This window comes from Capra hircus, chromosome 13 (genome assembly GCF_001704415.2).
Source record: "Capra hircus breed San Clemente chromosome 13, ASM170441v1, whole genome shotgun sequence".
Taxonomy (NCBI): Eukaryota; Metazoa; Chordata; class Mammalia; order Artiodactyla; family Bovidae; genus Capra; species Capra hircus.
Window position 1 is genome coordinate 16886616 of NC_030820.1, and position 256633 is coordinate 17143248.

Consider the following 256633-nt stretch of genomic DNA (forward strand, 5'->3'; position numbering starts at 1 on the left):
TGATTATTTAACTTATATGATGAGTACATCATGAGAAATGCTGGGTTGGATGAAGCACAAGCGGGAATCAAGATTGCTGGGAGAAATATCAATAACCTCAGATATGCAGATGACACCACCCTTATGGCAGAAAGCAAAGAAGAACTAAAGAGTGTCTTGAGGAAACTGAGAAGAGGAGAGTGAAAAAGTTGGCTTAAAACTCAACATTCAGAAAACTAAGATCATGGCATCTGGTCCCATCACTTCATGGCAAATAGATGGAGAGACAGTGAAAACAGTGGTTGACTTTATTTTTTGGGGCTCCATAATCACTGCAGATGGTGACTGCAGCCATGAAATCAAAAGACACTTGTTCCTTGGAAGAAAAGTTATTACCAACCTAGAGAGCCTATTAAAAAGCAGAGACATTACTTTGCCAACAAGGTCTGTCTAGTCAAACTATGGTATTTCCAGTGGTCATGTATGGATGTGAGAGTTGGACTATAAGGAAAGCTGAGTGCCGAAGAATTGATGCTTTTGAACTGTGGTGTTGGAGAAGACTCTTGAGAGTCCCTTGGACTGCAAGGAGATCAAACCAGTATGTTCTAAAGGAAATCAGCCCCAAATATTCATTGGAAGGACTGATAGTAAAGCTGAAACTCCAATACTTTGGCCACCTGATGTGAAGAAGTGACTCATTGGAAAAGACCCTGATGCTGAGAAAGATTGAAGGTGGGAGGAGAAGGGGATGACAGAGGATAAGATGGTTGGATGGCATCACCGACTCAGTGGACATGAGTTTGAGTAAACTCCAGGAGTTGGTGATGGACAGGGAGGCCTGGCGTGCTGCAGTCCATGGGGTTGCAAAGAGCTGGACACAGCTGAGCAACTGAACTGAAGAGGGAGATCTCTCAGCACTTCAGGTCATGGGTTCTAGATGTTAAGGTTCAGAGAAACCTGCCAGTAAAGTACCAGGGAATAAACACCACACAGGGAGGCCACGAGCAGGATACTCTACATGCACAGTGAAAATTTCTGGACAAAATCAGCTTAAATATTTTGTTTTTAATGGTTTGAAAGAGGGCTGGGGAAGAAGAGCTGGGTAAAGAAAACAAAGTAACTAGATTAAAATTTCTTTCATGTAATGAGATAGGCAAAATATAGCTAAAAATAATAATATGTCTAAGCCTAAGTCTTGAGGAATATAGATCTCTTTATTAAACAAGAAGTAACTTTTAATTAGACTAATCTAACTCCTTTGGTTTCAAATAGTCCTGATACTGGTCTTAAGATGCTAATTGTCTACACCCTTCATGTATCTTATGATTATAATTTTAATTTTTTAAAGCATCAAGCAGGATATATATACAATATGACATACATATATTATATATATATAATAAATGTCATGTCAAGCTTTCCTATCATTTATCAACTTATTAAACTTTTCTTTAAAAAATGGGACTATTGGCACCAGAACACTGAAAAAGCACTGAGATGATGTTGCTGAATCAGGAACTTCTGGCTTCTCATCCATTATAGCTCCTCTGAAGGTAGTTAGCAAGATTATTCTTTTAATCTCTGGCCATGCTTTGCCACTCTGTCTTTAGTGTAGATTTATGGATGTTCATAACGTCCTTGCTTAACAACTGTCATAGGAAGCGAATTCTGTTCATTCATCTCAAATATCCTGTTCACTTCCCATCAGTCAGGGCCCATGCCAAGCCCCAGCCCCTCCCAGAGCTGCTGTCCTTCTCTCCCAACCACAGTAGTGCATATCCACGCAACATCCTCCTAAATTCCGGCAACACTCTCTTTGGTATCACTGAAAATTTGAAACTTACCACCTGACACTGTCATTTATATATATATATAGACATATGTATGTGGAGAAGGCCATGGCACTCCACTCCAGTACTCTTGCCTGGAAAATCCCTTGAACGGAGGAGCCTGGTGGGCTGCAGTCCATGGGGTCGCAAAGAGTTGGACACGACTGAACGACTTCACTTTCACTCTTCACTTTCATGCATTGGAGAAGGCAATGGCAACCCACTCCAGTGTTCTTGCCTGGAGAATCCCAGGGAAGGGGGAGCCTGGTAGGCTGCCGTCTATGGGGTCGCACAGAGTCGGACACAACTGAAGTGATTTAGCAGCAGCGGCAGCATATATATATATACACACACACATAATGCAGTCTGTAAGATGTATGTAAAATATAACATATATAAATTCTATAGAGTCCCTTGAAATAAGGAATTCCATTGGTTTCAGATCACCTGGTGTATTTTCTCTTGTCCTCTACTATGCTAGTCATCTGAAATTCAATTACTATTATTATAACTGCAAGAACTAGAGGACTAGGCTCTCGCCTCCTGGGGCTCCCATGTCAGTACTTTTATCCACCTTCCTTGGTCTCTTGCTCCTTTGAGCTCTCCTCTCTCTTTCATCTCCAACTTTTTATTCTTTTTATAGGTGTTTTGTAAAATATTTTCTCTTTACCTTTTTTTCTGAATATGTTTCATAACTTCCATTCTTTACTGTTTAATCTTTTTCAGAAAACCAAGTACACACTCACATCCTGTGTGTTTAGGTGCTGTTTGACTGGGCTGTCTCTGTGTTTGACTCACATTTTCATATTCCACAATATCACCACATGGCAGGAGAGGCAACCATTTTCCTTTCTGCTTCTCATTTTGACCCACGTCACACTAAAATGAAGTAAAAGCAAGGGTCCCAGACAGACCACTGAATGCTTTCAGATGCTGGCCTTTTAGAATTACATCTCACATTTTCCAAAGAGGAGCCCGTGCATCAGAGCTCTGGGCAGTCATTTGGCACCTTCTGCAGGACACAAAGAGCTACAGGCTGGGAAAATCAGATCTGATCTAATGAATCATATTGAATCTGATTTAATTCAAGGTGGCCACCTCATACCTAGAACCACTCTGAATAAACTGTTTCCTGCTGTCAAAATAACTGTATTAACCAAAGCAATCTACAGATTCGATGCAATTTGTATCAAATTACAAATGGTGTTTCTCATAGAACTGGAACAAAAAATTTTACAGTGTGTATGGAAATACAAAACACCCTGAAGAGCCGAAACAATCTTGAGAAGGAAGAGCAGGAGCTGACAGTATCAGGCTCCCTGACTTCAGAGTACACTAAGCTATAGTAATCAAAACATTGGCACAAAAAGAGAAATATATTGCATAGATCAATAGGACAGGATAGGAAGTCCAGAGAGAAACCCATGCACCTGCGGTCAATTAATCTAGGACAAAGGAAGCAGGACTATACAATGGAGAAAAGACAGCCTCCTTAATAAGCAGTGCTGAGAAAACTGGACAGCTACATGTATAAGAATGGAATCAGAACACTCCCGAACACCATCCACAAAAATAAACTCAAAATGGATTAGAGACCAAAATGTAAGGATAGACATTATAAAGGAGAACATACGCAGAACACTCTCTCCCACAAATTATAGCAATATCTTTTTTGACCCATCTTTTAAATGTAATGAAAATAAAAACAAAAATAAGCACATGGGACCTCATTAAACTCACAAGCTTTTGTACAGCACAGGATATCATAAACAAGAGAAAAGAAAATCCACAGAATGGGGAACAATATTTGCAAATGATGCAACTGACAGGAGACTAATCTCTAAAATATTCAAGCTTTCCAGGAGTCATGTACACATGTGCAAATTGGGCCATAAAGAAGACTGAGTGCTGAAGAACTGATGCTTTCAAACTGTGGTGTTGGAGAAGACTCTTGAGAGTCCCTTGGACTGCAAGAAGAACAAAGCAGTCAATCTTAAAAGAAATCAACCCTGAATATTCATTGGAAAGACTAATGCTGAAACTCCAATACTCTGGCCACTTGATGCGAAGAATCAACTTATTGTAAAAGACCCTGATGCTGTGAAAGACTGAGGGCCAGAGAGAAGGGGGTGACACAAGATGAGATGATTAGATGGCACGTTTGATTCAATGGACGTAAGTTTAAGCAAACTCTGGGAGATGGTGAAGGACAGGGAAGCAAGGTGTGTTGCAGACCATGGGGTACAAAGAATTGGACAACGAAACAATAACATGCAGAGGTTCACAAAGAAATGTGACTGTAAGGGGTGACTACAACTGGGAGTTGATATCAGTCAGTTCAGTTCAGTAGCTCAGTCGTGTCGGACTCTTTGAGACCCCATGGACTGCAGCACGCCAGGCTTCCCTGTCCATCACCAACACCCAGAACTTATTCAAACTCATGTGCATCGAGTCAGTGATGCCATTTAACCATCTCATCTCTGGCATCCCCTTTTCCTTCCATCTTCAATTTTTCCCAGCATCAGTCTTTTCCAGTTAGTCAGTTCTTCAAATCAGATGGCCAAAGTATTGGAGTTTCAGCTTCAGCATCAGTCCTTCCAATGAATATTCAGGACTGATTTCCTTTAGGATTGGTTTGTTAGATCTCTTTGCAGTCCAAGGAACTCTCAAGAGTCTTCTCCAACACCACAGTTCAAAACATCAATACTTCGGTGCTCAGCTTTCTTTTCAGTCCAACTCTCACATACATAGATGCTCACTGGAGAAACCAGAGCTTTGACCAGACGGACCTTTGTTGGCAAAGTAATATCTGCTTTCTAATATGCTGTCGAGGTTGGTCATATATTTTCTTCCAAGGAGTAAGCATCTTTTAATTTCGTGGCTGCAGTTACCATCTGCAGAGATTTTGGAGCCCAAAAAGATAAAGTCTCTTACTGTTTCCATTGTTTCTCCATCTATTTGCAGTAAGTGATGGGACCAGATGCTCTCTTAGTTTATTGAATATTGAGCTTTAAGCCAACTTTTTCACTCTCCTCTTTCACTTTCATCAAGATGCTCTTTAGTTTTTCTTCACTTTCTGCCATAAGGGAGGTATCGTATGCATATCTGAGATTATTGATATTTTCCCAGCAATCTTGATTCCAGCTTGTGCTTCATCCAGCCCAGCATTTAGCATGATGTACTCTGCATATAAGTTAAATAAGCAGGGTGACAATAAACAGCCTTGATGTACTCCTTTCCCGATTTGGAACCAGTCTGTTGTTCCATGTCCAGTTATTGTTTCTTGACCTGCATACAGATTTCTTAGATGCAGGTCAGGTGATCTGGTATTCCCATCACTTGAAGAATTTTCCAGAGTTTGCTGTGATCCACACAGTCAAATGCTTTGGTGTAGTCAATAAAGCAGAAGTAGATGTTTTTCTGGAACTCTCTTGAGTTTTCGATGATCCACTGAATCTTGGCAATTTGTTCCTCTGCTTTTTTAAATCCAGCTTGAACATCTGGAAGTTCAAGGTTCACATACTGTTGAAGCCTGGCTTGGAGAATTTTGAGCATTACTTTGCTAGCGCATGAGATGAGTGCAATTGTGCAGTAGTTCAAACATGCTTTGGCATTGCCTTTCTTTGGGACTGGAATGAAAATGGACCTTTTCCAGTCCTGTGGCCACTGCTGAGTTTTCCAGATTTGCTGACATATTGAGTGCAACACTGTAATAGCATCATCTTTTAGGATTTGAAATAGCTCAACTGGAATTTCATCACCTCCACTAGCTTTGTTCATAGTGATGCTTCCAAAGGCCATGCCTTCACATTCCAGGATGTCTGGCTCTAGATGAGTGATCACACCTTTGTGGTTATCTGGGTCATGAAGATCTTTTTTGTACAGTTCTTCTGTGTATTTTTGCCACATCTTCTTAATATCTTCTGCTTCTGTTAGGTCCATACAATTTCTGTCCTTTATTGTTCCCATCTTTGCATGAAATGTTCCCTTGGTATCTCTAATTTTCTTGAAGAGATCTCTAGTCTTTCCTATTCTATTGTTTTCCTCTATTTCTTTGCATTGATCACTGAGGAAGACTTTCCTACCTCTCCTTGCCATTCTTTGGAACTTGGAATTGAGGAAGGTATATCTTCCCTTTTTTCCTTTGCCTTTAGCTTCTCTTCTTTTCTCAGCTATTTGTAAGCCCTCCTCAGACAACCATTTTGCCTTTTTGCATTTCTTTCTCTTGGGGATGGTCTTGATCACTGCCTCCTTCTTTAGGCACTCTATCGGATCTAATCACTTAAATCTATTTGTCACTTCTACTGTATAATCATAAAGGATTTGATTTTGATCATACCTGAATGGCTGCAAAGAATGCAATCAATCTGATTTCAGTATTGACCATCTGGTGATGTCCATGTGTAGAGTCCTTTCTCGTGTAGGTGGAAGAGGGTGTTTGCTATGACCAGTGCGCTCCCTTGGCAAAACTCTGTTAGCCTTTGCCCTGCTTCATTTTGGACTCCCAGGCCAAATTTGCTTGTTACTCCAGGTATCTCGTGACTTCCTGCTTTTTCATTCCAGTACCCTACAATGAAAAGGACATCTTTTTTCGGTGTTAGTTCCAGAAGGTCTTGAAGGTTGTCAAAAAACATTCAACGTCAGCTTCTTCAGCATTATGGAATTACTGGGAGTTGATATACTACTTAACAAATGATAGGGAGTAGGAGAAAAAGGCATCTTCTGAATAACAGGTGACTTGAGCGAGGCACTTATGGGAGAACAAAAAACATTTAGGAAGGATAAATGTTACCTTAAGAGGATATATGGGAATTAGGGGAGTTTTGTGACAATGTCTGTTTGCTGGTGCTTTTTCCAAAAAAAAGTCTTCCAAGACTTTTTCCAAAAAGCAAAGCAAAAAATAGATAGATTGGTAGACAGGTAAAGATAAGGTGAAAAGTCTTAGGCAAATCTTATTTATCCAGAGGAACTTTCTCTAATTTTAACACTGTCTCCAAAAGTAAATCAAAAGTCAATTAAAACTGACTCAAATGTATTCCTTTCTATAGTTGAATAATATACAGCTTCTTTATCCATTCATCTATTGATGGACATCTAGGTTACTTCCATGTCCTAGCTATTGTAAGTAGTGCTGCAATGAACACTGGGGTACATGTGTCTTTTTGGAATTTGCTGTATGATGGAGGGAACCCAAAGGTGGTGCTTCATGACAACCTAGAGGGGTGAAATGGGGAGGGAGGTGGGAGGGAGGTTCAAGAAGGAGGGGCCATACACATACCTATGGCCAATTCAAGTCATCGTCTGGCAGAAACCATCACAATATTGTAAAGTAATTATCCTCTAATTAAAAATAAAAATTATAAAAAGTTAGTTCGTTTTAAAGGCAAAAAACTCAGGCAAATCTTATTTCTCCATGAGGAAAGGCCTATGAATCTGTGTTTAAAGTTACATATAGTAAGTTTTATGCCAGTATTAACAATTGTAATACATCAAAACATTGACGGAAGCCATAACAGCAGTATCTAAATCTTTAGCTCTATACATAGTGATAAAAACTGGAAAATACAAAAAAGCTATCAGTCAACACCACTAAATATTAATGACAAGTCTGGCTCTTTGGGTGCTGTTTAAACAGCTGGTATTAGGGCTCAGTGTGAGTTTGTAAAGGGCGTCCCTGGTGGCACAAATCGTAAAGAATCCACCTGCAATGCACGTGACCCGAGTTTGATCCCAGGGTCTGGAAGATCCCCTGGAGAAGGGAATGGCTCCCCACTCCAATATTCTTGCCTGGAGAATTACATGGACAGAGGAATCTGGTGGGCTATATAGTCCATGGGGTTGCACAGAGTCCGACACAATTGAGTGACTAACACTGCCACTTAGAATATGGAAAACTCAACAGTGCTGATGTTTAAATCTGCTAAAAAGTAAGTTAGATGCAGAGAAACATCATTTAAAATGCTATATAAATTTTCATCATACACACATAATACAAAAATATTTTCCTTTAATAAAGATTTTCTCATCACGTTTAATGGGAAACAACAAAATGTCACAGAAATGGTCCAGCAGAGAAGCTTTTCCTATTTATCTTTGTAAATCATGTATTTTTCCTTCCAAATCTGTATTATCTTGTTCTTCTGTTTACAAAAGTAGGTCATCACACACTTTTGACCCATCTGTAGATCTTCGAGAAGACACTCTAAAGGCATCAGATGCAAACTGAGCATCAGCTGAAAGAAAAGGAAAGAATTACATCCTTTACCTGAAATACTTGGGTTCACTAAGATTAGCAAAAAAACAAACAAACGAAAAACCTGAGACCTTTCCTAGGATTCTGAAAAATGAAACATATCTATAGATGACACAATACAAAATACTGATCAAGATTACAATTTTACAGTCTGCTTCTGGTCGCAGGTGGGGCTGAGTGTCAGAGCTCCTGGTTTTCTCATTCTTCATTCATGTACTCAAGCAATTGAGTGAATTGATGAATACTCCTGTATTCATGCAAAGGTTCTGTGACAAGCGCTGGAATTACAAGATGAAGGTGACCCAGCCCACCCTGAAAAATGATATGCCCTAAACTGGAAAAACAGACCAACAGGCAGTGTCCGTACAGAGTCACAAATACGAAGATACAAAAGACGGCACAAGGAACACTCGGGAGGGGAAGCCAGCTTTGTGTCAGTACTGCCAGCTTTTTGGTGGAGGTGATATGTATGTAGCTACCTGAAGGACAGGAAAAAGTACAAGACACAGAGGGGAGAAGCATGTACAAAGATGGGAGGTGAGCAAGCGAATCTGTGGGATCCTACACAGTCTGGCTGGTTAGATGCAGAGCTAAGCAGCAGAGTAAGGTGGTAAAGAGATAAGGCCAACTACTTTGGCAGGACCCAAATTGATGTGGGTGTTTGGAGCATTTCCTGAGGGTAAAACATAAACTGGTGACGTATCTAGTGACAGAGAAATTTTAAAGTCACCCACCAAGTGACAGCTACACAAACGTGACTGCTTGAGTCTGGGTTTCCTAGCCTTAACCACTACCAGACGCTTGAGAAGCTGATGAACGCCACGTTCTCTGAGAATAGTGTCGGGGGTAGGAAGACAGCTCCACAGGGATGGAGGGAGTAGAAGAAGGATACAGCTAGAAATAAAAAGAAGTACACAGACCTTCAGAGACTGTTTTTCAAGCTATGCTACATGATGAGTAAATGCAGAAGGATATTTTTCACTATGACTGCTCATGCTTTCACATTTTTCATTAGCTATGTATATAAAAAAATATTTAACATAGCATCTGTTATCCAAACAATGGAAAGAGATGCCATTTATTGTTTACAGTGTATTTCAGAAATCAATGTCTAAATTTAATTCACACATTTTGGCAACGTACCTTCTCTTAGTTCTCTAGCTATACTCCTGCCCAACTCCCGCCGCATCTGAAATAAGTCAAATATTTATCTTTAAGACAAACAAGTTATATGTTTATAACTTATTAAATGTGACTTTTAAATAATACTTTTATAGGCTAGACCTAACCTGAAGATTACCCCAGTAGAAAAAAAAAATCACTTAAATAAAAAAATAAAATCCTACTTATTCTGCTTATAGATAACAGAGAAGATATATATGGAATGCTATTTAGATTAATCTGATAAAAAGTACAACAATATCAGTCTATCAAGTACACATGATTTCAGAGAATTAGGGAATGACCCATAATCCTCGGAATGACCCACAAGATTACTATCTTCTCCCCTAAAAGCTCCTGGCCTAAATATGTACTTCCGAGACTTTATTTTGATTTCTAGGTGAGGATCCTGTTCAAATGGAGGAAGTAGTTTGAGTCGAATGGTAATAAGGAGAACACATCTGTGATTTTCTTTAAACTTTTCCATTTAACGAAAACACAGAAAGGTGAGAAAATTATATACAAGAAAACAATGTGCCAGCAAGATTTAATTCTGAAGATGTTTAGCGAGAAGGATTTTCTCATAAGTGTTAGTTTCCGAACTACGTCCCATAGAAGGGGAAGATCCCGCAGGGGTCACTGCAGGGGTGAGGAAAAGAGAAGTCACAGCTGCAGGGGCTCTGGCCACCCTAGCTAAACGGTTCTATACTGGTCTCCATTTTTAACATGGTTCCACACAGAAGTTTATTTAGAAGAAAGGTTGTTTTCTTTGAAGAAAAAACTTTTATAAGGTATGAGACTCATTGATTTAATCAAAGCTCCTAATTCTACAAAAGAAGTAACAAAGCCAATGGCATTCTTACTGAGTCCTGTGCCAGCTACTTCCTCAGGTTAAGAAAAAACACATAGATTTTTAACTATAACATAGACAAAATGAATATATAAATCCTTCTATATAATTAAACAATGCTTGTGACATGACATTACTTTCTAACTAAATTATGTGCTTGAAATGCATAAATAAGAATAAATCAATATCAAACTCCTATTTGCAGCAGTTGATATAGTTAATTTAGAAAGGATAAATATTTTTTAAAAACAGGACAGGGAACTTGAAGGAAAAAAATCTTTATTTGAATCAAGCAGGCCAAAACTGAAGAGATTCATCCTTAAAAGGATGTTCATTTACTCCAGATAAAACCTGGTTAACTAAAATCAGTCAACAATGAATTATCCATATTTTGGGTTATTTAGAACAAAATTTAAAACACACAACAGATCTCTCTCTATCGTCTGCTGCTGCTGCTACTGCTAAGTCGCTCAGCCGTGTCCGATTCTGTGCAACCCAATAGATGGCAGCCCACCAGGCTCCCCCGTCCCTGGCATTCTCCAGGCAAGAACACTGGAGTGGGTTGTCATTTCCTTCTCCAATGCATGAAAGTGAAGTTGCTCAGTCGTGCCCGACTCTTAGCGACCCCATGGACTGCAGCCCACCAGGCTCCTCCATCTATGGGATTTTCCAGGCAAGAGTACTGGAGTGGGGTGCCATCTCCTTCTCACTTAGGCTTAGGGGTAGATAAACCGCGGTGGGTGCAGCAAAGCTTGGAAATGATTATGAACCACTGCCAAAGTGAAATCAATTAGAAAGTAAGTCAAACATCTTCAAGTATACTTTCAGTTACTAGGCAATAAGATTTCATTTCTAAAGTAGAATTTCAATGCAGCTTTTCAAGAAATTTAAAAAGTATCTCTTAAAAACGAGAGATCTAGGACAAAAAAATCATGAAATGTCTCCTTGACTAGAACAGTTAATGACAGTTTTTACTTATTGTGCATATGTCAAATAAATAACTCAGAAGTTCACCAAATTAAAAACAAGGATCATTCATAAGAGAAATCTGAAACCCAATGAACAAAAGATAACAGAACTAACCTCGGTCAAGTAAGTCTCCATGTTGTTATTCGAAGGGCGTGAAATTGAGGTAGAAAACCCTACTCTCGGAGTAAGATTTCTGTCGAGCACTAAAGGATTATTGAAATTTCCAACACAAGGGGGCTCTGGGACTGGCCTCGTGCTAACAGTGCTGAATAAAGATCTGTTCTGCTGCTTCTCCACCTCAAGTTTGGTGCTGATCACTGCCAGCCTCTTATGAGTCCTGGGGAAGATGGAAAACACCAGTTTCATTCATGTTTCCCTAAATTATCTGCATTTGTTAAGTTGCCATATAGTAAATGGAATGTTCCACGAAACTGTCTGAACACTGAAAGCACAGAGCAGACCTCCTGTAAACAATGACAGCTGTCACCTTGCTCTAAAGAAGCACACACGTGTCTGGGGCTCCTCCAGTAACAAGCCACAGTTGGGAGAGGAGAGAAAGGGCATCAGAGAGAAAGGGAGGTGGCCTCACAGTGACACCTGCTGCCTCTGGGACACACCTGCCTCCGGGAAACAGTTCAGGGATGAAGAAACACCCCATCCCACAAAGCCACTTGCAAGCATTTGCTTTCACCACCCTTGTATACACGTTTCACTCATGACTTCAGAGAAATTAAGCTTTTGGCTCTGAGGAATCATCTAGAGCCACAATCTCAAGGGAGGACAAGAAAGTCAAAGGGTGAGGCTGAAAAGAGCTAAAACAGCCCCAGAAAGAATTACAAGCATCCCCTGCTTTTCCAAAGTTCACTTTATGTTACTTCACTTCTACGAAGGGCCTATGTCAGTACCTGTTTTTGATGATTCAAAAAAAAAAAAATCTGAAGACAATTTCTGGTCTCATTTAAAAAGCCAAAACTCTAAACAGTGTTCAGTGTATGTTTTACAGCGAGAGGCATCGCGCTCCCCAAGCAGGGAGACTGGCCCCACTGAGCTCCTTCCCCAGGAGCCACCCCTACATCTCAGCATCAAGTCGCCACAGCCCTGAACCCTGACTGGGAGCACCTTCCCTTGTGCATATTCATTTGATGTATCGACCAGCAGAATGTGTCCTCGGGTCCCTGCTGCTTTGGCTTATGGAGAAGGCTTCCTAGGAGTGCTCTGCTTTCAGATGGCGGGGAAACCCGGACTAGGCACTGCAGGGGGGATCTGCCCTTTCCATCCTCCACACCCCTCAGTCAGGTCTTTATATTACTTTCAGCCACTCTGTGATTTCTCCTGCCTTTAACCCATGTGTAATTTCCCCTATTTCATAAGTATGCCGTTACATAGTGTGGAAAAACTTGATATAGTACTAATAGTTTGTCTTAAGGTGACCTCAGCAGTGACCATCTAGTTAGCTTTCACTTCCTACTAATCTCATGTACCCCACTCTATAGAAATTATTCTTTAGAGTCAAATTAATGAACTAAATTTAGTTTCTGTGATTCTGTGTTTTGACTTACTTGTCTAATTTATCTTCCAATGACTTTCTAACTTCACATTCTACTAGGTAGAGTTGCTTATATTTTTCCAACTCTGCTTTATTAGAATCTTCTTGCAAAGTTTTCATTTTGGAGAGTTCAGATTCCAAGTGTTTAATTCTGAGTTCCATCTGTTGAGATCCAGTTTGCGTCTAAGGCAAATTGAAAAAGATAACATTTTTAAAATAATCATTAACCTGGAAAATTTTACTTGTTCCCTTTAGTTTTGAGTCAGTGATTCAGAGAGCGATTTCAAAGGTGAAAAAAAAATGCAGAAGTTTGTGAAGTGAATTAAATCTGAATTATAAAATTAAAGTGGAATCACTGTTAGAGTAGTACTTATATAATCTGATAATTCAAAGAATAAGAGGATCAACTTAAAATTTTAAAAATTGAACAAGACAGCTTAAAGAATAATTCAAGAGGATGGTACTAGTTCTAAACCACAATATTTTCTTTTCTTCCTAATGGTCTTGTTTTTTTACCAATTGGTCTTATAAGTAAAAGGATTCTCTAGTGAGAATCATTCTGAAAGGTCAATTTAGTGATAACTGTGATGGAGACTGAAATATTTAAAGGGAAAACAAGTGTCCCCGCTTCCTTCCAGAAATCTACAAAACTAACTGCTCTAAGGGAGGTAGAGGAAACACCTAAGCTATATACATCCAAAATGTAATGTGCAGTGAAAGTGAATTCAAGCACATGACAGATGGACAAATTAACCTGCAGAAATAGGTTGCCTTCCTTTAATTTCTCTACAAGACCCTGTCTCGCCCTTTCTTCAGTCTCCCGTTTATACTGCTCTACTTGACTGTGTTCTGCCATATCCATTTCTATATGACCTCCGAGGGTCACTACTTCCTGCTCCAACTTCTTTTTCTTCTCTAGTTTCTTACATTTCTTTTGCATCCAGTTTCATAGACAGGAGTTTTTCAACTTGATTTTTTTGCATCCAGGTGCAGACATTTTGAAGATACAGGTTCCAGCTCTGCGGGGAAAATCATCAGTCTTCAAGAATAAAATGATATTGTCTGCTAATGAAGAAGTGGACGGAGCACAGCCTAACTACTCAAACCCAGGATGAAATAAATACGATGGTATCTGTATTGTAGAATGTAGGACCAGGGATTACTCAGAGAATCAGCAAAGATGTTCACACCACCCAGAGTCGCAACATATATTGTTCACTGTCATCTCTGTCACACAGCAATTGCACTTGATTTTACACTCTTTTATTGTTCTACAATATTTTTCTATCTTTCCTCATAAAATGATTACAAGTCACCTCTTAGTAGAATGTCTCTTACTCCTCCCCCCATCTTAATGTCCCAGGATTTTAAAGAAGTTTGAGGGATACTATATTGAGTATCTAGGGCTAAGTTAATAAATCCCTCCCAGAAGAAGACTCTAATTAATAAATCTTGTAAATATGGATTCTAATCCCATAAGCCTTTTTCTGAAGTACAAAGACTTTTTGCTAATTTGAACTGCATTCCAAACAGAATTATTTGCAAAGTTAAAGAAATCCCATTTCTTAACAGTTTACAGAGATGACCCACACATTTTTCTGAACAGCAACAACAAAAAATGCCTCATTCTTGTAATCCTTTGTTACTGTCCATTTATGCAAGACAAGTGCTGTGCACATCAATAAATATTCTGTTACACCAATGTATACTTAGCCAAGATTCCCCCTCATGGAAGAAATGTCAACAGTGTAAAATTAGGGGCTAAACTGTTCCTCAGAGACTAGGTAACAAGCGCTGATGTGAAAAGGCTCAAAGAGCTGGACAGTCACGAAAGCTCCATGAAGGAGGAGAGACTGGGCGCCAGGTCTGAAATAATGAAGGACTACCCAAGAGGAAAAGACACTGTAAAGACAGAAAGGACAGTCTGAGCAAGGGCCAAGAAAAGGAGAAATCTGATAAGATCCAACCACAGGGAAATAAAAACATGTGCACACAGAATCATGGAAATCAGTGTTTACAACAGCATTATTATTAGTCCCAAAGCGGAAACAACCCAGAGCTCCATCTAGTGAGGATGGATACATGGCTTAGCTTACTGTTGACAACCCACAGAAACGGAAGAACTGATACTTGTTATCACATGGATGAACCGTGAAAACATGACGTCAAATGAGAAAAGCTAATCCCAAAGAAGCATACTGCATGACTCCATTTATATAAAATACCGAGGACAGGCATGTCTAGAGAGACAGATATTAGACTGGGGGTTGCCTGGGGCGGAGGGAGATGGGAGGCCACGGGTGGTGGCTAAGGGATGCAGGGTTTCTTTTAGGGGGTGATGGAAATGCTCTAAAATTGACTGTAGTCACTGGTTATACCTCTCTAGACTGAGAGATACTGAACTACACATGTTGAGTGGGTGAATTCTATGATACGTCAATTATATCTCAATAGCTTTTTAAAAAAATCCAATGGCAGGATCCAGATAATCTTCTTAATTCTCTAGTTTGGATGTACGTATTCTACACCATCTGAGTACCTCCATGCTTTTACAATATACTTAAAATGAAAAGAAGGCAATGCCTAAACTTCAACTGGTTTGTATAATACCCTTTCTGCACAAGTTATTCTGAAATCCATGAAATAAATACACACAGAACTCTACAGGCATTAACAAAAGGAAAGATGAGAAATGATAATATTCTGAACATTCCATTAAACTAATATTATCTTCTGGTTTTAATCTGGCTTGCCTCATCATGGTAATACAGTTATCACTTAAAAAAGGATTGTTTCAAAGAAAAAAAAGGCTCTCAACTTGTGTGTATAATGAGGCACAATTCTCAACTTTCCTAAGAGTAAATAATATAAGAAAAAATAATAGAACGCAAATGGCAGGATGAAAGTCAGAGTTTAAGGAAACGAGTGCACTATAAAGATAAGAAAATTGTAGTAAGTTACTTGTAACAAAAATACAGAAGAAAGCTGACTGTGAAAATGAGTGTCCTAAAACACTTTATCCTACATATTAACTGTTAACACGTTCAGTTTCATACATACCTGACTTGTGAGTCGACGTAGTTGTAGCAGTTTACAACTGTTCTTCAAATCCTGTGCCTCAGCTTCTAACTTGGCACAACAACATGACGTGACCCTCAGTGAAGCCTCCGACATAGCCTGCTTTCTTACAGTGTCAGCCAGTTCTTGCTGAAGTTGTCTCACAGCTGCCTAATAAGATGCTCTATCACTGAGTTTATCAAATCACTTTACTATTACGTTATGTTAATAAGAGATAACTCCAACATATGGACTTTGAAAACTATCGCCACATACAGCAACTCACCTTCTTTTTCCTCCTCACTGAATCTGGTTACAGACACGGAAGGGGCCACCCTCCAGCCTTCCTGATATTAAGTTACTCAAAGGATGCGGCCGCACTGTCCACGCCCTGCCCCTCCTAATAAATCTGCAGAGCTTCACCACCTCACGTCCAGAAAGAAATGAGTGTGTAGGTGGGAAGGGTGATGGAAAATTCCACACTGTGGAAACATTTTCCTTTCCTTTTTCATTAGAAGCTTTGATTAACTCAGAGATCTTCACATATTCCAACCAGTGCTCAGATCTTTCCAACAGATTCCTACCTCAGCAGAAAAATGAGGCCATTCCCTTGTTGCTTATCTATTTTATATCTAGTAGTATGTCTATGTTTATCGCAAACTCCTAATTTATCCCTCCTCCCCACCTTTGCCCTTGGCTAACCATAAGGACCTACTAGAGAGCCCACGGAACTCTACTCAGTACTCTGTAGTCACCTACCTGGGAAAAGGAACTGAAAAAGAATGGATATGTGTGTAACTGAAGCAATTTCCTGTACATCTGAAACTAACACAAAATTGTAAATCAACCATATTCCAATATAAAAGAAAAATGCAACTTAAAACGTGAGGTTGCTCCCATGGCCTTCGAGGAGCCTCAATAACCTGGCCTCCACCTGCCTCCAGACCTCAGCTCCTACAACCCTCTCCCTGACTCACTCCATTTCTGCTGCTCACAAATCCTGCTATCCTTCATTTTTAGAGGACAAGCTTGTATTCAAATGATAGTAACTGATACTTAAAATGAGAATTATGAGCAAATTGCTTGTAAAAATGTTAAAGTGGGTGAGTGAAGTCCCTCAGTCGTGTCCAGCTCTTTGCAACCTCGTGGACTGTAGCCCACCAGGCTCCTCCGTCCATGGGATTCTCCAGGCAAGAATACTGGAGTGGGCTGCCATTTCCTTCTCCAAAAGTAAATTATAAATAGCAGTGGGAAGATTAAATCAAGAATAGTTTTGCTAAAGCTCACCACCTGAGTCCCAAATTATGATTTAATGATAAGTAGATGCATTTGAAGAGTTGAGAGGCTTTAAGAATAAATGATTCAAGGCTAAAATGTTTCCCATATTAACTCAAATTGACATGAATAAAAATAAAATTGTACCAACAAATATAACAAAAAGCTATGACAACCTACTGAAGCCAAAGTACGATATATAAAATACAGGCTCTGGGAAACCTGGAATTGACTATCAAGATAATCCAGGTAACTGAAGCTTCATTTCGAAATATTCATTTCATGTTTGAGCATTTCATTTATCTGTTTCACCATGATACTGAAATGTGGTAACATAAAGATTAAAATTATTACCTTAATAAAGAGTAAATTACTAGTACCTGTCTATGTTAACAATTTAGAACTAAATCTCTTAACATTTCATAAACAACATGATGTCCTTGCTCAGAGTAAAGGATTTCTTTGGTCTAATTTTTATTTGCTGGATACAAGGTATACTTTTAGGCTGGTTTAGAGACCATAGATTCACAGCCTGTGTATTTTTTATATTCAACTAGATTCAACATTTAGCCAGAATCAAGAATCACTTTGAACTTTCTTTCAGGAAGTCTGAGATACTTCTCCTTCTGGATACTCACTTCTCCTTCTGCTTTCTCATTTTCGTACTGATACATTCTCTCTCTTAAATGATTACATTCCTTGACCAATTCCTTGTTTCGTTCCTCCAGCATCAGACCTTGCTTCTCACGTTCGGCCTGAAGTTTTCTCACGATCTGCTGAAACTGGTCTTGGATGCTAATGACCGTCTTCTCTTTACTGTCGACTCTGTTCCGTGCATCGTCCAGTTGCTGTCGGAGCAACATGTTTTCACTCTGGAGTTGAGATAATCTCTCCTCTAAGGACTCCTGCTTTCCAAGGTATGTACTCACTTTGCCTTGTTCGTTCTGATACTTGTGTGCAATTTCCTGCGTTTGACACTCCACTTGGCTTAGGTCTCTCTGGACATGTTCTAACATCAAAGTCTTTTCTCTCAGAGCATCGCTCGCGTGCTGCAGCTTGATTTTCAGCTTACTGGATTTACTTTCCACTGCAGATAGCTGCTGGGAAAGCGTCTCGCTGTTATCTCTTAGATTAGCCACGTCGGACTTCATTTTGTCCTGCAAGCGTAACCACTCGTCTCTCGCTCTCTGGAAGGCAAGTTCCGGGTCTCTTCTTGATGTCTGACCTTGATCATGACCGTGTGAGGCAGCAGCCAGTCTAGAACGACACGATTCCACTTCCGTTTCCAGTCTTTGTTTGCTTTCTTTTTCATTCTCCAGCTCAGAGTTTAGCGTTGTATTCTCAGCTGTCAGAGCACTAAGCTGGCCTGTATAGTGGGATATAGTCTTTGTTAACGTTTCCTCACTCAGTTTTACTGCCTTTTGAAGATCATCATTCTTTACTGTGAGAATTTCAATGACCTCAAAATAGTTCTCTTCCTTTTCCTGATGCTGATTTTTCAGGGCGTCTCTTTCCAGTCTCAGTGTGGCAAGTTCATCCTGCAGCATGTGGTTTTTGTGCAACAGGTCTTTTGCTTCTTCACAACTAACAGAAACCTAAGTGAAACAAAGGAGACTTTTAGCTAGTACTCAATAAAGTGACATTTCATGATTTCCTCTGAAATGAAATACTAACTTGGATGTTTATACAATGAAAAGACTGCACCAAGTGTGTCTCCAACAGGAAAAAATAAGGTTCAATACAATCCTCAGACTTTATACAAGCATAAATTCCCAAAGATTCAAAAATTTAATGGAGGACAATGAATCCATGAAAGTAAAAAAGAAATCCCAAGAGACTTTTCAAGAAGCTCAGAACTGGAAAGGCTTCTCTCTGAACTTCAACAAACCCAGAAGGCTTAAAATAAACGATTCATAGATCTGATTACACTTAAAAATTGCATCTGATGTGGAATATTTGTATAATGGAAAACTAGTAAGCCATAAAAAAGAATGAAATAATGTTATTTGCAGCAACAGGGATGGACCTAGACGTTATCACCCTAAGTGATATAAGTCAGACAAAGACAAGTATTATATCATACTGCTTATATGTAGAATCTAAAATGAACTTATTCACACAACAGAAAGAGACTCATAGACACAGAAAACAAACTTGTGGTGACCACGGGGGAAAGCGGGATAGGGGAAGGGATAAATTAGGATGTTGGGATTAACATATACACGCTAGTAGATGTAAAGTAGCCAACAGAGATCTACTGTACAACATAAGGAACTACACTTGATATTCTGCAAGAAGAATCTGAAACGGAATGTGTGTACGTGTGAGCGTGTGTGTGAGTGCGTGTGTGTATTAGTCACTCAGTCATGTCCGACCCTTTGCGACCCCATAGGCGATAGCCTGCCAGGCTCCTCTGTCCATGGAATTTCCCAGACGAGAATACTGCGGTGGGTAGCCGTTTCCTTCTCCAGGCTGCTGCTGATGCTGCTGCTAAGTCACTTCAGTCGTGCCTGACTCTGTGCGACCCCATAGACTATAGCCTGCCAGGCTCCCCCGTCCCTGGGATTCTCCAGGCAAGAACACTGGAGTGGGTTGCCAGTTCCTTCTCCAAGGCATGAAAGTGAAAAGTGAAAGGGAAGTCGCTCAGTCGTGTCTGACTCTTAGCGACCCCACGGTCTGCAGCCTACCAGGCTCCTCCGCTCATGGGATTTTCCAGGCAAAAGTACTGGAGTGGGGTGCCATTGCCTTCTCCACCTTCTCCAGGGGATCTTCCCAACCCAAAGATTGAACCCAGGTCTCCTGCATTGCAGGCAGATTCTTTACAGTCTGAGCCAGCAGGGAAGCCCTATTTATATAATATACACGCACACATATACATATATATATATATATATATATATATATATCTGAATCACTGTGCTGTATACCTGAAACTAACAGAATATTGTTAATCAACTATAATTCAATAAACAATACCACTTGCTAGGTTTATAAACACTGCATCTGATACCGCCTATACATCTACTTCACAGTAAGAGCCTTAACTCTGTATAGACTAATTTTATACAAAAAGTTTTTCCTTGAGAATATGCTACCTTCTAACATTTTAATAGGCAATTACAAGAATTACACCTATTAACAACTGTATTAAGCACTTCTACAAACATTAATTAACTCATTAGCTATAGTGATTCTGGAAAGGAAAAAGTTATAAAAATATGAGTAAGCTGCAGCCTTTTCGCCAGGTCTTTGGACTCTACTAGTCTTCTTACATCAAACCACACGTCTCTAATACAAACATATCAGTACAAAATAAGATTCCTATTTCATTCATGGTACATACACTAACGGTTAAATAAGGTACAATTTAGAAAGCTCTTAGAAAACTATGAGATTATTTGCTGCTGCAATAACTTTCATTATCTCTCTATAATGTTTAAAATAGTAAGATGGGGAAAATACAATGAAAAACACTTAAAACTATCACTAAATATATATTATGGCATATCTATCACTGTTTTCAAAAGTTCCTTGTACTGAAACAGGACACTCACAGAGCAAAGTGCTCAATTTCTCACAAGCAGAAGAATGACATCTAAAATGTGGCCTCTGAACTGCCTGTAGTTTCCTCCTTACCATCAAGGGAAGTGATAAACTAATCTAGTGATCAATCGAGGAAGTGAAATCATTACCAAAAGCCAGAATATCTATTGTCAGTAGCAAGAGTTTTATCCCCCCACTCTTGGTGTTGGGGGGGAGGCAAAGTTGTTCTAAAGAAACAACTTTTCAAAGTGTTCAAAAGTGTTTTTACAACCAATGTTGCAGTTTTTACAAAATGAAAAACAGTAAGTGATGTGAAAAGGTCGTTGATAGGGTATTGGTTAAAGAAATGACAGTGGAGCCAAGAACAGGCTCTGATTCAGACACTGAAGGTGACGACGTGCATGGAGTGACCGACACGTTCACTCCAAAGCAGAGGGACTTGGTCGGGTAGCGCAGTCGATGGTGGACCACACACAGTCTTCCTTGCCTAAACTGCAATCAGGGTCCTGGCTCCTCCGAGACAGTCACAAAAGATCTGAGATCGGTTCCTATGGAAAATACTAAAGGCCTCTCCTGGGATGAGGCCATCATATGTCACTACCTGACTGCTCTAGACAAATGGATTTGAATTACAAATACTACTTTCCCAAGCTCTTCCCGAGGGCTTTTCATTGTGGGAGATCTGCTAGGACCTCGGGGATGGGACCCGGTCCATGGTTGAGAGGGACATCCGGTGTGGGAGCAAATTCCTCTGCTCTGAGATGCCACTTGAAACTCTCCAGAATGAAGAACAACCAACTTCATGAGTGTCTGGTTTATACCAACTGCTGGAAAAAAATTCCTGCACCTCTCGAGGATGCCAGTTAACTGTCCTTGACGACTCTGCTGTGAGGGAGAATGCAGCTGGGAAAGCTGGAGCCAGCTCTGAGCTGTTCATGGGGCAGGTGGCCTGGAGGGCTGACGGGCACAGAGGGAGGGGGCCCACGACCCTCAGCCACATGTCAGATTGAAGGCCAGAGGCAACCTGATGTAAAATTAGGCACGATGGTCCCTCCCAGAGCCCCTTCTCTTCTAGACCTATTCACTCACCAGTGGTCTGTCAAGGCTGAAGGATCGGTTGCCTGAGGTGGGCTGAGAGCTTAACCTCCAGTTTCTACACCATTCTCAACCCTGTGGTTTTCTCAGGATCTATTGTGTGAGCTAGATCACACAATAGACGTGACCTCTTCCTCCCTCTCCTCGAAAAAGTGCACCCAGCATGTCAGGATCATACAATTTTTATTTCCGGCCTTGTTACTTTGGGAATTTTGAATTTCTTTTCTTTTGTTTTTAACAATTAACCTAAAATTTCCTATAACACTAAACAAAATGACACTAAATAAAATGTTTTTTTTTTTAAAAAGGAGATATTATAAATAATATTGATGAAATCGTGTTAGAAATTTGAAATTTTCACCAGAGATCACTCTACCTGATTCAGATCATTTCTCTCAGTCTTCAGTTTCATCTCTACTGCTCGGAAAGTGAATTCCAGTTGCTGTTTCACTTCAGCTTCTTTACTATATTCATCTTCTTTTCTTCTTAAATGCTCCCTCATTTTCTCGTGTAACATCTCGGCATTTCCTCTATTCTCTTCTTCTTGCTTTAAGGTGAATCTGCAAAATTTAAAGCTCTTCTTAGAAAATCATGAGATTATTCACTGCTGCAATAACTTTTGTTCCCTCTTCACAATGTTTAAAATAGTAAACGTGAGGGGAATACAATGAAAAGTACTTAATAATGGTCACTGTTTTCCAACAGAGGCTTAAGAATAAAACTGCATAAAATTGTTTTCATTTTCTCTTGAGAAAAATGGCTACTTTATACATCTGCGGGTGGGAATGTAAAGTAATATAAACTTTCCTAAAAATACTTTAGAAATTTAGATCACAGACCTTTTTTAAGTTCTCATACTTTAACCAAATAATACGACATTATTAAAGAAAATGTATTCAAACTAATTAGAAAGGTAGAAATGAATTTATAGAAAAGGTGTTCCTTGCAGTATTAAACAGAATACAGAAAAGTGAAAAACAACTGAAAGTCAATTTGGTAAATATTTAATGGGATTTCCATTATGGGGGACTCCTGTATGGTCATGAAAATGATGATTGGAAAAATATGCCTTAAGTTATTAGAAGCATTCACTGTTAAGAACCTGCTATATTATTTCCAAGAATTTCACACTCCACAATACTAGTAACACTTTCTCCCCTGTAAAATCCTAGAGGATAAGTTAGTCGTTATAACATGTCTACATCCCTGCAGTATTAAAGGAAACAATAGTTCACATATTTCTTTAAAAGCGAGATGTACAGTACCTCAAGCTGCCGAGCTCTCGTTCCCACTCCACTTTCTGATGCTCTAACTGTGATGTCACTTCTTTGGTTTCTGACAGCTCTTTCTGTAGCCCACGAACCTTACTTTTCATTCTGAAAAATTCTCTTCTAAGTAGTTCACAGTGGCTTCTTTGAAAATCTACTAATCTTTCATGCGAAAGAATTGTATCTTGAATTTTCAACAAGCTAACAGAATCTGCATGATGAAGAAAACAAAGATAGAAACAAAAAAAAATTATGTGAGTAATTTTTGAGTATAAAGGACTGTGCCTTTCACTTTCACTCATCCACACACTGAACAAGTATTCAGTGTCTATAATGTGGAAGACTTTATTCTAAGCTCTGCAGATAAAACAGACTCCCCTGGCTCTTGTTTAGCTTGAAGTCTAGTAGAAGAGAAAGACAAATAAAATAATTGTGAACTCAGATAGATACTCTAAGAAAAGAGAGTTCTATGATCACATAATAGAACTTGACACAGACTGGGTCCAGGAAAGATTTCCCTGCAGAAAAGATGTCACACTGAGAAATGAAGGATGAGCAGGAAGGAGGAAGCAGAGCAGGAGGACCAACCGGTGAACAATCTCCAGCTGCCTTGTGTTTCTAAACAAGACAGAGTGAACAGCGACCGATTTACCTTCCTGAGTGGAGCAAGCAAAAACAACGCTGACAAAATACATTAAACAATGATTCTCATGACAAAGGACTTCAGGGAGTGAAGGACATTGATCCTGGAAACACACCAGGTTAGCCTAAGGAATGCCCCAGCTCACTGCCTGGAGAGAATTTCCAGGCCCCGACGCGGGGAGAAGGAACAGAAGCTGAGTCAGTCAGACTCCCTGACAGGAGGTGATGAAGCTGACAGTCTGGTGAAACCAAAGTGGGCAGAGATCACAGATCAGAACCGCGGAGAGGAGAGAGTGGGACAGAGAGAAAAAGGACCCTGCAGATCTGAGGAGGAGCCCCTCGGGTATTCAGCAGAGGAACGAAGAGCGCCCATCTGGGAGAAACCACCTGAGACCAGGGAGAAACCGTCTGAAAAGACTGTTGGAACCTGCGACTGGTGCTCACTCAGTCCCGGAAATTCTATCTATTCTCATGGGCCAGGCTGGAAAAACTTCTCCTTACAGTAGAATGAACGGGGTAGTCAGTAAGGTCTTGCCTCCAAGGCAGGAAATAATCAGCCCTAGCCCCAGGGCCCCTCTGGATGCACCTAACAAACCATGAGAAGCAAGAGCACAGAAGGATCTCTGGAAAACTCTCAACATTTGGAAACTAAATCACACGGATCTAAATAACCCTTGGATCAAAGAGGTAATGAAAAGAAGAATTACAAAGTATTTTGAACTGAATGAAAATGAAAACGTAAAGACCAGCAGACATTTTAGGAAACTGGCACGCAGATTCTAAAATTCATGTGGAAAGAAGGGTAAAAAAATAAAACCAGATGAAGCTAGACAATTGTGACCTTTAACCATGCAGCAAGAAGCAGCAACACTTGGGTTACATGATGAGATCTGAATTTTTAAAAATAGTTAATAATTAAAGTTGGTGTGCACAAAAATAAACTCAAAATGGATTAAAGATCTAAATGTAAGATCAGAAACGATAAAACTCCTAGAGGAGAACATAGGCAAAACACTCTCAGACATAAATCACAGCAGGATCCTCTATGATCCACCTCCCAGAATTCTGGAAATAAAAGCAAAAATAAACAAATGGGATCTAATTAAAATTAAAAGCTTCTGCACAACAAAGGAAAATATAAGCAAGGTTAAAAGACAGCCTTCTGAATGGGAGAAAATAATAGCAAATGAAGCAACTGACAAACAACTCATCTCAAAAATATACAAGCAACTTATGCAGCTCAATTCCAGAAAAATAAACGACCCAATCAAAAAATGGGCCAAAGAACTAAATAGACATTTCTCCAAAGAAGACATACGGATGGCTTACAAACACATGAAAAGATGCTCAACATCACTCATTATTAGAGAAATGCAAATCAAAACCACAATGAGGTACCACTTCACACCAGTCAGAATGGCTGCGATCCAAAAATCTGCAAGCAATAAATGCTGGAGAGGGTGTGGAGAAAAGGGAACCCTCCTACACTGTTGGTGGGAATGCAAACTAGTACAGCCACTATGGAGAACAGTCTGGAGATTCCTTAAAAAATTGCAAATAGAACTACCTTATGACCCAGCAATCCCACTGCTGGGCATACACACCGAGGAAACTAGAATTGAAAGAGACACGTGTACCCCAATGTTCATCGCAGCACTGTTTATAATAGCCAGGACATGGAAACAACCTAGATGTCGATCAGCAGATGAATGGATAAGAAAGCTGTGGTACATATACACAATGGAGTATTACTCAGCCGTTAAAAAGAATTCATTTGAATCAGTTCTGATGAGATGGATGAAACTGGAGCCGATTATACAGAGTGAAGTAAGCCAGAAAGAAAAACACCAATACAGTATACTAACACATATATATGGAATTTAGGAAGATGGCAATGACGACCCTGTATGCAAGACAGGAAAAAAGACACAGATGTGTATAACGGACTTTTGGACTCAGAGGGAGAGGGAGAGGGTGGGATGATTTGGGAGAATGGCATTCTAACATGTATACTATCACGTAAGAATTGAATCGCCAGTCTATGTCTGATGCAGGATACAGCATGCTTGGGGCTGGTACAGGGGGATGACCCAGAGAGATGTTATGGGGAGGGAGGTGGGAGGGGGGTTCATGTTTGGGAACGCATGTAAGAATTAAAGATTTTAAAATTTAAAAAATAAAAAACTAGAATAAATAAATAAATAAAGTTGGTGTGCAGACTGAGGTTCCTCAAGGTGGAGCAGCAGGGAAAGAAGTTCTGAGATTATTTCAGTTATTCTAGGAAGAAAATGATGCTAACATGACCTTGAGTGAAGGCACAGGGAAAAGAGTCAACAGAAGGTTCAGTGAGTGAGAAGGATCATAGGCCTGTGGCTAGTGTATACATTCACTTTCATGTTCTTTTAATACAGAACCTTCTGAGATGCACAGTGCTGTAACATATCCCTGGCTCTAGGCAGTACTAGACAAGGTGTGCATATATCACTACTCTATACACAAACAGGCTTTCTGTTAATATTTACACTGCGGTCCTACCTTTATGCCCCAAGCCAAGTGGTTCTACTTGCAACATGGAATTTGTAGAGTAAAGCACGTCGTCATCCTCAGAAACAGTCTCAGAAGACTGAGTTAAGTCATCCAGGTGGTTCACATAATTAATTTGTTCTTTGACCTATACATAAATAATACTGTCTCACAATGTCCTTAAAATATGTATAAAATATCTTAAGTGTACAGAGGTGATAAATCTCTTTATCAAAACAAAAACAGACACTTCTTAAAAGAACAGATTTTTATCAAAAGGATAACTTTATCAGTAGTGTTTCTAAATGATGTGTTTAAAGTAAAGTTCTCTACAACAAAGGAAGATTTTCTATTTTGCAACTATTCCTTTTAAAAAGTATTTTTTACCAGGAAAATATTTTTTTAAATTCTTTTTTTTTTTTTTTACTATACCTTCTTCTTTTCATATGGTGTTTTTCTTGCAGGCCTAAAAAAACAAATGATTATTTTCAGGCTAATAGTAAATACTCAAAAATACAAACAATACCTAAACTTTTCTTTTTTAGAGAAATTCTGCATTGGTAAGTAATTTTCTATACAAGGATACAACAGTCAGTAAGAGAAGCATTAAAGGACAAAGAAAATATATCAGTAATATTAATAAAGCATTAAATTTAGATCCAAGGCAAAGGAAAAACATAACGTTACTTGCGTTATGTGATAGAAAGCAGCATACCAGAGTTTTTTGCACCTGTCATTTTCAGTAAGAATTAATTTTTATGGCAATAAAACCTATCTGGGAGATATTCCTGAAGTCCTCCTAAGAAGGAAACCCATTTTGAATAACCATGATATTAGCTTTTTGAGGACTTCCTAAGCAATTGCTATGCATTATTATAAGCACTTGACATGTCTTAAAGGCATTTTAATCCTCACAGTCATTCTGGGAGATAGGGATAAGAAGAAATGGAGCACAGAAAGGCTGAGGAACTCGCCCAAGCCCACATAGCACATCACCAACAGACCCAGAATTTAAACCCAGGAGATCTGGCTTCAAAACTGCTCTTCCAAAATATGCTGAGAAAGTAATATTGAAAAGTGTTTTTAAGTAATATGATGGTGAATGAATCTATAGCATTATTCCATGTCTAGCTATAACAATAAATAATAATTTCTGAATCTTAAAACATATTTCTCAAAAAATAAAAAGACCAGATGTAGGCAAATCTGGAAATCTACTTTCAATAAAGATTTGTTTTTCGTAAAGAAATTCATCAATAGGCATTCATTCACCCATTCTGCTGTTTCTTCATGCACCTGACATCCACTTATTGAGCACACAATGTGTGTTAATGACACTCTTAATACAGGAAGCATGGTTTTTGTCATTTAGATCTTTATCATCCAAAAGGAGTAATCTGTGAAAGATTGTTAATATTTTTTTTTCTATTTTATATAAACAAAATCTTCCCCTTTTCCCTGGAATCTATAAACAACTATGAAGTTAATACAATGTGATGTTTCAGAGTACTTTACAAAATTATAGCTACTCACAAAGTTACTATCAACCAGAATCATCAAGGAATTATCAAATCCTATTCAGTATAGCCTAAGTGTTTGTAAATTCACAATTATGTAATTTTTGAAAATCTACGTGTGATCGAATTAACTTTAGTCATCTGCATATGCAATTATATAGGAATATTACACCTCAGAACCAATGAACAAGCCCTTACCATAAAACTATATATGAGCAGAAGTATTATGTACAATTAGTTCACTGTAATAATGTCATACAATCAATAAGCTTTCTAATATTGAAAATGCAAACAAGATTAAATAAACATATCCTCTGCTGGCTCATTTCCGACAGCATACACACTCTAAAAGCTCCCCTCTTAACATAAAACAAGAAACTCCTTTGAACTCCACACTCCTCTTCAATTACCATCCAGTTCTCCATTGCCTGTCCCAATAATATTCCCTACGGAGCTGTTTACCTGCATTCACTACAGTCCAGCTTGCAAGGGGACTCTTCACTGGAAGACTTCCAGCCAAAGTCACTGGTCCTCACTGTAACCTTTCAGCAACTTTCAACTATGGTTCGTCCACTAGAGTTGAGGAATGTCTTGTTTTGGCCTGTACAGTGTATTATGCTGCTCTATTTCCAGAAGTACTCAGAGCTAATATTACTTACCCTACAAACAAAGAATTTGTAGAATGTACCTGTCATCATCTTGATTCACTCTGTTGTCATCATTCACGTGCAGCAGACCACCAGTCAGCGAATCGGTGTTTTCAAATATCGGTGCAATCACACAGTCTTCTGGTGTCCGTTTGGCATTGTTCTTTTTCTTTACTTTCTTCCTGTGCACACCAGGGTCGCTACTTTTTAAAAATTCACAAAAAAGCCAATGTTTTCTAATAGTTCAATTGATAAAGAACAAAAAAACAATTCTTGTAAAATTCCAACTCTTATCCATCTTAAGTCATTGATTAACTCTCAAAACAGTTATGAAGTACCAACCATATGCAAGAAAACAAATTCTTCCTTCAAACACAGATATACAATTATGATACAATATGATATATAAGAGTTGACATATGAAAGTCATAAGTGGAATAAGGAAGGATTCACAGAAGAAGTGAAGAAAGGAGGTCATGAGAAAGAGAAAAGGGAGAAAATCATTCCACTTGGAGATTCGAATGTGAGCACACACATCAGGCACAGGGCATCTGGGTTGTTTCCAAGGAACCTAGAAGGAAAAGTACAAAATACATGGAAGAAAGTAGAGAGATGCATCTGGAAAGACATTGGGAAGAACCTCAAGGGCTACACTGAACACCTGGCGTCCACTGCCTTGACTCTTCAACATGGGAGTCATAATTAGAGCTATACTATATTTTTTGTTTTGCTTCTAAATATAATAATGGAGAATTTAGGGACTTCCCTGCTGGTCCAGTGCTTTGGAGTCCACCTGCCAATACAGGGGGCACCGGTTCAATTCCTTGTCAAGGAAGACCCCACATGCCATGGGGCAACTAAACCCGTGCTGCACAGCTACTGCAGCCCGCACCCCAGAGCCCACGCTCAGCATCCAGAGAAGCCACCACACTGAGAAGCCCGGGCACTGCGGCGGCAGAGACCCAGCGCAGCCAGAAATAAAGGAAAAAGAGAATTCACAGAAAAAAGCCACACTTAACTTAGGTGGTATTTTAAATGACGTGAGGCACATATACCATGAAGGAAGAAACCAAGGAAATATTTGGCCAGAGTTGGGGGGGAGTTTAATTTTAAACCACCCACATGATGGGGTGACAAGAGCATCTTGGATGAAAAGCAGGTGCCTCATCAGTTCTCCTGCCACCAACAGCAATTTGGCCTCCATCCATGGACATACTCAAAGCGCTAGGAGAAAAAAAACTGCCAACCAAGAGTACTCTATCCAGAAAAGTTGTCTTTCAGAAATGAAGGAGAAATAAAAACTTTCCCAGACAAAGCAAACCTGAGGGAGTTCATCACCACTAGTCCCGCCTCATAAGAAATGCTGAAACAAGTCCTCAAACTGAAACGAAAGGATGTTCATTAGTGACATAAAATAAATTTAAATACACAACACACTGGTTAAGGCAAGTACGCATTCAAATCCAGAATACTCTAATACTGTAACATGGTGGTATGTTAACAAAGTAACTCTAGTATTAAGGCTAAAGGACAAGAGTATTAAAAATAACTATATCCCTAGTAAAATGTAAAATGTGTAAATCACAAACATCAGTTCAAGTTAGAAATTGCTTTATAGGAAAATAACAAATGGCCTGATGTTAAATATTGATACAGGATTACCTATCAAAATCTTCATTCTCCGTAGCAGGAAACTCCTGGCTGCTGTTTCTTCCACTCTTTCTCTGCTGAATCAATCCACTCTCATCAGCAGCATCACATTTGTTGTCTGATACTTCCACTTCACTACTTTCGTGCTTCTTTTCTTCTTGAACCTTTAGTGAAAGTTTGACACTAAGAATAATTGCTACTTCTTTATTATAAACATCTTTGTTTTCAATTTTATTATTTGCCTCAGCATTTGCCCTGAACTTCAGTGATAAAAACATTTTTGTGTTTATTTTACCACTTACAAGTCACTGAAATTTTTGTAAAATCTGCTCCTTTCTGTTTGAGGAAAAGAAACAAAATTCCCAAAATTTCAAAAATGGCTTTCTTCATAAGATGCAATTATTCACATTCAGTCTTCCCCATCTGACTGGCGGAGACAGAGAAATAAAAGGACAAAGACACAAAATCTGGCCACTTGGGTCTTTACCACCTGGATTTTCCTTAAACAGCCAGATGGAGAGGATGTGACACCTTCGTGCCTCAGAGACAGAAAGGAAACACTCTTCTTTCTGCACTAAAGCTATTCTTTTCCCTCTGCCTTTCACAATTCTTTTTTTCACTTGGATCCAGGAGATAGCAAAAAAGTGATGGTGTTCACTAAAATATATGAACCAAAGTTTACCAAAACACAAGGAGCAGAATGAAACTGAGGAGTTGTTAGTTAGTGTGGAATTCTGGAATATAAGTAATGCTTCCCAATTCCATAAGCAATAACCATCAAACCTTACAGAGGGTATAGAAATAATTGCCTACTGTCGCTCCACTACTTACCAAAAACAGCAATAAAATTCAAAAAAGTTCAAGGTTTTGTTCAAAGCCCCTAAAGTGGCACTCCCTACATTTTATGGCACCAAAAGAAATGATACAATTCTGTAACCTTGAATGTGATAAATTACCAAATTCATCAGATTAATCAGATAAGTTAAAGTGTGACTTTGGCACAGTATTTTTAAATGCCTTAGTTGGGGATAGGGCTCATCTTTTTTTTAAACAGGAGAATACACAAAGTTTTTTTGTTTTTTGTTTTTTTCCTTGTCTATTGTTCAAATTCAGTCAAAGCACCTCTTACACAAAAGAGCAAACAAACAATTTTAAAAACCTATTACTGAAGAAAGAAAAATCTCACAGCGTCTCAAAGCTCAGTTTTCTCCTTTGGAAATAAAGACTTAATTTTTTTTTCTTTTTAGCTGAGGTTTTATACTACCTATGGGCTTCCCTGGTGGCTCAAATATTAAAGAATCCACCTTCAATGAGGGAGATGTGGGTAGGGAAGATCCCCTGGAGAAGGGAATGGCTACCCACTCTGGTATTCCAAGGACAGAGGAGACTGGCAGGCTACAGTCCAAGGGCTTGCCAAGAGTCAGACACAACTGAGCAACTTTCACACAAACACACACACACACACACACAACCTATGTGACGAAATCACACATGTCAAAACTTACTACATTTTAGCAAAAACCATAATGGAAAGGTCTGTCTCAAAAGAAACATCTGAGAGTGGTGATTAAAGCATATGTGGGAGTACATGCATTTGTTATTAAAAAGATCCTGAAGCAGCCATGCTGGAAATCTAAGTGCCCAGTGACTGTGGAAAGCAGAGAAGATCACACATATTCAACCACAATGAAGAGATTAGAGGGAACACGTGTTTATGTCCCTTCTCTCAGTCACTGCTTTCTTCCCATCCTATGGAAATACAACATAGTTAATACAACAGAGTTAAAGAAAAACAAACAAACTGCAAAACCCTATCTGATTATACTTCTTAAGCAATTTCCTTGGTGCTTATTCTGGTTCAGAAGATCACATGGTACATAGCTAAATGAGTTTCCCAGTCCACATCAAAGACTGACAGAGACAGAATTAGATATTAGATTGATTGAAGGACAAAAGCCATGAAAAGTTTCCCGAATTCCTATTATTGTGATGGCAGAAATAATCTATTTCTACACAATTACCTATTTAGATGACCCCACTTTATTCATAAGTGGAAAATCAAATGGACCAGATCATTAAGAGAAAAACTAAAGCAAGAGCAAATGAACCTCTACCTCTTTTGAAAGTTGAATTTTACTTTTCCAAAGCCAGAATTTTACTCTACTTGGAACATGTCTATTTCATTCTTAAATTTCTGCATATCCTTCTGTAATTCTTTCTTTACATACACTTTGGATGCCCTGTGACTTTTTGGTGAAGAATTCCCATTTTCTAATTCAAGTTCCATGCTTTCATCCTTACTAGCACTACAATTATCCACATGCAGTGGCTTCTGGAACCAGTCCTGTGTTGGTTTGCCTTTCTGATCAGTATTCGTAACAACAGCAGGAGTACCGTGACTTTTTATTTGAATAATGTGTTTCATCTTCCCGGAGCGGACAAGCCACAGACTAGACTGATGTGTCTGTCGGATGTCTAATTTCCGATTAGTAGGATTTTGCCTCATGTTTTGTGACATCTGCATATCAAACTCTTGGTCTTCTTTCACTTCAAATGTAACTACTGGGTCTGCTACTTTTTTATTTTCTGTATCATTATAAAAACTCTCCTCAATTTTGATAAACACACGTTCAATGTCTAGTTGATCATTTTCAATGTCTACTTTATTTTCAGTGAAGCAAAGCTTTGAAGATGACCGACAAGCATATCCCAGGGACCCGGAGTTTACAGACAAAGGGAAAAATTTTCAAGACTGGTTCTTTTTGTTCAAGAAATGCTTGGAATACTAGATACATAGATATGCCAAATGCACCTTTTCCCTCACAATCAAGTATATTATTCGTCATATTAGGAGATATTTCCTTTTTGTTTACTCCTTCTTTAGGGTTATCACGTAGTGAATCTCCTCAGGACAAATGGTAATTTTGTATTTCTCACAAATTTCACCACACTTCTGCTTTAACTCATTTGTGATGGGTTTTAACTTACCTTTCCATTCTAATTTGCCTTGTTTGATACACATTTTCTCATATAGTATTAAACCAGAAATTGAAATTTACAGTTTTACATACCCGTGAATGGTTATTTTCATCTCCATCAAGTTTTTCTTGTGCTTCCTCTGATATCATTTCCAAGTCTAGTTCTGCTGACAAATCTGTATGGTTAGTTAAAATTACTTAGAATGTTTAGATAAAAGACATAACCTTCATTTAAAACATAGATCTAAAACATTGTATCAAATGATAGATTAAGTCAATCTTAATCTTCAGCTGAATATCTACTTCTTTAAGAAATACTTCCAATGATCTAAAACTTTCAACCAAATCCTTTGGGAAATACCACATGTCACCAGATTACAGGCAAACAAACAGCTCAAAGATTCAGTCACAGATTCATCCAAACATCAGTGAACAAAACAATCCGAAACCAAACAAAATTTCAAAATACAGGACAGACATATAAAGTCACAATACATTCTCTTCTCTCCTTCATAACAGTACCTTTTTAACAACATGCCAAGCTTCAACTGCAACGTTACTCATGGGTTAGAAAATTCCTCTTACTTTTTATGCTTTTATCAGTTCCTTAATCTGAAATGCTTCCCTGTACTCTTTTGACAAGTTACTTTTCATCTTTTAAGACTCAACCTGCTTTGTGAAATTGTCTTTGATTACAGCTATCTTCCCCAGATAAAAAAGTGTCTCTTTCCTTGTAGCTACCTTAGTACTTTAAAGATTTTTCTAGTGTATCTTTCCAGATTTTCCTAGTGATAGACACACTTCTGAACTGTAAATTATTTCCTCACACGTCAATCCTCTTGGCTCCTAAACTGCACAGGACAAGCTCTTAAAAATCACCTTGGTATAGACAGCCAACGGGAATTTGCTGTACTGCTCAGGAAACTCAAACAGGGGCTCTGTATCAACCTAGAGCAGTGGGATGGCAAGGGAGATGGGAGGGAGGTTCAAAAGGGAGGGGATATATGTATACCTATGGCTGATTCATGCTGATGTTTGACAGAAAATAACAAAACTCTGTAAAGCAATTATCCTTCAATAAAGAAATAAATTTTTAAAAATCACCTTGGTATAAATAGTCTTTATTTCTTTTATTCAATGACTATTTCTTGGGTTTCTGCTCAGTACTAGATACTGTAGTTTAAAGAAAAATGTAGATAAAAGGTGTCAGGGATGGCTTTTCTGGAGATAATGCCTGAGCGGAGACTTCAAGGGAACAGAGGGCAGGAAAGGGAGAGCACTTAAGGCTGCAGCAAGACGGGGAGAGAAGCACACGCACGACAGGGTAGATATCTGTCAAAGTACAGGGACAGGGACTACCGGAGATCACGGCATCTGGCCCCACCACTTCGTGGGAGAGAGATGGGCAAACAGTGGAAATGGTGACAGACTGCATTTTCTTGGGCTCGTAAATCACTGCAGATGGTGACTGCAGCCATGAAATTAAAAGACGCTTGCTCCTTGGGAGAGAAGGTATGACAAACTGTGACGGCATATTCAAAAGCAGAGACGTTACTTTGCCGACAAAGGTCTGTCGAGTCAAAGCTGTGGTTTTTCCAGTGGTCATGTGTGGATGTGAGAGTTGGACCATAAAGAAGACTGAGCGCCAAAGAACTGATGCTTTTCAGCTGTGGTGTGGGAGAAGACTCTTGAGAGTCCCTTGGACTGCAAGGAGACCCAACCAGTCAATCCTAAAGGAAATCAGTTCTGAATATTCATTGGAAGGACTGACGCTGACGCTAAAGCTCTACTACTTTGGCCACCTGATGTGAAGAACTGACTCACTGGATCCAAAGACCCTGATGGTGGGAAAGACTGAAGTCAGGAGGAGAAGGGGACAACAGAGGATAAGATGGTTAGATGGCATCACCAACTCCATAAACATGAGTTTGAGCAAGCTCTGGGAGATGGTGAAGGACAGGGAAGCCTGGTGTGCTGCAGTCCATGGGGTCACAGAGAGTCAGACACGACTGAGCGATTGTACAACAACAACAGAACAGGTGAGGGAGGCCTCAACAGCAGTTCAGAATTCCAGGGCAAAGGACAGAAAGAGAGAGATGGAGAGTCACGCAGAAGTCAGATTATGAAAGCATCAATGGCGCTTTAAGAGGTCTAGACATTAACGTGATTTAGAGTGCTTCATGGTCACGTGTGCTTTGAGATTGGTGACTAAACGCTCAGGGAGGGATGAAACTGAAGAGCACAGAAATAAAACGAGGAAGATGAACCTGAAGGCATTAACAGTGGGGAAAAAAAGGTGATGCAGACCTGAACTGAGGGAGTGTTTCCAGAAATATTTAGGATATAAAACTTTCAGGGTCTAATATAGAATAAATCTTTAAGAAACCAATATGTACAAATCCTGGGACTCTGATGGGGGAACAGTGGAAACTGTCATACTTTATTTTGGGGGGCTCCAAAATCACTGCAGATGGTGACTGCAGCCATGAAATTAAAAGATGCTTACTCCTTGGAAGAAAAGTTATGACCAACCTAGACAGCATATTCAAAAGCAGAGACATTACTTTGCCAACAAAGGTCCGACTAGTCAAGGCTATGGTTTTTTCAGTGGTCATGTATGGATGTGAGAGTTGGACTGTGAAGAAAGCTGAGCACCGAAGAATTGATGCTTTTGAACTGTGGTGTTGGAGAAGACTCTTCAGAGTCCCCTGGACTGCAAGGAGATCCAACCAGTCCATCCTGAAGGAGATCAGCCCTGGGATTTCTTTGGAAGGAATGATGCTAAAGCTGAACCAGTACTTTGGTCACCTCATGCGAAGAGTTGACTCATTGGAAAAGACTTTGATGCTGGGAGGGATTGGGGGCAGGAGGAGAAGGGGACGTCGGAGGATGAGATGGCTGGATGGCATCACTGACTCGATGGACGTGAATCTGAGTGAACTCCGGGAGTTGGTGATGGACAGGGAGGCCTGGCGTTCTGAGATTCATGGGGTCGCAAAGGGTCGGACACGACTGAGTGACTGAACTGAACTGAACTGGGACTCTGCTTGTTATTTTATAAAAGGTATCGACTGAGAAGAGAAACAACACGAACTGACTGAAGTTGCTTCTATTTATTTTGTAGTTTTCCAATTTCACACCGTCCAGTGTTGGAGGGACTCGTGTAGCCGTTTTATCTGAATCTGTGTTTCCTGGACTTACCAAGCTCACGGAGAAACAAGAACAAATGACTCAGTTGCATAGGTTAAAAAAAAAAAACACAAACACTTTGAGTTTAGAACTTGAAGTCACTATTCTAGGAGATAACTGAGTATCTTTTGTAAATGCAAAGGTGAGGATAGAAACAAAAAAACTACAGGAGTGTAAAAAGAAACAGTGTATGATTTCTTACTATAGCCCTGACCACACGACTGATTAAAGGCACTAAGTTAATTAGTATTTATGAACAACATGTTATTAGATGTGGTTACTTAATAGACTGGGCATCCTAGTAGAAGCAGAATTGATCTTCTGTACACTGCTTTTAAATGATACAGCACTCCTTCAAACCAACATCCCTTGTGAACTCTTAATTCATTACAAATAATAAAACAAGTTGATATTATATGGACAGAGCTGAGAAGGAGGTACTATGTGGCAAATTTCCCATGAATCCCATTACCACTGGGAAAGCCAATTCTAAAATATATGAAGTCATAGAAAACACAAGAAATATTTTAATATTTGGTTTCAGAGCTGCTTTTGCAGTTATACTGAATATAATGATAACTAATACGAATTTAGAGCTATATAAAAATATCACTACAAAGTCACATTTTGAGAAGGCAATCTCTGTCTACCTAGGTCTCCCAACTAGTCCCAGAGTTCTAAACATAATCCTGCCACTCACTCTCAGGTGTATGCTAAATACTAGCCAAAATGAACTTACTTTCTCCTAACTCTCTTTATTATTTATTGTATTACTATGGTCAGAAGGAGAATGCAAACGTCTTGCCAAGAGGTATTTATTGGTATTGGCTGTAGGCTCCATGAAAGGAGTCAGCACAAGGTAGATTTTGCCACAAAATCTCTAATTTGGAAGCGTCAGGATGACGGGAAGGCCGTGCCCAGGTGGCGCACGGCTGAGTGCCCTGGGCTCCTGCATTACCTTGTTTGCTTTCTCTGTTTTCCGGCAGCTGAGACTGGCACAGGTCACGGAGTGTGGAATTCCCTACCAGAAACACCGCCGCAATATTCCTCTTTACTTTATCTGTGATGGCCATCTGCCCAAATTCTGTGCATGTTGACTGATTTTTGGTCATTGACTGTGACATCAATGGACACTGATCATCAGCTTTCAAATGCCCAGCTCTCTGACAAGCCTCAACCCTGAGGCTCAAAGCAGTAGAAGCCAAATCTGAAAAATGTGAGAATAAAGTCTCCATTTATTAGAATGTAAGAATACAACCCTGACTAACTTGTGCAAAGTCTTTCTTCAGAGAATCAGTTCCAAGTCCTCCGCTCCCCTCAGAACCACTAGTCCTTCCCAGCTTATTGTATCTTACATGTCACTGTCATGAAGAGACGTTAACTAGCATATCTCATTTCTTCTGTTTTTTTAATTTTCTAATATTACTTACTTTGATTCACTCAATTTCTATTACATAGTCTGTATTCCATAAGAACTTTACTAATAATTATTTGTTTTCAACATACAAATATTTTATTAACAAAATATATGTCTAACTTATTTTACATTTAATTATGCCTTTAATACTATATGCTCTAGAGACCATGGTTTTTAAAAACACTTTTAATGAATGGTACTACTTTTATAAATGGTACAAACCCAGACAACATCAAAAAGCAAAGACATCACTTTGTCGACAAAGGTCCATACAGCCAAAGCCATGGTTTTTTCAGTATCATGTACGGATGTGAGAGTTGGACCATAAAGAAGGCTGAGCACCGAAGAGTTGATTCTTTCAAACTGTGGTGCTAGAGAAGACTCTTGAGAGTTCCCTGGACAGCAAAGAGATCAAACCATTCAATCCTGAGAGAAATCAACACCGAATGCTCATTGGATGAACTGATGCTGAAACTGAAGCTCCAAAACCTTGGGCACCTGATGTGAAGAGCCGATTCACTGGAAAAGACCCTGATGCTGGGAAAGATTGACAGCAGGAGGAGAAGGGGAAAGCAGAGGATGAGATAGTTATATAGCATCACTGATTCAATAGATGCGAACTTGGGCAAACTCCGGGAGATGGTGAGGCACTGGGAGGCCTAGCGTGCTGCAGTCAATGGGGTCACAAAGAGTTGGACACGATTAGCGACTGAACACCACCACCAACTGCTTTAATTACAATGAGACGGTCTTCTTCAAATTGTCAGTATCTTCAGAACTGATTTTTTTTAAGCCTTGAATAAACATCATAAACTTATATAGGAAATCATAGCTTTGTAGGTCACTAATTGTTTCCCCGTGAAAATAGGATAAGTTTGGGACCACACTGGATCCAAAGAGCACAGAGCACCATGAGGCAAAAATGAATGCAACACGGAAATATTTGCTTTTAACAAAAAGGAACTGTCAGGTCTTAATTTCTTAAGAGAAGTCAAAGAAACAAGCAAGAAATGTAAAAGTGAAGCTTTAAATCCTGTGTCAGCACAAGGGCCCCTTTATCATTTCACATCCAACCACGTCAATGGTTTCAAATGATGGTTCCCAAGTGTGCCCTGAGAACCCCTGAAGTCCAGAGACCCATTGGGTCGGGGGTCTAAAAGGTCAAAACTATTTTCACAGTAACAGTAAACGTCACTTCCATTCTCATTCTGTTCTGAGTGCACAGTGGAGTTCTTCAGAGACAGCATATGTGATAGCAAAACTCTAATGACTAATGGAACCAGCCGTTAGGATCGCGTGTGTCGTGCTTTATGTGTTCAGTTTCATCTTCCAGGAGTGTCTGGTGGAGGCGTGGGTCGGCAGTGGCCTGTGGCAGTGATCATGGGGACACTGAGAGCAACAGTGCAAGCACGGGAACTTTATCTTCACTACCTCCACCATGGGTTGGCCTCGAGGCCAAAAAACAGGGAGGGGACACAGCCCTGCCCACCAACAGAAAATTGGATGAAATATTGACTGAGTGTGGCCCCGCACATCAGAACAAGATCCTCAGTCAGTCTTTCCCATCTGGAAGCATCCATAAGCCTCTTATCCTTCTCTATCAGAGGGCAGATAGAATGAAAACCACAATCACAGAAAACTAACCAAACTGGTCACAAGGACCATAGCCTTGTCTAACTCAATGAGACTCTGAGCCAACCAGTGTATGGCCACTCAAGATGGACGGGTCATGGTGGAGCGTTCTGACAGAATGTGGTCCACTGGAGAAGGGAATGGCAAGCCACTTCAGTATTCTTGCCTTGAGAGCCCCATGAACAGTATGAAAAGGCAAAAAGACAGGACACTGAAAGAGGAACTCCCCAGGTCGGTGGGTGCCCAATATGCTACTGGAGATCAGTGGAGAAATAACTCCAGAAAGAATGAAGAGACAGAGCCAAAGCGAAAACAATACCCAGTTGTGGATGTGACTGGTGATGGAAGTAACATCTGATGCTGTAAAGAGCGATATTGCATAGGAACCTGGAAAGTTAGGTCCATGAATCAAGGCAAATGGGAAGTAGTCAAACAGGAGATGGCAAGAGTGGACATCAGCATTTTAGGAATCAGTGAATAAAATGGACTAGAATGGGTGAATTTAACTCAGATGACCATTATATCTACTACAATGGGCAAGAATCCCTTAAAAGAAATGGAGTAGTCATCACACTCAACAAGAGAGTCTGAAATGCACTACTTGGATGCAATCTCAAAAACAACAGAATGATCTCTGTTCGTTTCCAAGGCAAACCATTCAATATCACAGTAATCCAAGTCTATGCCCTTGGATTAATTAATTAACTACTAATGCTAGAAGAAGCTGAAGTTGAACAGTTCTATGAAGATCTACAAAACCTTCTAGAACTAACACCTAAAAATGATGTCCTTTTCACTGTAGGGGACTGGAACTCAAAAGTAGGAAGTCAAGAGATACCTGGAGTAACAGGCAAATTTGGCCTTGCAGTACAAAATGAAGCAGGGCAAAGACTAACAGAGCTTTGCCAAGAGAAACCACTAGCCATAGCAAAGATCCTCTTCTAACAGCACAAAAGACTCTACACATGGACATCACCAGATGGTCAATACCTAAATCAGATTGATTATATTCTTTGCAGCCAAAGATAGAGAAGCTCTACACAGTCAGCAAAAAGAAGACGGGAGCTGATTGTGGCTCAGATCATGAAATCCTTATTGCCAAATTCAGACTAAAATTGAAGAAACTAGAGAAAACCACTAGACCATTCAGGTATGACCTAAATCAAATCCCTTAGGATTATACAATAGAAGTGACAAATAGACTCCAAGGGATTAGATCTGATAGACAGAGTGCCTGAAGAACTATAGATGGAGGTTCATGACATTGTACAGGAGGCAGTAACTAAGGCCATCCCCAAGGAGAAATGCAAAAAGGCAAAATGGTTGCCTGAGGAGTCCTTACAAATAGCTGAGAAAAGAAGAGAAGCTAAAGGCAAAGGAGAAAAGGAAAGATATACCCATTTGAATGCAGAGTTCCAAAGAATATCAGGAGAGAAAAGAAAGCCTTCCTCAGTGATCAATGCAAAGAAATAGAGGAAAACAATAGAATGGGAAAGACTAGACATCTCTTCAAGAAAATCAGAGATACTAAGGGACTATTTCATGTAAAGGTGAGCACAATAAAGGATAGAAATGGTATGGACCTAACAGAAGCAGAAGATATTAAGAAGAGGTGGCAAGAATACACAGAAGAACTGTACAAAAAAGATCTTCATGACCCAGAGAAGCACCATGGTGTGATCACTCTCCTAGGGCAAGACATAATGGAATGCAAAGTCAAGTGGGCCTTAGGAAGCATCACTACAAAAAAAGCTAGTGGAGGTGATGGAATTCCTGTTGAGCTATTTCAAATCCTAAAAGATGATGCTGTGAAAATTTAGAAAACTCAGCAGTGGCCATAGGACTGGAAAAGGTCAGTTTTCATTCCAATCCCAAAGAAAGGCAATGCCAAAGAATGCTCAAACTATCGCACAGTTGCACTCATCTCACACGCTAGAAAGTAATGCTCAAAATTCTCCAGGCCAGGCTTCAGCAATACATGAACCATGAACTTCCAGATGTTCACGCTGGATTTAGAAAAGGCAGAGGAACCAGAGATCAAATTGCCAACATCCATTGGATCATCAAAAAAGCAAGAGTGTTCCAGAAAAACATCTTCTGCTTTATTGACTATGCCAAAGCTTTTGACTGTGTGGATCACAACAAACTGGAAAATTCTTAAAGAGATGGAAACACCAGACTGCCTGACCTGCCTCCTGAGACCTCTGTATACAGGTCAAGAAGCAACAATTAGAACTGGACTTGGAACAACAGACTGATTCCAAATAGGGAAAGGAGTACGTCAAGGCTATATATTGTCACCCTGCTTATTTAACTTGTATGCAAAGTACATCATGCGAAATGCTGGGCTGGATGAAGCACAAGCTGGAATTAAGATTGCCGGGAGAAATATCAATAACCTCAGATATGCAGATGACACCATCCTTATGGTAAAAAGCGAAGAACTAAAGGGCCTCTTGATGAAAGTGAAAGTGGAGAGTGAAAAAGTTGGCTTCAAACTCAACATTCAGAAAACTAAGATCATGGCATCTGGTCCCATCACTTCATGGCAAAAAGGTGAGGAAACAATGGAGACAGTGACAAGCTATATTTTCTTGGGCTCCAAAATCACTGCAGATGGTAACTGCAGCCATGAAATTAAAAGATGCTTGTTCCTTGGAAGAAAAGTTATGACCAACCTAGACAGCATATTAAAAAGCAGAGACATTTTTTTGCCAGTATCAGTCCATCTAGCTAAAGCTCTGGTTTTTCCAGTAGTCATGTATGGATGTGAGAGCTGGACTATAAAGAAAACTGAGCACCAAAGAATTGATGCTTTTGAACTGTGGTGTTGGAGAAGACTCTTGAGAGTCCCTTGGACTGCAAGGAGATCAAACCAGTCAATTCTAAAGGAAATCAGTCCTGAATATTCATTGGAAAGACTGATGCTGAAGCTGAAACTCCAATACTTTGGCCATCTGATGTGAAGAACCAATTCATTTGAAAAGACCCTGATGCTGGGAAAGATTGAAGGCTGGAGGAGAAGGGGAAGACACAGGATGAGATGGTTGGATGGCATCACCAACTCGACGGACACGAGTTTGTGTAAGCTCCAGGTGCTGGTGATGGACAGGGAAGCCTGGTGTGCTGCAGTCCACAGGGTTGCAAAGAGCCGGACATGACCGAGCGACTGAACTGAACTCCAACAGAGTGAACATCAACAGACAAAAACAGAAGCTCCTTGGAATTCTCAATAATTTTTAAGTATTAAAAGTATAAAAGCATCCTAAAGCCAAAAACTTTCAGAATCACTGTTTTAAAATATTATGTCATCAAATAGTCATTAAAGTATGATTACTTCCCCTACTTTCAATAATCAAAGACACCATAAACTCACATACACAAACACACACACACACTGTCTGCTAACCAAAACATCTGATAACAACACTAAAATGAAAGTGAAGCTTTACTCTAGGTAAAGGTCATAGATCAAGTAAGCATTTTTGGGCAATGGAAAAATCTTAGAGTCTAATAATTAATCTCTGAGAATTCCTGAGAAGCACAGAGGTTCCAAACTGAGAACTTCAGGATACCAAAACATATACAGAAACATACTGAGTTCAAGCTTACATTTAAAAAATTTCTTGTTTTTATGCTTGTACCTATCTTTTTTTTCAAAACACGGATACCAACAATAACATTTGGATTATGTATGTCAAATCCTTCAATTAAATTTGCAAAAAGAAGTTAGGACTATGAAGACTTAGCATTTCAAATATTTCAGTGTCCGTCTTTCCAGAGTTAAGTGTGTATTGCAAAATTTACCTGAACTGGATGTCTGTAAATCCTTCATTCCGACTGTTTTACTAGGAACAGAATCTTTCACTAAGACTGCAGGCTGAATGGGTTTAGAAACAAGTTGATTTATAAATCATGTACATATGATACAATCCACAGTTCATAATTCAAGATAAAAACATAAATGTTTTTACCTTCACATTAGGATATTTCCCAGGAGAATCTAAAAGGCAAAAGGGACACAGAGTTAATTTCAGGTAAACATGAAAGCCAGCTGTACATCCAGGCAGAGTTAGGACTCAGCAGAATCCTCGCACTCAGCCTTGGCAGTGAATACATTCGGTTTTAGTGTCTTGATTTTAGGGGTATGTTAGGATACCAGCAAAACAGACATAGGAATCCACAATGGATAGTGAAGAAAAAATAGAAATACAGGTTTAACAAAACATGCAGTTAAGATTTCAAAAGTAACATTACGTTTTCAATGAATTTATAAAATATTAAAGTGCACACAGACCAATGTGAACCTGCCGACTGATGAGGAGAAAAGTGATCTTAATCAGAGGAGCAAACCATGACCCCAAGAAGATAAACATGAAAGCTGATGGTAAAATGCACCAGTATATCTTGAATGCAATATAGCAGCTATCATTTACACCATTATACTACAAGTATTTATCATGTTCTTCGATCTGCCCAGTCATTTAAGAAGTACACAGTGGGATGACAGTTCACCAGAAGGTATAGTTCATTTCTCATCGGAGAAAGAGTAATGAACTGATTACCCTGGTTATACACTTCTAGAAAAATGGCTCATAAAAATACTCATTATTTTTCCATATCCATGTGGGCTACTGGTATGTCTACATGTCTTGGCTCCTCTAGTTGGGCCATCTTAAAGTTTCTCAATCCACTCACAGAAGAAGGTATATAAAACACATCTAGGAAATAATGTATAATAAATTCTCAACACTGAAATACAATTATCAAAAAGGAAATAATAAATTTAATTGCCACAGAATGATTAGATATTGAAAATCTTGCATGTTTTAAAATCAGTATAGTACTTATTGAAAATATTTCTAGCATTTAGGGAATGAACCCTATTAACCTGTTTTGTTTCAAAACTTAGTTTGGTTTGATACATCAAGCTAATGTTTCAAAGGATTTCTATAAAACAACTTTCAAAAAATCAGCTATCTTAAAAAGAAAAAAGTCAGTGTCTCCATATTCAAATTAATCTAATTTGAATTACAAATACCAATACAACACATATCTTTGATGCCTGAGAGTTACTTGGAGAGGTTGGAGTTTCCCCCACTTCTAGCACCCCCTCCTACCTCCAGTATTCTCTGGAGCAACAATGATCTTATCTCTTTTCAGTGCAAATACACTGAAGCCATTTAGAAGGAGTTCTCTCAAGTTTCCTCATCAACTCCAAACTCATCTCCCTACGGCCCACTTTCTTCCCTTCATCCTTTCACTAGATTCTCTCCTATCCAAAGGGTAGTAATCTCTGGATCTGTGGTCTTAATTCTTACCCCTTTACATTCTTTCTATGGATCATCCCCACCACTTCTTTTTCCCTCTTTGCTTAGCAATGGTATCTTACACCTATAATCGCGACTATGACTTTTTGCTTCCCTCTGGCTATAGACACACTCAGAAAGAAAAACATAATAATGCTTTTCCTTGATCCTGTTATGTCCTGTACTATCCAATGTTCTTCCAGACTTCTCTAAATGCAAGGCCACACCCTTGCTACTCGGAGAGCTTGTCAGAAACACAGATTCTCAGACCTCCTGCTCAGCATGTGCACTTCATACAAGGTCCAAAGGCGACTAATTAAACTTTGAGAAACTCTGGTCTACATGGAGTCTGCTTCTACATTAAAAGTGAAAGTGAAAGTCACTCAGTCATGTCCAATTCTCTAGGCTAGAATACTGGAATGGGTAGCCTTTCCCTTTTCCAGGGGATCTTCCCAACCCAGGGATTGAACTCAGGTCTCCTCCATTGCAGGCGGATTCTTTACCAGCTGAGCCACAAGGGAAGCCAGAGAATACTGGAGTGGGTAGCCTATCCCTTTTCCAGAGGATCTTCCTGACCTAGGAATCAAACCAGGGTCTCCTGCATTACAGGTGGATTTTTTACCAACTGAGCTAACAGAGACGTCAACTTAATTTATTCTCCTGAAATCTGAGCCTCAACTTCCTCACTCTAACACTTCCCCCCAAAGTGAAACTGCATTACAAGTGGGAAGCTTCCCAGTGGACTATCAGGCTGTAGGTTACTTGATCTCTGTATCACGGCCCCTGCTCACTCCTTCTTTCTAGTTCTCTTTTGTTGGCCTATGTGATACCATCCTATAAAGCAGCAACATTTCGTATGACTCCAATTTGCAAACATTTACAGCTGAGCACCTACGCTGGTGCTCCTCCACAGAGGATAAACACACAGCTCTGCAAGCCCAGGGACCGCAATCCTGAATGCCTCCCTAACAATGCGGAAAACAGGAAGAGGGGGAAAACTTTGCTGTTCTAGGACAAGTTTTGGTGCTGGAAGCTCACTTCAAATGCATCGTCCATGTCAAACACTCTCCCTTTATCTGGAGACCGTCACTACTTATTGCCCCCTCCCCCACAGGCCTGTGCTTCCTTTCCTTCATTTCCTCCCTGTTCCCTCTGCCTCACTCATCCTTCGTTCCCTCTTGCCTCTTATTTCTTGACCTTCCTTAGGCTGCACAGTATCTAGAAACAGAACTAATAATTTTTGGGAGGTCATGTGTCACATGGAATCTTAGTTCCCTTACCAGGGATCGAACCTGCACCCCCTGCATTGGAGAGTCTTAACCAGAGTCTTAAACATTGGATTGTGAAGGAAGTCTAGGAACTAATAACTGAGTCCTTAAACTGGATTCTCAATGTAATCTGTGGCTGAAACCTGACAAAATACATAATTTGCCTCCTCCTCTTTTTCCTCACTATGTCTCTGACAGGTGATTTTCTTTGGTGATTAGAACATATCAGCAATCCCATTTTAATTCAACGTTTTGTCAAATGACTTTTCTATAAAATACAATTCTTACCTTCTACTTGTCCAAGTACTGTCTTTTTTCCTCTTGGACCAGCAGCTCCAGATAAACAATCCACATACTTCTCTGGAAGGCTCTCAGAGATACTCTGCTAAAATTAATGTTAATAATGAGTTGCATGAAGACTTACTAATCCCTTTTGAAGAAAATACCCTACTTTAAAAAACTGCCTACTTTGAACCCAGTTAAGACAGGTTTTGCCAAGATCCCATAGCTGCTAAGTGACAGAACTGGTTTCAGAATTCTGAGGAGAATGTATGGCTTGAAAAGAAATATTTAATAGAATACAAGATGGGGCTAAAAAGAAGGTCAACAACTTTTAATCTAAAATTCTCGGCTCACAGTTGGAGGACACTGAAAAATATAGTGTAATCTTTTTTTTTTAATCACATATTTCTTATTTATTTCCATGCTATGCAGGACCTCATTCCTCAACATAACTCAAGTGAACTTCTACATCCTAAATATTAAAAAGGGAATATAAAAATAATTCATATTTTCAGAATTCAGATTTAACAGATATATTATGTATAGTATATTACCTGTAACATATTTGTCTCTCCACTAATTCACATTCAAAAACTATTAAAACGGCTCTTACATTCACGACCTATGCTACACGCTCCAGGAGGTGCACAACTGTTTTCTGAACTTCACTCATTTATACTGATACAGGGTCTGTAAGATGAATATTTAAATGAGGATAATACAAAATCTCTGAATTCTGAAGTTTCAGAATATGACACAAGGACTTTGAGTAGGTTTTTTTAAAACTAAAATAGAAAAATAAATCTGACGTTGTAAGTTTTATCCTACAGTTATTAAAAGTCTCTGCTCCTACAGCTGGTTATTATTTTAGGCAAAACATGTATTCTTCAATGAGATGAAGAGTTGGGAATATCCTCTTAATGGAATGCTTTAGAAAACACAGGAGAATCCCTTTATAATATGGATTTTGAGAAACAGAATTTTAATTTCTAAATCTCATCATATCAACAATTATTTTAGTCTTAATGCAGAGCCAAAACAGAAAAGAGAAAAAAAAAAATTTAAGAAAACTACCCTCTTAACAACTCTAAAAAACCAAGTGTCCGGGGGTGGGGGTCGGAAACTAGGTGATATAGGCTATATAGTTTTGGAACTGAAAGGCTCCAGGAAGATTCCACGGTCATTACAATGTCCAGTAAAGATATCATTATGAGTATTACATAAGTCATGTCCTTATGGTTTAAAATTCACAGTAAGACTCTTTATCCTTGACCAAATTTCTTATTTCCTCCACTGTGGGAAAGCTTTTCCCGATACAATTTTTCTGTCACTATGTATTTTTCAGCCCATTTTTTCCTTCACTCCACCTTCCGTATTTACCAAAGTAAAAAAAAAAAAAAAAAATCAACTAGTCATATGTTTATAAAATAGTTTGCTCTGACCAATTTTCCACTGCAAACATAAAACAGTGAGAGGGACACCACTGCTGAATTTTAAAGAGTAAATGCTACATGAAACTAAATTCAGAGCACAAAAACTAATTTCACAACAGAACACTTTACCTTGGTTTCAAAATCTAAGCCTTCATCATTTGATATAAGCCATAAATCATCACCAGGTTTGCTGGAAAACCTTTACAGCAAAAACAGACAACAACAATGAGTGAAAACATTTTTTAAAAAAACATATTTTGATGTGGACCATTTTTAAAGTCTTCATTGAATTTGTTGCCATGTTGGTTCTGTTTTGTATTTTGGCTTTTTGGTCCCAAGGCATGTGGGATCTTAGCTCCCCCAACCAGGGATTGAACCCACACCCCCTGCATTGGAAGGAGAAGTCTTACTAACCGTCTTAACCACTGCACCAAAGGGAAGTCTCCAAAACAGTCTTTAGTTATACCTGTTTCTGCTTCTATCTTTCCCAATCTATGAAATATCTAGTTAAGGCTCATTCTTAGTTTCCTTAACAAAGAGTGACAGCCAATATACTGGCAGAGCCTGAAAATAATTTGATTTCACCAAGTCCTAATCGGTGACCCTAAAATCCAACTGATGGACTGACATAACGTTAGTTTCCCCAAACTGGAATAAACCTGATGACTTAAAGTGGAAGGATATGCTACTCCGTCTCCATTGTCTGTCCCTGGTTCAGAGACTAACCTGTGTCCATCAAAAATGGCAGTCTTGGTTCTTCAGTAGGGGAAACACTTATTGAGAAGGCCCCACTTCTCCCCTTTACTCTAAAGGGAGTACAGGAGTTCCCCACAATGTCTAAAACTTAAAATGGACACAAGTCAAAGAACTACATTATATCTTTAGTTTATATGCTACGTGGGTACTTCTCAATCTTTGCTGAGGGACACAAGAGTGGGCATGGGAAACAGGCAGGCCAGCTGTCAAACCACAGGTCAACTCATTTTAACCATGGAATCACGGGTCAATTCATCAACCTCTGAACCACAGGTGGCTAATTAAGTAAAAGTAGGACACAGCTACTTTACAAAGCTGCTGTGATGACTCAGTGAGGTCACAAATGTTAAGCACGTAATGCAGTGTCTAACCCAGAGGAGAACGTTCAACAAACATTAGTTTCTCTTCCCCGTGTTCCCTTACTTAAACATACAATTTAAAAACATCCATAAAATCCTACCTGCTTAAAGAGTCTTCTTCAGAATTCTCATCCACTATTAAAGAAAAAAGTAAGACATTTAAATTAACAAAAGAAAAGTATAGAATATTAAAACCTCAAGAATGATGCTCTGCTTAAAAGTATTCCTTTGGAGACCTGGAGACCACACTAGAGGGAACAGTGATTGTACTATACTCGCAGGCCATTAATGCCTAAGAATCACTCCTCTCCTTTATATCATCAAATGCAAAACAAAAAAAAGAAGAAAGAAGGGCTGTTTACAGTGACCATACTCCTAACCAAACTCTAGAAGACTGACACAAAGTTATACTATACCATTAATAGAATCAGTACTATAAACTGACAATAGCACGCTTAAACAGCACAGTATTTCTGGACTCCCATTGCCTGGAGCAGTGAACAGAGCCTACAGGTGTCTTTCTGGGACACAACACAACTTCTCTGGCTCTTCAGTTCAGGATGAAAACGCCCTCTCACAGGGAAGCTTGGTCTACAGGCACTGAACTTCAGAGCGTGGTAAAACACAGGAAACAAAGTCTTCCTGGCCCTCTTTCCAGATGCAAGAGAAGTATGAAAGATGTAGCGATTCCAGATTTAGAAAGAATAATCTCTTGAAAGGAAGGTGGGGGAGGGCAAATGGGTAAAGGGGGTCAACTGGGTGGTGAGGATGGGGACTAGACTTGTAGTGGTGAGCAGGCAGTAGGGCACACATAAGCTGAACTTTTAAAAAAAGTTTTAAATATATATATGTATGTAGATATATATATATATATATATATATACACGCACATACACTAATATATTTAAAAAGAATCTCTTGAGACTATATCCTTCCACTGCTCAAGAGTATCTGAACCACACAGAGCAGGATGGTCCAAACAGTCCTGTGTACTAGGGAGGGGTATCATTATATCAATCCTCCCCATTATATGGCAAATGTTGACAGAAATCATGCTTCTTCAGGTTGGAAGGCATACATCATCAGATCCGAAGCTGATGAACAAGGGGAGGGATGGAAGGAAGGAGGCGGTGATGGACTCTGGTGCTCTTGAACAACATTTCACCCGTGTCGTCTTGATCTGATGCTGGAGGGATGACTCACGTGCAATGACTTCACGGGGAGAGGAGTCCTGGTAGCTCGTGCCTGGAGGGCAGGGGCAGTGATTTTTACATGTTTGCACTCTGTGACATCAAAACAATGCTTAGTACATAAAAGACATTTGACAGTTATCTGTTTAGTGAACAAATGAACAAATAAATAAGCATGTTTTCTTTGAAAATTTTGTTTAGAAAAATACAGAAAGTAGCCAGGGACAACTCTATTCTATTCTGAGCACGTTGAAAACCAAGACTCTATGTCATTTCTGTATCTCCTCTGACATATTAAACCAGCCTACAGTTCTTTGATGGAACTGTATGTTTCGTCACCAAGCCGCACCCAACTCTTGTGACCCCCATGGACTACAGCTCACCAAGCTCTTCTGTCCATGGGATTTCCCAGGCAAGGATACTGCAGTGGGTTGCCATTTCCTTTTCCAGGGGATATTCCCGACCCACGGATCGAGCCCATAACTCCTGCAATGGCAGGCAGATTCGTTACTGACCACTGAGCCTCCCTTCGATTAGACAGAGGTTTACGAAGGTGAAGGTGTCCTCAGACAGCTTGTTCAATGTGCTAAGCGCCACCAGGAGGGGACCTAACACTGTTTTTGTCAATGTGAAGCATTCTTAGTGCTTTTATTAGAAACTGTAGGGTCCCAAGTTCATCTATTTGAATATCTATTATGATAATCTTTTAACTGATGGCAAGAGAACACCTTGTTCTTTCAAAACTATACTGTCATGACAATTATCCAACACAGAAGTAAACATTTGGTCCTAATGAAGTCAACCTATCTCACTCTTTCTGGATCTGTAAGGAATGAAGTTGGTAACAGAAACCTTGTTGGTACAACAATAGGCAAAATAACTGGTTTTCAACCAGGCATTGCTTTTCTGCCTTCTGTACTATTGGTAAGTATCTTTCAAAAATAATCTCTCACTGCCATGCTGCACACTGGCTCAGCTTTGCCGTTCTTATTGTTTATCATTTCTTAGCCTACCAGGAAGGGATTATTGAGGTTCCCAGTTTTAATGATGGTAACTTTTTTAGTGAGACTAATCACTACACAGTAACTAATAACTATTCATTCACTAAATGTAAACCATTTGTAAAAGTTAAAGTTCACTTTTATAAGAAGTCTAATTTGCTATAATATGATTATAGATGAAATATACATCATACTAACTTAAAATTTTTTTTTCTTATTTATACAAAGATCTAATGTAGGGCCATATTAAATACGTGAATTTCTTTTCAGACAATACTGTCTCTGATTTTAAATTACCAACAATTAACTTCTTAAACAATTCTGAATACTAGACTATTAAGAAATTAATTTAAAAAATAAAATACACATGCTGCTGCTGCTGCTCAGCTGCTGCTCAGTTGCTTCAGTTGTGTCCAACTCTGTGCGACCCCATACACGGCTGCCCACCAGGCTCCCCCATCCCTGGGATCCTGCAGGCAAGAACCCTGGAGTGGGTTGCCATTTCCTTCTCCAATGCATGAAAGTGAAAAGGGAAAGTGAAGTTGCTCAGTCGTGTCTGATTCCTCGCGACCCCATGGACTGCAGCCTACCAGGCTCCTCCATCCATGGGATTTTCCAGGCAAAAGTACTGGAGTGGGGTGCCATTGCCTTCTCCGGAATACACATGCAATTTACACTAACTTTTTCATAGTTCTTGCATTATTGAAACTTCCTCACTCCTACTTTTTCTATGGTAGAATCACCAAGAGTAACTCTTTAGCAGATGACATACCTGGCTTGCTATTTTCAAGAGGAGTTTTAGGTCTCTCTTCTTTATATTCAGAAATCATTTGGCGAATGCTATGCATTAAAAATGTAATAAATAATATTTTAACACTAATATGAAAAACAACTATCAAATTCTTAATCATATCAGACAAGGTCAGAGATAGTATCAAAACTTCAATTGTCCCATACATTTTAAGTTTCTAAGTTTTACAAACTTTTATTTAGCATGTATTTGAAGGAGAAAGAAAAGGAAGATCAAGTAGTCATGAACTGACGGCAGTATAGCTCCGTTAATTAACTAGATTTAGCCTGGCATATGAAAACTCTCTTGAACTTGGAAATCCTAGCTCTGTAACCAGCTGCTCTTTGCTCCTAGTTAAGTTGCTTCTCTTCACTTCAAAGTCTTCCTCTATACAACTGGGATCTTACTGCCTTATTTCACAAGGGGATTAAGAAGATTTAATGAGCTAATATGCCCCCCAAATGCTTGGAGAAACAGTCAAAAATTGGAATAATTTGTTCTTGAACTTTATTGCTGGAACTACTTTGGAATTCCAAGTAAAACCCAATGTGTGTTTATTTCATACGTTTAACATTCAAGGGTTGCACGAAACTGTTATTAATTCTGGTGATTAGCTATTCTTTGTGGTCTGTAATTGAGGGAATCTCAGCTCTTATATAATGTGTACCTTAATTTATTTATAAAATATGAACTCACTACATTAGATAACATAATTAGCCTCCATCATTGCAGCTAATCCCACCAAGAGCTAACCATAATCCAGACCTGGCCTGGACCCACTACCCTTCCTTCTCTACCTACTCAAACTCTGCACCAGCAGATCTTTCTGACCATGATGCTTAATCTCCATGATTGTCTCCAATTCACTTGGAAGATATATTCCTACTCCTACAGTAGACACTGGCAAGTCCTAGACAGGGCTTACCTCTCTGAATTCAACTATCTTACTTGAGATTTAGGGATTTCTGGTGAATGGGTTCCTTATGAGGCAGACTCTGAAAACATTTAAGGTGGGGGCAGATATAAATCCTTTGGAAGGTTTTCATTGTTACAGGAAACAGATCCCACGAAGGGCCAACCGTAATTTAGGAATCTCAAGCAAGCCAGCACCCACTACCCTAGGGAGGATGACGGGAAGCCTATGACCTAAGAAAAGGTGCCCCCACAGGACAGAAAGCCACCTTGAGGTTCAGGTCTAGAAACCAAGGAGAAAAGGAAGTCTGCTCAATCCCTGCAGGAGGACTTGAACCTCTCTGACAGCCTAAAATGGTCCCCACTGAAATCTGCTAGCAGAAAAGATAAATAAGAGCCTCAACCGCACCTCAACGTGAAGATCTAGGCTTACATGTGGGCTCCACATAAGGCTTCTGAGTGTGGGGGGGAAGCTAGGAGGCCCAGCTGCCAGAACTGGGTGCTGGCGCTTTGCAACAGTGACTTGAGCTACAAGCATACACATGAGAACAAAGAAGCTGTGACTCTGAAGTTGATGTGTGCATCACCATGAAGACTGGGGAAGCTGGACCCGCAGGGGCAGCCTGGGAGTAAAGGTCAATTGTAAGCCAACTGAAGGACGAGTTTCTTCCTTTTTTTTCTTTTAAAATGATTATATTAAAGGTCTTTATAGAGCCATATCCAGACTCCAGATCCAGCTGCCAAGGAGACCCTGTCAAGACTAGTTGTAGTAGCAGTGCTACGGCAGCAGAATCAATATAAGCAACAGAATGATGAGAATGAATTATTTTTTTCCCTCCAAATGACGTGTGGAAGAGGACTATCTCATTGATCTTAGGGAATCCGCGGGGTTCCTGGAAAATACAAGCAGGAGCAGCATATAGAGAGGCAAGTCCTCAAGGGAAAACAGAGGATTTGCTGCTGAACTGAATATTTCAGGACCCAAATAACTAGTTAGAAATATCACAACTGTGACACTATTTGTACCCCATACAGAGAGGTTACACAGGGAATGAAATGGCTAATGTTAGGCTCTCTAAGGATCAAGGTCTACATGTCCTGAGATAAAGAATCCCGAACCCACGGCCACATGTAACTAATCGGCCTTTGCTTGGCTTTCAGCTGATGAGGGGGAACATCTCACCCCCATTCCCACACTGCCTGCACCAAACTGGAGCTCTCACTGGTCAGGTATTGTAACAGTTAAAATTATTTTTGGCTGCAGTTTAGTGATAACTGGCGTTTTAATGGGAACACTTACATAGTAAAGCCACTAATAATAGCATAGTCTTCTGCAGTCCATCCAAAAACATCTTGAGAAAAGATGTCAACACCTTGCTGAAGAAGAAGACCAACTACATTTGCTAATCCATAACTGACAGCAAGCATGAGGGCTGTTCTGAAACAACAGAGAGATGACTTCAGCCCCAGGAAGTTGAGTTTAACTTACTTAAACAACTAATTTGATACGCTTTACCAAGTTAACATCTTGCCTTTCCATGGAGAACTGACAATTTACAGGCTCGTGTTCATCTTTGTAAATTACCTCCAAGGTTAAAATGAAGGGATGGAAGAAAGGCCTCCTGTCCCACTGGGATGGCACACAGCAGCAGTTACTATTTCAAAAGTCCCTGATGGGGACTTCCCTTGTGGGCCAGTGGCTAAGACTCCATGTTCCTAATGCAGGGGGCCCAGGTTCCACCTCTGGTCAGGGAACTTGATCCCACATGCTGCAACTAAGAGTCCCCACAATTAGGACCCCACACAGCCAAATAAATAAATAAATAAATGTTTTTTTTTTTTTAATAATAAAGTCCTTGATGGACAAAAAACAATGTTGAGGTCACTTATCTGAGCCAGGTGACTATTTAAGGGATGAATTCCCCATTTCCTCCTTAGTCTGACATATTAGGCTTCAAAGTCAGCTGGAGGTTGGGTTAAGGAAAGGCTACTTGCAGGTTTAAAACAAAAATATTAACAATAATGGGAATAAAAACAGTTATGGTGGCAGTTAATGATGTTGACAAGCATGTGCTAGGCACTAAATGAAAAAACTATATATAAAATCTTTCTTACACATAGCCAACTTTGAAAGATGCATTACTATTCGCTTTTTATACTAGGAAACTTATTTGCTGATGATAAGTAATGTGCCCAATGATAAGTAATGTTAGGGTCATACCCCTAACAGGCAGGAAAGCTAGGAATTGAACCCAGTCTGAATCTAAAGCCCATCATTTTCATCTGTACCATCTACCTCTGACTTCTCTTTGTTAAAGGAACTGTTTATCCAGTTAAAGCTGTCTTTCTTCCTTTTAGTTGCATTAAAAATGAAAACATCAAAATGTACTAGAAATGAAAAAGGATAAAAACTGATGAGCCCACAGGATCTGGTGACAGTGATTAATAATGACTTTTTCGTTGCTGTTGTTGTTTAGTTGTGAAGTTGTATCTGACTCTTTTGCAAACTAATAACATCAGCATTCTTCAAAGAAAGTAATTTAATGCAAAGAGTTATCCAAAAGACAAAATCAAGTCCTATATGTGTAGTATGCATCTTTTAAAAATATATATATATACAAAGTAGAGGTTAAAGAATTATTTAAAAGAATTAAGAAATTCAATACTGTCATAAGGTAAACTAAAAAGCAGAATCAATATTTTATAAAGCTAATAAAACTAATATGAAATCCCTCAGCTACTATAAGATGGACCAAAAAACAAAAAAGACAGGTTGCATATGACATTAGTCAATATTATAAAGGAATATGAATCCTGCTATATATTCCTGCTATATACTGTTCTTCATAATTCCCAGTCAGAAAAATTGATTTTCTACCTAAGTGATGATGTGTTGATCACAAACAAATCCTCTTATTCATTTAATCTTGGTATTACCACCCTAGAACAGCACTAAGGTTTTTAAAAAGAAAAAGAACAACTGTACCTTTTCAAGTTACCAACCGCATGTGTATTTGCTCCTTTTTTTACTAAAAACTCCACCATTTGTTCTCTCTTTTCAATTATAGCAAGTAACAGCGGTGTGAGGTTATTCTGTAAAACAGGGAAAACCATTTCTAATGTATACAGTTAACCTATTTTTAAACTGAAATTAAAATCGTGCAATAGATTCTCTGAACTGAAACATATAACCCAGAAGGTAAATAAAAGGGAGCCCCCTCCTCATCCCCCTGTCCACCTTCTTTCTCTTTAATATGCTCCTCCTCTGGGCCTTCGCTAGTGGTCCAGTGGCTAAGACTTGAGCTCCCAATGCAGGGAGTCTGGGTTTCATTTAGCTACTAAATCACCTGCATATTTTAGGAACAATGCTGAGGCAGAAATATATATTATCTGTAGCACGCATAGGGGCTTCCCTGGTGGCTCAGAGGTGAAAGCGTCTGCTTCCAATGAGGGAGACCTGGGTTCGATCCCTGGGTTGGGAAGATTCCCTGGAGAAGGAAATGGCAACCCACTCCAGTATTCTTGCCTGGAGAATCAAATCCCTTATGATTATACAGTGGAGAAATAGAGAAATAGATTTAAGGGCCTAGATCTGATAGATAGAGTGCCTGATGAACTATGGAATGAGGTTCGTCACATTGTACAGGAGACAGGGATCAAGACCATCCCCATGGAAAAGAAATGCAAACAAGCAAAATGGCTGTCTGAGGAGGCCTTACAAATAGCTGTGAAAAGAAGAGAGGCGAAAAGCAAAGGAGAAAAGGAAAGATATAAGCATCTGAATGCAGAGTTCCAGAGAATAGCAAGGAGAGATAAGAAAGCCTTCTTCAGTGATCAATGCAAAGAAATAGAGGAAAAGAACAGAATGGGAAAGACTAGAAATCTCTTCAAGAAAATTAGAGATACCAAGGGAACATTTCATGCAAAGATGGGCTTGATAAAGGACAGAAATGGTATGGACCTAACAGAAGCAGAAGAGATTAAGAAGAGGTGGCAAGAATACACAGAAGAACTGTACAAAAAAGATCTTCACGACCCAGATAATCATGATGATGTGATCACTCATCTAGAGCCAGACATCCTGGAATGTCAAGTCAAGTGGGCCTTGGAAAGCATCGCTACGAACAAAGCTAGTGGAGGTGATGGAATTTCAGTTGAGCTATTTCAAATCCTGAAAGATGATGCTGTGAAAGTGCTGCACTCAATATGCCAGCAAATTTGGAAAACTCGGCAGTGGCCACAGGACTGGAAAAGGTCAGTTTTCATTCCAATTCCAAAGAAAGGCAATGCCAAAGAATGCTCAGTTGCACTCATCTCACACGCTGGTAAAGTAATGCTCAAAATTCTCCAAGCCAGGTTTCCGCAATACATGAACCGTGAATTTCCTGATGTTCAAGCTGGTTTTAGAATAGGCAGAGGAACCAGAGATCAAATTGCCAACATCCGCTGGATCATCGAAAAAGCAAGAGAGTTCCAGAAAAACATCTATTTCTGCTTTCTTGACTATGCCAAAGCCTTTGACTGTGGATCATAATAAACTGTGGAAAATTCTGAAAGAGATGCGAATACCAGATCACCTGACCTGTCTCTTGAGAAACCGATATGCAGGTCAAGAAGCAACAGTTAGAACTGGACATGGAACGACAGACTGGTTCCAAATAGGAAAAGGAGTACGTCAAGGCTGTATATTGTCACCCTGCTCATTTAACTTATATGCAGAGTACATCATGAGAAACGCTGGACTGGAAGAAGCACAAGCTGGAATCAAGATTGCCGGGAGAAATATCAATAACCTCAGATATGCAGATGACACCACCCTTATGGCAGAAAGTGAAGAGGAACTAAAAAGCCTCTTGATGAAAGTGAAAGCGGAGAGTGAAAAAGTTGGCCTAAAGCTCAACATTCAGAAAACGAAGATCATGGCATCTAGTCCCATCACTTCATGGGAAATAAATGGGGAAACAGTGGAAAGGGTGTCAGACTTTATTTTTGGGGGCTCGAAAATCACTGCAGATGCTGATTGAAGCCATGAAATTAAAAGACGCTTACTCCTTGGAAGAAAAGTTATGACCAACCTAGATAGCATATTCAAAAGCAGCGACATTACTTTGCCGACTAAGGTCCATCTAGTCAAGGCTATGGTTTTTCCAGTAGTCATGTATGGATGTGAGAGTTGGACTATGAAGAAGGCTGAGCGCCGAAGAATTGATGCGTTTGAACTGTGGTGTTGGAGAAGACTCTTGAGAGTCCCTTGGACGGCAAGGAGAGCCAACCAGTCCATCCTGAAGGAGATCAGCCCTGGGATTTCTTTGGAAGGAATGATGCTAAAGCTGAAACTCCAGTACTTTAGCCACCTCATGCGAAGAGTTGACTCATTGGAAAAGACTCTGATGTTGGGAGGGATTGGGGGCAGGAGGAGAAGGGGAAGTCAGAGGATGAGATGGCTGGATGGCATCACTGACTCGATGGACGTGAGTCTGAGTGAACTCCGGGAGATGGTGATGGACAGGGAGGCCTGGCGTGCTGCGAATCATGGGCTCGCTAAGAGGCAGATACGACTGAGTGACTGAACTGAATTGAACTGTAGCATGCATAACCTATCCAAGGACGACCATGAGTAAACTCGTAAGGTTTACAGACAGTCCAGTGGGAATATTATTGTCTATATGAACATGCGGACAGAAAACTTTTTTTTTTCTTTCAAAAAACCAAATGTGGGAACCATGTTTTACTGCTTTCTCAGAAATGTCTCCTGGAATTTAATCTTACTCATTCTCTCCTCCTTGCTTGCTCTTCCCAGACTCACCCCCTCTTAAGACAGGTCAGCATTAGCCAGATGCTATCTGCATGCAAAATGACCCCACCCCCACCTTATCTTCAAAGACTTTTCTTGATGACTCTCATGTGATTACCTCCAGACCTCCAGGAGGAAGCTTCCACAGTCCCCAAATTCTGGTCTTTGTCTTGCTTTACTGCTCTTAGTTAAAGATTACAAGATAAGTTACCAATAAAAATACGCTCAGCATTTTCTTGGGCAGTTGCTCTTCTGTAAGCTCTCCCTGCTCTCTCTCTCATAATCTTGTGTGTTTCTGAGAATTATTCGGTGAGAAACCACCACAATCAACTTAAAAATTCTAATTTGAAAAATTCAATCCCATTCTTAAGAGATCCTTTCAAAATATGAAATCAATGACTACTTAAGATTGTCTTTAAAACCTTGAAATATTTATCAAAATAAACTATAAAACAAAACTTGGAAACTCAAATGCTTATGGAGGAAAAGCTGGTGAACTGTGTAAGTGAAAAAGCCAGGTGAGGCCAGTAAACCCAAGAACACATGCCCCATATCAAAGGGGTGGCCCTGCACGCTGACCAAAGAGTAGGATGGGCAAGGGGATCAGATTTGGCTTTTGGAGAAGCCTGAACTGCAGACTTCTGCATGAGTCTCCTATATTTTAAATGCTGACTCAGTGTGTCAACTAAACGAAACATACCCAAGGGCCACGTCTGGTCTATGGCCGACTTGTGGTTTCACGTTGACTGTTTCCAAACAGGTGGATATAAAGCAAATACTTGTATGTGAAACCTTTCCTTTCTTTAGTAGCATATGTTTCACAAAAAACATGGGTCCTAATATGTAATAAATATGGCTATTAAGACTCATAACTCAATTAAAAATAAATTCTTTTAAAAAGACTCATAACTCACACATGAAGAATGTTTCCACTGCCTGCTGAAACTACAATCTGTCTCCAGAATTCTTCTAGATTGTTAATCAAATGGATAATGAGGTCCTAAGACTGCTGAAACTAAATTATTAAAACAATTCCCATCTGTACTGTTATTAACTTCATGGATTTTAAAGCTCTCATCTGCTTATGCCAGGGGTCAGCAAATCTAACAGACACACTGCAAGAGTCTGTCCTGCAGATGACACCAAAAAAGGCTCATGAGTTATTATTACCGCAGTCAGGAAAACCCTGTTGCTAACAAACATCCGTTGACCTAATGACCTAATGATCATAAGAGAAGGTGCAAAATCCTTAAAGGCTCAGATTCTACAGATGAAGTGACTTCGCCATGAGCAAATCTCTAAGGACTTCTGGAGTGCCACTGAATGATTAGTGGTTGGAAGGAAAAGGAGTTATTGTTCAAGCCAACAGATATTTCCAATAATATTTTTTTAACTTCTCAATCACAGGGGCAGAGAAAAAGTCAAGGCTAATATTGTTGGAAAGGAGGGAGCTGATGGAAGTACCTAGCATTTATCAAACTCCAACTCTTTAGAGATTACTTTTCTTTCAGATAGGTGCATTTAGAAATTACACTTATTCACTCCATAGTTTTTCATCAAGGACTGTATCAGAATCTCAAGGAAATAATTCTAAATACACACGTCCAAGCCTTCCTTGATCTATTCAGCCAAAATCTTCAGAGAACAGCCTAGGCTTATAAATTTTTTTAAATACGTTTTCCCAAGTGATTGCAGTTCACTGGCACAATCTAGCAAGAATAAGTGCAGTAACCACACCAGTCTCATCTCTCTTACCCACAAGGCCAGTTCCTTCTATTACTTGAGGATTTGAAAAAAAAGAAAAGTGTAAGAGGTAAGAGTCATCAAAACTGGAAATTCTTTCATTTTCCTCAGTAAACAGGGTTAGAACAGGGACTGGTAAACTCAAAAGGCAACCTGATCTCGTTATTTATAGACCCCTTACTTTCCATCAAGACATTCTAGATTGGAGAGCAGACTCTAGACTCTTATCTAAATGGCTGTTTCTGCCAGAATAGGATAAGATGTTAATTATTTGTTCTTCTCTCTCATTTCCCACTTAACTGCCACCTGTTCACTGCCAGTCTGATTTCCTCAGAGTCTTCCTAAAACTGGTATCTAGGCAAATTTACAATTCACTCCCTCTCTTTCTTAAAATAACAGCTATTATCCCTGAAAACTGAAAAGCACCTTACAGAAATATATAAACTGAAGGGAATAAAAAGCAAAAACTAAAACCTCGGAATTCCATGGTGGTGCAGTGGATGGGTCTCAGTGCTCCCAGGAAAGAGGGCCTGGGTTCGAGCCCTGGTCAGGAAACTAGATCCTGCATGCTGAAACTAAGCCCAGCACAGCCAAATAAATAAATATTAAAAGAAATAAATCCTCTTCTTGGTATTTCCCAACTGCCAAAGTTCCAACTTCACCTGCATTTTTCACTTGCTTGCTCTTTTCCTTTCCTTTAACCCTCTTAAGACTTAGGCTATGAGAGAGAAATCATGTTTATATAAGTCATTTTTCATAAAATGGGAATTTGTTAACAGCAGCAAGATTTCTATTATGTTGTAAAACGCTTTTGTTATGTTTTAAGACAAAGTCTACTTCAGAGGGAAATTTTGTTCCACTGTGTTACTTTAGACTAATTAGGGAAAAAAACCCAACTTAAGTGGGGGAATATATTTGGGAAAAGTTCTGCCTTTAACAAGTGCAGTGTTACCACAAATATCTGCCATAAACACATGAATGAACGCTTTGCTCTCTAATACCTCTTCAGAAATATGTGTAAAGTGAAATCTTAGACAATTTGGTTCTTTCAAAATACTTTCTCTCAGGGAAGGCTGCAGCTTCCAAACACAGGAAACTGAGCCCACCTGTGAGAGTGGAGGGAGTTCCTGGTGGGGCTGCAGCTGCAGGACGTCACGTGTGTCCTGGAGAAAGAGGAGGAGGGGCGGCTTCGCCATCACCAGCTCCACACACACAGATGCAGCCCCACCAAGCAGCTCCCCAGGGCTGAGCGCGGGAGACCCCGAGGTGTACATCGCAAACCAAGTGGTCACCAGCACAAGTGAACGCCCTTGCTGGGAGTCAAACATGACCTGACCCTCTTGGCCAGATCTCAGAACCGGGGTCCTGGAGGGCTCAGGGCTCCAGGCCTGCTGCCTCCCAGGCCCACTTGCACTCACCCTGCTCCCCATCATGGGCACTGGGTCTCCTTCCTCCTCCCACCCATCCAAAGGGGCACCCACACATTCCCTGAGCCCCTGGAAGCAGCCACTCCTCACATCGCTTCACTCCCCCAAGGCCTTCACCATTTGTGGGCTCTGCGCCTACCACCCACTCCCGGGCACGTTCTGATGGGAAATCTTCCTTCTGGCTGGGAGACAGAGCTTTGCCCTCTCTGTGGGCTCCAACATCTTTCCCCACCCCCTGCAGCGGCTTTGGAATTGTTCCCATGATAACAGCGCTTGATGGACACTATTCAGTTTACCTATTTACATACTTAGAAATAAAACACTTCTAGTTTAAAAAAATGCTTTGCAAATATTTTGTAAATAAAGTTGGTTGAGATATACCTTGTTCCTGGCTTCTATATTGGCATCGTAGGAAAGCAGCTTTGCTGCGAGTGATATATTCTGGCAAAAGACAGCATAGTGAAGAGCGGTGTTCCCACTGACATCCATGACATTTGGGTCGGCACCATGCTCCAGCAGAAGAGTCGCACACTCCTCTTCTTGGCATTCTATGGCCTGTCAGTGTTGTGCCAAGAAACAGAGTGTAAATTCTAGGAATTCAAAGTAAACGGTCCATAAGCTTCACCGGTTTGCTATATCTAAATGAGATGAATTCACTTTAGTCTCAGTAGTTAAATCACATCCACCTCGTGTGGACACGGTTCACTGCCCCATACCTTCATCAGCGCGGTCCTGTTTTCATTATCACAGAGGTTAAGCAGGCATTTTCTCTCCAGGAGGAGAGTGACCACCGCTGAATGGCCATTGGCACAGGCCAAGTGGAGCGCAGTCCTATGAAAGCAAGAGGAGTTTTAGGAAACTGTAGTGTTACTGTTTCCAAACAAACAATTGTTCCTGTGATTGAGACATTCAGTAGCATGCTATTCCTATCGCTCTAAAACAAATATTTCGTTTCCTTCTGGAGAAAGCATTAGCTAATGTTAGCATTAGCTCTTCTTAACACAGTAATGAAAGAACAATTTACTTGAATTGAATGACCATGACCTTGAGATTCAGCTCAACTTGGGTTTGAATTTGACTTTCACTCTGTCACTTGGCTGTCGCTCAGCCTCTCTGTGTCTCAATTTCCTCGTCGACAAAATGGAGAGAGAGAAGTAGTTCTCTCACAGGACAGCACTGCGATGCTTCAGTGAGATCCGTGCAAAGGGTTTAGAACCGTTCCTGGCACAGGTAACAGCTCAGTAACTGTTAGGTGATATAATCATAATTATTACTATTAGTACTATTTTACAAGGACAACATCTCAGTGAAGTCAAAGGATATCACACCTCCTCTGCAGACACATTTTGAGGATTAGAGACAACACTGTACTTCAACGATTCTAATACGTTCATTTTCTGACATTTTAACGTCTCTGACCTTGGAATGAAACGTATAATTCACAATGTCTGTGCAACTATAATTGGTAGCATTTTTGTTTGCACATTTCTCAGTTTTCCTGTTGATCTAATTACCATAAGGTCTTTCTCTCTAAGGTTGCTTCTTTTTAATTAAAGTACAGATGATGCATATTACATATTATTATATATTACAGGTACCCAACATAGTGATTCACAATTTTCATAGGTCATACTCCATTTAAAGTTATTATACGATATTTGCTATATTCCCCATGTTGTACAATACATCCCAGTAGCTGGCAGGATTTTAGTTCCCCCACCAGGTATCGAACCCTGGGCCCACAGCAGTGAGTCTTAACCACTGGACGACCAAGGAACTCCCTAGATTCCCTTGACTTCTGAAAAGGCTGAAAGTTGTCAGAAAATATCAATCCTCAAAAAAAATTCTAAAAAAAATTGAAAGTGAGAAACCATTTTTATCTGTGCCACATTCCTATTAGTGCCAAAAAGACAAGCCCTGTCTGCTATCCAACTTGCCTATAGACAGCTTGATCTACAGAGTTTTAAATTTTTTGTGTTGTTAAAATGTTAAATCAATATCCAGATTTCTTTTCTTTCTTTTTTTTTTTTTTTGTGCCGAAATCCAGGAAACTCCAGAATTCTTACTTTTGAAATCATTCTTAGAAAGGTCTTTGGGGTGGGAGGGATGCTCACAAGGAGGGGGATATATGTAACTGATTTATAATGTTATACAGCAGTAAACAACACAACATTGTAAAGCAATTATTCTCCAATTAAAAAAAATTAAGGTTAAGAAACAGTAGAAATAGAAAAAACAGAAGGTCTCTGTCAGCAGATAAAAAATGTATAAATAGGAATCTGAGTTTTATTCTGGTACTTTTCTCACTGTGCATGTTTGAAATGTTTGATCCATACTCTATCTGAAACTTTCTGGTGAGATAAAAATCGAGTTACTTTTCTCTTTTACCAAGTTATTTCTCCACCATCTACACACAGTTTATCATTTCTCACAGGAAAGGTCATCATTTTCAAGTTCTACATTTTCAAGTTTTACATGCATTTGGGTGTTTGGGCATTCTGTTCCATTCATTTATCCATCTTTTCAGTTGTTAATAAATGAACACTTTGTGGGCACTTATAGCACATTTTGATATCTAGAAAGGCAAATCTTCCTCTACTATACAAAACTTTTAATTTCACCACAACAATTAAAGGCAGCATATGTAACCCAAAATCTTTAAAACCATGAAATACTGATTTGGTTTAAATATAGAAAGACCATACATCCTAAGAACATGCCTTCCTATTCAAGGACACAGCTGCCTACTTCAAAGCTGTCTTCTAAGGTCCCTCAGCAAAGAACACATATACCTAAGTGTACGCTGACATAAAATGGATATTGAATTGTATCTGAAGGATTTTCAATGCAGAAGTTGATCTGGCATGGGAATTATTTTGCTCACTATGCAGTTTTCTGTAATATATAACCTTACGGTATAAAAAATGTATACATTAAAAATAAGATATTGACAACATCAGAAATCTGTCCACTGCCATGATCCACAACAGGTGATCCATGAAGAAGTGCTTTCATAAATCACATGAGAAAAAATGGGAGAGCCAGGCGGCTCAGGAGATTTCTTGAAGGCTATATAACTTGAGAGGTTTTACTCATGAGTACATCATGCTAACCCATGCAAATAAAAAGTAGGAGGAAGAAAGGAAAAACAGACGCTATTCATGTTTCATTTCATTTCTGTGATTACCGACATTCAGTCAAATGACTTCAAAACTATCAGGAAAGCTCTATAAGGGGAATTATAAGTGGGTCCAAAACCAGCTAGGGCTTTTTGCCGCTTATAAAGTCTGCGGGGGGCTGGATCCCAGGAAGGTATCCAGGAGCCTTGGAGGGGAAACTCACAGGAGGGACCTCTGCCAGACCCTTCCACCCTGCTTACCTGTTCATCTTGTCCCTGTCGTTCAGGCCATTTTTTCCAAACAACAGAACATGCTCCACTTTGGCTACGTTCCCCACAATGGCAGCTTTGTGGATCTTTCTGAGGTCTTTGTCTCGGATGCGGTACCCGGGCTGGAAGTTGATTCCATGACCACTGTCTCTCACCGGGTTGATGGAGGAGCCAAAGGGCGACACACCCTTCTTACTCCTGAAGCCAAAAATCTTCTTCATCGCAGAGCCTACGGACTCTAAACACACCTCACCTCTCCCTCGGCTCTTCACAGTCCCCTAGACCCAACACAAGCGCTACAGATAAGTCAGAGTGGTCCCGCCACAACCTCCCAGTTGGGAAGCTCAACGGTTTGGAATCTTTCATCCCAGAATGATCGTTGCTAAGCGACACCTCTAAACACATTGCCCGTGTGCACAGAGGCTTGGCGTGCCAGACTGCCCAGTGCTCATATGCAAGATCTATAAGTTCATTTCCTGAAAGAAACAAACAATATCAATAAACCCTTACCTAAACTAAGGAGGAAAGAGAGGAAACTGAAATAAATACAGAAATGAAAGTGACATTATAACTGTGTAACTGTCAAAATAACTATAGTATCCAAAGCAATCTACAGATTCAGTGCAATTTCTATCGAATTACCAATGGCATTTTTCACACAACTAGAACAAAAAATTTTACAGTGTGTATGGAAACAAAAGACCCCAAATAGACAAGGCAATCTTGAGAAAGAAAAGCAAGAGCCAACAGAATCAGGTACCCTGACTGCAGACTACTCTGCAAGCTTCAGTAATCAAACCACAGTACTAGCACAAAAACAGAAATATACTGAATGATCTATGGAACAAGACAGAAAGTCCAGAGAAAAATAGACGTACCTGTGGTCAATTAATCTAGGATAAAGGAGGCAAGATTATACAAAGGAGAAAAGACAGCCCCTTCAATAAGTGGTGCTGAGAAAACTCAACTACATATATAAGAAGGAAATTAGAACACTCCCTAACATCATTCACAAAAATAAACTCAAAATGGACTAAACACCTAAACATAAGACACGTCCTGTAAAACGCAGAGGAGAATATAGGCAGGACACACTCTGACATAACTTACAGCAGGATCTTTTTTCATCCACCTCTTAATGAAAATAAAAACAGAAATAAGCAAATGGGATATAATTAAACGTAAAAGCTTTTGCACAGTGCAGGAAATCGTAAACAAGACAAGACGACAACCCACAGAATATTTGCAAATGATGCAATTGACAAGGGATTAATCTCCAACATATTCAAACAGCTCAAAGAGCTCAATATCAGAAAACAAACTACCTGATCAAAACATGAGCATAAGATCGAAATACACATTTCTGTAAGCAACACCTACAGACGACCAAAAAGCACATGAGGGACGCTCAGAAAGGATGCTCCGCATCACTAATTATTATAGAAATGCAGAAACACTGTAATAAGGTATCATTTCACACCAATCAGAATAGCCATCATCAAAAAATATACAAACAATAAGTGCTGGAGAAAGTGTGGAGAAAAGGGAACCCTTCTACACTGTTTATGGAATGCAACTAGGTACACCCAGTGTAGAAAACTCTATAAAGGTTTCTTTAAAAACTAAATATAGAGTTGCCATATGATTCAGCAATCTCAGTCTTGGGCATATATCTGGAGAAAACCATAATTCAAAAAGGTACATGCACCCCAATGTTTACTGCAGAACTATTTACAATAGCCAAGACATTGAAGCAACCTAAGTGTCCATCACCAGAAGAATGGATAAAGAAGATGTGGTACACACACACACACACACACACACACACACACACACACACACCGAAAACGGAATATTACCCGGCCATAAAAAGAAATAATAATGCCATGTGCAGCAACACAGATGGATCTCGAAATTACAGTCCTAAGTGAAGTAACTCAGACAGAGAAAAACAAGTATCACATCACTTACACGTGGAATTTAATAAAAATAAGCTTATCTACACAACAGAAACCAACTCAAAAGATCTCAAAGTTAAATTATGGTTATGAAAGGGGAAACGTGGGGAAGGATAAATTAGGGGATTGGGATTAACATATATACACTATTTTCCAGTAGTCATGTATGGATATGAGAGGTGTACAATAAAGAAGGCTGACTGCCAAAGAATTAATGCTTTTGAACTGTGGTGTTGGGAGTAGACTCTCGAGAGTCCTTGGACTGCAAGGAGATTAAGCCAGTCAATCCTAAAGGAAATCAATCCTGAATATTCATTGGAAGGACTGATGTTGAGGCTGAAGCTCCAATACTTCAGCCACTTGATGTGAAGAGCTGACTCATCAGAAAAGACCCTTATGCTGAGAAAGATGGAAGGCAGGAGGAGAAAGGGGACAACAGAGGATGAGAGGGTTGGAGAGCATCACCAACTCAATGGACATGAATTTGAGCTCACCCCACAAGATACTGGAGCACAGAGGAGGCTGGCGGGCTGCAGCCCATTGGTCGCAGAGTCGGACACGACTGAGTGACTAACGCTTTCACTTTGAATATGGAAAACTTAACAGTGCTGGTTTTTAAATCACTTAAGTTAGCTGCAGAGAAAATACTTAGTATCAAAAGTACTTAGATACTATTGTTTAAAAGTAGTATTAATACTACTTAAAAGTAGTATTTTTAAAATACCATATAAATTTTCATCATACACAAAAATATTTCCCTTTAATAAAGATTTTCTCATGTTTAACAAGAAACAACTAAAATGTCATGAAAACAGTCCAGAAGGGAAATTTTTACTATTTATCTTTCAGATCATATATTTTTTCTTCAAAATCTGTACATATTCTTGTGATGTTTTCAAAAGCAGGTCCTGAGACAGATTTGATCCATCTGTAGCTCCTAGAGGAGACAATCCATAGGACTCAGATTCAAATTCAGCAGCAGCTAGAAAGAAAAGGGATTACATTTTTTATCTAAAATACTTGAGTTAACTCAGTATTAGTAAAAAAAAAAAAAAAAAACTGAGATATTTCTAAGTGCTCTGAAAAATGAAACATATCTATAGATGACAGAAAACAAAATACAAGATTACAATTATATAATCAGCCCACAGTCCCACATGTGGCTGAGTATCAGAGCTTCTGGCTTTCTCATTCTTCATTCATTTACTCAGTAACTATCTGCTAAGGTGCTGTGACAAACACTGGAATTACAAGATGAAGGTGACCCAGTCACCCTGAGAAATGACAATGCCATGAACTGTCAAAATAGATGAACAGACAACTTCCATACGGAGTCATAAATACTAAGACAGGTATACAAGACGGCACGAGGAGCACTCAGGAGGGACAGCCGGCTTTGTGTCAATACTGCCAGCTTTTTGGTGGAGGTGCTATGGAAGTAGCTACCTGAAGGACAGGAAAAAGTACGAGAGACAGAGGGGAGAAGCATGTACAAAGACCAGAGGTGAGGAAACGAATCTGTGGGATCCTACACAGTCTGGCTGGTTAGCTGCACAGCTAAGGGACAGAGTAAGGTGGTAAAGAGATAAGGCCAACTACTTTGGAAGGACCCAAATTGATGCAGGTGTTTGGAGCTTTTCCTGAGGGCAAGAGATAAACTAGTGACAAAGTCAATCACACAGAAATTATAAAGTCACCCACCAAGTGACAGCTACGCAAACATGACTGCTTGAGTCTGGCTGTTCTAGCCTTAACCACTACCAGACACTTGAGACGCTGATGAACTCCATGCTTTCTTAGAAAGGTGTCAGGGTGCAGATGGACAGTTACACAGCGATGGCAGTAGTAGAGAAAGGATACCGCCAGAAACAAATAGAAATACATAGACCTTTTGAGATTTTTTTTTAAACTATGGAACATGATGAATAAATGAAGAAGAATATTTTTCACTATGACTGTTCATGCTTTCACATTTTTCATTAGCTATGCATAAGAAAAAAACATTTAACATAGCATCTGTTATCCAAACAATGGAAAGAACTGCCATTTATTGTTTACAGTGTATTTCAGAAATCAATGTCTAAATTTAATTCATACATTTTGGCAACATACCTTCTCTTAGTTCTCTAGTTATACTCCTGTCCAACTCCTGCCGCATCTGAAATAAGTCAAATATTATTTATCTTTAAGTTAAGCAAGAGATATTATCATAGGAATGTTATACAGCTTACTAAATGTGACATTTAAATAATACTTTTAGAGACTAGATCTAACTTGAAGACTACTTAAGTAGAAAAATAATCACATAAATACAAGAAAATAAATTCCTACTTATTCCGCTTATAAATAACAGAGAACATATATATGGAATGTTATTTAATCTGATAAAAAGTACAATAAATATCAGTCTATCAAGTACACATAATTTCAAAGAATTAGAGAATGATCCATGATCCTAGGAATGACCCACAAGATTACCATCTTCTCCCCCTAACAGCTCCTGCCCTAAATACATACTCCTGAGACCTTTATTTTGATTTCTAGGTGAGGCTCCTGTTCAAATCGAGGAAGTAGTTTGAGTTGAATGTTATTAAGGAGAACACATTTGCAATTTTCTTTAAACTTTTCCATATAACAAAAACACAGAAAAGTGAGAAAATTATACATAAGAAAACAATGTACCAGCAAGTTTTTATTCTAAAAGTGTGTAGTGAGGATTAACATATAACTGGGTTGTGGAACTGAGAAGTCACAAGTGCAGGACCTCTGGCCACTCCTTTGGCTAAAAGGCTTTATACTTTTGTATAATATGGTTCCACACAACAGTCTATTTTTTTTTTAAAGAAAGGTTGTTTTCTTCGGAAAAAACAAAACAAAACTTTTTTAAGGTATGAGAGCCATGATTTAGGCAAAGTTTGTAATTCTACAAAAGAAGTAACAAAGCCAATGACTTTCTTACTGAGTCCAGAGTCCTATGCCAGCTACTTCCTCAGATTAAGAAAAAACACATAAATTTTTAACTATAATGCAGAGAAAATGAATATGTAAAACCTTCTTACGTAGTTTAATAATGCTTGTGGCATGACATGACATGGTAGCTTTCTAACTAAATCATGTTTTAAAGGCAAGAACAAGAATAAATTATTGTCAAACTCCTATATGTAGCAGTCAGTTGATACAGTTAATTTATAAAGCATAAATTTTTTAAAAACACACAACAGGGAACTTGAAGGAGAAAAGTTTCAAGGTAAGGACTTATACTCCTACCCTCCTTATGAGAGGTGAGGAGATTTACCTAACGGGTGAGTTTGGGAGTAGGAACTTCTCCCAAAGTGCTTGCTTGGTTCCAAATCTCTACTTTGAAAAGATGTATGTGCCCACAGCACCATGAACTTGGGTGTGCAGTAAGCAGCCTGCGCCTGGGACGGGGGTCAAGCATTTGCTTCCTCCTCTTAGGCCTGCGTGGGGAAGTGTCTGACTTGTGATGAAGTGTTTGGAGGCCCGCTGTGACCGCACAGCTAAAGCACGTCCTGCAGTTTCACAGCTCTCAAGTACCAAGACCCACTGTAGATGCAGTGCTGTCAAAGAAACCTTAATTGCTCTCCGACGATGGCAAGAAGCCAAATGAGAAAACAGGCTGAGACTGCATTTAACAAGGGCTACTTTTCTGTGCATCACAAACATCAGGAAAACACCATCAAAACCATAAACCTGTGTGCACTGACTGAAATGGATATTTTAATCACAACAGTGAAATAACAGTGAAAACTGGGTGCAATTTAAAGACTCCCCATCATTGCCATCTTAGATACCATTCATCCAGGTGATGTCAAGACAGAGACAAAGTGAGCTTCATGTATAATTTTTAAATGTTTGAATTAAATACAAATCTAGAAATATTCTACAAATGCTCAGCAAGATTGTCTTTTTAAATTATAAATAAAAATGCTATAGGTAAAATAACAAAGAAAATGACAAAAATGTCATTTTTGTAAGAAATGACAAAATTTATGTAAGAAAATGACAAAAAATGTTAAGGTAAAACTAGAAATTAATGTTTTGGTTTAGTACTATAAGCTTATTTAATTCATAAAAAGGATTTATCCAGGATTCCTTTAAACAAAAACCATCCATATGTGGTCAGTGTTTAGATGCCAGTGATTCACTTATGCTTCAGCTCAGTGCAGTTCAGTCGCTCAGTCGTGTCCGACCCTTTGCGACCCCATGAATCGCAGCACGCCAGGCCTCCCTGTCCATCACCATCTCCCGGAGTTCACTCAGACTCACGTCCATCGAGTCGGTGATGCCATCCAGCCATCTCATCCTCTGTCGTCCCCTTCTCCTGCTCCCAATCCCTCCCAGCATCAAAGTCTTTTCCAATGAGTCAACTCTTTGCATGAGGTGGACAAAGTACTGGAGTTTCAGCTTTAGCATCATTCCTTCCAAAGAAATCCCAGTACTGATCTCCTTCAGAATGGACTGGTTGGATCTCCTTGCAGTCCAAGGGACTCTCAAGAGTCTTTTCCAACACCACAGTTCAAAAGCAGCAATTCTTCAGCGCTCAGCTTTCTTCACAGTCCAGCTCTCGCATCCATACATGACCACTGGAAAAACCATAGCCTTGACTAGACGGACCTTTGTTAGCAAAGTACTGTCTCTGCTTTTCAATATGCTATCTGCTGCTGCTGCTGCTGCTGCTGCTAAGTAGGTTGGTCATAACTTTTCTTACAAGGAGTAATTGGAAGAATTACTCCATTACTTTACTAGCATTACTTTACTAGCGTGTGAGATGAGTGCAATTGTGCGGTAGTTTGAGCATTCTTTGGCATTGCCTTTCTTTGGGATTGGAATGAAAACTGACCTTTTCCAGTCCTCTGGCCACTGCTGAGTTTTCCAAATTTGCTGGCATACTGAGTATAGCACTTTCACAGCATCATCTTTCAGGATTTGAAACAGCTTAACTGGAATTTCATCACCTCCACTAGCTTTGTTTGTAGCGATGCTTTCTAAGGCCCACTTGACTTCACATTCCAGGACGTCTGGCTCTAGGTGAGTGATCATACCATTGTGATTATCTTGGTCGTGAAGATCTTTTTTGTACAGCTCTTCTGTGTATTCTTGCCTTCTCTTCTTAGTATCTTCTGCTTCTGTTAGGTCCATATCATTTCAGTCCTTTATCGAGCCCATCTTTGCATGAAATGTTCCCTTGGTATCTCTAATTTTCTTGAAGAGATATCTAGTCTTTCCCATTCTGTTGTTTTAGAGGTAGAAAAACTTCATTGGGTACAGCAGAGATTGGAAATGATTATGAACCATTGCCAACTGAAATCAACTAGAAAGGAAGTGAAACATCTGAAAGAATACTTTTGGATACTAGGCAGTAAGATTTCATTTCTAAAGTAGAATTTCAATGCAGCTTTTCAAGAAATCTAATAATTTAGTAAGTATCTCTTAAAATCAAGAACTCTGGGACAAAAAAATTATAAAATTTCTGTCTTCTTTATTCAGTTCAGTTCAGTTCAGTCACTCAGTCGTGTCCGACTCTTTGCGACCCCATGAATCGCAGCACGCCTGGCCTCCCTGTCCATCACCATCTCCCGGAGTTCACCCAGACTCTCGTCTATGGAGTCCGTGATGCCATCCAGCCATCTCATCCTGGGTCGTCCCCTTCTCCTCCTGCCCCTAATCTCTCCCAGCATCAGAGTCTTTTCCAATGAGTCAGCTCTTCGCATGAGATGCCCAAAGTACTGGAGTTTCAGCTTTAGCATCATTCCTTCCAATGAAATCCAGGACTGATCTCCTTCAGAATGGACTGGTTGGGTCTCCTTGCAGTCCAAGGGACTCTCAAGAGTCTTCTCCAACACCACAGTTCAAACGCATCAATTCTTCGGCGCTTAACCTTCTTCACAGTCCAACTCTCACATCCATACATGACCACAGGAAAAACCATAGCCTTGACTAGGCGGACCTTAGTCAGCAAAGTAATGTCTGCTTTTGAATATACTATCTAGGTCTCTTTTATTAGCACAGCTAATTATGACTTTTACTTAGTGTGCATTAAGTCAAATAAACAATTCAGAAGTTTACCAAATTAAAAACAAGGATCATTCATATCAGAAATCTGAAACCCAGTGAACAAAAGATAATAGAACTAACCTTGGTCAAGTAAGTCTCCATGCTGTTATTCGAAGGGCGTGGAATTGAGGTAGAAAAACCTACGTTTGCTCTTGGAGTAAGATTTCCATTGAGCACTAAAGGGTTATTGAAATTTCCAACACAAGGGGGCTCCAGGACTGGCCTCGTGGTAAGAGTGCTGAGTAAAGATTTGTTCTGCTCTTTCTCCACCTCAAGTTTGGTGCTGATCACTGCCAGCCTCTCATGAGTCCTGGGGAAGATGGAAAACACCAACTTAATGATTTTCATTTTTAAAGTCGCCATATAGTACATGGAATTCCCAATAACCTGTCTGAACACTGAAAGCACAGAGCAGACCTCCTGTAAACAATGACAGCTGTCACCTTGCTCTAAAGAAGCACACACGTGTCTGGGGCTCCTCCAGTAACAAGCCACAGTTGGGAGAGGAGAGAAAGGGCGTCAGAGAGAAAGGGAGGTAGCCTCACAATGACACCTGCTGCTTCTGGGACACACCTGCCTCCAGGAAACAGTTCAGGGATGAAGAAACACCCCATCCCACAAAGCCACTTGCAAGCATTTGCTTTCACCACCCTTGTATACACATTTCACTCATGACCTCGGAGAAATTAAGCTTTTGGCTCTGAGGAATCATCTAGAGTCACAATCTCAAGGGAGGACAAGAAAGTCAATGGGTGATTGAAAAGAGCTAAAACAGTCCCAGGAACAATTACAAGCATCCCCTGCTTTTCCAAAGTTCACTTTATGTTACTTCACTTCTAGGAAAGGCTTACGTCAGCATCTGTTTTAGATAATTAAAAAAAAAAATTTTTTTTTTGAAGAGACTTTGATTTCATATAAAAAGGTTCAGTGTATATTTTGCAGTGACAGGCATTGCGCTCCCCAAGCAGGGAGACTGGCCCCACTGGGCTCCTTCCCTGGAAGCCACACCCCACATCTCAGTGTCAAGCCACAGCCCTGAACCCTGTCTGGGAGCACCTGTGCTCCACTTGTGCATATTCACTTTAGGCTTCGACTAGCAGAACGTGCCCTCGGGTGCCTGCTTCTTTGCTGTATGCTGCTTTGGCTTATGGAAGGCGTCCCGGGAGTGCTCTGCTTTCAGACAGTCGGGAAACCTGGACTTGGCCCTGGAGGTGCCATCTGCCCTTTCCAGCCTCCACACCCCCCTCAGTCAGGTCACCATACTATTTCTAGCTACTCTGTGAACTATCCTGCATTTCACCCCTGTGTTAATTGCCCCCAGTTTCACAAGCATGCCTTTAGGCAGTGTGCTGCTGCCGCTAAGTCACTTCAGTCCTTTCAGACTCAGTGGTAAAACTTAAAAGGACACAGTATTAATAGTTTGTCTTAGGGTGCCCTCTAGCAGTGACCATCTAGTTAGCTTTCACTTCCTGCTAATCTCATGAACTGCGCTCTATAAAAATTAGGCTTTAGAGACAAATTAACGAACTAAATTTACTTTCTGTGATTCTATGTTTTGACTTACTTGTCTAGTTTACCTTCCAGTGACTTTCTAACTTCTAATTCTACTAGGTAGAGTTGCTTGTATTTTTCCAACTCTGCTTTATGAGACTCTTCTTGCAAAGTTTTCACCTTGGAGAGTTCAGATTCCAAGTCTTTAATTCTGAGTTCCATCTGACTTCTTATGGAAGCATTATTCTTCTCTTGTAACTGCTCTAAGTTCTCCTGAGATGCTGCTTGTATCTAAGGCAAATTTAAAAAGATAACATTTTAAAAATAATCATTAACCTGGAAAATGATATTTGCCCCCCTTTAGTTTTGAGTCAGTGATTCAGAAAGCAATTTTAAAGGTAAAAAAAAGAAGAGCAGAAGTTTAAAACAATTATCGTCAATGTGAAGTGAATTAAATGTGAATTATAAAATTAAAGTGGAATTATTGTTACAGTGGTACTTATATAATCTGATAATTCAAAGAATAAGAGGATCAACTTAAAATTTTAAAAATTGAACAAGACAACTTAAAGAATAATTCAAGAGGATGGTACCAGATCTAAACCACAATATTTTCTTTTCCTCCTGTAGTCTTGTTTTATACCAATTGGTCTTATAAATGAAACGATTCTCTAGTGAGAATCATTCTGATAGGTCAATGTGGTGATAACTGTGATGGAAACGGAAATATTTAAAGAGAGAAACAAGTGCCCCCTTCCGTCCAGAAAACTACCAAACCAATTGCTCTAAGGGAAGTAGAGGAAACACATAAGCCGTATACATCCAAAATGTAATTTACAATGAGGTGAGTTCAAGCACATGACAGATGAACAAATTAACCTGCAGAAAGAGGTTGACTTCCTTTAATTTCTCTACGAGATCCTGTCTCGCCCTTTCTTCAATCTCCCGTTTATACTGCTCTACTTGACTGCGTTCTATCATATTCATTTCTATATGACTTCTGAGGTTCACTACTTCCTGTTCCAACTTCTTTTTATTCTTCTCTAGTTTTTCACATTTCTTTTGCATTCCTTTCATAGATAATAACTCCTCTCGAAGAACTTGATTTTTTGCATCCAGGTGCAGACGTTTTGAAGATGCAGTTTCCAGCTCTGCTGTAAGATCATCAATCTGCAAGAATAAAACAATACTGCTTGGTAATGAGGCAAGTGGACTAAGCACAGCCTAACTCAAACCCAGGATCAAATAGATACTGTACTGTAGAATGCAGGACCAGGGATTACTCAGAGAATCAAGAAAGAAGTTCAAACCACCAAGAGTCACAAAATATATTCTTCACTGTCATCATCTTTGTCACACAACATTTGCACTTGATTTTACACCCTTTTTTATTTTTTCTCCATAAAATGACTACAAGTCACCTCTTAGTAGAATGTCTCTTACTCCTTTCCCCCATCTTAATGCCCCATGTTTTAAAGAAGTTTGAGGGATGCTATATTGAGTTATCTAGGGCTGAGTTAATAAATGCTTCCCAAAAGAAGATTGTGAAAATAAGACTCTAATTAATAAATCTTGCAAATATGGATTCTAATCCCATAAGTCTTTTTCTGAACTATGAATAGTTTTTGCTAATTTGAACTGCATTCCAAAGAAAAGTAATTCAAAAGGTTAAAGAAATCCCATCTCCTAATAGCTTAGTGAGATGATCCATATATTTTTCTGAACAAACAGCAACAAAAAATGCCTCATTTTTGTAACCATTTGTTACTTTTCACAGAACAGAACATACCAAACAAAACAACAAACAAAATTTGCGGGGAATTTCAGTGACACCGAGTTGCAAAGAACTTTCCTTTAGACAGAATAATTACTCGGTGAGTCGAGGTGAGTGGAGGTAGTGGTATTAAAACTGTCTACAAATTCTTTGACACTTTTCTCTGAAATTCCCTCCCCTTAAATATGTGCTGGCCTCAGTAACTGATTTCTACTGGACAGAGTCTGGGGAAACTGACTTGCTCTGTGGGAAAGCTCACCCTTAGCATCAGTCACTACGCTGCAAAGAAGCCCAGACCACATACTGAGCACCTTGTCAGTGTCCCCACTGACCACCCTCAACTAATGTCCCATACAAAAGCCAGCTCCAACTGCCAGACATGTGCATGAACTAATCTTCAGATGACTCTGGTCCCCACCTTCACGACATGCCAGCTGATGCCAACTGGAAAAGAAACGTGCTGGCCTCACTCACTGAGCCTTGCCCCAACACACATACGTTAACAAAGTAAATGCTGTTTTGAGCCACTAGGCTTTGACGTGGTTTATTGTACAATTTGCTGGCAATAAATACCTGGTACAGATACTGATATTAAAAATGCCATTAAAAAAGAACTAAAAGATGTGAGAATGCCTTTCAACCTGGAGGTAGGTGAGATCCGAATGGATGCAGAGAAAGAAATGAAAACCCAAAGGGCTTCAAGACATCGTAAACTGAATCCTGATGGCCCTTAAAGAGGCTGCTGGTGACAGCTTCTAGGCAAGGGGAAAAAATGACACTGAAACACAGGGGAAGGGAGACTCTTGCTACGAACCAGCTGAAAGTAACGTCAATGAGAGGGATAAGCTATCAAAAAAAAGGGGCGGGGACTATTAAATATAAAGGAACCAGGCTCAATTATATTTGGGTTCAATATCTGTTATCTCCTTTACAGCATCTCCACATGTGCAGTGGTCACATGATGCTAAAGAGAGAAACAGCTTCTGGGCTAAGATCAAATCTAGGGTGCTGCCAGGAAAACATGGTCTAAAGGTGAAGCCTGTAGACTGTAAAACCCTTCATTAAGACCCTGGAAAAACTTAAGGTGGTGCCTCAAATTCCTTTAAAGATCTTAAGGGCATAAGAATTTTAAAGGCATCATCCTACAAAGCTTCACAAGAAGCCCAAGGTGCACAGCTTCTCTCAAAAAAGATTTGTGAGGGTAGCCTCTCCAATGATGTGAAGCCCAATCCAATTCACAGGACACCAAAAGCTTTAAAGAGAACCTTGGCAGCAAAAAAACAGTGCTTGGCCTAACAGAGACCAAGACATACAAATGAGAATAGGCCTTTGGGATTTTCTTAGAAGTTCAATAAAGAGGAAGCTGGCTTAAGAAACATGATTCAGCTACAGACAGAGGTCATTTCTTATGAAAAGGACAGCACACAGAGCTCAGAGGGTAGAGCAAAGGAGAAGCACTCCTATGGGCAGGACCAAGTCCGCATCAAAGAGCTGGCAGCACCAAACTGGACCTAAGAGCTGCTATGGACCATGGTGCCTCCCGTTTCCTGTTTCTGAATGGGAGAGTCTAGCCATTCAGCAGAATGGTGGGGGTATGGGTGGCAGATAACTTGCCCCTTTAGTTTTCAAGTCTTAGTACTGAGAGGGTTGTGCTCACAGGGTCACACTCTAGAAATCACACCCAGAAACCTCACCCCCATGTGCCATCTATACCTGATGAAGATGGTAAGACCTCGACTTGAGCCTGGGCCTGACACTGTTAACAACTGAGACTTGTGAGGGAATGGGTAAGGAAAAGGGTATTTTTCATTGGAAGGAATATAAAAAAATTGTGGCCAGTGAGTAACTGTGCTAGTTTTTAAATGTACCCATTAGTTTTAAAAACTTTATTCTGTAAAAAAGGTAGAATATAGGCCAAGTATAAGTGACTTGCTCCTGTTGAACAGAAGATGATGAAAGTGATGCTGTGTGAACTGCAAAGCGAGGTTAGACGAGGCAACAGAGATTCTGCCTGGCTCTCAACCTGGGAACCAGGCTCCATGTTGCGAGTAAGCCCAGGCTGCAAAGAGAGCCTAGGTGTTCAGGGTAGGTGTTTCACTCGTCTGCCTTCACCAAAGTCCAGCCAACCACAGATACCAACTATCAAGCATGGGAATGAACACACCTTCACCCGATTCCAGCCCCTAGCCCTCGAGCTGCCCCACCTGAAGCCGAGGGGACAATAAGCCAGCCGTCCTGGCCACCTTTTCCTAAGTGTAGATTTTGAACGAAACCAATGTTGTTTATTGAAGCCACTAAACTTAAAGCTGATTAGGAAAAAACAGGAAAACTGATTTTTGAAAAAGAGAAAATAAAGAAACATAACTTAAATGCAGGTAGAAACTGATCTCATAAACTGGAATATAATAAAGGGTGAGATTTTTAATGACAATGTTGATGAGAAGAAGCATATAACTAGAAGGAAGACTTAAGAACTATTCAGGAAGAAGTTTTTTCAGGGTTCCCTTCAATTACAATTTCTTACAAATAGGCAGGTATGACTCCTTAGAATTTCTGCTCAAGTTTGAAAACAATGAAGACTAGTAAGCAATGAGACATGTGATTTGAACTATAAGAAATAACTAGAAATAGTTTAATTACCAAAGTCAGACTTTTGACCTCATCTCAATTTACTGAAATTCTAAAAGAGATGGGTAGCTTTGAGTAGTTACCAATCTAGAACTCAATCTTCATTGTCCTCTCCTCAGAGAGATAAATAAAACACAACGAGATGCCACTTTATACTTGCTAGGATGGCTATACTCACAGAGACAGGTAATGACTAGTGTTGAAAGGAATGTATAGAAATGGGAATGTTTTACATACTTTGGATAAAAATATAAAATGATGCAGCCATGCTGGAAAACAGTATGGCAGGTCCTCAAAAGGTTAAACAGAGTTACTGTGTAATACAGCGTTTCTATTCATAACTGTATTCCCAAAAGAAATGAAAAAATATGGTCACACCAAAACTTAGACATAAATGTTCACAGCAACATTACTGACATTAGCCAAAAAGTAGAAACAACCCCAAAGGTCCATCAGATGATGAATGGATAAATAAAATGTGGTACATCCATACAACAGAATATTATTGGGCAATAAAAGCAAGGAAATACTGATACATGTTAGATGTACCTTGAAAATATTACACTATAATCCACTTTGAGTTTATTTTTGTGTATGGTGTTAGAAAGTGTTCTAGTTTCATTCTTTTACAAGCGGTTGACCAGTTTTCCCAGCACCACTTGTTAAAGAGATTGTCTTTAATCCATTGTATTATTCTTGCCTCCTCTGTCAAAGATAAGGTGCCCATCGGTGTGTGGACTTATCTCTGGGCTTTCTATTTGGTTCCATTGATCTATATTTCTGTCTTTGTGCCAGTACCATACTGTCTTGATGACTGTGGCTTTGTAGTAGAGCCTGAAGTCAGGCAGGTTGATTCCTCCAGTTCTAAATGTAAGACCAGAAACTATAAAACTCCTAGAGGAGAACATAGGCAAAACACTCTCCGACATACATCACAGCAGGATCCTCTATGATCCACCCCCCAGAATATTGGAAATAAATGCAAAAATAAACAAATGGGACCTAATTAAACTTAAAAGCTTCTGTACAACAAAGGAAACTATAAGCAAGGTGAAAAGACAGCCTTCAGAATGGGAGAAAATAATAGCAAATGAAGCAACTGACAAACAACTAATCTCAAAAATACACAAGCAACTCCTGCAGCTCAACTGCAGAAAAATAAACAACCCAATCAAAAAATGGGCCAAAGAACTAAATACACATTTCTCCAAAGAAGACATGTAGATGGCTAACAAACACATGAAAAGATGCTCAACATCACTCATTATCAGAGAAATGCAAATCAAAACCACAATGAGATATCATTTCACGCCAGTCAGAATGGCTGCGATCCAAAAGTCTACAAGCAATAAATGCTGGAGAGGGTGTGGAGAAAAGGAACCCTCTTACACTGTTGGTGGGAATGCAAACTAGTACAGCCACTGTGGAGGACAATGCGGAGATTCCTTAAAAACCTGGAAATAGAACTGCCTTATGACCCAGCAATCCCACTGCTGGGCATACACACCAAGGAAACCAGAACTGAAAGAGAAACATGTACCCCAGTGTTCATCGCAGCACTGCTTATAATAGCCAGGACATGGAAGTGACCTAGATGTCCATCAGCAGATGAATGGATAAGAGAGCTGTGGTACATATACACAATGGAGTATTACTCAGCCATTAAAAAGAATACATTTGAATCAGTTCTAATGAGGTGGATGAAACTGGAGTCGATTATACAGAGTGAAGTAAGCCAGAAAGAAAAACACCAATACAGTAATACTAATGCATATATATGGAATTTAGAAAGATGGTAACAATAACCCTGTATGCGAGACAGCAAAAGAGACACAGATGTATAGAACAGTCTTTTGGATTCTGTGGGAGAAGGAGAGGATGGGATGATCTGGGAGAATGGCATTGAAACATGTATAATATCATATAAGAAACAAATCGCCAGTCCAGGTTCGATGCAGGATACAGGATGCTCGGATGCTCGGGGCTGGTGCACTGGGATGACCCAGAGGGATGGTACAGGGAGGCAGGAGGGAGGGGGGTTCAGGATGGGGAACACATGTATACCTGTGGCGGATTCATGTTGATGTATGGCAAAACCGATACAATATTGTAAAGTAATTAACCTCCAATTAAAATAAATAAATTTGTATTAAAAAATATATATTACACTAAATGAAAGAAGGCAGTCACAAAGAATCCCATATTGTGTGATTCCACCGACGCGAAATGTCCAGAAAAGGGACATCTCCACAGTCGGGGAGTGGAGTCATGGTTCTCACAGGCTGGGAAGACCAGGAAGGGAAAACTGGCACGGGGTGATTTCTTCGGAGGGTGATGAAAATGTTCTAACGTGGTGATGCCTGTGTAACCCTTTAAACACAACAAAGTTACTGAACTGTACAGTTTAAATGAATGAACTCCATGATATGTCCATTAGATTTCAACTAATCTGTCACCAAAAACAACGGATGCTCTGAGGTCATTAATGCTGTGCTGCTCAGCTTCAGATCACCAGCCAGGATTCAAGACAGAGAGAGTCAAGAGTGTGTCCTTTTTATCTAAAAATGATCTAGGGAAAAGCTGTCTTTTTTACTGGTGTCCAATCTAAAAAATTAATAGACCAATCTGTGTTTCACTGCTCAAAGCATGGAATGATTTATATTTCCCCAATTAAGTGATTTTGGGGTTCTAAAACTGATTAAAAATTACCTTATGTTTTAGCATATTAATTTGAATATCCATTTCAGTTTGACTGGTTTTTAAATCTCCATGGAAACTAAGCTCTCCATTTTCATATTCATTTAACTTCCTTCTTGACATTTTTAAGAGTTTCTTAAATCTGTAGAAATGTATAGAATGAGTAAGTTCTTTAAGAGCAGATATTTAATAATTAAACAGATATATGTTCTATCAGATAAAACAAGCAAATCTATAAATTATAATCCTTTCTCATTGTTCAAATTTAATATTCCTTGAAAGCATAACTAAATTCTAATCTTAGATAAATATTATGGAAAAAAATTTTATCACATTTAAATATACTGTGTGTGATATATGTAATATATGAGTTCTTACAAATAAGTTAACATCAATTTTTAGCATGCTAGTGTGAAATATTAATTTATTATTAAATATTAGTTATAAACCAGAGATCAGTATTCAAGCTAAAGATGAAGAGATATGATATATGAATGTTTTTTGAAAAGACACAAGACACACTGACCACAGCCTCTACAAAAAGAAATGAAAGTAGATACAAAAAACCAACAAGATTCTCACTCAAAATTGAAAAAAGGAAAAAGAAAAATCTTTGGAACCTGAGTTAAGCAGGAAATAACCCAGGCTGAGAGTTTTTTTGTTTTGTTTTGTTTTGTTTTTTGATTAATAATTTGTTCTATATTTACAAACCCAGGCTGAGAGTTTTAGAAGAAAGGAAATCAGAAGAGAGAGAGTGTACCAGTCTCTTCAAGATTGTTTTAAGAGATGTAGAAATCTTGCCCAGCACATTGTTAACAAAATGCAAAGCAAGGTAGAGAAAATTAAAAGAGAAAAATATTAATGAGAATCAGAGAAGAAACCTTTTTATAATCATCCCTTGGCATCCACAGGACTGGTTCAAAAATCCCCCAATACTCCGTGGATACAAAATCAATGGAGGCCCAAGTCTCCCTAAGCACATCTTCCCTACACTTTCAGTCATCCCTAGATCACTTACATTATCTAATACAATGTAAACGCTTTGTAAATAGTTATAAATACAGTGTAAACACTATGGAAATAGTTGCCAGCTTGAGACCAATCCAAGTTTTGCTTTTTCCAACTTCTCAAATTTTTTTCCCTGAATATTTTTGATCTTGGGTTGGCTGAATCTGTAGATGATGAGGGTTAACCGTCTTCAGCAAAAAAACAGAAGCAGTTTTTTAATCTTACTGATCAAAACATGGTCATTAATTTTATTATTCTTTAAGTTACACATAGATTTTGTATGTACATTTTATAACTGAAATTTTGGGGCAAAAAGAAAATACAAGCCAAATCAAGATACTTTTTAATGTTGTTCAACAATAATACAGGTAGGTTTTTAGATAATAAATTACTTGAATGATGAAGGGAAGGAACACAATTAAAAGGCAGGATTACCAAAAAGAACTAAGATACTTTGCAGAAGTAAAAATTCAGCATAGATGATGAGAAACAGAGTGACATTACTATATGCAGAGGCACGGTTATTACTGTTTTAGAAATCATTATAGATAAGTATAACACTGCTGCATTCAAAAATATCTCAGATTGTGCTGACTTAAAATACACATAAAAAATGAATTTGTGTCTAAGATTTTAAATAAAATTAAATTATACTTTTATTAATAGTTGAGATGATCAGAAATATTAAAATCTTACCCAGTAATCTCTTTTTCTAACTCACTGTTTTTCTTCTTTTCTTGGTCCAAGCTATTCTCCAGAGATTGTTTTAATTCAATGTATTTCTTTAATTGTTCCTTTTCATCCTCAGACTTAGAAAAAAAATTTTTAAGAAAATTATTTTTAAACACCTAGAAAGACTTATTCTTTCTTAAAAATATTATTTCTCATGAGTTCACAAGTTAATATGAATTTATAGTAAACACAGTTTTTAAACCTGATTGATATCAATAACAGATTTCAAAATTGATAACTTTTCTTAAAACACCTTAAAATGATTTTTCATTTCATCATTTTTCTGGAATTTAAATTGCCAACATTTATTTGTTAAAAATAGAGACTTTAACACATAAAATACTAAATGTTAATGAAAGTATTTTTAGACTGCTTTTATTTACATTTTACTTTCTAGAGATGCTCTAAAATAATTTTCATCAATGGTTCAAGATATTCCAGGTTTTGTTAAGTCATCCCATGCAACCTCCATCTCTTTAAAAAAAAAAAAATCCAACAAATGAAAATCACGTTCATTCAGAAAAATGGTTCTATACAGACATAGTATTCATTCTTAATGAAGAGAACAAACTATAATATTTAAAATGATTCATTCTCAAAAATCTCACAGAAAGATCTGGATTACAAAAGAAACTAAAAATTCTCAATCAAATCATTACTCAAATTTCTAGACTCAAATAGATGTTTGCATACCAATGTTGAAATCAGCATTATTAACTTTAGTCAGAAGGTGGAATTCCATTGACAGATGAATGAACAAACAAAATGTGGTCTATATAAAATATTGCTTTTGGACTGTCACAATTATTTAAATTAAAATCTTACTATAAAAATCATTAATTTTATGAATTCAGTCAACTTCTTCTATAGAGGAATCACAGTACTAGTAGCAAGCAGTATCAGCAAAAATACAATAAGCTAATGAATGAGAGTTTTCACACTGTCCAAAATATTCTTATATATTACTAGTTAAAAATTAAAATCCTTTCTCAGTATGACAGAAATTAAGAGGTTGACTTACCAATCTTGTACTTAACAGGTTTTTCTGAAGCTGTTCAATTTTGCCCGCTTGCTTTTTGACTGTAGTTTGTAACTCGGCATTTTCAATTTCAAGCCTAAAATTCAGATTTTAAAGTAATTATTCTCATACATAGGTTTTCTTTTTAAAGATTTTTTTGGACATAGACCATTTTTAAAGTCTTTATTGAATTGACTGCAATATTGCTTCTGTTTTATGTTGTGGTTTTTTGGCTATGAGGCATGTGGGGTCCTAGCTCCCCAACCAGGGATCAAACCCATACCCTCTGCCTTGGAAGGCATAGTTTTAACCCTTGGACTGTCACGGCATTCCTTCACACATAGATTTTTAAAATATCAGTTTTTGAACAAACATCTGCACAGTCAATTACATAGGTTCTTAGAATTTTGAAAAGTAGATGATTTGGCCACTGTACTGTTCTTCTATGTGTGACTCTGGTGACTCAGATGGTAAAGAATCTACCGGTAATGCAGGAGACCCAGGTTCGATCCCTGAGTCAGGAAGATCCCCTGGAGAAGGGAATGGCAACCCACTGCAGGATTCTTGCCTGGAGAATTCCATGGACAAAGGAGCCTTGAGGGCTACAGTCCATGGGGTTGCGAAGAGTCAGACATGACTGAGCGGTTAACACTTTCACTTTTCACTTGTGGATACTGTGCAAAATACGGAAATAATGGGGGAAAATTATGCATCTCAAGACAGCTCAAAGCTGAAATATTACACAGCTTCATGATAATGTGTTTTTATCACTATGGGTCTATTCTCATATTATACTGTTTATCTGCTTTATACTTATTTTCTACACTGCTTTAAATCGTACTTTTGGACGTGATCCTGTGTTTTCTCAGCACATCTCACAGCCTCTGTAAGTTGATCCTGTGCTTCTTGCAACTAAAAAAAAAAAGAAAAAACAACTGTTTTAACTACTAATAACCTAGTAAATCCACCATCATTTGCTTTTGTCTCTTTTGTCCGCATATTGTTAACAGATGCTTTCCTGCTATACAGCAGAGATGAGTTGTTACAACAGACACCTTGCAGTCCACAAAGTGAAAATATTTCCTATCTGCCCTCTGCAGGTTACTGACCTCTCCTCTAGCATTCAAACACGACATCACCCATGCTTTAAATCAGAGTTTCTCAAATAAACACACAAATTTATAAACTACTCAAATGGGGAAAGACAGAAATCTCCCTTATGGTAAACAAAATTTTTTTTAAATCCAGGCTTCACATCGGCCATCACTTTAAATATCCACATATGTAAATGACCACAGATCTTCCAGTGGTTACAAGAGCTAACACTGCTGTTGGTGACAACTGGATGCTTCAGGAACTAGTGTGAGAGGCAGTAGCTACACAGGAGCCAGAATGCATGGGCCTGTGTCACAGTTTCATCAGTTCTGAGCTGCGTTGTTCTGGAGCAAATCACTTACCCTTTCTGTAACTCAGTTTCTCCACCCATAAAATGGAGATAATGGTAGCATCAACCTCAGTGGGATGTTTGGAAGATTATAGTGCGGAGTTTACATAATGTACTTTAGAGAAGGAAATGGCTCCGCTACTGCCAGAAGGAAACCCGCTCTAGCATTCTTGCCTGGAGAATCCCATGGACAGAGGAGCCTCGTGTGCTACTGTTCATGAGGTGACAAAGAATTGGACATGACTGAGTGGCTAACCACATACATAAACTATTTAGAAGAGCAAGTGGCACAGAATAAGAATTGTTGCAATTGGCATTATTACGGTCACTGTATTTTATCTGCAAAACAATTTGATATATCAGGTAGATGTCGTGCCAACAGAAGTCGTCTCCAACATAGGTCACACTGAAATCACTCTCCATACCATTGCAAGTGGCAGTAAGGGGGAGCATGAGGCCCAGAACATATGTATCCAGTACTTCAAAAATGTTCACTGACTCCACTAACCAACTAGCAGTGTTCTCCACTTATAATAATTTGTAACTTACTTCTTCTCTGTACTACTCAGTGGACAATGACCACGGGTTAATATGCAAATAGCACCTCCTGGATGGAGTGGTACAGAACTTACATGACCATCAGAGGAAGGGTGAAGTCACTGTCATGGAAATATTACCCTACTGCTAAGTCAAAAGTTCTGAATCAATTCATTCCCAGCAACTGTTAATGTTTAACAAGTACTCGGATGAGAAAATTAAGGCTACAAGCTATGGATATCAGAGAAGCCAACTCCAGAACCTCACAGTTGGTGAAAGGCTAGAAATCCGTAAATCCCACTTCTGGCTTCATAATGAAGGAAGGAAAATTTGCAATTTTCTTCCTGAGTCAGGGGAAAAAATGAGCATTTAACTGAACAATTCTATTCTATTAGACTAACAGAATTTAGTTTCTTAATAAAAGTTTTACTATACCAGTATCTCCAAGAAGAAATTATTGGTATGGTAAAAAGTACTCAGTTGTGTCCTAACAATTATTAAGCTAAAATATTTTCCATTTATGCAGACAAGTATTGTGCATATCAATAAATAATCCCTGTTAAACCAATGTATACTTAGACAAGATTCTCCCTCATGAAAAAAAGGACAACAATGTAAAATTAAGGGCTAAAATATTCTTCACAGACTAGATGAGAAAGGCTGAAGAGAAGAGGCTCAATGAGAACTGGAGAGGCAGGAAAGCTCCATGGATGAGAAGAGACTGGGCACCAGGTCTGAATAAATGGAGGACTACCCAAGAGAAAACAAAACTTGAACACCAAAAGGACAATCTGAACAAAGGCCAAGAAAAGGTGAAATCAGCCAGTTAACTCTGAGGATAAAATCCAACCACAGGAAAACAAAAGCGTGTCCACACAGAAACTTGTAAATCAGTGTTAACACCAGCATTAGTAATAGCCTCAAAGTGGAAACAACCCAAAGCTTCATCAACTGGTAAATGGATGAATGGCTTAGCCACATACTGTTTATTATTTGACAATTAACAGAAATAGAAGAACTGATACGTGCTATAACATGGATGAAACTCAAAAACATGACATCAAATGAGAAAAGCTAATCACAAAGGAGCACACACTGTTTGATTCCATTTATATGAAATACCGAGATAGATACTACACTGGTGTTTGCCTGGGGCTGAGGGAGATGGGGGGCCATGAGGGGCGGCTAAGGGATGCAGGGTTTCCTTTATGAGGTGATGGAAAGGCTCTAAAATTAGTCACAGGTGACACCTTTCTACACTAAGATAAAGTGAACTACACATTTTCAGTGGGTGAATTATATGTTACATGAATTATATTTCAATAGCCTTTTAAAAAAATTCAATGGCAGGATCTAAATAATCTTCTTAATTCTCTATTTTGGACATACATACTATACACCATCTGAGTACCTCCAGGCCTTTATATCTAAAATGAAAAGAAGGCAATGTCTAACTTCAACTAGTCTGTATAATACCCTTTCCACACAAGTTATTCTGACATCCATGAAATAAACATGTATATAACTCTACAGTCATTGACATAAGTGAAGATGAGAAATGACAATTTCCTGAAACATTCCATTAAACATCCTCTGATTTTATCTGGCTTGCCTTATCATGGCAATACAGGTATCACACAAAAAAGGTATTGTTTCAAAGAAATAGTCTCTGAACTTCTGTGAAGAATGCTGCACAATTCCTAACTTTCCTAAGGGTAAATAATATAAGAAAAAAATATATAATGCAAACGGCAGAATGAAAGTCAAGTTTTAGAAATGAGTGCATTATAAAGATAATAAAATTGTAGCAAATTACTTGCAATGAAAATACAAAAGAAAGCTGTCCATGAAAACGAGTGTCCTAAAACACTTTATCCTACATATAAACAGTCAACACATTCAATTTCATACACACCTGACTTGTGAGTTGACATAGCTTCTTCTTTAAATCCTGTGCCTCAACTTCTAAGTTGGCACGATAACGTGACAAGACCTCCAGTGACGCCTCCGACATAGACTGCTTTTTCAGGGTATCAGCCAGTTCTTGCTGAAGTTGTCTCACAGCTGCCTAATAAGATGCTCTGTCACTGAGTTTATCGAATCACTTTACTATTATATTTTGTTAATAGATAACTCCAACATATGCACTTTGAAAATTATCACCACAGACAGCAACTCACCTTCTTTTTCCTCCTCACTGAATCTGGTTACAGACACAGAAGGGGCCACCCTCCAGCCTTCCTGATATTAAGTTACTCAGACAAAGGATGCGGCCCCACCTCACGTACAGAAAGAAATGAGTGTGTAGGTGGGAAGGGTGATGGAAAATTCCACACTGTGGAAATATTTTCCTTTCCTTTTTCATTAGAAGCTTTGATTAACTCAGAGATCTTCACATACTCCAACCAGTGCTCAGATCTTTCCAACAGATTCCTACCTCAGCAGAAAAATGAGGCCATTCCCTTGTTGCTTATCTTTTTATATCTAGTAGTATGTCTATGTTAATCCCAAACTCCTAATTTATCCCTCCTCCCCACCTTTGCCCTTGGCTAACAGTAAGGACCTACTGGAGAGCCCAGGGAACTCTACTCAGTACTCTGTAGTCACCTACCTGGGAAAGGAACTGAAAAATAATGGATATGTGTGTAACTGAAGCAATTTCCTGTACATCTGAAACTGACACAAAATTGTAAATCAACCATATTCCAATATAAAAGAAAAATGCAACTTAAAACACGAGGTTGCTCCCATAGCCTTCAAGAAGCCTCGATATCCTAGCCTCCACCTGCCTCCAGACCAAAGCCCCTACGACCCTCTCCCTGACTCACTCTATTCCTGCTGCTCACGAGTCCTGCCATCTTTCATTTTTAGTGGACAAACTTGTATTCAAATGATACTAATTGATCCTTAAAATGAGAATTAGGAGCAAACTGTTTGTAAAAATGCTCTAAGTAAATAACATAAATAGCAGTGGGAAGATTAAATCAGGAATAGTTTGGCTAAAGCTCACCACTCGAGTCCCAAATTATGATTCAATGACAAATAGATGCCTTTAAAGAGTTGAGAGGCCATGAGAATAAATGATTCAAGGCTGAAATTTTCCCAAACTAATTCAAATTGATATAAATAAAATTAAAGTTATACCAACAAATATGACAAAAAGGTATGACAAGCTACTGAAGCCAAAGTACAATATATAAAATATAGCATCTGGGAAACCTGGAATTCACTGTCAAGGTAATCCATGTAACTGAAACTTAATTTTGAAATATTCATTTTACGTTTGAGCATCTCATTTACCTGCTTCATCATGATACTGAAATGTGGTGACATAAAGATTAAAATTATTATCCTAATAGTAAAAGAGTAAATTACTAACACTATCTATATTAATAATTTAGAACTTAATCTGTTAACATTTCATAAGTAATACGATGTCTCTACTCAAAGTAAAGCATCTCTTGAGTCTAATTTTTATTTGCTGGATACAAGGTGTGCTTTTAGGCTGGTTTAGAGACCATAGATTCACAGCCTATGTATTTTTTATATTCAACTAGATTCAACATTCAGCCAGATTCAAGAATCACTTTGAACTTTCTTTCAGGAAGTCTGAGAATTTCTTCTGGATACTCACTTCTCTTTCTCCTTTCTCATTTTCGTACTGATGCATTCTCTCTTTTAAATGATTACATTCCTTGATTAACTCCTTGTTTCTTTCCTCCAGCATCAGACCTTGCTTCTCACTTTCGGAATGGAGTTTTCTCACGATCTGCTGAAACTGGTCTTGGATGCTAATGACCGTCTTCTCTTTACTGTCGGCTTTGTTCTGTGCATCGTCCAGTTGCTGTCGGAGCAACATGTTTTCACTCTGGAGTTGAGATAATCTCTCCTCTAAGGATTCCTGCTTTCCAATATATTTATTCACTTTGCCTTGTTCGTTCTGATACATGTGTTCAATTTCCTGCTTTTGACACTCTGCTTGGCTTAGGTCTCTCTGGACACGTTCTAACATCAAAGTCTTTTCTCTGAGAGAATCTCTTGTGTGATGCAGCTTAATTTCTAGGTTATTGAACTTACTTTCTGCTCTAGAAAGCTGCTGGGAAAGCGTCTCGCTGTTATCTCTTAGATTAGCCATATCAGACTTCATTTGGTCCTGCAAGTGAAACCACTTGTCTCTCGCTCTCTGGAAGGCAAGTTCCAGGTCTCTTTTTGATGTCTGACATTGATCATGATCGTGTGAGGCAGCAGCCAGTCTAGAACGGTAGGATTCCACTTCCGTTTCCAGTCTTTGTTTGCTTTCTTTTTCATTCTCCAGCTTAGAGTTTAGCATTGTATTCTCAGCTGTCAGAGCACTAAGCTGGCCTGTATACTGGGATATAGTCTTTGTTAATGTTTCCTCGCTCAGTTTTATTGCCTTTTGAAGATCATCATTCTTTCCTTTTACAATTTCAAGGTCCTCAAAATATTTCTTTTCCTTTTCCTGGTTCTGAATTTTCACTGCATCTATCTCCAGTCTTAGCATGGCAATTTCATCCTGCAGCATGTGGTTTTTGCGCAACAGGTCTTTTGCTTCTTCACAACTAACAGAAACCTAAGTGAAACAAAGGAGATTTTTAGCTAGTACTCAATAAAGTGACATTCCATGATTTCCTCTGAAATGAAAGACTAACCTCTATGTTTATATAATGAAAAGACTGCACCAAGTGTGTCTCCAACAGGAAAAAATAAGTTTCGATACAATCCTCAGACTTTATACAAGCAGAAATACCCCAAAGTTCAAAAATTTAATTGAAGACAACGAATTGGTGAAGGTAAAAAAGAAACCCCAAGAGACTTTTCAAGAAGCTCAGAACTGGAAAGGCTTTTCTTTGAATTACAACGAACTTGGGAAGAATTAAACAAAAGATGTATAGTTCTGACTACACTTAAAAGTTGCATATGATGTGGTATATTTATACAATGGAATACTACTACGCCATAAAAAAGGATGAAATGCTATTTGTAGCAACAGGGATGTTGGACCTAGACATTATCACACTAAGTGAAGTAAGTCAGACAAAGACAAGTATTATATCATACTGCTTACATGTGGAATATAAAAATGAACTAATTTACAAAACAGAAAGAGCTTCACAGACATAGAAAACAAACTTATGGTCACTGCAAGTGAAAGGGAGGCATGGGAAGGGAGAAATTAGGATGTTGGGATTAATATATACACACTAGCATATATGAAATACATGAATTAATACTTTTGAACTGTAGTATTGGAGAAAATAAATATATATACACACACACACATATACATATATAGCTGAATCACTGTGCTGAACACCTGAAAAACACAATACTGTAAATCAACTATAATTCAATAAACAACACTACTTGCTAGCTTTAAAAACACTGCATCTGATAACTAACCTATACAGCTACCTCACAGTAAGAGCCGTAGCTCTCTATATATTTAAACAGACTAAATTTCATTAAAAAACTTTGAGACTATGTTATCTTTCTTACGTTTTAACAGTCAATTAGAAGAATTATACCTATCGATAACTGTACTAAGCACTTCTACAAACATCAATTAACTCATTTGCTATAATTCTGGAAAGGAAGAAGTTAAAAATATAAAGAAGCTGCAGGCTTTTCATCAGGTCTTCTGACTCCAGTAGTCCTCTTACATCAAACCACAGTTACTTCTCTAGTACAAACATACAAAGTGAGCCTCTTATTTCACTCATGATACACACACTAATGCTAAACAAGGTAAAATGCAGAGAGCTCTTCTTAGAAAATCATGAGATTATTTGCTACAGCAATAACTTTCATTATCTCTTCCTAATGTTTAAAATAGTAAGATGCGGGAAATACAATGAAAGACACAATATCATCACTAATATATAATATGGCATATCTACCACTGTTTTCAAAAGTTCCTTGTACTGAAACAGGACACTCACAGAGCAGAGTGCTCATTTTCTCATAAGCAGAAGAATGACATCCAAAATGTGGTCTCTGAACTGCCTATAGTTTCCTCCTTACCATCAGGGAAGTGATAACTAACCTAGTGATCAATCGAGGAAGTGACATCATTACCAAAACCCAGAATATCTACTGTTAGTAGCAAAAGTTTGTTTTCTTTAGAGAGGGAGGGGGGACTTTCATAAGTTTGTTCTAAAGAAACAACTTTTTAAAGTGTTCAAAAGTGTTTTAACAACTGATGGCACAGTTTTTACAAACTGAAAACCTGTAAATGATGTGAAAAGGCCATTGATAGGGTATTGGTTAAAGAAATGACAGTGGAGCCAAGAACGGGCTCTGATTTAGACACTGAAGGTGACGACGTGCATGGAGTGACCGACATGCTCACTCCAGAGCAGAGGGACCTGGTCGGGTAGCGCAGTCAATGGGGGACCACACACAGTCTTCCTTGCCTAAACCACAATCAGGGTGCTGGCTCATCCAAGACAGTCGCAAAAACTTTGAGATCAATTCCTATGCAAAATATTCAAGGCCTCTCCTTGGATGAGGCCATCGTATGTCACTACCTATCTGCAGCAGACAAGTGGATTTGAATTACAAATATTACTTTATCCAACAGATGGAAAATGTTTCCTTCCTCGAAACATAGATATATAGGCTTTCAAAATCCTCTACACTTTCTGTGATATATAGTGTTGGTTTTTAAAATACATACTTACACGGAGACATACACACGTATTTGAAAATGACTACAGAAAATACCTCAGAGTTCACTTCCTTATTAGCCATTTCTATCTCCTTTTGTTTGGCAAGGTGATTGGCCAGAATTCCATCCTGTAAGATTCTGGCACTCCGTTCTCGAGAAAGCTGCTTCTGAGTGTCATTTCGCTCTTCTGTAACCTGGAGAGACATTATATGAAGTTTTGGGCCCATAACATTTTAAAAAAAAGAAAGAGTTAAAAGCTTAGGAGAAGAATTTAAAATGAAAAAAAAACTGTTTAAAGGAAGTAGCCTTTTTAAGCACAAGGATCTTTATTCCCACATGAATAACTCAGATCTTAACTTAAGTGCTTGCTAAATTTATCACAGAGCAAAAACATTAGGCAGACATAGTATTGTGAAGGAAAATTTCTTTACAAAGCACTTAAGTAGCTTCTTCACAGTGTCAACACAAGTTAGCCTGTATTTTGACATAAAAAAGCCAAAATTAATACATGGATTGGAATTAAGAATACTACTTTGCCTAATGTGTCAAAAACGCCAATCATTATGTTACTGATTAAGCTTGATTTATGTCCATTACCTCCACTCAGAAAACATACACAGAGCATCTATTAGAAGCCAAGAATGGCAAGAGATTAATAACTTAAGCTCTAAATGTCACAGTTCATATTTAAGATAACAGTTTTGTTTTAAACCTAAAAATACATATTAAATTAAAGGGATACTATGAATAATATTGACAACATAGTGTCAGAAATTTGAAAATTTTACCAAAGATTGCTCTACCTGATCCAGATCATTTCTCACAGTCTTCAGTTCCATTTCCAGTGCTCTGACAGTGAGTTCAAGTTGCTGTTTCATTTCAACTTCTTTACTGTATTGGTCTTCTTTTCTTCTTAACTGCTCCCTCATTTTTTCATACAACATATCAGCATTTCTTCTCTGCTCTTCTTCTTGCTTTAAGGTGAATCTGCAAAATTTATACAGCTCTTAGAAAATCATGAGATTATTCACTGCTACAATAACTTTCATTCCCTCTACATAATGTTTAAAATAGTAAAATGGGGGAAAATACAATGAAAAACACTTAATAATTCTCACAGTTTTCATGCAGAGGGTTAAGAATAAAACTGCATACATTTTTTTATGTCTTGAGAAAAATGACTACTGTATACATATATCTGTGCATGGGAATGTAAAGTAATATAAACTTCTTTGAGAATAGTTTAGAAATATAGATCAAAGACCTTTTTTTAAATTCTCATACTTTGACCAAATAATACAATATTATTAAAGAAAATGTATTCAAAATAATTAGAAAGGTAGAAATGAATTTATAGAAAAAACGTTTCTTATAGTATTAAATATAATACAGAAAAGTGAAAAAAAAAAAAAACGAAAGTCAATTTGCTAAATAATTAATAAGGTTTCCATTATGGTGGACTTCTGAATGGCCATGAAAATGATGATTTGGAAAAACATACATTAAGTTATTAGAAGCATTCACTGTTAAGAACCTGCTATATTATTTCCATGAATTTCACACTCCACAATACTAGTAACACTTTCTCCTCTTTAAAATCCTAGAGGATAAGTTAGTCCTTCTAACACGTCTACGTCTGTGCAGTAGTAAAGGAAACAATAGTTCAAATATTTCTTTAAAAGCGAGATGTACAGTACCTCAAGCTGCCGAGCTCTCGTTCCCACTCCACTTTCTGATGCTCTAACTGTGAGGTCACTTGTTTTGTTTCTGACAGCTCTTTCTGTAGCCCACGAACCTTACTTTCCATTTTTTTAATCTTTCCTCTAAGCAGTTCACAGTGGCTTTTTTTAAGTTCTACTAATCTTTCATACGAAAGAATTGTATCCCGGATTTTCAACAAGCTAACAGAATCTGCATGATGAAGAAAACAAAGATAAAAACCAAAAAAAATTTATGTGAGTACTTTTTGAGTATAAAGGACTGTGCCTTTCACGTTCATGCATCCACACATTGAACAAATATTAAGTGTCTATAATGTGGAAGACTTTATTCTAAGCTCTGCAGATAAAACAGACTCCCCTGGCTCTTGTTTAGCTTGAAGTCTAGTAGAAGAGAAAGACAGATAAAATAATTATGAACTCAAAAGGATACTCTAAGAAAAGAGAATTCTATGATCACAGAACTTGACATGGATTGGGCCCAGGAAATATTTCCCTGGGAAAGAGATGTCACCCTGAGAAATGAAGGATGAGCAGGAAGGAGGAAGCAGAGCAGGAGGAACAGCCCTGTGGACAGTCTCCAGCTGCCGTGTGTTTCTAAACAAGACACAGTGAACAGCGGACCGATTTACCTTCCTGAGTCGACAAAATACATTACACAATGATTTTCATGACAAAGGACTTCAGGGAGTGAAGGACATTGATCCTGGAAACACACCAGGTTAGCCTAAGGAATGCCCCAGCTCACTGCCTGGAGAGAATTTCCAGGCCCCGAAGCGGGGAGAAGGAACAGAAGCTGAGTCAGCCAGACTCCCTGACAGGAGGTGATGAAGCTGACAGTCTGGTGAAACCAAAGTGGGCAGAGATCACAGATCAGAACCGCGGAGAGGAGAGAGTGGGACAGAGAGAAAAAGGACCCTGCAGATCTGAGGAGGAGCCCCTCGGGTATTCAGCAGAGGAACGAAGAGCGCCCATCTGGGAGAAACCACCTGAGACCAGGGAGAAACCATCTGAAAAGACTATTGGAACCTGTAACTGGTGCTCACTCAGTCCCAGGAATTCTATCTACTCTCAGGAGCCAGGCTGGAAAAACTTCTCCTTACAATAGAATGAATGGGGTAGTCAGTAAGGTCTTGCCTCCAAGGCAGGAAATAATCAGCCCTAGCCCCAGGGCCCCTCTGGATGCACCTAACAAACCACGAGAAGCAAGAGCACAGAAGGATCTCTGGAAAACTCTCAACATTTGGAAACTAAATCACACGGATCTAAATAACCCTTGGATCAAAGAGGTAATGAAAAGAAGAATTACAAAGTATTTTGAACTGAATGAAAATGAAAACGTAAGACCACCAGACGTTTTAGGGAATTGACACGCTGATGCTAAAATTGATGTGGAAAGAAGGGTAAAAAATAAAACCAGATGAAGCTAGACAATTGTGACCTTTAACCATAAAGCAAAGAGAAGCAACAGTTGGGCTTTAAGCAAAGGGGTAACATGATGAGATCTGAATTTTTTTTTTTGAATTTTTAAAAATAGATAATAATTATAGTTGCTATGTGGACTGAGGTTCCGGGAGGTAGAATGGCAGGGAAAGAAGTCCTGAGATTATTTCAGTTATTCCAGGAGGAAAGTGATGCTAACCTGACCTTGGGTGAAGGCACAGGAAAGAAGAGTCAACAGAAGGTACAGTGAGTGAGAAGCATCATAGGCCTGTGGTGCAGAGTACACACTCACATTCATGCTCTTCTAACACAGAACCTACTTCTGAGCTGCACAGCACTGTAACATACCCCTGGCTCCAGAGCAGAACTAGACAAGGAGTGCATATATCACTGCTGCACCACACACAGGCACTGGATTTATATTTACACTGCAGTCCTACCTTTACACGCTGTGCCAAGCTGTTCGATTAGCAACATGGAATTCTTATAGTAAAGCAACTCGCCATCCTCGGAAGCTGTTTCAGATGACTGAGTTAAGTCATCAAGGTCATCCACAGAATTAATTTGTTCTTTGACCTACACATAAAATAATACTATTTCGTAATGCCCTTAAAATATTTATAGAACATACTAATTATACAACGGTGATAAATGTCTCTTCATTAAAGCAAAAACAGACACTTTTTAAAAGGACAGATGTTTTATCAAAAGGAAAACTTTAGTTATCCTATTTAGTTATAAATGTAGTGTTTCTAAATTAAGTTGTCAAAGTCTATGTCTCTACAACAAAGGAAGATGTTATATTTTGCTACTATTCCTTTTACAAAGTATTTTTTACTAGGAAAATATTTTTTATAGTTAACTTTTTGACTATACCTTGTTATTTTCATTAGATGTTTTCTTTGCAGGCCTAAAAAAAACAAATGATTCTTTTCAGGCTAATATTAAATACTTAAAAATACAAATACCTAAACTTTGTTTTTTATATAAAATCTTTGCATTTGCATTGGTAAGCAATTTTTTATAAAAGGATTAAAACAATAAAGAAGACTAACATTAAAGGACAAAAAAAATACATTTATAAAACTAATAAAGTATTTAATTTAGATCAAACAAAAGGAAAAACATAACATTACTTGCATTATGTGAAGGGAACCAGGATACCAGGATTTCTTGCAGTTGTTATTTTCAATAAGAACTATGTTTTACAGCAATAAAACCTATCTGGGAAGTATTCCTTAAGTCCTTATAAGAAAGAAACTCATTTTTAATAACCATGACTTTAGCCTTCTGAGGACTTCCTATGCAACTGCTATGCATTATTGCAAGCACTTTCTATGTCTTAACGGCATTTTAATCCTCACAAACATTCTGGGAGATAGGTAATACATTAGGTCCTCTACACAGGAAGAAACGGAGCACAGAAAGGCTGAATAAGTTGCCCAAGCCCACACAGCAGGTCACCAACAGACCCAGAGTTCAAACTCAGGAAATCTGGCTTCAACACTGCGGTTCAAAAATATGCCGAGAAAGTAATATTTAAATAAGTCTCCTTAAGTAATATGATAGCAAATGAATCTATATTATTATTCCATGTCCAGTTATAGCTATAAATAATAATTTCTGAATCTTAACACGTTTCTCAAAAAATAAAAAGACTTTAGAGGTAGGCAATATTGGAAATCTACTTTCACTAAACACTTGCTTTTATAAAGAAATTTATCAGTAGGCATTCATTCAACCATTCTGCTGTTTATTCATGAATCTGATATACACTTATTGAGCACACAATATGTGTTAATAACACTCTTACTATGAGAAGCATAGTTTTTCTAATTTAGAACTTATAAACCAAAATTAATAATTTGGGAAAGATTGTTAGTAGTTTTTTTTCTGTTGAATATAAACAAATTTTTTTCCTTTTCCTTAGAATCTATAAACAACTATGACGTTGATATGATGTAATGTTTCAGAGTACCTTACAAAATCATAGCTACTCACGATGTTACTATCAACTAGAATCATCAAGGAATGATCAAATCCTATTCAGTATAGCCTAAGTGTTTGCAAGTTCATGATTATCTAATTTTTTTAAATCTATGTAGGATAGAATTAACTGAACTAATAATCCACACATGCAATTACATAGGAATATTACACTTCAGAACCAACAAACAAGCCCTTACCATAAAACTATATATATATAACAGAAGTATTATGTACAATTAGTATACTGTAATAGCTTAAAGATAATGTCATACAATCAATAAGCTTTCTAATATTGGAAATGCAAACAAGATTAAACTCAATAAACATGTCCCCTAGTGGCTCATTTCTAACAGCATACATACTCTAAAAGCTCCCATCTTAACATAAAATAAGAAACTCCTTTGAACTCCACATTCCTCTTCAGTTACCATCTAGTTGTCTATGGTCTGTCCCAGCAAATATTCCCTACAGGGCTGTTTACATGTATTCACTACAGCCCAGCTTTCAAGGAGACTATTTACTGAAACGATTTCTGGCCAAAGGCACTGGTCCTCACTTTAATCTTTCAGCAGTGTTTGGCCACTATAGTTGAGGAATCTCTTGTCTTGGCCTGTATACTATATTATGCTGCTCCATTTCCAGAAGAAGTATTCAGCGCTTATTTCTTCCTCTAGAAATAAAGAATTTGTAGACATTACCTGTCATCATCCTGATCCACTTCACTTAAAATGCTGTCATCATTAACATGCAGCAGACCACCAGTCAGTGAATCGGTCTTTTCAAATATTGGTGCAATCACACATTCTTCTGGTGTCCATTTGCTAGTGTCCTTTTTCTTTACTTCCTTCCTATGCATGCCAGGATCGCTACTGTAAAAAAAATCCACAAAAAAGCCAATGTTTTCTAATAATTCAACTGATAAAGAATAGAAAAACAATTCTTGTAAAATTCCTATTCTTACCCATCTTAAATCATCGAATAATTCACAAAATAGTTATTAAGTACCAACCATATGCAAGAAAACACAAATTCTTGCCTCAAAGACAGATATACAATTATGATATGATGTGATAAGGAAGAGTTGATATATGAAAGTTATCAGTGAAATAAGGAAGGCTTTACAGAAGAAGTGAAGAGAGAAGGTTACAAAGAAGAAAAACGGGGGGAAATCATTCTACTTGGAGATTAGAATACGGAGCACGCAGGCAGGTGGCATCTAGGCTGTTTCCTAGGAACCAGGAAGGAAAAGTACGAAACACAGGAAAGAAAGCAAGGAGGTGCATCTTTGAAAGACATTGGGAAGAATCTCAAGAGCTACACTGGAAACCTGGAGTCCACTGCCTAAACACAATGATTCTTACCCATGGGAGTCCTAATTAGATTTACACTATATTTTCTGCTTTGCTGTTAAATACAATAATGCTTAATTTAGGGATTTCCCTGATGGTCCAGTACTTAGGAGTCTGCTTGCCAATGAGCGGGCACAGGTTCGATCCCTGGTCCAGGAAGATCCCACGTGCCACGGGGCAACTAAACCCGTGCTGCACAACTACTGCAGCCAGCACCCCAGAGCCCACGCTCAGCATCAAGAGCAGCCACCACACTGAGAAGCCCGGGCACTGCGGCGGCAGAGACCCAGTGCAGCCAGAAAGAAAAAAAAAAAACCTCAAAAAAAAAGTAATGCTTAATGTGGGTGACTTTTTAAATGACATGAGGCACATACACCATGAAAGAAAAAATCAAGGAAATATTTGATGGGGCGGGGGGGGAGGGGGGCGTTGGCAAGGCAGTTTACTTTTAAACCACCCACATGATGGGGTGATTTCAGCATCATGGCTGAAAGACCAGTACCTCATCAGTTCCCCTGCCACCAACAACAATTTGGCTTCCATCCACGGACATACTCAAAGTGATATGAGAAAAAAAAAAGAACCTGCCAACCAAGAATACTCTATCCAGAAAAGTTATGTTTCAGAAATGAAGGAGAAATAAAAACTTTCCCAGAAAAACCAGAGCTGAGGGAGTTCCTCACCACTAGACCTGTCTCATAAGAAATGCTGAAAGAGTCCTCAAACTGAAATGAAAAGATGTTAAGTAGTGACATAAAATATATTTAAATATACCACACACTGGTAAAGGCAAGTAGGCAGTCAAATTCAGAATACTCTTAACACTGTAATATGGTGGTATGTTAAGAAATTAACTTTAGTATTATGTCTAAAGGACAAAAAAATAAAAATAACTATATCCTTAGCAAAATGTAAAATGTGATAATCACAACCATTAGCTCAGTGCAGTTCCGTTCAGTTTAGACACTCAGTCGTATCCAACTCTTTGAGACTCCATGAACCGCAGCATGCCAGGCCTCCCTGTGCATCACCAACTCCCAGAGTTTACCCAAACTCATGTCCATTGAGTCAGTGATGCCATCCAACCACTTCCTCCTCTGTTGTCCCCTTCTCTTCCTGCCCTCAATCTTTCCCAGCATCACGGTCTTTTCCAATGAGTCAGCTCTTCGCATCAGGTAGCCAAAGTATTTGAGTTTCAGCTTCAACATCAGTCCTTCCAATGAACACCCAGGACTGATCTCCTTTAGGATGGACTTGTTGAATCTCCTTGCAGTCCAAGGGACTCTCAAGAGTCTTCTCCAGCACCACAGTTCAAAAGCATCAATTATTCAGCACTCAGCTTTCTTTATAGTCCAACTCTCACATCCAAACTTATTTCACAGAAAAATAACAAATGGCCTGCTGTTAAATAGGCTTACCTATCAGAACCTTCACTCCCCATAGCAGCAAACTCCTGAATGCTGTTTCCTCCACTCTTTCTCTGCTGACTCAATTCACTCTCATCAGCAGCATCACAGACATCGTCTGATACTTGCACTTCACTACTTTTGTGCTTCTTCTTCTCTTCTTCAACCTTTAATGAAAGTTTGACACTAAGAAATTCTGTTACTTAATTATAAACATCTTTTTGGGGGGTTGTTTTCATTAATTTTATTGCTTGGCCTGATTTTAAGTGATAAAAAAATCTTTTTGTGCTTACTTTATCACTAACAAGTCACTGAAATATTTGTAAATCCTACTTCTTCTTGTTTGACGAAAAGAAACAAAATTCCCAAAATTTCAAAAAAGGCTTTCTTAGGATGATGCAATTATTCATCCCCAGTCTTCCCCATCTAACTGGCAGAGACAGAGAAATAAAAAGACAAAACACACAAAATCTGTCCTCTTCAGTGTTTACCACCTGGATTTTCCATTAAACAGCCAGATTTAGAGGATGTGACACCTTAGTGCCTCAAAAACACTAAAGCTATTCTTTCCCCACTGCCTTTTACATTTCTCTATTCATTTGGGTCCAGGATATAACAAAAAAGTGATGGTGTTCACTAAAATATATGAACCAAAGTTTACCAAAACACAAGGAGCAGAGTGAAACTGATGAGTTGTTAGTGTGGAATTCTGGAATATAAATGCTTCCCAATCCCACATTCAATAACCATCAAACTTTATAGCTAGAGGGTATAGAAATAATTATCTATTTTAGCCCCATTATTTACAAGAAATAGGAGTAAAACCAAGAAAGCTTAAATGATTTATTTTGTCTTTTTTTCAAATTATTTTTTCATTGAATGAAATTGCTTTGCAGAATTTTGTTGTTTTCTGTCAAACCTCAACATAAATCAGCCAAAGTTATACATATACCCCCTGCCTGTTGAACCTGCCTCCCATCTCCCCCTCCATCCCACCCCTTTAGGTTGACACAGAGCCCCTGTTTGAGTTTCCTGAGCCATACCGCAAATTCCCATTGGCTATCTTTTTACATGTGGTAATGTAAGTTTCCATGTTACTCGTTCCATACATCTCACCCTCTCTTCCCCTTGCCCCAAGTCCATAAGTCTATTCTCTAAGTCTGATTCTCCACTGCTGCCTTGTAAATAAATTCTCCAGTACAATTTTCCTAGATTCCATATATATGTGTTAGAATATGATATTTATCTTTCTCTTTCTGACTTACTTCACTCTGTAAAATAGGTTCTAGGTTCATTCACCTCATTAGAACCGACTCAAGTACATACCCTTTTATGGCTGAGTAATATTCCATTGTGTATATGAACCACAACTTCTTTATCCATTCATCTATCGATGGACATCTAGGTTGCTTCCATGTTCTAACTATAGTAACAGTGCTGCAATGAATGATGGGATACATGTGTCTTTCTCAATTTTGTTTTCCTCAGGGTATATGCCTAGGAGTGGGATTGCTGGGTCATATGGTAGTTTTATTCCTAGTTTTTTAAGGAATCTTCCATAGCGACTGGATCAATTTACATTCCCACCAACAGTGCAAGAGCATTCCCTTTTCTCCACACCCTCTCCAGCATTTATTGCTTGTAGACTTTGATGATGGCCATTCTGACTTGTGTGAGGTTACATCTCATTGTAGTTTTGATTTGTATTTCTCTAATAATGAGCGATGTTGAACATCTTTTCATGTGTTTGTTAGCCATCTGTATGTCGTCTTTGGAGAAATGTCTATTTAGGTCTTTTTCCTACTTTTTGATTGGATTTTTTTTTCTGGTATTGAGTTGTATGAGCTGCTTGTATATTTTGGAAATTAATCCTTTGTCAGTTGTTTCATTTGCTATTACTTTCTCCAATTCTGAGTGCTGTCTTTTTACCTCGCTTATAGTTTCCTTTGCTGTGCAAAAGCTTTTAAATTTAACCAGGTCCCACTTGTTTACTTTTGTTTTTATTTCCATTACTCTAGGAGGTGGATCACAGATGATCTTGCTTTGATCTATGTCATCGAGTGTTCTGCCTATATTTTCCTCTTAGAGTTTTATAGTTTCTAGTCTTACATTTAGGTGTTTAATCCATTTTAATCCAATCGAGCTGGAGAAATCAACCTTCTTGACTCCAGATTATACTACAAAGTTACAGTCATAAAGAAAGTATGCTACTGGCACAAAAACAGAAATATAGACCAATGGAACAAGACTGAAAACCCAGAAATAAATCCACACACCTCAGTTCAGTTCAGTCGCTCAGTTGTGTCTGACTCTTTGCAACCCCATGAATCACAGCACACCAGGCCTCCCTGTCCATCACCAACTCCCAGAGTTCACTCAGACTCACGTCCATCGAGTCAGTGATGCCATCCAGCCATCTCATCCTCTGACTTCCCCTTCTCCTCCTGCCCCCAATCCCTCCCAACATCAGAGTCTTTTCCAATGAGTCAACTCTTCGCATGAGGTGGCCAAAATACTGGAGTTTCAGAGTTAGCATCATTCCTTCCAAAGAAATCCCAGGACTGATCTCCTTCAGAATGGACTGGTTGGATCTCCTTGCAGTTCAAGGGACTCTCAAGAGTCTTCTCCAACACCACAGTTCAAAAGCATCAATTCTTCGGCACTCTGCCTTCTTCACAGTCCAACTCTCACATCCATACATGACCACAGGAAAAACCATAGCCTTGACTAGATGGACCTTAGTCGGCAAAGTAATGTCTCTGCTTTTAAATACACTATCTAGGTTGGTCATAACTTTTCTTCCAAGGAGTAAGCGTCTTTTAATTTCATGGCTGCAGTCACCATCTGCAGTAATTTTGGAGCCCAAAAAAATAAAGTCTGACACTGTTTCCACTGTTTCCCCATTTATTTCCCATGAAGTGATGGGACTAGATGCCATGATCTTCGTTTTCTGAATGTTGAGCTTAAGCCAACTTTTTCACTCTCCTCTTTCACTTTCATCAAGAGGCTTTTTAGCTCTTCTTCACTTTCTGCCATAAGGGTGGTGTCATCTGCATATCTGAGGTTATTGATATTTCTCCTGGCAATCTTGATTCCAGCTTGTGCTTCTTCCAGCCCAGCATTTCTCATGATGTGCTCTGCATAGAAGTTAAATAAGCAGGGTGACAATATACAGCCTTGACGTACTCCTTTTCCTATTTGGAACCAGTCTGTCGTTCCACGTCCAGTTCTAACTGTTGCTTCCTGAGCTGCATATAGGTTTCTCAAGAGGCAGGTCAGGTGGTCTGGTATTCCCATCTCTTTCACAATCTTCCACAGTTGATTGTGATCCACACAGTCAAAGGCTTTGGCATAGTCAAGAAAGCAGAAATAGATGCTTTCCTGGAACTCTCTTGCTTTTTCGATGATCCAGCGGATGTTGGCAATTTGATCTCTGGTTCCTCTGCCTTTTCTGAAACCAGCTTGAACATCAGGAAGCTCATGGTTCACGTATTGCTGAAGCCTGGCTTGGAGAATTTTGAGCATTACTTTACTAGCATGTGATGAGTGCAATTGTGCTGTAGTTTGAGCATTCTTTGGCATTGCCTTTCTTTGGGATTGGAATGAAAACTGACCTTTTCCAGTCCTCTGGCCACTGCTGAGTTTTCCAAATTTGCTAGCATATTGAGTGCAGCACTTTCACAGCATCATCTTTCAGGATTTGAAAAAGCTCAACTGGAATTCCATCACCTCCACTAGCTTTGTTCATAGTGATGCTTTCTAAGGCCCACTTGACTTCACATTCCAGGATGTCTGGCTCTAGATTAGTGATCACACCATCATGATGATCTCGGTCGTGAAGATCTTTTTTGTACAGTTCTTCTGTGTATTCTTGCCACCTCTTCTTAATATCTTCTGCTTCTGTTAGGTCCATACCATTTCTGTCCTTTATCGAGCCCATCTTTGCATGAAATGTTCCCTGGGTATCTCTAATTTTCTTGAAGATATACCTAGTCTTTCCCATTCTGTTCTTTTCCTCTATTTCTTTGCATTGATCACTGAGTAAGGCTTTCTTATCTCTCCTTGCTATTCTCTGGAACTCTGCATTCAGATGCTTATATCTTTCCTTTTCTCCTTTGCTTTTCGCCTCTCTTCTTTTCACAGCTATTTGTAAGGCCTCCCCAGACAGCCATTTTGCTTGTTTGCATTTCTTTTCCATGGGGATGGTCTTGATCCCTGTCTCCTGTACAATGTGACGAACCTCATTCCACAGTTCATCAGGCACTCTATCTATCAGATCTAGGCCCTTAAATCTATTTCTCCCTTCCACTGTATAATCATAAGGGATTTGATTTAAGTCATAGCTCAATGGTCTAGCGGTTTTCCCTACTTTCTTCAATTTGAGTCTGAATTTGGCAATAAGGAGTTCATGATCTGAGTCACAGTCAGCTCCTGGTCTTGTTTTTGTTGACTGTAGAGAGCTTTTCCATCTTTGGCTGCAAAGAATATAATCAATCTGATTTTGGTGTTGACCATCTGGTGATGTCCATGTGTAGAGTCTTCTCTTGTGTTGTTGGAAGAGGGTGTTTGCTATGACCAGTGCATTTTCTTGGCAAAACTCTATTAGTCTTTGCCCTGCTTCATTCTGCATTCCAAGGCCAAATTTGCCTGTTACTCCAGATGTTTCTTGACTTCCTACTTTTGCATTCCAGTCCCCTATAATGAAAAGGACATCTTTTTTAGGTGTTAGTTCTAAAAGGTCTTATAGGTCTTCATAAAACCGTTCAACTTCAGCTCCATGAATCAAGGCAAATTGGAAGTGGTCAAACAAGAGATGCCAAGAGTGAACGTCGACATTCTAGGAATCAGCAAACTAAAATGCACTGGAATGGGTGAATTTAACTCAGATGACCATTATATCTACTACTGAGGGCAGGAATCCCTCAGAAGAAATGGAGTAACCATCATGGTCAACAAAAAGTCCAAAATGCAGTACTTGGATGCAATCTCAAAAATGACAGAATGATCTCTGTTCGTCTCCAAGGCAAACCATTCAATATCACAGTTATCCAAGTCTATGCCCCAACCAGTAACCCACACACCTATGGGTACCTTATTTTTGACAAAGGAGGCAAGAATATACAACGGGACAAAGACAGCCTCTTCAATAAATGGTGCTGGGAAAACTGGACAGCTACATGTAAAAGAATGAAATTAGAACCCTTCTTAACATCATACACAAAGATAAACTAAATGATTTCTTCAAAGCCCCTAAAGTGGCATTCCCTAGCATTTTATGGCACCAAAAGAGATGATAAAATTCTGTAACCTTGAATCTGATAAATTACCAAATGAATTTATCAAATGAATAGATAAGTTAAACGGAGAAGGCGATGGCACCCCACTCCAGTACTCTTGCCTGGAAAATCCCATGGACGGAGGAGCCTGGTGGGCTGCAGTCCATGGGGTCACGAAGAGTAGGATACGACTGAGCGACTTCACTTTCACCCTTCACTTTCATGCATTGGAGAAGGAAATGGCAACCCACTACAGTGTTCTTGCCTGGAGAATCCCAGGGATGGGGGAGCCTGGTGGGCTGCCGTCTATGGGGTCACACAGAGTCAGACATGACTGAAGCGACTTAGCAGCAGTAGCAGCAGCAGATAAGTTAGAAGCGTGACTTTGACCAGGTAATTTAATGCCTTAGCTGGGGATAGGGCTAATCTGCTTTTTCTTTTAAAGGAGAATACCTACAGATTTTTGTCTGTTGTTAAAACTCAGTCAAGGCACCTCTTACAGAAAAGAGCGAACAAGCAAACAAAGAAATTTAAAAACCTATTACTGGAAGGAAGAAAAATCTCACAGCCTCTCAAAACTGTTTTCTCCTTTGGAGATAAACACTTAATTTTGGGGGGGTAGGAGTTTATATTACCTATGTGACAAAATCACAGGTGTCAAAACTTATTACATTTTAGTAAACAACACAATGGAAAAGTCTGTCTCAAAAGAAACATCTTCAAGTGGTGATTAAAGAATATGTGGGAGTATCAGCGAAAGCGAAAGTGAAAGCCACTCAGCTGTGTCCGACTCTTTGCAGCCCTATGGACTATACAGACCGTGGAGTTCCCCAGGCCAGAGTATTGGAGTGGATAGGCTTTTCTTTCTCTAGGGGATCTTCCCAACCCAGGGATCGAGCCTAGGTCTCCTGCATTGCAGGCAAATTCTTCACCAGCTGAGCCACAAGGGAAGCCTTATACATGCATTGGGAAGGGAGTACATGTATTCGTTATTAAATTTTTTATTTTTAAAATTTGTTTTGTATGTTTATTCTATTTTTTATTTTATTGTTATTGTTATTAATTTGTTATTAAATACATAAAGGGAAGGGAGTACATGTATTTGTCATTAAAAATATCCTGAAGTGTCCATGTTGGAAATCTAAAATTTATTAAAATTTAATTCTTAAACTTCTTAATCTATGCTTAGCTACTCACAAATCACTGGATCACAAGTAAGAAGTGAAAAATTACTTGCTTTAGCCTAAAATAGGGGAAAAACATGAACTCACAAATCCAATTTTATCACTGTTTGAATTAAGTAATTCATATATGTTAAATCTACCAAAAATTAATTAGATGATTTTTAATGTTATAAAGGCTTCCTCACTTAAAAATATTTCACCTCACTATATCTTAAATATGGAGTCCCTATAGCACATTTGTAAGATCTTTTTTTTTAAGGACTAATACGTGCAAAACAGACAAACTTTATATTACTAGGAGCCAAAATCAAATTAACAACAATCAGAAAGAGGAACAAATCCCTAAATTTTAGTGCAAATTATATATTATGATAGTGTTATTCATCAACACGTATTACCTGGTTATATTCACTTATGTGTGTGCTCAGTCATGTCTGATTCTTTCCATCCCTAAGGATTGTAGCCCACCAGGCTCCTCTGTCCATGGGGATTCTCCAGGCAAGAATCCTGGAGTAGGTTGTCACGCCCTCCTCCAGGGGATCTTCCCAACCCAGGGATTAAACCTAGGTCTCGCACATTGCAGGTGGATTCTTTACCATCTGAGCCACCAGGGAAGCCCAACAATACTGAAGTGGGTAGCTGAATCCTTCTCCAGGGGAATTTCCTGATCCAGGAAATGAACTGGGGTCTCCTGCATTGCAGGTGGATTCTTTACCAGCTGAGCTACCAAGGAAGCCCCTACATTCAGTTATATTATATTCTAATATCTACCAATGAAAGTGCATAAAGCATTTTTAGTAATATTTACTGATGTATCACCCCAAAATGAGATAAATTAGAAAGTTATTATTTGTGCCCTAACAAGAAAGGTCCCATCTGGAAGCTTCGATTCTCTTTATAGGTAACTGGGTTGATTCTATGACCCCACTCTCTCCCTGAATGTACATTCCTAATCAATTATGCCAAGATCACAGACAGAATGAATCTTTCATCTTGGCATCACCGACTGGCAATTTCAATGGAAAACCTTGAACCACTGGAAATGATTTCTCTCTACATGTATCTAGGTCCGGGATCATCATTGTCATATTGTTCATAATTTTAACTGTTTACTCTTATAATTCAGTATTTGATGTCACCTTCATAATCATGTAGTGAAGTTATAAAAATGGAAGTAAACGATAGTCAGGAAATTTTTTTCCCTCAATTCCCAAAACAAACTATAAATAGATTCTAACAATATTTGAAGTTTTATAATTAAGGTGCTATAAAAACTATTAAATTATTATCTATTGATTTAATTTTGAAAGGTAATTTCATTTGTCATGACCTTTGTTACACACTGCATTATGCTGTTGAAGCATAGGAAACAGTATTAAACCAGAAATTTAAATTTACCTTTTTACATACCTGGGAATGGTTATTTTCATCTCCAACAGGTTTTTCTTCTTCTTCCTCTGATGTCATCTCTAAGTCTAGTTCTGCTGACAAATCTGTATGGTTAGTTAAAATTACTTAGAATATTTAGATAAAAGACATAATCTTTATTTAAAACACAGATTTAAAACATCGTATCCAATGACATCTTAAATTAATCTTAATCTTCAGCTGAATATTTACTTCTTTAAGAAATACTTCCAATGATCCAAAATTTCAGCAAACAATTTGGAAAATACCAGATGTCACCAGGATACAGGCACACAAACAGCTCAAAGATTCATTCACAAAATCATCCAAACATCAATGAACAAAACAATCAGAAACCAAACAAAATTTCAAAATACAGGACAGACATATAAAGTCACAATACATTCTCTCCTCTACTTCATAACAGTACCTTTTTAACAACATGCCAAGCTTCAACTGCAACATTACTCATGGTTTACAAAATTCCTCTTACTTTTTATGCTTTTATCAATTCCTTAATCTGAAATGCTACCCTGTACTCTTCCTGACAAATAACTTTTCATCTTTTAAGACTCAACCTGCTTTGTGAAGTTGTCCTTGATTATAGCTATCTTTCCTCAGATAAACAGGTATCCCTTTCCTTGTAGCTACCTTAGTACTTTATACATTTTTCTAGTGTATCTTCATCACCTGAATTGCAAATTATTTTTTCACATGCCTATCTTCTTGGCTCCTAAACTGACAGGACAAGCTCTTAAAAATAACTTTTATATAAATAGTCCTTATTTATTCAATAATTCAATTAATAATTTATTCAATTATTTATTCAATAATTATTTATCAGCTTTCTGCTCTGTACTAGACACTGGAGTTTAAAGAAAAATGTGGATAAAAGATGTCAGGGAATGCTTTTCTAGAGATAATGCCTGAGCGGAGACTTACACAGTCCAAGGGAAGGAGAGGGAAGGCATGCAAGGCTGTAACAAGACGGGGAGAGAGGCACACACACAACAGGGTAAATATCTGAGAAAGTACAGAGACAGGTCAGCAGGGCATCACCAGCAATTCAGAATTCCATAGCAAACGACAGAAAGGGCGGGAGATGAAGAGTCAGGCAGAAGTCAGATTATGAAAGCCTCACGTGTCACTTTATGACGTCTGGACATTAAGGTGATTTGAAGAGTGGTTCACAGTCACACCTGCTTTTGAGAGAGGTGACTCTAAATGCTACAAGAGGAATGAATTTGAAGGGCATACAAATAAATGGAGGGAGATGAATCTGAAGGCATTATTAACGGAAAAAAACAAAGGTGATGCAGGCCTGAACTGGGGGAGCATTTCCAGAAATATTCAGGATATAAAATTTTCTGAGTCCAGGATAGAATAAATCATTATGAAATGAATAAATGTACAAATCTGGGGACCCTGAAGGAGTAGACTCTGCTGGTTACTTTCTAAAAGGTATCAACTAAGATGAGAAACGATCTGCATGAATGGTCTGAAGTTGCTTCTATTTATTTTGTAGTTTTCCTATTTCACATCTTCCTCTGTTGAAGGGACTGGATAGGTTTTATCTGAATTTGCGTTTTGTGGACATACCAAGCTAATGGACAAACAAGGGCAAACAAGTCACTTCTATAGATTAAAAAAAATAAAACACTTTGAGTTTATGGCTTATAGTCACTATTCTAGGAAATAACTGAGAATCTTTTGTAAATGCAAAGTTAAACCTATTGGTGAGGATAGAAAAGAAAAAACTAGGAGTGAAAAAAAGAAACAGTATATGATTTCTTACTATAGCTCTGACCACATGACTGATTAAAGGTGCTAAATTAATTGGTATTTATGGACAACACATACTGGACATGGTTACTCAATAGACTGGGCATCCTAGTAGAATGAGAATTGACTTTCTATATACTGCTTTTAAATGATACAGCACTCCTTCAATATTGCTATGAAGTTACATTTTGAGAAGGCAATGTCTAGATGTCTACTGAGGTCTCCCAACTAGTCCCAGAATTCTAAATATAATCCTGCTACCCACTTTCAGGCGTGTGCTAAATACTAGGCTAAACAAGCTTACTTTCTCCTAACTCTCTTTGTATTTATTGCATTACTATGGTCAGAGGGAGAATGCAAACACCTTGCTAAGAGGTATTGCTTGGCTGTAGGCTGCATTAAAGGAGTCAACACAAGGTAGGTTTTGCCACAAAATCTAATTTGGAACCGCCAGAATCACGGTTAGGCCGTGCCCAGGTGGTCCACAGCGGAGTGCCCTGGGCTCCTGCATTACCTTGTTTGCTTTTTCTGTTTTCTGGCAGCTGAGACTGGCACAGGTCACGGAGCGTGTAATTCTCTACCAGAAACACCGCTCCAATAGTCATCTTTTATCTATTACAGTCATCTGTCCAAATTCTGTGGATGCTGACTGATTTTTGGTCACTGACTGTGACACCGGTAGACACTGATCAACTTTTAAATGCCCCACTCTTTGATAAGTCTCATTGTTGAGGCTCAAACTAGGAGAATCGGAATCTGAAGGATCTGAAAACAAAGTTTTCATTTATTAGAATGTCAGTAAGTATACTACTCTAACTAACTTGCACAAAGTCTTTCTTCAGAGAATCAGTTCCATGTCCTCCTCTCCCCTCACTCATTAGTCCTTCAGAGCTTATTATATCTTACACTTCACTGCCATTGATGAAGAGACATTAACTAGTTCTCATTTTTTTCTACTTGCTAATTTTCTGGCATTACTTACTTTGATTCACTCAATCTCTATTATATATTCTGTATTCCATAAGAACTTTATTAATAATTATTTTTCTTCAACAAATATTTTATTAACAAAATTATGGCATTTATTTTACATTTAATTATGCATGACAATATTGTGTGTTCTAGAGACCATGGTTTTAAAAACACTTCTACTGAATAGGTACTTTAAAGTGTTTTAAAAACACTTCTATTGAATAAGGTACTACCTTAATTAATGGTACAAACCAAGACAATGTATTAAAAAGCAAAGCCATCACTTTGCCAACAAAGGTCTGTACAGTCAAAGCTATGGTTTTTGCAATAGTTACAGAGGGATGTGAGAGTTGGACAGTAAAGAAGGCTGAGTGCCAAAGAACTGATGCTTTCAAATTGTTGTGCTAGAGAAGACTCTTGAGAGTCCCTGGAGAGCAAAGAGATCAAACCAGTCAATTCTAAGGGAAATGAACCCTGAATACACACTGGAAGGACTGATGCTGAAACTGAAGCTCCAATACTTTAGCCACCTGATGTGAAGAACCAACTCACTGGAAAAGACCCTGATGCTGGAAAAGATTGAGGGGAGGAGAAGGGGACAGCAGAGGGTGAGATGGTTGAATAGCATCACTGATTCAGTGGACAAGACTAGGCAAACTTGGGGAGACGGTGAGGGACAGGGCGGCCTGGCGTGCTACAGTCCATAGGGTCACAAAGAGCAGGACACGATTTAGCAACTGAACATCACCAACAACAACTACTTTAATTACAAAGAGACAGCCTTCTTCCAATGTATCAATATCTTCAGAACCCATTTTTTAAGCCTTGGATAAACATCATAAACTTATATAAGAAATGACAGGCTTATGTGTGACTAATTGTTTCCACGTGAAAATAGGACAAGTCGAGGACCACACTGGATCCAAAAAGCACAGAGCACCACGAGACAAGAATGAATGCAACACAAAAATGTTTGCTTCAAAAAAAAAGAGCTGTCAGGTCTAACTTTCTTAAGAGAAGTCAAAGAAACAAGCAAGAAATGTATAAGCGAAACTTTAAACCCCGTTTCAACTCAAGGCCCCCTTTATCGTTTCACATCTAACCACTTCAACAGTTTAAAACTGTGGTTCTCAAGTGTGCCCTGAAACTCCGTGAAGTTCAGAGACCATCGGGTCAGGGGGTCCAAGAGGTCAGAACTATTTTCACAACAACACTAAATGTTACTTCCATTCTCACTCTCTTCCGAGTGCACAGTGGAGTTCTTGGGAGACACGATACGTGATATTATAACTCTAATGACAAGTGGAATTAGCCATTATGATTCTGTGTTCTTGTATTTTAAGTTTTTCAGCTTTGTTTTCCAATACAGTGAACATCAATAAATACAACCTACTTAAACAAAAGTTCCATGGCATTCTCAACAATTTTTAGAAGTATAAAAGGATCCTAAAGCCAAAACGTTCAGAATCACTGTTAAGTATGAGTACTTCCCCTACTTCTAATAATCAAAGATACCACAAAAACAACACACACACAAAGTCTGCTAAACAAAATATCTGGTTGGCCTACATTCATCTGTGTAACAACACTAAAATGAACTAATTATAAGCTGAAATACAACTGATATATTAGCAAGAGAAGCTTTACTCTAGGTAAAGGTCAGAGCTCAAATAAGCATTTTTGGACACTGGAAAAATCTTAGGATCTAATAATTAATTTCTGAGAATCCCTAAAAGTATACAGATTCCAAACTGAGAACTTCAGGGTATCGAAACATATACAGAAACATACTGAGTTCAAGTTTACATTTTAAAAATTTCTTGTTCTTATGCTTGTACATTTTTTTTCAAAACACGGATACCAATAACAACATTTGCCTTATGTATGTCAAATGCTTCAATTAAATTTGCAAAAAAAAAGTTAGCAGTATGAAGACTGAGCATTTCAAATACTTCAGTGTCCCTCTTTTCAGAGTTAAGTGTGTATTGCAAAATTTACCTGAACTGGATGTCTGTAAATCCTTCATTCCGACTGTTTTACTAGGAACAGAATCTTTCACTAAGACTGCGGGCTGAATGGGTTTGGAAACAAGTTGATTAATAAATAATGTACATTTGATACGATCCACAGTTCATAATTCAAGATAAAAATATAAACGATTTTACCTTCACTTTAGGATATTTCTCAGGAGAATCTAAAAGGCAAAAGGGACACAGAGTTAATAACATGTAAATATGAAAGCCAGCTCTACATTCATGCAGAGTTAGTACTGAGCAGAAATCCTTGTGCTCAGCCTTGGCAGTGAATACGTTCGGTTTTAGTATCTTGTTTTCAGAGGGATGTTAGGACACCAGCAAGACAGACTATGAACCCAGTATAGATAGTGAAGAAAAAATAGAAATAAAGGTTTAACAAAACATGCAGTTAAGATTTCAAAAGTAACATTACGTTTTCAATGAATTTATAAAATATTAAAGTGCACACAGACCAATGAGAACATGCTGACTGATGAGGAGAAAAGTGATCTTAATCAGAGGAGCAAACCATGACCCCAAGAAGATAAATGTGAAAGTAGATGGTAAAATGCAACAGCATTATCTTGAATGCAATACAGCAATATCATTTATACCATTATACTACAAGTATTTATCATGTTCTTCAACCTGTCCAGTCATTTAAGAAGTGCACAGCTGGGATGACAATTCAACTGAATGCATAATTCATTTCTCATCAGAGAAAGAGTAATGAACTGATTAGCTGGGATACACACTTGTAGAATAATAGTTCATAACAATATTCACTTTTTTTCATACCCATGTGGGCTACTGGTATGCCTACATGTCTTGGTTCCTCTAGTTTAGCCATCTTAAAGTTTCTCGATCCAATCATGCAAGAAGGTATATAAGACACATCTAGAAAATAATGTATAATAAGTTCTCAATATTGAAAGTCAATTATCAAAAGGAAATAATAAATTTAACTGTCACACCATTATTAGATATTTGAAATCTTGCATGTTTCAAAATCAGTGTAGTACTTATAAAAAATTAACAATTCTAGCATTTAGGGCATGAACCCTATTAATCTGTTTTGTTTCAAAACTTAGTTTGGTTTGGTACACCATGCTACTGCTTCAAAGGATTTCTGTGTAACAACTGTCAAAAAAAGTCAATGCCCCCATATTCACATTAATCTAATTTGAATAACAAATACCGATATAACACATATCTTTGAGGCCTGATAGGTATGTGGAGTGGCTGGAGTTTCCCCCACTTCTAGCACCCCCTCCCACCTCCAGTATTCTCTGGAGCAACAGTGATCTCATCTCTTCTCATTGCAAATACACTGAAGCCATCTAGAAGGACTTCCTTCAAGTTTCCTCAACTCCAAACTCACCTCTCTAAGGCCTTACTTTCTTCCCTCCGTCCTTTTATTAGATTCTTTCCTCTATAAAGGGTAATCTGGAATTCTTCCCCCTTTACATTCTTTCTATGGACCATCCCCACCACTTCTTTTTCCCTCTTTGCTTAGCAATGGTATCTTACACCTGTAATTGCTACTTCAACTCTTTGCTTCCCTCTGGCTATAGACACGGTTAGAAAGAGAAACAAAATAATGCTTTTCCTTGATCCTGTTATGTCCTGCACTCTCCAAAGCTCTACTTCCAGATTTCTCTAAATCCAAGGCTACACCCTTGCTACTCGGAGAGCTTGTTAGAAACACAGATTCTCAGACTTCCTGTTCAGTGTGTGCACTTCACACAAGGTCCCCAGGCTACTAGTTAAAATCTGAGAAACTCTGGTCTATACTGAGTCTGCTTCTACATTACTTCAACTTAATTTATTCCCCTGAAATCTTAGCCTCAACTTCCTCACTCTAACACTCCCCCCAATGTGAAACTGCATTACAAGTTGGAAACTTTCCAGTGGACTCTCTATCAAGCTGTAGGTTACTTGATCTCCCTACCATGCCCCCTGCTTGCTCCTTCTTTCTAGTTCTCTTTTGTTGGCCTATGTGACACCATCCTATAAAGCAGCAACATTTTGTATGACACCAATCTGTACACATTACAGCTGAGCACCTATGCCCATGCTCCCCCACAGAGGATGACACACCGCTCTGCACGCCCAGGGACCTCAATCCTGAATGCCTTCCTAACAATGAGGAAGACAGGAAGAGGGGAAAGCTTTGCTGTTCTTCTCTGACACGTTTTGGTGCTGGAAGCTCACTTCAAATGCTTTGTCCATATCAAATACTCTCCCTTTTTCTAAAGCATGATCTTACTTATTGCCACCTTCCCCATAGACCTGTGCTTCCTTTTCCTTCATTTCCTCCCTATACCCTCTGCCTCTCTAATCCTTCATTCCCTCTTTCCTCTTGTTTCTCAACCTTCCTTAGGTCATAGAGTATCTTGAAACAGAATTAATTTTTTTTTTGCCCATGTGTCAAATGGAATCTTAGTTCCCTGAGTAGGGATCGAACCAGCACCCCCTGCATTGGAGGCTCGTAACCCTGCATAGAGTCCTAACCACTGGACCACCAAGGAAGTCCAGGAGCTAAATAATTTAGCTCCTTAAACTGGATTCTCAATTTAATCTGTGGCTGACACCTGATAAGATACACTATTTCCCTCCTTTTCTCATCTTTTATCTCACTACACATCTGACAGGTGATTTTCTTTGCCTATTAGAATATATCAGCATTTCCATTTTAAATCAACATTCTGTCAAATGACTTTTCTATAAAATATAGTTCTTACCTTCAACTTGTCCATTTAACGTATTTTTTCCTCTTTGACCAGCAGCTCCAGATAAAAGATCCTCAGAGATACTCTGTTAAAATTAATATTGAGTTACATGAAGATTTCCTAATTCCTTTTGAAGAAAATATCCTACTTTTAAAAACTGCCTACATTTAACCCGGTTAAGACAGGTTTGCCAAGATCCACAGCTGCTAAGTGACAGATTTCAGGATGCTGACTTCAAACACGGCACTGTATCACCAGGCAGTGGCTACCTGCATCTAAGAGATCAGGCCCTTCTTATCTCCTTCCATAGCTGCCACCTTCAAACAGAGCACTGTTACTTTATGTTACTTCAAGTACGGCTGCCATAAAGGTTCTCTGTGTGTGCTAGTTAAACTATCCAAAATGGTTTGTACTTAACTAAAACATCACAAAGCAAAGCTAACTGCTGTTATTATACCACATATTTCTTACTATTCCCTATGCTTTTGCTTCTCTTGAAATGTTCCTTGCAGATTAACTTGACAATCCAAATGTAATAATACCTTCAGGTTTCAAGCACTATCTTTTTGATGTTGACGTGGTAAAAAAAAACCAGAGTTCAACCCGTTTCTCTCTGGCCCTCTGTGCAGTTTTACACATGCACTTGTGCCAAAGAAACATACATTTGCTTGGGAGGTTGGGGATGACACAAACACACTACACACTACAGTGTATAAAACAGATAACTAAGGACCTACTGCCCAGCACAGGGAACTCCACTCAATATTCTGTAATGGCCCACACAGGAAAAGAACCTAGAACAGAGCTGATATATACAGAGAGATATACAACTGATTCACTTCACTGTACACCTGAACCTAACACAGTATTGCAAATCAACTATACTCCAACAAAAATTGAAGGAAGAGAAGAAGAAAGAAAGAAAGAAAGGAACATCTGACCATAGACTCACCTGTAACAATGCTTCAGTTTTTAGATAAATGTAACTTCAGAACACAAACAGATTCCTTATGACTTCTGAGCCTTGATTTCCGTATTACACTGATTTCATTAGGTAAACCTTGACAATTAGCTAAAGTGTACTATGTGGTAGTATTTAGCACAGAATTATCTTATTGATTAAAATCAATAATTAAAAATAAAGATTAAAACCAAATTAAAAATAAAATATTGTGATGGGCAAATGCAAAGGTGAGAAAGTCACAGCATCTTCCGCTTTTATGTTTTTACATCACTCGATTGTTTACATTTCAAAATAATAACAGAAGACAGTACCTCAGAATCCCAAGGTGATTCTATATCTTCCTCTTCTCCCAAACCTAAGGCTGACATCATATCTGTAAAATGGAATCACAGATACATTAATGAGAACATTTACTAGTATGAATTTTAATACATATATGTCTATCTCTATCCACAAATAATTTAATAAAATGAACTAGTGGAAAAGAATTTCAGAGGGTTGAAGCATTTTCAAGAAGAAAAAGCTGGTAGTACTTGGGACACTTCTGAAGAAAGAGAGCAAAAGAAACACACTTAAAAAGAAATGGATGCCATATTTGCATCTATGCACTTTAAAGGTTTTTATTTGAGCTTTTAAGCATACAAAAAAATCCACAGACATTCACTAACTTACCACTTCTATTATTTTTGTGTGTTCCATCAACAGAACTCAAAAGGTCATGATTTATTTGCTCTTGTGGAGCCCTTTCAACAATATCTGTATCACTTTCTTTGTCCACAATCTCTGGCTTTGTGGCTCCTTCCTATAAAAACAAGACAAAATAAAACAAAAACCCAACTTCAGAAAACAGATTCATTGATTTGGTCATTCAGTCAATCAGTAAGATGACATTCACTGTTGTCTAAGAAGTCATAGACACTGTCCTCGGAGAAGTTAGAAATGTAAAGAAAAGAGCGATTCTGTTCTGTGTTCTAGGCAAGGCAGAGACACGTGAAAACAAACAAGAGGGCAGAAATGTGTCCTTCAACAGCTCTCCAACTGAAGCGGACCAAGCACAGGAAGGGCACAAAGGAGAGAGGAGGCAGGTGAGCCCGTGAAGCTCAAGGAACGCTGTGACAAAGGGAGCGTGACTCAGAAGACACAGTACAGAGCCAGGGTGTGAGGGGGATTCTGGGAAGGGCAGCCCAAGGAAAGGACGAGGTGTGAAACAGCGTGAATAAGTCATGTGGAAAACTAGAGCACAGTTACTGGGAACCCTACAGAGAGACAAAACGGAAGGACTGGGTCAAATGGCAAAAAGCAAGTGTCATCTTTTTTTTCTTCACGTGACAGGAATCTACCACACAAGTAAAAGGTTACATCATCACAAATATATTTTATTTGGTGTCATGCTTTTTCTCAAATGAAAGGGGAAAGACTACACTGCACCAGGGAGTAGCAAACATGACATTATTTTACAGGACAGCATTATAAAAAAAAAAAAAAAAACTACAAGCAATGCTCCAGAGTGGACAGGAAGCAAACTAAACACTGCATATCACCCAGAGTTTCCATGAAACTGTAATTAAAAAGTTGAATTTGGCTTTAAAAACAGCCAAATAAAAACAGTAAAAATCATTCCAAAACAAACTGCAAAGCCAAGAGGAATGAAAAGATTGACAAATATATTTTAGAAAGATTACTCTGGCAGCAACATAAAGATAAACATCAGGGAAGCAAAACTTGAAAAGAATATTTCAAGATTATAAGTGAGAAAGTAGATTATGATAATAAGGCATGAAAAATGATAAGCAGGTAGAAAATACTGAACTTGCTGAGTGACTGGATGCAGTAATTTCAAGGAAGTTTGGAGTCCGGGATCGTTCCTGCTGTGGCATTTCAGTGATGCTGTCTACTAGGATGGGAAAAACAGATGACAGTGTAGCTTACAAAGAGTCAGGGACGAGGGAAGTGTCAGGAACAAGGCCTTCAGTTTGGGGAGTAATGAATTCATCTGAGGCACGCAAGGGATTCAGAAGAAAGGATTTGGATAAATACCTTTGGATTAGAAATAGATAGCCTTATTCAGGAAAAGCATTGCTGTTAAGATAACTATTTGTAAAATATGCTAACCTGGTATAATTAATGCAAACCTATGCAGAATTCTGAACTTTTGAAAATAAAATACCAGGGGAAGAAAACTATGACATTAAAATTTTCAGTTATATATTTTAACATCTGTTTCAAGGACATAAAAATATACTTTTATAAATATGTGCAAATATTCATTTCTGGGATATTATAATAATAAGCATTTTTGAGTGTAATGAAAAGGTTTAATAGTAAAACACCAATTCAAGATGCTACAAGAAGACTCCTTTTTAAAATTGATCTTAAAAGACAAGTTTTAAATTGTAGATGAGAAATGCTTATGTGAGTATGGAATTATGAGTCATTTTAAAGTACTACTATGAGGTAAGAAAGAAATACAAAACCCTATTTGAAAATTCACAAGGTTTTCTTCTTATTTCTCTGTAAACAGCACACTAACTCTAATTTCCTATCTGTGCCTTCTGGAATAGTAGGTAAAGATTGAAGGAATGATCTAGATATTAAAAATAGTAGTAAAATTATGATTATTCAAGCTGGAGATATAAAGGTTTTGCAAATACATCTATGATTATCAAGCAGGACTCAAACTTCGTATCAGGAAAGAACAAACAAACCAAAAAAATCAAGTAACCACAATTTCTGAGTTTTGGATACAAAAGAATTTATATGTTAGTTTCATATATATAACAAAGAATTGACAGGCTAGTTTAATAGCTATAAATACTGAAGTTAATATAAAATTTCTTAAGAGTAACATGGAATATACATATGGCTAGAGATATTTCAAAAAGTAAAAAATTATCTTCCAGAGATAATTTTTAAACTCTGTTGGTAATTTTTCTTTCCTTATGACTTTATAATAACAAGTAGTCTGTATTAGAAAAAAAAATCATAAATTGTGATTTCATTCATTTACTGTAAGTGCCATTACATGTAGATATTAAAGACAAATCAGAATCTCTTCAGCAAAAAAAGTTCTACATTTTTTCTTTAAAACTATTGCAGCTGAAAATTATCTCATTTAATGAAGAGAGTAAGAATCTCATTTATATAATTATAAATTATAACTTTAGTAAAAAGACTAGATAAAATCCTTATTTATTTCCTCTTTATTTTCAAAAAGATCTAAAACACCCACCAAGATTATACCAAACAGTACAATAAATTAGTTAAGTACATTAAGTATTTACCAAACAGTAAGTGAGAAACAACAAGAAAGAGAAAGGCCAAAAATTCTTAAATCATAATAAATCTGCTAAGGCCTAAAACAGAACTCACCTTGAATTGTCTATGAACTAAAGTTTTGCTATATTAAATAGAAGACATCACTTCATTACTTTGAAAGTGAGAATTTGTTTAAAAAGACAAATCACTTCCAATTGAAATGAACTTCCAGAGGGAACTATATTCAATATAGATATATACATATGTGTGTGAGTTAGTCCCTCAATTGTGTCCGACTCTTTGTGACCCCGTGGACTGTAATCCACCAGGCTTCTCTGTCCATGGAATTCTGCAGGCAAGAATACTGGAGTAGGTTGCCATTTCCTTCTCCAGGGGATCTTTCCGACCCAGGGATTGAACCCAGGTCTCCCGCACTGCAGGCAGACTCTTTACCAACTGAGCCACCAGGGAAGCCATATGTACATATGTAAGTATAAATAAGACACTTTGCTGTACACCTGAAACTAACACAATATTGTAAATTGATTATCTTGCAATTAAAAAAAAACAAGAACCACTACCAACCTCAAAAACAACCACCAAAAAAGGTAAGGAACAAATTTTCTTTCAGTTCTTCATAAAAATCAGCTATATGTCATTCAAAAGAGTATGAGCATTGCTTTTTCATGACCTCACTGTCTCCTCTTAAGTTGAATTTGAAATAATTCGTCTCATATTTATAACATAGAGTTCCTCGTCTGACATACCCCCACTATTTCTGTTGTGTTTGTGTAATAATCTGTCTCATCCTGACCCTCATTCCATTTCATATTCATCTTGTCCTTCTTAAATGAATTCTTCCCCTTCATCCCCCTCCCCATGTCCATACGCATCTAGCTGTTCTTCCTAATTGCTTGGTAATGGTTTTCTTCCATAAGGGCATACTTAGTATGCCAGCATTTATAAATCTGAATCATGCGCATATATTGCTCCTATTATCACACCATTTTGTATCGTGACTTTCAAGGCTGCCATTTCTGTGGTAGGATCCCTTGTGTCATATAAGGGGACATGACATGCGAATGGCATGTGAAAAAGTACAGGGAAAAAACAGTTAGAAACAAAACAACTTGCCTTTGTGAGACCAAGGCCCGCGAGAGACTTGAGAGGTTGTGGAAGAGGCTCAGGCGATGGGAAGGCGGGATGAGAGAAGCCCCGGACTCCAGGCGATGGTTCAGGAACGGTTTCAACCACATCTTCAACTTCACCATCAGAATTATTGTCCTCAGACAAGGTGGTACTCTCTGCTCTCACAATGCCACATTTTGCTTCTACTACAGTGAAAACAAGGGAGAGTACATGAGAACATCTGTAATTTCAAATCAGTGAATAATTGAATTGAATTTCAAATCAGTGAATAATTGTCACCAGGAGGACAGTCTTAGATAACTTACTGTTTCTTTTGGATTGCTGAGAAGCACTCATTAGCTTTGTTAAGTTTGGTTTCAGGACATTCTAGAGAAGAAAATAAGAACTTTAAGAATAATAAGAGTCAAATTTAATAAAATAATTATAACATCCCCCATTCCTCTATGATCTAACACAAAGAGCACAGGCTCTGGAGTCATTCAGATGTGGATTCAAATCCCAGTTCTGCCACTGACTAACCTTCTCACGGGGTAAGGATTATGACAGATGACATAGGAAGCCCCGGATGTTCCTCTCCTTACCCCTAATATACTGCTATACAAATACTGTGACACCCACTAGATTACTTTCTCTACCAAAATGTTCTAGAATAAAAATTTATCCTCAATACTTTAGAGTACTATGTCTGAAAAACTAAGCTATTTAAATTAGTTGCTATATTTTGAAATTTACTTGCATGATTTCTATATGCATGAATTATCGCTTGGGAAGGGAAATATGAAAGTTTAGTTTTTAGCAGAACCTTATTTAGATGGGTTAGAACTGCAAACAGGAAAAGTTATTTCTATTCTGTTTGTCAAAGAGCTAAAGACACATGATTTTTTTAAATTCAGTTCATTCTAAGAAAGAGTGAAAAAAATATTAAACCTGTAGGGCAATGATCATGAATGAAAGCCACAAACACTCTAAACAGAAAGCCATAAGCAAACATGTTAACAATAGAGGCAGAGAGAGATGGAGTCAAAGAACAGACACTGAAGAAATGTATTCTGCAAGGAAAAATTAGGTTAACAGGAAATATTAAAAATGACAAAAGGTAGGGGAGGAAAAAGAAAGGAAAAAGTGAAACATGCCTAGTGAAGTACAAACTTAAGGAAAAAAAAAGAAAAGCATAAATATAATGAGGTATGCGGAAAAACATATATATTTAGAATTTATATACAATAAATCAGTAATATATCAGTATTGTTAAGGATATACTATGAACAAAGTCTGTGCTTTATATATTTTTATTAATACATAAATTATATATCTACAATGTTCAAGTTTTATGAAAATATCAACATAAATTGTATATAAAACATATATTTAAAACAGAGGCTTTTGTTCATTGTGTACCCCTAATAATAGTAATTTATATTACTTTAAAACTGTTTATAAATAATACTGTAATAAACAGTCCAATTTTGCCACTATAAAAAAAGTCATTCAATTAGCCGCATATGATCATCTATCACTACCTGAATGCTGTCAGAGAGAGGAACTGATAAAGAAATATTCCTAACATTTCACTGAGAACAAGGACTGGTAGTCAGAATTCTAAGGAGAATATACTGTTTGAAAAGAAAAAATTAATGGAATACAAGATGGAGCTAAAAAGAAGGTCAAGAAATAGCAATCTAAAATTCTCAGCTCCCAGTTGGACAACACTGAAAAATATACAATAACATTTTTATCACGTTTTTCTTATTTATTTTCTTGTTGTGCAGGACCTCCTTCCTCAACATAACTGAACTTCTACATCCTAAATATTAAAAAGAGAATCTAAATTTAAGTCATATTTTTAGAATTCAAACAGATTTAACAGCTATATTATGTATATTAGCTGTAATATTACGTAGGATTCCATTTGTCTCTTCATTTATTCACATTCAAAAACTATTAAAATGGTTCTTACATTTGAGATGTATGTTACACGCTCCAGGAGATGCACAATTGTTTCCTGAACTCCACTCGTTTATACTGACACAGGGGCTATAAGGTGAATATTTAAATAACAATAATACGAAATGTCTGAAATCTGAAATTTTAGAATATGTATGACACAAGGACTTTCAGTGCCCTTTTTTTTTTTTACTACAATACAAAAAATATCTGAAGTTGTAAGTTTTATCTTATGGTTATTAAAAGCCTGTGCTTCTACAGCTGGTTATTATTTTAGGCAAAACATGGGTTCTTCAATGAGATGAACAATTGGGAATATCTTCTGAATGGAATGCTTTAGAAAACACAGTGGAATCCCTTTATAATACAGATTTTGGGAAACAGATTTTTTAATTTCTAAATTTCCATAATTACAACTATTTTACTTTAGTTTTAATGCAGAGCCAAAGACAGAAACAGAGAAACAAACAAACAAAAAAAGCACCCTCCTAACAGTTCTAAGAAACCAAAATAGTGTCTAAGAGTAGAAAAAAAACTAGATGATATAAACTATATAGTTTGGGAACTGAAAAGTTCCAGGAAGATTCCATGATTATTACAGTAAGTACTGTATCCACTACGAGTATTATAAAAGTCAAGTCAGTATGGTTTAAAATTCACAGTAAGACTCTATATCCTTGACCAAATTTTGTATTTCCTCCATTGTAAGAAAGCTTTTCCCAATATGATTTTCCTGTCTCTATGTATTTTCCAATCCATTTTTTTCCTTCACTCCACCTTCAGTATTTGAGACCTCCCTGGTGGCTCAGACAATAAAGCATCTGCCCACAAAGCAGGAGACCCGGGTTCAACACCTGGGTCGGGAAGATCTCCTGGAGAAGGAAATGGCAACCCACTCCAGAGCTCTTGCCTGGAAAACCCCATGGACGGAGGAGCCTAGTAGGCTACAGTCCATGGGGTCGCAAAGAGTCGGACACGACTGAGAGACTTCACTTTCACTTTTCAGTATTTACTAAAGTAAAAAGAAAAAAACGTCAACTAGTCGTATTTTTATAAAATGGTTTGCTCTCACCAACTTTCCATTACAAACATAAAACAGTGAGAGGGACACCACTGCTGAATATTAAGAGTAAATGCTATATGAAACTAAATTCAGAGCAGGAAAACTAATTACAGAAGAGAGCACTTTACCTTGGTTTCCAAATCCAAGTCTTCATCATCTGATGTAGGCCATGAATCAACACCAGGTTTGTTGGAAAACCTTTAGAGCAAAAACAAATACAACAGAAATGAGTGAGTTCACTTCTTTAAACAAAAAAACAAGTGAAAGTTTGGCTATCTGCATATTTTTTAATATAAATTTATTTATTTTAATTGGAGGTTAATTACTTTACAATATTGTATTGGTTTTGCCATACATCAACATGTATCTGCCACAGGTATACACGTCTTCCCCATCCTGAACCCCCCTCCCTCCTCCCTCCGTGTACCATCCCTCTGGGTCGTCTCAGTGCACCAGCCCCGAGCATCCTGTGTCATGCATTGAACCTGGGCTGGCGACTCATTTCATATATGATATTATACATGTTTCAATGCCATTCTCCCAGATCATCCCACCCTCTCCTTCTCCCACAGAGTCCAAAAGACTGTTCTATACATCTGTGTCTCTTTTGCTATCTCGCATACAGGGTTATCATTACCATCTTTCTAAATTCCACATATATGTGTTAGTATACTGTATTGCTGTTTTTCTTTCTGTGTATTTTGTATCTGCATATTAAATGAAGTTTCTTGACATAATTAAAACATGGTCTCTGTTTAAAAAAAACTTTTGAAAAAAAAAATATTTTTTGATGTGGACCACTTTTAAAGTCTTTCTTGAATTTGTCCCAATGCTGCTTCTATTTTACGTTTTGGCTTTCTGACCCTGAGGCATGTGGGACCTTAGCTTCCGGAACGGGGATCGAACCCACACTGCCTACACTGGGAGGAGAAGTCTTATTGACCATCTTAACCACTGCAAGCCCAGGGAAGTCTCTAAAAGGTTTTTAATTACCTATTTCTGCTTCCATCTCTCCCAACTATTGAAATACCTAGTTAAGACTCATTGTTAGTTTCCATGACATACAGTGAGAGCCAATACACTGGCAGAGCCTGAGCATAATTTGGTTTCACCAAAAGTCCCAATAACTGAGCTGAAAATCAAATTGGTGGATTGACATAACTCATTTGCCCAAACTGGAATAAACCTGATGACTTGAAACAAAGTGGAAAGATATGCTGTTCCTTCTGCATTCTCTGTTCCTAGTTCAAAGACTAAATAAACGGCATTCATCAAAAATGGCAGTCTTGGTCCTTCAGCAGCGAAACCACTTACTGAGACGGCCCCACCCCTCCCCTTTACTCTGGAACAGTAGTTCTCGGCAATGTCTGAAACTTAAAATGTACAGAAATCAAAGAACTAATTTATATGTTTAACTTATATGCTACACAGTACTTCTCAGTCTCTGCTGAGGGACACGAGAGTGGACATGGGAGTGAAGCAGGCCAGCTGTCAAATCACAGGTCAACTCATTTTAACCACGGAATCATGGGTCAGTTCATCAACCTCCTGAACCACAGGTGGCTAATTAAGTAAAAGCAGGACACAGCTATTTTACAAAGCTGCTGCGATGACTCGGCTGCCGCTGCTGCTAAGTCGCTTCAATCGTATCTGACTCTATGCGACCCCACAGACGGCAGCCCACCAGGCTCCCCTGTCCCTGGGATTCTCCAGGCAAGAACACTGGAGTGGGCTGCCATCTCCTTCTCCAATGCGTGAAAGTGAAAAGTGAAAAGTGAAAGTGAAGTCAGAGTAGAACGCTCAACAAACATTAGTTTCTCTTCCCCGTGTTCCCTTACTTAAACATACAATTTTAAAACATCCATAAAATCCTACCTGCTTAAAGAGTCTTCTTCAGAACTCTCATCCTCTATTAAAGAAAAAAGTAAGACACATTTTAAATCAACAAAAGAAAAATACAGACTATTAAAACCTCAAGACTGATGCTCTGCTTAAAAGTATTCCTTTGGGAGCACACCTGGAGACCACACTAGAGGGAACAGTGATTGTACTATACTCGCAGGCCATTAATGCCTAAGAATCACTCCTCTCCTTTATATCATCAAATGCAAAACAAAAAAAAGAAGAAAGAAGGGCTGTTTACAATGACCATAATCCTAACCAAACTCTAGAAGACTGAGAGAAAGTTATACTATACCATTAATAGAATCAGCACTATAAACTGACAATAGCACGCTTAAACAGCACAGTATTTCTGGACTTCCATTGCCTGGAGCAGTGAACAGAAGCTACAGGTGTCTTGCTGGGACATAACACAACTTCTCTGGCTCTTCAGTTCAGGATGAAAACACCCTCTCATAGGGAAGCTTGGTCTACAGGCACTGAACCTCAGAACGTGGTAAAACATAGGAAACAAAGTCTTCCTGGCCCTCTTTCCAGATGCAAGAGAAGTATGAAAGATGTAGTGAGTCTAGGTTTAGAAAGAATAATCTCTTGAAAGGAAGGTGGGGGAGGGCAAATGGGTAAAGGGGGTCAACTGGGTAGTGAGGATGGGGACTAGACTTGTAGCGGTGAGCAGGCAGTAGGGCACACATAAGCTGAACTTTTTTTTTTAAGTTTTAAATATATATATATATATATATATATATATATATACACACACACTAATCTATTTTAAAAGTATAATCTCTTAAGACTATGTCCTTCCATTGTTCAAGAGTATCTGGACCACAAAGAGCACGATGATCCAAACAGTTCTGTGTACTAGTGAGGGATATCATTATATCAGTTCTCCCCATTATATGACAAATGTTGATAGAAATCATGCTTTTTCAGGTTGGAAGGCATACATCATGAGATCCAAAGCTGATGAACAAGGGGAGGGATGGTAGGAGGGAGGCAGTGATGGACTCTGATGCTCCTGGACAACATTTCACCCGTGTCGTCTTGATCTGATGCTGGAGGGAGGACTCACATGCAGTGACTCCACAGGGTGAGGAGTCCTGCAAGCTCGCGCCTGGAGGGCAGGGGCAGTGATTTTTAAATGTTTGCACTCTGTGACATCAGAACAATGCTTAGTACATAAAAGACATACAATGATTTCTTCAGCGAACAAATGAACAAATAAATAAGAATGTTTTCTTTGAAAATTTTGTTTATAAAAATACAGAAATTAACCAGGGACAACTCTATTCTATTCTGAGTATGTTGAAGACCAAGACTCTATGTCATCTCTGTGTCTCCTCTAACGTGTGAAACCAACCTACAGGAGTTCTTTGATGGATGTTGCTGTTGTTAAGTCACTGAGTCATGTCCTACTCTTTGCGACCCCATGGACTATAGCCCACAAGGCTCTTCTGTCCATAGGATTTTCCATGCAAGAATATAGTGGGTTGCCCTTTCCTTCTCCAGGGAATCTTCCCAACCCAGGGATCAACCCCATATCTCCAGCATTGGCAGGCGGATTCTTTATTACTGAGACACTTGGGAAGCCCTCTTTGATTAGACAGAGGTGTACTAAGTTAAAGGTGTCCTCAGACAGCTTATGCAATGAGCTTGATGCCACATCACGGGGCCATGTGGTGTTTTTGTTAATGTGACGTGTTTTTGTGCTTTTATTAGAGTCTGCAGAGTCCCAATTTGATCTATGTGAATATTTTATGCAATAATCTTTTAACTAATGGCAAGAGAACATCTTGTTCTAAAAAAACTATACTGTCATGACAATTATCCAATACACAGACGGAAACATCTGGTTCTAATGAAGTCAATCTATCTCACTCTTCTTGGATCTGTAAGGAATGAAGTCGGCAATAGAGACCTTGTCGGTCCAACAATAGGCAAAATAACTGGTTCTCAGCCAGGCACTGTTTTTCTGTCTCCTGTACTATTGGTAGGTACCTTTCAAAAATAATCCCTTCCTGGCGTGCTGCACACTGGCTCAGCTTTGTAGTTCTTATTGTTTATCATTTGGTATCCTACCAGGAAGGTATTGTTGAGGTTCCCAGTTGTAACGATGGTAACTTTTTTAGTGAGATTACGCACTACACAGGAACTACTAACTATTCATTCACTAACTGCAAACCATTTGTAAAAATTAAAGTTATAAGAAGTCTAATTTGGTATAATATGATTATACAGAAAATATATATCATACTAACTTAAAAAGTTTTTTCTATCTACAAGAAAATCTAATACAGGATTTTAGGGGCCATGATTAAATACATGGATTTGTTTTAAGATAATACAGTCTCTGATTTTAAGTTAGCCTACAATTAACTTCTTAAACAATTTGGAATACTAGACTATTAAGAAATTAATTAAAAAAATAAAATACACATGCAAATTACATATGCTTTTTCATTGCTCTTTCATCAATAAAAATTGCTCATTCCTATTTTATCTATGGTAGCATCACCAAGAGTAATTCATTGTCAGATGACTTACCTGGGTTGCTGTTTTCAGGAGTTTTAGGTCTCCCTTCTTTATATTCAGAAATCAGTTGGCGAATACTATGTATTAAAAATGTGATAATATTTTAACACAAATAGGAAAAACAACTACCAAAGTCTTAGACTATTTCAGAAAATGTCACAGATAATATCAAAACTTCAATTGTCCCATATATTTCAAGTTTCCAAGTTCTACAAACTTTTTTTTAGCATGTAATTAAAGGAGAACGAAAAGGAAAATGAAGCACTCATGAACTAAAGGCAGTATAGCTCAGTAAAATAACTAGAGTTAACTTGGCATATGAAAACTCTCTTGAACTCAGAAATCCTAGCTCTGCAACCAACTGCTCTTCGTTCTGGAGAAGTTACTTCTCAATTCAAAATCTTCCTCTACACAACTGGGATCTTACTGCCTTATTTCACAAGGGGATTAAGAGGATTTAATGAGATAATATACCCCCAAAATGCTTGGAGAAACAGTCAAAGAATGGAATAATTTGGTCTAGAACTTTATTGCTGGAACTACTTTGGAATTCTAAATAAAATCTAATGTGTGTTTTTTCACACCTTTAACATTCAAGTGTTACAGGAAACTGTTAATTATGGTGATTAGCTGTTCTTTGTGGTTTGTAAGTTAGAGAATCTCAGCTATTGTATAATTTGAACCTAAATTTATTTATAAAGTACAAAAACTCACTATATTAGATAACATAATTGTCTCCAATTATTGCAGCTAATTACACCAAGAGTAGAAAACTAATCACAATCAAGACCTGGCCTGGACCACTACTCTTCCTTCTCTACCTACTCAAACTCTGAACCATATAGATCTTTCTGAGAATGATGTCTAATCTCCACGCTCATCTTCGTTTTACCTGGAAGACATAACCCTACTCTTAGAATGGATACTGGCAAGTCCTGGACAGGGCTTACCTCGCTTAATTCCAACTAACTTACTTGACTGAGACTTAGGGATTTCTGGTGAATGAGTTCCTTATGAGGCAGACTCTGAAAACAAGGGCTTCCCTTGTGGCTCAGCTGGTAAAGAATCTGCCTGCAATGCAGGAGACCTGCGTTCAATCCCTGAGTTGGGAAGATCCCCTGGAGAAGGGAAGGCTGTCCACTCCAGTATTCTGGCCTGGAGAATTCCATGGACTGGGTAGTCTGTGGCGTGACAAAGAGTCGGACATGACTAAATGACATTCACTTTCACTTCACTGAAAATGTTTAAGGCTAAAGCACATATAAATCCTCTGGAAGATTTTCATTATTATAGGAAACAGATTGGCCCATGAGGGGCCAATCATCATTATGGACTCTCAGGCAAGCTGGCACCCAATACTCTGGGAAGGATGACAGGGAACTTATGACCTAAGAAAAGGTACCCCCGTCCTGCCCCAGGACAGAAAGCCACCTTGAGGTTCAGGTCTAGAAACAAAGGAGAAAGGGAAGTCCGCTCAATTCCTGCAGGAGCACTTGAACCTCCCTGACAGCCTAAAATGGTCTGCACTGCTATCTGCTAGCAGAAAAGATAAATAACAGCCTCAATGGACACCTCATTGTGAAGATCGAGGTTTAGATCTAGGCTTACACGTGGGCTCCACATAAGGTTTCTGAGTGTGAGGGGGAGGCTAGGAGGCCCAGCTGCCAGAACTGGATGCTGGTGCTTTGCAACAGTGGCTGAGCTACAAACATATATGAGAACTAAGGAGTTGTCACTAATAACATCAGCATTCTTCTAAGAAAGTAATTGAAAGCAAAGAGTCATCCAAAAGACAAAATCAAGTCTTTTATGTTCAGTATGCAATTTTAAGGAAAAGTATACACAAAGTAGAGATTAAAGAATTATTATAAAAGAATTAAGAAATTCAATATTGTGTCATAAGATAAACTAAAAAAGCAGAATCCATATTTTATAAAGCTAGTAAAACTAATATGAAATCCCTCAGCGACTACAAGATCAATGAAAAAAAAGGGAACCAGATGCATATGACATCAGTCAATATTACAAAGGAATATGAATCCTGCTATCTATTCCTGCTATATATTGTTGTTCATGATTCCCAGTCAGAATAATTGATTTTCTACCTGCCTGATGATGTGTTGATTACAAATTAATCCTTTTATTAATTTAATCTTGATGTTACCACCTTAGAACAGCACAAAGGTTTTTAAAAAGAAAAAGAACGGTACCTTTGCATCTTATCAACCGCATGTATATTTGCTTCTTTCTTTGCTAAAAACTCCACCATTTGCTGCTTCCTTTCACTTATAGCAAGTGACAGCGGTGTGAGGTCATCCTGTAAAACAGGGAAAACCATTTCTAATGTACACAGTTAACCTATTTCAAAGCTGAACTTTGAAATCATGCAATAGCTTCTCTGAACTTAAACACAGAATTCAGAAAGCAAATAAAAGGAAGCCCCCTCTTCCTTATCCTCCTGTGAACCTTCTTTCTCTCAAAGATGTTCCTCCTCTGGGCCTTCCCCGGTGGTCCAGTGGCTAAGACTCCAGCTCCTAATGCAGGGGGTCCAGGTCCATCCCTGGTCAGGGAACTAGATCCCACATGCCTCAACTAAAGATCCCATGTGCCACAATTAAGACCCAGTGCAGTCAAATATGTCTTTTAAAAAAATGATAAAATGCTCCTCCTCTACCTCTTCAAAAGACTAACTACAGAGTCATTCTCTAAAACTCACTTCCAACATTTACTGGTTCCAAGGATATTTGCTCCTATCATACTATTTATCAGGGATGTCGTAGTATTCACTTGCTCTATTACTACTCTCAACACTCCTCCAGAGAGAATCAATTAACTACTAAATCAACAGCATATTTTAGGAACAATGCTGAGGCAGAAATATATATTATTATCTGTAGCATGTATAACCGATCCAAGGATGATGATGAGTAACCTCACAAGGTTTACAGACATTCCAATGGGAATATTACTCTCTATATGAACATGCAAAGAAAAAGAGTTGTTTTTTTTTTTTTCCAAAACACCAACTAATAATTTCTACTTTGAAAAATTCAATCTCATTCTTAAGAAATTCTTTTAAAATATGAAATCAATTACAGATTAATTAGAGTGTCTCCAAAATCTTGAAATAATTATCAAAATAAACTATAAAAATAGAATTGGAAACTCAAATGCTTATGGAGGGAAAGTTGGTGACCTGAGTAAGTGAAAAAGCCAGGTAAGGCCAGCAAATCCGAGAACAGATGCTCCATACAGAAGGGGCAGCCTCTGCATACTGACCAAACAGTAGAATGGGCTCAAGGGGGACCAGATTTGGTTCTTTGAGAAGCCTGAAATGCAGACTTCTGCATGAGTCTCCTAAATTTTAAATGTTGACTCAATTTGTGGAGGTAAACTAAACATATCCAAGGGCCAGGCTTGGTCAATGGCCCACTTGTGGTTTGACGTCTGCTGTTCCCAAACAGGTGGGAATAAAGCAAGTATTTGTATGTGAAACTGTCCCTTCTTCATATCATGTGTTTCACAAAAAATAGGCCCAACACATAATAAAAATTGCTATTAAGGCTCATAATTCAATTAAACATAATTTTTTAAAAAATCATAATTCCACTTCAAGAACGCTTCCACTGCCTGTTGAAACTACAATCTATCTCTAGAATTCCTCTAGATTGTTAATCAAATGGATATTCAGTTCCTAAGACTGCTGAAACTAAATCATCAAAACAATTCCCATTTATACTGTTACTAACTTCATGGGTTTTGATGTTTAAAGCTCTCATATTGCTTATGCCAGGGCTCAGCAAATCTAACAGACACACTGCAAGAGTCTGTCCTGTGACACCAAAAGAAGGCTCATGAGTTACTATTACTGCAGTCAGGAAAACCCTGTCGGTAACAAATATCTGTTGACCTAATGACCTGGATGAAAACAGAAGTGCAAAATCCTGAAAGGGTCAGACTCTACAAATGAACTGACTTCACCATGAGCAAATCTCTGAAGACTGACTGCGAGTGAATAATTAGTGGTTGGAAGGAAAAGGAGTTATCATTCAAGCCAATAGATATTGCCAATAATATCCCTTTTAACTTCTAACTCACAGGCAGAGAAAAAGTCAGGTTAATACTGTTGCAAAGGAAGGAGCTGATGGAAGTAGCTAGCACTGATCAAGCTCCGACTCTTCTAGAGATTACTTATTTTTGAGATAGGTGCATTTAGAAATTACACTTATTCAGTCCATAGTGGTTCACCACAGATCATATCAGAATCTCAAGGAAACAGTTCTAAATACACACACCCAGGCCTTCCTCGATTTATTCCATCAAAATCTTCAGGGAACAGCCTAGGCTTGTAAATGTTTTTTATAAGTTTTCCCAAGTGACTGTGGTTTTCACCAGCAGAGTCTAGCCAAGAATTAGTGCAGCAACCACTCCACTCTCATCTCTTACCCATGTGGCCAATTCCTTCTCTTACTTGAGGATTTGAATAAAAAAGAAAAGTGTAAGAGGCAGAAGTCATCAAAACAGCATGAAATTTTCCTGGGTAAACACTGGTAGAACAGGGACTGCTGCTGCTGCTGCTACTGCTGCTGAGCCGCTTCAGTCGTGAACAACTCTGTGCGACCCCATAGATGGCAGTCCACCAGGCTCCTCCATCCGTGGGATTCTCCAGGCAAGAGTACTGGAGCGGGGTGCCATTGCCTCCTCCAGAACAGGGACTAGTAAACTCAAAAGGCACCCTGATCTCATTATTTATAAACCACTTACTTTCCATCAAGACATTCTAGACTGGAGAGCAGAGTCTAGGCTCTTATCTAAGTGGGTGTTTCTGCCAGAACAGGATAAGATGTCAGTTAATCACTTCCCACTTAATCACCACCTGTTCACTGCCAGTCTGATCTCCTCAAATTCCTCCTAAAATTGATATATAAGCTACTATACCATCCACTCACTCTCTTTCTCAAAATAACAACTAGTATCCCTGAAAACTGAAAAGCCTTACCAAAATATATAAACTGAAGGGAAAAAAAGACAAAAACAAAAATCCTAGGACTTCTGTGGTGGTCCAGTGGCTGGGTCTCCAGGCTGCCAGTGTAGGGGCCTGGGTTCAATCCCTGGTCAGGAAACCAGATCCTACATGGTGAAACTAAGACTCAGCACAGCCAAGTAAATAAATATTAAAAAAAAAAAAAACCAACTCTTTGGCATTTCCCAATGGCCAAAATTCCAACTTGACCTACATTTTTCACCTGCTCTCTCCTTTTCCCTTTTCCTTTACTTTCTTAAGCCTTGGGCAATAAGAGAGAAATCATTTTTATATAAATCATTTTTATAAGATGGGAATTTGTTAACAACAGCGAGATGTCTATTATGTTGTAAAATGTTTATGTTATGTTTGAGTTTTAAGACAAAGTCTATTTCTAAGGCAAATTTTGCTTAACTGTATTTTTCTGCCAATCAAAAAAATTTCAGTGAGGGGCAAAGTATTTGGGAAGTTTTACCTTTAACAAGTGCAGTGTTACCACAAATATCTGCCATAAACACATGAATGAATGCTTTACTCTCTAATACTTCTTCAGAAATATGTATAAAGTGAAATCTTAGACAATTAAGTTCTTTCAAAATATTTTAATTCAGGGAAGGCTGTGGCTTTCAAACATGGAAAACTGAGCCCACCTGTGAGAGTGGAGGGAGTTCCTGGTGGGGCTGCAGCTGCAGGACGTCACGTGTGTCCTGGAGAAAGAACAAGTAGCGGCTTCGCCATCACCAGCTCCACACACACAGATGCAGCCCCACCAAGCAGCTCCCTGGGGCTAAGCGCAGGAGACCCCAAGGTGTACATCGCGAACCAAGTGGTCACCAGCACAAGTGAACGCCCTTGCTGGGAGTCAAACATGACCTGACCCTCTTGGCCAGATCTCAGAACCGGGGTCCTGGAGGGCTCAGGGCTCCAGGCCTGCTGCCTCCCAGGCCCACTTGCACTCACCCTGCTCCCCATCATGGGCACTGGGTCTCCTTCTTCCTCCCACCCACCCAAAGGGGCACCCACCCATTCCCTGAGCCCCAGGAAGCAGCCACTCCTCACATCGCTTCACTCCCCCCAGGCCTTCATCATTTGTGGACTCTGAGCCTACCACCCACTCCCAGGCACGTTCCGATGGGAAATCTTCCTTCTGGGGTAGACGGCAGCTGGGAGACAGAGCTTTGCCCTTTCTGTGGACACACATACATCCCCCACCCCTGCATTGGCCTTGGAGTTGTTTCCATAGTAACAGGGCTTGATGTACACTATTCAGTTTACCTATTTACATTCTGTTATAAATAAAACAGTTGTAGATTTTAAAAAATGCTTCACAAATATTTTGTAAATAAGGTTAGTTGAGTTATACCTTGTTCCTGGCTTCTATATTGGCATCGTAGGAAAGCAGCTTTGCTGCGAGTGATATATTCTGGCAAAACACAGCATAGTGAAGAGCGGTGTTCCCACTGACATCCATGACATTTGGGTCGGCACCATGCTCCAGCAGAAGAGTCGCACACTCCTCTTCTTGGCATTCTACGGCCTGTCAGTGTTGCGCCAAGAAACAGAGTGTAAATTCTAGGAATTCAAAGTAAACGGTCCATAAGCTTCACCGGTTTGCTATATCTAAATGAGATGAATTCACTTTAGTCTCAGTAGTTAAATCACATCCACCTCGTGTGGACACGGTTCACTGCCCCATACCTTCATCAATGCGGTCCTGTTTTCACTGTCACAGAGGTTAAGCAGGCATTTTCTCTCCAGGAGGAGAGTGACCACCGCTGAATGGCCATTGGCACAGGCCAAGTGGAGCGCAGTCCTATGAAAGCAAGAGGAGTTTTCAGGAAACTGTAAGGTTACTGTTTCAACACAATTGTTCCTGTGATTGAAAACATTCAATAGCATGCTATTCCTATCCCTCTAAAACGAATATTTTGTTTCCTTCTGGAGAAAGAACATTATATATTAGTTTTAGCTCTTCTTACCGCATTAATGAAAGAACAATCTACTTGAATAGAATAAGCATGACCTCAAGATTTAGTTCAACCTGGATTTGAATTTGGTGCAGAGGTTAAAGCGTCTGCCTACAACGCGGGAGACCTGGGTTTGATCCCTGGGTCCGCAAGATCCCCTGGAGAAAGAAATGGCAACCCACTCCAGTATTCTTGCCTGGAGAATCCCATGGACGGAGGAGCATGGTGGGCTGCAGTCCACAGGTCTCAAAGAGTCGGACACGACTGAGCGACTTCACTTTCACTCTGTCACTTATTAGCTGCCGCTCACCCTCTCTGTACCTCAATTTCCTCATTAACATAATGGAGAGAGAGTAGTAGTTATCTCACAGAACTCCACCATGATGCTTAAATGAGATCCAAGGAAAGGATTTAGAACCACTCCTCACACAGATAACAGCTCAGTAATTGCTAGGTAATATTATCATACTTATTACTATTATCTTACAAGGACAACATCTCAATAAAGTCAAAGGTTATTACATATCCTTTGCAAATATGTTTTGAATATCAGAGACAACACTGTACTTCGCTGATTTTAATATCATTTCCTTACTTTTTAACGTCTCTGACATTGGGATGAAATTTATAAATCGCGTCTTTATAGCTATAATTGGTAGCATGTTTGTTTATTTCTCATTTTTCCTGTTCATCTAATTACCGTAAGGTCTTTTTTTCCTAAGGTTGAAGTATGGATGATGTATACTGTATATAAGATATTTTATAGGTGCACAACATAGTGATTCACAATTTTTAAAGGTTATACTCTATTTAAAGTTATTATAAGATATAGTTATATTCTCTATGTTGTACAATATATCCTTATAGCTTGCAGGATTTTAATTCCCCCACCAGGGATCCAACCCCAGGCCCACAGTGGTGAGTCTTAACCACTGGACTGCCAGGGAATTCCCAAGATTCCCTTGACTTCTGAAAAGGCTGAAAGTTGTCAGAGGATACCAGTCTCAAAAGAATTCTAAAAAAAGTTATAAGTGAGAAATTATTTTTATCTGTGCCACATTCCTATTAGTGCCAGAAAGACAAGCCCTGTCTGCTATTCCGACTTCCCTACAGACAGCTTGATCTACAGAGAGTTTTAAGTTTTTTGTTTGTTAAATCAACCTCCAGATTTCCTTTTCCTTTTTTTTTTTTTTTTTTGGTGCCGAAACTCAGGAAACTTCAGAATTCTTGCTTTTGAAATCATTCTTAGAAAGGTCTTTGGAGTGGGAGGGAGGCTCAGGACTAACAGGATATATGTATACTTAACAACTGATTTACGATGTTGTTTAGCAGAAAGCAACACAACATTGTAAAGCAATTATTCTCCAATTAAAAAGAAAATTAAGGTTAAGAACCAGCAGAAATAGAAAGAAAAAGAAGGTCTGTGTCAGCACACACACAAAACATGTATAAACAGGAATTTGTGTTTTCTTCTGGTACTTTTCTCACTGTGCGTATTTAAAAATTTTGATCCATACTCCATCTGAAGCTTTTTTGTGAGATAAAAATCTAATTCCTTTTCTCTAAATAGTAACCAGGTTATTTCTCCACCATCTACACATAATTTATCTTTCTAATAGAAAATGTCACCAGTATCAAGTTCTAAATTCTTACATACATTTGGGTGTTTGGGTAGTTTATATTCTGTTCCATTCATTTATCCATCTTTTCAGTTGTTAGTAAATGAACACTTTGCGGGCACTTACAGCACATTTTGACATCTAGAAGGGCAAATCTTCGTCTACTATACAAAACTTTTAATTTCATCACAACAATTGAGAGAGCATATGTAACAAAAAATCTTTAAAACCACAATATGTTGATTTGGTTTAAATACTGAAAGACCACACATCCTAAGAAAATGTCTTCCTATTCAAGGACACAGCCAGCTCCCTACTTCAAAGCTTCTAAGGTCCTTCAGCAAAGAAAATATATACCTAGGCATACACTGATATAAAAGATATTGAATTGTATCTTAAGAGTTTTTAATCCAGAAGTTGATCTGGCATGGGAGTTATTTTGTTCGCTATGCAGTTTTCTATAATATATAACCTTAAAGTTATAAAAATGTGTAACATTAAAAATAAGATGCTAACAACATCAGAAATCTGTCCACTGCCATGATCCACAATAGGCGATCCATAAAGAAGCATTTTCATAAATCACATGAGAAAAAATGTGAGAGCCAGGAGAGTCCAGATTTCTTGAAAGCTATATAACTGAAGAGCTCTTACTCATGAGTACATCATGCTAACCCATGCATAATAACAAATAAAAAGGAAGATGAAGAAGGGGAAAAAAAGATACTATTTATGTTTCATTTCATTACTGATTACCGACATTCAGCTAAATGATTTCAAAACTTATCAATAAAGTGCTCTATAAGGGAAATTATAAGTGGGTCCGAAATGAGCTAAGGCTTTTTGCTGCCTATAAAGTCTGCAGGGCGCTGGATCCCAGGAAGGTGTCCGCGAGCCTTGGAAAGGAAACTCACAGGAGGGACCTCTGCCAGGCCCTTCCACCCCGCTTACCTGTTCATCTTGTCCCTGTCGTTCAGGCCATTCTTTCCCAGCAACAGAATCTGCTGCACTTTGGCTACGTTCCCTACAATGGCAGCTTTGTGGATCTTTCCGAGGTCCTTGTCTCGGATGCGATACCCGGGCTGGAAGTTGATTCTATGACCACCGTCTCTCCCCGGACTGATGGAGGAGCCTAAGGGCGATTCGCCCTTCTTACTGCCGAAGCCAAAAATCTTCTTCATCACAGAGCCCACGGGCTTCAAACACACCTCACCTCTCCCTCGGCTCCTCACGGTCCCCGAAACCCAATACTAACGATACAGATAAGCCTAAGCAGTTCCCCCACAATATCCCAGTTGGGAAGCTCCGCGGTTTCCAATCTTTCAGCCCAGAAGAGTCGTAGCTAAGCGACACCGCTAAACACTGCGCCTGCGCGCCTCGGAAGCAGGCGGTCCAGCCTGTAAGCACAAACTTGGCGGGCTATACTGCCCAGTGCGCATGTGCTAGGCCCGGCGGCTCAAGCCTGAGATTGACTGTGGGCGGTGCCAGGCACGTTTCAATCTAACGTGCCATTTGGCTAAGCGTTTCCGGACGCTTAACAAAAGATAGAGCAGATGAGAAAGGCGTCTTTGCTGGAGCGGCGAGGAGCTTCAGGATGCTGAAACCTGTCCCCCAGAGCTTTTTAAGGCTCTTCTAAAATACAACAACTCTAATTCTACTTATCCCTCAGCTTATTCCTTTCCACATCCCTCTTGGACCAGCGAAATTTAGCAAGTGTCTTCCCTGGTGGTTAAGAGGTTAAAGTGTCTGCTTCTAATGCGGGAGACCTGGGTTCGATCCCTGGGTCGGGAAGATCCCCTGGAGAAGAAAATGGCAATCCCATGGACGGAGGAGCCTGGTGGGCTACAGGCCATGGGGTCGCAAAGAGTCGGAAACCACTGAGTGACTTAACTAACTACGGAAAACTGTTTTCATGGTTCCAGAAATTGTGGTAACAGCTATTATCAAGTGCAAATTTAGGGGAAACGAACTCAGGTTCTCCAGATGAAGCGAAACCGCGTTTCCGCATCTCTCTGATCCTCCCGTTGCCCAGCCTCCATCTACACATTTTCTTCATTTTAATTTTTTGCTTTTATTTTCCCAAAATCTTTAATCAACCTGTCAGGCGAGTGTATGCCCCTCAATTCTTTGTCTCGTCACAACAGACTTGGAGTGAGGGACATTAAAGCCCCCTGGGAGTGTCACAGCTCTCGGCCCTTTGGCTCCTCTTTTTTTATGTTTTTTCCTTCGCCCTGGGCCTGCCCTATGCAAATTGGGCTTAGTCAGGAGTGCTGTTCTACCTGAAGTCCTCATCCTGGTCCTCGGACCTTCCTTTGACCTTCCTCTCTTCTATTTTCCCTGGCTTTTCCATTGTCTTTTAGCCACCGCCATTTTGGACTCCTTTTCCCTATTCTAACTAGCTAACAAACCCAAGATTTACTTTGGAGCATAGTGTAACATTTGAGAACTTTTTAAAAAAATTATCATTCACGTGTCCGAAATAATCCATCTTTTCTCATCTAGTTTAAAATACCACTTTTTAACTCTGATGTTCTCTTTCTGGGTTTTCCATTCTGTTCCACTGAATGGTCTGCTGCTTCTAGCATAGGTAGTATATAAAATACATTTTAATGTCCTTGATAGGTCCAAAGTTCCTCCCCTTATTTGTCCTCTCCAGCATTCTCTCAGCAATGTTTATTTCTACATTATTTGAGATGACTTTTTAATCACCATGCCAGTTAAAGAGAATTCTCAGTGAAATTTGTATTAATTAGGTTAAGAGAAGTAATTTTAACTTGACAATCACTTGTATCAGTGTATCCAGGTAGTTGTTACCTCTCTGTCCTATTTTATGTCCCTCATGAACACTTGGAAGCTTTTTTTTTTTAATATGTAAATCCTATACCCTTCTTGATGTATTTATATCTGGGCTTTTTAAAATTTTTACTGTGATGGTACATGATTTTTCACTATAATCTATGAATGATTAGTTTTGATATCTGGGTATTCTTTTGACAACCAGAATGAAGAACTTTTAAAATTATAATCTTGTCATAGGAAGAAAGTGTTGAGTTTCTGGTGGTACTTAAGGAAGCCACAAACTGTTGGTATAGATCTCACCAGAAAGATGTAATACTGATAATATCCAAGATTGTAAAAAATCAAGCAAATGCAAACAAGATGGGCATTTTAAAAAACTGAAGTCTAAGACCATTGCTACAAATTAAAAAACATTTAATATAGCTAAATTTCACTAAAATCCTATTAGCCAGATTTTTCAATAATTTGCTAACTAATGTGTGTGTGTGCACGCTCAGCTGTGTCTGACTCTAGGGACATCTTTTTTGTTTCCTCTTAATAGTCTTTGTTCATTTGCTTTATTCACCCAAATCTATCTCCCACTCTGAAGTGTGTGTAATCATCATAATGGCCTTGCAGAATATTATCAACTCCATTTTTATGAGGCATCTTATGCTCTATACTTGTTCCATCCTCTTTAACGTTTCCCAGACTTTAAATAATCTTCCCTTGTTTCCATCTATCTGCAACTTGTGTGTTTCCATCTTTATTCCATTTCTTAGGAATAAAGCAAAACAGGTTGAATCCATACTGGCATGAACAGGTGAGTATATACCGAAACTTCTTTTAATATAGTTATTGATCCAGTAGTTACAATTGGACTAAACCTAGTATTGTGGGTGAAACAGAAGCAGGCTCACAAGTTAATAGAAAACAGGCTAACCCAAAACTCACCAAGTTCCTATTCCATTTGTTAATGATTTAAATTTAATGACTTTAAGACTTTTGATTAACCAAATTCAAAAGGAACAGATACCTCCATTGCACAAGATACACCAGCAAAATCTGAATGTATGGCAGCCTTATTTTACAGCAAGACAAACTAATTTACATACTTATTCTTCAGAGGCCATTTAATGCCATTTTGTTCTTTGTAGACTGAATGAATTGACAACAAATTTTGGGATTAGTGACTCAGAAGCCAAGTGTCCAGACCTTCAGCAGAAATTGCTGCTGGAATGCACCAAAGAACTCTGAAGAGAGGCTAGGTCCCTGTTGAAATGATGTCTGGTTCCAGGACAGCATTTTCACTGATGAAAGAGCAATGAACAAAAATGAAAACAAAAAAATATTTCTCAGAGGTATCCAGCTCAGCTACACCAAATGGTTTTGGTGTATGTGACTGGTATCAATTCTTGATCACCAAGCATTTGCTTCCTACAATAGCCCAGCCAAAAAATTATCTTTTGTCTTCTGCCTCCACAGTATTCTCCAGGGTGACCTATGAGACCAGTAAAAACTATAGTGATATCTGAAAAAGACTCTTGACGCTTCCTGAAGCAGCCTGGAATGAGGGTCAAAGCCACTATCAAGCTGCAGGGAGATTAGAACTACACACCAGGACTTCAGGTAGGTTGTCAAGATTTGGTTTACTCTAGTGTTTTTGTATGGACCAAGATACTCAAGGAGTCTTCATTAGGTCATCTCTAAACTTCTGTATTTCCTTCGTCAAATGCTGTCTGGATCCCCAAGCAATGGAAACCTAAGACTTCCCATTCCCAATTTCTATGGAAACAGATGCCCTCTAGAAAGTTGTTGCCTAGAATACCCACAACTAAGACTCCTACTAAACCTATCTAAGATTCAAATAATGCCCTGGTGGTGAATAAGCACTGGAAAACAATATAGAGGTGAGAACTTATTAATATAACAAAAACTACACAAATCAATGAGAAATGGCATGTATTATTAATAAATGGTTTGGGAAAAATCAATTACTGATAAGAAGTAACTATACATCTCAAGGTATCACCAAAATAAACTCCAGGTTAGTACATGTTTAGTCTTTTTAATAAAAACCATTAAATATTTTAGAAGAAAATATGGACGAGTGGTATTATTTATGTCTAGATCTTTCCAAAAAAATGGAAATTAGAAAATATCAGTACATTTGGCCACATAAAACTTGAGACCAAAAATTTAGTATAAATCCAAATATAGAAAAGGAATGAAAAGACATAATTACTGAAACATTCTTAGCTTACAATTATGGAACTACATTTTTTTTTTTTAATGATCAAAGGATACCATTGGTTCACAAATTAACCATGGCTACCAGAAATTTTCTACTCTTACTTGACATGGATAGCAGTTCAATTTCATCATCTTGCCTCAAGACATTTGCTCTTCAGTTCTGTGATAATTTAATCCACTGGGATCTTGATATTCTCACTGCCTTACAGCTCATCAAATTTACCCATTAAGTGGATGACTTCATACTGATGGTACTAGGTACCTAAGAAATAGGATATAGTTTGAAAGTCCTAGTAAAAATTTATGTGAGAATTTATGTTAACCCACTTTAAAAAAACAAATCAGCATTATCGATTTAAAGAAATACCCCCCAAATTAAGCACAAATCTAAACTATCACCTTGGCATCACAAATTTTTATAAAATATGTATTTACAAAATATAATGTTAACAGTATAATCAGTTCTAACAGTGACCAACAGCTTTGGTGGATAAATGAACTTTGTGATTTAGGATAGTGAGAAGCATACTAACAGCTCCCTTTTCTTTAAAAAGGTTTATTTTAAAAAGGTCTATTTTAAAAAATAAAATCTAACCAAAGGAGATATTTTACTTTCTATGTTTTCCTCCAACAACTGTTTCTTCAAATTATGCATGAGGATTTGAGATTTTATGACACTAAGAAGCAGCATGAACTTAAGAATCTTAAAATCTAACAAGGATGAAAAACCATACAGAAAATGGAACCAAACCACAGCACAGGTAAGCACTTACCTATCTGTCAACTTCTCAAACAGGGGAAAAAAAAAAACACATTGAAAGTGAGTGTTAGTCACTCAGTAGTGTCCGATTCTTGCAACCCCATGGACTGTAGCTTACCAGGCTGCTCTGTCCATGGAATTCTCCAGGCAAAAATACTGGAGTGGGTAACCTTTCCCTTCCCCAGGGGATCTTCCCAACCCAGAGATCGAACCCAAGTCTCCTGCATTGCAGGCAAATTCTTTACCATGTGAGCCACCAGGGAAGGCCAAAGTTTTGATAAATTTTCAAGTTAGTTTTCTTTGTGCTATAACAGTATAAAACACTATCTTTCACCAAAGTTAAAAATTAAAAATTGTGAACCTTTTGGCCTTGCTTTGTTAATACTGACAACATGCTTCTACCTGGCAGGTTCTATGCTTTCTCCCCACCAGGGAACACTGCCCCAGCCTTTGCAAAGTTTGATTCACAAATTTCTTAGCAATCATTCGGTTATTTCATATTTTTTATTATAGTGGATTTAGGTCTCTTTTTGAACAATGATGCTTATTTCCTAATAATATAAAAAGAGTCTCTTTTGTCCTTCCTGAAATCCTTTAGCAACCATCTTCTTCAATCCTATTTTGTCTTCTTCCCCCATCTTCTCCAACCTCTGCGTCTTTCATCACCTAGTTCAGAATTTCTAGGAGAGCTATACAGACATCACTAACATCTCAAGTTTACTAACAACTGGTCTTTAACATGTGAAAGGAGGAAACTGGTTGATACAAGATGAAATACCTCTTGTGTGAAATCAACCCATAATACCTTAAGGAATTTCACATGCTATAGGTCTTGAAGTTATTGTTTTATTCACTTAATGGCTTCTTCTATGTACAAGATACTGTTAGCCTGGCACTCAATCCTACCTTGCATATTCTATCTTCTACTCTACTATATATAAAATAAATAAGGACTTACTCTATAGCACAGGGAATTATACTGTATCTTGTAGTAACATAATGGAAAGGAAGCTGAAAAAGAATATATATATATATATATATAACTGAATCACTTTGCTGTACACTTGAAACTATTATAAATTAACTATACTTTATAAATTATTTTACATTGTAAATTAACTACACTTCAACAAAAACTTAGAAAGTACAAAGATAGCAGAAGCTTTGTTAGTTTTTCACATATGTATCCCATACATGATTATGATGGAAACCAAAAATAGTTCGATCCTGAAAAATCTTATGAATTGCATCACCCAAAGTGTTCAAACAAAAATCTGTTAATGTATCTAATCACCATTTTTGACCCATGGAATATAATTAGAAGGCAACACCATCTCCCACTACCCTTTGAAATTTTCACAGAGGTTCTTCTCCCAGCCCAGGTTGAAAAACCTTACTCTCAAATAATAAAAAGTCCAGAATTGCTTTCACTCACGAAGTACTTAAAAAGAATTTCCAGTCTCTAACTATAAAAACACAAAGTCAGGGTTAACCAGCTCAGCCACACTACAGGATGCCCACGTGCAGCAGGGGTGGAAGGCAGGCATGGCCCTCTTTAGCTTTCCTGCCTAATTCCATTCTTCCTCCTTTAGATGGCAGTTTATGGTTTCCGACCCACCAGGATCAAAACTGCAGGGAGTAGCAGAGTTATGTGAGATGCTTTTGAGCAGTCTGGATCTGGCAGTTATTTTAAAGCTATTACTCTCAGTGGTATTTCTGTGCCCACAGCTTTCTCACCTGTAACTCCACTGACTTAAATGTATGTAATCCATTCTGTTGACTTTTCTTCTTAGTTCTTAAGGAATCCAGAGCACCATTTCAGATTATCCTTTTCTGGGGCCCGTCCACACCTCTAATTGCCCTTCTGTATAATATCTAACGTGGATCCCCCAACATGGCTCACTTTCTCTCTAGACCAACATTTGGTCCTCCATAAGCATTCAAAAGGAATTTGTCAAAGCAAATGCAGAAAATGCAGAACAGTCTCAATACATTAGCAGTTCTTCTCCCGTCCTGAGCCAGAGTTACAAGTTTTTTTAGATTCCAGGTTCCCTGGGCATGTTACACACCTGCTTCCAGAAATGCGGAAAATTACATTCCTAACAAGCTCCCCAAACTAGGTTTTACATCCTCTCTCTTTCGGTAGCCCTCCCTCTTTGGCAGCTCTGTAACCTTTTCTCATGAAATGCTTTCTCAAATTCATAACAGATTAGCCACCCATTATATTCTTGTATGAAGCACTGATACATAACTAAATTAAGTTTCTATTTTAAAAGACAGGAGGGGGTATAGGGGAATTACATTCTTGCCTAAAAGAACAGGGATTAGTGTGACAGAATAGGGGGCAGGGGAGAATTTGCATAGAAATAAAAACCTCAGTTCAAACGTATCAACTCTCCAAAGTTTACGCCCATGACTAAGTGTTGTTTCTTTCAATCCAAAGATCAAGTCTACATTCCAACAAATTTTATTAAAATATTACATACTTACATTAAAAAATATGCTTATAACTAGGCAGATTGAAATAACTCAGTATTTACTTTTGAAATGAGTATGAACAAATACAAAGAATATCTAAAAATAAAACACATATCAATTATCAAAAGTAGGTATAGGTTACTTGTAAAACTCTGGCACTGTGGTAGCTTTGAACAGATAGCTCTGCAAAGTTTGAGTCCCCTTGAAGTCTATCCTTATGAAGTTAACTTGGGTGGAATGTGATTCAGAATAAGTTGGAAAATTCACGTTCATCATGATGAGGGGAGGAGACTGATGAATCATCTCAAAAAAGCAGCTATAAATCTGGACAAACTGTTGAATAAAATAGCCATCTCAGCACTCTGGAAATGAACTGAATATCTACAACAAACTAAGAAGTGCTTACTCCTGACAACCAGTTCAGGAAAGAACCTGTGAGCCTGTGGGCTTCCTGTGTTGCCGCATCCTGGACCTTTGCGGGCAGCAGTTCAACCAGGGTGATGGCAGATCCTGGGAACAAGGCCTGCTGCCACTGCCGGAAGGGACTCACCTGACTTGATGTGCTGTAAAATGGTGAGCTCGAGTTGTAAGCAAACAGGGTTCGCTGAGGTTATAGTCCTATGTGGGGCAAACAACAGAGTAGCAAGGGATTTCACTGGAAGTTCTGGGAGGGAAGACAGCCATCTGGGTTTGATAAGCACTTCTAAATACTCTGGATTTACAGGCATGCAAAGCGGAAACTGGGGCCATCTACATACTCACAATTGCCCAAACCTGCACACATGCACAAGGGAGAAGGAAAAGGCCCACCAGAAAGCAAAGACCAGACAAGACTTGCAAATGAGCTGAACACTGAATGTACTTGCCAGCCCACATAGATCCACTGGCAGAGTGGAGGCCTGACTGATGAGAGTTTGAACACAACCTCTGTCCAATCTTTTGGCTAAACACTAAGCTATGCAGTCACAGCAGAAACTGTTAGGAAGCAAGAGTTAACAATTTTTTAAAAAAAGGAGCAGACACAGCAGTGGCTAAACACTGTCATGGAGACAGATTTCACAAATTTACTGATGGCAAATTACTAAATAAGAACAAACCTCTAGGGAAAAATTTCAGAATCAGTAATTGCTACATTATCCGAAATTCAACAAGATTATAAAGAAAGAAGAAAATGTACCCTTATTGAGGAAGAAAAGCATTCAGCTGGAATTGAGTATCTCCAGATGCTGGAGTTAGCAAAGATTTAAAAGCAGCTATTATGGGCATGCTCAAAGAACTAATGGAAGTCTTTTTAAAGAATTAATGAGACCTATGATGAAAATGTGGAGAAGGCAATGGCACCCCACTCCAGTACTCTTGCCTGGAAAATCCCATGGACGGAGGAGCCTGGTAGGCTGCAGTCCTCAGGGTTGCAAAGAGTCGGACATGACTGAGCAACCTGACTTTCACTTTTCACTTTCATGCATTGGAGAAGGAAATGGCAACCCACTCCAGTGTTCTTGCCTGGAGAATCCCAGGGATGGCGGAGCCTGGTGGGCTGCCATCTCTGAGGTCGCACAGGGTCGGACACCACTGAAGCGACTTAGCAGCAGCAGCATGATGAAAATGATGCAATGTATAAAGAATGTCAATAAAGAGATACAAAGCATAGGAAAGAACCAAATACAAACTCAGAGCTGAAAAATATAAGATGTAAAATAAAAATTCAGTTGAAAGAACAATCAGTAAACCTGAAGAATCAACAGAAAGTATTCAATCTGAAGGAGAGAGAGAAGCAATAAAGAAAATGAACAAAGCCTCAGAAACCACATCAACATCAAGTATATCAATACATGTGAAAAAGAATCCCAGAAGGAGAAGAGAAAGGGCAAATAAATATATTTGAAGAAATAATTGCCCCAGACTTCTCAAATCTGATGAAAAACATTTATCCATAGATCCAGGAAGCTCAACAAATCCCAAGTAGAAAAGCCTCAAGGAAATCCACGCTTAATACCCATCAAACTGTTAAAAACACAAGGCTAAGGGAAACTTCTTGAAAGCGGCAATAGCTATTTACTATTAACATAATCATTACCATTGACACTGACCTCTCACCAAAAATAATGGAGGTCAGGGGTTTGTGAGATGACATGTTCAAAGTATTTAACGAATAAACTCTTAATTAATCATGTACTCCATATCCAGCAAAAATATTCATAAAAAAACAAAGCCAACTAAAGACACCCCCAGATAAAAACTGAGGATTTAAGATTATATAAAGCAGTAGTCATGTCACTGTACTGTCAAGTTGTTATAAGACATACAAATGTAACATGACAACTATAGCACAAAGAAGAGAAAACAAGGAGATATATCAGAACGATGTTACTACACTTTTACAGAATTAAATCTATTATTTTGAAGTAGACTGTAATTAAGAGTAATAAATGCATATCATCATCCCCAGAGCAACTGCTAAGACAGAACTCAGAAGAGGAGGAAGAGGGAATTTCCTGGTGGTCCAGTGGGTAGGAATCCGTGCTGTCACTGCCAAGGGCCTGGGTTCAATCCCTGGTTGGGGAACTAAGATCCCATAAGGCAAGTCACACAGCCAGGAAAGAAAAAATACACAAGATTCATGTGATAAAGGACTTGTCTTCAGAATATGTGATCTCTTACAACACAGAAGACAACAAACCAAAGCAGGGAGGGAATATCTGAATGGACATTTCTCCAAAGAGGACATACAAAAGACCAAAAGTTTAGCAGACGATACTCAAAATCACCAGTCCAAGGGCAACGTAAATTAAATCTATGATGAGACTCTACTTCATACCCACTAAATGACTCTGTCAAAAAGATAAGACTGTAAGAAATGTACAAGATATAGATAAACTGGAACATTTCATACACTGGCAGCTGGAACACAAAATTATATAGTTACTTTAAAACAGTTCATCAGCTTCTTAAGAAGTTAAACAGAAACTCAGCACCTCAGGCAGCAATTTCTGGAAGTCTACCTATGGAAATGAAAACGTGTCCACAAAAAGACATGTATACACACATATATCAACAGACAGGGGGCAGGAGGATAGGAGGAAGGGAGAAAGGGCCAGAAGAAATGGGGGCAAATGAAAACAGCTGATGAATCTGAATGAAGAGTATAAGGGAGATCCTTGTATTATTCTGATAATGTTTCTCTAAGGTTGAAACTACATCAAACTTTTAAATTACCCAAACAAAAGGGCAAGAGTATCATGTAGCAAGCTCCCTCTATCAACCTCAATAAAGACCATAAACAATTTAAAAGTTACTAGAAAACTATAGGTAATTTTAATAAAATCACTTCAAGAATATAATTTGGTTATAAAACCAATACAATGTGCTCTAAAATAATTTTTCTACTGAGCTAAATAAAGTCATCTGTAAATCCTGTAACAACACATTAATATTTGCAAAATCTGAATGAAAAGTAAACACAACTTTCCATTTCTAACACAGAGTAATTCAAAAGTTCACTCTGAAGGGGACTGAGTTTTTGGTTTTATTTTGGTTTCATTGCCAAGCATAATTACATTGTTATTCAGAATTTGAGGTGTGTTACTTGCTTATTTAACAAAATACTGTTGCTCTAAAATAAGCTTCATTTTCAGAGTGATAGTACTGTTTTTAAAAAAAATAAAAATGCAAGCTGCATTTTTTAAAAGTTATAATCATTTAAATTCTGATTGTATCTGTAGGTTCACAATTCTTCACTCTTATTTAAAAAAAAAAAACTTTATATATGATCAATCTAGATCATAATTAAGTGCATCTTAATGAAGTTTCCACCATGAACATAGAACTACAAGGTACCAATAGCCAAACAGCATCATTTCTTTATCAAAGATAAATGGTACTATCTAGAAACAAAGACAATCCTTCATGAATTTTACTTTGCCAAGTAAAAATACCTCCCAAGAGCTAAAGGCACACCTTCTATTCACATCTAACACTGTAACCAACCATAAAATCATTACTGATTTTCAACTTAATAACCAATTAACACTTCTCAAACAAGCTGTTTTCAATCCTGATAGCTCTTTATTTTCTTTAATAAATTTGCTATTTGCAATAGGTGTTCGTCATGAGAATAATCAAAATTAGATGAATGTGACAATAGACTGACAAAGTGTTTCACACCGCTGAATGATACCGAGTCAAGAATGGGAGAAAGAGTTGCAAAACCGAGTCAAGAATGGGAAAAAGAGTTGCAAAATAAGACTACTTCAATGCTACTAATGGTCTTGCAATAAAACCAGCAATACATCCAATTCAAGAGCTATCATCTCACTTCCAACTTCTTCCCCTCAAGAACAATTTGAATCTCTTTGGCATCCAAAGTCTCGTAGGTTAATAAAGCTTCTGCCAGATTCTTGTGCTCTTTTGCATGAGTCTTCAAGATATGTTTTGCTCGCTCATATGAATCCTGAAATACAAAGCAGATATGTAAAAGGCAGAAACCTTAGAAGCAAAACCATAAATGGAAAAAAAAACCCAACCCTTTATGTACTCTAAAAAAATGTATAAGATCTACTGATTTCTATCTATAAAATATAAAAGCATTTAAAAGCTTGGTTCCCTGGCAATAACTTTCATACTTTCCAGTGTTGCATTTTTAACCTCCAATTCTATCCTATAGATAATCAAGGTCCACTTACACAAAAAGCTACTGAAGAAGTAAAAGTATACACTACTCATTTGCTTTCTAAGTAAGGTCTATAAACACAGAATCTATTTCTTTATTCAATATACAGGCTAAAAGTAAAGGGAGTTTGTTTGTTCATTTTGTCTCTTAACATTTCACCAATTTACTCAATCTAGAATGGCCAGAAAAGACACAGATTTTCATTCTTTTACTTGGTAACACACTCATTTCGCAAAACTGTAAGTCTATCACTAAAGGTGATCTTTGACTTTCATATTTTTTTTGCAACCCACCTTGAACTTATCACTTAAATTCTTCAATTCTCTTTCCAAAGCGAGTGTGAATTAAGTTTATCAGTTTATGAATAACGGCAATAATTACAGTTCAGTTTTGACAGTATCAGATTTGCCTATACAAATGTCAGTATTTGAATAGCTAATCATTTTTGCCCTTATAAAAATGGATACAAAACATAAAAATGAATTTACCAAAACCAAGAAACACAGGTATATAAATATAATACACTAGACATTGTGAACATAACCATAATGTCCAAATGAAATAACTACATTAAATATACAAATTATTAGAAATATATTATGGAATATTATAGCTAAAAATCAAGGATTACCAGTAAGTTTAAAAACTTCCTTGGAATGAACCCCTTACTTTATAACATGTAAAACTATCAGGTTTCACACTTTTAAGGCTCATATACATTTGAACCTGGGGCTTCCCTGGTGGCTCAAATGATAAAAAAAATCTGCCTACAATGCGGGAGACCAGGTTCAGTCCCTGGGTTGGGAAGATCCCCTGGAAAAAGGAATGGCAACCCACTCTACTATTCATGCCTGGAGAATCCCATGGACAGAGGAGACTGGCAGGCTACTGGCAACTGGCAGTCCATGGGATTGCATTTGAACCTAATACAACACGTAATACCCAAGTAAGCCTGCCATCTAGTGGAAAGAGTACCTACCATACTTCCGGTAGCAGTGGTGCCCCTATTAACTTTATGAGCTATATTGACATTTCTAAAGAACCATGGAACTTTAGCTATTTTGCATGCACCCAAATACTCAGGCATGTTTTGACTAAACAGATAAACAAACATTAAAAAAACAAAGATTATTACCCTCAAAAGGATTCTGATTTCCTGTTCAATAGCAGATTGAGTTTCTGGACTCAGTTTCCCTGTATCACTGTAGGTCATAACTCCAAGCTAAAATCAACGAAAAGAAAGAAATTCAACATAAAAACCTCTAACTAATGTATGTAACAGCGAGGACTATACCATATATAAGAAAATAAGTATCACGGGAGCAAGGAAAAATTACAATGTAAAAATGCCCTTGAGGGCAAAAAAAATTCATCACTCAGTCGTGTCCAACTCTTTGCAGACCCCATGAACTATACAGCCCATGGAATTCTCCAGGCCAGAATACGGCAGTGGGTAGCCTTTCCCTTCTCCAGGGACTCTTCCCAACCCAAGGATTGAACCCAGGTCTCCCACACTGCACGCGGATTCTTTACCAGCTGAGCCACAAGGGAAAGTATAATACTAAAATGTACAGAGAGAATTTTAAAACCCAAGTATGGTTCTGAGTGGGCTTCAAGTTGGCACTAGTGGTAAAGAACCTGCCTGCCAATGCAGGAGATATGAGACATGGGTTCGATCTTGGGTCAAGAAGATCCCCTGGAGGAGGGCATGGTAATCCACTCTAGTATCCTTGCCTGGAGAATCCCATGGACATAGGAGCCTGGTAGGCTACAGTCCATAGTGTTGCACAGAGTCGGAAGTGACTGAAGCAACTTAGCATGCATGGTTCTGAGTACCTTCTTGGAAAACTTTAGCAGCTATTCTAGTCCAGAAATTCACAGTCAGAGTATATTGGAATTGCTTCACGGAGTCACAGTGATAAAGCAGATATATAGAGTATGTGGAAAAGGCAAATTAAGCAAGCTCAACAAGTAGATCTGTGATGTCATATGAACAGAAAACTAAATAATTTATATTTATATTATCATTTGGTTAATTCATGAATAACTGGTACTGTCTGAGCAGCTGGAATAGAAAGAGTGTGTGCCATTTCTCAGAAAATGAGGTTTAATTTATAAATAAGCTTTGTCAAATCCATTTGGAATGAAACAGGAAAACCTATCAATTTATAATAGAACCCTCTCTCAGAAAGAGACACTACACTCTTCACATCATCATGTGACACATGAGGGAGGGTTAAAATTAGCTATTACCTTTTCACTCATTCCAAATTTGGTGACCATGCGCTTTGCTATTTTGGTTGCATTATCAAAATCACTGGAAGCACCTAAAATTTTTAAATATACATAGAATTTAAGTTAAAAAAAAATCTTTAAATGAATGAACACAATTTGAACTAAAGTCATTATTTACAGTAACCTGTTGTAATATGGTCACTTCCAAATATAAGCTCCTCTGCCACTCGTCCCCCCATGCTGACGTCCATCTGGGCAAGCAGCTGAGCTCTAGTTTCATTCCACCGATCATTCTCAGGCAACAGGGACACCTAGACAATTGAAAAGCAAAGAGAAAAATGACACACAGTTTTGAAATACATATTAATAACCTGAATTATCATTTGTCTCTCTTACTTAATGCCATGATGCTGAAAACTCAGCAATATTTCATAGAGACAGTCATGGTGACTGATGACCAAACCAGAAATGTATAAAATGAGGAAAGCAGAAGTGCATTTTATAAATAAGTAGTTAATGCTGCAACACAACTGTCTGTCCTTCACTGAATAAAAATATTTAAAATGTCTATAATTAGAAAGATATGAAAATGAAATTTATGCTCAATGAGATAAAACTTGGAAAAACAACTGAACCAGTCATACATAATTTCTTCTGAGGGGAAAAAGAGCAACTACACATTTAAGAATTATATTTTGTTGTCATTCCTGAATTAAATTTCATAATTTAAATATACTATCTGAAATATTAAAGATATCCTTTATTAGCAGATAAATTTCACACATATGTCTGAATTCAGGACAGTTGAGGAAGTTAAAGAAGAATGTATTAACAAACTCAGGAAGTAGCTGAATTTTCTTTTGAAATGTTTTCATCAGTAATTTCCTTCATAAGGTACTAGGAAGCATTATCCGAAAGAAAAGAAAAACTAAAGACACTCACATGTCCAAGTGTTGGCCCTCGAGGCATGATGGTAGCTTTGTTGATAGGCATTGCATCTTTAGTGTAATATGCAATAATAGCATGACCGGATTCATGATACGCTGTGATCGTTTTGTTTTTGTTATCAATTTCCACACTTCTACGCTCAGGCCCTAAGAATAAAATTTATTTAAGTAAAATACTCCATTAGGAAGGAATATTTAAGTGAATGAAGTTCATATGCCTCAAAGTCATTCTCAGAGTAATATGATTTAATATCATTAATATTTTAAACCATCGTGAAAGTTTAAAAAATGAGTAGACTCCACTCTACAACACATGTAAACCATAATCTGTCAACTGAAAACCAAATTCTAAGAACTATAATTTTACTCCTTATATCAAAAGGAAAAAACTATTTCTAGAAAACAAACTTCTAACAGGAATAACACAACCACCTGTTTTGAAGCCAATTTAAATAATCTTTATTTTAATTTCTTTTTGGTGGTGGGCTTTTCTCTAGTTGTGGCGAGCGGGGGCTACTCTGCAGTTGTGGTGCACAGGTTTCCCAATGCAATGGCTTCTCTCGTTGCGGAGCTCAGGTTCTGTGCTTCAGCAGTCGTGGCAATGTGGGCTCAGCAGTCGTGGCTCCTGGGCTCCGGAGCGCAGGCTCAGTAGTTGTCGCTCATGGGCTTAGTTGCTCCATGGCATGTGGGATCTTCCCAGATCAGGGATTGAACCTGTGTCTCCTGTATTGGCAAGTGGCTTCTTTACCACTGACCCACCAGGGAAGCCCCTTAAAGCCAATTTAAGGTTTAAAATAAAACTTAAATACTGAAAAACAGTAAAAAGTCAACTATTCTTTAATCAGCAATATCAGATAAGAAGAAAAACACGGGCACCTTCAGAGAGTATAATATACGGTGTATTTGTTCTGTAAGAGGCCAAACTTTGTACTATGTTTGAGTATATATTTGCATGTTTCTATACCTTTTGTTTTTATAACCTTTCTCTGAAAATTAAGAATTTTTTCTCTAACATAATGAACAGCATAACATAGGGAAAAAATGAAAAGAAACCTACCCATTAGGATTTTATCTTTGGAAAACTCTAGTTCCTTCATAGTAACCATTTCTTTTCCATCAACAGCCGCCTTTAATGCAGCCTGGTTCACAAGATTCTCCAACTCTGCTCCAGAAAAGCCAACAGTACCTCGAGCTATGATTTCTGGATCAACAGCTATATGCAGACAGAACACAACACTGAAATTTCAAAAGCAGTAATAAAAAGCTCTGCATAAAGAACTCATTTTGGAAAAGAAAAAAGAAAATAGCAATCATGAACTATAACTAAAAAAAAAAAAACTTTACTGAATTCTAAGAGGAAAAAGGAAAAATTGCTACTGAACAGACTGTAAAAATGGTCACTGGGACAAATAACATAAATTCTTGTACTTAAATAATTTTGTAAAAAACAAAGAAAGGTAAAGTTGTCAGATAATGATTTACAGACCTTCAGTTATCACCCAACCACAGACTGAAAAAACACATTATCAGTTTCATCTTGAAATAACTCTGGACACAAAAGTCCACGTTACAAGAGGAAACATGTTTGATTTTATGAACTGATTCTGGGACCTCTGAAAATACTGCAGTTTAATAGCTGCTTTTACTACTTGGGGGGTCCATAATATTTCCATGTATTTTGTTTTATACTTTTGCTTCCTCTCTTTTGCCCCCAGAGTGATTACATCATGAGGTACTATGCTCATAATATATAGGCAGGTACTTGTTCTATTATATTTTAAATTCATCTAAAGAAACATTTATATATAGATTCATCAATTATCTATCTCAATATTCAAAAGAAAACTTTCTTTCAAATCGAAATTCAAAATTATAGAATCTCTGGTACACACTACTTAAGAAATAGACTTTAAGGACAAATAAAAGGAGAGAAAAAAAAACATTTAAAGGAACTTGTCTTTTAAGACATCCTGAGTAAGGACCACAAACGGTAAATTGATATATTACCATTTCACAGAGATAATGTTTGTATCATAGAATTAGACTTACACTGATCAAACTTTATTTTATTGAGGTACCACTTCAAGATTTCTGTTCGACCTTTCACATCTGGCCTTGGAACTGTAACCTGCATGTCAAAGCGACCAGGGCGTATTAAGGCACTACAAGGAGAATACAAAAAGAAAATATAATTAATAAACTGTGCTGAAGATCTGGTTATAAAAACAGGACTGACTTCCTAAAGAGAAGATGAAAAGGTAAGGGCAAACCAACATTTATTTTGAGCATAAATATTCAGATTAGTTCCTTGTAAAACCGGGTTGAAATAATAATTTCAATAACTGGAAGGCTAAACAAAGGTTCATATAGATAAATGTGTGCATCAGGATAGTATACAACCCTTCAGAGACAAAGACAAGCAAGTCTGTCGGTAAAGGAACAAATAATTCTATAGCAGCCTATTATGTGAGCCACACATCCATCTTACTGATGTATTATAAAACATTAAACTAGACTCTTAAGCAAGAACCAACTATTAGATCAAATGAAAGTATGAATAACTTAAACAGTAAAATCAATAAAAACCTTAACTAAAGTAAGTTTTACTTTTAAAAATGTGCTGTCTGCCTTCTGAATGGGAGAAAATAATAGCAAATGAAGCAACTGACAAACAACTAATCTCAAAAATATACAAGCAACTTATGCAACTCAATTCCAGAAAAATAAGTGACCCAATCAAAAGATGGGCCAAAGAACTAAATAGACATTTCTCCAAAGAAGACATACAGATGGCTAACAAACACATGAAAAGATGCTCAACATCACTCATTATCAGAGAAATGCAAATCAAAACCACAATGAGGTACCACTTCACACCAGTCAGAATGTCTGCAATCCAAAAATCTGCAAACAATAAATGCTGGAGAGGGTGTGGAGAAAAGGGAACCCTCCTACACTGTTGGTGGGAATGCAAACTAGTACAGCCACTATGGAAAACAGTGTGGAGATTCCTTAAAAAATTGCAAATAGAACTGCCATATGACCTAGCAATCCCACTGCTGGGCATACACACAGAGGAAACCAGAATTGAAAGAGACACATGTACCCCAATGTTCATCGCAGCACTGTTTATAATAGTTAGGACATGGAAACAACCTAGATGTCCATCAGCAGATGAATGGATAAGAAAGCTGTGGTACATATACACAATGGAGTATTACTCAGCCGTTAAAAAGAATACATTTGAATCAGTTCTGATGAGATGGATGAAACTGGAGCCGATTATACAGAGTGAAGTAAGCCAGAAAGAAAAACATCAATATGGTATACTAACACATATATATGGAATTTAGAAAGATGGCAATGATGACCCTGTATGCAAGACAGCAAAAAAGACACAGATGTGTATAGCGGACTTTTGGACTCAGAGGGAGAGGGAGAGGGTGGGATGATTTGGGAGAATGGCACTGAAACACATATACTATCATGTAAGAATCGAATCACCAGTCTATGTCCAATGCAGGATACAGCATGCTTGGGGCTGGTGCACGGGGATGACCCAGAGGGATGTTATGGGGAGGGAGGTGGGAGGGGGGTTCATGTTTGGGATCGCATGTACACCCATGGTGGATTCATGTCAATGTATGGCAAAACCAATACAGTATTGTAAAAATAAAAAATTTTTTTTTAAATCTTAAAAAAAAAATAAAAATAAGTAAAAATGTGCTGTCTACCACCCACCCCCAAAAGCTCTGTGATGTTTAAGTCATAAAAAGATTCTTTTAGTAGCTTTACTGAGATACAATTCTCACATCATAGAATTTGAAGTGGACAATCCAGTGGGTGTTAATAGATTCAGAGTTGTCTAACCGTCACAATAATTTTAGAGAATATTGATCCCTTCCCCCACTTTCTCCAGCCAAAAGAAACCCCAAGTCTACTGGCAGTTATTTCCCCCCTGTTTGCCCAACCTCTGGCAACTGCTAAATTACTTTCCATTGCTATGGGTGTGCTTATTCTGAAAATTTCATATAAAAGGAATCATATAATATGTAATGTTTTGTGATGGGTATTCTTCACTTAGCATAATGTTTTTAAAGTTCATCACTGTTCTAGAATATATCACAAAAATTTTAATACTTACTTATCTAATGCCTCTGGGAAATTTGTGGCACCTATGATGATAACTCCTTCATTGGGTTTAAAACTATTAAGGAAAAAAAGTATCTTTTCACTGAAAGTTAAAACAGCACACACACATAAATGTTCTACACAACTGTTTATCTTCAATCTTATTAACAGCAAAGAAAAGGGATTGTCTTTCTAATGCCCCAAATAGTAAGACATCACTAACTGCTTTTTAAAAGGTCAGTGCACTTCAGTAAAACTTGTTAACAATACATCACCAAATCATCTGTGGTTTCACAGTAAATTTTCTACTTAGGAAGAGATAACCTGACACAAAAAGCTTGAGTTCCTGACTAATTTTTTGAAAAATTATTTTCAAGTTTACCAACTCCAATTATTTACTCTTGAACTTTCAGAATGTCTTATATGATGTTAAGAAACTTCTCTGCTTCATTCAAAGCAAGTCCACCTCTTACTTTTTACATTATGGAAACTGATGCAAGCCTTTGATCTACAGCAATACTCAGAGCTAGTCACCAACAGTGCAGGAATGAGGGTATTCTCCTTGCACATCTCCAAAGAGATGACGACTTTCAGCTAGAATCACTGCTTTTCTGTCATACTACAGTAAATGAAAATTTTAATTTTCAATTTAAGAGTAGTTAATACATCAATTATCGATGATCCCATTAGTAAAACAATACAATAGTCAAAATAGCTTGTCTTTACTCCTTGCAGATAGGATATTCTGTTGCCTATTAACTTAAAATTTTTCCTATCTCTAAAATGCTACTAAATACGCCACCAAATTCTCAAGACAGAAGATTCAATTACCCATCCATTTCAGCCAGAAGTTGATTTATAGTCTGCCGTGAATATGGATGCATTGGAGATTCAATTCGCTTCCCACCAACAGAATCCAATTCATCAATAAATATAACACAAGGGGCATTTGCTTTTGCTTCTCCTAAAGACAGAAAAGATTCAAGTAAGTTTAATAAAATCAACACCTTTAAAATAAAATTGTATAAATATTTAACAACCTGTAAGATAATTAAAAAGCCAATAAAAGACACTCATTAGGGAGCAAATACATAAAACAAGGTCTTTCTTAACTGCTTTAAGAAGAGTAGTCTCAAATGAAAAAAAATTATAACACTGAGCATTCATTCTTCCTAGTCGTACAAACCATATACAGTCAGATTTGAGGCAAATAATTTTTAAATATATACTACAGAATTGATAAATAAGGTGAAAACAAAACATACGAAAAAAAAAAAAAACCCCAAACAAACGAAACCACAGGTTTTCAACAGACCCCAGCCTCATCCAGCAACCTAGTGATTCCACAAACTCTTCTGACTAATTGGAAAGAAAAGTAATAGTTTTATTTTAGCCCACACACTAAGTTACCTGAGATTAGCATCCTACAATGGCTATTTCAACCAACTATCAAATCAGAAACAAGAAGCAAAGACAGAGTTTAAGAAACCCTCTTTTCCTAACATTAAGACAAATTATTACTATATGAAAGATCCTCTAGACCTACTAAAAAGATTTCTTATACGGCTGGCTCCCACACCCACAAACATCTCATCAAATTCTGATCCAGAAGCATAATAAAAAGGAACATCAGCTTCTCCAGCAACAGCTCGGGCAAGAAGTGTCTTTCCTGTTCCCGGTGGTCCAACTAAAAGAATTCCTAAAGGAAAAAAATAAACAAGAATGGTTCAAATTAAAAAATAAAAACACAATCTGATAAGAACTTAAATAATTACGAATTAATAAATACAATGCTGTGGTTGAAGGCACACCAATGATCAATATTTTCAAACATAGTCAAACATATTTGTCTCTATAAACGATTCACTTCAGGACCTGCTTCGTAACTAATTTTCCTGTATTATTTAAATACTATTTACACATTGGGATAAATATCTGAATATGACTTTGGATTAGATAACAGTTTTGGATCTATGTTAAATTTCCTGATTTTAATAACTGTACTGAAATTGTAATAAAGAGAATATCCTTAATTCTTAGGCAACACATGATGAGGTATTTAGGGGCAAAAGAGCATGACATCTATAATTTACTTGCAAATGGTTTTTTAAAAATATAAAGAAAATCAATTAACAAATAGAACAAAATGTTAAAAAAAATTTTGAGCCTGAGTTAAAACCATGGAGGGAATTCTTTGTACTATTTATTGTTGCAATTTACTTAAAAGTTTGAAATAACAAACTTTTAGATTATCAAAGAAAAAAGATAACAAAATTGTATGTTCAGAATGAGCACCTGTAAAATAGCAATTAAGAATTACTAATAAACTTTCATCAGGTAAATCTGAGAAAAGTTAAATTAGTGATATATTACAGTGTTTTGTCAAGTCATGGGAAAGCAAAGATACCTTACCTTTTGGAAGTTTACCTCCAAGAACAGTAAATTTTTGTGGATTTTTCAAAAATTCAACAACTTCCTGTAATTCCTGTTTAGCTTCCTCCACCTGAAGTGATACAATTTACCAAATAATTTAAAATATTAATTATCTTACCAAGACACCCTCTTTGAATATTATAAATTTAACCTGATATTAATTTGGCTTTTTGTTTCAATGAAAGTATACAGAAAGGCCCCTTTAGAAATATTCACATAAAGGGTTTTCTCCTGACCCTCAGTACCAGATACATGAAATCTCCTTACATATCCCAACGAAACCCCTTTCCAATTGCCTCCTTTGGTTAAAAAAAAAAACAAAAACTGTTACATTCAAAATTCTAGTTAAATGTCTCAGTGGCATTTAATATAGAGTTGCCTAATATGTTTCAAATCTAAAACTTTTTTTGACCTGGTTATAAGCTTCAAGGGCAAACTATCTGGACTTACTACATATTAACGATAAGTGAGTTTGTGTTTAAGTTATAACATTAATTTGTGACTAGTTATGAAGTCATTTTTATTATAAGGAATTACTGCTGCTGCTGCCGCTGCTGCTGCTAAGTCGCTTCAGTCGTGTCCGACTCTGTGCGACCCCATAGACGGCAGCCCACCAGGCTCCCCTGTCCCTGGGATTCTCTAGGCAAGAACGCTGGAGTGGGTTGCCATTTCCTTTTCCAATGCGTGAAAGTGAAGTCACTCACTCGTGTCCGACTCTTAGCGCCCCATGGACTGCAGCCTACCAGGCTCCTCCGCCCATGGGATTTTCCAGGCAAGAGTACTGGAGTGGGGTGCCATTGGAATTACTACTAGAATATAAACAATTTAGTTCCTAACAAATGCCGAAGGATAGTGACTAAAATTAAGCTATAGTGTACTGCTTTATAAATAGTTGTGGTAAAAAAAATTTTAAAGATTTAATTCCCCAAATATAATATCTTACAGAATTGAGATCCCTAGCAAAAAAAAAAATCCAATCTGGCCAACAAAAATTACAATCAGAATATTAGATCATCTTTAAAACACTGATAAGGATTAAGAAAGCTATCTATTAGAAACAGTGAGCAATTTTCCTAGTTAGCATATAAGCAGAAGTCACAAATGCAAATTCCTAGTGGCAAAATGGTATCAATAAATGAGTGAAGAAGGGCAGATGGAGAACAGCACTGGTGGAAATGTGCTGAACTGGAAAGCAACAGTCCCTTTAAAGACAACCACAACATGGCTCTGCCAAAGAATACAACCTGGTGTTCCAGAATTCGATTTTCAACAAACACTGGAAATTTTTTCATGGGTGCGACTTCAATTTAAAAACGTTGGCTACCAGTGTAAATGAAGAATACCTTTTTTGTATGTATACTTTCACGTATTTATTTTAAATTACCCTCACATAATAATATATTTATAGCCAACCTACAACCTCATATCACACAACTTTTAATAACTCAGTGAGAAAACTCATTTACATTGGGCAGTGATAAAAAAGTACTTGGGAAGGGGCGAACAGAAAACATACTGATGGGCCAAAGTCCCACAAGACCTACCCCTCCCCGCCTCCCACACACCCTCAGATGTCAATCCCACATCTAGGTTGTCATCTGTGCTTCTGCCATTTGGCTATAAATTGGAGATTCCCAGAATCCCTCCTTGGGCTTAATTTGGTAGAGCAGCTCATAGAACTCAGGAAACCAGGTTAGGTACTATTGGCTTATTATGAAAGGATATACCCTAGAACAGCCAGAAGGAAGAAAGAGGTAGGTAAGGGACACAGGAAGGGGAACAGGCCCTCCATTTCCTCTCTGAAAATGCTACTCTCCTCACGCCTCTATGTGTTCACTAACTAAAAACTCCTCCAAACCCCGACCTGTTCGGATTTTAATGGGAGTGTACTCACATAGGCATAATCAATTATTAACTCCTTTCCAGCCCCTCTCCCCTCTCTGGAGAACAGAGAGTAGAGGTGGAAGTTCCAAGATTCTAACCACAGCCTGACCTTTCTGGTGACCAGGCCCCCTCCAGGAGCCCACTCATAGCCACCTCATTAGAACAAAAGACACTGGGACTTCCCTGGCGGTCCAGTGGATAGGACTCCAGGTATCCACAGCTGTGGGCCTGGGTTCAGTCCCTCGTTGGGAAGCTAAGATCCCATAAGGTACAAGCTGTATAGTCAAGGGGACAAGGAAATAAAAGAACAAAAGACACTGCCATCACCCAGGACATTCCAAGGGACTCAGAAGCCCTGTGTCAGGAACTGGTGTCAAGGACCAAACAGTAGAACAAAAGATACTCCCAGTGCTCTTCTCCCCTGAGAAATTACAAGGGTTTTAAGAGCTCTGTGCCAAGAACTGGAGGCACAGACCGTGTATGTATTTTCTATTATTTCAACCTTTCTAATAAAAAATACAATTACCATAATGTTTGAAGAGACCAAGGTAAACTTTTTAACTTACTCCTTTAACATGTTCAAAGGTAACATTTTTCATCTGCACAGGATCTACAGCTGAATCAAGCCCCGTTGTTGTCCGGAAGCGGACTAAATGGACAAGAAAAAATGCTTACATATTTGACAGATTCATAAAATTCTAACTATCTTATTTTTCAGAGGCAAGAAAGTCCAGAAAAATTAAATGTCTAAGACCACAATTCGAGGAGTAGGAATTAGGTCTTCTGGATTTTGAGACAATGTTCAAGGAATGAATGATTCTCATTAAAATGACATCTTTGCCTTTCCAATTTAAACTAAGAATTTTCCTCTTCTCCTTATATCTAATAATAAAAACGTAAACCAATGGTTCTCAAGCTCTATTGTATGCAATTAAGAAACACAAAAGAATAATCTACCACCCTGCTGATACCACCTATCAATCCATACACTAGTTCCTTTTTTTAGAAAAAATAATTTTTTAAAAAAACAGAGAGACAAGAGAAAGCAGATCTATATATAAAAGAGGCTATTCCTGGATGTTAAAAGCTCATCTAAGGTTTGATAACTTTTAAAATAACTGGGACTACATCAAGTTCTAGGAATAATTTCTGATCTAGGTCAATCAATGTTCTTAACTGTAAATCATTTTTTTTCCCCTCTCAAGGTAATCATCATAAAGAAAGGGGAAAACACGGTATAAACACTGAATGACAGCTGGAAAAATCAATTGAATCCACTTAAATCTGACATTATTATTTCATTTTAGACTGGCAAACTGAGAAAACCTGGGGTTCTAAAGTAATTTTCTGTGTGTCAATTTTAAATACACTGAATATATTACTGTGTCTTTGAAATAGATGACTGTTTTCACTCTGAATTGCTATTATAAAATTCTTCTGCATGTTCTTAGAATTTTATCATTGGTTAAGTATCATTTCCTAAAAATCTGGGGAATTAATCACGTCTAGAAGTAAATTTAAAATTGTTACTCTAAAATAATCCTTGGAACTTTAAAAAATATTTTATATCGTTAAAAAAGTACAATTGAATTTATACAGTGTCTGAAGGAATTTTTCTTATAATCCATAAGACAATGCAAATATAGTAAGTCCTCTGACGAGGTGGATGATACATAATCTTAAGAGATTAAAATTTTTCTATCTCAATGTAAAAAACAATCTCAAAGTAACCCAGTCTGAGAAGTCTCAAATTTGGATTAAAGACCTAGACCCTGGAATTATACACATAAATGTTTTCGTATCTCTAAGTCTTAGACTAAGGAAAAGAAATGAGTATACAAAAGATTTTTTAAGTCAAATATAAAATATATTTTAATATATAAATAAAATATAAAAAATAAAAGTCAAATATAAAGAGTCTCTACCAGATAAAAATGGGTTCTTTAAGAGTCCATAAATGCCAACTACCAGCAGAATAAAAACAATCAGGCGAGTTCTTCTTAAAGAATCTGGAGGAAAAAGAAAAAAGCCTTAAATAAAATGTTATCAATGAGAAATGACAGCTCAATGAAATGCAAACATGAGGTTACTGTTGGTAATCACATTTCACAACACATAGTTACGGAGCCTGGTATATTTTGCATAATCTCCATGATCGCCTTTCAGCACATGTTATCAAAAATTTCACAAAGCCTCTTGTACTTCTATCACTGACTTAGGTTCACTTCAGACAGTGAAAGTGCCAGGACATATTCTCTTTCCACACAGCTTGAGATACAAACATAAGGAAATGTAACCAATAAAAAGTTGTATAATTGTTAGAAAAGTTATTATAATCACTTAGAGGCAGGACTATGATTTCCTTTCAGATATTCCTCTCCAGATATGGATGGTGTCTAATCAACTTACCATTGGTTTTTTGTGTTAGCGCTTGAGCTTTCAGGAAACCTTCTGCAAAACCAGTTTTAAATGCATCTTGGTGAGCTTCAGGTATGTTTTTGGTTTTCATGAGTTTATCCAAACTCTCAACGTCTGATCCTCTGTCCCGCAAAAGAAACCCCTAAATACACAAACAACACATCAGTATCATTGACTATAGGTAATATTCCCCCTAAACGTAACAACTAATCACAAAAAAATTCATTAAAATTCTACAATTTAAAATTTTTATTGTCAATGTGAAGAATTAAGACTCAACAATAAATAGCCAATGATTAGGAAACTAACACTGGCCCATATACTCCTAGCAGTTAGTGAATATAAACTATGTAAATCACTAACTCTACTGAATAACAGGTCACAAGTTGACAGGGTTTGATAGCTTACAACAGGTCACACTCCTTTATTCCTGCTTGGAAGAAAAACCTCACTCATTTATTAAATGTTTACTTAGCACCTTTCATATGTTAATACTTGACCGTGTGTAAGTTCTGAAGATGTAAATACCAATGATCGGAATATTTTCAGTCTACTGCGAAGAGATACACAAATAACTTTTTGAAGTTATTTTGATATTACATTAGAGGAACTAGGTATGGTGGTAAAACAAATGCTGTCTAAGAAGTCAGGAAAAAACCTTATAGAGGATGGGATAACTAAACCACAGAAACACAGGGCATAAACAATTTGACAGTGCCATGAAAGGAAGAAGGGGGCGACCGAGGATGAGATGGCTGGACAGCATCACTGACTCGATGGACGCGAGTCTGAGTGAACTCCGGGAGTTGGTGATGGACAGGGAGGCCTGGCGTGCTGCGATTCATGGGGTCACAAAGAGTCGGACACGACTCAGTGACTGAACTGAACTGAACTGATGAAATAACAGCCTCTAGTACTCAAGAGCAATAAGCAGTCTTGTTTGACAGGACTTTAAAACACCAAGAGAGTAGAGGATAGAGGGAGAGAGGAGGTGGTACACTCAAAGATGAGAACAGAAAAATGTTAGGCAGAATGCCAAGTGATGAAATGCCTTACGTACCATGGCAGAAATCTGACAATAAAGCAGAGGAATACAACTATTACATTTTAGACAGTCCAGCAGATGGCAGTCTGGAGATTGGACTAAAGCTAGCAAAAGTGAAGGGAGACTAAATAATCATCATCTGTCTATGCAGTGGACCTGGGGATGAAGACAGATTTAAGAAACATTTAAGAGGCTGGATCAATAGGGTTTTAGTAATTATGGATGCAGGAAGTGAGAGAAGATGGACAAATTATAGTTAACCACAATGTTTCTTGCCTGGATGGATGCTACTTATTAACATAAGAATACATAAGCAGGTGTAGATTGACAGGAAAAAACAAAGGAAGATGTCTAACAGGCTAGTGGAAAAATAGCTTGGAATCCAGAATGTTGTAGATATAATGATTGCATAGAATATTAATCCATTATCCTAAATGAAAAGATGAAAGAAAATCAACTAGCCAAAAATATACATCCGATATTGAACATTCTTTCTGAAAAGTACTGCTTTATCAAACAACAACGAAAAAGGTCTAATTACCTTCACAAATGATGGCGCTGTGTGCTGGGTTTCTGCTAATCTTTCAGAGGTGGACTGCAGACGTCGTGTCCTTGATTTCAACGTTTTAAAACCCCGAGACTGTATGAAAACTGAATGAAACAGTATCACATTCAGTTTTCATTTTAAATTTTCACAAGGAAAATGTCTACTAAGAACCAAAACTTTGACACTAGTTATTTCCAAATATTCTGCAGATTCTACTGTGAGCTACAAATGACTGTTTCTAATCATTAATATCACTAAGAAAGACAAATCAGAATATATTAAACAAATCTATATTTTTCAAAATAAATATAATTTGTTGCTTCATACCTGGCCAGTACTGAAGATCTGAACAAATTCTTTTAAGAGTTCTTGAATGTTGTCTGTACAAGCAAGAGGAACGTAAAGTACTAAACATATCTAGGCAACCTGGAAAGAAATTGTAAAAACTAAACTTTCTAATTGTCAAACAATCAAATCATGAAATACAACAAATGATTTTACCAAATATTAGAAAAACCAAAACAAGTTATTTGCAAGAGACAATTTCAAACCTAGTCTACAATGTGATGAAACATTGGAAACCAGAAGTATGTTAATAAGTAACATGAAAGTCTAAGTGGCTCAGTCATGTCCGATTCTTTGCAACTCCACAGACTGTAGCCCTCCAGGCTCCTGTCCATGGAATTCTCTAGGCAAGAATACTGGAGTGGGTTGCCATTCCCTTCTCCAGGGGATCTTCCTGACCCACGGATCACACCCACACTGCAAGTGGATTCTTTACCATCTGAGCCACCAGGGAAACCCCCTAACCTTGTTATCTATTAAATTATCAACAGTACTAAAATGGCTTACTTTCATTGAAACATAAACTATATTATCTTACCATATTTATTTTCAAAGAAGGACTGTGCAGATACATGAGATGTATGCCAATGGGAAGAAACATTTTTGTCCTTATAAAATCCAGGAAGTAGACTGTCTACCAGTTGATCAATCTGTCCAACTTTTAATTCAGATAATCCTAGGTCCCTTAAGTTAAGTACAGGCTGTAAAAGATTGAGTCAACCATGTAAGCATTATTATTTTTTAACTTTTTATTGACATATAGTTGATTTACAATGTTTCCGTTGTTGTTTAATCGCTAAGTCATGTCCCACTTTTGTGACCCCATCAACTGTAGCCTACTAGGCTCCTCTGTCCATGGGACGTTCCAGGCCAGAGTATAGGAGTGGATTGCCATTTCCTTCTCCAGGGGACCTTTCTGACCCAGGGATCAAACCCATGTCTTTTCAGTTATATATATACACACTCATGTGTTATATATACACATAAACACACACATATGTGAAGTGTGTGTGCTCAGTTGTGTCTGACTATCACCCCATGGGACTTCCCAGGCAAGAATACTAGAGTGGGTTGACATTTCCTTCTCTGGGGCTCTTCCTGACACAGAGATCAAACCCGCATCAGCTACATCTCCTACATTGGCAGGGGGAGTCCTTACCACTAGCACCACCTGGGAAGCCATATATATATATATATATATATATATATATATATATATATACACACACACACACACACATATATATAATTTTCTATTATATAGAATTACATATATATATAATTTTCTACCATAAGTTACTACAAAAATTACATAGTAGGTCCTTGTTGTTTAGCTCAGGTAAGCATAATCACATCAAGCTATTTAACTTAAAGAGTACTTATTAACTAAAATAATGTGAATTTTTAAAATCTAACAAATGTATTGATTCTCTTTTCCTTCAAATATTTAAAAAATAAATTGGTATGCATATTTTTCTAGTTCTAGCTTTACTGAGGTCAACCATGTGAGATTTGACAAAGCTTTAAAATAAAAAAATCATACTCCCAATAGTATTAGCAGTCCATGGAGCTTTAATGACCATAAACAAAAGCCCATTCAATAAACATATGCTGAGATTCTTATTTGAACCAAAAGGTTCTGTAAATTACCCATATCTAACTCCTAGTAAGGAGAGACATTGAACAAAGCAAAAGATGTGTGGAAACCAGTCAAGACAATACTTTCACCTTAAAACAGTTCTGAAATAACTAGAAATTAAATAGGAGTGAGCTATTTTCTTGTTCAAATGAGCAGACAGGGAGCCACTAAGGACAAGTAACAATTTAAAGTCCCAACAGCTAAAACTTCAAGTAAGAGAAGTAAAACTAAACAAAACAAGTAAAATATCAACTTCTTATGACTGATGTAGTCAGATCCTTGGATTACATAGCTCTGGATTGATGTTCAGGTGCTAGTCAATTAAAAGCTTTGTAACCAGTCCTTCACATTCTTAGAATTCGTTTCCTCATTAGGAAAATGATTATAAAATATATCCTGATTATTTCCCAACAGGATAGTATGGATCAATGGATAAGATCATGTCTTGGCCATCTACATAGCCTAATATATACAGTAAGACGGTTAAAAGTGAAGTCGCTCAGTCAGGTCCGACTCTTTGCGACCCCATGGACTGTAGCCTACCAGGCTCCTCGGTCCATGGGATTTTCCAGGCAAGAGTACTGGAGTGGGTTGCCAAAATAGTATGGATCAATGGATGAGATCATGCCTTGGCCATCTACATAGCCTAATATATACAGTAAGACAGTTAAAGTCAGAATGAAATATTTAATAAGTGCTTTTTAAGGTAATAAAAACTGTACAATATAAGGCACATTATTATAATAGAACCAGAAGGACTACAATATTTAAAAGCTATAAAGATATTTTATCTTCTAAATTAGGGAAACCAAAAAGTCTATTTATAATACAAAAAGAAATGCAGATTTTTAACTAAGAAGATTATTCACCTTACTTATTGGGTATCAGGTCCTAGGAACACAAAGAGAAATAAAGTACATATAAGTATGATAATTACCATACTATATGGTAACTGCTCTTATAGAGGTTTTTATTTTAAGTGGTAACAGAACACAGAACAACCAATTTCCTAAGTCAGATAAGGTTTCCCAGAATTAACAATTCACAAATGATGGGGAAACTTCAGGGAAGAAACCTCGGGGAAGAGGACAAACAAAAAGTCATCAGAGGGCCTGGAATGTTTGAGATGCAGTCAAGTTCAGTGACTGAAGAAAGCACTAGAAAGAAGGGCTATGGCCAAATTGTGAGGAGCTGTGTTTGAATTTAATTCTATACCTAATATCATTAGTTTTGTTTTAGAGGAAGAAGACAGAATATAAAGATGATAAGCTGGAGAAAAGAAGGCTGATACAATAAGAGAAAAAAGGCATGAACCTGAACTGAGCCCTAAGAGGGATGCAGATACCAAGTGGCAGACAACAGACATTTGAAAAAACCAGTGAAGTACAGGATTATGAGGGAGGGGGGTTCTGGACGGATGTGCTGGTTATTGGTCTGCTGTCTCTCAGCTCCTCTTGGTCCTTTCTCTGGCTCCACAATCATGTATCTGGGTCCCTTTAAATAGTCTTCCTTTGTTGGCTAGGACATTAAGTTGTCAGTAGAGGGCACTGGAGAGACTTCGTAGGAGGAGTTTCTATTCCTGGTTCACACCATGTATTATGGTCACTCAACAGGCTCCTGGGTGCAATACCCATGGTTTCTCCAGCATCTGGCTCCTGCAGCTTCTCTGAAGCCTGGCTCCTGTGTGCACAGTTGCCAACAGTACTTGGCAGCTTTCCCACAAACAGCTTCTCCTGGTACCCAGGTGGCAGATTTCCATCAGGTTCAGCTTGTACAGCACCAGCGACTTCTATGCCATTTAGTGAGCCAAGGCCATACCCTCTCCAACAACCTCAGAACCTCAGCCCAAGGGTGGAGAAGTCTTCGTGGGTAGCTCAATCCTGGGAGTATTAGCTGCTCCTTGAATCTGCAAGTCCTGTATATTTCGAGTTCTCCTTACTTATTACTAGCCAAACCCTAGTTATGCCAATCCCCTGTAAGACCAATATTTTTAAAATATTCAACTAAAAATATTTATTCTGTATATTAAACTTGCACTGTTCAAATGACTATGTGGTCTCTTTCCCTTGGTTGGACCCAGACTGACAAAGAGGTGCTAAAACCACTGTTAAGATCAAATACACTGGAATCTGAAGAAGTAGTTCAGTTTTAGACATCTTTATTTTGAGGTCCTTGAAGTCTGTCCAGAGGGTATTTTAATAAGTCACCAGATGACTATTCTAAAACTTTAGAGATGCTTTATAGAGCTGAAGGTAGATTGGGAGTTATCAGCATATAGGAACACATAAACATTAAGATAGATAATCTGGGAGACTGTGAAGAATGAAAGTTAGATTACAGGTAAATGCATCCACTATTTAAAAGGCTGGCAATAAAAAGAAGTCCAGCAAAACAGAAAGGGGGGGGGGGGAATCAATGCAGTATCACTCAATTTCTGAGTACTTTGAAAAGAGTGGATATTCTTAAGGAAAAGTTGAAAAAGTTGCAGATTTTTAAAAATGCCTGTATTTACTGCTAAGGAAATCAACAAAATACACCAAGCCTATAAAATGGTAAAAGTAGTAGCCAAACTACAATGGGAGATGGTATAAATAAAAGCAACAATCAAGTTCAGAATACTACTTTTTTCTTAAGTCTGAAAGCAAAAGGCACAGAAGTCAGACAGCTTGGAAGGAAGTTAAAAAGAAAGTTTTTTTGCTTGTATTGTGAAGAGGATGTTTGGATGAGTAAGACTTGATGAAAGCAAAGGCATCGAGGAACAAAGGAGGTGAGAGCAGAGATGAGGAATGATGCTTAAGAAAAATGGAAATGTTTGTGAAAAAATAGCAAGCAGTAATCAGTGATAAACCACAGGACTAATGAGGGTAAACCAGAGGATCAGACACCAATTCTGTATCTGAAACCCATCAGTCTTAAGCTCAACTTTGGCTTCTAGAATTTAGTTACTATTTAAGCTAAAATATACCTGACCACTGATCTAGCCATTTCACTTAATGAAACAGTCAAGTATTTCATACCATGGAAAGTACAAGTAGTGTTGTTTATAGCAGAAAAAATTGGAAATAGTACCCAACAACAGACCATAAAATGAACAGTCTGAAGTCATAAAAACTAATGTATGGTATAACAAGTTCATAAGACTATTAAATGATGAAGGAAAAATCTTAATCTGCATACACAGATGATCCAACAATTATAAAATATAAAAGTACAAGGGAGAAAAGGAGAAGCAGGATCATAGATTAATTTCTCCCACTTACATAATATTTTCCAAAATTTCTGAAATGAATATAACAGTGCTGCATGTAGCAATTGTGACACATGCAGTCATAGCATTAGGAAAGCTCTCTTAGACTATAACTGAGAAGGGTGTCAAAAAACAATGGACCACCTATAGAAAGACGCTAGTATAAAAGGAAAACATAAAGACAAATTTTTCTCCTACATAAAACTGTATTTCAAGACTTAGCTCACAACCATCCCCTCATCCCACTCCCACCAAAAGCAAATATGGAAATAGTGTCAGATTTCACTTTCTTGAGCTCCAAAATCAATGCAGATGGTGACTGCAGCCACAAAATTAAAAGACGCTTGCTCCTTGGAAGAATAGCTATGTCAAACCTAGACAGTGTTAGGAGAAGCAGAGACATCACTTTGCCGACAAAGATCCGTCTAGTCAAAGCGATGGTTTTTCCGGTAGTCATGTATGGATTTGAGAGTTGGACCATAATGAAGGCTGAGCACTGAATAATTGATGCTTTCAAACTGTGGTGCTGGAGAAGACCTCTTGAGAGTTCCTTGGACAGCAAGGAGATCAAACTAGTCAATCCTAAAGGAAATCAATCCTGAGTATTCATTGGAAGGATTGATGCTGAAGCTGAAGCTCCAATACTTTGGCCACCCGATGCAAAGAATTGGCTCACTGGAAAAGACCCTGATGCTAGGAAAAATAGAGGGTGAGAGAAGGGGGCAACAGAGGATGAGGTGGTTGGATGGCATCACTGACTCAATGGACATGAGTCTGAGCAAACTCAGGGAGACAGTGATGGACGGAGACGTCTGGCTTGCTGCAGTTCATCAGTTTGCATAGAGTTGGACACGACTTAGCAAATGAACAACATATACTGTTCTCCGCCACAGTCCCTCAAATGAGGACTAAGGATATAAGCCATTTATAGGCTAAAGAGGCTTCTGTGAATCTTAGCCACATATTATAGTGTTTACTATGAAAAATGTATTCTGAGCTATAAGCAACTATCTTGGTAACAAGTTTTGTAAACACAAGTTACTAGATTGGCAATTTGCTATATACCAGACCACGATGATTTTATAATTCTCTGAATACTCAAAGCACAGTTTCATAGCTAATACATTCCATTTTCAGGTATCTGTGTTTCAACTGTTCAACTGCCCTGAAAGCTTCTATAAGGCAGCATATAATAACTTCTTGCTCTTCTATCTTCCCTGAGACTTGTGGGGCAGTTGTGGAGTTAACTGTGGGATCCCTGCTACCGCTGAAGCAATACTAAAGAATACTTAAACGGTATCACACAAGCAGTAACATAGGAAGTGAATACAAATACACTGCCACCCAAAATTTTTTATAAGATAAATGTTAAAAATAGGACAAAGTAATATTCTACACATACAACAAAGCCAGAATTAGATGTCCTTAATCCTACAACAGAGATTAAGCTGAAGACAGAAATCACCCTGCTACAAATGCCTAAACATAGAAAGTTATTTCAGGCATGTTTACAATGTACTGAACCAAAAAAGCTTTCTCACACATCCAGGGTAAAAACTCTTACCTCATTGGTGGGGGCCTCATGCTCAGACACTACATCTCGATGCTGGTTTTGAGAAATGGATGCACTGACAGAAACGGGTGTCTTTTTCGGTGAATGGAAGGCATTGATGAGATGACTCAGAGGCACTGTAACCTAAAAAAAGATAAAAGCTGAAAATCAGCAGTGCTTTTTAGAATAAAAACAGCAAAAAAAAAAAAAAAACCTTTTTATTGTCAGAACTGGGGATTGTACAAAGTTAAACATACACTGTTTATCAAAACTATACATTAAAAATTGTAAATACTCAGATTATTGCTGGTCAAAAACTACTAACTTTCAGGATAGTATTGGGGGTATATACAGCAAAAGTAAGGCAAAGAAAGGCAATACACCAAAGAAAGGCAATGCCAAAGAATGCTCAAACTACTGCACAATTGCACTCATCTCACACCCCAGTAAAGTAATATTCAAAATTCTCCAAGCCAGGCTTCAGCAATACATGAACCGTGAACTTCCTGATGTTCAAGCTGGTTTTAGAAAAGGCAGAGGAACCAGAGATCAAATTGCCAACATCCGCTGGATCATCAGAAAAGCAAGAGAGTTCCAGAAAAACATCTATTTATGCTTTCTTGACTATGCCAAAGACTTTGACTGTGTGGATCACAATCAACTGTGGAAAATTCTGAAAGAGACGGGAATACCAGACCACCTGACCTGCCTCTTCAGAAACCTATATGCAGGTCAGGAAGCAACAGTTAGAACTGGACATGGAACAACAGACTGGTTCCAAATAGGAAAAGGAGTACGTCAAGGCTGTATATTGTCACCCTGCTTATTTAACTTCTATGCAGAGTACATCATGGGAAACGCTGGGCTGGAAGAAACACAAGCTGGAATCAAGATTGTCGGGAGAAATATCAATAACCTCAGATATGCAGATGACACCACCCTTATGGCAGAAAGTGAAGAGGAGCTAAAGAGCCTCTTGATGAAAGTGAAAGTGGAGAGTGAAAAAGTTGGCTTAAAGCTCAACATTCAGAAAACGAAGATCATGGCATCTGGTCCCATCACTTCCTGGGAAATAGATGGGGAAACAGTGGAAACAGTGTCAGACTTTATTTTTTTGAGCTCCAAAATCCCTGCAGATGGTGACTGCAGCCATGAAATTAAAAGACGCTTACTCCTTGGAAGGAAAGTTATGACCAACCTAGATAGCATATTAAAAAGCAGAGACATTACTTTGCCAACAAAGGTCCATTTAGTCAAGGCTATGGTTTTTCCAGTGGTCATGTATGGATGTGAGAGTTGGACTGTGAAGAAGGCTGAGCGCCGAAGAATTGATGCTTTTGAAGTGTGGTGTTGGAGAAGACTCTTGAGAGTCCCTTGGACTGCAAGGAGATCCAACCAGTCCATTCTGAAGGAGATCAGCCCTGGGATTTCTTTGGACGGAATGATGCTAAAGCTGAAACTCCGGTACTTTGGCCACCTCATATGAAGAGTTGACTCACTGGAAAAGACTCTGATGCTGGGAGGGATTGGAGGCAGGAGGAGAAGGGGACAAGAGAGGATGAGATGGCTGGATGGCATCACCGACTCGATGGATGTGAGTCTGAGTGAGCTCCAGGAGTTGGTGATGGACAGGGAGGCCTGGCGTGCTGCGATTCATGGGGTCGCAAAGAGTCGGACACGACTGAGTGACTGAACTGAACAGCAAAAGTACTAAAAACACATATATTTCATTGTTGTAGCAACCTAACTCTGAGGAATTTATTCCAAGGAAATAATCTGGTAAGTAATAATCTATGCTTGCATATCCCTAGATGATAATTTTCATCAAAATATCTTAAAATTTATGGAAAGCTAGAAATGTCCAAGAATAGGGGAGTGGCTAAATAAACAATACCACAAAATGAAATATCTCACAGACATGAAACGAGCAAGCATATATCCAGAATTTTGTAATTGTCAACTTCCCTACTACATCATCCCACCCTATTCTGAGCCACCATCATCTCTAAGTGGATTTTTTTTTCGGTACATGGATTTTTAAAAACAGCAACCTAACTTCTCCCTGAATCGCCTCTATTAAAGCCAGTCAGATCTCATCACTCCTCCGCTCAAAACTCTCCAATGGCTTTTCTCACAATAAAAGTTGATGTCCTAACAACGATGACTCCCTGGCTCTTTCTCACTTCTGTGGCCTGGTCCACCATCAAGTACCCCTTTACGCTCTCTGCTCTGGGCCCCCTCAGCCCCTGTGCTGTTCCTGGAGCACGCCTGGCAGGCCCTCACTCACGGATTCTGCACTGCTGTGTACCCCCACCTCTCCCGATAGTCACAAAGTTTGCTCTCATGCTTCCTTCAGTACTTAACTCAAAAGCAACCTTTTCATGTGTCTCTTCCCTGGCCAACCTACTAAACTACCCTCACCTAAGAAGTATTCCTTACTGCCTTCCTCTGCTCTTTCTTCTTGACATTTATGTTATCTAACACACTTTATATATTTACTTGTTTACCTATATATTGTTTACCAGAAACCTCAACCTAAGTCCCCTTATTAGCATAAATCCAGGTGGGTGATCCAAACAGGGGCTTTAAGAATAAACACACACCTATCACACAGGAAATTTCAAGGGCTTCAGGAGCTCTGTGCCAAGAACTGGGAACCAAGACTAAATATTTTTATTTATTATACCACATTCTCCCACTGGAACATAAGTTTCATGTCACAAGGGATTTTTTTCCTGTATTTTAATATTTTTCTCTTTTGTTTATACATTAATTTACAATGTTTTTACATAATACTTACACACCTTTGATTTTATTTTTCTCTAACTTTCTCTATTTCATTCAATACTGTATCCCAGTGCAACAATAATGTACACAGTAGTTGCTAAATAAACATTTGTTGAGAAAATGAATAAACTAAATGGGCTCTTACGATGACAGGTTTTATACTGTACGTTTTACTTAACTATCTCATTTAATCCTCATAAGAGACAAACACGTTAGTTACTTCTATTTAACTGATGAAGAGAGCAAGAAATTAGATTCAATGTCATGTTCCAAGTCATTCAGCAAGAAAGTATAATATTACAGGAACGATTCTAACGCAGATAATCTGACTTCAGGTTCCACTTAAAGATTTTTCAGCCCATGGTTACTGATGCACAAGTAAAATCATAATATTGTTATATGAAAAAAGCAAGCTATAAAACTTTATGTAACTTTTTTTTTTAATTATGCATACAGAACTTTCCTGGTGGTCCAGTGGTTTGATCCCTGGTCTGGGAAGATTCCACAAGCCACAAGGCAACTAAACCAGTACGCCACAACTACTGAGCCCAAACGCTTGAGTCCGTGTTCCTCAACAAGGGAAGCCCTCGCTCGCTCCAAGTAAAGAAAGCCCAAGTACAGCAATAAAGACCCAGTGCAGCCATGAATAAATGAATAGTATGCATACACATATTTGTGTAGAGTTAAAGGGATGAAAGAAGCTATTCTAAAATGCAGTCTCTTGGAGTGATGGAATTATGGGTGATCTTTATTTTCTGGTATTTTTCTTTTCAGCATTTTTGGCAATGAGTGTGTATTATTTTTAAGAGTCAGAAAGAAATGATAAGCTCTTTTAAAGCTGCAGGAATCAAATTAAGATACATGTTTTCTGCCTGTACCTTTAAAAAGTTTTATTTTAATTACTTATATTTCTTCTCATTCAGTAAAGAATTTAAATTGCTGTTTCCCTAGGTCCTCTGGAACAATCCATCTGGTCCCACCTATTATCTGCTTCCCTGGACCTTTAGGCTTGTCTTGGCTCATTTGAAGACCAGGCAGTTGATAAATCCTGAGGCTCACTGCTCAGACTGGCTCAGGTAGAATGTAAGAATGGGGCAAGTGTCTGGACTGCTCTCCTGGACACTGAGCAGAGCCCTGTAGCTCTCAGACCTCTCTGAGTGGGGAGCTGCCCAGCAACCCCGCATCATGGAAGAGAAAAGAGATAGAGGTTTATGACCTGATTCAAACTCTCCGGGACACAGAGAAGCCCAATACTTGAGAAGAAATGGAAGTGGTAACAGAAAGTTGTGTGGAGGTTCAAGAGATAAGTGAAGACGACTATGTGGTCATTATAAGGTTCACGCCAACAGTATCTTATGGCTCTTCAGCAACTCTTACTGGGCTGTGCTTAAGAGTAAAACTTCAACAGTGTTTACCATTTAAATATATGTTGGAAATCTAAATTTCTGAAGGAATCCACTCAACAGAGGAAGTTATGAATAAGCAGATAAATGACAAAGAGCTAGTGACGGCTGCAATGGAGAAACCCAGCTTAATGGGAAATCATGAAACAGTGTGTCCTTGCACCTAAGAGCTGTTTTTTTAAGAGCCACTAAACAGTAATCATTTGATATATTTGTTTAAACTCTTTGTAAAATGTAGAAGATTCATGTTTAATACATAGCTGATTTGTACCTCAGAGCATTTTTTTAAAGGATGATTTCCAAGCAAGACTGAATTATAAGGTAGTACCTAAGTCTGTTCAGTGTCCAGCATTCTCAGGATTTGTAACACTTAAATGATCAGACTGAAAAATATTTTTTAGTTATTACATGTAAGATGAGTTGCTATTTTTCTGATCCCTATTATGATACACCTGCTTTTCATGTCAAATATTTACTATGCCCAAATGTATTAAATCTAAATCACTCTGTAAAATTAATAAAATAGACATGATTCTTATTAAAAAAAAAAAAGAAGAAGAATTTAAATTGCTGGTCTGATCTCTTCTCAATGAAAAGCTTGACCCTCTGTCATACAATTTAAATTCAACTGTATTAAACCAATTAAGCAACCAGGAAATACAAATTGTGTTCTGGGCCTCCCTGGAGATGCAGTGGTAAAGAACCCACCTGCCAATGCAGAAGAGGCAGGTTTGATCCCTGAGTCAGGAAGATCTCCTGGAAACGGAAATGGCAACCCACTCCAGTATTCTTGCCTGAAAAATCCCATGGAGAGGGGAACTCGGCGGGCTACATCCCATGGGGTTGCAAAAGAATCAGACGTGACTGAGTGACTAAACAACGTTACTATCTTCCACAGTATAAAATGCATAAGAGTCCTACGTGGCCCAGTTAGGACTGCCTATAGTACATACAGCTCCTTCATTATCTCTGTCAACATCACACACCACTAACTCCACTTAGCAATGATAAATTCTCCTAATATGGGATCTTCTTGATACCATGGGCTTCCCCGGTGGCTCAGTGGTAAAGAATCTGCCTGTAATGCAGGAGACACAGGAGTCACTGGTTCGATTATTAGGCTGGGAAGATTCCCTGGAGGAGGGCATGTCAACCCACGCCCAGATTCATGCCTGGAGCCTGGCGAGCTACAGTCCACGGGGTCGCAGAGTCAGACACAACTGAAGCAACTTAGCATGAATGCACACTTGATACCAACTTCCTGCAGGTTCCAAAAGGTTTAATATTCAGCAGACCAAGTCAAATTTTTTTTCAAATGATTGGCAGGACTCCACCACACCCTAGTAACACCTTCTTGCAGCCAGCTGATCAAACCAGAAACATCTTTTTCCATCATCTCTGATGAAATTCTATTCTTTTTTCAAAATAAATCTCATACCCTCCTTTTCATAAACACTGTCACCCCTTAGCAGTGCATTAGCCCCTCTCTGGATTACTGCAATAACAACCTTATCTGAAAACACCTCCACTCTTGTTCTTCCACATTCTCCACAGAGCAAGAAGCCAGTATTACTCTGTAATAGACTGTAATGTAAATCTGATCATGTCACTCCTTAACATGTTTAAAAGAATTCAGTGGTTTCCAACAAATTGCAAATGAAATTCAAAGTCCCGTATTACAACTCCCTGTATTATATCTCAAGTCCTCTTTCCAACCTCCTTTCTGTCATTGGCCCTTTAATCACCAACCAGGCTCTAGCCACACTGGCCTTATTTTTGTTCCTCCAATCAGCGAGGCTTGTCACATCTCAGAACCTCCAGATGTTCTGTCTACCTGTTCCTGTCTATTCACGTGGCAAACTCCTACTCATGTTTTATTTCACATCATCATTAAAGTTCCATATTTTCTTTGTCCACCTAGTACACCACTGAAATAAATAAACTACCACTTTTTTTTAACCCAACGAGTACTAGCAAAACAAAAGCGAGTGGAGGTTACACAAAGCGGCATAATGATAATCTTAAATCAAGAAAAACTAAAGAATGTCAAAGATATTTTGAAAACTGAATGTATACAAGAACTGTTTATTTGCAAAACTGTGAAGAACTCTCAAAAAAAAAAGTTACCATCAAAAATGATTTTTAAATGAACTAAGAACAAAACAGTCACAGGTGATAACTCCTGAGAGAATTAAAAATAAAACCCTTGGAAATCTTTTTTCTCTGCTCTTTTGCTTCATAAATGGAAAGATGACGAGGAGGCTGAATCAAAACTTTAACTGCAAGTAATAACTTAAAATATATATATTAGTTATTGTTGATTTAAAAAAGAGAGAGAGAGAAAGCATTCATAGAAGCTTGCAAATTTCTTCGCATGTCTGGGTTAAATGCCATTTAAAAAAGACGGAGAGTCTGGGTTAAGAGTACCAGCCTTTGAAGAGGCGGAAAGACAGAAAAGAAACATCACTTGCTCCCTCTACAGCTATGATAGACTTTCCTCCTACCCACTCCCCAAACCTCACCCCAGAAATGCTTAGCACTAAACAGTGCCAGATGGATTTTCCAGCAAAATTCCACGCAATCAAATCGGTAAGCCAAGATCTCCATCACGCTCGTACTATACTTAGGCTTCTTCGTCAGCCTTTTACTCAGAGTCTCCCGATCTTTTCTCAACACCAGGACTCCAACTGGAATAAACGCTTTCCTCCTCCGATCCCTTAAGGGAAACTGCTTCCAAGAAACGCAAATGGCAAACAGCCCGGAGCAGGGCTGGGACAGAAAAATAAACTGGATGCCGGACCCACCTGGGGCTGCACGGTGCTCGACAGGGAAAACATCTTCTCCAGGCTGTCAGCGACCTCACCCGCCTGCCAAAACTGTCCCTCTTCTCGGGTCCGGCGGGGAGGCGCTGAGCCCTCTTTTCCCCGTCTTTTCTCTCTCCGCGCTCACTCTTCCTAAAAGCGGAAAATGGCCTCCCCAGCCTACAGCTGCTGCAACGACAGGCAACCCGCCCCGGAAGGCAAGGCGCTAACGCACCAGTACTTCCGGGGCAGGTGAGGTGGCCACCCTGGGCAGCTGACGCCCCGAAATAGTTCACTTTCACATTAAATAATACACGCTCCGGAGCCCCAAAGCTTTCTGGCTGTCGTTTTCTTTTTAAAGGGGAACGGCATCCACCCCGTTAAATCTTCCTCCAGCTTTCTTATCAATACTTCCGACATATTCTCCTGTTGTGACTGGGCCTTGAGCCATAATACGCCCTTTTGCAACAATTTAGTGATCTTTATCTTCCCCACAATAAATAAAAAACTTCCTGTTACAGATAGGCAAGTTACACCCAGTTAAAATATCAAATTACAGAACCAGGCATGCGCTTCCTGCTCTCCACATGAGCTTCCAGTTTCTCCACATTCTATGATTTCACTGGTCACGAATTCACTGACGAGACCGAACTGGTTTACATTTCTCCCGCGAGTGACAGGCCCCAAAGAAGTCTGGTGGTTGTTTTTTAAGTGGGGCAAGGGCAGGCCCCACCAGCCTCCTTTGGAGATTGGGATAAAAAACTCTTTAAGTCCCGTTATTCAAATTACAGCCCCCAAAGTCCCTTTCCCCATCAGCCAAAAACTGTCGTGCCGTCCCGTCAGTGCGAATGAAGTAAACCAGCCGCCGTCAACCTGGGGCACCCTGTGGTAGGTTCAAGAAATTCCCCGAAGCCCCGCCTTCACGTCCATCGGCTTCTGCGTCGACAAAACGAAGGTGACGGAGGCGGAGATGCGCATGGATGGGCGTGGCGTGGGCTGCGACGTAGTGACATCACTGATACGTGCTGCGTGGGCGGAGCCTCACTTTGAACCTGGTTGGCGGGAGTTGCGGCTCCGGAAGGGGCCTTGGCCGGTGATAGAGCCTTGCATCCGGGGTGGACTGCGATGGAGCCCACCGTGGGCGGTGAGATGGAGAGTGGAGATGGCGCGGCAACAGGGGAGTGCGTGAATAGGATCCCGGTGCCAAGACCTCCCTCCATTGAGGAGTTCACCATAGTGAAGCCCATTAGCCGCGGCGCCTTTGGGAAGGTGTATCTGGGGCAGAAAGGCAACAGGTTGTATGCGGTGAAGGTAAGAGTCGAGGATTAAAGAAAGCTAAAGAGGCTGGTCCTTCGGTTCTCCTTCCCGCCCCCTGAACTGGGCAGGCTCCAGGGCCGCTGGAGCGGCTAGACTGGATGCCTGGCTCGCTGAAGCCTCCGGGCCCCGCGAGATGATTTCTTACTGGAGGTGACAGCGCGGGCAAGTCGCTGCTGCCTCTGCCCCGCCCTTCTGTTCCCACCGGGTAAACCTCAGACGATCTAGGACTTCTGAACCGTTTTTACTAATTTGGGCTTAAACCAGGATTAAGGTTGAAACTTTAAATTAGAAATAGTTATTTCCAAGTTATATTTTAACTACCAATTTGATGTAGATTCATTTCTATTTTTGTTGAGGCGTAATTGACACACCAATTTCAGATGTACAACTTAACGATTCAGTGTTTGTCTATGTGGTGAAATGATCATCATCATAAGTCTAGTTAACCATGATGAAACAGCTGCATATTTTTTTCTTGTGATGAGAACTTTATCTTAGCAGCATTCAAATATATAATGCAATATTGTTAACTATAGTAAGCATGCTATGATATAGATGAACTTTTGACCTGTATAACCAAAAGATATCATTAAACAAACCCCAGTTTACAAGCCTTTCATTATAAATCTGGAATGTAATTTTATTTAAAGACTAAGCTGAAATATTCCTAAATCACTCCTTTATCCTTACAGTAGCATGTGCTGTGCTTAGTCGCTCAGTCCTGTCCAACTCTTTGCAACCACATGGACTGTAGCCCTCCAGGCACCTCTGCCCTTGGGGATTCTCCAGGTAAGAATACTGGAGTGGGTTGCCATGCCCTCCTCCAGGGGATCTTTGCAACCCAGGGACGGAACCGGGGTCTCCTGCAATGCAGGTGGATTCTTTACCAGCTGAGCTACCCGAGAAGCCCAACAGTAGTATGTATCATTCCAAAGCATTCAAGAGCTCAGAGTATTCGAAGCTGTTCAGGCCACTGTTGATTCTCATCTACTCCTGTAGCTTCAAATTAGTCACATCTCAGGAATGAGTGATAGTAATAAAGGAGAAGCTAGTAGTGGTACTGATGTGGTTTCAACTTCCTATTGGACATTGCCACGTGAATACCTAGCAAGCACCTCAAAATTGTACTTGCCCAGCTTTGAACATGGTCCTCTCCACCTAACCACCTCCCGGATTTCTTCTCTCCCTGTAATAACACCACCATCATTCAGGCTAGGAACTTGAGTCTTTTTAACTTTCCTCTACTGCATCTGTATATCCTCTCTCTCAACTCTGCCTGTCAATTCTGTCTCATTCATTTTTAGTACCCTTTTCCTTCCATTCTCAAGTTTGCTCAAATACAGACTTGATTTTTTCTTCCTTTTTTTTCTTAAAGTACAACTTAGTTTTTAGTAAATCAAAGATTGAGTAACCATTAACACATTACAATTTTAGAAAATTTCCAGTACCTGAAAACTACCTCTCTTGGTTATCTGCAGTGTCTCCCCACTTAGCCACAAGTAACTTTCCATCTCTATTGGTTTGTCTTTCTGGACATTCCATAGTAATAGAATCATAGAATACATGGTCTTTTGCATCCAACTTACTTCACTTCCTTCACATGTTTTTGAGGTTCCTCAGGCCTTCATTGGGCTTCCCTGTGGCTCAGCTGGTGAAAAAAAAAAAAAAAATCCTCCTGCAATGTGGGAGACGTGGGTTTGATTCCTGGGTTGGGAAGATCCCCTGGAGAAGGGAAAGGCTACCCACTCCAGTATTCTGGCCTGGAGAATTCCATGGGCTGTATAGTCCATGGGGTCACAAACAGTCAGACAGAACTGAGCCAGCTTCACTTTCACTTTCTCTTTAGCTGCCCCCCCCTTCAAACTTTTCCTAACCTTTCAGACCCACCCTACTGAAATTAATTCTCCATCACTTCATATTCCAAAGATTTTTTGCTTTTCCTTCTGTTTACTAAGCAGTCATTATTAGCTGTTGAAATGAAAATGCCAGTATATTTTTTCATAAGTATTTATGAATATCCGCTTTGTGTAGGATATGGATACAGTGGTGAACAAAAACAAATATGCCCTCATGAAGCTTCCAGACTAGTGGAATGATAAGGAAATCATGTTTTAGACTGGCTTTGTCAATTTTCCTCATTTTTCTTATGGGAAGGCCCTACAGCTGGAATTTACAGTGTACTGATGATTTTATTAAATGCTTTAATGAATCTTTGGAAGAAATATGCCTTTTTTTCTTTGTAATCTTCCTGAGAATTGATCTCAGTGTTACTAACTATTCAGTTTAGTGCTCCAATTTTAACATAGATTATAATTTTGCTTCCCTACCAATTACCTTGAGACTTAAAAAGAGTAATTAGTTGTTTTCTGTAACACAGCATCTGACACTGAAGTGTCAGTAAACTCTAACCATTTTTAAGAATTTCTCCAGGAGATGCTGCACACCCAGGACCCAGAGAAGCTCAGAGGTGGTGAATAATAGCTCTTCAAGTCTGCAATAAAAAATGGCCTCCAATAAAACTACATTGCAAAAAAATGGGAAAGAAACAAATTGGAAAGAGTAAAAAAGTTGAAGAGGCGGAACCTGAAGAATTTGGACTGCTGTGTTGTGAATGGGAAGGTGGAGTATTTCCTGAAGTGGAAGGGTTTACAGATGCAGACAATACTTGGAAACCTGAGGAAAATTTAGATTGTCCAGAGTTAATTGAAGCAATTCTTAATTCTCAAAAAGCTGGTAAAGAAAAAGATGGAACAAAAAGAAAATCTTTGTCTGACAGTGAATCTGATGATAGCAAATCAAAGAAGAAAAGAGATGCTTCTGATAAACCAAGAGGTTTTGCCAGAGGTCTTGATCCAGAATGAATAATTGGTGCCACGAGCAGCAGTGAAGAATTAATGTTTCTCATGAAATGGAAAGATTCCGTTGAGGCTGACTTGGTGCTGGCAAAAGAGGCAAATGTGAAGTGTCCTCAAATTTTAATTGTAATTTTTATGAAGAGAGACTAATTTGGCATTCTTGTCCAGAAGATGAGACTCAATAATTGTTTGCATTGATTTTTATGTATATATATATATATATATATATATATATATATATATATATAATGTGGGTCTTGGTTTTTTGATTTATTAGTGTGAAGAAATAACTACATTCTAATGAAAATCAGGTTTGATATGTTTGTTTTGAAGTAGTATTGGGGAAGTTACATTGGGGTTTTTTTTTTTTTTTTTTGGTCTGTAGCACTAGCTGCTTTGAACAAATAAAAGCTTTCTATAGTTGCTTCCTTCAGCAGAAAAGAATTTGATACCATAGTATATTATTTCCTCAGCATTAGAGAACAGCTTTTCTAAATGTTGGGGGAGATCTCCATAGTCATTACTTAATCAAAATTTAGAATTTGCATTTCACTCATATATGCCTAAGGATCATTCTAAGTTTTTTGTATGTGTATACATAAAATACATATGTAAATTGTTTGGGAGCTTTTTTTGTTGTGCTGGTTTTTGTTTTGGTAAATAGATTTAAACAACAGCTTTTCATAACCATGGATAAGCCCATGTTTCTGGAATTCCATCATTTTGAGCAATATAAGAAATCCCTTCAACTTAAACTGAAAACTTAAGTGTTAACCTTTCAAATTAAATAGTTTTGTAATTAATTAGGTAAAATAAGCAATTTAAATTAGGTAATTTTTTAAAGCATCCTATCAGAATGTGTATCCACATCTGCATATAAATCTGCATATAAATACAGAAACCCTGGAAGGAAAATTCTTATCTCTGTCAACAACCTCCCCAACCAAATGAAAAAAGTAGAAAAATTCTGGTATGTTTTAAATAGCGAAGCAAAACTTAGTAAAGTGGACACTTGATGGTTCCTTTTGGTGAACCATTGTTTTACAAGAAAGTGAAGTCTCTTTGCTATATTTAGGAAAGGTTGTGATATATGGAATGTCTCAGATTTGTACATGGAAACCTAATCAAATAGTTTTCAACTACTGGCAATTTACGACACACAGGAATATGCCCTACAGAAATATGTCCATAGGGCATATGGGATCTTAGTTCCCTGACTAGGGATGGAACCCAGGTTCCCTGCAGTGGAAGGGCAGAATCGTAACCACTGGACTACCAGGGTTGTGTAAACACATGTCCTGTCCTATAGTGCTTCCTGCGTTTTAGCTGGTCCCGGTCTGTGAAGCGGACTCCCCGGTAGCTCAGTCATTAAAGAATCTGCCTGCAGTGCAGGAGACCTGGGTTGGATCTCTGAGTCAGGAAGATCCCCTGGAGAAGGAAATGGCAACCCAGTCCAGTATTCTTGCCTGGAGAATCTCATGGACGGGAACCCGGGGAGCTACAGTCCGTGGGGTCGCATGAGTCACGACTAAAGCGACTCAGCGACTCAGCACAGGAATAAATGAGTGAACAAACTTTTCTAATCTACACTTGACCTGCATGTTTTTTCAGACCTTACCCCAACCCATTCCTTACATGAAGGGCTCAATTTTCTCAGTATTTGGGGTTACTAGTTGAGCAGAAGCCAAGAAAAACAACTTTGTAGTGATCAGAATGTTATTCAACTGTATATTATTTACTTTATTGTAAATGCTGGTGAACAGTGCTCAATAGTTTTATATTCCTAAAAGAAAAAAAAAAAGAATTTTTCCAGGGGAAAAAAAGTATATTCTTTCTCTATTTCCATCCATCAAGGAACCAAAAAAAATTTTTTTAATGGATTGGCCAATTATTTCTCTTTGCCTACATTCCTGATTAAGTGAAAGTCTCTCAGTCGTGTCCGAGTCTTTGCGACCCCATGGTCTGTATAATCCATGAGATCTCCAACCCAGAATACTGGAGTCGGTAGCTAGTCCTTTCTCCAGAGGATCTTCCCAACCCGGGGATTAAACCCAGGTCTCCCGCATTGCGAGCGGATTCTTTACCAGCTGAGCTACAGTCCTGATTATCTGGAAGCATATTAGGAACATTGCTATCTTATGACTTGTAAGAACAGCAGAACAGAATTTATTTTCTACTTATTGGTAGGGTAGATGGGGAGCATTTGCTTACATCTTTTTCCTTCTCAAAAGGGATGTGATACTTGTACCACTTGATACCAAGATGAGAGGTTCTGTGTTAAAGAAAGTTTTATTTTCACTAGCTGTTTTCCTGGCAGAGTTTCCTGCTGGCCGTGTGAGGGCCAAACAACATGTCCATGCTTTCTCTCTGGTTGTTTTCACAATGGGAACTTGGAAACCTGAGACCACTCTGCGATAAAAAATAAAACCATGTGTCTGTTGTCACATTATGTCCTACAGGTTGTCAAAAAGGCAGACATGATCAACAAAAATATGACTCATCAAGTACAAGCTGAGAGGGACGCGCTGGCCCTAAGCAAAAGTCCTTTCATTGTCCATTTGTACTATTCCCTACAGTCAGCAAACAATGTCTACTTGGTGAGTAAATGACATGTTTTTCTTCATTCAGGAACCACTAAACCCAGTGATTTAAGAATTACTGTCTTTAGGTTCAGAGTACCTAGGTTTGAATTCCAGCTGTTGAACTTACTAGCTTTATGACCTTGGCCAAGTTACCTTACCGGTTCTATTTGTTAAGGTTCTTCAGGGGAAAAGAACAATAGGGTGTCTGTGTCTGTGTCTGTGTGTGTATGTAGAAAGAGGGATTTACTTTAGGGAATTGTCCTTCATGGTTGTGGCAGTGGCAAGTCCAAAATCTCTGGGGTAGGCTGACAGGCTATAGACCCAGCGAAGAGTTGATGTTGCAGCACAAGCCCAAAGGCAGTGAAGAGGCAGAATTCCCTCTTTGGAGGAGAAAGACACGACCCCTCAACCTTTTTTCTCTCCAGGCCTTCAGCTGATTGGATAAGGCTCTCCCACATGATGGAGGATAATCAGCTTTTATGCAGACTCTAATGGTTGAGATGTTTATCTCATGTAAAAAATACCTTAACAGCAACATTTAGATTGTTTGACCAAATATCTGGGTGCCGTGGCTTAGCCAATTTGATGCATAAAATGAACCATCACGCCTCAGTTTTCCCATCTGCAAGGTGGGGATAACAATAGTACCTACCTCAAAGGTTGTTATGAAATTCCAATAGGTTGACATAAACCTTGTAGAACAGTGTGTGGCACATAGTGCTAAAAATATTTCCTAAGTAAAGGATGCATAATAGAAATATTATATAAAGTTTGATGTATAATAAGGAAAAGATATTAGGAAGTAGTGGATTTGGGATCTATTTACTTAGCAAGTTGCTTGCTTTTCACTGAACATGGCAGCTTGCACTCTTTTAATTCTAATGAGGAATTTGGGTAGGGGACAGGAAGAGGTGAGGATGACAGGTATTTTGACTTCCAAGTTCCAGAGGTTCATGAGAAAATAATCAGATGTTGTGAAAGACCATTCTGTGCCCCACTCCCAGTCCCACCCCCTCTCCAGCAAATAAAAAGAAGAAAAATTACTCCAAATTAAAGGAGACTAAAGACATATGATAACTAAATCCCGTGCATGGTCCTGGCCTGGGAATGAGGGACCAGGAGAGAATATGGAATTATCAGAGAAATTTGAATACAGACTAAACAACAGGTAATAGCATTATTTTAGCATTAAATTCCATGCATTTTATTACACTATAGTTATAGACGATGTCCTTGATAAAGCATTTGTTAAAAGAATGTCCTTGTTAGTAGAAACATGATGAAGAATTCAGTGGTACACTCATAATTTGAAAAATAAAGAAAGAGAAAGCAAAAGAATTCTGTGGTGACATATCATGCCCTCTTCAACTTTATTCTCGAATTATTCAGCCAAAATTTTAAAGATTAATACCAGTTGCTAATGTTGCCTTATTTAAAGTATTTTATTTGAATAAAAATACATGCACATAATGTATTTATGTTAATGTCGTTAATATATTTATTAGGCAACATAATCATGTTAATGATTAGCATAAATAAGTATTATATATGTGTTGAGGAAGAAAGCAGATGTGGCAAAGTGCTAATGATGGGTGAAAATAGATGAAGAGTACATGAGAAATTATTCTGTTCTTCATACCTTTTTCGTAAGGCTGAACAGTTTAATTTAAATTTTAAAAAATGTATGGTAGCATGAACAAACCTGGTATTGATGTGTACTCAGTGACACCAAGAAAATGTCTGTTACAGAACCATGCTAAAATGTATAATCATTAATGCTCAAATAAGACATTTTTAAGTAGTCATATTGGTTTTATTTTACAGTTATTTCTGTTTCGTTTTGACAGGTAATGGAGTATCTCATTGGTGGAGATGTCAAGTCCCTTCTACATATCTATGGCTATTTTGATGAAGAGATGGCCGTGAAATATATATCTGAAGTTGCATTGGCTCTAGACTACCTTCATAGACATGGAATCATTCACAGGTAATGACTGACTTTTCTCCAAACTATTACTTAAGCACAAGTAATCAAATTATGTATTTACTGTTTGAGTCTTAGATATTTGCATAACCGCCAATATATGGGTTATCTTAAATTTAGTAGTAATTTGTGCGAATTTACAAATGCCATCAACTCTCTCGTCTTCCTGTGTGTGTGAATGTGTTGCTTTGTCCATGGATATCCCATTTTATTGTGGAGAATATTGGCTCTTTTTTCCGCTCTTTTAGCTGTACATCATGCAAAAGTACCATAGTTTATAATCCCAGCTGATTTACAGTGCTTTGCTGTGTTCAGAGAAAGGTTAAGTGACTCTTTTTGATTAAGGCTTAATCTCACACTCTCTTAATCTCACAGAAAGAGGTAAATATGATTTGACCTGGTTTGAGGTTTATTTTACCTAATGAAATGTATTTTAATAGAATATCTAGTGAATAATGTCAAAGATAATCTAGCATTAAATAGTTAACTCTTGTATATTCAGATATTCAGATTTTAGTTTGCTTTTTTTTGTTTGTTTGTTTGCTTTTGAGAGTTCTTTTCTGTACTTTCAAAGCCACCAATGAGAGACAATAAATAGGATTTGATTCTTCTTTAACTTTCTGGGTTTTTTTGCTGGAAATTTTAAAATCAACACTAGCTCTTTTTCAGTTATCTGCTCTTTGTCTTTTTTATGTGCAGGGATTTGAAGCCAGACAATATGCTTATTTCTAATGAAGGTCATATTAAACTAACAGATTTTGGCCTTTCCAAAGTTACTTTAAATAGAGGTAAGAAACATAGCAAGTAAGTACCTTTTTAAAAGTCCAACACATTTTAGACACTAATATTTCATTAGTTTATATTGTTTTCTGTTAGTTAAAAATGAATAAAATGGTTTTGGGGTGTGTACCCAGCAGAAGAGTTGCTGGATCATATAGACCAAATTCTATTTTTTAATTTTTTGAGAAACTTCCACTGTATTTTTCATAGTGGTTACACAGTTTTACATTTTACAGTTGACCAGCAGTGCACAAGAGTTCAATTTCTCCACATTCTTTCCAGTACTTCTTATTTTGTTTTTTAATAGTGGTCATCCTCACAGGTATAAGTTAATATTTCATTGTAGTTTGGATTTGCATTTTCCTATTGGTTACTTATGTTAAGTATCTTTTCATAAGCCTCTTGGCCATTTGTATATCTTCTTTAGAGAAATCCAAGACTTTTATCCACTATTTTAATTAGATTACTTGGGGTTTTTTTTGTTACTGAGTTGTATTTGTCTCTATATTCTGTATATGAACCCCTTATTAGATAAATAATTTACAGATATTTCTCCCATTCAGTAGGTTGTCTTTTCATTCTGTTGCTTGTTTCCTTCGATATTCTGAAGTTGTGAGGTTTGATATAGTCCCATTTGTCTATTTTTTCCTTTTTCCTGTACTTTCAAAGTCATAACCAAGAAATCATTGCTGTAGCATTTTTTAAATTTGTACAATATATTTTAAGAAGTTTATTGTAGTTCCTACAAGCTTCCCTTGTAGCTCAGTCAGTAAAGAATCTGCCTGCAGTGCAGGAGACCCGGGTTCAAACCCTGGGTCGGGAAGATCCCCTGGAGAAGGAAATGGCAAACCACTCCAGTATCCTTGCCTGGAAAATATCATGGACAGTGGAGCCTGGTGGGCTGCAGTCCATGGGCTCGCAAAGAGTCGGGCATGACTGAGCAACTAATACTTACTTACTTACAGTTTCATCAGTGTGAGGTATAAGTGAAATTTAAATTCAAACTTTCGACCTACATTTTAAAGTCTTACACCACATACAAAGCGCTACACTTCTCTTACTATTTTTGATATCTAAAGAAAATTGTACAATATTATGTGTGAGTGTTGAATCATTTTACAGTGTTACACATTGAAAGCTGATAAAAATCTGCATTAGTTTCTATCTTGCTTACATAGTAAATTAACATGAGTGTTCCATAATTTATATTAATTCCTAAATTGATTCTGCTGTTGTTGTTTAGTCACTCAGATTCTGTTATTGAAATTTATTTTGTATTCTTAGTACATTGATGCCTTTCTTAACTTTTTTTTTTTTTTAACCACCTCCTTTTCTAATGCTTTATTTACCAAGAATTATTTTGTTGGCAGTTAGGTAACACTCTTGTATTTCTCTCTCTTTTTTAAAAATTTACTGTTTATTTATTTTTACCTTTTGATCCCTTTTATCCATTTCTTCCAACCCTTAATCCCACCTCTGGCAACCACAAATCAATTCTCTGTATCTATGAGCTTGATTTTTCATTGTGTTTTTTTAAATTCTTTATATAGAGAAAGCATATGTTATTTGTCTTTCTCTTGTCTGGTTAGTTCTACATGTTAACTGTATGGCATGATGGTTTTCCTGGCTGTGTTTGTCTTGCGCAAGACAACTTTGTAGTTGATGTTAATAATGTGGAAAGTGGGGCAAAGTCCAGAGCAAATAATTGTTGACTTTAGTCAATGACAGTTGAAGTTTTTAAAGAATATCATATACTTTTTTTTCCATACATAGATATCAACATGATGGATATTCTTACAACACCATCTATGGCAAAACCTAGACAGGATTATTCGAGAACCCCAGGACAAGTATTATCTCTCATCAGCTCTTTGGGATTTGTAAGTACTCGATAAGAAAAAAACTCACATGATAGGCCCTAACATGATTGCCATTGACACGATTCAAATATTAAGCATGTTGCATTACTTCAGCAGTTCATCTGCCTAGATGGCATAACAGTCTATGCGTTTAGGTGGTGTTTTTGTGACAACAAATCGTAGCATCTGTTTTTGTCTTCCTCTTTTTCATAGCACACACCAGTTGCAGAAGAAAATCACAACTCTGCAAATGTTCTTTCGACTCACGTATCTGAAACATCACCACTTTCTCAAGGACTAACTTGCCCTATGTCCGTAGATCAAAAGGACATTACTCCTTATTCTAGCAAGCTACTAAAATCATGTGAGTATAAAAGAAAGGGTAGTATATTCCATTAAATGTGCCCTTAAGGAACAAAGTATTTTACAATTTTAAAATTCTGAGTATCAATAATTTTGAAATGCAGACATTCAGATAGCCTGTGGATTTCCTCTGTTTTGTCATGTAAGTGCCATTTCTTACAGGGGTTATTGCAGATCTTTGTTGTTGCTGTTGGCTGCACTGGGTCTTCATTGTTATGCGCAGGCTTTCTCTGGTTGCAGGGAGCTGGGGCTACTCTGTAGTTGAGGTGTGTGGGCTTTTCACTGCGGTGGCTTTTCTTGTTGCCAAGCACAGGCTCTAGAGCCTTCGCTTAGTTGCTCCACAGCTTGTGGGACCTTCCTGGACCAGGGATTGAACTGGTGTACCGTCCATTGCAAGGTGGATTCCTAACCACTGGACCACCAGGGAAGTCCCTGTTGCAGATCTTTACATCAACAAAATAAAATGTCAAGCTAATTTTTCAATTAGCTGCAACACTGTAATGATCATTGGGTGAATTTCACTGTATTAAGTCTATGGAAATCTTGGTGGTGGTGAAGTCGCTCAGTCGTGTCCGACTCTTTGGGACCCCATGGACTTCTCCATCCATGGGATTCTCCAGGCAAGAATACTGGAGTGGATTGCCATTTCCTTCTCCAGGGGATCTTCCCAACCCAGGGATCGAACCCGGGTCTCCCGCATTGGAGGCAGACGCTTTAACTTCTGAGCCACCAGGGAAGCCCAATTGGAGAAGATATAGTAATACTGTGTGCCTTTATAAAATGATTTCTAAAAGGTTCTGAAATTAAAGTCAAGATGATATAGCTTTAGTATTACACAATAAAAGACAAAAGTCAAAAGTAAAGGAAGCAAGTGGAAAATCTGTATAGCAGTTAACCTCACCCTCTAACTTATCAACAGTGGACAGTTTAGTTCTGTGCATGCGTATTTTCTTCATCTTAGAAATGTGAATAATGATCCTCTAAAGAGTAATTAGTGTTCGCTGTTTTCATAGATGCTACTTTGTTGTGAATTTGGTCCTCAATTCTGTATATATCTTGGATGGATAGATAGACCGAAAGGAAGAATTGCCTCCTTTTTACAAATGAGAACAAAAGAGTCTCACTTTAAGTTCAGGAGCAAAAAGTTTTAGCATCATTAGTTGTTTATCAGATACAGGAACTTGTATTATATAGATGGTGCTGCTTTCTGGCACTGGCTCACACTTAGCAAAGTCACTATTATTTCTTTTACCCAGTAGTATAAAGAAGTCCCTATGGATGTATATAATTCCACACTGGTAAGCATGTAAACCTCAACATTAAAATAAAGCACTGGTTTTAATTAAATACAAATTGAATTAAGTAAGAGTAGTCACATTCCAGCCTTTTAGCACATCCAGATTTAGCCCATCAGTATTGAACCTTCATCGAGTAAAGTTTCAAATTGGATAATGGATATTCAAAATGAATTTTCTCCTAATTATAAATTTGCTCCCTGTCCTGATTTCTACTTTATAAATATTGAGAGTTTTGTCTATTAACTTTCAGAACAGTATTTGTTTGTCAGAACAGCCTGAAGCCATCCTTGTAGATCAGATAATGTTTACATAGAAACAGTCCTGATACGAAATATTCACTTCCTGCTTAACCCAGTTGCCTGTAAAGATTCAGGATCCGCAGGGAAGTAGGAAAGACGTGGCATAAGTAAGCCTCGGTGTCTCTCTTCCCCACAGGTCCTGAAATGGTTGCCTCCCACCCCGGGATGCCCGTGAAGTGTCTAACTTCCCACCTCCTCCAGTCTAGGAAGAGGCTGGCAACATCCAGCACCAGCAGTCCGTCCCATACCTTCATATCCAGCATGGACTCCGAGTGCCACAGCAGTCCCAGATGGGAAAAGGATTGCCAGGTCAGAGGGCCACTCACCTTACCCAGAACCAACTGTGTGTAATGATAGAAACACTTGACACCTTTTCATACAAGTTCTGTAAGGGCATGAAACTGTTATGTGAACAGCAGTGAAGATACTCTCCATTTTCCTGTATATTCTGTCAAGTTCTTTTGCAGCATTTCATTTCTCATTCAAATGTGAAATTATTCTTGTTCACTATATGAGATTATAATTTTTTTAAATTTTTTTAAAAATTTATGTTTTGGTCATACTGTGAGGCATGTGGGGGGTCTTAGTTCACCAACCAGGGATCAAACTCATGATCCCTATATTGGAAGCATGGAGTCTTAACCACTGGTTCACAAGGAAGTCCTCCAGTTTTTAATTTTTGCAGTATATTAATGGTGAATGTTTGGCTTCTAGGCATCTAGATGGAATTCTTTTTTAAAATTCTCTGCCCTAACACAGACATTAGATTGTTGAGTTCTTTTAACCTTTGTCTTATTTTATAACTTATACTACCTCCTTCTATAACTGTTTACTGCCCGTTTATCATTTAATGGAATGGTAACTCTTCTGAATCAGAAATAACTTCTAGACCACAAGGGTGATACAGATGTGTCTTTAAAAGTATCTATTCTAAGGAGATTGCTTGCCAAGTGAATAGATACTAAAAGTCGTTTTACTTAATTTATGTATTCTATTCTGGGCTTTTAAAAGCTATTAAAGCTGAGAGGAACTAACAATATGATAACCTTTCCTATATAGGATGTGGATAAAATGTTAGATTAGAATTATATTAATAACCAAAGGAAAAAATCTTTCCACTTGAGAAACTAAATTGGGCTCTATTTGCTCCTTAGTCTCAGCAATATGATTTTCTTCATTACAGTGGCTAAGTCCTAATCACTAGGCCACCAAGGAAGTCCCCTGATTTTTTAATTGTTTTTTCCTCCCTCTTAGGAAAGTGACGATGCAGCAGGCTCTACAATGATGAGTTGGAATACAGTTGAAAAGCCTTTATGCACAAAATCTGTAGATGCCATGGAGACCAAAAGTTTGAATGAAAGGGATCTTGAGCTAGCTCTTTCTCCCATTCACAACAGCAGTGTCGTTCCTGCCACTGGAAACTCTTATGTTAACCTTGCTAAAAAATGTTCTTCAGGGGAAGTTTCTTGGGAAGCAAGAGAACTAGATGTAAATAATATCAACATGACTGCTGACACAAGCCAGTCTTGTTTCCATGAGTCAAATCAGTGGGCTGTGAATTCTGGTGGGATGACTGAAGAGCACCTTGGGAAAAGAAGTTGTAAAAGAATTTTCGAATTAGTTGACTCCAGTCCTCGTCAGGGAATTATACCAAATAAAAAAAGTTGCTTCGAGTATGAGTGTAGTAATGAAATGAGAGATTGTTACGCAACTCAAAGGACAGGCTTAACATTTGAAGTCCAGGACCTTAAGCGGTTGGTATACAGAGATCAGCAAAATGACTGTGTAAATAAGGAGAATGTGGGCAATTCTTTTACTGATAAACACCAAACCCCAGAAAAACCACCTGTCCCAATGATAGAAAAAAACCTTATGTGTGAGCTGGATGACGATTGTGACAAGAATAGTAAGAAGGACTACTTAAGTTCTAGTTTCCTGTGTTCTGATGGTGATAGAACTCCTAAAAGTATTCACATGGACTCTGATTCATCTTTTCCTGGAATCTCCATCATGGAAAGTCCATTAGGAGGGCAGTCTTTAGATCTAGATAAAAACATCAAAGAATCCTCTTTGGAAGAATCAAATATTGAAGACCTACTTCCTGTATCACCCAGCTGCCAAGAAAGTACCTTGCCAAAAGGTGTTGAGTGCCCTACCATCCAAGACAGCAACCAAAAAATGTTGGCTCCTTCTTCAGAGGTCTTAAAACCATTAACCTCTAAAAGAAATGCTGTGGCATTTCGGAGTTTTAACAGTCACATTAATGCTTCCAATAGCTCTGAACCTTCTAAGATGAGCGTCACTTCTTTAGATATGATGGATATTTCGTGTGCCTGTAGTGGGTCATATCCCACGGCTATCACCCCTACTCAGAAAGAAAGATCCTACATGCCATATCAGGTATGTTACCACTGGACACTCCATGTTGTATCAGGTATGTTATCACTTGCTAATGTGTGGTCCTTTAGATTTTAGAAAAATAAACTATGACACTGGACTATATAATATTAATCAAATGGTTTTGTTCTGCTTATTGGGAATCTGTGGCTCTGTGGAGGTTTTACAGAAAGGTGAAGCGGGTAGCAGTGTTTATCATTTTTAATTCCAGTGCCTCCTCCATTTGTATTGTCCTGCATACTTTCACATATTTACATTTTACGTGTTTACATATTGACAATCACATTTTCACTTGATCATGTAACTCTGAGATACAAAATTAAAATCCATCTACTTTACTGCCTTCTAAGGACATATTTAGATGATCTCTTTTCTTTGTAGAAGAGAGTTGAAAAATAAAATCTATTTTTTTTTTTCCCCAAACTGTTATCTTTTTAAACCCAAAGTTTCTGTTTTTTTCTTCCTTTGGAGAGACATCTTAATATAGAAAGTGTACACCTCGAACGTAGGGTTACAAGACTTGAGTTTTCTATTTAGAGCTTAGTGAGGGACTTAAAAATTCTTACCTTCAGAGCCTGTGTCTGCCACCTATCCTGGTCCAACAGAGTCCTTGTGAGACAACAAAATATCTTAAAAACATAAATGCCAGTTGGCACCAAAGGTTATTTGCATATAGTTCCATCCTATGCATTGTCCTAATAATTCAATCATTTTTCAGCTGTAGCCTCCCTCCAGGACACTTTGTAAGCTTGTATTGATCCATCCTATCAAGAAATTTTTCTCATGGATTTTTTTCATTGTTTCTTGCATATCCAGATCTTATTGAAATAACTGGTATTAGCTAAGCAATTGCATTGCATTATTATCATTAGGATTTTTTAAGTAAGACTTTTCATAATTAGTTCTGAGACCATTTCCAAAGCTGATCAAGGACTTGACTATTTTTCATGCCCAGCAGCCTAGCTTTTCTTTGGTGTAAGCATTTCTGTTCACTGTGAAAGGAATGAAGGTATTTATTGTGCCTTAAACTCTTGAAATTAGCAGACCCCAAATCAGGTCAAATCAGAAACTCCATACCGAACTCCAAAGAGTGTGAGAAGAGGGGCAGCCCCAGTGGATGACGGGCGAATCCTGGGAACACCAGACTACCTCGCACCCGAGCTGCTGTTAGCCAGGGCCCATGGTAAGGCGCACGCGTCTTGAATTTTTGAAGTATCTATCATTATAGTTTCTTTTGAGATAAATTGTGTTAAATTTCTTTAGAACTTAGAGTGCCTAAGGTAAAATAAGATGAGATCGTGCAGTACTCTTTTTCTCACATGCATGGTGTTTATTATAGTAAATAAAGACACACGGCCATTCATCCTCAGCCTGCTGGTTTAGTCTCAGTGACCCAGAGAAGCCCCACCTTCCACCCCCTCTACTGTCTTTGTTCTAAATGTCTTCCCAGGTCTATTCTTGTCTGGTTTCAGGAATACAAAATTAGTCCTGCACTTCCGTTCAGTCTGCAGATGCCTCTTCCTGTTCAGAGCCTGCACTCACTATATCCTCACCAGAGGGGTCCAGCCAGAGAGGAACCATCCCTCAAAAAGCAACACAGAAATAAAAGTTCCTCTGGGCACTTAACTAGTTTTGGGGCATTTTCCCTTTTGCTAAGTCACAGCTTTCCTAGCTCATTTCCTATATTACCATTTATACATTTTCTCAAATCAATATAGTATGAATGGAAACCTCAGATGGCAAGGTTTACTTGATAAAATCTTGCCACTCTTTTAGTGGGACATCTATTTATCATAGCTAGCTAGTGAAATGTTCTAAAATTTTTATTTCCCATAAAAGTAACTTGACACATAGTTTTTAAAATAGAGAGCAATTTATCATTTTAAAGACAACAATAACAATTCCCTGCTCTCTAACTACTAAGGGGACTTAGGGACCCCAGCCTGAGTTTCCATAGCTGCTTATTTTAATACATATGTCTGTTTCAGCTCTCTTATATTTGTAGTAAAATTACCTGCATTATTGCTCCCAGAGTAGGCTGTTTTCTACTTGGGAAAAGCTCTCTTCTTCATCTTTTATCACTTGTATCAGGCACACTGCCTGGCTTCTAGTTCAATAAATGACATAAGAATGAACTTACAACTTTCAAACAATGTACCTAATTCCTGTTTTCTTACATGCAGGATTTCTGACTTCAGGTGAGTGAATTTCTCCATAAAGGAACGTGGCAAAGCACATTTATCTGAACAGTCAAAGTCTAACTAGATCACACTGCATGAAAAATTTTTCTTAATTTCGGCTCACTTATGAAATACAAAATGAGCTTCCCAGGTGGCGCTAGTGGTAATGAACCCGGCTGCCAATGCAGGAGATGTAAGAGATCCCCGGGTTCAAACCCTGGGTCGCGAAGATCCTCTGGAGAGGGCACGACAACCCACTCCAGTATACTTGCCTAGAGAATCCCGTGGACAGAGAATTCTGGTGGCCTACAATCCATGGGGTCACAAAGAGTCAGACATGACTGAAGCAACTTAGCATGTACACAAAATACAAAAATGAACTGTCTTCTGAGCAAGAAGACATCCAGAGAGATTGCTCTTCTCTGTGAAAACAAGTGTGAGCATGTGGAATTCTTTTTATTACAACTGAAGAAATAGGCTTGATAAAAATATTAAAGTTAATAGCTACAAAAGGGCTTGAATTTTCTAAGCCTTCCATTCCATTATTATTGGAAAATAGAGAGGAATTAACAGTATTAACATACAAATTACAGACATGGATTTTAAACTAGAAAGCCAGTTGTGTAAAACAACTCTGTTCTAGCTATTTATAATTGATAATATGATTTATCACAATACGTGATCTTTTTAGACTCTGACTCACATGTATGGGTATGTATGACATATCCATGGAGAAGTCATGTATGTTTCTGACATGAGTACATTTTGGCTGAGCTGGGAAAAGGGTCCTAATTTCTAACCTAAGTAAAATAAAATGCAGGGTTTTTCCTGATTTCCTCCTACTTTCCTGTATTTGGTTATCTGATCTGTTGAAATAATTCTTTCTCAGTGCTGCTTGAAAGGCCTACTAATGGAGGTGGTTTGTATGTTTTTATAGTGATTACAATAGAGGTAGAAGCCTGTAGACTGTACCTTGTGTTTCATAGGAAAAATGGGATCATGTGGCTTGCAAATAGAAAGGTATTCCAAATGCATGCGATTATTTTTTCTAATGGCAGATTCCACAATGCTTTCCTATTGTTTTTTGTTTTGGAGGCTTTTTTGTTTGTTTTTCTACTTGTTTTAAAATGAAATGGTATTTGCTTAACCGCAGTAGTGAATTTTGTGAAACTGACTTTAAAGAGTTAATTTTCAGACAAATTTAGTTCTAGACTATAATCTCAACTCTAAGTTTATATTGAAGTTAATCATTTTTGGACTGAAATAAACTTTTGCTTAGGAAACATTTTGTTCGTTCGTAGACATAACTAAGCAAAAGTATAAACCAGATTATAAGGTCTTGTTTAAAATAAACATCTAAAAAAAAATCTTTGTAGGGAATGCCCTGGTGGGCTAGTGGTTAGGACTTGGTGCTTTCACTGACAAAGCCTGGGTTCAGTCTCTGATTGGGGAACTAAGATCCCACAAGCCTCATGACATAGCCCAAAAGATAAAAATAAAAAAAATCTTTGTATAGAAATGATGCTTTGATTGAAGGTTTTATTTAGAAATCAGTTTTACCTACTTATTAAGACTTATCATCTAATTCTCTCCTCAAGCTATAGTCTAAATGTTTTTTTTGTTGTTGTTAAACTAATTTGTCCCCCTCGGTCCTTAAAAAGAGTAAAGCAACATTAAAACACCCTGTAAGTAAGGCTTCCCTAGTCACCAGGTTATTCTCCAGTTAGCATTAATATTACTACCTCATCTCATTCCTTTGTAAAACAAGTAGATACAGAATCATCCGAATGTTATTTCCTGGTCTGAAACTGAGGAGTACTCTAATTTTAAAGAATACCTTTTAGATTAAATGCATTTCTTCGTTGTGTTTTAGGATTTAGCACAAATAAGTCTCCAGAATATTGGAAGTAATTAATAAATGGCAAAAGATAACTTTTAACTTTTTTAATAGCCACGTTAGTTGTTAATCTAAACTTCTATATTCAGGACTTCCCTGGAGGTCCAGGGGTTAAGACTCTGCACTTCCAAATGCAGGGGGTACAGGTTCAATCCCTGGCTGGGGAACTAGGATACTGCGTGCCACATGGTATGGCAAAAAAAATTTTTTAATAAATAAAAATAACAAAACTGCTATTTTCCAAGAAAAGAATTACCACACTGCCTAAAGGAAGGTAATTTGGGGTTTTATACCTTAAAGAGCCAGAGGGAAACCTTAGGAAGTAAGTCTTTGGGCCTTCATTGTACCCAGATAAAAACATATTAATGTTTTAGTTGATCAAACATTTGTAGAAAATGCTTGCAAGTTCAGCTGCTTCCTCTTAAATTCCAGGTCCTGCAGTAGACTGGTGGGCCCTTGGAGTTTGCTTGTTTGAGTTCCTAACAGGAATTCCCCCTTTCAATGATGAAACACCACAGCAAGTATTCCAGAATATTCTGAAAAGAGGTGATTCTTTTTCTTCTATCTATGAAGATAGATTCATTTATCTCATTTATCCCTGTGTATTCTTCCTTTGACCAATGATGAACATGTTAATTTGTATTTGTAGATATCCCTTGGCCTGAAGGTGAAGAAAAGTTATCTGATAATGCTCAAAGTGCTGTGGACATACTTTTAACTATTGACGATACAAAGAGAGCAGGAATGAAAGGTAAGGTTTGGATTTGCTTCAGGGATGAATGTTAATAACATCAGGTTCTAATATAATACTACTGATAATCTGACAGCTGAACTCAGTTGATTTTAAACTTTCAGTTTATTTTTGCCCTCTCAGTATTCATTGATACATTTGTCCTTATTCAGAACGTTAAAATTCAGTGCAATCAGGTTGCAGTCTTGAATTTTATTACTCTCAAGCAGGTTCTCAAAACAATCTCATCTTGTCAATGTCTAGAGCCTGATAAAGTTAACCATCAACCAATATAGGAAACCAATATAGGAAGTTTTGACTAAAACTATGATTTCTTACTGCTTCATTTCTGACATCATTATTGATTGACAAGTATTCTTATGTACTCTGGCTCCTTGTTGTATTATCTTCACAGCTAAGATGCCTCAAAGAAGGCAACATGGGCTCATTGTGACCCATTCAAAGGTTTTTTCCCAGTGCTGGAAACTCGAATTAACTTTAAACTCCAGTTTTGAAACTCCAGTAAATCTCATTAGCAGTTGCCTTAAAATTCTTTTTGTCACAAGGTATAGATAGAGACAGTTAAGCACTTATGTCTCAAAATACACTTCCATGTGAAGTACGATATATTAGGACAATGGACTTTTAGTAGTATGTCATTTGTATCAGCTTCTAGTTTTCCCTCTAATCAGATCAGCAAACCCTACAGAGTGACTTCTAGGTGTCAGTGTTGTTATTTGAGGCACTGGAGGTAACCTAGGGATGAACCAGACTGAAACTCCTGTGCTTAAGTTCTAGAACTACATTCTAGTGAAAAGACAAGAAGTAGACAAATACAATCATAATGCCATCCAGTGGTAACTACACAAAGAGAGAAAGCAGAGAGGGTACAAAGTGAAGGCAAGAGATTTATTTTTTAGACTGGATGGTCATGAAGATTTCTGACAAGTGGAATTTGAGCAAAAACCAGTGTAAAGTGAGGATGCAGACATTTGAAAATTGAGCTCTGAAAATTGCTTTAAGGGACTTCCCTGGTGATCCAGCGGTTAAGCCTCCAAGCTTCCACTACAGGGGCCACGGGTTCAGTCCCTGGTTGGGGAACTAAGATCCTGCATGCCACTCAGTGTGACCAAAAAAATAGTAATAATGAAAATTAAGAATTGCTTTAGAGCAACAGTTCTCCTCTGGAATGAGTTTGCTCCCCAGAGGACATTTGGTGTTGTCTGGAGATATTTCTGGGTTATCACAGCAGTTGGGGTCATCTAGCAGGTAGAGGCCACGGGTTCACTCAGCATTCTACAATGCTCAAGGCAGTCCCTACAACAGAAAGTTATCTGGTCCCAAGTGTCATTCATAATAAGGTTATGAAACCGTTGTTTAGGAAATGGCTGCGCTGCACTGTATTTGCTTAGCACATTCTTACCAGACCTCAGATACTGTTCATTTGTTCCATGAATAGTTTACCTAGTGAAGCAGATAGGGTTATTCTTCAGTTTAGTTAATCTTAACCTAGATTAGAATTCCTTTGCAGATGCAGCATAAATACAGAGATACAGTGAGAGAATCATGAAACATCCTATCACATCCAATACTACAAGTAACTCTAAAGTAACCAATGCTCAGTTATTTATTTTAAACAGTTGAGACAAGTTCCCTAAATGTGAATTACTGTTGCTATTTTATCCTTTTTCTTACCAGTCTTTTAGTTTATGGTAAATCCAACATATACACATACTGTCTTTCCAACCCACTAGCCCCAGCAATGGCAACCCACTCCAGTGTTCTTGCCTGGAGAATCCCAGGGACGGGAGAGCCTGGTGGGCTGCCGTCTATGGGGTCACACAGAGTTGGACACGACTGAAGTGACTTAGCAGCGGCAGCAGCCCCAGCACAGACACATGATTCCCTACTGTCTGCACAGTCATCTTCTGATATATTCCTTAAATTTGATTGCTTTTTTGGTTTGCATACCGCCTTAATTGACACTTCTTTTTTTTTTTTTTTTGCCATCTTTACTGTTGCCTGATGAAGTGAATAGTTGAGGAGAGGGGAGTTATATCTACCAACTGAATACCTGTGTGACCAAAAAAGCAAATTCTTATTTTAGTCAACAGAAGAAAAATGTAGTGAAGATGTGATTTTGTAAGTGGAAGCCATAGACTCGGATGTGGCCATGCTGCTGGGTGGCCAGTGTGTTGTAGAGATGCAAGTTGGCGAAATCAAAGAACCGGAAAGAGAAAGAATGTGTCGGTAGTGTCATCGATGTGTATGCTGAAAGTAGCAGGAAGGATAAGGATGGAGCACAGGGAAGACAGCGTGGGAGTGGAGGACGAGCTTCCTGCTGAAGTTATGTAGACGGGCGATGCTGAGCTCCAAGCAATCAGCAAGGCCTTGAAATAAGAAGTGGGGCATTGATCACTTAAGATCAGTGATGGGGGAACAGGAAGTAGCCCAGGCTCCCTTATCTGATGAAGTCTGGGATTCTTCCAGCAGGTACAGGCAGTGAGAAAGATAGGTTCCTGTTAAGGCCAGTCATCATTCACTCTTCGGACCAATTCAGACAAGGCACCTGCCGTATGCCAGGCGATACACAGAATAAAATAGCATGTGCTGTTGGGAAGTGTGTGGTTGAAGAGAGCGATGTTTTTAAAATGTCTGTGAAACAGGCATAGTTAACCAATATTACTATGGTTTACTATACTAATAGCAAGGTCCACGTGAGACAGTCTCTCCTTGATGCCTGTAAAATATTGAGTCAGCCAAGAAGTTCATTTGGGTTTTTCATACCATCTGATGGGAAACCCAAATGAACTTTTTGGCCAACCCAATAGTACTTTGGTAATGGTGTCATAATATTGTTTTGTTTGCTATTTTTTCCCAAGAGCTGAAACATCATCCTCTCTTCAGTGGTGTGGACTGGGAAAATCTACAGCATCAAAAAATGCCTTTCATACCCCAACCAGATGACGAAACAGATACATCTTATTTTGAAGCCAGGAATAATGCTCAGCACCTGACTGTATCTGGATTTAGCCTTTAGCTTTAATCTATCAAATTTTTCCCTTTAATCTAACCTTGCCTTATAGCATGAGCTAGCGTAATTCCATACACCTTAGTACTAGATTGATCTAAGCAGGAAAGATTATTTAACCTGGATCAGTGAGCTTTTCATTGTGTTACAGCTTCCACGGCATTAAAAAGGCTATCAGGAATGTAATCAGTAATTTATCTTAGTCCCAGAGTTGTAAATAGATCTTCAAAGCTTTTTTCATCTTATTTATTTTGTTATTGCACTTTATAAAAATTAATGCTTCAGTAAAACTATTAGAAACATGACCTCTTTAGAGAAAGAGTAAGCCTCAAGGTTGATTTTCTTTCTCATCTATTCATGTCGGTCTACCATTCATTTGGTGTTAATACAACAAAACATTACAATATGGTTATATTTTATTGTAATTTATCTGTACTTGATTGCCTGCAAAAGCTGTAGACTTGAGGGCAGTCATGTAAAGCTATCATTGTGACCTCAAAAATGCAGCTAGAAAATTCCTTCACTCAGTACTAGAACTCCTTTTGGAAATGGGAAATAAAAGGGTTAGGGTTTTGCCTCACTTTGCTATGAATAAATGCAGTTTTGTTGCACTGGCTGCTTCTGGTGCTTTCTCTGCAACACAGATTACTTTAAAATAGTAGTAGAAAGCTTAGGTGAGATATACTGTAGCAATTTTAACAGCTTGTTCAATTTTAACAAAAAACATGATGGTTTACATTCTAAAATAATTCGTTTAAAACATATGCAGCACTACCAGCATAGCCTGATTCTTTTTTTAAAAAATAACTTACTTTTGCTTAATAAATAGAATTGTAACATACTTTGATACATTCTCTGTCAACGTCACTCTTTTCAATATAGATACACTAAGATTCAGCTTCACAAGTCATATCTTAAATTCATTGAGGTTTTCTGCATACTTACCCACCAAGAGAAAAATTCAAATTTAAATGCATGTGTAAATTTTCTGTTAATATATTAAATACTGTTGCTCATTTTGCAAAATGGCTTGAGTGTTTTTACTTTCTATCAGCATCCTGTTATTAATGTAGTTGACAAAGATTAAAACTGTTTAGAACTGTTGCAGCGAAAGAGACACTATAATAATCGATGCCATGTAATTCAATCCATGATTTAATGGTTTTACTGAGCTTGTTCTAGCAATGACTACTCAGGTTTAATCCGCCTAATTGTCACCTTTTCTAACAATAATATGTTCAAAATACAGTTGTTAAAACTTTGTTTAATGTAAATTACATCTTTCCCTTAAATTAGGTAAAAGCTAAGATTATCCTCCCATGGAATTTTCAAGTAGTAGAAAAAATAGTGGTTTTGGAATCAAGCACAAATGGTTTAAACCACTGCTCTGTCATGGTAAAAAGCTGTAGGTGCGTTAAACTCTGATCATCTGCCTGTGTTGTGTAGAAAGGAAAGGAGCTTCCCAGGACACCAGTCTTCCCAGGAACTTGAAACATTACTGAAAGATCAGGGGAGATGTGCAGTGAACCTAATTCCAATGCAGAAGTGCCCGTAAGTTGAAAAGTTAAGGAAAGTTTGCCATTACAGCCCTCGCAGATGCAGCAATGGCCACCTGGAATTCTGCATCCTGTAATGGGTGTCTGCTGGGACCAAGTTATTTACTATCTAAACTTAAACCTCTGGGGATTCCCAGTGGCTCAGCAGTAAAGGACCTGTCTGCCAATGCAAGGGATGTAGGAGACACAGTTTGATCCCTGAGCGGGGAAGATCCCCTAGAGAAGGGCATGGCAACCCACTCCAGTATTCTTGCCTGGAGAATCCCATGGACAGAGGATCCTGGTGGGCTACAGTCCATGGGGTCGCAGAGAGTCAGACATGATTGAAGTGACTTAGCACGCATGCAGACCTTTAAGACACCTGTCAAGATGTTCTGGGTTCAGATACTCATTAAGCAAAAACTTGAAACAACAAGAATGAAAAACAAAAATGGAAGTGTTTTGACAACTGTGTGGATGTGTGTGTCTTTAAAGAACACAGACTGCTCTGCCAGTAGAAATCTATGTGTCCATTACTATGTATAATTTTCATTAATTAAGAATAATTTTCTCCCCACTTCCACTAATTATTAAATACAGAAAATGCATTTACTTTGGTGTACCTTTGTCAGAATCAAATAACACGAAGTACATAAATACCAAGTACAGACTCAAATAACACGTTAAGTACATTAAATGGTGTTTAATAAATGATCACTATGGCCCTAAGAACCCTACTACTCAGAATATTTGTCTTAATTTGGGGTTTGGGAAATAGTCGCTGTATAAAACTCTGCTATTATTCTCCACAACATCTTGAAGACCGTTTTCAAGTCTGATCACTCTTATTTGTCAGTTTGTCTTATTTTTAACCAGTTAAAAACAGACTCAGAGTCCAAAAAACTGCAAATATTTACCGTTTCCACCTGGCCTCCTTTCAGTTAATACCATGCCAGCCGTGTGTGGGTCATTCTTCTAACTGTGGAAAGTGGATGGGTCAGGGCAACGTTTAAAGGAGGGAGACTGAACAGAAGGCTACTGGACCAGCCCATCTGGATTCAAGACAATTTTCGTGGTAGAATCAATAGGACTTACTGATGGCTGGGATGAGAAGGGTGAAAGGATAGGAGTTCTGAGCTTGTTTATTACACAGCAGCATTGTAGCTGATAACTTTCTGGTATATACCAAGTTATATAACACAGTGACATTTTAGACAAAGGAAAAAGCATACTGCAAGCATCCAAAGAGAAAGAAAAAAGACTGGTAAGAGATAATAGAAGATACATATATTGGTTTCTGCCTCTTATTCCCAGCACAGAGTTCCTAAAATCTTTTAATCTCCAAAGTGATAAGAGCACCAGGAGCATTTTTTTGTTGTTCTCATATTTGATCTTTGGCCCTGATGCGTCACCCAGGGCTCCTAGATCCCTTGGGATTTCCTGGGTGATAGCAGTGCCTTTTGTTCTAATGAGGTGACTCTGGGTGGGCTTCTGGATGGGGGGAGCGGAGGGTGGGGGGAGGGTGGTCACCAGAAAGACCCAGCCATGATTAGAAGCTTGGAATTTTCTGGGACTTCCTTGGAGGTCCAGTGGTTAAGACCCCAAGCTTCCACTGCAGGGGGCAAGGTTTTGATCCTTGGTGGGGAACTAAGATCCTGCACTCAGAGCACCTCTCTGAACCCTGTACTTGGGGGATTCTGATAGAGGCTTAGTCACACAGGCAATATCTCCTTTATCTCTAGAGAATGTAATTTTCTGCCCCACCCTGCATTCTCATTTATGAACACAAGGAGGCACTGGGAGAATGGTGCCCCTAGAGAGGGATGGAAGCTCCACACCGCTTCCTGCATCCCTTCCATCTACACTCATCTTTTACATCCTTCAGAAACAAAGTGATAAACAGTAAACTATTTACACATGAGCTGTGACTGCAAAGGGAGGGGAAAAAATGAAATCCTCCATTTTCAGTAGGTGGAAGTAAACAGATAATTCCCAAAACAGAAGTATCAAAAAGTAGCAGTTCACACATCTAGAACCTTGGAGCTAAATTCCAAACAGCCAGAAGTGCTGAAAGTAGTTGCCTCCAAAGCAGAAATCTATGATACTTTTTAAGGGAAGGAATGATAATGAAACAACTAGCTCTTGTTAAAAAGGAAAAAAAGATTCGGTGCATTTGCACCAACTTTACCAGTGTCTCGCTACAAAAGGGATTTGGATTTTTACGTAATATAGTGAAATAATAACCCAATTATTGGTGTAATATACTGATATATAAGATCTTATGGAAAAACTCAAATGAACTTTTTGGCCAACCCAGTATTACTATCATCATGGTAGCTATCAGCTTAAAAGCATTTACTATATCCTGAACTATATCTTATCTATGTACTTTATACATACATTAATCCTATGAGATATTTTCATCCACACTGTAAGCTAAGGAAGCTGAAACACAAGGTAAGGGACTTTCCATGACTGCACAGAATTTGAACCCAGACAGTCTGGCTTCAGGGACTGCGCTCAGTCCTGACCATCGCAAGTCATCTACACTAGTCAGGACTCTGGCTCCAAGTATCAGAAACCTAGCTTAAACTGTCTTAAGTAAGAAGGCAAATATATTAACCCATGTAAACAAAACTGTGTAAACCCTATGTGTAAACATAGGGATAGGGTTTTCAGAGTTAACTGGATTAAAGGACTTGAACTCACTATTTTCTGACTCTTGTCTAAGTTCCTAGGTCTACATGTTAGCTTATTTAAGCCTTATTTAAATAAGGCTTATTTAGATGTTGGTTATTTAAGGCTCCTCCAAATGGCAAGATATACATCCTCAGGATCTCTCAGTTATAACCTTAGAGGCTGTAATTTAAAGAGAAAGAGAATGCAACAATGAGACAACCACTACACGCCTATCAGAATGGCTAAAATCCAAAACACCAACTCCCAATGCTGGCAAAGATGTGGAGCAACAGGAACTCCCACTCACTAATGATGGAAAGGCAAAATAGTGCAGCCACTTTGAAAGACACTGAAGTGAAAGTCACTCAGTCATCTTGCGACCCCATGGACTGTAGCCCGCCAGGCTCCTCTGTTCATGGAATTTTCCAGGCAAGAATACTGGAGTGGGTTGCCGTTTCCTACTCCATTTGGAAGACAGTTTGACAGTTTCTTGCAAAATTAAGGATAACTTTACCATGCAATCCAGCATACTCTTTAGTATTTACCCAAGTGAGCTGAAAACTTACGAGCACACAAAAACCTACTCAGAGATGTTGACAGCAGCTTTATTCATGATTACTAAAATTAGGTTAGCAACCAAGATGTCCTTTAGTACAGGACTAAATAAATTGGTACATCCAGACAACAGAATATTAATCAGTGCTTAAAAGAGATGAATTACCTAAATCAGAAGGCAACAAACTACAGCCATGGGACAAATAGGGCCCCCTACTTGTTTTGTAAATAAAATTTTATTGAAACACGGCCATAAAAACAAAAATGAGCTATGAAGCTATATTACATGGAGGAAATGTAGACTACAAAGTGAAAGAAGCCAGTCTGAACGGGCTACATACTGTTATGATTCAAACTATGTAAGATTCTGGAAAAGGCTTCCTCTCCAAGCTCTGTGAAATAGATCCGGAGAATAACTCTTATTGCTTCGCTGATGGTCATATGCCCCCCCCCCCTCCCTGGGATTGTCACTGTGGTCAAGAGGAGAATGAGGTAGATATGGGCCAGATCTGAGTGACATGCCCATTACTGTGGCTTGGGGTGGGGCAGAATTACAGGGAGGAAGAGGACAGTGATGTTTTATTAGCAGGGGGAATTGGTGCTGGGCAGAAAAAATAACAGTGGCTACACCTCACCTGTATTATGTACATATTTTAAAGTTCTTTGTTTCTTTTGAAAAAGGAAAAGAACACTTACCATTTTTCAGCTTGAAAAACGTGGTTCCATTGGAAAGGAGGATTAATGGAGAGAAAGACAAGATCAGGGTGAAAACAAGGAGAGAAAACAAGGACTAAGAAGTAGAAAAGAGAATTTAGGACAGTATACTAAAGGCCAAAAGACATGGCCTTTCCTGTGTATGGGCAAAATTGGTAAAATTAGTATTTCTATAAACTAGAACAATTTTATTCTTTAAATAATATTCTTACAGACAAAGATATGAGACCCAGTTCTAGCCAAGAAGATGGTGAAGGGATGTCCTGTGAGACTTCAAAGTTACTGTTTCTTTATTAGATAAGGATCTTTGCCTGCCTGTACTGTAGACATTGGACTGAGCTGTACAGCAGTCATTTGGCAAACACAAAGAGAAGGCCCTAATGATGACAGGACAGAACCTGTGTCCCTAAGGGCGCTGCAGGAGCACGTCACTAGCCCTGGACTTCCTAACTCTGGACTCCTTGTAGATGAGGAAAACAACTCAAGCTGCTGCAGTTAGGTTCCTATTACAGGCAACAGAACACTGATATCTTAAGGGTCACAAATAGCTGTCATCACTTTTATCACTCTTGCCTGGAAAATCCCATGGGTGGAGGAGCCTGGTGGGCTGCAGTTCATGGGGTTGCTAAGAGTCGGACACAACTGAGCGACTTCACTTTCACTTTTCACTTTCATGCATTGGAGAAGGCAATGGCAACCCACTCCAGTGTTCTTGCCTGAAAGTACCATGGACAGAGGAGCCTGCTGGGCTGCAGTCCATGGGGTCGCTAAGAGTCAGACACAACTCAGTGCCTTCACTTTCATGCACTGGAGAAGGAAACGGCAACCCACTCTGGTGTTCTTGCCTGGAGAATCTCAGGGACGGGGGAGCTTGGTGGGCTGCCATCTATGGGGTCGCACAGAGTTGGACACGATTGAAGCGACTCAGCAGCAGCCGCAGAGAAGTTACAAGTTATGCATTTAAGATGGCTGATGAAGGCTGCACTGAGAGGCTGTGGGAAGCAACTGAGTTGGAATAAAAACTGAAACAAGATTTTCAAATGATCAACAACACTTTCAACCAAATGACTAAATGAGTTAAATGTCACCCCGTTTCTTTTTTTTTTTAATGATGTGTAATAGCATGGCTTTATTTTGAAAGAGGAACAATTACTTTCTTTGAATCCCTACTATTTATTCTTATTTAAGCCTTAGTATATAATCAACCCACTTCTAACAGTAACAAAAAATAAAAACCATAACAATTCTCATTAACCTTTTATTTTTAACTTAGTTTTACAGTAGAGAAACAGAAAAGTATTATCATTAAAAAAATACCATAGCTGTCAATCTTAAATGTTAAATGAGATTCTTGTTAAAGCAGTAACACTACGTCCTGTAATTACATCTTTACTTGTATATACAAGAACAGTGTGCAAAGTGCTTTTCAAACTATAAAATAAGACTTTGGAATAGGATACAAATGGTTATCCCTAGGAGCTAGTTACCTCCAACTGCTTGTCACGAATCACAACTGCTTACATTCTTACTCTGCCTCTTATTTCCTTATATACTAAGAGAAAAGCCACCATTTTCTGATACCAGATAGAGGGCTAGTTTTTTAGAATAATTCCAGATCCACAGGTTTAAATTTTAATGTTTCATATAATTCAGTTACTGGCTTCATTTTTTTCCTCTAAATAAATAGAGGACAGCTTTTTAAAAGCAAATAATTGGTAGATCCATTTAGACAGACACATTTTAATCAAGATGGGATTCAAAAAACACCAAGTTACATGTAAGAAAAAATCAAGGGAAAAAACAGTCTTCAGAAAAGCAAATCATATTCTTTCTTCAGGTAAACAAAGAACCACCCTCTATACTAGGGACAGATTACTTTCTCTCTTATCAAAAACACTCTAAACACATGATGCTAAAGCCAACATCACACATACCAAGAATATTTAAAAATCATTTGATACTAAGCCTTTGAATCAGAGAAATCTTGGAAGTATAAGTAAGGTACATCTACATGAGCAGGGAGTTTCAAAAGGTATACAAGAAGAATAATTCCAAAGAAAGTCTTCAAGAATCTAAATTACAGTCTTCTTAGTCTATAGGTGGGGGGTGGGGGAAAGACTTAAATTTACATTAGTTGGGTGTGTCTTATTCAAATGGAAGCATATGGCCTGCTAGCTTTCAAATCCCTCCAACACCCCTTGAGAAATAGGTACGTCTCCAATATTATACCCCGAAGAAAAACTGAGGCACTAAGAGGTTAAGAGTCCAGTTTATACCAGTTGCAGAAAAGTGATTTTTCATGTGTTTCCTTTTGACCTTTGTAAAAACAGTATAAATAAGTTTTCATTTTATATTTCAAAGCACCCTATGAAGCAGAAACAAGATATTCTCAGTTAAAGGAAAATGATTACAAAGGAATCCACGTATATAACTGAATACAAATCTTATTAATGATCTGCAGACTCAGAACACACTGACAAACTTACTTTAAGCCCACTCTTCATCATTTCCATTAGTCAGTAAGGTCTATTCTGTGAATCATTTGTAAAAACGAAGCCTAGTACACAGGGCTCTGCTTTGTCATGATGCCTGAAGCTGAAGTCAGAGCTGTGCATGCCCAAGTGGGATCTTGAGCAGCCCACAGAGTGGGTGTGGAGAAGATTCTTCCGGTCTTTCTCCAGTAAATTGCATGGTGGTTCAGTGACTTAAAAAAGACGGTTGATTTATCAGTTGAAATTCACTCCTGGTTTGCATACTTTCTCATATTTAATTTAGAAAGTTAAAAATACCCAGTTATAAATCTGTTCTCATCATCACAACTATACCTGGGAAAAGCAGCTTATCATTCTCTATGGGAGATAATCAGGTAAACATGTTACCAAACAGTAATTAATAATTTAATGTCCTTCGAAGTCAAGGGTAGGGGAAATCTATGCTACTTATCACCTAGTTGAGATTGATTATTCAAGTATCAGCAATATTAGTCCTTAAAATGTTTATCATTTGTGTAGTGCAAAATATATATATGTATATATGTACACAAACCAAACTACTAGACAACAAAAATGTAATCATCACAAACTAGGATTTTCGTGTGAGCTCCACAATCGGTATCATCCCGAGGTTATCCAGGGCCAGTAGACTTCAACAAAATTTCATTTTCTTTAGTTCAGTTTTCTTTGAAAAGAGGAAAATAAACAAGGTCCTATGAGTATAAATGCAACCTGAACATGAGACACATCCATACCAAAGAATTTGCTGAATGGTAACATCATAATAATACTCAAATTCAAAATAAGACCATGAAATTACAAATGATTCTTATGCAGTTACTTCAGGTCACTTAGAGCTCAACAGGAAAGATCCAGGTGCAAGTGATGACATTACCAAGTTATAGTTTCCAACAAACAATTTAAATGCACCTTCCCTGGGAGAGAGGTTCAAGAGGGAGGAGACATAGGTATACCTTTGGCTGATTCATGTTCATATTTGGCAGAAACCAACACAGTATTGGAAAGCAATTATACTTCAATTAAAAATAAATAAATTTAATAAATAAATGTACATTCCTCCTCTTATGGCTTCTAGAATCTCATCTACTTAGCTATTCCACAGTTCAGACTTTGTAAATTATTTCATAATTTTATCAAAATGAGTAAGTTTTACTAAAACAACAAAAGTTTGCTAGATGCACAACCTGAACTGTTCATTTAATCAACACATATTATGTATCTGATACTTTCTAGGCACTGTGCCAGTGACTGAGGATCCTCTCAGCCCTCAAAAAGCTCTGTTTAATTGATGGGACGGGGTGCCAAGGACATGTGAACCAACAACTCAGATATGTATAATGTGACAGTTTTACTAATAGCAGGGTCAGTTACCAGGGAAGGATAAACTTGTGAGCACAAGACATCACATGTGATCTGAATTCTGGGAAAGGACCCACAGCTGTAAAACTTCTAAACGCTCCTCAGCATTGCAGAGGCCAAAATGGCCTGAAACTCTCATTACACAGATTCCTCTCCTCTGTAGAAGGGCTTCCCTCATTCACATGGCAAAGAATCTGCCTGCAATTCAGGAGACCCAGGTTCAGTCCCAGGGTCAGGAAGATCCCGTGGAGAAGCAAATAACTACCCACTTCAGCAGTCTAGGCTGGAGATTCCAACGGACAGAGAAGCCTGGCAGGCTATAGCCCATGGGGTTGCAAGAGCTGGACATGACTTGGTGACTACACCACCACCTCTGTAGAAATAATCTTAGGCAATGCCTTGGCAGGGATGACCTTGTACATAACTGGACATTCTTTATCCTCTGCAGAAATATTATGTACACCTGGGTATGACATTTTAAATAATCAGATGGATTTTCACATAACAAGAGATTACTCATGGCATGAAGGAAAAAAAAACCCTGGAGGAACAGAATTGTGGGTGGTTGTAAAGACTGCCTGAGTGAGGTGTTAGCAGAAATGCTGACAGGGAGGTGCCTGAACTCACATGATGCAGATTGCCAAACAAGGTCTTCTATAGATTTACCAAAAAGCACATGACTTGATCTATGAAACCCCCAATCATCAACTGTAATAGGGTAACAGACGTAAGTCACTGTTACTGTCTTCAGAATTAGGGGATTTTTTTCCAGGCATTTATGAACTTTCTCTCCTTTTATAAAAAACTGACTTGCATAATGGGGGTATAGCGGGATAGGAGAAGTTACAAAAAATAACAGAAAAGAAAACAGGAATAGCATCCTGCCTTCCCCCAGCCCACTGAACTCTGCTCTGTCAGGAATGCTGAGATGCTTTCTGTGCCCCAGGAACCTAGGCCTGACTTTTTTTAAACATTTATTTATTTTTAATTAATTAAAAACATGCTTCCCTTCAAAGTACAGGCTATCACAATTAAGCTAATATCACAATAAAGTGAGACATGCAAATTTTCTGGTTTCCCAGTGGCTAGTTTACACTCTACTGTAGTCTATTAAGTCTGCAATAGCATTATGTTTAAAAAAAACTTGTACATTCCTTCAATTAAAAATTGTTGTTCAGTCAGTAAATCATGTCTGACCCTGCAATCATATCGTCTGCAGCACACCAGGCCTCCCTGTCCTTCACTATCTCCCAAAGTTTCCTCAAACTCATGTCCATTGAGTCAATGATGCTATCCAACCATCTCATCCTCTGTCGTCCCCTTCTCCTCCTGCCCTCAATCTTTACCAGCATCAGGGTCTATTCCAATGAGTCAGTTCTTCACATCAGGTGGCCAAAGTATTGGAGCTTCAGCATCAGTCCTTCCAGTGAATATTCAGGACTGATTTACTTTAGGATGGACTGCTTGGATCTCCTTGCAGTCCAAGGGACTCGCAAGAGTCTTCTCCAACACCACAGTTCAAAAGCATCAATTCTTTGGCACTCAGCCTTCTTTATGGTCCAAATCTTAAATCCATACATGACTACTGGAGAAACCATAGCTCTGACTATTGGATCTTTGTTGGCAAAGTCATCTCTGCTTTTTAATACGCTGTCTAGGTTTGCCATAGCTTTTCTACCAAAAATGCTTTATTGCTAAAAAATGCTAACCATCATCTGAACCTTCGACAAGTTATAGGAATAACATCAAACTTCACTAATCACAGATCACCATAACAGATTAAAAAAGTAATGAAAAAGCCTAAGATATTTCAAGAATTACCAAATAAGACCAAGAGACATGAAGTGGACAGATGTTGGGAAAATGGTGCTGATAGGCTTACAACTGGAGTGTCACAAAACTTCAGAGTTTAAAAACTAGAATATATGCAAAGTGCAAAAAAAAAAATGAGACAAGGTCTGCTTATAACATTTTAACACTAGTCTTGTGGACTTAAAACATCTGTTTTCAGGGATTTCCCTGGTGATCCGTGGTTAGGGCTCAGTACTTTCACTGACGTGGCCTGGGTTTGATCCCTGGTTAGCGAACTAAGATCCCACAAGCCATGTGGCTTGGTCAAAAAAGAAAGGTCTGCTATCAGTACTTAAGACTTAAGTCATGGACGATTCTAATAGCAGAATGACCAGGTTAGGTATCTGAGGGAATATGGTACCACTGGAGGTACCATCTTAGGAGGCTGGCTGTTCAGGGCCTAATTTTGAACAGGGCTACAGATGTTATTCTTCATAGCATGCAGAAAGAATGTTTTTCGGATACCCTGCAGACTGATATGGAATCTCATTTACTTTTCTAATTTTCTAATGTAAGCTATTATATATAGAATGGATAAACACCAAGGTCCTACTGTATAGCACAGAGAACTATTTTCAATATTCTATTGGCACCCCACTCCAGTACTCTTGCCTGGAAAATCCCATGGAGAGGAGCCTGGAAGGCTGCAGTCCATGGGGTCGCTAAGAGTTGAACACAACTGAGCGACTTCTCTTTCACTTTTCACTTTCATGCATTGGAGAAGGAAATGGCAACCCACTACAGTGTTCTTGCCTGGAAAATCCCAGGGACAGGAGAGCCTGGTGGGCTGCTATCTATGGGGTCGCACAGAGTCAGGCACGACTGAAGCGACTTAGCAGCAGTAGCAGGGGCATGATAAAACATAATGGAAAATAATATAAAAAATATATATGTATAATTGAATCACTTTGCTATATAGCAGAATTAACACTAAATCAACTATAAAAAATGTACATTCTTCTATATTGGGGGAAAAAAATCAAGCAGTGGACCTTAAGTATTACTTTTCATGTAAAAAAAATTTTTTTTAAAGCTTAACACAAATAGATAAGCAGTTACTTTACATGTGTATAGGATTATCTCAGTGTGTGCTTGCATCCAGATGCATATACGTTAAATAAAATCAAAGACTATCCATGTCACATGGTACTTCAGCTGCTCTACCAAGAGTGGGCATTTAGCCATGTATTCAGCACATATTTACTGAAAGCTAGATACGTGCCAGACACTGTGCTAGAGCATGACATACAGAATGGGCCCTCTCCTGGCCACACTTTTCCCATCCTAAGAGGATTTTTAGATCTTTGTCTTCACTGCTAACACGGACCTGTCTCCTCCAAACCATGCACAATGTTCTTTAATCTTCTTTCCTATCAGACTAAAAACCTGATAAACATTGCCCCATTCAGTTCAGTTCAGTTCAATTCAGTCACTTAGTCGTGTCTGACTCTTTGCGACCCCATGGACTGCAGCACGTCAGGCTTCCCTGTCCATCACCAACTCCTGGAGTTTACTCAAACTCATGTCCATCAAGTCGGTGATGCCATCCAACCATCTCATCCTCTGTCATCCCCTTCTCCTCCTGCCTTCAATCTTTCCCAGCATCAGGGTCTTTTCCAATGAGTCAGTTCTTCACATCAGGTGGCCAAAGTATTGGAGTTTCAGCTTCAGCATCAGTCCTTCTAATGAGTATTCAGGACTGATTTACTTTAGGATGGACTGCTTGGATCTCCTTGCAGTCCAAGGGACTCTCAAGAGTCTTCTCCAACACCACAGTTCAAAAGCATCAATTCTTCAGCACTCAGCTTTCTTCACAGTCCAACTCTCACATCCATACATGACTACTGGAAAAACCATAGCTTTGACTAGATAGACCTTTGTTGGCAAAGTAATGTCTCTGCTTTTTAATATGCAAGGTTGGTCTAACTTTTCTTCCAAGAATCAAGTGTCTTTTAATTTCATGGCTGCAGTCACCATCTGCAGTAATTTTGGAGCCCCCCAAAATAAAGTCTGTCACTGTTTCCACTGTTTCCCAATCTATTTGCCATGAAGTGATGGGACTGGATGCCATGATCTTCGTTTTCTGAATGTTGAGTTTGAAGCCAACTCTTTCACTCTCTTTCACTTTCATCAAGAGGCTCTTTAGTTCTTCTTCACTTTCTGCCATAAGGGTGGTATCATCTGCATATCTGAGGTTATTGACATTTCTCCTGATAATCTTGATTCCTGCTTGTGCTTCATCCAGCCCAGCATTTCTCATGATGTACTCTGCATGTAAGTTAAATAAGCAGGGTGACAATATTCAGCCTTGACGTACTCCTTTCCCAATTTGGAACCAGTCTGTTGTTTCCTGTCTGGTTCTAATTGTTGCTTCTTGACCTGCATACAGATTTCTCAGGAGGCAGGTCAGGTGGTCTGGTATTCCCATCTCTTTAAAAATTATCCACAGTTTGTTGTGATCCACACAATCAAAGGATTTGGCGTAGTCAATAAAGCAGAAGTAGATGTTTTTCTGGATCTCTCTTGTTTTTTCAGTGATCCAATGGATGTTGGCAATTTGATCTCTGGTTCCTCTGTCTTTTCTAAATCCTACTTGAACATTTGGAAGTTCATGGTTCATGTACTGCTGAAGCTTAGCTTGGAGAATTTTGAGCATTACTTTATTAGTGTGTGAGATGAGTGCAATTGTGTGGTAGTTTGAACACTCTTTGGCATTGCCTTTTTTTTAGGATTGGAATGAAAACTGCCAGATTAAAACATGCCTAAAGCCCCTCAGACAGCATATTAAAAAGCAGAGACATTACTCTGTCAACAAAGGTCTGTCTAGTCAAGGCTATGGTTTTTCCAGTGGTCATGTATGGATGTGAGAGTTGGGCTATAAAGAAAGCTGAGCACTGAAGAATTGATACTTTTGAACTGTGGTGTTGGAGAAGACTCTTGAGAGTCCCTTGGACTGCAAGGAGATCCAACCAGTCCATCCTAAAGGAGATCATTCCTGGGTGTTCATTGGTAGTACTTATGTTGAAGCTGAAACTCCAATACTTTGGCCACCTGATGTGAAGAGCTGACTCATTTGAAAAGACCCTGATGCTGGGAAAGATCGAGGGCAGGAGAAGGGGACGACAGAGGATGAGATGCTTGGATGGCATCACTGACTCAACAGACATAGGTTTAGGTGGACTCCAGGAGTTGGTGATGGACAGGGAGGCCTGGCGTGCTGCGGTTCATGGGGTCGCAAAGAGTCGGACACGATTGAACAACTGAACTGAACTGAACTGAACTGAACTGAGAGCCCCTCAAAGCCAAAACTTTACTTACAAATCAAACGTGGCTCCACCTCCAACCCCGGTTGGTTTGTTACACATGTAAGCAAGCAATACATAAAACCACTATCTCAACAAAATGCAATTACACAGCACTAATTAATTTACAACTTGGAAGGACTAAACACCCAGGATACATTGAAAACTGGATACAGATTCAATAATAATAAAACAGAAAATTAAAAACAGAGAAAAGTTTTCCCATTCAGAGACATCTGTCAACAACTAGAAGGCATACTTAGGAGGACTATTATATACTTTCACTAGTGAGGAACATTAAAAAATAATAATCATTTTAGAAGAACTGCAATTTTCAGGGACTAAGAAAAGTACAGTTTGTTTTTTCAGTTTTTAATAAAGTGACAAGTTGCTTCAACCTTAAGTGTGAAATAACACTGAAGTAATAAGCTTTACTTTTTTTTGTCCTGTGCCCAGTTTCTTTATTCTCCAGTACCCAACTTTTAACAAAGGAAAACATGAAAAAGAATTCTGAAATGCATTGCAAAATATATACACACTTTCCATTAGCACCACTGTTCCCAGCTGCTTAAATTCAGCATAACCACCTACTGAAAAACAGTTTGGCTCTTTTTTCCTCCTGTTATCAGGGATGTTAGGATTTAAAACACTATATAGAACCCAACCATCACAGTAGAAACATAATTGTGTGGAAAAAGAAAGGATTTAAATTACGGTCTGTATCTTACCAGCTGAAATAACACATATACAGATGGCTTAGAAAGGGGGTAAATGACACTAAGAAAGCAGCTTAGGCTTCTGAAATCCCACCTAAGTTTCTGTAAATCAGCAAGTATATTCCAAGAATGTTAATGTACCAGAAAACTTATTGAGTTCATTTATAAACATAAATCAAACTGTTATAACATAAGCAGAGAACAAAGAAGACTAAACTGAGGTCACGTGCATTTTCAGTTTCTCTACTATGAAGTACTCTCACTAGAGCACTTAAGAGTAGTAAGCTGTTTACCCCTGTGATGTAAGAGAAGGGTAAATATTTGGCTTTTGCTTTTGTTATCATGTGCAGTAATTAGAAATGTCAATTCTTTGGTAGAGATACAACAGACACACAATTATTTAAATTTGTAGATTTTTTTAAAAATGTGTTTCTACTGCACATAAGTAAGAGAACACTGAAGATCTTACCACCAAACACCCCCTCTCTTTTCCCCATCGGTTCTGACCTAATGGGAAATGGTGACAAAACAACAAAAACATAATCAGTGAGGCCAAGAACGACCAACATTTGACCATCTGCCCATTCAGGGAAAGTAATTCAGTTTATGTAGTGTCTTAAAAAATTGCTCTAAAGGTTTTCTTGAACCCAACAGTTTTGGCCTCACATTATTCCTCATCTAGACAACCTCAGAGTACTTGCCAATGATTTTATTATTTTCTGTCTTATCTGAATTACTTCCTGGCATACAATCTGGAATTCTGGTTCTCAAATTAGAATAAGCCCTACTTCTAGAGACAGTCAACCACCAGGGTGAACATTTTCTAAAGTGCCAATGTCTATATTTCTAAGGTACAGAAAATGAATGCAGGCATTATTTTTCATCTGTTGTCCTTTAATATTAGCAAAGGACCCCAAATAAACATCAGACATTAAGAACATTATTTCTAAAAAAAAAAAGAACATTATTTCTCCATAAAACTTATGCCTATAATCAATCATTTTCTTGTTGCATGAATCAAAAGTGTACAAATTCTTTAGATGCTCTCAAGTGAAAAAATTTTAATCTAACAAGTGTCTAGCAACCCACCAGATATCATTACCAAGGTAGTCGCAGTCTCAGATCAGTACAGGATGTTTAGTATCACGATTTATCTGTAAGATGGACCTATCTCCCTGACTACTGCTGAAAGCTCTGTCTGCTGTAGAAGAGTTTGCATACTGCTTAGAATACATAGGGGTTTAGAATTATATACCAGTATGTAAACTGGTAATATAAACAGGCTTCCCTGGTGGCTCAGACAGTGAAGAATCCACCTGCAATGCAGGAGACCCAGGCTCGATCCCTGGGGCACAAAGATCCCCTGGAGGAGGAAATGGCAACCCACTCCAGTATTCCTGCCTGGAGAGTTCCATGGACAGAAGAGCCTGGTGGGCTACAGTCAATGGGGACACAAAGAGTTGAACATGACTGAGTGACTGACTAACACTTTCACTTTTTTCACTGTAGAATTTTAAAACTATCATATTACCTTCTCCTTCTTTGGTAATATAAATGCACCAACCACTGGGCAATAAAAGGCCATATGATAGCGAAGGTTAATGCACCAGGAGACATCTCGAAGGGCCACCAAGATGGTCTCTGAGAAAATAAAATAAGCTGGTCACCAATCTGTCACATGCATAAACTTAAAAACACATCTAGTTCATAATTTTTAAAATACAACAACTAATAAAAGATTTCATTCCTCCTAGAGGGAGGGAGATAATTTTAGAGCATAATTCAGTAACGTAGACTTTCAGAAGTGCTTCAGACTTACAAGACAAACATAGGTATATAATTTTTTAAATCTTCTACTTTGTATAGTAGTGTAGCCAGTCAACAAACAATGTTGTGATAGTTTCAGGTAAAGAGCAAACAGATTCAGCCATACATATACATGTATCCATTCTCCCCCAAACTCCCCTCCCATCCAGACTGCTACATAACTTTGAGCAGAGTTCCCTGTGCTATACAGTAGGTCCTTGTTGGTTATCCATTTTAAACATAGCAGTGTGTACATGTCGATCTCAAACTTTCCCTTCCCCCCACCCTTCCCCCTACCCTTCCCCCGCAGCGACCAGAAGTTTGTTCTCCAGGTCTATGATTCTCTTTCTGTTTTAAAACAAATATATTTTAAACCTCAAAGTTCAAAATGGTGAATATTATTTTGAAAACTTTCAGAGTATCATATAATCTATATTTATTATAACCTGTTTGAAACCCTGGCGCTCAGATTTAAGAAAAGAATTTCTTACCGGTGAAGTGGGCTGATTACTGGTCTGTAATGCTGATGATTTTGCCTACAAATACAAACAGTGATTTAGCTTTGACAGAAAGAAAAAATACAGTACTTTTTTCCTATTTCCTGTCTTTTAAAGGAAGCCTGAAATATTAGTTTATTCTCAATTTTTCTGCTAATTATGATTATCCTGAAACTCACAGTGACCAAATTAAAAGTCCCTAAAGTTGCCAGCCAAAGAGTTATCTTTGGCATTTTATGTTTTATAGTAGTTCAAATATAAAATTATCAAAATAAAACCTCAAATTAATGAGCTATTACTTCTTTTACATTCTTTTTAAATTAACTACTCAACATTTCTTAATTCCTTAAATTCCATATAAACTACCAACTTACAAACGTTCAAGGAGAACTGCAGCCCTGATCATTAAGAATGTAAACATGTAAAGATTATGCGAACCATATCCAAATATTTGTTTTGGAAATTCATGATCAGCTATAGTAAACCATAGTGGAGGTCAAATTATAATTTTTCCTTTCTCTCTGCTTAGAAGTTTTCATCTTAAAAAATAATTTACATTAAAAAATGGGGACGTTAGTGTATTGCCCCTAGACCATTTTAAAAAGAGGTCAAGATAGAAGACCATGCTTACTATAAAACAATGACACTTCAATGATGGACTCTAGGACATTAGTGCCTAAAATGGTACTATTCGATAATTCTTATTCTCCTATTCTTCTTCATACTTCCAACATGGTACTACTAATTTTATAGATTGAAAATTTCCTATTACTTTAAGTGGTATTTGGCTTTTGGCACAGTCTTTTCTGAAATAATATTTTCAAAAGTAGATCCTTTTAAAAATCATTAATCTCCACTGATGTGTATAAATCAGATTTATTTTAATCTAACAGCAAATAATTACTGTGCCCCCTACTTGGAATGAGGCTCCACACTTATGCAGTAGTAAATAAAATAGTTCCTACAATAATGGTGTTTAATACTCTAACAGGGAAGAGATATTAAACACAGTACCAAAAAAATCACACATTTAACACTGAAAAACCATTTTGTAAATTGTTACTGTGTACCATTTTATGCTTCCAGAATCTCTTTCTTAGCAAAACCATTCAAATCAGTGTATTTGAATATTTTTCTCAGTGTGTTTGAATACACCTCTTGATAAAACATCATCTGAGCCCTGTTCCCTAAAAATAGATTCTTACTTAACTGCTAAAATAAGGTTTGGGTATCATTTGTGTGGTCCATTTAAATCAGATTAAGGCAGATTCCAGCTGCACACTGTTTGACAGGATCAACAGCAGATAAGACAAGGCAAATGCAGAAGCCCACCTGTGATGCCGCCAGCATCTCCAGTTTGTGGAGTCTCTGGAGGACGTTCTGCATGTCCTCCTGCAGGCGCATGAGCACAAGCGCGATCTGCTCGTTCAGGCTGCCCCTTGAGCCTCTCTCCGAACCCCAGCGTTCCCCATCACCTCCACTTCCCACTTGCCGACCCTTGCTTCCTTCGCTCAAATGCTGCATCCTGTGCCCTATTTTAAGAGACCAAAATAAATTACTTTTTGGCTCAGTGGTAAAGAATCCACCTGCCAATGCAAGAGACACAAGTTCGACCCCTGGGTCGAGAGGATCCCCTAGAGCAGGAAACAGCAACCCACTCCAGTATTCTTGCCTGAGAAATTCCAGGGACAGAGGGGTTCAGTCCATGGGGTTGCAGAAGAGGGACATGACTTAGCAACTAAACAACAACAACAATCATTTTTATAAAAGTAGAAATGGTGGGGTTTGGGTTTTGTTTTGTTTTGTTTTTTCATTTTTCCTCTGTTTCTTTGAGATCTAATGGAGTGGAAACAATAATAAAGTACACAAAATAAACTACTAAAATCAAAGAAGTTGACATAGGTGGAAACTTCCATTTACACTTACTGTTTTTTTGCTAAAGTTTTATAATGTACCTAATAAACTAGTACACAACTCAATGTATATAATATATAAATAATACACATATTTGGGTACGTTCTTAAGAATTATTTACTAATATAGTAACAAGACTGAAAAATATGAAAACTGTTTCTCTTAAGAGTACTGAGAGCTACACCAAATAGCCATGTTTTCTTATTTGGTCATTGTAAGCCTCCCAAAGTTTTTTAAGTGAGTTTTCTTATAAATTCCATCATACTTACAGACATATGGAAATCTCACTACTATTAACACATGGTTATCTATCCATCCATTTTTTCCCTACACATATATTTACAGAATTGGCATTACCCCTTATTGTAATTTTGTGTACTACTTTTTAAAAAATATGAATATTTGTGTGTTCATTACAAATTTTATTTTAAATAATAAAATTTTAGTCCAGCCCCAATAACACTGAAATGGCTACATGAATTCATTAGTAAGACGAAGAAGTAATTTACTCAGTTGTTCTCCACTTTTGGATAGTTTGGATGACTCCAAATTTTTGTGATTACAAATAACATTGCAATGAATATTTTTGCATATAAATTCTTGTCCAAATTTCTGTTGATTTCTTTAGGTCAGACAAATTCAAAGAAGAATTTCTGGATGAAAGGATAACAACCCTGTTGTGGTTTTTAATAAATATTGCCAAGTTATTTTTCAGAAAGACTGAAACTTTTGTTTGGTTGGTTTTTTCTTTTTTTTTTTGGCTGAGCTGCATTGGGAATCCTAGTTTCCCAATCAGGGATCAAACCCATGCCCCCTTACACTGGGAATGCAGAGTTCTAACCACTGAACTGCCAGGGAAGTCCGAAACAGTTTTATATTGCAGTGCGTAAAAGGCACTACCATGTTACCTTACCCTTGCAGAAATGGGATATCACAAGTTTTACATGTTTGCTTATATAATGTGTAAGTTTTCAACATTATTATAGGGGAATTCCCTGGCAGGCCAAGGGTTAAGACTCCATGCTTCCACTGCAGGGGGCAGGGGATCCTGTATGCTGCATGGCACGGCCAAAAGACAAAAATAAAAAAAGAGGTGACAGGACACACATTTGGCTACCTTAAAGAAGTGTATAAAACATGTGGAAATAGACATGTTTTCCCCCATATCGTCAAAGAATACAGTGCTATGCCCTGTAGAGTCAAAGGAGAGAACCAGACATAAAGGACAATGGTCAGATGTTCTGAGGATAACTCTCAACACTCCCTTTGCTAAGGGACAGTCCTGGTGCCTCTCCTATCGAGAACCTCCCCATTTCATTAATTCCTTTATAAAAGCAGTGAGAACAAAAAACAAGTGCCACCTACCTCTCCCTCTCCTAATGTTAGAGAATTCCTCACTTTCTCCAGCCCGTTTCTCGCGGTGCGGGGCGCCACTGTTACTCCCGCCGTCCTCTCCCCCATGCTTTACTTCACCTTTGCCTTCAACTGCTGCTACCTGCATGTTCCCAGGGCTGCCATTCCCAGGAAGTACTTGAACATCTTCAGGAAAACCAGAACTTTCCAACGGTTGACTGGGATTACCACCCAAGTAATAGGAAAATGGTCCATTGTTTGATATAAAGCCGTCTAAAGACTACAAATGGAAAACAGTTATACATCACCAAGTTCTTATGACAACTGAAGAATTACTGGCTTTATAAAGCGGTTTTTTTAAATGTTATCACAGACAATATTATTTTTCTAAAAAATGTCAACTCATTTTCTGCCTCCCATCTGAAGGGAAGAAATGGGATGGAGATGATTCATCTATGAGCAAAGAACTGAGATACTTGGCAATGAATTGTTCTCATGAGTCATTCATCCAAGAAACATTTAAATACCTACAGTTTATGTGTTCAAAGCACTGTAAAAACATTGTAAATCAATTATACCTCAATAAAGTTAAAAATAATGAATTAATGAAATTAAAAATTAAATAAAGTGAAAAGAAATTTAGAAGGAACTGTGTTAGAATACGGGTGGGGAAAGACTGGGGGGTGGGATACATAAACAACAAGTATAAATACAACTGTCAAAACCACCTTAGCTGTTACCAGGAAAAGTTGTCAAAAAGGAAAAATAAAATTCAGGTACTTTAATGGTTTTTTCCAAAGTTCGCTTTCAATACTAAATCTTAACTGAAATTTTAAAAAGTATTTCCACTCAAAATTTCAGTCTAATACGTCAATGTGAACAGATTTGTTTAAGTTATTCAATCTTCTTGACTGTTAAATGTCTCAGACATAAGGACTAGCATAAGGAATTCACCTTCTGCCTCCCATCCCACCTCTCTCAGAATATTTATAAATGTAAATACATTATAAATTATAGTATTTAAATATTTTGAATAGTCAGAAAGTTTATATATTTTTAAACTCACAAAAAAGCAAAATACAAGTGTTTAAACATTTTACAGGTATGTTTTCAAAGTGGTGAAAAGCATACACATCTGTTATTAGCAGAAGTTATGCATGGAATTTGAATATATCACTTTGAAAACTTACCAATTAAAAAAATGTTATTTTTACCTCTTCTTGCCCAAATTGCTCCATAGAATCACAGTAAACTTCACTGTCTGAATCACTTGTCAAATGCTGAATTCCTGAAATATCTTCAACATGATCATTGTTTACATCTAAATATAAACAAATGTCCAGGTAGAATAGTTATTCTCTAATTGAAGAAAAGTGCATTTATTTCATTTTCAAAATTTATTGGCTCTATATTATTTTCATATTGGGATAGAAATATGAAAGTTGATTTATTTTAACTTACCAAAAATTTAAATTCAATCTAATTTTATGTAAAAAGATTACAAAGTATTTTATCATTGAATTTTACAAAGACACTGTCCAGATCAAGCTTATAAAAACCTAATAACACATAAGAAAAAAACCAACTACCTGCTAGGGCCCTAAATCTGGGATGCAACCATGCATATTTGGTTGTTATATTAAGAAACGGTATTTCTTGGTTTCTTGAGTGAATTGCAGCAATGTCAATGATTCACTATATACATACTATATGCTCATCCCTAGAGCCCTAACTTATGAAAAGACTGTAACTTACCTTGCTGACTTGAGAACAAAAGTGTCATATAGAGTATGAGTTAAAAGAAACAGCAGTAATAAAAGCAAAAATTTCCAAGATTTTAGTTTAAAATGCCATATAAAAACACAATAAAAATGTCTCAAGAAAAATATAAGCCCCAGCCCTAATTCAGTCTTTCAAAGAGATAACCCTTATAATAGTAAGGGTTATCTCACTGAAAACCCTAAGATGTTACTCATAAGAGGTTTTTTAAAGTTCTTAGCTGCTCCTAAATATCTTAAAATTACTAAAACAGTATTTTATTCATAGGCAAGAACCCAGAGAAACAAATTTTGACAGGGACAGTACCTTGGTGAACGCAGACAACAGTTTTTCTAGTTTGCTCCAAGTTTTCATCTACAGATTTTACTTCCTCAGTGCATTGGCCATTCAGGGAAGGACTGGCATGAATGCTGTTCTGTACGCCCTGCACAAAGCTGTCTTTATCATAGCCATTAGTAACAATGATTTCCAAATTCTTATGGTCTGCAGATTTCGTCATCATTTTCTTATCTGTCATGTGAAAAGGGAGAGAAAGTTCACTGTAGGAAAACTTATGTACACTATGTTCTAATATTGGGTAGTCATTCCTCTAGCCTAAGATAATCCTTTTGAAGGGCTTCCTACTTGGATCAGGGAGACAGGGTGCTCCTTGAAAATGGGTTAATTACATGCTGAGAGCTCACCCAAACTGTTGGTTTCAAAACTGCTTTGGTTGCATGTGAATCTCCTCAAATCCCTTTCAAGAGTTACTCTCTTAAGGTTCTTTCATTCTCTCAGACATAGGCAAAATGCTTTGAGACCCAGTCAAACTAAGAAGTCTACATAGCCAATAAAAAGAGCCTTCAAAGAAGGTATTACTTGTCAGACTTTATTGGAAAGTGAAGGCAAAACTAAGCTGTATGGTTTGTTTTAGTGTCTTTCTGCCCCCCCTTTCTAAAACAATCTCCCGAAGAATCACTGGTACTCTTCCTCACAAGGCTCCCCCAGTGCAATACCCCATGATTCCAACATTCCCTGCTCATCAGAATCTCTGCCTGTATCCTATCCTCTGCACCCATGCTATTCTCGACAAGATATTGAGGGTTTAACTTGTCTGATGCAGCATTTCAGGCACTACATTTACAGGAGTGACCTATCCTTCTTAGCCTTCAATTAACATCAGCCCACCTATGCTTAAGGCTGGCTGTCCCTGAACTTGTGAACTTTTTCTGGAGTCTCTTGGTCCACAACAAACCTGGTTAGAGGTCAAGAGTCCAGGCCCTCCACGTGCCCTGATCACACACAAGGCCAAATTAGTCCACACCTCTCCACAGCCTTTCATCTTAGTTAATGCAAAGTGATCAGCCCATCGCCCAAAGATTACCGCTATCATGTGGTTCTGGTCTTTTTGTGTCTTCTTGGGCCTCTTCTTCCTCAGATTCAGCTCCACTATCACTGCTTTCAGCTTTACCATTAACAGTTTTGGCATTTGGAGTAGAAGCTAGAACATTACCAAGATCTAAAATACAAAATGACCCTTTCAACTTTATGCTGTAGTACCCAATCATGTTGCAATTTACAAATAATACCTTGTGTAATTCACAAATAACTAAGAAAATAATCTTGAAGAAAAAGTTAGAATGTTAATATATAATTAACAGTATTATTTTCTTCAACTATAAATATATATACATTACATTAATTCCTCCAGTTATCTGTTCACAACAAAATGGTAACACTATCTTAAATTCTTTCTAAACAAGGCAGACGATAAATTATTTTAACACTGATCAAACTGTAAAGGTAAGAGATGAATGATCTTTATACACAATAAACGAAGAGACGGTTGTTACATACATTAGCATGCTGAAAACATAAACACCTTTGGCCCTAAAAGCACTCATGAATATTATGGTTGGACTGCATTAAAAAGTTTTTTTTTATCCTTTTATTACCTATAGGGCTTCAGGTGCACAAATTACATTACTATGTCTTTACACAGTAAATGGAAAGCTAATCTTTTTTTTTAAGCATGAGTTTAAAAAAAGAAAAAGCATTAGTTAATCCGATCAATCACTTAAAAGGGACAAATTGTCCTATTACCCAAAGTCATACCTTGAGAGTAAATACATCAAAGGTTCTCAAACAGTATCATGGATAGGAATCGCCTGAGATCTAGTTAAAATGCAGGTTCTGAATCGGTAAATCTGGGGTAATCTAAGATTCTAGATTTCCATAAAGCTCCTCAGTTCAATTCAGTTCAGTTGCTCAGTCGTGTCCAACTCTTCGCAGCATGCCAGGCCTCCCTGTCCATCACCATCTCCCGGAGTTCACTCAGACTCATGTCCATCGAGTCAGTGACGCCATCTGGCCATCTCATCCTCTGTCGTCCCCTTCTCCTCCTGCCCCCAATCCCTCCCAGCATCAGAGTCTTTTCCAATGAGTCAACTCTTCGCATGAGGTGGCCAAAGTACTGGAGTTTCAGCTTTAGCATCAGTCCTTCCAAAGAACTCCCAGGGCTGATCTCCTTCAGAATGGACTGGTTGGATCTCCTTGCAGTCCAAGGGACTCTCAAGAGTCTTCTCCAACACCATAGTTCAAAAGCATTAATTCTTCGGTGCTCAGCCTTCTTCACAGTCCAACTCTCACATCCATACCTGACCACTGGACCTTGACTAGACGGACCTTAGTCAGCAAAGTAATGTCTCTGCTTTTGAATATGCTATCTAGGTTGGTCATAACTTTTCTTCCAAGGAGTAAGCATCTTTTAATTCCATGGCTGCAGTCACCATCTACAGTGATTTTGGGGCCCAAAAAATAAAGTCTGACACTGTTTCCACTGTTTCTCCATCTATTTCCCATGAAGTGATGGGACCAGATACCATGATCTTCATTATGTGATGCCAATGCTGATGGTTACTGGACCACATTCTGAGACACTGGGGATTATATTTCCATAACTCTGAGATATTGAAGGCATCCTAAGTGGCTCTTGGCCAAAAACAGTGGTCTTCCTCCACAAACATCTGGGCTTTATTTTCAATTATACAGGTCCCTTCTGGATGCTTCCATGCCTCTCAAATAACCTATTAAATCTCCACTCATCTTTAACAGTCAGGCTTATAGCCTTATTTAAATCTCTCTAATCAGTAGCAATTAAAAGTAAAACTTCAGCTCTATAGTCAACACTGAGCTCTGTTCCCTCTCAGAGAATCATGATTATAGCACAGCTTTTCAATCTCCCTTACTCTTCCCCTGACAATCAGAAAAAATAAATAAATAAAAACTGACGATAAGTAAAATACAGAAACACCCACCACTCACAGGCACCTTCAACAAAGAAAGCAACAGGGAACCACCTAACCCCTCTCATCAAAAGGATGTTTGTTAGCGAAACACCAGACAGCAACAAAAGCAGCCCCGTATCACCTCTGTGATGAGAGCTGCAGAAAGCATGAAGAATTATTAATAAGAGCTACTCAGCATCCAAAAATCAACATAGTACACCGTGCTGCTGCTGCTGGTGCTAAGTCACTTCAGTCGCGTCTGACTCTGTGCGACCCCAGAGATGGCAGCCCACCAGGCTCCCCCTTCCCTGGGATTCTCCAGGCAAGAACAATGGAGTGGGTTGCCATTTCCTTCTCCAATGCATGAAAGTGAAAAGGGAAAGTGAAGTCGCTCAGTCGTATCCAACTCCTAGCGACCCCATGGACTGCAGCCGACCAGGCTCCTCCATCCATGGGATTTGCCAGGCAAGAGTACTGGAGTGGGTTGCCATTGCCTGCTCCCGTAGTAGCCGACTAAAGGACAAAACCCACATGATTATCACAATGGATGCAGAAAAGGCACTTGACAAAACCCAACACTCAACAACATAACACTGAAGAAATTGAGAATATAAGAGAAATTTCTCAATCTGATAAAGGGGATTTATGAAAACTTACAACTAGAGTCATACTTTATGTTAAAAGGCTGAATGCTTTGTTCCTAAAACAAGGAACAAGACAAAGATGTACTGTAAGTTCTACCTGAGGCTATCAGGCAATAAAAACAAATAAAAGGCATCCAGATTGGAAAGGAAGAAGTAAAATGACCTCTGTTTGCAAATGACATGCCCTCACACACAGAAAATGCTAAGTAATCTACCAAAAAACCTATTAGAAATAATAAATGGTTCAGTAAGGTTGTAAGATACAAGATCAATACACAAAAATCAATGTATTTCTAAAAACTACCAATAAACAATCCAAAAATGAAATTAGAAGAGTCAATTTACAATAGCTGTAAAAAGAATAAAATAACTAGCCACACATCTGACAAAAGATGGTATAAGAACTATACACTGCAAATGATAGTACACTGTTGAAAGAAATTAAAGAAGAGCTAAAGAAATGGATTAGAAAGTAATATTGTTGAGCTGACAATACTCCCCAAAACGATCTATAATTCATTATAATCTCTAACAAAATCTCAGCTAGGCATTTTTATAAAAATTGACAAGCCGATTCTGAAATGCATAGGGAAATGCAAGGAATCAAGAACTGGCAAAACAATTTTGAAAAAAGAACGAAGTTGGAAAGCTCATATTTCCTGATTTCCAAGCTTCCTATGTATGTTCTGAAAAAGCCCATGTGACACAGATAATCTGTTCTACTTGGCCTACTTTTAATAAGAACAAAAAAGAACTACTTCTTAATAAGATTTTTTGTTTAAAAAAAAAAACATAAAAAATTCAAAGATTACCAACTGTCTTGCAATTCAGCAATATCTTACAAAAGTGGAAACACCCATCAAACACTCCTAATATAATTTATTACTTATATAGTTCTACCTATGTAAAATGACATTTGTACATGGTTACTTTCAGCAGCAGGCTTTGATGATCAGAAGAGGAAACAATCTAAATTCCTTTAGAGTGGCACAGGTTAAATAAATTATGGTATAGGTCCACATCCCTCACAATCCTTGGATCTAGATATGATTTGAAATCCAGAGTTTTCTAACTTTGCAACAGTCATATACTGTATATAATGTATATTATACAATACCTTCAATAGAGTCTAAAGGCAGCTCTCACAAATTTTTAAAAATAATATTTTTACAGCAAAACATAGTAATAGGCAAAATTAGAATAAAAACTTAAAATAGCCTCATATCATTTCAGATCAAGGTTTGCTCCTCCTATACATATTAGGACACATTTTTCTGCCAAACGAGTTACCAAAAAAGCTTTATCAAGCCTTTTGAAATTTGTAATTAAGGGATTATGGATCTGAGACATCATTATCTGAAACTTCATTAGTTTTTTCAACATTTGCCTCTGGTTGTAGGCTGGACACAGCCAAAGCAGGTCCAGAATTACTCCCTTCTGCATCCTAGCAACACACTTCAGAGAAAGAAAACACTGATAGTCTTTTCTGACTTGAGTAAGTATGAAATATAAAGAAGGTAATTTGTTAACGTTTGACTCCTCGAGTAGCCAATCAGATACAGAGGGTGTGGTACTGAGTCATACACTGTAAAAATCACCGTCAGTTATGATGGCAGACACAGGACCTAGGACAGAAAGATTATCGTTTCCATCAATTAGTAAAAGATGGAATGGGATGCCAGGGAAAGAGAAAGTAAGGATGGCCAAGCTGATTTTTATTTAAAACATATATGACTGTCATTTAAAATGACTCTTACTGGCTCATTTCACTCTGCTTTCTAAAACAATTTGAAGAGCAAATGTTGACAGTTAATACCAGCAAATCTGGGACTTCCCTGGTGGTCCAGTGGCTAAGACTCTGAGCTCCCAGTGCAGGGGGCCCAGGTTTGATACCTGGTCAGGGAGCTAGATCCCACATGCTACAACTAAGACCCAGAGCAGCCAAATAAATAAATAAAATTAAAAAAAAAAAAAAAACACAGCAAATCTGCAGAATATTCAGCTCCTGCTAGTACATAAAGATAATCCTTTCAATTCTTTACTGAGAACATGAAAACAGAATTCTAAACAAAAAAGACAAGTGAGGTGAATTCACTGACGTCTTGTTTTAAACACTCTAAAACTCTAGCTACACTAAAGTTAAACCATACTATAAACATAATCACTTAAAATTAGCTAGCAAGTCATTTCAGCCATAGCACTGCTAATACAATTCATAAAGCAAACAGAAAACATAAAATATGAATCATAAAAATAAAACCATGAATTTTCTTACAATTCTGTATACAAATGAACCATCTGTCATATTTTAATAACTCAGGGTTAAAAATTAGGGTTTATAGTATTTTGGAACTTGGTACAATGTATTTGCTTAGAAAAAGAACTTGAGTGAAAAGCTCGTTAAGTTATATAAAATTGTGCAGAATTCTTCTGACATGTAAATTTTGAACAAAAGTTTCACACGGATTTCATTTATTCCTACCTTCTAAGCATTTAGAGATTTTCTCCAGTCGGACTGGCATGTGAAAGTGAAAAATAAATTAGACATATAAATATTAATACACATAATATATCAATTGCTGAATGAAAAACTAGGTAAAAGAGCCCAACCTGAGGTTAAATCAGAACTTCTGCCACTTTTTTTGTCTTCTACAATTTCATAAAATGGACCAATGACATGTAGCAATTCTTCAACTTTTTCAGTCATTGGCATAGTTTCAAGAATCTGTAATGAAATGAAACAAATCTTGTGAAAACCAACTATTACTGTGATCCACACTAGGACCAAATAATATATTTATAATTTACTTACTGATAAACTTTGAGAAGCTCCTCTACAGACTCCTCAAAGTATCTATCTATGTTAATTACATATTAATGTATATACTACCCTAGAAAAATTTCAGGCTAAGATTTAAAAGCGTTCTCATTTTGAAAACCACATAAGCTTCATGTAAAATTTTACATGATAACCTATATATTGTGCATTAAACACTAAAGGCACTAATGTAAAATAAAATAAAAAACTGTGGAACTAAAGTAAAATTCTTGTGTTCGGTATTTAAAAAGGTACTTAAGGAAGGCAAGAAATGGTAACCACTTTCAGACGCCTTCATAACTATGGGCCAATTTAGAATCATCAGAGTTAAAAGGCAAGGTAAATTAAACGAAAAGCATTCAAATAAACAGTCATAAGCTGGTGACTGACAAATTATTTCTATATGTGGAATTTCTTAAATTTATTTTTAACTGGAGGAAAATTGCTTTACAATATTCTGTTGGTTTCTGCCATACATCAACATGCATCAGCCATAGATATACATGTCCCCTTTCTCTTAAATCTCCCTCCCACCTCCTACCTATATATGGAATATTTTACAGATATTAAAAAGTCTAAGATTAGTTCTATGTGTGCTGATTGGGAAAATATCTATAACTTTTTTTTACAGGCAGAAAGCTAGTTGCTGCACAGTATGTTTAATATGATACCACTATTGGTTTTCTTTCCATTTTTAAATAAAGGATATATATATATGTACATATATATATATATCTTTTCTGTATCAATCTACAAAGCATAATTAAAATTACCACTAAAGAATTAAAATGGAGGGAATGAGGAAAGATTATAACAATATTTAAGGAAAAAAAGAAAAGAATGGTATCAAACCAAAGCTGTAGGTTATCTTTCTCTCTGCTTTTGAAAGGCTCCTTTGTTGTGCTACTGATACAGTTAACAACCAAAAGAACTAAGCTCTGACCTCTGTAACAGATAAACAAAGTCCACCAAATAAAACTGTGAAAATGTAACAAAATGCACAACTCTGAGCAGTATAGAAGAGATTAGACCAAAGCAAATCAGTCTGAATCTACCAAGTAAAGAATACTACTAAGAGATTAATACTGTCGAAGCACGTGGCAAAAACTATTCCTTTTTACAGATTTTCTTTATGTTCAAAGGTTATTTTACATTCTCAGGCAGATCTAGATTTCACAACTTCTGATCTATTACAACATACAAATCGTCCTTTATAAAAAAGGCATTAAGATCATCTTTAAAATGACAATTAAAAATTATTTCTTCATCAAATTGCTTCTGGAAGAGCTAATTAATAAAGAATCCCCTCCTTACTAGTTACCAGACAAACTAAAAGCATCCTTATCTTATTCTCCTTCTGAAGAATTTTTGCATTCACAGAAAAAAGCTTGTTAGTGAGAAATCTACTGATAGGAACATCTCAATTTATGAGTCAACACTTGTACGAGAACACTGTTGGGTGGTTTTAGTACCTATTTCTCACTAAAAGTTTCAAAGCAGAAATGTTTTAAAGACAGTCCAGGTAAGTCCCAGACTCCTGAGAAAGGGAAATCAATATTTTAAAAGGTTCCTATTCATATACTTTCTGCAGAAGTCAACTATAGAGAAAGATAGGAAAGATGAAAAAAAGAAAATACCATGTCATGATGTGCTCTACCTTCAAGAAAAAACTGCACCTTAAGATGAACTTTGATACAGATAAAGCCCTGATAAAGTCAATAATCTAGATTCTATATTCTAATGTAATACAATCTCCTTGTTTCTTAAAACAAAGCAATTAGACTGATATAAAAATTAAGGCGGCCCTGGAAAGTTTTATTTTCTATTATGAATTATTTTCCCTACCTTTTTCATTTCTTCAACATAAGCAATCATGGCTTCCTCTTTGGTCATATCACCCAAAGAACTCCACGCATCCCTAGAAATGAAGATACCCAAATAACAACAGAAAGACGCCTGATTTCAATTGCTTAGAATGCAATTTACAGTTACTGCTATAGGGTCACTAATTTAAAATAGGCTTTACTTAAAGCTATTAATATAAACATTAACATGTTTCCAAAGGATCTCTTTAAATGCACCAAACTTGAAGAAAAATATCAGAGTAAAATGGCAAATTGAGTAGTATCTAAAACTTTATTAATAAGTATAAAAAATATATATATATCATAGATTACAGAGACCACATTATACAGACTACAGGCCACAGACACTATACACTGTTCATGATTATTTGCTAAAAACTCTTTAAAGTCTTTATCATTATAAAGAACACTGACAAAAATGAACATTTTAGAAAATTTTACAAGCACTGTCACAGTCATGTTTCAAATGAACAGAAGTTTTGGTTAATTTAAATAAGAGTCTAACTTAGACACTTGAAAAATGGAAACATTTTCTTACTTCTAAAAAAACTGAAAATGTGAGGGACAAGAAAAATTTAAAGTCTCAGATGATGAGAAGAGCCTTTGAAATTTTTGCCTAAAATGAAAACCTCTCTTTTTAGAGATATTTTCCAGAAGCAGTTAAACTCCACCAAAGGTCAATTCTGAGGGAAATCATTAATAAATAAATTTTCTTCAAACAGTTTAAAAACCATATTGCTGTTACCTTTAAGCTAGTATGTTAGGACTTTTCAAAAAGATCTTAGAGGAAAGTACATGACTAAGAAATCCTCAAAGGAGTTTAAGGACTTCCAGTGCAGGGTGAACTTGGCCATTGAAACATATGGCTCTTAAGACTTACTCTGCCAGTTAGCACACACTGTTCCTGACTTACATCATGTATGGTCACGATATTTTGTTTAAGAAAATCAAATGTTGGTCAGTTGGAAACATGGCAGAGGTATTTTGTGATTCTGGTAAATATATTAAAAATAAAATTTCTATTCAAGTACAGTGGGACAGGAGTAATAGCTGAGATAAAAAGTAAGCCAGAACCTGAGTCATGCTCCTAGTTACTTATTATCTTAAAGGCTCGAAGCAAAACATGTCACCTGACAAGCCAAAGTCAGTCTTTTTCTTGGCAGATAAAAGAAGCAGGAGAGTTTGGTTTTTTTAAATGCAGTTTGCAAGACCTTCTTGGCATAATAAAAAGAAAAAAAAATTCCATAAAGGAAAAGACTAACTGAAAATGCTTTTTTATCTTTGATACACCCACCTCTTGTGGTTTTATTGTTTTTCTCTCTTCCCAAAGACCTTCCTATTTGTGTGAAATTGTGCTGGAGCACATCAAGGATAAAAATGGACCCAATACTTGGAACACTTCATGCACAGAATAATACATAACCACATAAATAACACTCAGATGATAATTATATTAAACTTAAAAATTCTTCCATAGCTTTCCTCATAAAATTACCATTTATATCTTCCAACAGGATCCCAGAAGCCAGGCTTTGACAGTTTACAAGGTCCTTCAGTTGCCTGCTTATAGAAGCTATAGAACTTGAGCATCATTTCATTTGTTGGCTGGAATGAACCTGTTGAAAACATACATTAAGTAAGATCACTTGGAGAATACAATTGATCATTTAATGCAATAAATTAGCTAAGCTATACTAATAGTGATTTTTTAATACTTCATTAATAGTTCAAAGTATTCCTATTTTACAACAACAAAAGTTATGGCTCAGGTTCTTTATTCCTTTGATTTAAAAATAAAATTCCCTGGTTACCCAGTAGTTAGAATCCACCCTGCAATTCAGGGGACACAGGTTTGATCCCACATGCCACACAGCGTAGGCCAAATCAAAAAACTCTGATATTGTACACTTTAATAACAATGCCCAACAGTTCGATAAATGAAAGAATAAACAAACAAATATGCTATAAGTGTAACCAAAATAATTGGTAAATGTCACTTAAAAAACCAAAATATAGAATAACTGTATCATGCAACTGCTGCTGCTGCTAAGTCGCTTCAGTCGTGTCCGACTCTGTGCGACCCCATAGACGGCAGCCCACCAGGCTCCGCCGTCCCTGGGATTCTCCAGGTAAGAACACTGGAGTGGGTTGCCATTTCCTTTTCCAATGCATGAAAGTGAAGAGTGAAAATGAAGTCACTCAGTAGTGCCCAACTCTTCGCGACCCCATGGACTGCAGCCCACCAGGCTCCTCCGCCCATGGGATTTTTCAGGCAAGAGTACTGGAGTGGGTTGCCATTGCCTTCTCAAATATAGAATAACTGTATCATGCAACTGTAATAAGGTATTTTTATCCAAAAATTGTGACAAATCACACTGACTAGAATAAATCAAAAAGTGAAACATATACTCTGCTAACTCAAATTGCAACAGCAAGAAATTCAACTTCTTTTGATTTCCGATTTCTCAATGGATTACAAAGTTGGGCTACAGCCAACCAGCATGTACTGAAAAGAAAAAGAATTAATCCAACATGAAATATGTATCTCATTTCCTACCTCCATAGTTTTTAGACACATCAGTTTTTTAAGGATCAGTCTTCATACATGTTTCTAGCATATCAGGAAACATTTTTATATTTAAAAATTTCAAACTGTTTGAATTAATGCTATAAGTTGCAATACTATTTAACAACAGAGAAAAACTAGAATATAAATGTTTTATAATAACAAGCTAAATAATTTTGATACACATATGACAGGATTATTTATAATTACTGCCCTAAAAAATTTTGCTGTTTTTTGTGTACTAATATGAAATTACATTCATGCCATATTATAAGTGGAAAGGTTGTAGACAATTTTATTGTCTTATTCCAACTTTGAAAAATAAATATATATGCAAATTTATTAGTTGTACATGTGTGTGTAAGAGCCAGCTTGTATTCATGAATGTGTGATCTAGATATACATATCAAATTATTCTCACTGAATATCTCTGGGACTTAGAAATGGGGAATGAGGCAACTTTCACTTGCACTACTTTTATATTACAAAGTATGTGTTATTTTGTAATAAAATTTAAAATACAGAAGATAAAGACAAGTAGAAATCATTTAAAAATTTACTGTAGAAAAATATAAAAAATAGCATGAAAAATGCTTCATGATCTACTATGAAATGAGAACAAAACAGCAGTTTAAAACAGCATAACCAGAACAATCCATTTCTGCAAAATAAATACTTACATAGTTAAAAAGCAGAGTAGAAGGAAACACATCAAAATGTTAAAAGAGGATACAGCTAGATCATAGGCATATAGATTACTTCTAGTTTCTTTTTTGCTCATTTTTATTTTTTCAAAAGTTACATTTAGTGTATATTACTTTTATTCCAAAATTTATAATAAAAATTAAAACTGTAAAACTATTTTTTAAACTTTATAGATTGCATAATAATCTGATAACATGTAGTTATCAAAAGCTAACAGTTCATACACATTGTGAAAATTACAACACAGACAAACTGAGGCCTGATGGTTCAGATTTGTCCAGGAATACATAATTAATTCCAAAATTACAATAATAACTAAGTACACACTACATGCTCATTTAACAATATCCATTAGATAGAGTGTTTCAGTGATACAGTTTTTACATAGAAGAGGGGGAAAAATGGAGAAACTATAGTTTAAAATGGCTACCTATTTCAGTAACACAAACCCAAATTTAAAACATCAAAAGCTTCATCTCATAATATCTTTAGTCAACTGAGATGTAAAAGTTTATTGGTTAAGGTGACTAGCATATACATTAGGTTACAACAAAAACTAATAACATATACTGACTGTATCCTATGTATAAGACACTGGATAAAGTATAATCTTGTCCTCAAGGTGCTCATGCATAATATATTTGATATATATGTGTTTAAAATACTATATAGGAAAACAAATTTCTGAAGGCCAAGAGTATACCAAACAAGATGCTACAGGATTCTTCGTAACTTTATACCATAATAAAGATTAAGCAACAAGAAACAAAAAACTATAAGTTTATTTGCAAAATAATCCAGAACAGATGACACAATTTAAAAGTTTTACTATAAAAATAATTAATGAAAAAATAAAAATTAAAAAAAATTAAATTAAATTTAAAAAATAAATTTGTATAGAGAAGGAAAAAAATTAATGATTCATTATAACAATAGTTCTGCTTCAATGACTATCAATTTCATTTCAGGGAATAATAGTACAGTACTGAACATTGCCTAACTCTGTTGCCATTTGGCAGAGGTTCTTGACTTTGCAATATCTTCTTAAACGTTATATAATACAAACTGTATTTATACTTACGTGGATTTCCTAATAAGCAATACATGATCCTAGTAAAGATACCAAACTATCTCCAAGTCTATCCTATCAATTCTTAAGAAGTATAAACACACATGTTTTAGAAATAAAGATGAAGGTACCATTTAAACAAAACTCTTAGCATCATGCCTTCCTATAAACTCTCTCAATCAGACATTTTAAAAATCAATACCTAAAAAAAAAACCTAAGTTCCTACGTTATTTCTTTACATTTTGTTCATTCACTCCTCTTTCCTCCGATTTGATGTTTGAAGATTACGAAAGCAAAGTTATTTTATGTATAGTTGTTTTCAAAACCTTTTTTATCTGCACTTAATGAATGTTTGTTAATAGTACTGAACTTAGCCCAGTGATTTACTGAACTTGGCCCAATGTATTGCTTAGCCCAATGATCATGAAAATAGGGACCATGACATTAAATACTGTAGTAATATATTAGTGTTGTATTCAGTTAGTTTTACACTCTGGCACAATAATAGCACTTAAAAGCATCATTTTAAAAATATAAGTTTCTTGTGAAAGATAATTCATATAATGCAGAAAGATAAGTGAAAAGTCAAAGTCCCCCTTTTCAAGCCTTTCCACACACAAAAAAAAATCTGAATAATGGCCTTAAACTTCCCAACATTTGTCAAAGACATAAAATTACAAGTTCAAAAAGCTCTGCAAAATCCTGAACAGCATGAACATGAAGAAAACCACACGAAGACAGGTCATAATCAAACCACACAGAGAAAAATCTTGACAAAGTTCAGAAAAATGACAAGCCAAATATCAAAGAACAACTCCAGTGACTTTTCAGGTAAGTGGCAAGACTCCAAATGAGTGCAAAAAAGCGAACACTAGTACAACGAAACAGGTTTTTTTTTTAAGCAGTAAATATTTAGCCACTTTTTAAATAAGAGAAACCGTTTTACACGTGAATACAGTGGTTCTTTTCCTTCATATGAAAAGTTTTCAGAAAGTAGACTTTATGAGTATGCGACCCCAGGCATCTCTATCCTAGATTTTATTTTACCATACCCAAACTCGCAGTCATTAAGTGACGAGATTTTTCAACAATACAAACTGCTTAAGATCTCGGTACTTTATCTGTTTCAGGCTTTAAAGATCAGCAGGCAGTTAATTCACATCCGATACCTCCCTTCAACTGCATGCAGAAATCAAGGAAGAAAATAAGTAGGTTAAATAAGCAAGACCAGAAGCAGAAAGACGGTTCAAGGAGGTGAGATTCAGAAAACTGGGGCCTCAGGCCTCTGCAGGAGGCTTCTTCAGCGGGGCCCAAGTGCACGTACCATTTTTCGGCAAACTCTGTATCACCTTCACAGCAGCCTCAAACCGGGTTTCGTGCACGGATTTCGTGTCCGCCATCTCCAGCCGCCAGCGCCGGCCCCGGTCCCAAGGTCTGTCGCCTGGAATCAGGCAGCAGCAGCAGCACCAGCTTTCCCAGGAGCCTGCATGAAACTGAAACATGGAACGCAGCCGCGGATCAACATTCCCGAAGGGAGGAGGACGCCAAAGCGCAGCTGGTCAGCTCCCCGTGGCCCTGCCCTCTCCAGGCCACACCGTCCGAGATGGCCCGGCTCCTTCCTCCTCCCCGGGGCGTGACCTACGCTGAGGAGGCCGGGCCACCCGGACGGAAAAATAACTCACGGAGAGGAAGAGCATCTCTAGCGGAAGGCGGAGGGGCCCAGGGCACCGGTGGTCGCGGTGCAGCCGTCCCACCCACAGGACCCTGGCGGGGCAGCCACACCCCCCATCCCGGCGAGGTCCGTCTGTCAGTCCGCGACCTCCAGGCAGCCCCGCCCCAGAGCTTTGGGGGTGGAGGGGGACCCACTCTCTGCTGCCGCCGCGCAGCAAACTCCACCCACCCGCCCGGCGGCTGCGGCGGTGACGCGCGCTGTCTGTCCCTCCCCAGAGGAGTTGGCCCGGAGAAGGCAGAAAAGGAGAGCAGGGAAAGTGGGTCGCCGGAGGGCCCTGGGATCGCTGTTTGAACAGGCCTGAGCGAAGTGTCCTTGCCAGCGCGACCGCCGCTGGGGTGCAGCGCGCGGAGAGGGGGGGGTTCAAGGGGGGAGGGTGCGCTGCGGGACAAAAAAAAAAAAAAAAAATGACTGGTCCCCAGCGTCTTAGGTTAAGGTTTGGAGAAAGGTGATGGGGCTTAAGCAAAGTGCTTTAGATCCAGAGAGGCTTGGTGCGAACCTTAAGTCCTGCCATTTAAAGTTCTGTGGCCGACCTAGGGGCAAGTCACTTCGCCTCTCCCGATGGCAATCTTCCTAACACCGGTAGAGGAAAGGATTTAGGGATGTTGGGTGGAGGTGCTTAGCAGTGCTTGGCTCACAGGCCTTCGACAGCTTTAGCCTCCCCGACACAAGGACGTCCGAGCAACAACCAAAGGAGAGGGGAGGTCGCCCGCTACTTAGATGGGGCGGGGGAAGGAAGAACACCTTCCCCGGCATCACCCCCCCGACTTCGAGCCCCAAGGAGCCGGGCACAGTACCGCTCCAGCCCGCGCTAACGGAAGACAGGGCGTGGGTCAGGGACGAACGAGGACCCAGTAGAGGCGCGACGGCCCTAGAAAAGGGTAGACCCCGGGCCTTCGCCTTCCTAGCGCATCGAACCGCATCGTCAGGCACCTAGGAAGCGCCCCCAGGCCCACAGTGGAAGAGCTGCTTTGGGTTCTGGGGGGTGGAGTCCTGCGGCCCGGAAACCCCAAAGTCGCCAAGGTCCCTCTGTCAGTTCGAGATGGGTTAGGAGGGTGACTATTCCAAATCTACTCTTCCCCTGGAGCCGCAGTGCCAACCTTTACCTTGATTCTGCGGGGTTAAGGCCTGTCCGTTAAGGTCCCCGATGCCCGCCCCTCGCCGTCCCCCCGCCCACCCCACGGGCTTGTGGGAAATGTGGTCCCCTCTCCCGGCACTTCCGGACACCTCGCTCCCCCTGGCGGGAGCTCCTCCCACGGGTTCCGGTTCGGTGTCCCGGTCCTGTAGACCCTGGAGCCGTTGGGCCGGAAATCCCGCTATCCTATGCTCCTTCCAGAAACACCACATCCGCTTCCATCCGAAGGGAATCGACCATCTGTGGTGTTTTTCGGAGGAAAACATTGCAGGCGGATTCTTTGCCACTGAGCCACTGTGGAACCACTATGCTGCTACTGCTGCTAAGTCACTTCAGTCATGTCCGACACTGTGCAACCCCAGAGACGGCAGCCCACCAGGCTCCCCTGACCCTGGGATTCTCTAGGCAAGAACACGGGAGTGGGTTGCCATTTCCTTCTCCAATGCGTGAAAGTAAGAAGTGAAAGTGAAGTCGCCCAGTCCTGTCCGACTCTTAGCGACCGCATGGACTGCAGCCTACCAGGCTCCTCCATCCATGGGATTTTCCAGGCAAGAGTACTGGAGTAGGGTGCCATGGAACCCCTATATAATCCTATAATTCTACTTAAAATGTATTTCATGGAACACTAATGCCTTTTAGTACTTTCAGTATAGTGACTAATAGGAAGCATTCTTTTTTTTTTTTGATATATACTGACATACAACAATCTATTAGTTCCAGGTTCACAGCATTATGATTTGATCTTTGTATACGTTATAAAATGATTACTGCAGTAAATAAAGCATTCTTGATCATGTCTTTCTACTGATATTTAATTAATATTTAATTAAGACTGGGCCTACTTCTTATACATGACCATAAGTAAGGTAAAATAGTACATTTAAGATTTTTAAGAAACGTAAAGGAGTAAATATTAAAATAAGTTAAAAAGGATTCTCCTAGATGCTCCTTCCTTTACAATTATAGGGAAGCCGCTGGTGGCTCAGATCGTAAATTGGCAAGCCTGCAATGCAAGAGACCCAGGTTCAATTCCTCCGTCAGAAAGACCCCCCTGAAGAAGAGAATGGCAACTCACTCCAGTGTTCTTCCCTGGAGATTTCCATGGATAGAGGAGCATGCAGGCTACAGTCCATGGGGTCACCAAGAGGTGGCTAACACTTAACTTGCAAATATTTTAAAAGTCCTTACTGTCATATAATGTAATTGACACTGAAGTTACAGAGCATTTTTGAGGTACTCAGTCTAGTGTGGTAAACAGACATGTCAATTATATGCAGTAAAACTGAAAGAAAAAAAACCTAAAACAGTACATTGTATATGATCAGCAGCAAGTTTGTTCATATAATGGGACCATAGATATGAGGGAAGGTGAGTTGCAGCACTTTAAAGCGATGACTGGAAAGGTGAAAGCGATGATCGAGGCCAACTTGAAGGTCACATCTGCCATGCAAAGGACTTTGTACTTTGTTTTGAACCCACAAAGACCATTTTTGTATCAGTTGCAGTTTGATTCCATTGATGGCTCAGATGGTAAAGAATCCACTGGCAATGTGGGAAGTAAAGAGGAACTAAAAAGCCTCTTAATGAAAGTGAAAGAGGAGAGTGAAAAAGTTGGCTTAAAGCTCAACATTCAGAAAACGAAGATCATGGCATTTGGTCCCATCGCTTCATGGGAAATAGATGGGGAAACAGTGGAAACAGTGTCAGACTTTATTTTGGGGGGCTCCAAATTCCCTGCAGATGGTAACTGCAGCCATGAAATTAAAAGACGCTTACTCCTTGGAAGGAAAGTTATGACCAACCTAAATAGTATATTCAAAAGCAGAGACATTACTTTGCAAACAAAGGTCCATCTAGTCAAGGATATGGTTTTTCCAGTAGTCATGTATGGATGTGAGAGTTGGACTGTGAAGAAGGCTGAGCGCCGAAGAATTGATGCTTTCGAACTGTGGTGTTGGAGAAGACTCTTGAGAGTCCCTTGGACTGCAGGGAGATCCAACCAGTCCATTCTAAGGGAGTTCAAAGTCCATCCTGGGTGTTCTTTGGAAGGAATAATGCTAAAGCTGAAACTCCAGTACTTTGGCCACCTCATGCAAAGAGTTGACTCATTGGAAAAGACTCTGATGCTGGGAGGGATTGGAGGCAGGGGGAGAAGGGGACGACAGAGAATGAGATGGCTGGATGGCATCACCGACTTGATGGACGTGAATTTGAGTGAACTCTGGGAGTTGGTGATGGACAGGGAGGCCTGGCGTACTGGGATTCATGGGGTCACAAAGAGTTGGACACGACTGAGTGACTGAACTGAAGTAAACTGACCTGGGTTCAATCCCTGGGTTGGGAAGACCCCCTGGAGGAGGGAACTACCCACTCCAGTATTCTTGCCTGGAGAATTCCACGGACAGAGGAGCCTGACAGGCTACAGTCCATGAGGTTGCAAAGAGACATGACTGAGTGACTTCCACAGTTTGATTACAAAAGCAAAACTACTATGATTGATATAGTATAAGAGATTAATTGTGGGGATTAGAGTTTCCATGACTGTGGGAGGCCTCTGGAACACTTCGCCTCTGTTACTGGACCTGATGCTAAAATGGTTATAGCATATCTTGTAGTCAGGAACTGATGTGAAAGAAGAACAAACTGAAACCCCCTAAGCACAAACTGGAGCCCATCAGGACATACTGAATCCAACATTACCTCTCACTGCTTCTAAACTGTGACGTGCACAACCTTCAGAACAAAATGGTACCAGTCTCCATGGAGATGAACTCACCCTTGACCTAAGACTCAGAGCGGTTGTGTGTCAAGCTGCTACTCCAGCCTGGTGTCCTTCAGAACTGCTTCACTCCTACCTGCCAAACATCCCATAAATTCATCTGGGAGACGCAGTTCTAGCCTCTCTAAGAGTAATGGCCCAAGACAAATTCACCACAATTATTATTCTTTGAGTGGCCAGATTCTACTCCAGAAATACATAGAAAGATAAATATTAAAAACTTTAACGTAAATCAAAAGAGAAAATGAAAAGACAAAAATCCAATCTTGGCTATTATTCGGAAGTACTGTTAATGACTGAATGTTTGTGTCCCCCAACTTCATATGTTGAAGCCCTAACCCCTAGCGTGATTGAATCTGGAGAAAGGACCTATGATAAAGGTTAACTGAGGTCATGGGTGGAGCCCTAATCCAATAGGCTGGTGCCATTATAAGAAGAGGAAGAGACAGCAGCCCTCTTTCTCTCCCATAAGCCAGCATCTTGATCTTGGGCTTCTCCAAGAGTTCTTGAAGAAATAAATTTCTGTTGCTTAAGCCACCCAGTCTATGGTACTTGTTTATTATGGCAGACTAAGTGAACAAAGACACCAGGAATACTTCTGAAAGACAGCCAAAGAGGAAGAAAAAATGAGGCATAAATATAAGAGACAGAATTATTTTTGGATAATAGAATTGTCGATCTAGAAAAATGATATTGAATAAGCTAAAATGCTATTAAAATTGAGTTCAGGAAGATGAACAATTTGGGATAAATATACAAAATCTATAGCTTTCTAATGTTGGAATGCAAAAATTAAGCCCACATAGATTAGAGACTTAAATATAAAAAGCAAAACTACAGATTCTTAGAGGATAAGGCAGTCTTAGCTAATACAACAAGAAAGAAAAGTATAAATGAGATACAATGATCAGGAAAGAAAAAGTAAATATTTCATTATTTGCAGATGAGATGTTTGTCCACATAGAAGATTTAGGGCAGTTATTACAGTAAAGAAAGTGTCCAGCAAGCTTGTTGAACATAAAGTCAATCAACGATCCCTTAAACCAACAATAATCAGTTAGAAAGTGTAATAGAAAAATACTGACAATAGCAATAAAGTTCAAAATACTCTGAACAAAGAAAAATATGTAATACCTTTATGGAGAAAAACTATAAAATTTATCAATGGGCATGAAAGACCTGAATAAATTGACACATGATGGTTCTACCCAAAACTACAAAGATGAAAACTATTCTCAAATTAATGCATAAATAACAATGTAAAGTCATTTATAATCCTCATAGGACTCTGTGGAACTTTATAACCCAACTCTTAAAAGCCGTACAAGAAGATCTAGAACAGGCAAGATGATTCCAGAAAGAACACGATGGAAGGTTATATTAATCAGAGTGGGCTATCTGGTACAATCAACTCCTTCAGTATCTCAGAGGGCTAACACAGTGGAGTTTATCTCTCACTCGGGTAGGGTGGACTCTGCTCCATTTAGTCATCCAGAAAGGTAGGATTATCAGCCTCCATCATCCCGAAGACCACTTGAGTCCTCCACTGGATCTGCTGCCTCTAACCAGAAGAAGACACTAAGAAAGAAGACACAATCTCAGGGGAGACTTTTAGGCGCCAGCTCTAGAAATGGTGAATGTCACCTCACAGTTCTGAAAGTGGCAAATATGGGTCCCACTTCACACAATACTAAAAATTTTAGTCTACTTAAATTTCTCCCTAAAAGAAAACTGGGCTTGCTGAACAAATAGCCATCTCTACCACAAAATATTGGCACTGCCAAATAGCATGCTTAAGAATAATTAGTAATTAATGAGTGTGATATTGACTGAGGAAAGCTAGATTAATAGGATAGAATAGAGAAGCCAGAGATAGATAGGAATTAAAAATTAGTGGAGAAGGAATGAGCTATTAAGTCTCAATGGAACAATCCCACATGGAAAACAAAAATATTAAAATCCTTACTTCAGAAATGGGCTTCCCTGGTGGCTCAGACGGTAAAGCATCTGTCTGCAATGCTGGAGACCAGGGTTCGATCCCTGGGTCAGGAAGATCCCCTCAAGAAGGACATGGCAACTCACTCCACTACTCTTGCCTGGAAAATCCCATGGACAGAGGAGCCTGGTAGGCTACAGTCCATGGGTAGCAAAGAGTTGGACATGACCGAGCGACTTTACTTTACTTCAGAAACACACATAATAAATTCCACACAGATTAAGGATCTAATATGTAAAATGTATCTTTAAAGTCCTTAGAAGAGAAATAAAACAGCTGCTGTGTCTCACAACCCCAGAGGGTACCATTCATGTTGTAATTAACTGATATTAGCTGATGTCCCCTAAAGTCATGCAGCACAGTGGTCTCGCTTATGATTAAGTGTTAAGGAAAAGTTTACATAACAAGCCCTCAAAATAGAATTGTAGAAAGAAAATATGGGGACTTCCCTGGTGGCTCAATGGTTAAGACTCCATGCTCCCAATGTAAAGGATGCAGGTTCGATCACTGGTCAGGGCACTAGAACCCCACATGCTGGGTGGAACAGCCAAAAATAAATAAATTTTTTTAAAAAAAGAAAACATGGATATTTGTCTTAGGTTCTCATTAACTAACTACCATAGACTGAGTGACTTAAACAGCAGACATTTATTTCTCACAATTCTGAAGGCTGGGAAATCCAGATCAGTGTACCAGCAGCCTGGGGTTCTTGGTGAGAGCCCCTTTTCCCTGGCTTGCAGGTGGCTACTCTTTGCTGTCCTTTCCTCAATGTGATGCACGTTCATAGAGAGAGAAGTCTCTTTCCCTTCATCTTCTTTTAAGGGCACTAATCCCATCACAAGAGTCCCAAGTTCATGAACTAATCTAAACCTAATTACGTCTCAAAGTCCGCACCTCCAGAACTATCACTTTGTGGGATTAGAGTTTCAGGTTACAGCAATGAAGACACAATGGACCGTATTTGACTCTGAAGCCTAAGAATTTAATGTGAAGTGGAAAAAAATCAATTTGAAGAACATATAAAATACAAAAGCAGAATTGTGAATTACTTATACAAGCTTAATATGTAAAATTATTTTTCAATAGAAAGATAAACGCAAAATTCACGCTAGTGATTGCCTTGATGGGTGGAGGGACTGGATATGGTGCACAAAAGGTCTACATTCTTATCTGAATATTTTATTTCCCTTTATAAAGCAAATACTACTATGAAAATTATAATAATTTCTAATTTTACAGAATTTTACCTAGTTGCCCCACATTGCTTATTGAATAATTCACCTCTTTCCCCTTTCTATTTGAAATAACCCCCTTTAAGATACTAGTTCCCACAACTCAGCAGCAGCAAAAAGAAACAGATTTAAAAAGAGACAAAGGAGTTGAAGAGACATTTATCCAAAGAAGATAATGCAAGTGGCCAATGAGCACTTGAAACGATGTTCAACATCACTAATCAATAAGGGAATGCAAATCAAGGTCACAGTGAGATACCACTTGACATCTATTAGAATGGCTATTATCAAAAAACAGAAGATAGCAATTTTGGGAGGATGTTGAGAAGTTGGAACCATTATACATTGCTGATAGAAATGCAAAATAGTGCACCAGCTCTGGAAAACAGTATGGCAGTTCCTCAAGAAATTAAATATAGAATTGTCAGGGACTTTTCTGGTGGTCTGTGGTTCAACGCTGCACATTCATTGCAGGTCCAGGTTCAGTCCCTTGGCAGGGAACTAAGACCCTGAAAGACGTGTGTGTGTTTAGTCGCTCAGTTATGTCTGACTTTCGACCCTTCAAACTGTAGTCCACTAGGTTCCTCTGTCCACAGGATTTTTCAGGCAAGAAAACTGGAGTGGGTTGCCATTTCTTCCTTCAGGAGATCTTCCTGACCCAGGGATCAAACCAGCATCTCCTGTGTCTTCTGCATTGTAGGTAGATCCTGTACCCACTGAGCCATCTGGGAAGCCCAGAAATTGAGACCAAATCTCTCTCTCTCTCTCTCTCTCTCTCTCTCTCTCTTTATATTAGAACACACATATATATTAGAATTGTCATATGACCTAGCATTTCACTTCTGGGCTTCTATTCAAAAGTATCGAAAGCAGAAACTCAGACATGTATTTGTTCAATTATGTTTATAACAAGACTAGTGACAATAACCGAAAGGTGGATCCAAGTGTCCATGAACAGATAAGTGGACAAATAATATGTGGAATATACATACAGTGGAATATGATAAAGGAAATTCTGATGCATGCTACATGGATAAACGTTGAATATGTTGTGGTAAATGAAAATAGCCAGTCACAGAAGGAAAAATATTATACATCCATGAGGTTCAACAGTCAAATTAGTTTAGACAGGAAGTAGACTGCTGGTTCCCCGGGGCTGGGTGGAGAGGTGAATGGGAAGCTATTATTTAATGGGAACAAAACTTCACTTTGAAAGAATGAAATAGTTCTGGAGATGCATGCAGGTGATGGTTGTACATTAGCATTGTGAATATACTTAACAGTACTAAACTGTACACTTAAATTGGTAAATTTTGTGTTACTTATATATTTTGTCACATTAAAACTCAACTTTATAAGTTGTACGCCCTTGGAAAATTCTGAAAACAGTGGAAAAATGGAGAAATACTACTTCACAGAAATGAATTTTGCAAGGCAAATCTTTTTTTTTTTTTTTGAAAATTCAAGCCTTTGTATTTATTTCAGCAAAGCCAAATCCAGTAAACTGTTTTCATCCAGGATTAATCAGAACTAAAAGGTTGGACTGTTTTTCTCTCCATAATAGGCCAGTGTGTTTTAGATGAGTAAATGGATCCCCTGGAGGAGGAAATGGCAACCCACTCCAGTCTTCTTGCCGAGATAATTCCATGGACAGAGCAGTCTGGTGAGACTGTAGCGTGCATGCTTAGTCACAGGAAGAGCTGGACATGACTGAGCATGCACCCATGTGCATACATAAGCAAACAGAGCAACCAACAAGCAAATACAAAGTTTCATTATATTTGAGGGCTTCTTTCTGGACTTCCTGTTGTTTTTGTCTCTTCATGGCCATTACCAAGCCACTTAAATTACAGCAGCATCTAAATATGTTTTAATAATATATAGCACTAGATTTCCTTATGTAAAATAAAAACTATTCACTGCCAAGTTTGTGGTGATAAAGTTTCAAGACACTTTAAATGTCCTTCCATGCCGGGGTCCAGCCCTGGTGGATCCAGGGAATTCGAAGCGGGGACGGCGTTGGCGTGAAAAAAACTTATTTATTTATTAATATAGGATTAGTTTAGGAAGAAATAATGTAGTAGGAAAATGAAGTGGAGAGAAGAGGCTGATTAACTTGGGTTACGTGGAAAACCAATAAAGTTCCAGACAAGGAGCTTGCACCATCTACGTTAGGCCGCCGGCGCCCGTTTGAATATCGGAGAGTGCCCCGCCTTGGGCTCTCTCTCTTTTGGATCTTAAAACCCAGGACAAGTAAGTAGACATAGTGAGTCTCCACGTCCCAGATGGGAATTCAGCCTGAAATTAGAGTAAAGAGGAGACACGGGGGAAACCAGTCTAGTGACTGGCTCTCCTTCTATTGTCCTTCAAGGCCTTTTATACTTTTGATTATACATAGAGATCAATGGGTAATATAAAATTATGTAGCGTTCGCAGCTCAGACTCTTTCTGTATATCTTTTTGTATACAAAAGGTCTCAGGTGATTTACATTATCTTCTGGCCAAGAAGCTCGTTAACACCTTTTGGCTCTCTTCCTTAATGAGTGTTAATTTTGTTTCCCCTGAAGTGTTTTTCTTTAATCTGTATCTCCTTAAAGCATTAAAGTTACATCTCTATAGAACAAAGGTGCAGTGGGTTATAACAAAGTAGGTACTTAACTCAAAGATCTAATGTTGCTAATACCAGGTCTACTACTTGTTTTTCTATATACCAACTATATCTAAAAATAAAGGATATGAAAATTTGGCACCAAGTATTGGCTCAACAAATGAAACTTTTAATCAGTCCTATTCTAATGATTTTGACTCCTCGGAAGCCCCTACATTCCCAGGATGTTTTAAGCTTCCTGTGCCTCCTGCGGTCAGAAGGCCTCAAACAATCACATGCACAGCTGTAGGAGTCCTGCAGGCAGGCTAGAAAGCCATCAGAGGGGTTTTTGGATTGAAACACTCTTTCAAATGCAGAAGACTAAAGCCCTGAATTGACTTTTTCCAGAGAATGTCAGAAGAGTGGAAAAGCAGGCAGAGTCTTATTTTTGGAGGGTGGATGCTCAGGAAATTCCAGGGGGAAAACCTGAGTTCTGATTAGCCTTGCCATCAGAGTTCTGCCGCAAGACCTTGTCACGGGTGGAATTCCTCACGCTGGCTCCCAGCACTTCCACATGCAACTGAGTGAATAATTATGGCCCATCCATTCAGTGAAATACCATAAAGTATGATGGGACAGTTTTAATGTATGATATAGCAAGATCTTCATGTTATGCTTAAATAAACAGAAAAGCAGGAAGACAGAACACCATGTACAATTTAGGTAACAAAAAATTGTTTTTATGTGCATAGAAGATCTACAAGGTCTATAAGAAATTGATAACATTTGTTGCCTCGGAGGCTGGTTGCTAGGACTGAGGTGGGATTCTCAGTGCATAATTTTTTTAAATATTTCTTTATTTGGCTGCACTGGGCCTTAGTTGTGGCAAATGGGCTCTTAGATCTTTGTTGTAACACACAAACTGTTAGTTTCAGCATGTGGAATCTAGTTCCATTACCAGGGATGGAATACAGGCCTCCTGCATTGGGAGCATGGAGTCTTAGCCACAGGACCACCAGGGAAGTCTCATGTGAAATTTTTTAAAAATTATTTTTCTCTACCCACTTTTAAAATAAAATGTAAGATGCTTAGTGCTTAGTCACTCAACCCTGTGGACTGTACCCCCTCCTCTCTCTATGGGGATTATCCTGACAAGAACACTGGAGTGGGTTGCCATGCCCTCCTCCAGGGTATCTTCCCAACCCAGGGATTGAACTCAGGTCTCCTGTGTTGCAGGCAGATTCTTTATCATCTGAGCCACCAGAGAAGCCCAAAATATAATATACATACAGTAAATTGTGCAAAGCACACTACTTTTAAGAGTAAGTTTGAGCTTCCCTGATGTCTCAATGGTACTGGGTTTGCCTGCCAATGAAGAGACATGGGTTCAATCCCTGATTTGGGCAGATCCCACATGCTGCTCAGCAACTAAGCCTGTGGACCACAACTACTGATCCCATGTGCCCTGGAGCCTGTGCTCAGCAACAAGAGAAGTCACCACAATGAGAAGCCTGCACAGCGCAACTGGAGAGTAGCCCCTGCTCACTGGAACTAGAGAAAAGCCTGGGCAGTAATGAAGACTTGGTGCACCAAAAATAAATAAATAATTAAATCAAGAGTGTGGTTTGATGATTTTTATTTCCATATGCACCCCTGTAACCTCCAACCAGATGGTGAATAGATATAGAATATTCCTGGTGCCCCAGAAGATTTCTTCATGTTCCTTTCCAGCCCATCCCTTGTAACAACTAACTACAATTCTGAATTTTGTCATCATCGATGACTTTAGAAATGAAATCATACCCAATGTACTGTTTTTTTGTTTTTTTGTTTTTTTAGCAGCACTGTGGGGCATGTGAGATCTTAGGTCCCCAACCCGGAATTGAACCCATGCCCTATGCCTTGGAAGAATGAGGTCTCAACCACTGAACCACCAGGGAAGTCCCACCACAATGTACTCTTTATGTCTGATTAATTTCACTTGATAAAACATCTTTCATCTCTGAGAGCACACCTAGTGATTCAGGCATCTGTGTTCCTGCCTTTATCAGTAGTTTGGTCCTTTTACTGCTGCATGTATTCATTATATGAATATACCACCATTTATTTCTCCTTTCTCTTATTTACAGCTTTTGTGTGGTTTCCATTTTTTGGCTATTATGAATAAAGTTGCTCTGAACATTTTTGTACATGTCCTTTTGTGAATATATATATACCGATTTTTCTTGAATAAAAACCAAGAAATGAATTGCTGGACCTTAAGGAGGTGTTTATTTAGGTTTAACAAGCATTGCCAAACAGTTTTCCAAAGTGACAGTGCCTTTTTACACTTGTGTATTCATATATACCCATGTGTGTATGTGTGTGCGTGCTAGATGTAATATGCCACCGCTGGGTACTGTTGGTCTTTCTTGGGAGGGCAGCGTCTGGCCTCTTTCACTTAGGAAAACGCATCTGAGATTCGTCTTTGACTTTGTGTATATAGTATTACACGTTATATCATTACATATTGTTCATAAACCGGTTTGTTTATCCAGTTTATCCAGTAACTGACTGAAGGACATTTGAGTTGTTACCAACATTTTTTTTTTTTTTTACTATAAACATTCATACGGTTTTTGTGCAAACATAAGTTTTTGTTTTCCTTGGGTAAATATCTAGGAGTTGGCTTGCTAGGTTATTTATTAAGTATATATATGTTTGGCTTTATAAAACTTTATATGTTTTCCAAAATGGATGCACCATTTTGAATATATGCGAGCCCAGTTGTTCTACATTGTGAGTAGCAGTTGCTATTGTCAGGATTTTTTATTTTAGCCTTCTAATGGGTGTGTAGTATAGTCTTTTAAATTTTACACTACATCCTGGTGGCTTCTATTATTATGGTTTTAAGCTGCATTTCCTTGGTAAATATTGAGTTGAGTGCCTTTTCATATATTTATTGGAATGCAGTTGTCTTTTTTTTTTCCAGTTGTCCTCTTTTATCCATTTCTTTTTTTGCATTGTCTTCTTTTTTCTTCATTGACTTGGAGGAGTTTTCTTGTTTTAATATAGTCCAAATATAAGTCCTCTGTCAAATGTATGCATTGTAGCTTATCTTTTCACTTTCTTAATAGTATCTTTCCATGAGCAGTGTATTAATTTTAATGGTGGCTCTAGTAGGTTCACTAACGGCCCCCTCAAAGATGTCCGTGTCCTAATCCCTGAAAACTGTGAGTGTATTGTTAAGGTAATATATTATATTACCACCTAAGCATGGCAAAAGGGACTTTGCCTATGATATCAAGTCAAGAATCTTGAAAAGAGAAGATTACCTTGGATTATCTATGTGGGACGTATGTAGTCACAGGGTCCTTAGAGGAGGCAGGTTGATGGTCAGTCAGAGAGAAGGGGTTGCGATGACAGAAGCAGAGTCAGAGAGAGCTTTGAGGATGCTCTGCTGCTGACTTGAAGATGGAAGAAGTCGCCATAGCCTAGGGATGCAGGTAGCCTCTTGGAGCTGGAAAAGGCAAGGTAATCCATTCTCCTCTAGTGCCTCTGGAAGGAGAAAAGCCTACTGCCATCTTAATTTGAAACAAGCAAGACCTCTGATCTCCAGAGTTGTAAGATGATAAAATAGTGTTGTTTTAAGTCACTAAATCTGTTGTAATTTTTTTTTTACAGCAGCAATAGGAAATGAGTACAATGACTTAGCTTTTCATTTTATTAAAAAGCAGTTATACACCAAATAAAACAAAAAACCTAATACAAGTGATTTATCTTTTTTTCTTTTCCTTTTTGTTAGTGCTTATTGTATTCTGGTTAAGAAATCTTTGCCTGCCCCAAGCTTGTGAAGTTACTCTGTGTTTTCTTGAAGAAGCACATTGCTTTACCTTTTACATTTGGAAAGTGATATATCCTAAATATTGTTCATGAGGTTCTCAAGGTAAGAATACTGAAGTGGTTTGCCATTCCCTTATTTGTCATTTCCACAGGATAATCGTAAGGGATTTGATTTAGTTCATGCCTGAATGGTCTAGTGGTTTTCCCTACTGTCTTCAATTTAAGTCTGAATTTGGCAATAAGGAGTTCATGATCTGAGCCACAGTCAGCTCCTGGTCTTGGTTTTGCTAAATGTATAGAGCTTCTCCATCTTTAGCTTGGAAGAAAAGTTATGACCAACCTAGACAGCATATTAAAAAGCAGAGACATTGCTTTGCCAACAAAGGTCTATCTAGTCAAAGCTGTGGTTCTTCCAGTAGTCATGTATGGATGTGAGGGTTGGCCTATAAAGAAAGCTGAGCACTGAAGAATTGATGCTTTTGAACTGTGGCGTTGGAGAAGACTCTTGAGAGTCCCTTGGGTTGCAAGGAGATCCAACCAGTCCATCCTAAAGGAGATCAGTCCTGAATATTCATTGGAAGGACTGATGCTGAAGCTGAAACTCCAATACTTTTGGCCACCTGATGAAAAACTGGCTCATCAGAAAAGACCCTGATGCTGGGAAAGATTGAAGGCGGGAGGAGAAGGGCATGACAGAGAATGAGATGGTTGGATGGCATGACCAACTCAATGGACATGAGTTTGAGTAAACTCAGGGAGTTGGTGATGGCCAGAGAGGCCTGGCGTGCTGCAGTCCATGGGGTCACAAAGAGTCAAACACGACTGAGTGACTGAACTGAACTGATATCCTAAATAAATTTTGGAGTATTGTGTGTAGACTCAATGTTCATTTGAGAAAAAGTATCCAATGGCTCCAGTACATTTATTGGGAAAAACAGGATCCTTTCTCCCTTTGAATTTCATTGGCACTTTTGTCATAAATTAAGTTTCTGTGTATGTTAGTGTCTGTTCCAAAGAACTATTTGTAAGTTCTTCACCAAGTCCACTTGGACCTAATTTCTGTAGTTTTTAAGTCAGTCTTGAAATTTGATAGTGTATGTCCTCTAACTTCATTCTTCTTTTGTCTTGGTTGTACTAGGGCCTTGCATTAAGACAAGTTTTAGAATAACCTTGTCAATTTTTCCAAAAAACCTGTAGGATTTTAATTAGGATTGCACAGGGTAAATTGCTTTGATATAGCAATTCAGATCCTTTACTTTGAAAGTGAAAGTGAAGTTGCTCAGTCGTGTTCGACTCTTTGCGACCCCACGGACTGTAGCCTACCAGGCTCCTCCATCCGTGGGATTCTCCAGGCAAGAGTACTGAAGTGGGTTGCCATTTCCTTCTCCAGGAGATCTTCCCAACCCAGGGATTGAACCCGGGTCTCCCACATTGCAGGCAGACGCTTTATCATCTGAGCCACCAGGGAAGCTCATACATGCAATAATCTCACATTAAAAAAAAGTATTCATTTTAGAAAAATTATATGAAAATATAAAAGTATACAGACTTAAAAGAAGATTAAATTATAAAGTTATCTTCATTCCAAAAGAATCCCAATAATTTATGAATTAATTTGAGAGGATTCTGGTACAAGCACATTCTCCCGAGTAAAAATTAACAAATTTCCATGTTATCACTGTACAGAGAATCACCTCTTTTATTAGAGTACTGGCATGAGTTCATACATAAGTAAAATGCTATTTAACTTAATTAGTACATGAAAGTGAAAGTATTAGTTGCTCAGTTGTGTCTGACTCTTTGGGACCCCACGGACTGTAGCGCACCAGGCACCTCTGTCCGTGGGATTCTCTAGGCAAGAATCCTGGAATGGGTTGCCACTCCCTTCTCTAGGGGATCTCCCCAACCTAGGGATGGAACCTGGGTCTCCTGCATTGCAGGTGGTTTCTTTATGAACTGAGCCATCAAGGAAGCCCTGTTAGTACATACATTTAAAGAAAACATGACAAAACACCAGAACTTACCGGAAAAAGAAATACTCGGCTCCACACCTCAGACCTTACACTGAAAAAAATTCCAACAGACCAAACACTTAAATCCCACCCTCTACTCCCAACTCAGTGTATATATTTTTTTAATTCTAAAGAAATCTTGAAAAAAGCTTTTTGCTAATAAGTAGTACACAAAACCTAGAAGTTAATAGACAACAAAATTTTTGATAAGTTCAAAATCTTATAAATTTGTTTTTAATATGACAAAAACTATCCATGTAAGATTAAAAAAAATGACTGACTGGAAAACAGTACCTGAAACATATCATAAAGAACTCATTTCCCTAATATAAAAAGGAATTTTACACAAATTGGAAAAACAAAAAATTGTGGGGAGGGAGGTGGGAGGGGGGTTCATGTTTGGGAACGCATGTAAGAATTAAAGATTTTAAAATTAAAAAAAAATAAAAAAAAATTGAACAGAAAACAGGACAAAGAATAGGAATTGCAAATGGTTA

At 38.3% G+C, this 256633-nt stretch overlaps 5 protein-coding genes and 2 pseudogenes across 16 annotated transcripts; 3 read left to right on the forward strand and 4 right to left on the reverse strand.

The window, feature by feature from the left end:
- LOC102175218 (ankyrin repeat domain-containing protein 26) lies at positions 7820 to 65293 on the reverse strand. The gene is given in 27 exon segments (XM_013968507.2): positions 7820 to 7954; positions 7956 to 8041; positions 9205 to 9250; positions 11156 to 11378; positions 12601 to 12770; positions 15648 to 15815; positions 17558 to 18514; positions 21934 to 22117; positions 22823 to 23036; positions 26003 to 26138; positions 26423 to 26456; positions 28196 to 28357; positions 29817 to 29968; positions 32876 to 32958; positions 36930 to 37178; positions 42828 to 42900; positions 42995 to 43023; positions 45886 to 45982; positions 47442 to 47511; positions 48529 to 48562; positions 49631 to 49672; positions 51391 to 51458; positions 53621 to 53758; positions 55307 to 55413; positions 61666 to 61839; positions 62001 to 62115; positions 64664 to 65293. Coding segments are annotated over 27 exon segments (4104 nt in total). The 5' UTR covers positions 64894 to 65293; the 3' UTR covers positions 7820 to 7891.
- On the reverse strand, positions 67037 to 138768 carry LOC102175492 (ankyrin repeat domain-containing protein 26). Of its 7 annotated transcripts, none has more exons than XM_018057017.1 (34): positions 138365 to 138768; positions 135526 to 135640; positions 135191 to 135364; positions 131015 to 131121; positions 128817 to 128881; positions 126246 to 126279; positions 124499 to 124568; positions 121669 to 121729; positions 121349 to 121548; positions 117632 to 117761; positions 117271 to 117332; positions 116008 to 116080; positions 114062 to 114160; positions 113414 to 113442; positions 113247 to 113319; positions 108498 to 108568; positions 100640 to 100794; positions 98571 to 98741; positions 96760 to 96793; positions 96324 to 96459; positions 94420 to 94633; positions 93526 to 93709; positions 92779 to 92916; positions 89669 to 90625; positions 87950 to 88102; positions 84895 to 84965; positions 84057 to 84150; positions 83000 to 83112; positions 81308 to 81437; positions 75076 to 75366; positions 74270 to 74487; positions 72787 to 73015; positions 68743 to 68788; positions 67037 to 67612 (listed from the first exon to the last, which is right to left on the reverse strand). In XM_018057017.1, exons 1-34 carry the CDS (start codon positions 138592 to 138594, stop codon positions 67476 to 67478), a joined length of 5064 nt encoding a protein of 1687 aa, XP_017912506.1. In that variant the 5' UTR covers positions 138595 to 138768; the 3' UTR covers positions 67037 to 67475. The 7 variants fall into 7 exon arrangements, 6 of the variants coding, with proteins under 6 accessions (XP_017912506.1, XP_017912505.1, XP_017912504.1 ...); XM_018057016.1 differs by having other exon boundaries at positions 98571 to 98738; positions 108498 to 108580; XM_018057015.1 differs by having other exon boundaries at positions 108498 to 108580.
- YME1L1 (YME1 like 1 ATPase) lies at positions 148975 to 180645 on the reverse strand. The gene is made up of 19 exons (XM_005687859.3): positions 179769 to 180645; positions 172787 to 172918; positions 166875 to 167037; positions 166319 to 166417; positions 165986 to 166095; positions 164391 to 164541; positions 163907 to 163990; positions 162548 to 162630; positions 160077 to 160167; positions 159211 to 159363; positions 158496 to 158628; positions 157678 to 157740; positions 155583 to 155695; positions 154591 to 154746; positions 153529 to 153680; positions 152771 to 152897; positions 152605 to 152678; positions 151487 to 151573; positions 148975 to 150132 (listed from the first exon to the last, which is right to left on the reverse strand). The coding sequence occupies exons 1-19, from the start codon at positions 179799 to 179801 to the stop codon at positions 149989 to 149991; spliced, it is 2148 nt and encodes a 715-aa protein (XP_005687916.1). The 5' UTR covers positions 179802 to 180645; the 3' UTR covers positions 148975 to 149988.
- On the forward strand, positions 176651 to 177118 carry LOC102169487 (annotated as a pseudogene).
- On the forward strand, positions 180798 to 204356 carry MASTL (microtubule associated serine/threonine kinase like). 4 transcript variants are annotated; one of them, XM_018057021.1, is made up of 13 exons: positions 180798 to 181076; positions 186397 to 186534; positions 188367 to 188506; positions 189203 to 189291; positions 191057 to 191163; positions 191356 to 191506; positions 193239 to 193411; positions 194357 to 195502; positions 196541 to 196682; positions 197683 to 197697; positions 200009 to 200122; positions 200226 to 200327; positions 203189 to 204356. In XM_018057021.1, the coding sequence occupies exons 1-13, from the start codon at positions 180891 to 180893 to the stop codon at positions 203344 to 203346; spliced, it is 2661 nt and encodes an 886-aa protein (XP_017912510.1). In that variant the 5' UTR covers positions 180798 to 180890; the 3' UTR covers positions 203347 to 204356. The 4 variants fall into 4 exon arrangements, with proteins under 4 accessions (XP_017912510.1, XP_017912511.1, XP_005687918.1 ...); XM_018057022.1 differs by having other exon boundaries at positions 196544 to 196682; XM_005687861.3 differs by lacking the exon at positions 197683 to 197697.
- Positions 183389 to 184073, forward strand: LOC106502731 (annotated as a pseudogene).
- Positions 210065 to 241739, reverse strand: ACBD5 (acyl-CoA binding domain containing 5). 3 transcript variants are annotated; one of them, XM_018057024.1, is made up of 13 exons: positions 241680 to 241739; positions 240169 to 240337; positions 235999 to 236119; positions 234484 to 234556; positions 232431 to 232545; positions 227274 to 227408; positions 226217 to 226420; positions 225346 to 225452; positions 224144 to 224411; positions 222197 to 222396; positions 220859 to 220903; positions 220093 to 220202; positions 210065 to 211997 (listed from the first exon to the last, which is right to left on the reverse strand). In XM_018057024.1, exons 2-13 carry the CDS (start codon positions 240242 to 240244, stop codon positions 211985 to 211987), a joined length of 1467 nt encoding a protein of 488 aa, XP_017912513.1. In that variant the 5' UTR covers positions 240245 to 240337; positions 241680 to 241739; the 3' UTR covers positions 210065 to 211984. The 3 variants fall into 3 exon arrangements, with proteins under 3 accessions (XP_017912513.1, XP_017912512.1, XP_017912514.1); XM_018057023.1 differs by lacking the exon at positions 241680 to 241739 and adding an exon at positions 240527 to 240704; XM_018057025.1 differs by lacking the exons at positions 227274 to 227408; positions 241680 to 241739 and adding an exon at positions 240527 to 240708.

Bases quoted from the DNA above. Each gene is read 5' to 3' on its own strand.
- LOC102175492 (XM_018057015.1), bottom strand. From the start codon at position 138,594: ATGAAGAAGATTTTTGGCTTCGGCAGTAAGAAGGGCGAATCGCCCTTA. The intron at 135,641-138,364 runs GTAAGCGGGGTG...TTGCTTTCATAG, and splicing joins GACAGGGACAAGATGAACAG to GACTGCGCTCCACTTGGCCT. The intron at 131,122-135,190 runs GTATAACTCAAC...CCTGTTTTACAG, and splicing joins ATATAGAAGCCAGGAACAAG to GATGACCTCACACCGCTGTC.
- YME1L1 (XM_005687859.3), bottom strand. From the start codon at position 179,801: ATGTTTTCCCTGTCGAGCACCGTGCAGCCCCAG. The intron at 172,919-179,768 runs GTGGGTCCGGCA...ATCTTTTTTTAG, and splicing joins CGAGCACCGTGCAGCCCCAG to GTTACAGTGCCTCTGAGTCA. The intron at 152,898-153,528 runs GTGAGTGTCTTT...TCAATTGTCTAG, and splicing joins GAGGGCCAACACTTGGACAT to GTGTCCCTGTTGCCTGAGAA.
- MASTL (XM_018057021.1), top strand. From the start codon at position 180,891: ATGGAGCCCACCGTGGGCGGTGAGATGGAGAGTGGAGATGGCGCGGCA. The intron at 200,123-200,225 runs GTGATTCTTTTT...TTGTATTTGTAG, and splicing joins CCAGAATATTCTGAAAAGAG to ATATCCCTTGGCCTGAAGGT. The intron at 200,328-203,188 runs GTAAGGTTTGGA...TTTTTTCCCAAG, and splicing joins AAAGAGAGCAGGAATGAAAG to AGCTGAAACATCATCCTCTC.
- ACBD5 (XM_018057023.1), bottom strand. The intron at 232,546-234,483 runs GTAGGGAAAATA...ATTTCATTACAG, and splicing joins ATGTTGAAGAAATGAAAAAG to ATTCTTGAAACTATGCCAAT. The intron at 222,397-224,143 runs GTAGGTGGCACT...CTCTTAAAATAG, and splicing joins TAACATTAGGAGAGGGAGAG to GGCACAGGATGCAGCATTTG.